The sequence below is a fragment of the Notamacropus eugenii genome, chromosome 1 (assembly GCF_028372415.1).
Source record: "Notamacropus eugenii isolate mMacEug1 chromosome 1, mMacEug1.pri_v2, whole genome shotgun sequence".
Classification (NCBI taxonomy): domain Eukaryota; kingdom Metazoa; phylum Chordata; class Mammalia; order Diprotodontia; family Macropodidae; genus Notamacropus; species Notamacropus eugenii.
In genome coordinates this window covers 54,233,385-54,521,742 of record NC_092872.1, presented here as the reverse complement: position 1 = coordinate 54,521,742, position 288,358 = coordinate 54,233,385, and the positions used below count along the sequence as shown (strand labels likewise).

Here is a 288,358-nt window from a genome sequence, read left to right as displayed (position 1 = left end):
TCCTACTTAGTTCACTCTGCATCAGTTCATACAAATCTCAGATTTTCTAAAGCCATTTGTGTCACCTTTTCTTATAGCACAATAGTATTCTGTCACATTCAAATACCATAACTTGGTCCACCATAACCCAATTGATTGGCATCCCCTCAGTTTCCAGTCCTTTGCCCCCACAAAATGAATTGCTATCAATATTTTTGTAAATGTAGGTCCTTTTCCTTTTTCTTTGATCTCCTTAGAATATAGATGTAATTGTATTGCTGAATCAAAGGGTATACACAGTTTTAAAACCCTTTGGGCATAGTTCAAAATTGTTCTTCCAAATAGTTGGGTGAGTTCATGGCTCCACAACAGTGCATTGGTGGACCTATTTTTCTATGTCCCCTCTAGCATTTGTTATTTTCCTTTTCTGCCATCTTAGCCAATCTGAGCTAAGTGAAGTAGTACTTCAGAGTTGTTTTAATTTGTATTTCTCTAATTATTAGTGATTTAGCATGAAATGTTGAAAACTTTGATAGCATTTCTATCTATTCTTAATTGCCCTCTTGCCTTTAATAATGCTCTTGGAACAATATAACTGGGTGGGCTGTTACATCAAATATTATGAAGATTTGTTTTGCCTTCACTGCACTCTACTGTTTTGGGAGTCAATACCTGCCCTTAGTCTCCCCCATTTTACTTTACAAATGCATTTATATTCTAAGCCTGCATCACCCTTTTATATCTCTGCTTGGCAAGGAGAGTAAGGTTTTTCTGGCTATTGGCCTCAGTGATTGTTTTACATTAATTACATTTCTGAAGGAAATGGCAAGAATTAAGATCAGTGTCTGTGTCCTTTTACAGTTCTTTTTTTTAAAAAAAGAATATTGATAGTCATCTTGACACAACTCTCAGCCACAAGGACACACCAAAGAATCAGAAAGTGCTTCATCAACCTAGTAAAGGGAAACATCTGTCCTTTGGGAAGAGATCAATGTGTGTGTCCATTCTCAGGGTGCCTGATCAAATGCCCAGCTCTCTGGGGTCACCTCTGCCACATCTGCTTGGGTGAATAGATCAGAGTTGCCCTATGTAATCACTGATTTGTTTCTCAATTATTAATTTGTTCCTCAATGAATAAATTGTTCCTCAATGTAATCACTAATCCTAATTACTATTAATGTTGGCCTTTGCTGCAATTGGCCAGTGTTCTGACTACTTATAGATATAATAATTTCTGATATTACCATTATGCCGATAACTGGTCACTTCCTGGTAAGATATTTAATTTCTTGTGATATTGGCGCTCGCCATGTTGCTTGCCTCTTGAAGAAAAGTTTTAATGATAAAAGTGATACTTCTGAGTAGCCTATGTTTCTATCCCTTCTGCCATCATTGTTGAATGGGAGGGATTGATGAATATTTGTAGCAGTCATGGTTCACGGTATATACTGCATCAGTAATGAGTTCTAGCCCCTGCCAACCCCACTAAGAATAATTCAGAATTGGAGAAGTAAGTGATGATAAGAATTTGTGGTCTGATCCAATTGGATGCTGATTATCAGAATTTTACCAACTGAGCTTTCTTTTGGTTTCTTGTCCCTAGAGAAAGATGCTTGGGAGTAGAAGGCATCATAATATCTTGAAAGCTACTAAGAAATGCTAGTGAGGGAGGAGGCCAGTCAGAAAAAGAGAAAGGGTCTTGCATCATTTACATCCACTAGTGGAAATGGAAGATGAGAGGCAATGGTGGTGTAGTGGAGAAATAGAGGACCTTAGATTCAGGAAATCTGAGTTAGAATCTAGTTCTGAAATTTATTAACAGTGAGATTCAGGGCCAATCACTTCGTCTTTTTGAGACTCTTGGCTCAGATAAATAATGGAAACAATAGAATTTGCAGGAATATTTCACAATTGTGAGGAAAGTCATTTATAAAATGTAAAACATTATAGACATGGGAGTTGTTAAGGTGGTGGGTGTGTGTGTGTGTGTGTGTGTGTGTGTGTGTGTGTGGTTTGGGGCAGGGTAGAAGGCTATCATCCAGTTAACACTGCTCCTTCCTAGAGACATTTCCATGTCTGACCTCAGCAGGGCAGTATAGCCCATGGAATGGTAACCCTCCTGGAATCCAACTTCAGGTCTAGTATTTAAGGGCTAAGGGCTCTCCAAGTTGAAACTAATGGTCTGTCCATGAAATGGAGTTAGTGAGAGGTAGAGTCAAAATGGTGGAGAAAAGCTAGGAAGTTGTCTGAGCTCTCCCCAGTTTCCCTAATAAATAACATTAAATCAAAGCATCTAAATCCATTCTGGAGCAACAGAACTCACAAAAAGATGGAATGAAACAATTTTTGAGCTCACAATAACTTAGGACTTGAGGAAAGGCCAATCTCACTTGAATAAAAGGGGAGTGCAACTCAATGCAGGCAATGTCCTGGCAAGCCTGAAGGAAGCTCTTAGCCACAGCACAGATCAGCAACTGAAACACCATGGTACTGGCTCAGAAGGTCAGAGGCATAGCAGACCAGCCCTAGTACAACAGGTTAAGTGCCATCCTTGGAACTCTGGGCACAATAGGAATAGCTAGACTGGACCACCCTAATGTAGTGGGCAAGCCACCAGTCCAGGAGGCCCCAGTGCAGAAAGCCAGTGACCAGATGTCTGACCCTAATGCTCCAGGAGCAAAACTCAATTTTCAAAGTCACAAAACAGGCTAGGAAATGAACAAAAAATTTAAAAAAAGAGTCCTGATCGTAGAAAACTATTATGGCAACAGGGAAGACCAAAACACAAACTCAAAAGGGGACAGCAATCTCAAAATGCCTGCATGTGAAGCCTCAAAGAGGAATATGAATTGACCTCAAGCTCAAAAAGTCCTCTTGGAGGAGCTCAAAAAGAATTTAAAAAATCAAATAAGAGAGGTAGAAAAAATGGGAAAAGAAACGAGAGTTATGCAAGAGAATATGATAAAAGAGGCAACAGCTTGGGAAAGGATACACACAAATTGACTGAAGAAAACTACTGTTTAAAAAAATAGAATTGGTCAAATGGAAAAAAATCCACTAAAGAAAACAACTCCTTAAAAATAGAATTGGCCAAGTGCTAACCGAAGAAAATAATTCCCTTTTGATAAAAATTGCTGGGAAAACTGGATTACAGTGTGGTGGAAACTAGGCATAGACCCATGTCTGACACTGTACACAAGAATAAAGTCCAAATGGGTACAGGATTTAGGTGTAAAGATTGATACCATGGACAAACTGGAAGAGCAAGGAATAGTGTATTTATCAGATTTATGAAGAAGGGAAGAATTTTTTAGTAAAGAAGAGATAGAAAGCATTGTGAAACGCAAGATGGATAATTTTGATTACATTAAACTGAAAAATTTTTGCACAACCAAACCCAATGCAACCAAAATTCAGAGGAATGTAGTAAATTAGGAAAGAATTTTTACAGCTAATCTCAGGGATAAAGGCCTCATTTCTAGAATATATAGAGAACTGACTCAAATGTATAACTATACAAGTCATTCCCCAATTGATAAATGGTCAAAGAATATGAACAAGCAATTTTCAGAGGAAGAAATTAAAGATATCTATAATCATATGAAAAAATGCTCTAAATCACTTTTGATTAGAGAGATGCAAATCAAAACAACTCTGAGGTACCACATCATACCAAAAGATTGGCAAACATGACAGAACAAGAAAATGATAAATGTTGGAGAGGATGTGGGAGAGTTGGAATACTAATTGATTGCTGGTGGAGCTGTGAGTTCATCCAACCATTCTGGAGAGTGGTTTGGAACTATGCCCAAAGGGCTACAAAAATGTGCATACCCTTTGACCCAGCAATATCACTACTAGGACTGTATCCCCAAGACATCATAAAAATGGGAAAGGGTCCCACATGTACAAAAATATAGCAGCACTCTTTGTAGTTGTCAAAAACTGGAAGTCAAGAGGATGCCCATCAGTTGGGGAATGGCTGAATAAATTATGGTATATGAATGTCATGGAGTACTATTATGCTGTAAGAAATGATGAACAAGAAGACTTCAGGGAGGACTTATATGATCTGATACTGAGTGAAAGGAGCAGAGCCAGGAGAACTTTGTGCACAACAACAACCACAGTGTGCGAGAGTTTTTTTCTGGTAGACTTGGAACTTTGTAATAAAGCAAGAACTTAAAAAAAAAAATCCCAATGGTTTTCTAAGGCAAAATGCCTTCCCCACTCAGAGAAAGAACTATGGAATTCATTCACAGAATGTAGCAGATTATGTTTGTGTGTGTTTTTGTATCATGTTTTGATTTGTTATATGATTTCTTCCATTTATTTTAGTTTGTCTACATAGCATGACTATAGTGAAAACATATTCAATAGGAAAGTATATGTAAATCCTATATAGAATTGTATGCCATCTTGGGGAGGAAGGGAGATGGTGGGGAGTAGGTGTGGGGGGGTTAAAATCTAAATTTTATGGTAGTGATTGTAGAACATTAAAGAAAATAAATTAAATTAAATTAAAAAAAGAAAATAATTCCTTAAAAATTTGAATTGGGCAAGTGGAAACTAATGATTCTATGAGATATGAAGAATCAGGCAAACCAAATCAAAAGAATGAAAAAATAGAAGAAAATGTAAAATACCTCTTTGGAAAAATAACTCACCTGGAAAATAGATACAGGAAGGATAATTTAAGAATTATTGGACTACCTGAAAGGCTTGATCAAAAACAAAAGTGGTTTGGATAGCATCTTTCAAGAAAATTATCAAGGAAAATTGCCCTGATATCCTAGAGCCAGAGGGTAAAATAGTCACTGGAAGAATCCATCAATCACTTCCTGAAGGAGATCCCAAATGAAAATTCCATGGAATATTGTAGCCAAATTCCAGAACCATCAGGTCAAGGAGAAAGTATTGCAAGCAGCCAGAAAGAAACAATTCAAATATCAAGGGTCCACAGTCAGGATTATACAGGGCTTAGCTGCTTCTACATTAAAGGACTGGAGGGCTTGGAATGTGATATTCCAGACAGCAAAGTTGCTTGGATTACAACCAATAATCAACTACTCAACAAACTGAGTGTAATCTTTCAGGGGAAAAAATAACCATTCAATGAAATAGGGGACTTTCAAACTTTTCTGATGAAAAGACCAGAACTGAACAGAACATTTGATCTTCAAATACAAGTCTTGTTTTTGTGCTTCAGGTGAAGTAAAAAAAAAAAATCAGGGGTTGCAATCATGATCTTAGACAAAACAAAAGCAAAAATAGATTTAATTAAAAGAGACAAAGGAGGAAACTACATCTTGCCCAAAGGTGTCATAGACAGTGAAGTAATAGCAATACTAAGCATATATTCATCAAATGGTATTGAATCCAGATTTCTAAAGGAGAAGTTAAATAAGTTACAGGAAGAAATAGACAATAAAACTATGCTACCAGGGAACCTAAAACTCTCCCTCTCAAAATTAGATAAATCTAACCACAAAATAAACTAGAAAGAAGTTAAGGAGGTGAATAGAATTTTAGAAAAGTCAGATATGATAGATCTCTGGGAAAAAAAATGGGGTTGGAAAGAATATACCTTTTTCTCAGTGGTACATGGCACCTACACAAAAAATGACCATGTATTAGGCCATAAAAATTTCACAATCAAATGCAGAAAAGTGGAAATATTAAATGCATCCTTTATAGAACATGATGCAATAAAAATTATGTGTAATAAAGGGCCATGGAAAGATAGATTAAAAATTAATTGGAATTACAAAATAAAAAAAAAATTAATTGGAAACAAAATAATCTAATTCTAAAGAATGAGTGGATCAAATGATAAATCAGAGAAACAATCAATAAGTATATCAAAGAGAATGACAATAATGAGATAACACACCAAAACTTATGAGATGCATCCAAAGCTGTGCTTAGGGGAAGTTTTATATCTCTAAAAGCTAGTATCAATGAAATAGAGAAAGAGCAGATCAATGAATTGAGCATGTAATTTAAAAGGCTAGAAAAAGAACAAATTAAAAATTCCCAATTAAACAACAAATTAGAAATTCTGAAAGTCAATGAGATATTAATAAAATTGAAAGCAAGAAAACTATTAAACTAATAAAACTACAAGCTGGTTTTATGATAAAATGAATAAAACAGACAAACCTTTGATTAAAAAAAGAAAGAAGAAAACCAAATTCCAAATATCAAAAATGAAAAGAGTGAATTCACTACCAGTGAAGAGGAAATTAAAACAATAATTAGGATATGCCAATAAATCTGACAATTTAAATGAAATGGATGAATATTTACAAAAATGTAAATTACTCAGATAAACAGAAGAGGAAATAAAATGCTGAAATAATCTCATTTTTTAGAAGAAATGGAAGAAGTCATCAATGAACTCCCTAAGAAAAAATCTCCAAGGCCAGATGGATTTCATAAAGAGTGAATTCTACCAAACATTTAAACAATTAATTCCAATATTATATAAACTATTTGGGAAAATAGGTGAAGAAGGAGTCTTATCAAATTCTTTTTATGACACAAATATGCTGTAGACATCTAAACCAGAAAGAGACAAGACAGAGAAAGCAAATTATAGACCAATTTTCCTAATGAATATTGATGCAAAAATTTTAAATAAAATACTAGCAAAGAGATTACTGCAACATAATACACTATGACCAGGTGGGATTTATACCAGGAATGCATGGCTGGTTCAATATTAAGAAAACTATCAGCAAAATTGACCATATCAATAGCAAAATTAACAGACATCATATGACTATCTCAGTAAATGCAGAATAAACTTTTTTGACAAAAAATAATACTCAACACTAGAGATCATAGGAATAAATGGAGCTTCCTTAAAATGATAAGTAGTATCTATCTAAAACCATCAGCAACCATTATCTGTAATGGGGATAATCTAGAAGGCTTCCCAGTAAGATCAGCGGTGCAACAAGGATGCCCATTATCACCACTATTATTCAATATTGTACTAGAAGTATTAGCTTTAGGAATAAAAGAAGAAAACAATAGAAGGAATTAGGATAGGCAATGAGGAAACAAAACTGTCACTCTTTGCAGATGACATGATGGTATACTTAAAGAATCCTAGAGAATCAACTAAAACACTACTTTAAATAATTAACAACTTTAGCAAAGTCACAGGATATAAAATAAATCCACATAAATCATTAGCATTTCCATGAAGTACCAAAAAAGTTCAGCAGGCAGAGATAGAAAGAGAAATTCCATTTAAAATAACAGTAGATAATATACAATATAAAATATTTGGGAGTCTACTTGCCAAGACAAACCCAGGAACTATATGGACACAATTACAAAACACTTTTCACACAAATAAAGTCAGATCTTTATGACTGGAAAAATATCAATTGCTCATAGGTAGGCCTAATTCTACCTAAGTTAATTAACTTATTCAGTGTCATACCAAACTACCCAAAACTATTTTATAGATCTAGAAAAATAATAACAAAATTCATCTGGAAGAACAGAAGTTCAAGAATATCAAGGGAATTAATAAAAACAATGCAAAGGAAGGTGGCCTAGCCATACTACCAGATCTAAAACTATATTATAAAGTGGCAATCATCAAAACTATTTGGTACTGGCTAAGAAATCCACCACTGAATGGTGGATCAGTGGAATAGATTAGGTACACAAGGCACAGTAGTAAATGACTATAGTAATTTATTGTTTGATAAAGCCAAAGAATCCAGCTTCTAGGATAAGAACTCACTATTTGACAAAAATTGCTGGGGAAACTAGAAAATAGTATGGCAGAAAGACCGTAGACCAACATCTCTCTCTGTATACAAAGATAAGATCAAAATAAGTACATGATTTAGACATACATGGTAATACCATAAGCAAATTAGGAGAGCAAGGAATAGCTTATCTGTCAGATCTATGGAGAAGGGAAGAATTTATGAACAAGCAAGAGATAGAGAACATTATGAAATGCAAAATAGATCATTTTAATTACATTAAATTTAAAAAGTTTTACACAAATGAAACTAACGCAACCAAGTTTAGAAGGAAAGCAAAAAGCTGGGAAGCAATTTTTTACAGCAAGTGTTTCTGTAAAGGCCTCATTTCTTAAAAAATGGAGAACTGAGTCAATTTTGTAAGAATACAAGTCATTCCCCAATTGACAAATGGTCAACGGATATGAACAGGCAGTTTTCAGATGAAGAAATTAAAGTTATATAGTCATATGAAGACATTTTCTAAATCACTATTGATCAGAGAAATGCAAATTGAAATAACTCCAAGATACCACCATACACCTATCAGGCTGTTTAATAGGACAGAAAAGAAAAATGATAAATGTTGGAGAAGATGTGGAAATATTGAGACACTAATACATTGTTGATGGAGTTGTGAACTGATCCAACCATTCTGGAGAGCAATTTGGAACTATGTCCAAAGGACAATCAAACTGTGTATACAGCAATATCACTACTAGGTATGTATCCCAAAGAGATCATAAAAAACAGAAAAGGACCTACATGGACAAAAATATTTATAGCAGTTCTTTTTGTGGTGACAGAGAAGTGGAAATTGAAGGAATTCCTATCAGTTGGGGAATGGCTGAACAAGTTGTGGTATATGAATGTAATGGAATACTATTGGACTATAAGAAATGATGAGCAGATTGATTTCAGAAAAACTTGAGAAGACTTACATGAACTGATACTAAGTGAAATAAGAAGAACCAGGAGAAAATTTTACGCAGTAACAGCAACATTGTGCAGTGATCAACTGTGAATGACTTAGCTCTTCTCAGCAATTCAATGATCCAAGACAATTCATGATGGAAAATGCTATCCAATTCCAGATAAAGAACTGATGGAGTCTGAATTCAGCTTGAAGCATACTATTTTCTTTCTCTCTTTTTTTGGTGGTTTTCCCCTTTTGCTCTATTTCTTCTTTCACAGCATGACTAATGTGGAAATATGAATGTGACTGCACATGTGTAACCTATATCAGAATGCTTGCTACTTTAGAGTGCAGGGGAATGCAGAAGGGAGAAAAATTTGGAACTCAAAATTTTTTTTAAAAAATGAATGTCAAAAGCTCTCTTTACATGTACTTTGAAAAAAGAAAATATTATTTACAAAAAAATTTTTAAATGGGGTCAGCAGTTGGAGCAAAGTTAGCTAGCTCAAATAACAGCTGAGACTAGACTCTGATAGAATTTTATTCTAGCCTAGTGAGCTAAATGGGGCAACTTGTGGCACAGTGGATAGAGTGCCAGGCATGGAGTCAGGAAGACTCACCTTCGTGAGATCAAATCTGACCTCAGATATTTCCTAGTTATGTGACCCTGGGAAAGTCACCCAAGTGAAAGAGCTTTCTCACTGACCTTTGAAGCTGTCTTTGGCATTTGTGGGTTGAGCAATCTGGAAGCTGCTGCTGCTGGTGGCACCCTGACACCTGTTTGGGGTCCTGTCCCTGCTGCATGGTGTGGCCCATGCTGGGCTGCACTCCACTCTGCGCCAGGTGGGATAGACCTTTCATGTTGGCCTTCCAGGCTGCCTTGGGCTGGAAATCTCTTTCACTCTGTCATTTTGTGGCTTCTGCTGCTCTAGAATTTGTTAGAGTCATTTTTTTTTTACAGGTATTTTATGGGCCATGGGGGAAGAGCTAGAGCAGATCCCTCCTTCTACTGTGCCTTCTTGGCTCCGCCCCACCACTCCAGCATTTTTACCAAGAAAACCCCAAACATGTCACAAAGAGTCAGACATGATCGAACAACAAAAATGATCTAACAAGCTCTTGGCTTCAACTTCTGTGAAGTTCTATGAAGTTTAGCTCCACTGATAGAAGTCTGAGAAGTATCCTGCAGTGGATCGAGAGAAGATTTTTAGAAAAATTGGATGCATGTCTTGCTTGTTGCACTAGCTGAGTGAATCTACCCAAGTCACTTTACTTTTCAGTGCCCCAAGAAACTTTCTAAGACTGCAGGGGAATTGCCAGTCTACTTGGTTGAAAGACTCTTCACCTCAAGTTACCTCCACCAGTGAAGTCATAGGTCTGTTCCAAACCAAACCAAACCAAATCAAAACAAACAAAAATCAGAAGTCTAGTGTCCCAAAGGAGGAAGGTGATTGTCTTTCTGCCCTCTGACATGGTCAGACCGCATCAGGAACTCAGTTATATGGGGGAGTGGGAAAAGGTGGTGGACTTGGAATCAGAAGTCCTGGGTTCGAATCCCATACTTGCTGTTTTACTTTAGTCAAGTTACTTAACTCCTGTAACCCTGTTTTCTCATATATTATATGAGTGTAGTAATATTTGCATAATCTTCTTCAAAGTGAACTAATTGCTCAATATGCCTAAAAGTACTATGGAAATGTAAGTACTATAGCAGTGTTGTCTCCATAATTTAAAAGAGACATTGAAAGGCTGAATCAATATTGGAGATGATGACATTTGCCTGTAGCTACTGTTATTTGAGGAGACTGAGAATGGTGGATCACTTGGGGTCTGGAGTTCTGAGCTACAGTAGGGCTAAAGCCAATCAGTTATCCACACTAAGTTTGGTACCAATATGGAGAGCTCATCTCAAGGAACACAGAACCACCAGAATGCCCATGGAGAGTTTAATGGGCTCAGGCTTGAAAAATGGAGCAGGTTAAAGCATTCTGTAAAGCTTCTGGTCAACAGAGGAGTCAGGCAGGCCACTTCACTTCCACTTTGGGTGAGATAGAGAGATCTAGTCTCAAAAAAAAAAAAAAAAGATAATAGAAGAAAGAAAGAAAAGGGCAAAAGGATAGAAAAAGAGAAGAAGAAAAAGGAAAAAAAAAGAAAAGATGCAATAAACTTTAGAGAAAAGTAACCAGAATGACATCACTAGTAAAAGGAACACTGGACCTAGGTCTAAGTGCTGACTTTTTACCTAACCTTTCTGAGATTCTGTTTCTCACATCTGTAAATTGGGGATGACAATACTTGTGCCAACTGCCTACCAGGATTGAATGTGTTGTTGTTGAGTTGTTTCAGTGGTTTCAGACTATCCATGACCTCATTTGGGGTTTTCTTGGCAAAGATACTGAAGTGGCTCACCATTTCCTTCTCCAATTCCTCTTACAGATGAGGAAAATGAGGCAAACAGCATTCAATGATTTGCCTAGAGTCACATAGCCAGTAAGTCCAAATTTGAACTCAGGTCTTCCTGATTCCAGGCCTGGCACTCTATCTTCTGTGCCACCTAGCTGCCCCTGCCACTAGCTGCTCCTAAAAGAGTTTTATAGACTTAGCATAATAGAGATGTAAACTTTTACTATTAGTTGACAGTTACTAATCACATGACCCTTGGGCAAGTGGTATTCCCTTAATAACACAGTTTTTTTCTTTTGAAAAACGTACCATATTCTTTCACAACAAGACTAATGTGGAAATATGTTTAATATGATTCTACAAGTATAGCCTATATCAGATTGCATGCCATCTTGGGGAGGGGAGAGAAGAAGGAAGGAGAAAAAAAACTTTGAAACTCAAAATTTTTACAATTTTACAATTCACAACAGTGAATGTTGAAAACTATCCTTGCAAGTAACTGGAAAAAATAAAATACAGTTAAATGGGAAAAAACCATATCATATTAATGCCTTTTTCTTTTTTAACCTTCAATGTTATACCTAATGTCTCTCGCTTTCTTCAAGAGGACTATCCATTGTAAGGAACAAGTACAGACAAGTAAAGCAAAGAACACTTTGTCCATTTCTGAAAATGCAAGCCTCATTTCACACCCATAATTCACTGCTACAAGTGAGAAGGAGTTCTTTGCTGACCATCTTCCCAAGTCCTTGTTAAGTACCTTCATTTCCTCTTCTGCTGAGATCTAGCAAAACAGTGCTCAGAGTAAAAATAATATCTCTAAAAATAAATATTAACAAAAATAGAAAAAACAGAGACTTCATGAACTGTGAATTAAGAAACTAGAAAGCCACAAAATTTTAAAAAATTAGGACAAAATAAGAAATTTAGAGAAGAAATAAACTAGAAACTTTAAAAACCCCAACTATAGGACTAATAAACAAGACTAACATCTGGTTCTTTCAGAAGACCAACAAAATTGACAAACTTTTAGCCGACCTGATTAAAAAGAAAACTGTGGGAAACCAAATAAATAAAATACACGAAGCGAGATGCAATAATAACAAAACCCAGAAAAAAATAAAAAGAATGACAGAAACATTATGTACAGTTATGAACCTATGACACAGAACTCAAAAGACATAGAGGCTTACCCCCCCAAATACAAAGAAATCATCATCTTAATAACAACAGACCTAGTAGATGCTTAAGCTGAGGGTTTGACTAGATGGTCTCTAAGGGTCTTTCCAGGGTGATTTCCAAGATCCTTTGATGATAAGGTGGGATCAGTGATCTAACTAGTTTTACAACAACCTCTATTAAAGATTACAATCTCTTTTCTTCCTGAGCTATTCTTGTTTCAGTCCTTCCATGAGAACTTATAGAGGAAAGGTCCTTAACCTGGTATCTGTGAACTAGCTTTTTTCTATTAAAAAAAAAATGTAATTTATTTTTCAGTTCTTAAGATTCACTTTCACAAGAATTTGAATTTAAAATTTTCTCCCCATCTCTCCCCCACACCCCACTCTGGGACAGCATGCACTCCATCCACCCCTTCCTCCAGTCTGTCCTCCCTTCTATTACCCACCCTTCTTCCATCCCCCTTACCTTCTAATTTCCTGCAGGGTAAAATAGATTTCTATTTCATTGACTGTATAGTTTAATTTCCAGTTGCATGCTAAAACAATTTTTAACATTCATTCTTAAAGCTTTGAGTTCCATATTCTCTCCCTCCCTCCTCACCCACTCTCATTGAGAAAACAAACAACTCGATATAGGTCATACATATGTAACAATACAAAGCACTTCCATAATAGTTACATTGTAAAAGACTAACCACATTTCCCTCTGTCCTATTCTGCCCTTCATTTATTCCATTCTCTCCCATGACCTGTCCTCCCACGATAGTGTTTGCTTCTGATTATCCTTTTCCCCATTTTGCTGTCCCTTCTATTATCTTCCCTCTCCTATCCCCTTCTCCCTTAACTTCCTGCATGGTAAAATAGATTTTTGTATCCAATTGAGTGTGTGTTATTCCCTCCTTAAGCCAAATCCCATGAAAGTAAGGCTCAATTATTTCCTTTTATCTCTTCCCTCTTCCCCTCCATTGTAGAAGCTCTTTCTTCCTTCTTGAATATGAGATGATTTGCTGCATTCTACCTCTCCCTTTCTCTTACTCCTAGTACATTCCATTCAAGAGTAAATTTTATTTTTTTTAGGTATTCTCCCTTCATATTAAGTTCACCCTGTGCCCTCTCTCTATATATACACACATATATATATATACACACATTCATACACATATCTATATATACATATATACACATATTTATACATATATACATACACACATGTACATATACACACATACCTACACATATATAATATATACATACCCATACACACCTACATATATATACATATATTTATATTCCCTCTAACTACCCTAATACTGAAAAATGTCTCATGAGTTACAAATAACATCTTTCCATGTAGGAATGTAAGCAGTTTAACTTTAATGAGTTCCTTAGGCTTCTCTTTCCTGTTTACCTTTTCATGCTTCTCTTGATTCTTGTGTTTGAAAGTCAAATTTTCTATTCAGCTTTGGTCTTTTCATCAAGAATGCTTGAAAGTCTTCTATTTCATTGAATGATTATATATGACTATAGACAGCTTTAATTTCTTCCTCTGAAAACTTCCTGTTCATATCCTTTGACCATTTATCAATTGGGGAATGACTTGTATTCTTGTACATTTGACTCAGTTCTTGATATATTTTAGAAATGAGACCTTTATCACAGACACTAGCTGCAAAAATTCCTTCCCACTTTTCTGCTTCCCTCCTAATCTTGGTTGTATTGGGTTGGTTTGTGCAAAAACTTTGCAATTTCATGTAATCAAAATTATCCATTGTGCATTTCATAATGTTCTCTATCTCTTGTTTGGTCAAAAATTTCTCCAGTCTCTATAAATCTGACAGATATGCTATTCCTTGCTCCCCTAATCTGTTTAAAGTATCAATCTTTATACCTAGATCATGTGTCTATTTGGAATTTATTCTTGTGTACAGTGTGAAGCATTAGCTTATGCCCAGTTTCTACCACACTGTTATCCAGTTTTCCCAGCAGTTTTTGTCAAACAGTGAGTTCTTATCCCAGAATCTGTGGTCCTTGGGTTTATCAAACAGTAAATTGCTATATTCATTGCCTACTGTGTCTTGAGTACCTAACCTATTCCACTGATCTACCCCCCTACTTCTTAACCAGTACCAAATCGTTTTGATGATTGCTGCTTTATAATACAATTTGAGATCTGGTAGGGGTAAGTCACCTTCTCTAACATTTCTTTTTTTAAAAAATATATAATTTATTTATTTTTCAGTTCTTAACATTCACTTCCACAAGAATTTGAATTCAAAATTTTCTCCCCATCTCTTCATCACCCCCTACTCCAGAACAGCATGCATCCCATCCATTCCTTCCTCCAGTCTGTCCTTCCTTCTATTACCCACCCTTCTTCCATCCCCCTTACCTTCTAATTTCCTGCAGGGTAAAATAGATTTCTATTTCATTGACTGTATAGCTTAATTTCCAGTTGCATGCTAAAACAATTTTTAACATTCATTCTTAAAGCTTTGAGCTCCATATTCTCTCCCTCCCTCCCCACCCACCCTCATTGAGAAAATGAGCAATTCAATATAGGTCATACATGTGTAACAATGCAAACACTTCCATAATATTTATGATGTAAAAGACTACCCACACTTCCCTCTGTCCTATCCTGCCCTTCATTTATTCCATTCTCTACCCTTATTTGTCCTCCTACAATAGTGTCTGCATCTGATTTCCCCTTTCTCCAATTTACTGTCTCTTCTATTATCCTCCCTCTCCTATCTCCTTCCCCCTTAACTTCCTGCAGGGTAAAGTAGATTTCCATATCCAATTGAGTGTGTGTTATTGCCTCCTCAAGCCAAATCCCATGAGAGTAAGTAAGGCTCAATTATTTCCTTTCATCTCTCCCCTCTTCCCCTCCATTATAAAAGATGATTTGCTACATTCTACCTCTCCCTTTCTCTTACTCCTAGTACATTCCATTCAATAGAATATTTAATTTTTTTAGGTGTTTTCACTTCACATGCAGCTGACCCTGTGCCCTCTGCATACACACACACACACACACACACACACACACACACACACACACACACATACACCCATATACATATGTTTACCTACACATACATAATATGCACACACATACATACCCATACACACCTACATATATATGTGTGTGTGTGTGTGTGTGTGTGTGTGTGTGTGTGTGTATTCCCTTTAACTGCCCTAATACTGAAAAAGGTCTCATGAGTTACAGATAACATCTTTCCATGTAGGAATGTAAATTGCTTAACTTTGATGAGTTCCTTAAGGCTTCTTTTTCCTGTTTACCTTTTCCTGTTTCCCTTGATTCTTGTATTGGAAAGTCAAATTTTCTATTCAGCTCTGGTCTTTTCAACAAAAAAACTTGGAAGTCCTCTATTTCATTAAAATTATATCTTTTCCCCTGAAGTATTATACTCAGTTTTGCTGGGCAGGTGATTCTTGGTTTTAATTCTATTTTCATTAACCTCTGGAATATCATATTCCAATCTCTTTGATTCCTTAGGGTAGAAGCTGCTAAGTCCTGTGTTATCCTTATTGTATTCCCACAGTACTTGAATTGTTTCTTTCTGGCTGCTTGTAATATTTTCTCCTTGACCTGGGAACTCTGGAATTTGGTTACAATATTCCTAGGAGTTTTTCTTTGGGGATCTCTTTCAAGAGGTGATCAGCGAATTCTTTCCATTTCTATTTTATCCTTTGGATCTAGAATATCAGGGCAGTTTTCCTTGACAGTTTCTTAGAAGATGATGTCTAGGCTCTTTGTTTTTATCATGGTTTTCAGGTACACCAATAATTTTTAAATTATCTCTCCTAGATCTATTTTCCAGGTCAGTAGTTTTTCCAATGAGATATTTCACATTGTCTTCTATTTTTTCATTCTTGTGGCTTTGTTTTGTAATTTCTTGGTTTCTCATAAAATCATTAGCTTCCATCTGCTCCATTCTAATTTTTAAAGAACTATTTTCTTCAGTGAGCTATGGAACCTCCTTTTCCATTTGGCTAATTCTGCTTTTTAAAGCATTCTTCTTCTCATTGACTTTTTTGGACCTCTTTTGCCAGTTGAGTTAGTCTATTTTTTAAGGTGTTATTTTCTTTAGCATTTTTTGGGTCTCCTTTAGTAAGCTGTTGACTCACTTTTCATAATTTTCTTGAATCACTCTCATTTCTCTTCCCAACTTTTCCTCCACCTCTCTCACTTGATTTTCAAAATCCTTTTTGAGCTCTTACATGGCCTGAGACCATTGCATATTTTTTTGGAGGTTTTGGATATAGAAGCCTTGACTGTTATGTCTTCCTCTGATGGTATGCTTTGTTCTTCCTCATCTGAAAGGATGGAAGAAAATACCTTTTTACCAAGGAAGTAACCTTCTATAGTATTTTTTCCCCCCTTTTTGGGCATTTCCATAGCCAGTTACTTGACTTTTGAGTCCTTTGTCAAGTGGAAGGTATACTCTAGGGACCTGTAAGTTCTCAGTTTCTCCAAGGTAGTACAATCAAGGGAGAGGAGTTTAATTCTCTCCTGACCTGCACTCTGGTCTATGAGCAACCATAAGCACTCTTTCTGCCCAGGATCTGTGACTAGGATTCCCTTTTCAGAGTCTCCACCAGCTCCATCATGATGGTGCTCCTCCTCACCCCAGGACCACCACTTAGGACTGAGACTCAGATCAGCAGCTCAATTCCCCCAGGGTCTTTAGGCCAAAGACTCCAAAAATGAAAGCTGCTTCCACAGTGACTGATACTGCCCTGAGGCCAGGGCCAGATGGAGCTCCCCTCTCACCCAGGTGAAAGAGCTTTCTCACTGACCTTTGAAGCTGTCTTTGGTGTTTGTGGGTTGAGTAATCTGGGAATCACAGCCGTTACCCATGATTCTGCTCCCTGAAGCCTGCTCCAGTCCTGTCCATGCTGAGCTGCACTCTGCTATGAGCTCTGTGTGACAGACCTTTCATGTAGGCCTTGCAGGCTATCTTGAGCTGGAAATCTCTTTCATTCTCTTGTTTTGTGGCTTCTGCTGCTCTAGAATTTGTTTAGAGTAATTTTTTACAGGTATTTTATGGGCCATGGAGGGAGAGCTAGAGCAAGTCCGTCTTTCTACTCCACCATCTTGGCTCCATCCCTGAACTAGCTTTTTAAAAAGAAAAATTTTGAAAACTATGTTTCAATATAATTGGTTTCCTTTGTAATCCTATATAGTTTATTTTAAACATTTAAAATATGGTTCTGAGAAAGGGTCCATGGGCTTCACTAGCCTGCCAAAGGGATCCAGGACATAAAAAGGCTTAAAACCCCTTTCATAGAAGATCTATTTAACACAATAGAATCCTTCCTCTGGTTCTTTAATAGTTCATAGGCAACAATGCAACACCTGGGCTGTCCCTCCAGTATCCCTCTCTCTCCTTTAATAACTAGTTCATCTTTTCTAGCCATACATGTCCTTTGATACTGTTTCTAAGGCCATTTCTTATGTATACTGTATCTTTACTGAAATGTGGTTGCCTTATACCATTTAGTGCATCTTTTCATTGCTCTCTGGGTCATTCCAAATTCTTATCATTTGAAGAAGGTAGTGGCAGAATTCCAATGTTCAAAACAAGAGAAGATTTAATCTGTGATTTATACATGGAATATTGTGTTTAGACGGAGATTGATTTACAAGCTGAAGCATGTCCAATGGAGGACAATCATTACGGTGAAACATTCTATGAATATCAGTTTTTGGAATTAAATATGGTTAGCCTTGAGAAGAGAGACCCATCTTTGCTGTCTTCAATACTTGAAATGTTCACAATGTCATAGAATTTTATCTGGAAGTCATATATAAATGAATCTCCTTCGTAAAATGCCCTAGAATTAGAAAGAGGAGACAGATTTCAACAAGAAGAGGCATATTTAAATCTACCTAGCCTTTACTTGAAGATCTTTAGTGATGAAGAACCCACTATCTTCTGAGTAAGCCATTCCACTCTTGGCAAAGTGCTTTATGGATCTTCAATATTAGGCTTGTCACTATCTTTACCTCAGTAGTACCTTGGACAATCACAACCAACTTCCTTTCCCTTGTGTTAATACCTTCTTACCTTACTATCAACTTACCTTGTTTTACCGATTACATCTTCCTCTTCAGCTCTTTTTGAGCTCAACCTCTTTTGCTCCAGTTAGCTGGATAACTTAGTTCCTCCTCTCCCGTCTGCCTCCCCCTCCCCTTCTTTCTCCTCTCCAAAGGAAGGTAAATTTGGATCCCTTCCCTTTCTTTCCCTTCCCTTCCCTCCCCTTTCCCAAAACCTTACACCTACTGCTCTCTGAAGCTGGGACACCAATGGGCCCCTGCCTAAGGGCTCCTCTGGACCCTCCTAGCTTTAGAGTAATTATCAGTAGTAACTGTTGCTGTTTCCCTCCCAGCCTGATGTCTTTCTTTTTCTTGGTCTCATTAAAGGGGTCATGCCCTGGCGACTCCTTAAACAGGCCTATTCAATCCTATTCAATGAATGGGCATTGCCTCACCCTAAGTGAGTACCTGCAAAAACCTTGGTCTATAGGGGCCAAAGTCTCCCAGTACATCCTGGGTCATCTCCAGTCATCCTGATGAATATCTGGGCACTGGATTCAGATGACTCTGGAGAAGAAGTAAGGCTGGTGACCTGCTGAGTCAAAAGAAACTCAAGTACAAGTCATGTCATCATTTCTCTGATGACATGGTCTTCTTTGGCAATGAAGGATGAACACAAATCATTCAACTTGAATAGTTCACCCTTAGCTCAAGGCATCTAATCCTTCTTTCAACTTCTCACTCCTCCCACTCTGTACTCTCAGCTCCATTCAGTTTCTTGCCTTCTTCACAATCCCCAAACCCACCAAACCACCTTTACAGTTCTGGGTTTTTTTTAAACTCAACACCTTCTGCTCCCATTGGATTGTGAGTTTCTGGAAGGCAGGAACTGTCCTTTGCCTCTTTTTTGTATAGGCAACAGTTAGCAAAGTGCCTCACACATTGTAGGTGACAAATAAACGCTTGTTGGTTGACTAACTGAAGTAGTCCTTGCATGGACAGACTGAGGCATCGTTATTCTGGTCCCCAGTGAGTAGAACTAGGGTGGAGAGGCATATTTCAGCTTCTTATAAGGAAGAACTTCCTACCATCCCATTCAACAATGAAATGAACTGACTTATAACACGATAAGCATTCAAACAGAGACTGAATGGATGCTGTAGAAAGTATTTCTTCACTGGTCAGAAGATTGAACTAGATCAGGAGTGGGGAACCTTCGACCTTGAGGCCACATGTGGCTTTCTAGCTCCTCATGTGTAGCCCTCTGATTGAATCCAAACCTCACAGAGTAAATCCCCTTAATGAAAATGATTTGTTCTGTAAAATTTAGACTCAAACAAAAGGTCACATCCAAGGACCTTGAAGGGCCACATGTGGCCTCAAAGCCAAAGGTTCTCCAGCCCTGGACAAGATGTTTCTAAAGTCCCTTCCAGCAGGAAGTCTAACATTCCAACCTAGAGATCCGAACACTGGAGCAGACAGACTTAGCCCTTCCAGAACACAAACACGTTGAATAGGTCTCCTCTCCTCAGAAAGGATCAGAATGCCCCCTCTTCTGTGGTCATCTTTTCCAGAGAAGCAGAGGTAAGATCCAGAGAAATGGTGGGGGAAAGTGTGAGTCTGGGCACTCAAGTCAGGCAGAAATGGTTAGGACTCTCCCAAGGTCTGGAGACTGACCTAATTCTTTCGTTTGGTTCAGAGCTAAAGTTCATCTGTCTTCCTTTAGTGGGTGGAATGTAAAGAAACAGCCCCTCAGGCACATATTGGTTACTGGGCAATTTCCTGTGAAAGAAGAGGGTGAACTAATCTCGTGAACCCAACAGAAGTTTAGGACCAGTCAGTTCTTGGGCCCCCTTTCTGAGGCTGAGAGGGAAGTGTCTAATCCCAGTCCAACTAGCCCAGCCCCTGCCAGATACTTAGGCGTGGGAAAAGTAGAAAAGAGACATACCCATACTTCTCTCTCCAGTCCATTTCCTCCCCCAAAAAGCAACAAAAGTCAAATATTACACACAAATCCTTTCTTGACAGAGACACAGAGAGAACTTTTGTTAAACCTTTCAGCGTTAGAGACCTCTGAGGCCTGTCCCTTAGATACAGATCTTTTTGGATATTGTGTTGAGGGGGTGGGAGAGGTGGGAGAGAGCGAGCCTCTCTGTATTCAAGCTGATTTCACTTTTCTGCGCCTGTGTCCTCATCTGTTAATTATGGATAATATTTGCATAACCTACCTTATAGGATTATAGTTAATAAAGAGAGGGTGGGAAAGCATTGCCCCATTCCTGCTCAAAGACCAGCTGTTTGATGGGGAGATAGAAAGCGCTTTAAAAATCTAACCTCTAACTACTTCAAGTTACACCCTACTCTTTCTCAGGTGCCCAGGTGACCGCAGGGTTGGTTCTCCCAGACTCCTCTCCAGCCCACAACTCATCCTATCCTGGATAATACAAAAGAGAGTGGAAGGGGTTGAACCGGATAATCAGACCCAGTCCTAAAACAAATCACAGAGGGAGGAATTAGGGATTGATGGGAGAGAGAGGTACCTCGGTGGATGGGCGGACAGCCAGCCTGAGAGAAGGAAAGGAAAAAAGCTGCTATTTGGAAGGGGTGGGTCTGAAACTTGAAACGAGGGTTGTGTTCCCACCCATACCCCTTCCACTCCCCGCCCCAGCCCCCAACCCCCACCCCTTTGGGACCTGGCCCGCCCCCGTCCCTGTCGGTCCCTTCCTCTGGCTCTCCCATTACTTGGGGACCGGGCCGGGCTGAGGGCGAGCAGCCCGCGCCCGGGGCTCAGGGCAGGGGGTGGCTGGACATGGGCTTCTTTCCCCGCTGCGCTCTGCGGAGCCTCCTGGGCCGCGGCCGCGGCCCGGGCACCAGCCGCACCCTGGGCACGAGGCAGCTACTCCTGTCCCTCCCCCACGGAGGAGTGCCAAGCTCCACTCTGCTACACTACAGCTCTGGTGAGTGGGAAACGGAGGCCCCGGCGGCCCAGGAGAAAGTGAAGGAGCGGCTGGGGTGGGCATGGACGGGCACGGGCCCTAGCTGTCTAACGGAGGAAGCGAGTCCGGCGGGGACTCCGCTCTGCCCAGGGATGTGATCCCTTCCCTCCCCGCATCGCCGCCCCTCGCTCCTAGACCCTCTATCGCCCTGCGATCCGGAGGCTTGGGAAGAGCTCCCGACCCAAACGCCGTCCCTGAGCCCACCCGATCTTCCGGGATGATTGAAAACCCAGCCCACGGTCCGGCCGGCCGGCAGCCTTCCTGGTGGCCTGCTTCGCTTTCTGAACCCTGTTAGGGCGTAGGGAGAGATCTGATGCGCTGGGCTCTTTGTTCCCCAGCCTGCCCAGGCGCCCACGTGGACGCTGGACAGTGGACAGGCCCTTTCAGCCAGAAGCTGTGAAGGGTTGAAAGTGAGGAAGAAAATCAGTTCCTTCTCTCCAGACCCTTACCCTGTGGTCTTTGCAACCTGCCCCCTCAGCTTCAGGTCACCCAACGCTTTTTCTTTCAGACCTCTGTTTGTCCTTTGCTCCAGCTTGGGGAATGACTCTCCCCATTTCCTACTGGGCTGCATCCCTGTTTTCTTTCTAGATTGGAGGTCTGCAAAGCTGGTCTGGTTGTTGAGAGCAAGGCTGTAAGGCAATAAAGAGAGCGGGGTACTGTCCCTAGGCTCAGAAGTTTGGAAAGAACCTGTCAGGACATCTGGACTTTACAATTCAATAAATTACTCAGGGTCCTCTAGAGAGGACAAGCCCACTACCATTTGAGGAGTTCCAGTCAGCTTTTGGATAGCTCTAATTATTAGGAATTATTCTTGTCCTTATATTAAGCCCAAATATGCTTCTTTGAAAGCTTCACCGGTCCTTCTTGTTCTGCCCTTTGGGACTAAGCAGAACAGATCTAATCCCCTTCCCACCCTCATAATAATTGTTGTCATTCAGGTGTTTTAGTCGGATCTGACTCTTTATGATCCCATTTGGGGTTTTCTTGGTAAAGATACTGGTTTGCCATTTCCTTCTCCACCTAATAAGAATAGCTAACATTTATATAGCACTTGAAGGACAGCAAAGCACTTTACGTACGTTATTTCATTTGATTTTCATAACAAACCTGAGGTAGATACTGTTACTACCGCCTTTTTGCTGATGAGGAAACTGAGACTGAGATTAAATGACGTATCCAGGGTCACAAAACTGAGGTAGCTGTGGCAGAAGGTGAAGTCGGGTAATCCCAAAGCCAAGTCCATCATGCTATCTAGCATGCCATGTAGCTGCCTCTTGAACACAGATATCATATTTTCCCTTCTCCACCTATAAGAATTCAGTTCTTTTAACACAGCATATGGCATGATCTTAAGATCCTTCATCATCCTGGTCACCTCACCCTCTTCTGGATGATCTCCAGTTTATCAATGTCCTACTTAAAATGTGGCACCAGAAGTAGACACAGTGTCCCAGATAGGATCTGACCAGGGAGGACTCCAGTAACATTATCACCTTGAATCATCTTGAATATTATGCATCTCAATGAAGACTAAAGGACGCATTGCATTAGGGTTTTGGGTAATTTTTTTTTTTTTGACTGCTATATTGAGCAAGTGACTCAAATGGAACTTGTGGTCTATTAGAGCTCTCAGATCTTCTTTGGAACAACTGATTTCTATCCATGCCTCTCTCACCTTGTATTTGTCAAATTGCCAAATGTGCAGTGTAAGACTTTACGTTTATTCCTTTAAAATTTTATCTCAATCTACTTCAGCCCAACATCCCAGTTAGTTGAGATCTTTGTGAATCCAAACTGTCATTCAGCTTGTTAGCCAGCTCTCTCTCTGTCTCTCTTAAAATGCAAATGTTTTATTGATGCTTTTTTCCTTAAAAAATTACTGTTACTTCCCAAGGACTCCTTCTCTTCCCTCTCCATCATGGAAACTCCTACATAACAAAGAAATCAACATATTGGTCCTGTCAGACAACACGTGCCTCATTCTGCCTCTGAAGTCGATCACTTCTCTTCCTGGAAGCATGAGGCATGCTTTCTTGTCAGTTCTCTGAAGTCACAGCTGGTCTTTGAATTCTGATGCTTATGGATTGATTCATTGGTGTTTTTCCATTTTCTTTTCCTTGACACTAATTTTGAAATCATTCTCTTGGTTCTGCTTACTTCAGTCTGTATTAATTCATACAAGTATTCCCAAGTTTCTCTAAACTCGTCATGATCATCATTTCTTATGGCCCAATAATAATAATGACAACCATGTTACATAAAAAACCACAATTTCTTTATCCATTCCCTAATAAAGGGGCATTTGTTTTTTAGCTCTTTCTTTAAGCTTCTTGTCATCTGCTCATTTGATAAACATTCTATCAGTACCTGTATCCAAGTCATTGATAAAAATTTTAAATAGCACAGGGCCACGGACAAATTCCTGGGACACTCATTTTATCCCACTACAACCCTAGGACGTAGATGTTATAAGTATCATTTTGCTGGGGAGGAAACTTGAGGCAGACAGAGTGTAAGTGATTTGCCCAAGGTCACCCAAACAGTAAATACTAGACTGTATTTAAACCCAGGTTTTTCTGATTCCAGGTCCAGCTTTCATCTACTATGCTTCCTAGTTTTCTCTAAATATAATCTAAGGATCATAAAGGGAAGGGATCTTAGAAATAATTTAGCTCTACTCCTTGATTTTAACAGATGTAGAAACTGAGGTATAGAAAGGGGAGGTGACTTTCTTAAACTCAAGTGGATAGTAAACAGTAGAGCTAAGAATTAAATCCAGGTTCTCTGATCCTAAGTCTAATGTGGCTTCTGATTCAGCATCTGCAGAGGGTACCTTTCTACCTTTTCCTGCAGGTTGGGTGAATCTATAGCATCTCTAGCTCCCTACTTCCCTGTCTATAAAATGAAGACCGAATCATTTGCTGTTATAGTTTGTCCTTCATTCACCAAGAGGACCATGACATAAGAAAGATGATGACATGACTTGAATTGGATTTGAGTGAGGGAGGGCTGTGCAAGGTCACCAGTCTCACTTTTTCCTCCAGAGCTAGAGTCCAGTGGCAAGATACAGATCAGGGACAACTGGAGATGGCCCTTCATCATTTGCTAAGAAACTGAGCTGCAGAAGGGGCTACATTATCAAGGCTGTTGCTTTGAAGATTACCATGTGGTATTCTGTTTTGTATCAGGAGAGGCAGAGGTCTTCATAACTTGACAGATGGTTTACTTATTTGGGGTTGTCAAGGCTTCCAGTTTACTGAAAATGTACTAGATTCTCACCCTTTCCTACCTTCTTTGAATTTAATTGAATTCAGTATCTCCAATTTCTTTTTCCTTGGACCAAGCCACAAAAAGCATTGGCTCTGGGATCTGGGGAATGTTGGCCTGAAGTCATTGGTGTCAGTCCTGGTCTAAGAAATGACAGGTTGAGGTTGGGCAGGTTTAGGGGAATAGAAAGGTGCCATTGTGAAGGGGCTGAATTTTATAACCTTCTATGTATGTCCTGTCCCTTATGTTAACTCAACTGCCTCGTCAAGAGATAGGATCATAGAATCATAGTGCTAGAGCTAGGAGGAACCTCAGAGGCTGTATAGTCTAAGCCTCACTTTATAGATGAGAGGAACAAGCCCAGAGAGATTAATTCTTATGCCTAAGATAACAGGATTGGAACTTGTTTTCTGACTCCAGATTCAGTACTTTTTCTACATGCTGCTTTCTCAATTCTAGGACTTTAGGGAATTTGGAAATTGGGGCAGCTTGTTTTCATGCATATATAAGCACTACAAGAGATCCTGACCATTATATAATTTAATTTAACTCCTGCTTTTTAAATATAAGGAAAATGAGGGTCTGACAGAGGAAGTGACTTGTCTAGGCTCCCACAGAAGTTAGTAGAAGTACCAGAACTAGAACCCAAGCCTTGAGATTTATAGTACTACTCATCTAAGGGTTAGGAAAGTGGAATTTCAGTACCAGCTTAGACATTAAGTAGCTAGCCACAGAGTATGATCTTTGAAACATTTCTTAACCTTGATGCCTCTGTTTTCTCAGCTATAAAGTAGGGGAAGAGTAAAGATCCCAGCTCTGCCTCCTTCCCATTATGGTTGTTATGAGGATCAAATGAGATAAAAGATGAAAAGTCTCCTTGAAAAGTTAAAAATTATGTACAAATGCAAAGATATTATTTCCCAAAGCCACAAACAAAAATTGGGTCAAACCCTACACATTCTGACACAGTGCCCAGCTTCCAGCCCTTTAACCCACATACATAAAGCTTTGCGCCCTCACTCTTGCCCATGACCGTAACAAGTTAGTTTTGGGTTGGGCATATTGTAAGGGGTAATTAAAAGAGCTATTTGGACCCTTATGCAGAATGGGACATTGTACCTTTAGAATGCATCTGACCTTTTTTTTTTTTTAATTGAATACTCAAATGGATCTATTATCCCTTCAATTTTCATGTTCTCTCTAAGCTTGTAGGTTGAAATCCACCCACATCTGCCCTTTCTGTGCAACTCCTTGTCATTCCTTCCCATAAATCCTGGTGCAATCTCTTGTTCTTTTTCTTGCCATCTTTATCAGCATCTCTCAATCTTGTCCTGAGACCAGTCCATAGATTTTTTTGGTGATAGCTTTCGCCCCAGTTTGATGACATCTTTCATAATTTCTTCTTTATAATATCCATGGCTTCCTGGGAGATTCTCATTTTCAATCCTTTGTAGACTATGCAGCCTTATTTAAAAGATAAGGTTTTGTTTCAGGGAGAAGCTTGGGGTCATTATAGAAGACCGTCTGCGTTTTCCTAACAATAACAGCCCCTTTCTCTCTTCCTGTTTAGTTCTGAGTCTTTTCCTCCTAGTCTGTTTTTTTTTCATTCTTTCCAAACCACTTGTCTCCTCAGGCCTCTTGCTGACAATCACCCTGTTGTTCTTGTCCTATAGGGTGGGGCTTTAGGAGAATGTTGTATGATTAGGTTCAGTCCACCCCTTTTCATCTCTGATCAGTTTATCTCCAAGTCACTGTGGTGGGGACTAGGGAGTGCACATGAGGACTGGGTCTAAGCCAGGCTGGTTGGCAGTAGTAGAAGGGCAGTTGATCTAACCTCATTCCCCTCAGTACTTCTTTGTGGCTTTGAGGATAAACTGTTAAAACCTATAGCTGAAAACTTCCTCTTGGTCTCTAGCCATTGCTTTATCTCACACTTAGCAGTTCAGCTTTGTTGGACTGCTTTAAAGTCAGGAGACCTAGCTCCTTCAGTTACTAGTTTTGTGACTTTGGACAAATCCCTTCCACCTCATCAATTTCTTCATGTAAAATAGGGATAATGCTACCTGATCTTAGAGGGGTATTGTAAGGCCAGAAGGAAAGAGTGAAAACTTGTATGTATAAAGTACTTGCCTCACAATAACCTGGCCAGGCAGGTAGTGTAAGTATGACTATCCTCATTTTATAAGTAAGGAAACTGAGGCTCAGAAAAGTAATAATAATAGCTAACATGTATATAGCACTTAAGATCTGTGAAGCACTTTACATATAAAATCATTTGATCCTTAAAATTATCCTATGGGGTAAATGCTGTTATAATCCCCATTTTACAGAAGACACAGAAGCTCAGAGAATTAGTAGTAATTAGTAGTAATAATGCATCGTTTAGTTGTAGCCAACTCTGTGTGAATCTATTTGGGGTTTTCTTAGCAAAGACACCAGAGCAGTTTGCCATTTTCTTCTCCAGCTCATTTTACAGATGACATAGCTAGTATGTGTCTGAGGCTGGATTTGAACTCAGGAAGATAAATCTTCCTAACTTCAGGTCCTGTGTGTGTTTGTCCTTCGTTGCCGAAGAAGACCATGCCATCAGAGAAATGGTGACATGACTTGCACTTGACTTTGTTTTTTGAGTGAGGGAGGGCTGGGCAGGTCACCAGCCTCACTTCTCCTCCAGAGTCATATGAATCCAGTGACCAGATATTCATCAGGATGACTGGAGATGACCCAGTTGGGGTTGAGTGACTTGCCCAAGGTCACACAGCTAGTGAGTGTCGTGTCTGAGGTGAGATTTGAACTCAGGTCCTCCTGACTCCTGCGCTGGTGCTCTATCCACTGCACCACCTGGCTGCCTGGTCTTATACTGTTGTACCACCTAGCTGCCCCAGTATTAATAATAATTGCTAATGGGCAATAGCACTTTACCTATAAACTCATTTTATCCTTGCAACTATCCTGAGGTAAGTGCTATTATTATTCCTGTTTTACAGATTAGGAAAGTGAGGGTGATTAAATGACTTTTTCAGCATCACACAGTTAGTGAAGATTTGAATTGATGCCTTCCTGATTCTCGGCCCTATTCACGTCCCCACCTAGCTAATTCACCTGGAGGGATTTACTTTATCAGGATGAAACACATGCAGATAAGGAAGAATTGGGTGGATAGGCTGATGTCACAGAACGTTAGAAGCCTTCCAGAAGACAATCGTTGTGTTTCCAGGTACAATAAAAAACACTAGTTGCTTTGGCAAAGAGCTAATGAAAATGGGGGATGGCGGTGATGAGCTGGGTTGGTCTGACATTATATAGACCTGCTTACCTTCACCCAGGAGGACAAGACTAAGGCACGGTAAATCAGGAACCTTCACCTTAAAGAAAATATTCTTTGCTCCTGCTTTAGTAGCTATAACACTTCTTAAAATTATTTGACCTAATTAAGGAATTACATTTCTATATTAATATTAAAATAATAAGGTTATAAGAAAAAAAAAGATTTGCTCTAGGGTTTGACATAAAGTTAGTGAATGAAAGAAGAGCTGTTGCTCAGATGGGAGCATCTGGGCTGAGTCACCGGGTAATCACTGTGGTTTATTTACCTGGACGGATGGGACAGTCTTATCTCTTGGGGAAAGAATAGTCAGGGGCCAGGGAAGAATTCCCATGTTTGTTGGGATTCCCCATGCTGATCTCCTCCATTCTATCCTTTTTTTGAGAATAGATGTCAGGACTAGGTGGTGTAGTAAATAGAGTACTAGACTTGGAATTGAAAAGATTCATTTTCATGAGTTCAAATCTGGCCTCAGATACTTACTAGTTATGTGACTCTGGACAAGTCACTTAACCCTATTTGCCTCAATTTCCTCATCTGTGAAATGATCTGGAGAAGGAAGTGGCAAACCTGTATCTCTGATAAGGAAACCCAAAATGGGGTCATGAAGAGTCAGATATGACTGAACCGATTCAAGAAGAGAGAACTAGGGGCAGCTAGGTGGTGTAGTGGATAGAGCCCTAGCTCTGGAGTCAGGAGGACCTGCGTTCAAATCTGCCTTCAGACACTTGAACACTTACTAGCTTTGTGACCTGGGCAAGTCACTTAACCCCTATTGCCTCCCCTTTTACCCCCTGCCCCCCAAAAAGAAGTCAGAACTAGAGCTTTTTTTTTAAAGTGGGCTCTGGATGCTTTCTCTGGTGTCTAGAATAACATCTGCTTTAAATCCTGCTGCTAACAAGTCCCCAAGAAGTTACCAACTCCTGTAGCTCAGGATGGGCTAGGTTGTAGGGTATGGTCCACAGGATTTAGAGCTAGGAAAGATCTGAGCCATCAGGAGTGGAAAGGGCAGTGGTCTTAGAGCTGGATTTGACATCTGGTTCTTCCACCTATTTGCTTAGGACTATGGGTGAACCATTTAATTTCTCTAAGCCTTGATGTCCTCATTTGTAAAGTAGACATAATAATATTTACGCCACCCATGTGAAGACATTATTATGGAGTTGATGTTTTGTCAACTGTAAAGTGCTGTGAAACATGACAATATCACTATCTTAATATTTATTGATATATTTTGTGTTCATATCACCTTTATTCCAAGATGTGTGTATCTTTTCCTTCATCCCTCCCCAGAAAACCATTCCTTATAACAAAGGATAGAAAAGAAAGAGAAAAAAAGTCAGTTTAGCAAAACTCAGCCAAACATCTATGGACATTCTGCTCCTCTAGTTTCCCACCTCTGCCAAAGATAAGAAAGAAGGGGCATTTTTCTCATTCCTTCTTCAGGGCCAAGCTTGATCAGTCAACAAGCATTTCTTTTTTTCAAATAAAATCAGTTAATGTTTATTAAGTACAAAATAGAATCATCAAACATGGGAGCAAAGAACATTAAGTTTCATTCTCTTCAAGTCTAGAGTCAGAATTAACTTTAGAGGTCATATAATCTGAACTCTTTCCAGTGGATTCCTGGAAAATGGCATATTTGACAACTCTCTGCATGAATGCTTCCAGTAATAGGAGGCTCACTACTTTATGAGGCAGCCTGCTCTGCTTTTGAAACTGGTAGAAAGTTCTCTTTTTTTAATTTTTAAATTTGTTTTTAGTTTTCAATATTCACTTCCCTAAGCTTTTGAGTTTTCAATTTTCTTCCCTTCCCTTCCCTCTTCCATCCCCAAGATGGCATGCAATCTGATATAGGCTGTACATATACATTCATATTAAACATATTTTCAGTCATTCAACAAGCATTTCTTAAGTACCTACTGGAAGCTAGGCACTGTGCTAAATATCCTTACTTTCAAGGAGTTCACAGTCTAAAAGGGGAGACAACTATGTGCAAACAAGCTTTACATAGGACAAAGTGGAGATTATCTCCAAGGGAAGATGCTGATCAGAAGGAAGACTGTGAAAAGTTTCTTGCAGATGTGACTTTAGCTGAGATTTGAAGGGACCCAGGGGAGCCAGAAGGTGGAGATGAGGAGGGAGAAAGTTACAGGCATGGAGGGATGACAAGTAAAAATGCTAAGAGTTAAGAAATGGGAGTGTCCTGAGTAAGAAAGAGTGGAAAGAGTGTGGAAGGTGTGGGACAGCAGATTATGAAGGGCTTTAAAAGTGAAACAGGTTTGCTGTTTGATCCCAGCAGTAATAAGAAGCTTCTGGAGTTAATTAAATGTCGGTGGGTTGGAGTAACATAGTCTGATCCACACAAGCTTATGGAGGATCAGTTTAACAGCTTAGTGGTAGAGGAAGTGGAGTGTAGAGAGACTCCAGGCAAGGATATTAACCAGACTATTTCAAGAGTCCGGGCTTGAGGTGATGAAGGACTACACTGGAGTGGTAACAGTGTGAGAGGAAGGAAGGGGCTATACAGGGAAAATGTTAGGAAGGGGGAAACAACAGGATTTGACCACTGATTGGATATGGGAAGGGGGGCGTCAGAGAGAATAAAAAGTTGAGAATGACTCCTAGATTGTATCTTGTGTGACTGGGAGCGTAGTGACAATTTTGACAGTGATAAGGAAGTCAGGAAAAGAGGAAGATTTGTGGGGGATAAATGAGTCCAGTTTTGGACATGTAACATGTTCATGAGACATTCAAACTGAAATGTCCAATAGACAGTTGGAGATGAGAAATTGGAGGTCCAGAGAGAGGTTAGGATTGGACAAATAGATCTGGGAATCATCTGCATGGAGATGATCATTGAATTCACAGGAGCTGATGAGATCACCAAATGAAATAGCATAGAAGAGGACCCAGGACAAAAGCTTTGTGGGACATGCAAGATTAGTGGGCATGACCTGGATGAGGATCCAGCAAAGGAGACCAAGAAAGAGCAGACAGACAGGTAGGAGGAGAACCAGGAGAAGCGCAGTATCACAAAAACCTAGAAACAAGAGAGTACCAGCAAAAGGGTGATCAGTGGCTTCAAAGCCTGCAGAGAGGTCAAAAGGGATGAGTATGGAGAAAAGGCCATCAGATTTGGCAATTAAGAAATCACTCGTAACTTTGGACGGAGAAGTTTCAGTTGGATGATAAGGTCAGAAGCCAGACTGCAGAAAATTAAGAAGAGTGAGAGGCAAGGAAATGGAGATGCCTATGGTAGATGGTCTTTTCAAGGAGTTTAGCCACAAAAAGGTGGACAGATTTAGAACAATAGCTAATGGGAAAAGATGGAACAACTGAGGGTTTTTTAAGGATGGAGAGACATGGGTGTGTTTGCAGGCATTTTTCATCTCTTCTTCAGGGCTGAGCTTGGTCATTATATTTATAAAATGTTCAATTTTTTTACTTATTATTGCAATTTACATTGTTGTAAGTATCATGTAAACCATTTTCCTATTCTACCTAACTTTTCATTATTTCACTTAACTCCCATGCTTCTCTGAATTGGTCATATTTCTTATTTTTTATAACTTGGTAACTTCATAACATTCGTGTTTCATAATTTGTTTAGACATTCCTCAAGCAATGGCTGTCTGTTTCTATTTCTATAAAAAGTACTGCTATAAATATTTTGATATGGATTGGCCCTCTCTTTCAATCATTGACCTCCCATTGCATATGCCTTGCTGTAGGGTCTCTGGGTCAATAAGTATGGATATTGAAATTTGACAGTATTATTATTGGCTTCCAGCATTTGCTGCCATGTTAATTACAGTCAGAATTCCCTGAATCTATGACTATTTCTCAGTATAATGACGCATGAAAAGACTACATTCTACTCTCCCCTGTGTATTCTCTCTCTCTGTGTCCCTCCCTCCCCTTCCCTCTTTCCTCCTTCTCTCTCTCTCCTCCTCTCTCTTCTATCTCTTTCTCCTTCCCTCCTCTCTCCTTCCCTCCCTCCCCTTCTCTCTTCTCTTTCTCTCTCTCCCTCCCTCTCCCCATCTTTCCCCTCTTTCTCCTCTCTTTCTCTCTCTCCCTCTCTCCATCTCTCTTCCCTCCCTACCTCCCTCTCCTTCTCTCTCTCTCCCCATCTCTCTCTGTTTCTCTCCCACTCTTTCCCTTTCCTTCTCCCTCTCCTCCCTCCTCCCCTCCCTTCCTTCTTCTCCCCCTCCTTCTCTTCTTCTCTCTCTTCTCTTCTCTCTCCTTCCCTTCCTCCCTCCCTCCCCCTTTCCTCATCCTTCTCTCTCTCCTCCTCCCCATTTCCCTTTGCCTTGTGACCTATTGCCTGGTTTTGAAATAAACTACCCTTTAGGGTATAACCTAGTTGTCTTTCCCTAACTCCCATCCTGGGTGTCTGCCGAATTGATTTCAGAAATACTGACTCATAAGACAAAGTGATGAGGAAAGTGAAGGATAACCCTCTGCCTCCTTTAGTGTGTTGGGAAATGGTACCTTTTCCCCAGTCTTGGGATGCAGGACACAAGTATAACAAGAAGAGGCAGAATCCTGGCTTTATCCTGCTCTGGGGAGCTGTGCTATCTCTGCCTCTACCTCCCGGCCTCCCAATGGATGTGTTCCTAATTAGCCTTCCTCCTTACCAGCAAGGCTGTCTTAGTAACTGGGCAGAATGCGTCATTAAATGGTATTTTTAGGACTGCTGAGTTGTTCTGGAAAGCTGTTGTTTTGTGGCTGTGCCTTTTGCCCATCTGAGAGCCCTAGGCTCCCGTGCAATCAATCAGTGAAAGAATAAACATTTATTAAGCACCTACTGTGTGTCAGCCATTGGCCAAACATGCATATTGTCGCCTTAGCTGAAGGGACCTGGCCTCTAGGCGCTCTTCTTTCAAGTATCCAGGGTGGTTCTAGGTTGGAGTTTCCTCAAAATGACAGTGAGACAAGAGAGACCTTGAAGTATTGTAATACACTTTAAGTACAGCTTCTTCTCCCTTGAAATGCACCCTTCTGGAATGGACACTGAATAAAATTTCCTGAAAAGAAGGAAAAATAGGATTCCTTTGTCAGAAAAACTGAGACCAAGTGTAACTCAGCATCTGACCCCCCGACTCCCACCCCAGAGACAACGAGACTGTCTGGTTCATGGAGTCTACAGTTTCTGAGGGGCGTGTGGGGTTTTCAGGAAGACTAGCACCTCTGGTATGAGGGGTTCTGGTTTCAGGGCTGCTCATCCACCTGATTCACCCAACTCTCACATGTGACTCCAAGTAGCTGCAGTATATAGTGACCACACCCCAGTAAATATCTTGGCAGACAGGTGAAGTCAGGTTGAGGGTAACTGATAGGCCTCAAACTTGTTGGTGAGTTAAGGAGATGTACCCCAAGCATGTGAAAACTTTCCTTTTGGAATAGGCAGATGAGAACAATTTGTTCCAATGACCATGAAGGTGGCTGAAGCAGGTGCTGTGGAGGGCTTAGCGCATGGTCAGACATTAAAGCGCCAACGTCATCTACTGCATCCGAGGCCATTACTGGTCATCTTGACTTTTGCCCTGCCACTGGATGAAGAGAGTGAGGCTGATAACTTTTTTTTTTTTTTTTAGAGGTAATGAGGTTAAGTGACTTGCTCAGGGTCACAAAGCTAGTAAACAAGACCAGGTTTGAACTTAGGTCCTTCTGACTCCAGGGCCTGTGCTCTATTCCCTGTACCACCTGGCTGCCCTAAGGCTGATGACTTTGTGCAACTCTGCCTCATTTAAATCCAATTCACCAACAAGTCAAGACATCCCCCGCAATGTCATTGGTTCTCTTTGAAAATGAAAAACAAACAACACAATCTCTGAGTGGGAAGGAAACTCAGATTCCATCTCATTGAACCTATACCTGAATATCTGAATAGAGATTTCTCTTATAACATCCTCAATATATTATTCGTCCTATGCTGGAAAATCTTCAGCAACGTGGGCCCTAAGGCCTACTGGCATAGCTTCTTTTCTCTTTGGACACCTCTCACTGTTAGGAAAACTTTCTTTATTCTGACTTGACATTAGTTTCTCTACAAGTTCCACATGTGGTTTCTAGTTCTTCCCTCTGAGGTCAAGCAGTATATGTCTATTCTCTTTTCCATATGATACCTCTTCAAGTACTTCAAAAAAAGTGATCATATCCCTGTAACCTTTCACCATTCCCTTCCTTCCCGTGTCTTCTCTAGAATCAACATCCCTAATTGCTTCACTTATTTTCATATGATATCGTTTTCAGTTCCCGCACTATCCTTATCACTTTGGGGCACGCTTCAACTTGTTAGAAATTCCCTAGGATCAAATTCTCTAGATGTACAGTGGAATTATCTGATACCGTGCCTCTATCAACGCACCCTAAGGTGGCATTAACACTTTTGATTATGTTGTCACATTGTTGACTAATGTCAAACTTGTCTACTAAAATCCCCAGATCTTTTTCACATGTAATATTATTGTCATGTTTCTCCTGTGTTGGACTTGTGCAGTTGATTTTGTTGACTCTAAATGTAGGACTTTACATTTCTACTCATTGAATTTGGTCTTATTAGACCACAGCAGGCCCAAGAAACCAGTCCTGGTGATGACTTTCTCCCTTTCCTATAGGGGGACTTACTAGAACCCAGGAACGGACACTAATTGCAGTAAAGCCAGATGGTGTTCAGCGGAGGCTGGTTGGAGATGTCATCAGGCGTTTTGAGAGACGAGGATTCAAACTGGTGGGCATGAAGTTACTACAGGTAATCGTGCCTACCATGGATGGGCCTTTAGATCTTCTTGTGGGGACTCTGTTCCTTGCTTAGAGGTGGGAGTTTTAGGTTTGACTTCAAAGCCAGGCACCAGTACTGACCAGAGCCAGGTTTTCCTGCATGATGCCCAGCCAAGCTAAACTAGACTACCTGGCTTAGCCTGCCATCTTCAGAGATTCAAGGCCAAAAAAGATTTGACTCTAGTCACTGTTTCAGCACTCCTTCCTCATTGGTTTTATGGAGACCAGTCATTTCTGGTCCAAGCAGTCAGGGCTATGTTTTATATGTGGAGGAAATATCATGGAGCCTCTCTAACTTGACCCCTTTACTTCTTTTGTGTATGCCTATAAGGGCCAATGGCATTTAGTTTTCCAACAGCAGCCCTGTTTTGTATTTGTAGTTCCTGTTTCCCTCATTGGCAGAACTGATGTGCTCTGGGAAGGTGTGGTGCCCTCGGGTTAGAAAAAGATGGCATTTGGCTTTTTGGGACTGAGTGGTACCACTACTCAATCAGCCACCCAATCCAGCATCCATTGAGGGCTTGCTACACTAGCAGGGTCTGAGTAGGCTGACTTTCCACAAGTTCTCCTTTTGCTATCTGGCTCCAGAACTCTTCCCAACCTGCTCCTCATTGCCTTCCAGGCCCCAGAGAAAGTCCTTGCTGAGCACTACCATGACCTAAAGAAGAAGCCCTTCTATCCGAACTTGATCAACTATATGAGCTCTGGTCCAGTAGTTGCTATGGTAAGACTAGCCTGAGCCTGGGTTCTGCTAAGAGGAAAAGTGGGAAGGAATGGGGCTTCCTGTGAGCTGCTGGGAGTTCAGCAAAGGCCATCAGTGCTCCTGACAATGATGATGAAAGGGACACAACTACTGTGCTCTTTTGTCGGTGTCTTCCTGGTGTTTTAGAGTCTTCCTTATCTGTCTAAAGGGGATTGCCTAATGAGCAGGGGCACTGTCAGTCCGTCAGTCAGTCAGAAACATGCTAAGTTAAGTACTTACCAGGTGGGCCAGGCATTGTGCTTAGTTCTGAGGATACAAAGAAAAACAAATGTAAACATGGTTCCTGCCCTCAAGTTGCTCACAGCATGCAAACAACGATCTTTATACAAGAGACAGATTCCTGACAGATTCTTTCTACAAGATATGGAAAACATTCACTGAGAGTCAAAGACATTAGGGGGAGAGGGAAAGTGTGTGTGTGTGTGTGTGTGTGTGTGTGTGTGTGTGTGTGTCTGTGTGTGTGTGTGTGTCTAGGAAAGCCCTCCTGAGGGAGATAAATCTTAAAGGAAGCCAGGGAAGCCAGGAAGTGGAATTGAGGAGGGAAAACATTCCAGGCAGTGGTGTGCTTGGTAAATGTTTAACAACTGGCTCTCCAAGGGGAAAATGTACCCAGGGCACACTTTTAAGTTGAATTTGCATCATTAATATTTTTTCTGTCACTTTCTTAAGTCTAGACAAACAACAAAAGAATAAACCAAACCCTGATTTGTAGCATTTGCCAAGTTTTGAGGGGTGAATGTTCACACTGAAAATTTAACAACCAGGTAGCTCTTGAGAGTTGTTCATCCAGCTGACTCCAGCACATTCCTTATTCCAGGCATGGGAGATAGAGTATAGGTGAGAGGAACAGGGAGTAGGCCAGTGTCGATGCATCTAAGAATTCATGGGAGGGAGTAAAGTGTAAGAAGCCTGGAAAGAAAGGAAGGGGTCAGGTTGTGAAGGGTTTCCAATCCCAAAGGGGATTTTATATTTGATTCTAGAGGTAATCAGTCATTCTGGACACCAGATTAATTATTTCATTCACCAGATATTTCTTAAGCCTTCACTGTCTACAAAGCGTTGTACTAGGAGATAGGTGAGACGCAAGGCTCAGACACAGAAAGGGCCCATCCATCAAGGAAATCCTAGTCTAGCCAGGAGGGATAAAACACAAAGACCAGGAGCTCTAACCTGTACAATTATTTGATGAGTATATTAGAGAGGTGGAAAGCAAAGCTCTTTCCCTAGACCAGAGTCCTTGTCTTTTTGTCCTCCATATTTCTACCTCCTGTTAGGAGTATGGAGTTTGGTTAGTGCCAGGCCAACTGCTCCATGAAGATGTACTCAATTCTATGACTTGACAAACATATATCTCTTACTTAATATGTGCTAGGTACAGAAGGTGCAAAGGTGAAAAGCAGCAGAGTGGGAATGCTTGCTTGGCACTGGCACTCAGAATATTGTATGTGTTTAATGAGCACTTGCTAATTCATTATTTGCCTCCAAGTCAGGTTGTGACATATGTACCATCAGGTCCTGTAAAGGGAAAGGGTAGTAAAGCAGGAGAGGGCTGGTCAAAGTATTGTAGGAGAATTTGAATAGCTGTTCTGTTTGCAGTTGTTTAGATTTGATTTTATTTGTTTGAAAAGCATTTTGTAATTGCGTTCATATAGTTCCTGTGTTTGTCTTGGCAGGTAGACTCCCAAATATTTTGTAATGTTATTTAATTTAATTTATTTTTAAATTAATTAATTTGTTTTCAGTTTTCTACAATCACTTCCATATATCTTAGATTTTCTCCCCCTTCCCCTACCTTTCCCCTCCTTCCCTCCTCCTTCCCCAAGACAGTGTACAATCTTACATAGATTCTACACATACATTCTTATTAAATACATTTTCACCTTAGTCATGTTGCATAGAAGAATTAAAATGAATGGGAGAACCATAAAACAGAACAAAGCATAACACAAGAGAAAATGGTCTGCTTCATTCTGTGATCCAATTCTATAGTTCTTTCTCTGGATGTGGAAGTCATTTTGCCTCAAGAGTCCTTTGGGAATTTTTTAGGTCCTTGCATTCCTGTGAAGGGTTAAGTCTACCAGAAAAATTCCTTGCACACTGTGCTTGTTGCTGTGTACCAAGTTCTCCTGGTTCTGCTCGTTTCACTCAGCATCAGTTCATATAGGTCCTTCCAGGCCTCTCTGAAGTCTTCCTGTTCACCATTTGTTATAGCACAATATATACCACAACTTGTTCAGCCACTCCCCAGTTGATGGGCATCTCCTTGATTTCCAGTTCTTGGCCACCACAAAAAAAAAGCTGCCATTAATATTTTTGTACATGTGGGCCCTTTTCCCATATATCATTATTTTAAATGAAATTTCTCTTTCTATCTCTTGCTTCTGGGCTTTGTTGGTAATAAAGAGAAATGCTGATGATTTATGTGAATTTATTTTATATCCTGCGATTTTACTAAAGTTGTTAATTATTTCAAATAGTTTTTAGTTGATTTTCTAGGATCGGCAAGTTCAGAGAAGTCTTCACAGAGAAGGGTGATACGTGAGTGAAACCATGAAGGTAGAAAAGAGGTTGGGAGAAGGAATGGATTTGAAATGCAGAAAATGACCCTGTACAAACCCATGGAAATAAGAGGCAGATACTGGGGACTAGCTGCTTGTCCAGTTGGCTTTCATTGACAGAAACGGCCAAGTCTCTTTTGTGTTGCAGGTCTGGGAAGGGCACAATGTGGTCCGTACCTCTAGGGCCATGGTAGGAAACACTGACTCAGCAGAAGCTGTCCCTGGGACAATCCGGGGAGACTTCAGCGTTCACATCAGCAGGTACTGGTGGGGAGGGCCTGGCAGACTGGGCAGCCTGAAAGCAGGGAGACTGAGAAGAAGCTGTAGGAAGGGAGCCAGAAGAAAACAAAAAAAAAACTGGAAGAGAGTATCCAGAGGAAGGTGATGGATAGTGTCAAAACTAGGTGGCCCAGTGAGGAATGCCCTAGCCTGGAGTTAAGAAGATCTGAGTTCAAATCCAGCCTTAAACACTTTCTAGTTGTATCACCCTGGACAGTCCCTTAACCTCTCTTGGCCATCTGTAAAATGGGGATAATAACAATAATAGAAGCTGCCTTCCAGGTCATTGTGAGGATCAAATGAGATCATAGGTGAAAGCATTAAACACAGTACCTGGTACATAGTAGGCACATAATAAATTCCTGTTCCCTTCAGTGACTTCAGAGAGGTCAGGAAGGATGAGGATCTTAGATTTGTCAATTCAGGGATCATTTGTAACTTTGAAGAGAGTAGTTTCCCAGAATGATGAGGTCAGATGCTGTGGAGAGTTAACAAGTGACTGAGAGGAAAGGAAGTGAAGACTCTTCTTATATATGGTCTTTTCAAGCAGATTGACCACAACAAAGAAGAGACCATAGGTCTATAACTAACCAGGGCCTTGAGGCCACATGCGACCTTCTGGGTCCTTGGGAATGGCTTTTTGACTGAGTTTTATGGAACAAATATAGAAGTGAATATAGAAGTTTTATAGAACAAATCGTTTTATTAAGGAGATTTGTTCTGTGAAGTTTAGATTCTGTCAAAGGATTGCACTTGAGGACTTAGAGGGCCTTGAGTTTTCAGGCTCCTCACCCCTAGAGACAATAGCTAGTGGGGATTCATGGATCCTGAGGTTTGGGTTTTTTAGTTTTGTTTTTGAGGATGGGGAAACTATATAAATGTGAATTATTCAAATTACTGGAGGGAAGGAAGTGTAGAAATTCTGGTGGGCTGAAGACTAAACCAAAATGGGATTTTGGTGGGAGAAAACAATACCCTATTCTTCGGACCATCCATTTCTCCATCTTTTAAGTAACATAGAGTGAAAGAACCAGAGGTGTGAGGGTGGGATAGGATTGGGGGCATGGGGAGTAGGTCCCCCAAACCTCAGAGCTTATCCTTGTTGCTTGTTTCTCTGGTACAGGAATGTTGTCCATGCCAGCGATTCGGTGGAAGTGGCCCAGAGAGAGATCAGCCTGTGGTTTCATAGCAGTGAGCTGGTGGACTGGGATTGTTGCAGTCACAGCAACCTGTACCATGTGTGAGGGAGGGTCTCAGCCCACCTCTCGCCCACACTAAGGACCCAGGAGTAACTACCTCTGCCAATGAGAATGCTGTGCTCTTCCCTTCCTTCCTGTTCAAGCTACCTGCTATCCCTCTATCCTAACCTCCTGTCCCCCACAGAGACTTCTCTGATGCCAAATTATGTGCCTTTTCACTCCATGCCCCATGCCGTTGAAGGATTGAGTGTAATCCTTCCCTCAACCCCAGTGCCAGTCAACCTTCAGGGTAACTGCTTGTAACCAGAGATAATGACTATTAAAGGAGACACATTAAAATTCAATCTATAACTTGGTAATAATTCATCCTTTCTTGTTTCTATCAATGGGAATCTTCCATAAGATTTTAAGGTGAGGGAAAGGGGAAGGGAAGAAAGATTTATTAAGAGCCTACTGTGGGGCCAGGTACAGTGCTAAGTGCTTTACAAATATTATCTCATTGGATCCTCACAACAACCCTTCAAAGTAGAAGCTATATTATTGTTATTCCATTTTACATATGAGGAAAATGAAGCAGACAGAGGTTAAATGATTTTCCCAGAGTCACACAGCTATAAAGTGTATAAAACTGGGTTTAAATTCAGGTCTTCCTAACTCCAGACCCACTGCTCTACCCATCATAGCACCTAGCTGCCTCAAGGCCCAGGACTGCATGTTGGGCTTCTCCATATCCCCAAGAGCACCTAATGTAGTACCCTGAGAGTGGAAAACACACATGTCAAGGTTTGCTGAATGAATGAAGCTAAACCTATATCAGATTGCTTGGTGTCTTGGGGAGGAGGGAGAGAGGCAGCAAAAAAATTTGAAACTCAAAGATCTTATAGAAGTGAATGTTGAAAACTAAAAATAAATAAATATTAAAAAAAAAAGAAAAGAAAGGAAAAAATTCAATGAAGCTAAAACCCCAAATATCCATGTTCTCACTGCCTCATGAACACAGGGACTTAACCTGGGAAACTTGGTAATTGAAGCAAGTCACAAAACCAAGTGATTCTGATTTTTCAATTCCACTGTAGTGCAGCAAACACTAAGAAAATAAGCAAACCCAAGTTAGCATCTTTGTGACAGTTTACATGCATTATTTAATCTGGTCAACAGACCTTTTAGGCAGGTAGTAAATCTACTCTGTTCCCATTTTATAGGGAAAGGGAAAGGGGAAGGAGGATGAAATATACTGCCTAGGAATACAACTAGTACGTGGCAGAACCAATATTCGAATCCATGTCCTCCAACTCCAAGTCTGGGTCATTTTGCCATATACCTTTACAAGAGGCAGCAAGGTGACAATGGATAGAGCTTTAGGCCTCGAGTCAGAAATCTGGCCTCATTCACTTCCTAGCTGGGTGACCCTGGGAAAGTTACTTACTCTCATTCTGCCTCTATTTTCTCATCTGCAAAATCAGTTTAATAATAGCACCTACCTCCCAGGGCTGTGACATTACAAGATAATATTTGTAAAGTGCTTTGTGAACCTTAAAATGCCCTGTAAATGCTAGCCATGTACCATGCTGTCCTGAATTAGGGCTATTACTTGTTAACTGTTTAAGAAAAGGATTTTGTAGGAATGGGCACAGTAAGGTAATTTGCACTGGTGACCTGAATGCAGGTGTACACTCTCTAGACAGGATGAAATTTTCTTCCTAAACACATGGCCACCTAAAAGAATTTTGAGGGGTTCCCCCTGCCTATCTCCCACCTGGATTATTGCTGAGTAAAGGAGGGAGTCTGCCAAGTTAGAAGTGGCCTCAAAAGGTATCTAATAGATTTGCAAAGTATTTTCTATATGTTATCTCATTTAATCCTCACAAATAAGCCTCTGAGGTAGGTAATATTTTTTGCCTCCATTTTATAGAGCAGGAAACTGAAGTTGAAAGTGATTATGTGACTTGCCTAGAGTCATATAGCTGAGGAAGAGTTGGAGGTGGGATTTGAACACAGGTTTTCTTAACTCCTAATCTAGCACTCTCTCTCCTACACCTTCTAACTTCATATAGTCTATATAGGAATCCCCTCTCCAACATCCCCAACAAGTGGTTATCCAATGTGTTACTAAAGACCCCATAGCAAGTGGGAACCTTTGGAAGCAGTCCTGATATTTTTAGTAATTTAACTTAGTAATTTAGACATTTAAGTAAAAGTCTGCCTCGCTATAACTTCCACCCATCACTTTGAGTTCTGCCTTCTTGGACCAGGCAGAAGAATCTTAATTCCTCATTCAATTTCTCAGTCTTTCAGATACTCGAAGACAATCATCATCTCGCCCCTTAATTTTATCCAGGCTAAACATCCCCAGTTCCTTCAGTTGATCCTTATATTGATTCTTGAGGCCCTCACCATCCTGGTTACCCTTGTTTAGATATTCTCCAATTTGTCAATATCTTCCCCAAACTGGAGTGCCCAGAAGCAAATGCAAATTCCAGATGAGATATACCCCAACAAGGCCAGAGAACAGTGTGGGACTATCACCTCCCATCCCTCCTTCTGAAACTTTCTTAATATAGCCTATTTACATATAAAATACAGCATTCATTTTTTTGACCATCATATCACACTTATATTAATCTTCATAAAAAAGAGGAAAGAAGCTATTTGTACAAAAATGTTTAGAGCAGCTCTTTTTGTGGTGGCAAAGAATTGGAAACTGAAGGAATGCCCATCAATTGGGGAATGGATGAACAAGTTGTGACATAGGAATGTAATGAAATACCATTGTTCCATAAGAAATGATAAGCAGAGGTGGGGCCAAGATGCTGGAGTGAAAGCAAGTACTCTAAGACAAACTCCTTCAGATACCTCTAAAAAGAGAATTGACAAATTTTAGATGATAGGATCCAATAGGAGACAATGGGAGAAATCTGTTGCTTGAGGCTGGAGGAGCTCAAAGCACGCAGGCTGTACCAGCATAGACCCTGCCATAGCAAAGCTGAGCAGAGAGCCCTGGGCAGTCTGAAGCAGCAGCAGCAACATTGCAGATTCTCAAACACTTCAGTCCAGGATGGGAGTCCAGTGGAACTGAGTGAGAGAGAAGCATAGCACCCCAGGTAACAGCAACAACTGCTCCTGAGACTGTTAGCCAGCAGATTAAATGTCTGTATGTCACCTACTTGAACTTCCACAAGCCAAGATGGTGGAGTGATCTGTAAATGCTCTATCCCTCCCCTTGTTGACCTTGAAAAACCCAGAGAATATTTCCCCAGGAAAAATCCTAGAACAGTGGGATCAGTCAAAGGGATAAACAGTCTCTTAGCCCATGAGGCTAGAAAAATTGCAAAGAGGGGTCCCTTTTGCTGTGGCTGAAGGGAACCAGTGTAGGACTGGAGCTGCCCTAGACATCCCTACCTCAGTGATCCGGGAGGAGATCTTGAGCCACAAGGGGGTGGAGCCTTAAGCTCCAACACCAGAACTCCAGGGGTGCCTCAGCACAGCCAGGGGAATTGGGAAGACACTATCACAGTTGGGGTTCACCAACAACTGAGCTTGCCTGTGCTCTAGCTCAGAGGAGACCTCCTGTGGTCAGACCACCCCTCCCCCATACTTAATGCGACAAGCTCCAGGGTAACTCTGGGAAACTCAGAAAGACTTCACCTGGCCTCTGCTTTGGCACACCAGCCAGTTCAGCACCAGGTAAGCTGCAGCATTTTAACTTCTAGCTGAAAGAACCAGAGGCCACCAAAATCTCAAGTTCTAAGCATGAGAACCATGAGACAGAGCCCACTCTGCCCCAGAAGCAGAGATCCACTTTAAAAGCCAGGAAAAGAGTGATCATCACGAGCAAGAAACTAACCAGAAAAGAGAATACCATAGAATCTTTCTATGGGGACAAAGACCAAAACACAAATACCAAAGAGGTCACCATTGAGATTGTACTCTCATCTGAAACTTCAGAAGAGAATAGGAATTGGTCACAAGTCCAAAAAGCATTTTTGGAAGAGCTCAAGAAGGATTTTAAAAGACAAATTAGAGAAGTACAAGAAAAACTGGCCAATGATTTTTAAAAAATGAAAAAAGAAATCACCAAAGAATTTAAAAGGAAAATTGGACAAATGGAAAAGGAAGCACAAAACCTAACTAGGAAAACTGGACAAATAGAAAAGGAAGTACAACAACTAACTGGAGAAAATAACTCCTTAAAAGGAACAGTTAAACAGATAGAAAAGGAGATGCAAAAGTTAACTGAAGAAAGCAATCTATTAAAAATCAGAATTGAGCAAGTAGAAGCTAATGACTCTATGAGACATTAAGAAGCAGTCAAACAGAATCTAAAGAATGGAAAAATAGAAGAAAATGTAAAATCTCTCATTGGAAAAACAACTGACCTGGAAAATAGATACAAGAGAGAAAATCTAAGAATTACTGGTCTACCAGAAAGCCATGATGAAAAAAAAAGAGCCTGAACAATATTTTCCAAGAAACCATCAAGGAAAACTGCCCAGAGGTCTTAGATCCAGAGCACAAAATAGTCATTGAAAGAATCCACTGATCACCTCCTGAAAGGGATCTCAAACTGAAAATACCAAGGAATATCCTTGCCAAATTCCAGAATTATCAAGTGAAGGAAAAAATACTACAGGCAGCCAGAAGGAAACAATTCAAATATCAGGGAACTACAGTCAGGATCACATAGGACCTTACAGCTTCTACATTAAAAGATTAGAGGGATTGAAATATGATATTCCATAAGGCAAAGGTACTAGGACTACAACCAAGGATCAATTATGCAGCAAAATTGAGTATGGACATTCAGTGAAATAAGGGATTTCCAGGTCTTCCTGATGAAAAGGCCAGAGCTCAATAGAAAATTCAATCTTCAAACACAAGTCTAAAGAGAGGCATAAAAAGGTAAACAGGGGAAAAAAAACTTGTTATTTAATATGGGCAAACTGTTTACATCTCTATAAGGGAAAATGACACTTGTTAATTTTGAAAATTGTATATTTATTATGATATTTAAAAGGGATATACATAGATAGAGGGAGTGGGTATAAATTAAATGATGTGATGATAAAAAATGTGATTTAAGGGTGAGAAGGGAATATAACAGGACATGTAAAAAGGAGGACACAGAGAAAGGTAAATTACATCATGGGAAGAGGCACAAAAATATATTACAGCAGAGGAAAAGAGGGGAGGAAGATGAGCACTGTTTGGGATTTATTTTCATCTGATTTGGCTCAAGGAGGGAACAACAAACTCAATTATAGAAATCTAACTAGCTCTACAGGCAGTAGGTGGGGAAAGGGGAAAGAAAAGGGAAGGAAGAAGTAGTAAAGGAAAAGGGGAGTAAAAGGGAGGGGGGCTGAAGGAAGGGAGGGAAGACTGAGGGAGGCAGTGATCAAAAATGAAAACTCTATTGTGGAGGGGAAGGGAGAACTAAAAGCATAAACAAGGGGTAAGGGGATAGAGGGAAAGACACAGATAGTAATCATAACTGTGAATGTGAATGGGATGAACTCTTGCATAAAAAGGAAATGGATAGCAGAATGGATTAAAAATCATAATCCAACAATATGTTGTTTACAAGAAACATATCTGAAATGGGGCAAACACACAGGGTAAAGGTAAAAGGTTGGAGTAGAATATTTTGTGCTTCAACTGATGTAAAAAAAGCAGGAGTAGCAATCCTAATCTCAGATAAAGCAAAAGCAGAAATAGATCTAATCAAAAGAGATAAGGAAGGAAACTATATCCTGCTAAAAGGCAGCATAGAAAATGAAGCAATTTCATTATTAAACACATATGCTCCAAGTGATATAGCATCCAGATTCTTAGAAGAGAAGTTAAGGGAGTTACAGGAAGAAATAGACAGCAAAACTATACTAGTGAGGGACCTTAACGTCCCCCTCTCTGAACTTGATAAACCTAACCTCAAAATAAACAAGAAAGAAGTTAAGGAGGTGAATAAAGCTCTGGATAAGGTAGATATGATAGATCTCTGGAGAAAAGTGAATGAGGATAGAAAGGAATATGCCTTTTTCTCAGTGGTATATGGCACATATACAAAAATTGACCAAGTCCTAGGGCATAAAAACCTCATGATCCAGTACAGAAAGGCAGAGATTGTCAATTCATTCTTCTCAGATCATTATGTAATAAAAGGCCATGGAAAGATAGACCAAAATTTAATTGGAAACGAAATTATCTAATCCTAAAGAATGAGTGAGTTAAACAACAAATTATGGAAACAATCAACAACTTCATTCAAGAGAATGACAATAATGAGACAACTACCAAAACTTATGGGATACTGCAAAAGCACTTCTTGGGGGAAGTTTTATATTATTGAATGCCTACCTGAATAAAATAGAGAAAGAGGGATCAATGAATTGGACATGCAGCTGAAAAAGCTAGAAAAGAACAAATTGAAAACCCCCAAGTAAATACCAAATTAGAAATACTGAAAACCAAAGAAGAGATTAATAAAACTGAAATTAAGAAAACTATTGAACTAATAAATGAAACTAAGAGTTCGTTTTATGGGAAAAAAGACCAATAAAATTGATAAATCTTTGGTCAATTTGATTAAAAAAAAGAAATATCAAAAATGAAAAGGGTGAACTCACCTCCAAGGAGGAGGAAATTAAAACAATAATTAGAAATTACTTTGCCCAAATATATGCCCACAAATCTATGTGAGATGAATGAATATTTAAGAAAAATATAAATTGCCCAGATTAATGGAAGAAGTTGAATACTTAAATAACCTCATCTCAGAAGAAGAAATTGAACAAGCCATCAATGAACTCCCTAGGAAAAAACTCTCCAGGACCAGATGGATTTACAAGGGAATTCTATCAAACATTTGTAGAACTGTTAATTCCAATACTATATAGACCATTTGGGAAAATTGCTGAAGAAGGAGTCCTACCAAATTCTTTTTATGATACAAATATGGTTCTGATACCTAAAACCAGGAAGAGTCAAAACAGAGAAAGCAAATTATAGACTAATTTCTCTAATGAATATAGGTGCAAAAATTTTAAGTAAGATATTAGCAAAAAGAATACAGCAACTTATCATGGGAATAATACATTATGATCGGTAGGATTTATACCAGGAATGCAGAGATGGTTCAATATTAGGAAAATTATCAGAATTATTGATCATATCAACAACAAAACTAACAGAAACCATAGGATTATCTCAATAGATGCAGAAAAAGCTTTGGACAAAATACAGCACCCATTCCTATTAAAAACACTGAAGAGCATAGGAGTAAATGGAGACTTGCATAAAATAATAAGCAGTATAGACCTAAAACCATCAGCAAGCATTACATATAATGGGGATAAGCTATATGCATTTCCAGTAAGAAAGATCATGGGTGAAACAAGGATGTTCATTATAACCACTGCTATTCAATCTGGTACTAGAAATGTTAGCTCTAGCAATAAGAGAAGAAAAATAAATTGAAGGAATTAGAATAGGCAAAGAAGAAATTAAGTTATTACTCTTTGTAGATGATATACTTAGAGAATCCCAGAAAATCAAGTACAAAACTACTTGAAATAATAAACAACTTTGGAAAAGTTGCAGATTACAAAATAAACCCACATAAATCATCTGCATTTCTATGTATTACGAACAAAGCCCAACAGCAAGAGATAGAAAGAGAAATCCAATTTAAAGCTATGGTATACACTATAAAATATCTGGGAGTCTACCTGCCAAAACAAACACAGGGACCATATGAACACAATTACAAAACACTTTTTGCACAAATAAAGTCAGATCTAAGTAAGTGGGAAAACATCAATTGCTTATGGGTAGGCCGAGCTAATATAATACAAATGATCTACCTAAATTAATTTATTTCTTCAGTACCATACCAAACAAACTACTAGATAATTATTTTCTAGAACTAGAAAAAATAATGCCAAAATTCATCTGGAAGAACAAAAGATCCAGAATATCAAGGGAACCAATGAAAAAAAAAATACTAGGGAAGGGCAGAGTCAAGATGGTGGAGAAGAAGGACTGACCTACTCTAGCTCTCCCCCCACAGCCCATAAAATACCTATAAAAATGACTCTAAACAAATTCTAGAGTAGCAGAAGCCACAAAATGACAGAGTGAAAGAGATTTCCAGCCCAAGACATCCTGAAAGGCCAACAGGAAAGGTCTATCACACAGGGCTCAGAGCAGAGCACAACGCAGCCTTGGCAATTGGCTCAGCATGGACAGGACTGGAGCAGGCTTCAGGATGTAGAATCATGGGTAGCAGATGTGGTTCCCAGATTTCTCAACCCACAAACACCAAAAACAGCTTCAAAGGTCAGTGAGAAAGCTCTTTCACCTGAGTGAGAGGGAAGTGCTGTTTAGACTCAGCCCTGGCCCCAGGAAGGTGGAAGCCACTGCGGCAGCAGTGTCCACTTTTGGAGCCCTCCACCTAAAGACCCTGGGGGAATCAAGCTGCTGATCTGGGCCTCAGTTCTGAGTGGCAATCCTGGGGTGAGGAAGAGCACTGGCGTGGTAGAGCTGGTGGTGACTATGAAGAGGGAATCTTACTCACAGATCCAGGGCAGAAAAGAGTGCTTGTGGTTACTCACAGACTAGAGTGCAAGACAGGAGAGGATTAAACTCCTCTCCCTTGACTGTGGTACCTTGGAGGAACAGGTCCCTAGAGTATACCTTCCACTTGACAGAGGACTCAAAAGTCAAGTAACTGGCTATGAAAATGCCCAAAAAGGGGGGAAAAAATAAAGCTACAGATGGTTACCTTCTTGGTGAATAGGTATTTTCTTCTATCCTTTCAGATGAGGGAAAGCAAAGTATTCTATCAAAGGAAGACATAAAAGTCAAGGCTTCTACATCCAAAACCTCCAAAAAAAATGCAGTGATCTCAGGCTATGGAAGAGCTCAAAAGGATTTTGAAAATCAAGTAAGAGAGGTGGAAGAAAAATTGGGAAGAGAAATAAGAGTTATTCAAGAAAATCATGAAAAGTGAGTCAACAGCTTGCTAAAGGAGATGCAAAAAAATGCTGAAGAAAATAACACCTTTAAAAATAGACTAATCTAAATGGCAAAAGAGATCCAAAAAGCCAGCGAGGAGAAGAATGCTTTAAAAAAGCAGAACTGGCCAAATGGAAAAGAATATTCGAAAGCTTACTGAAGAGAATAGTTCATTAAAAAGTAGAATGCAGCAGATGGAAGCTAATGACTTTATAAGAAACCAAGAAATTAGAAAACAAAACCAAAAGAATGAAAAAATAGAAGACAATGTGAAATATCTCATTGGAACAACCACTGACTTGGAAAATAGATCCAGGAGAGATAATTTAAAAATTATTTGTCTACCTGGAAACCATGATCAAAAAAAGAACCTAGACATCATCTTCCAAGAAATTGTCAAGGAAAACTGCCCTGATATTCTAGACCAAGAGGGTAAAATAGAAATGGAAAGAATTCACCGCTCATCTCTTGAAAGAGATTCCAAAAGGAAAACTCCTAGGAATATTGTAGCCAAATTCCAGAGTTCCCAGGTCAAGGAGAAAATATTACAAGCAGCCAGAAAGAAACAATTCAAGTACTGTGGGAATACAATAAGGATAACACAGGATTTAGCAGCTTCTACCCTAAGGTATCAAAGGGATTGCAATATGATATTCCAGAGGTCAAAGAAGATAGGATTAAAACCAAGAATCACCTGCCCAGCAAAACTGAATATAATACTTCAGGGGAAAAAATAGAATTTCAATGAAATAGAGGTCTTCCAAGCTTTCTTGTTGAAAAGACCAGAGTTGAATAGATAATTTGACTTTCCAGTACAAGAATCAAGGGAAATATGAAAAGGTAAACAGGAAAGAGAACCCTTAAGGAACTCATCAAAGTTGAACAATTTACATTCCTACATGGAAAGATGTTATTTGTAACTCATGAGACCTTTTTCAGTATTAGGGCAGTTAAAGGGAATACACACACACACACACACACACACACACACACACACACACATATATGTAGGTGTGTTTGGATATGTATGTGTGTGTATATTATGTATGTGCAGGTAAGTATGTATATGGGTGTATGTGTATGTGTGTATATGTGTATATATATATATATATTGTATATGTATATGTGTATATATGTATATATATATGTATATGGGTGTATGTGTATGTGTGTATATATGTATATATATATGTATATGTGTGTGTGTATATATATATATATATATATATATATATATATATATATATATATATATACACAGAGGGCACAGGGTCAGCTGAATGTGAAGTGAGAACACCTAAAAAAATTAAATATTCTATTGAATGGAATGTACTAGGAGTAAGAGAAAGGGAGAGGTAGAATGTAACAAATCATCTTTTACAATGGAGGGGAAGAGGGGAGAGATGAAAGGAAATAATTGAGCCTTACTTACTCTCATGGAATTTGGCTTAAGAAGGCAATAACACACATTCAATTCGATATGGAAATCTATTTTACCCTGCAGGAAGTTAAGGGGGAAGGGGATAGGAGAGGGAAGATAATAGAAGAGACAGTAAATTGGAGAAAGGGATAATCAGATGCAGACACTATTGTGGGAGGACAGATCAGGGTAGAGAATGGAATAAATGAAGGGCAGGATAGGACAGAGGGAAGTGTGGTTAGTCTTTTACATAATAAATATTATGGAAGTGTTTCCACTGTTACACATGCATGACCTATATTGAATTGCTTATTTTCTCAATGAGGTGGGTGGGGAGGGAGGGAGAGAATATGGAGCTCAAAGCTTTAAGAATGAATGTTAAAAATTGTTTTAGCATGCAACTGGAAATTAAGCTATATAGTCAATGAAATAGAAATCTATTTTACCCTGCAGGAAATTAGAGGGTAAGGGGGATGGAAGAAGGGTGGGTAATAGAAGGGAGGACAGACTAGAGGGAGGAGTGGATGGGGTGCATGCTGTTCTGGAGTAGGGGGTGGTGAAGAGATGGGGAGAAAATTTTGAATTCAAATTCTTGTGGAAGTGAATGTTAAGAACTGAAAAATAAATAAATCATATGTTTTTTAAAAAAAGAAATGTTAGAAAAGGTGACCTACCCCTACCAGATCTCAAATTGTATTATAAAGCAGCAATCATCAAAATGATTTGGTACTGGCTAAGAAATAGAAGGGTAGATCAGTGGAATAGGTTAGGTACTCAAGACACAGGAGGCAATGAATATAGCAATTTACTGTTTGATAAACCCAAGGACCACAGATTCTGGGATAAGAACTCACTGTTTGACAAAAACTGCTGGGAAAACTGGATAACAGTGTGGTAGAAACTGGGCATAAGCTAATGCTTCACACTGTACACAAAAATAAATTCCAAATAGACACAAGATCTAGGTATAAAGATTGATACTTTAAACAGATTAGGGAAGCAAGAAATAGCATATCTGTCAGATTTATGGAGACTGGAGAAATTTTTGACCAAACAAGAGATAGAGAGCATTATGAAATGCACAATGGATAATTTTGATTACATTAAATTGAAAAGTTTTTTGCACAAACCAACCCAATGCAACCAAGATTAGGAGGGAAGCAGAAAAGTGGGAAGGAATTTTTGCAACAAGTGTCTATGATAAAGGTCTCATTTCTAAAATATATCAAGAACTGAGTCAAATGTACAAGAATACAAGTCATTCCCCAATTGATAAATGGTCAAAGGATATGAACAGGAAGTTTTCAGAGGAAGAAATTAAAGCTGTCTATAGTCATATGAAAAAAATGCTCTAAATCACTATTGATTAGAGAGAGGCAAATCAAAACAACTGTGAGGTACCACATTACACCTATTAGATTGGATTACATGACAAAACAGTAATATATTAAATGTTGGAGAAGATGTGGGAGAGTTGGAACACTAATCCAATGTTGGTGGAGCTGTGAGCTGATTCAAACATTCTGGAGAGCGATTTGGAACTATGCCCAAAGGGCTACAAAAATGGCATACCCTTTGACCCAGCAATATTGCTTCTAGGACTGTATCCCAAAGAGATCATAAAAATGGGAAAGGGTCCCACATGTACAAAAATATTTTTAGGAGCTCTCTTTGTGGTGGCCAAAAACTGGAAATCAAGGGGAAGCTCATCTATTGGGGAATGGCTAAGCAAGTTGTGGTATATGAATGTAATGAAATACTATTGTGCTATGAGAAGCAATGAACAGGAAGACTTCAGACAGACCTGGAAGGACTTATGTGAACTGATGCTGAGTGAAAGGAGCAGAACCAGGAGAACACTACACAGCAACAAGCACAGTGTGTGAGGAATTTTTCTGGTAGACTTAGTCCTTCATAGCAATGCAAGGACCTAAAAAATTCCCAAAGGACTTTTGAGGCAAAACGCCTTCCACATCCAGAGAAAGAACTATGGAGTTGGATCACAGAATGAAACAGACTATTTTCTCTTGTGTTTTGTTTTGTTTGGGTTTGGTTTTTCTCATGGTTTCTCCCACTCATTTTAATTCTTCTATGCAATATGACTAAGGTGAAAATGTATTTAGTAAGAATGTATGTGTAGAACCCACATAAGATTGCACGCTATCTCGAGGAGGGAGGGCAGAGGATGAGGGAGGGACAGGGAAAACAACTAAGATTTATGTAAGTGATTGTAGAAAACTGAAAACAAATTAATCTATTAATATAAAGATAAAGAAATGGTGAGCAGGGAGATTTCAGAAAAACCTGGAAAGACTTACATGCATTGATGCAAAGTGAAGTGAGTAGAACCAGGAGAACATTGTACACAGTAACAGTAACATTATGGGATAATTAACTACAAATGACTTCTGAGCAAACAATGATTTAAACCAGTTCCAAAATATTCATGATGGAAAATGCTGCCTACATCCAGAGAAACAACTGATGGATTCTAAATGCAGATAGCCACATACTATATTCACTTTATTTTTTTCATGTTTTTTCCTTTTGTTCTCTTTCTTCTTTCACAACATGATGAATATAAAAATATCTTTTACATGATTAACCTATATTAAATTGCTTACTATCTTAGGGACAGGGGAAGGAAGGGAAAAATTTTGGAATTCAAAATTGAATGTTAAAAATTGTCTTTACACATAATTGGAAAAAATAAAATACTATTAAAAATTTACATAGATCTTTCACATACATGTTTATGTCTTATTTATTTTTAACATTCTATTTAAAAAATTTGAGTTCCAGGCCCTCCAGTCCCTTTCCCATCCACTGAGAAAGTAAGCAGTAGGATATTATACATGTGAAATCATGCAAAACATTTCCATATTAGCCATATTACAAAAAATGCAAGAAAAATAAAGACAGTGAGAAATTTTACTTCACTTTGCACTTAGAATCCATCAATTCTTTCTCTATAGGTATACAGCATTTTTCATCATGAGTCCTTTGGAATTTTCTTGGATTATTGTATTGTTCAGAGTAGCTAAGTCTTTCACTGTTGATCATTGTTACAATATTCTCCTGGTTCTGCTCATTTCACTTTGCATCAGTTCATTTGGTCTTCCCATGGTTTTCTGATATTCTCCCCCTCATCCTTTCTTATAGCACAATAGTACTCCATCACAAATAGATGCCATAACTTGTTCAGCCATTTTCCAAATGATGGTCATTCCCTCAATTGTCAATTCCTTGCCACCACAAAAAGACTTGCTTCCTCTGCAGCTGCAAGCACTAGAACTGTTCTTTGCTCTGGAACTGTGACTAGGTCTCCTGCTCTTGTGCAGTCACAAGTACTGGTGCTCCTCTCTACCTTGTAACTGCAACCAGGGTCCCTTCTCCCTTATGACTGACCACAAATACTCCTCTCTACCCTGGAACTGTGATTCAGATCTACATATGGCAATAGAATTGCCTATCAATATCATCTACTACCAGGGCCAGCAAAGGGTCTCCTGTAATCACTTTCTGACCAGTTGTCTGACCCCTTTACTATCTCTGGGATTAGAGCTCCCAATGCTGCTGCTGCTGCTGCTGCTATCACAGCCACCTCCAAGGCCCAAGCTGGTGCTGCCACCATTGTGCTGTGTGCTGGCCCCTACTTTGGTGTCACAGACCTCTTCTGCTGACTTCTTAAGCTTTCTTTGGCTGGAAAGATGCCTTTCCTGGACCTTTTGTTGTCCGTACTATTCCAAAATTCGATTTGAGGCATTATTTTGAAGTTGTTTGGAAGAGAATGTTGGGAGAAGTTGACTGGGTTGTTACCTTTCATCTGTCATCTTGCCTCTGCCACATTTACACTGATCTTGAGGTCCACTAAAACACTCAGAAATTTTTTTCAAAACAACTGCAATCTAGGTATGTTTCTACCATCTTGTATGTGTAAAATTAATTTTTTGAACCTAAGTGTACATTTTATTTGAATTGGTCCCTCATTCTGGCCTGTTGCATCCTGACTTTGTTATACAATATGTTAGCTATTCCTTTGGTTAGCTATTCATTTGAAAATCTGATAAATGTCATTTGTATCTTTCCTGGTTCTGCTTACTGTATGTTTTATCAGATCGTATAATTCTTCCCATGCACTTTTGAATTTTTTCAGAATCATTATTTCTTATGGCACAATAAATATTCAATTACTTTCATGTACACAACTTATTCAGTCACCTTCCAGTTTGGTAGTTACTTGGTTTCTAGTTCTTTGTTGTCAGAAAAAGTCTATCTCTGATAATATACGTCTCTATGATTTATAAACTCAATATTCTGTTTACACATGCCAGAGGTCCTTCAAATTGGTTTTGGTCATGAACACACTACAGTTTCTTCAAACATCCACATGAGGGCAGTGTTGTCCATCAGCACTATCCTGAATGGTGAAGGCGGCTGACCAAAGTGTATCTTTTGCAAAACCTGGAAGAGACCCCTGGTTTCATCTCTGAGCACTGGATTTAAGGCTCCTGTGGCTTTTAGTGTGCATGTGTTCCTGTCTTTAAACCAGTTTAGAATCCAACTAACTACACCATTGTCTGCCTCAAACCCCTCCACTGTGTCCAAGAACATAAAATGAAATTCCCTCCCCTCTTTCCTTCCTTCTCTTCTTCCTTCCCTCTTCTCCCTCTTCACCCTTCCTCTGTTCACATAGGGAATCATATCCTTTTCTGCTGGTGTTCTGCCTGCCAAAATATACATTTTGAATGCTGGAACCTAGCAAGACATCTTGAGGTTTACAGGCTATATTTATTTTTTATGGACCATGCCTTAAACCCAAATCGCTATGGCTCTCATTGATTGGTCAACAGTAGGTTCCAATCCAAGCCTTACTTGGTCATTGTTTGGATTCTGGCTCAAAGTGAGTGTAAATAGCAAGTTTCTCCATTTTGGCCAGGAACCCTGAGGATCTTCACTTCCCAGACTCATTTTGTTTTTGACTAGAGGCCTTTCTATGCCTCATTTTTTACCTAGCCTTAATCACTGAGTGGGCGTTGCCTCAGACAAACTGAGACCTCTTCACCAATATAGTGACAGCATTGCTTCTCTGTCTGCCACAATTGTTAGCCAAAGGCACATGCCCTTCTACTTCTTTCATTTTGTCACCATCTTGTCTTTGTATCTGGAGCTGCTCCTGTGCCCCCCACCTCACCTCTTATGTTCCTTTTGTTATACCCTTATGAATCCATAATCCAGCTATGTATCTCATTCCAACAAATTTCAGGGATGCCTACAAGGTCAAATTTGCCTTTTTGCATTAGGATCTCTAGTTTATCATGGTTGTAACTCACACTTGGTGTAATTGCATTTGTGAACTGAGTATTACTGATGAGGGAACTAAGGCTGAAAAAAATCAAGGGCTCATAGCCCTAAAACTACTGAGAGTCAAAGCCAGGGTTGTCTTGCTAGCTCATCTCCTGGATTGTGTCTTCTGTAAATTTCTGGATGTTGTTGGGCTTATATCACCTTGGTTCCATTTGCCTCTTTTACCTAAACTCTGAAGACACTTCCCTGTACAGTCAAATATGGAAGCTAGAGGCAGTGGTAGCTTTCTACAGCAAGTAAAGCCACAATGATACATCCCTCACACTTTCCTCTAATCTAGATAGTGAGCTCAGAGCTCTGGACTTGAAACAAAAGATCTAGGTTTGAGTGTTTAACCTTGGACAAGTCCCTGAACATCTCTGGGTTTCAATTTCTTCATCTACAGAGTGGGGGTTGCAGTAGATGACATCTAAGGTCTTTTCCAGCTCTATAAAATCTAGATTGTTGTTAAATATGTTTCACCAAGTATTTCTATTTAATTTAGCATGAAAATGTCTATGTATCCAAGTACAACAAAGCTCTTCCTTGCCTAATTATATAAAAACGGGGATGGGATGGGGGTCATCTAGATGAAATCTTAGGTACCCTTCAATTTTGGCATTCTGAGCTCCCCTTCAGTCATTCCCTTTTCATCCTTCTCCTTTTGTCCTTCCCATTCTGACATTGTCTATGTTCTAGAGACCCTGCCAGCTCCAACATTCTATGGTCTGTGTTCTAAGGACTTTCTGACTCTTCTATCTCAGGCCATTGCCAGCCTTCTTGACTTGTGTCTTGCCACTAGATCCCAGTGACTCTAGAAGAGAGAGCAAGGCTGATAAGTTGCACAGCCCTGCCTCACTTAAATCCAATTCCTTTGCAAGTCAAGATATCACCTCCTGATGTCATCAGTCTTCTTCGAGAATGAAGGACAAACAACAAATAAGCTGTTATATTCTATGTTCTAGGTCTCCTCCTGATCTCTTATTCTGTGTTCTAAGACCCTGTCAGTCTTGATATTATCTGTCGCCATAATTTAGAAACTGTTCATATTCTCACAAGTTATTTTAAATTAAGCATTCAGCTTGTGACTTCCTTCACAAACATCTTGTAGTTTCTTCAAATCTTTTCACAAGGGCAGTGTTTTATAGAGTCTAGGTTTTATAGAACGCAGCCATAAGAAGTAAAGGGGTTTATTTATAAAAGGTGTGTCATTTACAAAGCTGGAACTGGGCCCTTGTTTTCTGGCCTTGAGGTGACTCCTTTGGACTTTGGGGTGAAGGAGCAAACTGTTCTCCCCATTTTACTTTAGTTCTTTCCTTGTGCCCCCTCTTCCTTCTCCACTCTCTAGAGAGAAAGCAAGATAACACTCACAGTTGCACCCCAAGACCCCCTAAACTTCAAGGTTTCCACAAATAGATTCTGTGCTTCAAGACCTAGCACATAGTAGGTGCTTAATTCATGTTTGCTTGAGTTGCGCTTAAATAGCACTTTTGCATAGCCCTTTAGGTTGTACAAAGTGCTTTACAAACATTGAATAGAATTTGTTCCTCATAACTAGGCTTTGAGGTAGATTCTAATGGTATTATTTTACCCATTTTACAGATGAGGAATTGAAGTTGTCACCTGTCTGTGGCCACACAGAAAATAAGAGGTAGAGGTAGAATTTGAAGGTCTATTGCTTCTTTCTATCACATCACACCAGTTCTGTGTAGAGACTATTTCTATTTTTTACTACTATCAAAATATAATAATTATAATTATAAAATTAAATCCTAGTATCAAAAAATAAAACAAGGAATGAGAAAAATGGCATTTATTTTCACTCTACTTCTCTTTGGTCTTTTTCCTTCTTTCTCACCAGTTGCTACTTTGGAAATGGAGAAGGGAGATATTGGCAGGTTAGAGTAACTTGCTTTGTGAACAGTACAACCTATTTACTTAATTCAATTCAATTTATCAGCTAGAACAGAGAGATTGATATCCCAGGCTGAACCTGAATAAAGAAATGGATGATGGTGGTGGAAAGCAGAGACTGATTTAACCAGCCTAGTTACCTAGTTACCAAGAATAATTATTTCATTTAGGAAGCTATATCCCTTGTACCTGCTTCCTCTCAACATTCATTTCTCAACTTCTTGTAATTTGGCTTTTTACCCTATCACTCAAATAAAAGTGCTGTCTTCAAGACAATCTAAGCTCTTATTAAAAAACTAAAATCTCTTATCTCAATTATCATCCTTCCTGCCCTCACTGTAACTCTGGATACAGTTAATCATCCATCTTCTCCTCCCTTGGCTTTCTTAATGCTACTTTCATTTGGTTCTGTTTCTTTGCTGGATCATTACCCATGCTTCACCCTCTGCTGTAGATGTTCCCCATGACTCTATCCGGAAAACTCTTTTCTTCTCTCCCTACACTTAGCGATCTCATTAGCTCCCATGGGTTCAATTATCATCTCTTTAAAGATGACTCCCAGATGTCTATGTCCAGACTAATTCTTCTCCTGAGCTCTAGTTCCACATTGCTAATGGTTGGCTATCTACAAATAAATGTATGTATCTCAAACTTAATATGCCTGAAACAGAATTAATTATCTTACCCCCACCTTCAATCCACCACCTTTTCTAACTTTCCTATTTTTGTTGAAGGAACCTGTGGTGAGATTAGTTTTCTGCAACAGGGATGAGTTTTCCCTAAAAGGCAACAAAGCTATCCCTGGGACTTGATTGGCCCCTTTCTCCCTGACACAACTTCCTGGTCACCTAAAGGTGTAAAAAGTTCCACCCCACCACTTTATCACTGTCTCAGTCTGCTATCATCTCTGAAGTCATTTGGTTCTCCCTCTGGGAAATCCTTCCCTACTCTGCTAATCCCTTGCCAGAAGGTCTTCTTTACATCCTGGACTATTCTAATAATACTGTGAAAAATTATTTTTCTTAGTAATCATTATCTTGAAGACTCAGAGCTTCCCCTGATGAGGACTGGAAAGATACAGTAACCCCAAGGTGCGAGTTCCCTGTGTGGGTCATCTGGAAAGAATTCACAGACCCAAACATTCTTGAGGTCAAGGTGGTAAAGATTTATTACACTTTTCAGGGGGCAAGAGTTCTTAAGAAACCTGCAACCTTAGAGGGGTACAGGTAAAGTTTATATAGGACATTCTATAGTAAAACATGTGCCAAATATGCTAAGTAGGTGATTCAGGATGTGATTAGGGAGTGGCTAAGGAGTTGTTAGTTCTTAAAGGAACATGCACTTTTAGTATTTACTTCTCAGGTATTTACCCAGAGTTCATTGGGAAATAGTCCAAGGCAGGGGCTACATGGAGGTGTGGTTTAAGGCCTGCAGTATCACTAAGTCAACTAATGATTAGGGCTGACTGAGAAATACCCAGGCTGCTCTCATCAGTGTCTTGTAGACAAGATAAATGTAAGGGAGTATACCTATATCTATGTCTTGGATACATGTGATTGGTCAGTGAGTGGTAAATATCTTTATGACCAAGTACCCAGCCAGTTCAGCCAAGTATACAGCTGGTTCAAACATAAATTCTATAGGTGCAGCTGGCTACTGTATCAGGAAGAAAGATTTAGAGCAGACTAGCCTTGGGTTGGGGAGAAACTGCCTGAGATAGTGTTTTGAGGCTAGGAAGAAATGTGATTTTTAGAGAAAAATGTGATTTTAGGCTTGTGGTCCAAGCACAGGCACCGAAGCACCCTGTCACCCCCATCTCCCTTTCTTCCAAAGTTCAGTTTCTTTTTCAGAAGGACATTAAGATTGAATCTAATGGGTCTATTCCTGCCCATTGTGTTGCCCAGACAGGTCTGGGAAAATGTTGATTCCTCGCCGCTGTCAAGACAGGTGATGTGGAAATTGATGTCTCTTTGACTCAGATTGGGCGACCTGAGTCAAATACCCCAAGACCCCCATTTTAATATAGCCCACTTCCCAGTGTACTGACCAACTGGAGTTGATTGGCACCCCTTGGGAACACCTCCTTTTCAAAGGACACATAACTATGTACTCCAACCCCCAAATTGCGCCAGTTCTGGACTAATTCCATTAGCGGGGTCCAGTTCTGGACTGAAAAGTCCCATGCAATGAATGTGTGTCACCACCTTGAGAGAAATTAAAAATGTGGACAGAACCTAATTTTGTTTGTCTTCTCTTAGAACAAATTCAATGAGTTTGACAGTAGTGATGTCTTAACTTTTGCATAAATAGTCTCAAAATCATTATGTTTTAGTTTGCTCTACCTGGCTTTATTTCTCTCCTCTCCTTGGCCATAAATAGCAATGGCAAATGGTACCTATAAAGTATGGCTAGCCATTTGTTAATTGTCTAAAAGAAATGAACTTTTCTCTTAAGAAGGCCAGAAGTGGTTACCTTACAGTGCTTCAGCTTGTTGCCTTTCATTTTTGAGCAGATATGTAACCTGTCTTTTGAAGAGATTCCGTAGTCTTGGACTGGAAGATAGCAGAGATTCTTCTGATCTTGTATGGGAATCATTTATTTCTGGAAATCCTGCTAAACTAGTTTGTGACTATGTTTGCTTATTAGGTTTTACTTGTGTTTATTTTAGGCAATCAGATTCAGAAAAAAAGATGTTGAAAGAGCAACATATCCTTCTTTGTTGGTTGAATTCATCTCTTCTTTTCCTCCACTCCTTTGTTACGATTAACAAGTAATGAAGTGCCCAAAGTGTAGAAGCATCAGGAGAGGGATCAAGTATCTGATTTTTTCAAACTATATCACTGGATTTTGCATAACTGACATTTCCTTATTTCTTTTAAGTATTTATTAACTCTTCGCCTTCCCTCACCCCTCTCCCAAATCCTCACAGAATTCTAATTAAATATCTAAAATGCAATGTTTTTTCAAGTAATGGTCAATATCCATAACACTGTCTTGGGGGCTAGGCAGACTCTCAAGGATGTAATTAAAACAGGGGCCATAGATCTTTAAATAAGTGTTTGATGATAGATGTTGAAGCTTGGAATGTTTTTTTATATTATTTTATTTTTCAAATTATAGGTAAAGACAATTTTTAATACTCATTTTTTACAAAATTTTGAGTTCCAAATTTTTCTCCCTTCCTCCCTTTCCTCCCCCTTCCTAAAATAGTAGGCAATTTGATGTAGGTTAGAAATGTACAATCATGTAAAACATATTTCCATATTAGTTGTGTTGTAAAAGAAAAGAAACAGAACGAAAGGAAAAAAACCACAAAAAAATAAAGACAAAATAGTCTGCTTCAATCTGCATTCAGAGTCCACCAGTTCTTTCTCTGGATGTGGATAGCATTTTCCATCATGAGTCTTTTGTAATTGTCTTCAACCATTATATTGCTGAGGAGAGCTGAGTCATTTACAGTTGATCATCACACCGTGCTGCTGTTACTGTATGTGATGTTCTCTGGTTCTGTTCATTTCACTTTGCATCAGTTCATTTAAGCTTTTCCAGGTTTTTCTGAAAATGTCTAGCTTATAATTAATGGAATATAAAACCAGAAATTTTAATTGGAAAAAATAAACATAAAAGCGATGTAAAATGTAAGTACTTTGAGGTCAGGAAATGTCTTGTTTTTGTCTTTGTGTCCCCACAATTTAATAGCACTTTTTAAGTGTTCCATACATGTTGGCTGAATTGAACGATTTGTTGATGATGGTGGTTCTGGGAATAAAGTGAGCCAACCTCCTCTACCTCTCGGAACATTCCCCTCTATCAATTCCCTAGAAGGTCTTTAAGAGTCATTACAATGCCAAAAGGGAGGTTGATGTTATATCACAGTTGAGTGGTGGTGGTGGTGGTGGTGGTGATGATGAAGGAGGTGATTGATTCGTTCAAGATAATACTCCTGATGTGGATGGAATATTTGTTAGTGTGGTGATATGATGTGGAGTTTAGGATATCGTGAGAATCCACAGAGCTACTAGTAAAAGGTGAGGAGATATTTAACCTGCTTTGGTATGGGTGAAAGAACAGGTCAAGTGACTTGTTTGACATAATGAGATTTATCAGCAGAGTTAGCAGATGATCCCAGTCTCCTGACCATAGTCCTCTTTTCATGAAATCATACTACCTTGCACTTCTGTTAATATTAAACTATATTGCTAACAAATGGAAATGATCTTGTTTTTGATTAGGTAGTATGTTTATTTCTAGGCATATGTTGAACACAAAAGACAATTGTAGTATTTAAAAAATACTAAGTAGGCTGGTGGCATAGTGTGAAGAGCCCTGGACCAAGAATCACAAAGATCTGAGTTCAAATCCAGTCTCAGAAATTTACCAGCTTTGTGACCCTGGGTAAGTCACTGAACCACTCTTGGCCTCAATTTTCTCATATGTAAAATGGGGATAATAATAGCACTTAACATCCCAGGGTAGTTGTAAGGATAAAACGACATGTTATTTGTTAAGTGCTTTGTAAATTGCAGAGTACTACATAAATGCTAGCTATTCTTATTATTAAAAATAGAAAATATAATGTTTCCTATTTCTTCTTGGATATTGACCTCTCTCCCTCCACTTTCTTTCAGATAGTACTTTAGCACATTTCCACTAGATAAACCTGTTGATGCACATTGATATAGTCTGAGGATAAGATTTATTAATTTGGCTAATAGTAGACTATCCTGCTTTAAAAGCCAAGAAGAATATTTTTAGCTTTGTTATTGTGGGTTTTTAAAAAGAAATCAGATACCGTATTTGGCTTGTGAAATACTTTTATGCTTCAGTCATTATTTTACAATCTTTTGTTTATTCAGTAGGTATTTGTTGAACATTTGAAATATGCATACCCAGCATTACTCTGGGTATGAAGACATATGAAACATGGTCCTTGATCTTGAGGCTTATCATCCTAAGTTAGGAGATACTTGTCTCACAACTATGGGAAGTAGGCAATGCTATCTGCATGTCTCAGGTGAGGAATCTGATGTTCAAAGAGGTCAGCTGGGAGAACCAGAAATCAGACCCTGCTTTGCTGACTCCAAATCTAGCTTTCTTTGCACTGTATCACAGCAGTGTGTGAGAAATGCCTCATGTCTTAAATGGTACAAACAACGTATCATAGGAATTCAGAAAAATGAAAGATCACTTCCAGCTAAGGATGAAAGGGATTTAAAAAAAGCATCTTCTAGGAAGTGGCATTGAACTGTGCCTAAATGGATGCTGATAGGGTGGTGTTTGTTTTATTGTGGAAGAGGTTATTCCAGGCAGGGGAAACAGCACCAATGAAAGTCCAGACAGAAGCAGGAAAGTGGGGGCAGAGGATTTTTGAGCAATGGTAAGTTGTATAAATTGTCTAAAACTGTAAGGTTTGGGTGGGAGATGATTCGGGAAGGGTCAAGATATTGGAGCATGGTAAATAAAAGGTGGTTATGGAGTTTAGACTTTGCAATACAGCACATATTTAATTATATGTGCAGACACTGTGCTAAGCACTGGCAGAGTTTGGGGGGGGGGGGAATGTTTAAAAACCAAAACAATTAGGAGCCACTGATGGATTGTGAACAAGTAGCTGAACTACTTGGAGCAGCGCTTCAGAAAGATGGACACATGACCTTGTGTGCAGGGCAGACTGGAAGGAAAGACTTGAGAAAAGGAGACCATATTTAGGAGGCTATTGCCAAACTGGACCGTCAGCTAACTGGTTACTCAACTAGGGATTCTATTTTCTCTCAGCATTTTAGCATCCTGTCCTCCTGTCTGTCCCTCCTCCCCATGCCTGGAGTACACCTCTTCAGTCTCAGAGTCTTTACCTTCTTTACCATTCAGATTAGGTGCCACCTCTTTTATGAACCTTTCCTGAGCTTTTCAGTGAGTTCCCTCTACCTCTCTCCAGTCACCTTGCCTTATACTTACCTGTGTATACGCCTGATTATCCCCTTTTCCCAGTACAATACAAACTCCTGGACAGGTGGCACTCAACAATTGCTTGTGGAAGAAAGGCAGATTTCTATGAAAATTAATATGATTCGATCCACAAGCTCCTTGCTCTGACCTATCCTGTTTAGGGTTACCAGGTCACTGATTTAGACCAGAAAGAGGCCATTCAGGAGACCCCCATCCCACCCCCACTTTACTGTGGAGGAAACAGAAGTTCAGGGAGTAGTTGAAGTGATTTCCACCTGGCACACGAGGGTCAAGCTCCCCCTCTGGGACTTCCTCCCTTGGCAAGCTCGGGCCAGCAGCCTTGCTGCCCTCTCTAGGCCCAGGGGGCACACACGGAGGTCTTGAAGTCTCTGATCCAGTGAAAGAAACCTTCGCCCAGTGCGGGCAAGTGTCGCCCAGGGTGCCCGCCGGGCAGCCCGTCAGCTTCTGGTCTTTGGGAAATCTGCGACATTTATGTGACCCTTAAACCGCGGCGATGTTATCAGGCACCGCAAGACAAAGGGCATCATCCCCACTGCGCCCCACTTTGGGGGTTTGTCGCGCAGGTTCCGCACGCGGAGGACTCCCAGGAATTCCAAAACTCTCTGCCTGAGACACCGTCATCACACTGCGCCTGCGCCCCCTTCCGACCCGGGAAGACTCCAATTCCCAGCGTCCCACGCGGCTTCCCAGGCGCTTAGAGGAAGAAGGGGGTGGGGTCGGCGGAAGCCACGCCCACTCCTGCTGCTCTGGACGGTTCTGTGAGGAGGGAAGGAAGGTGGGCGCGTGCGGTCAGCCTCGAGGCTCCCTGCTAGGTTACCCCGATCCCTTAGTTTTCCAGAAGGAATCGTCGGCGGTGGCGGAGGCTTCCCGGGTCGGGCCTCCCTTTCTTTGCCCCGCAGTGCTCCTCTTGTCAGCCCAGGGAGCAGAGGAGCCATTCCGCCTGTCCAGTGTCCGACCCAGACGCACCTGTAGGGCCCTGAGGTAGGCCGCAGCCTCCTGGGGCCCCCCCGGACCCTCCCCACACACCCCTTCGTGCCCTCCAGCCCCTCTCCCCAATCCGGGCCCCCTGCCCTGTCCCTGGAAGGCGGGGTGGGGTGGACAGCTCAGGGTTGCCTGGGCCCCCCCTTCGTCTCACCCCCTCCCATGGCACACCTCTCCATGCCTGGCATCCGACGAGAAGGCCGGAGCGGCCGGGTTGGTGCTGCCGCTGCCCGCCCAGGGCGGCACTGAGTCTGTTGGGTTCCCAGGTGCTGCCGCGTCCTGCTCCTGAGTGCCCAGCGCAGGTGCCATGGCCCATCCTCCCCCCGACGTGGCCTCTGATGACTGTCTCCGAAGCTACAACTACCTCTGCAGCCCAGATATCCTTCGGTGAGCCCTCCTGCCCCAAGGGGGGGGGTGTGTGGAGAAGTGGGTCCCCTGACCTGGGGCTGGAGAAGAAGGAGCGGCCTCTCTGGGGGTGCTGTAGAAAGGACGGATGGAGGCCAGCTCCTCTCACTTTATTCTTTCTTCTTTTGGTCTTTTTGTTTCTTTCACACCAGGATGAATATGGAAATACATGTGGCATGGTTGCACGTGTATAACCTCTTTCAAATTTCCTACTGTCCTAGGGAGGAAGGAAATTTGGAATTCAAGATTTTTAAAAATGAATATTAAAATTTGTTTTTACATGGAATCGGAAAAAACAAAACTATTAAAAAATAAAACTGCTACAGAAAAAAATGAGAAGGGCTTCTGACTGGAGGTGGAGGTAGACCTTCATAGGCATAGATTGAGACCCTTATATTGTTCCTCTGGGGAGGCATATAGAAAGAACCAGTCTATAGCCATTGAAACCAAAAATTCTGATTTTTTTTTCATTTTAATGGAAAGCTATCAGTGAGGGACAGAATATTCATTATTCATTAGATATCCTTAGTGAAAAGGACTTTACCTTTGCGTGAAAGAAGGTGGTTCAGTGGATAGAAGGCTGCCTCAGACACTTACTGGTTGTGCGACCCTGGGCAAGTCACTTAACCTCTGCCTCAGTTTCTAATAATAGCACCTATCTCCCGGAGCTGCTATGAGGATCAGATGAAAATAATATTTGTAAAGTGCTTTACAAACCTTAAACTGCTAATATAAGTGCTAGCTATAATGATGGGCCAGGAAACACCCTTACTCTGTCTTTAACTATCAGGCCTTGCCAAGCTCAGAAGGATCCTTCAAATACACACCTAAAGCTGGTAGAGACACCAGAAGTTTTCTGGTCCAACCCTTCATTTTACAGATAAGGGAACTGAGTTCCAGAGAAGTAAAATGACCTGCTTGGAGTCACACAGTAATTGTCAAGAGGTGGAATTTGAACCCAGTTTCTTTAACTCTAGAGGCATTATTTTTTCCTGCTCTTTCATGATGCATCAAGTATAGGACAGGTGAAGGCCTGTATCTCTGTGATTCAAGGACCAGCCTAAGTTCAGAAAGGATCGTCATCAGAAAGTTGGCCACCTTTATTTCTTTTTGGTTCCCATCTACTAAGGTGGGTGACTAGAGGGCAGGGATATAATCCGTATTGGTGAAGAGAGGCTACACTCTGATGAAATCATAGATCTTGTGAAGTATTTTTATTATTCAAAAGGCTTTGGGAACATGTGAAAATTTTATTATGTTAGATTTTCATTATTCAGAATTTCACAATCACAAACAAAATGAGCATTTCCATACATATACATTATGAACAGGAGAACTCTACATGAAACTACAAATTTCCATTATGGAGATCTTGCTTTTCTTCTTTTTAAAATCTTTTTTTTATTATTATTCTGAACTTAACACCAAGTAAAATGGGAATTTCCATATACATGGTAGAAAAGGAAAAGGAGGTGGTCCATGACACTGTGGCTCTCTGTTAAGTGCAGCTTACAGTTCTTTTAAAATGTATAATAAATTGGACATGTATGTCTCAAAGCTAATCTGCTTGTCTGTGATTCTTTCTGGCCTTTTGTGCATTGTTTAGTAAGATAATCAACGAACCTCTCTTCTTTCCTTCCTGCCTTTCCTCCTAACTTCCTTTTCTACTCCGTTGCTATTTCCCTCTTACCCACCCCCTCCCATCCCCATTGTAAAAAAATTTAAAAGCCCTCTTCTAACAGATATGCAGTCACTTGATTTTTCTTTTTAAGTATATAACAACATCTAATTTTCCATAACATTTTAAAAATAGATTTTCTTTTCTCCACAGTGACAAAGTGGCCTTTATCACTGGAGGAGGCTCAGGAATTGGTTTCCGAATTGCAGAAATTTTTATGCGGTATGTCTCTGTTCATTAGCTTCCCACCTCCTCTGTCTTGACAAACTTTGTTCACCCAGACCTAGACAGACTCATGTTTGGTGGCTGCTATTTACTCTTTCACAAAATTATTTGTTCATCTGTAGGGGATTCCCTGAATGCCTACTATCTCTGGTATTCCCCAGCCGTCGTCCTTCTCAAATCATGTCAGTGACTCAATCTCCTTAATTCTAGTTCTGCAGTATCTCTGTGTTTGCTCCATCCTCTTTTCCCACTGCCATTATCCAAGGATAAGCCTTCATTACTACAATAGCCTCCTAATAGGGCTTCGTGCCCTTTCGTGCCCTTTTCTTTCTCCCTCCTGAAGTCCTTCATGCCAGAGTAAACATCTTAAGGCATCTATCTGATCAAGCCACTCCTTGGCCAATTCTTCAGTGACTTCATATTGCTTCCCTGGAAAAATTCATAGTCCTTTGCCTGGCATTAAGACTCTGTCTAGGCTGTTAGCATCCTTTCATTCCAGCTTTATTCTGTCATTTACTTTTCTTTTATAATTGGATAACTCTTTCTCTTTTGTATTCACTTTGTGCTTCCTGCGCATTCCTGCTACCTTTGTGCATGCTGTTCCCTGTGCTTGGAATTCTCTTCCTGACCTCTTGCATATTGAAATTCCTAGTGGTCCTTTCTAGGCCAGCTGAAGTGCCAATGTTCCTTCAAGAAGCTTTGCCTGATCTTATTCACCGTGTTGCATTGTTGGTAAATGACATTTCTTCCTTTAGGCCTCATATAGTACTTTCTCTTTCATGTATTTATCATGGCTTATATTATACACTAGTGCTTTATGTGTGTTATGTTTACCGTATTGTAAAGTCTATGACTGCATAGTATCTTAGTCACTTTTGTCTATTTGCTAATTCGTAGCATGGTTCTCTGCACATAAAAACTGCTTAATAAGTGTTTTGTTAAATTGACCTGAATGTAAAATGGGTATAATATTCCCTACCCTACTCACCTCATAGCTTCTTGGGAAGATCAAATGGCACAATGGATGAAACAAGTTTAAAAGCCACAGCAGGATGTGCAGATGTTCTCTGAATTGGTATGGTGCTGTCCTTCAACCTTTGTGAATTGGGTTTAAGTGAGGCAAAGTCATGCAAAGTCATCAGCCTCACTCTCTCCTCCAGAGTCATTGGAGTCCAGTGGCAACACAAGAGTCAAGATGAGAGGCAATGGCCTAGTGGTGTTTAACTAGCCAAGGAATGCAAGTTGTCAGGAACCACATGGTGAAGAGTCCCCTAGATGTTACCATTGTATTATACACAGTGTGACTGCAGCTTATCTGTGTTTCACATACAGCAAGCGTTTATTAAGCACCTTTTATGTACAAAGTAGTGCACAAAGTGCTGGCAATACAAAAATGATGAGAAATAGCCCCTGCCCTAAAGAAGCTTACATTCTGTTGGAGAGGATACCACATGTAAAGAGATAAGTATGTGTCTGATAATTTGAGCAAGGAGACGGCACTGTCAGCTTTGGGGATCAAGAAGGATTTCCTGAAGGAGGTATAACATGAGAAGCCTTGAAGGAACCTAGAGGTAAGGAAGGACTGCATTCTAGGCCTCAGGGATGGCTTCTGTAAAGGTTAAAAGGACTTACGTGCTCTCTAGAGAGGTCACAAGCTGGATTGGTCTCCATTTCATCCTATTGCTTGCCTTTCTTCCTAGGGGAAGACAAAGAAGAGACTCTTCCCAGCTACTCTGTACACAGACTGCTTTGAATCATTCTGGCTGGGTCTAGTTTACCCTTGCTTTCCTACTCTTTCCATTTGGATAAGTAGTTTTACTAGCAGACTCATGTGCAAGATGTTATACGTGTTGAGTCCTTGGTACAAGGTCTGTGGTAGTGTTTGTGAGCTTTGGCCAGGGGTCAACATTTTGTTTACTTCTGAGAGGCCTGGGAGTGGGGATAAGGTTAAGTAAATTTTCCTGGTATTAGTGTTTGGTAGGCCCAAGGCTTGCATAAGAATAAAAAGTTGAACAAATATTTAGACATCTACTGAGTGCAGAAGAATGGAGGCTAAGGACAGATAAACACGACTTGGTCCCTGCTCTCATGTAACTTGCAACCTACTGGGAGGATATGACCCTATCTTCAAAACTGGTGCAAAATAGACCATGTTAGGATGAAGAGAGAGGTGCAGAAGTACTTTCAAGAGAAATAAAAAATTTGATTAAGCAAACATTTTTTTAGTACCTGTGGTACAGATCACTGTTAGATGTAAAAAGCAAGGAATTCAGAGAAAAAGCTGGAAGACAGGGAGAAAAAAGAAGCGATCCTTGCACCTGCAAACTCAGTGGTTCTTTTGGCACAGCTTACTAAACCCTGGTATGGATGGTTGGAAATGAGTTACAAGCATGATACAGCAACTAAACAAAATTTAATGTGTTGTTGCATTGTGCCAATACAAGTATGGTGTCTAAAATAGGCAGAGAGAGAATTGATAGACTCACTGTAGTTTTCCACAATCAAGTCACATTTGTTCATTGAGCATTTCCCGTTCATTCTGTCTAGAGGATCACACTTGATGGTCCCCAAAGTTCCTGGTGGATCTTTCCATTCCCTGTTCTGACCTTCCCTTCTTCCCCCTGCTCACATCCTCTCCCATGGTTGGAATGGACTTCCTAACCCACTTTTGATTCATCACAGGTTTAAGCCTCTCCCTTCCTTCAAGACTGAGCTCAGCTGCCACTTTCTCTGATATTTTCAATCAACAGTTGAAAACAGTTGACTCCTCCTTCCTCAGATTTTTTGTAGCAAAACTTTGTTTGTCCTTTTCCTTAAAAATTTGTATATGTGTTTTATCCTTCCATAAGTCTAAAGCTCCTTGAAAACAGAGTCTGTGTGGTTTGTACCTTTATATTCTCAAGTCCCAAGTATAGTGCCTTACACATAAAGGTAGTTAAATGATTGTTGAATAGAATTCTGATTAGAATTCTCATTTGGGGAAGGATATTTACAAGCTAGGACAGATCCAGAGGAGGGAAATTAGAGTAGTTAGGGGACTTAAAGAACTAGAACTGGTCATCCTGAAGCAGAGGCAATTTAAGATGAGCTGGCTCATCATTTTATACTATTTGAAAGGCTATCATATGGAAGAGGAATTATTTTAGATTTGATGAGACATCTTATGTCAATAGGCAGGAAATTCTGGGAGAGAAATTTCTTCTCAATATGTAGAACTTCTTAGTGGAAAATGGAATAGGCCTCCTTGTGAAGTTGTGAATGCCCCACAAAGACTAAATAAAGACCAAATAACCCCTGTTTAGAATTGATTGTATAGAGCCACAGTTCCAAAACTGTGCAGCAAACTCATAGGCGCACTCCTAAATATTTAAATTTTTAACCTAATTAATAAATGGAACTATTAGGTATTTCTTTTAGCCTAACGATTCCGTGAAAAATTACTGACATTGAGAAAGTTTGGAAGCTTCTGGCATAGAGGATTGACTTACTGAATCTGACTAGCTAATCTACCAGCTCCCTTTCAATTCTAGGATTTTGTGGCTTTCACAGGTGAGCCAAGGCCACAGAACAAGAGATTTAATAGTTGTGAGGATGGTGCTCAGAGGGGTGGAGCTCAGAACAATGACGATAGTTTTTGGTAGGAATAAGTATGGATCAGAGGAATTAAATTCCATTTCATAAATGTTTATTAAGCACCTGTTACATGCAAAGGACTGTGCTAGGTGTTGGGGTATCCAAAGAGAGAATGCTATGAGGATCTCCTGTATTACCAGCCCAAGGTGGCAAGGAATTGAAGTAGCATTGTGGACACGGTGTTCAAACAATATTCAAACAATGTGTGATGCAAATTTCTAAGGCCCCTTCCAGCTCTAAATTGCAGAGGATGGAGCAGAGAGGGGTCTGTGTTACTGAAGTGTTCACCATTGTGTACTGGGGAGAATGAATCTTTGTAGTGACCAGGACTGCCCACATAAGATGGACATTTAACTGAGGATTCCAGATGCAGGGACCTAACCCTAACCCAGTGCTGTTCTTTAGCTTTTAGCCCACTTGACCCTTACCCAGGCCCTTTCCTGCCCTACCCTCCTTGCTAGAGCCCTTTGCTTCTGGGGGATGATGCTTGTAATTCAGAAGGTCTTTTTGTAAGAAAGATCACTATCCAGTATGCCTTCTCAGATAAATGATAAAGAAGGGAGGAATCCCCGATAATGCTTTATTTCCTTCTCTTTATTGTTTAAAGTTATCCTTTTGGTGTCTCCTGCCTCTGCCCCTGCACCTGGTGTTTGTTGACTTAACCTGTTTGTGTTTTACAGGCATGGCTGCCAGACGGTCATTGCTAGCAGAAATCAGCAAAGGGTGTCCGATGTGAGTGGGATCCCCCTGGCAGTTGGGATTTTTCTTTCTTCATTCTCCTTATTGATTAGTACCTATTTTTCTGAGACTTATTGTAGATGAAGTATCACTCTGTTCCTAGACTGTGGATTAGCAGGTGGCCTCTAGAGCATCAGGGATGAGAGTATGATGGTGGCACCACCTGGCTGTTTCCTCTTCATTGTTCAGTTTCAAATACTGTGACCCTAAACCTCACTGCTTATCCTTGGGTTCTTCCTTTCCAGATGTCCCTCTTAATATTATTAACTCATTTTGAAGTTTACAAAAATTTCATCTTTACAGCCCTGTCAGGTAGATAGTGTAAAACATTCCTGCCATTTTACAGATGGAGAAAACTGGGACTTGGAGAAATCAACTTACTCTCAGCAACAAAGCTAATGAATATCTAAATGTGGATTAAAACTCAGACCTCTTAACTCCCGATTTCAATGTTTTTTTCCCATTGTGCTTGGTTGCCTCCCTTGGTTTTTTATTGAGTTACTGGTATATTTTGTGACAGTTGTAGGGTATGTCTTGAAGTCCTTTGGGTGGAAGAGGCTAGAAGTGGGTTCCTTCTTTTCTCACTCATAGCATCTTCAGACAGGAAAGGGAAAATTTTTTCCTCAGATCTCAGTGTCCTGGGTGGTATCAAACCCATTTTATTGTGAGGGAAACAAAAGGGAGCTTGGCGTAGCCTCCCTTAGGTTACTGGCAGAGCCAACAGGGACTTGAGGTTTTCTTTCCTAATCTCCCTGCTCTTCTTCCCCCATAAATTTCTTCATGGGATGAAGATTCTGGTATATGTCGAGCTTTATATTCATTACTTAAAACCCGTGAATTAGTCAAGTGTTGCTAGGCTACTTTTATTATTCTAAGAGAGGTGGAAGGGCAGAGCCATGATATGAAGGCACATCTTTTGCTTCTTGTTCTTTTTGCTATACTAAGCTCCCTCTTATCGGTGTCATTGCTGGTACATTAGAGTGTGAGTAGAAATAGTCAGCCCAAATATCTTGTGTTGTCTTCTGGTGTAGGCTGCCAAGAAACTGATTGCTGCTACTGGCCAGCAGTGCCTTGCCCTGTCCCTGGACGTCCGGGATCCTCAGACTATTACTGCTGCAGTCGATATGGCTCTGAAGATGTTTGGCAAGATTGACATTCTCATCAATGGTGACTTCCCCCAGAGGGAGAACAAAGGGCCTCAACCCTCAGTGGAATGAACTGAAGGAACATATCCTTTTTAGCATGTCTTCATAAGAGTATGAAATTTAAGGATTATTGTATTTAGAACTGAAAAGAGATCTTAGAGATTATCTAGTCCAGCTCCCTTATTTTACAGAGGGGAAAACTGAGGTCCAAAGTCGCACAGGTATTAAATAGCAAAGTCAAGATTTGAAGTTTAGATCTTTTGACTTTGAAGCTAACAATCTTTCCATTGTATCACCCTTCTGTAGAAGGTACCTAGTCTAATTTATACCTATATAAGAATCCCTTTTGAAATCTCCCACGCTCCATAGTCTTTCAGTCTCAATTTGAAAACTTTCAGTGATAGGAAACCCACAACCTCCCAAGGCAGTCCTTTCCTTTCAAATTTTTAATTTTTAAAGAAGTTTGTTCCTACATGAGCCCTCTGGGACTCAGGGGTGGGGAACCTGTGGCCTCAAAGCCACATGTAGTTCTATAAGTCCTCAGGTGTCGTGCTTTGAATACAAACTTTACAGAACAAGTTCCCTTAATAAAAGAATTTGTTCTGTGAAACTTGGACTCAGTCAAAAGGCTGCACCCAAGGACCTAGAAAGCCACAGGTTCCCCTCCCCTGTACAAGTCCAGGCAAAAATCAATCTAACTTCTATTTGATAGTCCTTTAAGCCACTAGAAGATAGTTATCCCCTTAAGTTCTTTCTGGGGTAATCACCCCTGTTTCTTCCATCCCTTCTCTATCATGGTCACCTTTACCTACAAATGCTCAATTTTGTCACTGTGCTTCCTAATATGTTGTAACCAGAACTGTCTGATATTCGAAATGTGGTCTGACTATGGGAAAATACACCAGGGTATCTATCACTTTCCTCCCTTTGGACACCTTGTCCTCTTCTCATGCAGGTTAGGGTAGCATTGGAAATTGTTGACTCATTTTGAGTTTGCAGGCTACTAAAACACACAAGCCATTGTCTAGCCACCGAATCATCCCCCCCCAACTTGTACTTATAAAGTTGATGATTTGAACCCAAAGGCAAAATTTTACATGTATTCAATTTCACCTTATTACATTTGTCCTGTGGTTTTAGGCTGTCAGGATTTTTTGGACTTTGATTTTGTATTCAGTATATTAGCTATCCTTCCCAACTCCATGTCATGTTCACATTTGACAAGCACGCCTCCTTCAGTGATAAAAATTTTGAACAGCAGAGGGCCAAGGACACATACATAGGGTATTCTGGTAGAGACCATGTTGACATCTACTCACTAATTATTACTTTGAGCCAGCTAATTAATTGTGCCAGCTAACATTTTGCAGATTCTACCTTCTTTTTCCTTTAAAAATCGATATCTCCAGGCCCTCAGCACTTTATTTGTTCTCCACAGTCCTTCAGAAATCATCAGTACTAGCTCAGCCATTATGGCTAGTTCTTTTTGTGCTCTAGATATAATTTATTTCATTCAGGTCTGTTGTTGGGGCATTAAGGGCACCTGGTCCAGTCAAGTTAACAAGGAGTTATCAGGGGCTTACCATGTCCCAAAGAAAGGCAAGAACAGGCCTTGCTCTCAGGGAGCTCACAGTCCAGGGGAAATAGCATGTGAAGAAGTAAGTACACACACGAAGTGTAGCAAGTAGATACAAGGCAGTATTAAGAGGGAAAGGCCTAGCCTTCTGTAACTTCTCCTTGGATACCTCCTGGACTTTGCATATCTGTGGCCCAGAAGTCAACTTGACAAGACTGGTTCTAAGTCAAGGGCAAGGTGTGTTTGATGCTGGTATACCAAACTGCTCACCTGTGCTAACCTGCAACCTGGAAGGGTGAGGCCAAGACAAGGCTGCTCCCAAATCAGAAAGGAGAAGGGCCATGAGAAGGACCTTAAGCTCCTGAAAGTATTCAGGAAAGAAAAATCCTGTCGGGATGCCTAAAGAGGCCACAGCTATCAGCGAAGTGGAAAACTGTTGGCAAATTCACTTATCAAGGTTTTTTTTTAACCTGAGGTAGAGTTTTACTTGGGCAAAGGGCTTCTGGCCCAACTTCTTGCCCTTGCTGTCCAGAGATCGTCTGTGTTCTAATTTTTGGGGTGGGGAACTATCTAAGGAGACTGAACCTTGATCAGGAAACATTTTGTTTTTATTGGACCTCTGATTTCGTTGGTGTAAAAAACTCCCTCTGCTTGGGGCTATCAGTAGCTATTCTATAACTTATCTTAGAGCAGAGGTTTTTAACTTTTTTGTGTGTGATGGGTCCTTTTAACAGTCTAGTGAAACCTTTGGACTTCTTTTAAATGCGTAAAATAAAATACATAGGATTACACATGTTAAACAAAAGTTAGTAAAATAATTTTTCCCTCGTTCTATTTCATGGACCTTCTAAAAATCAATATACAGACCCTTTGGGTGTCTATAGATCCCAGTTAAGAATCTCTCTCTTTGAAAGTTACCTCTAGGTCATATATTCAGAGTCAAATAGCCAGTGCATGTCAGAACTGGGGCTTGAACTCAGCTGGGACTCTCAGACCAATCTTCTACTCACAGAGCCAAGTACATGATTAGTACTCTTAATATGTGCTTATTGAACTGATTGCTTAAGGTCACCAAGAAAGCAGATCCACATTTTCTTACTTTGTTCAAGGATGCAAGAAGGATCTTAGAAGCAACTTAATTCTCCAGGAAGTGATTTATTAATCTAACAATAGGTATCATTTCAACAGCAACCTTTCCTATTTTGGTTTCTTTTTTTATTTTGTATTGGCTTCATCCAGAGATGAGAATTATTTCTGGTCCCTGGACCTGAACCTCCAAAACCATTTTCTATGGGAGTAAACATTTGCAGGATTGTACCCAAGGCAAATAAGATACACAGATGCCAGTACTGATAACTGCCCTTTGGGGAGTGTGTGTGTGTGTGTGTGTGTGTGTGTGTGTGTGTGTGTGTGTGTGTGTGTGTGTGTGTGTGTGTATATACCTTGAAACATGATTTCATTTCCTTGAAGGAAGAGATTTCATGGTCATTATAATTATCATAAGTAGAAGTAGCAGCAATAATTCAGATTATATTAGTCCAAACTGTTATGTAATTCCTCATCAATTTATTTTGTACTTACCTGTGTAAATGTTAAATAGAATCTGACTGTTTTTCATTTTGTCTTTGTATCCCTAGCACCTTGCACAAAACCATGCATGTGGCAAAAATACTTTGTTGAATGAATGAAATACACTGTGTGCAGTGTATCTTTATTCTGAGATAAAAAGAGTCATAAAGTAATAGCATTTAAAGGGAGACCTTAGAGGTAACCTAATCCTGTAATTTTATAGATTTTGCAGATAAGGAAACTGATTCTTGAATAGATTAAGTGAATTTCCCAGGTCACTCAGGTAGCTGTGCGTTAGAGCCCACACTTTCTGATTCCAAATGAGTGCTCTTTCCATTGAATCTCACTACTCTGGAATGGGCCTAAAGAGCCACCCAGTTTGGACCAGATGGTACCTGAATGATGAGCAGCAAGGATAGTGAGAGCATTTCTATGGCTGTCTTCATGAGGTACCTTAGACTTTTTGGGGAAATTGTCTCTTTGCTACTCACCCACAGACTGTTATTCATACTGCTCTGGTAGGTTGAGTAGTCAGTTTGTATTCCTGTCTTCTTTCCCTAAAGGGCTTGCAATAAGATGACCACAAAGAATTGTAATAAAAGTCATCACATATACTGTATATAGTGATAAGTATATAGCAAAAGTTAAAAAAAAAAGTCAAACAGGGATGAAAGACCAGGGAAGGGGAGAGATTGATCACTTGAAGCTGTCAGGTTTAGGGATGTGTTCATTGAGAGAGGTCACATCTAAGTTGGTCTTTGAAAATCTAGAAGGACTTCCATTCAGAAGGCATGAGGTATGGTTAGTGTGAAGGCCTGTAGCTGGTAGATGGAGTGGCCTGTGTGAGGAACAGAAAAGGCTACTTTGACTGAATTGTAGAGTGTAGGAAGGGAAGAAAATATAATGATACTAGACAGATAGCTTGTGGTCAGGTTGTGGAGGGCTTTAAACACCAAATATAGAAGGTTTCTATTTTGTCTTAGAAGCAGTAAGAGCCACTGGAGCTCACTGAGTCAGAATTTCATATTCATTAAATATTTTTGTCTAATGAACAAATGGCTCATAGATTTAACCAGAGCCCCAGACCTGCCTTGTACAACCCCCAGATTTTCTCTGGAGCCTGATTATCTCCTGAGACAGGGGACAATAGATAAGGTATTGGGCAGGCTGCTTGCATTCTCTTCATAGATCTGGGTAGGGAGCATAGACTGCTTTCTCAGCCCTCTAGTCTACACCCTGCTTCCTCACTTGGGAGAAAGCCTGTGCTACCCTGTCAGTGGGTGCTTGTAATGATAATGACTCATTTCTGTAATTCTTTGAGGTTTATTTTTACTGTTACTAATATTAGCTCACATTGCTTTATCAAGTTAAGATTTACAAAGCACTTTCCTCAAAATAACATTGTGAGGTAGGTAGGGTAAATCTCATTCTCCCATTTTATAGCTGAGATATTGAACCTCAGAGTAGTTAAGTAATTTGCCCAAGGTTGGTTAAAGCAGAATTGAACCTAGGCCTTCTGATTCCAAGTCCAACATTCTTTCCTCTTTACCAGCCTTCTTCACTGTAGCCTCTTTATTTTTTAGACTTCTAGCCGTTGTATTTATGCAGTGAAAATCTCTAATCATTTTAGTTTGTGGTCATATGGAGGTTTCATCTGTCCATCTTTGAATTTTCTCCAGCTCTGAAACCAAGTCAACAAGCATTTATTAAGTATCTTCTATATGCCACATACTAAGCTAGTCTGTGAGGGTACAAAGAAAGGCAAAAAACCATCCCTGCCCTCAAGGAGGTCACAATCTAATGGGGGAAACAATACACACACAAAAAAATGTACAAATAAGAGCATCTGTTTATCTCCTTCTCTCTCTAGCTGGCTAAATCTCTCTATCCAGAGTGTCCCAAAAGTCTTGAATGTATTGTTAAGCTTTAGCAATTTAAAACTGCACCGAGACTTTTGAGACACTCTGTATAGCTACAGAATAGATTGGAGATAATCTCCCAGAGAAGGCACTAAGATTAAAGGGGACTAGGAAAGTTCTTGTATAAAGTGAGACTTTAACTGAGACTTGAGAAAAGCCAAGAGGATGAGATGAGGAGGGATGGAATTCTAGGCATGGGGGACAGACAGTAAAAAAAAACCTCTGGGTTGGGAGTTGAGTGTCATGTCCAAGAAAAAACCAAGAGACCAATGTCACTAAATTGCAGAGTATGTGGAGGGGTCTAAATTGTAAGAGGACTGGAAAGATGGGGGTGGGGTGGGGGAAGGCAGGTTGTGAAGGACATTAAAAGCCAAACAAAGGATTTTATATTTAATTCTAGAGGTAATAGGGAGCCATTGGAATTCGTTGAATGGTCAAGTGATGTTGTCAGACTTGAGCTTAAGAAAGAATTTGACAGTCAAGTGAAGGATGGACTGGAGTAGGGAGAGACTTGCTTACCCTATTGCAGTTGCAATAGTCCAGGTTCCAGGTTATGGGGGCCTGGATTGATGTACTGGGTGGGGGGCCAAGTTGCATAGTCAGGAGCTATTACCAAGATAGAAACAACAGGACTTGGCAATGATTGGATATGGGGGGTGAGAGAGAATGAGGAGTTGAGGAAGACTCCTGGGTTGTGAACCTGGGTACTAGGAAGATGGTAGTGCCTTCTACAGTAACAAAGAAGTTGACAAGAGGCTTTGGGGGAAAGAGAATGAATTCAGTTTTGGACATATTGTGTTTAAGATGCCTCACCAAACTCAAAGGGTGTTTACTCTCCCAGAGTTGCTGCTTAGACGATTCTTTGCATTTTCTCTCCCCCTTGCCCCACTTTTCTCCTTAAGGTGCAGCAGGTAATTTTTTGTGTGCAGCCAGCAACATGTCCTTCAATGCATACAAAACTGTTATTGATATCGATACAATTGGCACCTTCAACGTCTCCAAAGTCGTGTTTGAGAAGTACTTCCGGGTAGGTTTTTACCAATCTTTGACACGTTGGGGTCCGTGGGGGCATTTCTGGCTTTTGCTCTCACTTTCTTTCTCCTGTCTGTTTTAGGACCATGGTGGTGTGATCATTAACATCACTGCTACTCTGGACTACCGAGGGCAGGTGCTCCAGGTGCATGCAGGCAGTGCCAAGGCAGCTGTGGGTATGGCCAGCTCGCTATGAGGCTTTTCCTCCTTCTTGTCCAAATTCCCTGGCTCCTCCTCTCCTAACAGCCACAGCCATAACAACAGTCATCACAATTCATGCAGGACATCCTAAAAGTGCGTTTGCAGTTTTAAGCTAAATACCCTAAAACTGAAAACTTTTGGGGCACCCTCTATAGTGCTTTAAAAATTTTAAAGTATGTATAATACACGATCTCCTGTGATCTCCTTTGATCCTCATAGTGGTGATCTGAAGTAGATACTACAAGTATCATGATCCCCATTTTACAAATAAAGAAACTGAGGATCAGGGAGGTCAAGTGACTTGCCTATCTTTCCACAGCTAGTAAGTGTCAGAGGTGGGATTTGAACTCATGTTTTCCTCACTGCAGTTCCTGAATTGTGGAAACCTTTTCTAAAAGAAAAGGCTGCTTTTTCATGTAGCAGCCTGAAGAACTTAGCAGACTTGACCCCCTGCAGCCAAGCCCGACTCTTTTTCTGCTTTACCCATTTTTCCTGTTACTGTGGGTGAGGGTGATGCATGACTTTGCTTCCTACCCTGACTTGTCTTGTGTTCCCCCTTGCTGTGATATGCACATGCACGCACACACATGCACGCACATACACACACGCACACACATGCACGCACGCACATGCCCTTCTCCCATTCCTTGACCATTGAGGTGTTCTGGAAACTTTTATCATTTGTCTGTCATTTTGTCGCTTTGCAGATGCAATGACAAGGCACTTGGCTGTAGAGTGGGGTCACCACAACATCCGAGTTAACAGTCTGGCACCAGGCCCCATCAGTGGCACAGAAGGGATGCGGCGCCTTGGTAAGGCAAGCCATGGGAACAGCATCTCCAGTTTTATTGAATCTTCTCCTACTTACCTGTGATTTCACATGCTTGTTGAGAGGCATAGGGAAAACACTGAGAAACCAGAGATCTGGTTCAAGCCTTCACTTTGCCAGTTCCTCAACTTGAGACCTTTTTTTTTTTCTCAATAACCTAAATAAAATGTAGCCTTTGCTCTGGTTGTGAATTTAAAAAAATATTATTCTGAAAAGAGGCTCCAGAGACTTCACCAAACTGTCAGAGAAGACCATGACATAAAAAAAGTGTAAGAACCCCTGATCTTAGTGGTGTATTCTTCCATTTTCTTGGAGATTTTCAGCTGGTAAATTACTGTTGTGCACAGCCCTTTAATGTTTGCATTGCTGTATAGGCGAGTATTTTCTTTATCCTCTAGCCTTTGATACTTTAGTATCCAATCCTGTTGATGTGAATGCTAACTCTGATGGTGCAGGTCACCACCTTTCAGTATCTCATTTTGTGTGATATTTGATTTTGGCCATGTCTTTCCATATATCCTCTGCAGACAATCTACCACATATCTGGAGGCCTTCCTCTGGTTCTTTTCGTATTTCGTGAATATTAGGGTGACACATGGCTGTTATTCCTTATTCTTTGCTACATGACTTACTTGCCTCCTTTTCTAGTCATGAGTGTTCTTGATGGTATTTTTTTTTTGTGACACCTCTTCCATGGAAGTCACCCTTGGGAAGCCAATGAAATATCCTTGGGCTAGTTCTAGAAAATTCCTGACAAATGTCTGACTGTTCTAAGGGTTATAACCCTGTTTTGATTCAGTCACATTATTATTTTTCATTCCTTAATATTTAGCACCTGTTCTAGACATGATTTGATATGGAACTCTTGACAGTGTGGAGAATTCTGCCTTTGTATTTTTCCCCTTTTCCCCCACCTACATGTTATTCAGCCTCACTGGTGAACAATGTGACCCCTGATTCTTTCTCCTGTTTTTCTTTTCAGGAGGCCGTCAACCCAATTGGGATAGAAATATTTTGGGAAGCCCTCTCCAGAGACTGGGGAACAAGACTGAGATTGCCCATGGTGCACTGTACTTGGCTAGCCCCTTGGCATCCTATGTGACAGGCACAGTCCTGGTGGTGGATGGTGGAAGCTGGCTGACTTATGCCAATGATTCCATGAAGTTGTTGGGGATTGAAACTTACCCTTCCAAACTCTAGGTGATGTACACCTCTGCCCTCTCGCCCCACTCAGGTCCTTCTTTTAGCAGACATCCCATCTCATTGGTAGGAGAGGGTGACACTGCTTTCTAGCAGTTTGTTGTTATTTGGGGTGGATAAGAGGTAGTTCGGTTGGCCTGAGAGAGGAGATCCATTGAGGCAATAGGATAGTAGTGGAAAAAGCCCTGAGGGAGTGTCAAGAGGCCTGAGTTCTAGTCTCAGTTCTGGTAAAGATGAGCTGTGTGACCTTGGGCAAGTCACTTCTCTTCTCATTTACCACCTCTGTAAGATGAGAAAATCAATTTAGACTGTGTCTAAAAGTCCCTTTCAATGCTGACATTCTTTGGTTCTATTTCTAAGGTGCCTTCTATCCCTAATTGTCTGGGTCTCTTAAGCCACCAAGTTCACTTAAGGGTGTTCATAAGATCTTCATGGGTCACAATGCCCTGAGCTTCTGTGTGTGTGCGTGTGTGTGTGCGTGTGCGTGTGCGTGTGCGTGTGCGTGTGTGTGTGTGTGTGTGTGTGTGTGTGTGTGTGTGTGTGTGTGTGAAATGTGTTTGGGATAGTTTGCTGAATTGGTAGAATACTAGTAGGGGAGGAGTTGTCATCATCATAGCAGCATACAGTGGTACAGTACCTTCTAGTTTACAAAGTGCTTTAAGTGAGGTAAATTAGATAAAGGAAGTATTACTTTTTTTACAGATGAGGAAGCTGAGAAGAGAATGTTTTGCCCAAGGTCATTTGACTAGAGATTTAAGCCTAGGATTTAAGCCTACATATCTCCTTCCCTCAAGTACAACCTGTTTTCTACTATACCACACCCAGTTCCCTTCCTGTTTGAATTGTCAAATTTACTTATATGTTTCGGCCAGAAAATGGGGAAACATTTCTTTACTCTTTTTCATAACACTTGTTAGCTAGGAACCACGGACTTTGTTCCACCTTAGACTCAAGCTGATGGGTACTTGGGAAGAGTGAGTGGCTGCTTCAGTTGAGTTTCAAAAAGGATGGCCCTTGTCTTTAGTCACTTTCATGTCTACTCTTTAGTCATTTAAAGATCCAGAGTCCTTTTTTTCTTTTTAAAATCTGCCCTCTTGATTTTTCAGAAGGACCATTGCATTTACCACAAATTAGTATTAAGAATTAATGTAATATTAAAAATATAATTCTGCATACATTTAATATCATCGCAAGGTATAGTTATTATAGGACTTATTAAACTTAATATTTTAAATTAATGTTAGTTATGAATATAATTCTTCATATGCTTAGATATCTCAAGGTATGTCAGCTAATAAAAATTGGGGATTATTATAGTAACAAGTGACATTTACTTTACATTTTACATTTACTTTAAAGTTTTCAAAGAGCTTTCTGCATCTCCTCTCACTTGAGCCTCCTAACAAGCCTGTGAGATACATTCTACAGCAGAGGTCAGACTTACTTGGACCCAGAACTCCTCAGTTCAGCCAGAACCAGATTACGGTGAAATTACCAATGTTTGACAAAACAAAAATATAATACAACATAGATAATGTTAAATTGTGGTTTTCTAAGTTAGTATACAGCAGCAGGGAGCAGGATCCTTTTTTCTTTTGAGTTTGATACCACTTCATATAGCTATACTTATTATCACCTTTTTACAGATGAGGGAACTGAGACCCAGAGAGGTGAAGGGTCTTGTTCATGGTCACCTAGCTAGTAAATGCCTGGTCAGGGGCAGGGTTTTGTTGTTCTTAATTCTGAAATTAATAAACACCCCCCAAAAAAATGGTTGCATATTCAAAGTAGAGCAGAAATAGATTATCTGCAAAAACATACATGGCTATTAAGTACACTTTGCTTTTTAAAAGAGCATGTAATACCTTAAACATGTTACTTCCAAACATGTCCTCCATGTCTCTTTCCTTCATTTCTCTTCTGTGTGTTACAAAACATCCTTCAGTGACACCTTTTTTCTTTTCTTTTTTGGCAACCTTGTTCCTAGCTTTCCCCTTGAATTTATTCCTCCAAATAAAAAATAAAAACACAGTCCTTCGAACAAGAAAATACAGTCAAGTAAAACAAATCTGCTTATTTTCCATATCCAAAAATCCATATCTCCTCTGGCACCTTCAGTCCTTCACTAGGAGTGGAATTTGAACCTGGTTCTTCCTGACACTAAGTCCAACATTATCCACTCTGCAATTCTGCCTCCACAATCAAGTTGCATATTGCATACCTCAGTCTCAGTTTATAGGGACACCAGTTTGCCCACTTTAAAAAAAAAAAGAGCCCTAGTTGAAGTAAGGATTGGGAAATTAGATTCCTCTCTGTCATTGATTTGCTATGTGACACTCGATTAAATACCACCCCTCTCTGTGCTTTACCTCCCTTATCTTTTTGGGATTAGATCAAGGGCATGAAAAGGGATTCTGAGCTTCCTGCACAAAATGTCCTTTGAATTGTTCACCCAGGGACTTGCTCCTGGACCTAAGAGCTCTGCTGAGCTTGTACCTGAGTTGTCATTCTATCTCTTAAAGGGGTACCCCTAAGCCTTCAGTTACAATTCTTAACTTATGACCCTGTAATGTCAGAGACAAGCAGCAGACTGAAAACAACCTTCCCCTCTTTCTCCTAAATGTATTTTTAAAATCATCACCAAAGGAACTGAGTATGTGTTACAGAGAGAAATGGTGGGAATTCCTTTGCTTTATTCATATGTGATATATTGTAGTGCCATGGCTGAGGACTTTTCCAGGGGTAAGATGCCCACTACATCACTTTCCTCGACAGGCAAGGGGGTACTGTGGCTCAAAGAAAGGATACAGCTTTTTAAAAAAGTTTGGTTCTCAAGGTAACTTAGTTTCAACACTGAAGCAAGGAGTCCTTGGCCCTTGTGCTACCCAGTAGGGAGGACTAGGCAGAACTTGTAGTTCCCTTTCCTAGACACTTGAATTTACTCCCTAAGATAAGAGGAGCTATTGTCTGTCTTGAGAATAATCGTCTGGTTATACTAGGAAAATGCTGAGCTGGTAGCTCCCACCTTCTCTCTCTGTAGCCCTCAGGATGAACAGAAGGGCTCCATCACTCATAAACCCCTGAATCCCCACCATGAGGATTTTTTGCCAGCCACCTGGCCCCAGGTTTCTTCTGGACTGCAGAAGGAAGATTTTGCTTCAGCTCTTTATACTCCCTAGCTGTCAATGCTGTGGGTCCCTGCTTCTCTACCCTTCATCCTAGCTACCTCTGCCAGCCCTGTGTGGCTGAACTTAGTCACTCTGGAACCCCAGTCCAGTAAAGTATATAAAATGTTGTTGGACATTTTGTTTTCATGCTTTCTGATCCCAGTTCACATTCTATTTCCTCCTCACTTAGGTCCTAGTTATGCAATGTAATGCTTACCTCTGTTAATATTTCTTACAGGTAGCTGCCCTGCTGAGATGAATGAAGGAGGATTCCTTACTCAGACCAGCTTTTTGATCCAGTGCTACAGCTTTCTCCCAGAAGTCTTTCCTGTCCTCTTCTTCCCTTGATTCCCTCTGGCATGCCAAGTTATTTCAAGGCAAAGCTGTAGGTTGCTGAATCTCACAAGCCTGTTCTTAACCCTTCCACTCATAGGGGTTCTCTGGCAAAAAAACCTACAAACATCTCCTTTTTAGTGACCCCAGGCAGATTATGGGGGCTAATCTGATGGCCTGTTGGTAAAATAATCCTTTATTGGGGGTAGGACTGGATTGGGTTCAAACAAGCAAAACTTGTACGTAACTACAAATTTTGAACATCTTAAGTGTATCTTTTACTAGCTTATCCTTTCAACAAACAGACACTCAGATAGGAAATACATTAAATCTGCATTTCATGTGCCCTTGAAACAAAGGGCTTTTATTGGAAAGATGTCAGCCTCCTCTTCCAGCTTTTTTTAGTGCTGACTAACCCTGTTGGGAACATAGCTCAAAACTTGCCTAGTAGTAAGAGCTCCATTTTAACCTGGGTCATGTTTGTTTTTCCTCTAAGAATAAATAAGATGAGTATGGTGAAATGACTGCCAGGCCAAAATGACTAGAACTTCAGGTTCCTACCATAACTTGGGCTCCCCCATTCCAAAGACTTAGGATCATCTCTTGAATTTGCTTCCTAACCCACACAGTGGGCCTTCAGGTTTTTCTCTTCACCCTGATGAGGTGATGTTCTTTAAGCTTTGGGGAAGGGAGAAGATGAAAGGGTCATTAGACTAGACTTTATCATAGACAAAAGGAAGAAGAAAATTGATGTTGTTAATAATCCAGATCCAAATCCCTCTTCTGTCCAGATACTAAAGTATTGCTTCAACTGTTCACTTGCTTAGTGTAGTACAGGAAGGAATGAAGTGTGACTGGATCTACTCTGACCTCCCAGACTCACCTGGAGCCCTTTCCCACCACTCAAGCACTTCCAGCTGAGAATTGCTTATGGCACAGTGAGACAATAATACACGGTGGTGTTTTATAAGGGCCTGAAGGAAGTGACATCTCTGGTTGGGCAGAATTCACCCCTTCCTTGGCATGCTAATAGCATGTTAACAGAGGTATCCCTCCTGGGTTGCTTGTAGATTTTGCAAGAGGTCATTCCCATGCTCTTGGTAACTGGGAGATGCCAGCAGCAGATAGGTTGCTCTGACTCTAAGGTAATTAGGGCCAGGTGTGGGGGGGTATGGTTAGCTTCATTAATTCCCTGTGACGCTGACTGCTTCAAATATAATAGAAGAAATCCCTTCAAACGCAGTGAGCTTGATTATTCTGAGGACAGTTACCTATGCTTCCTTATTCCTCCAGTTTTCCACTGCTTGCAGTTTTCTTGCCTGTTAACACCTTTACTGTTGTCTGGACAAGGACTAGGGAAATAGCCCCTTGACTTAATTACTTGCAAAGTTTAATGTTGAACCTGTTGACTACAATGGTATTTTGCAGCAGCTTTGGAAGCTTTTTAATCTCTGCAGTCCTATGTGAAAAACTTCCCAAGGGGGAACTGAATTTATTCTGTTTGTTTAAATGAGGCTACTCATATGGGGGGTGGGGATAGTTACTGGTCCCTTTTACCCTCTGGATGGCAGCAGAAGACTGTTATATCATTCACCCTCTTCCCTTCCTGTTTCCTATTCCCTAGGCCTCGCTATCCCCAGGTCCATTGGGGGCAGTCAATGCTAGCAGTAGCAGGCTGCTAATGGGTTTCATCCACCATATATCATTGATCTTTGCTACATTAATCCTGTATTTTACCTAGAAATTTGTTTTTGTGTGTGCCTTACACTACAACTTTCAAGTATAGGACATTCTGTTAGTGGAAAGTACATCTTCCTCTCTTCCTCATGGCACTAGGCTGAATTATGAAGCCTCCCTTGGGTCTGATATTTTGTTTAGGAAAGAGTGAAAATGTTGGAGAAGGAACACTTATAAATGACTGAATATGCTATTTTTGTATCCTGGTTGTAGATGGAGGGGGAAGTTTACAAAGAAACTTGAGACTTAATCTTTTATTTGTTTAATTGTCCTCTGCAAAGAATAAAATTTTGTTCTTGAAGTTACTTAAAGAATGTCATTGAATGAAAAATCATCCTCTATCTTTATTCATCAGTGTAGACTTCCTTTCCCTTCTCTCTCTCTCCCCCTCTCCCTCTTCCTCCCTTCCCTTCCTTCCTCCCTGCCTCAACTCTGGCTTTTACTTGTTAGAACCTCTGTTTAAAAGTTGCTTTCTCATGATGGCCAGAATGGGTCGTCAGTCTGTAACCACTAAGGAAATTAGTGAAAATCAAAGCAATAATGCAAAGGACAAAAATGGAAATCCAGATGACTCTGATCCAAGGGTGAATACAACTCATTGAGTTGCACATAGTCCAACCACAAAACCCTTTCCATATTTGTGTTGAACTAAAGCACCCAACAGAATATCACTGCCACTGGGCTCTCCTGGTGCTTTCTTGGCATCTTTGTCAGCTATTCTAATCTGTCCCCTACACAAGATTCCTACTGGTGACCTCTAACTCCTTGGAGTAGTGTTCACACTGCATTGCTGTCACCAGCAACAAATGCCTTTGTAGTAATGTCAGGTTCCTGCAGTACTCAAAGGCAATTGATTATTGCTATAGAGGCTCTTAATATTATGCCCCCTTGTTCTGGACTTTCCTGATATCTTCCCCTGCATTCTCAGCACTTCTCTCCCGTTAAATTATAGCCATCTGGCCAAGGGCACCCCACCCCCACCCCCCACAACCCCATTTAAGTAGTTACTTCTTGAGAAGAAAGATTTTGACAATTATAATCAGGGTCCAAATGAGTAAACAAAAGTTCATCGATAGAGGTTGTGAGTCTTTTGCAATTTAAAAAATATTTTGTGATAGTGTTTTTAAACCACTGTGACTTTTCAATAAACTCTCCTCATACACATATCCAATCTATTCAAGAAAAAAAATTAGGCAAAAAACCCTACGTAGCACCTCCATCTTACAGTATACACAATCTATACCAACAACTTAAAAAGAGATTGTTTTGTAATTATAATGAGCAAGATTAACCCCTAAAAATAGATATGGGGAAGCATGTTTTTCTCTGTAGAGGTGAAAGACTATGAATATGCTGTTTAATTTTATCAATGTGTTCATTTGTTTTACTAAACTGTTTTCTTTGATGAGAAGGATAGTTGGGTGGGGGCATATATTTGGGAAAGAAGGTGATGTAAACACAAAAGATGTAAACTTTTTTAAACCCAATTTGCCCTTTAACAATGGCTGTAAAAGGTATTTTTTTCCTGAGGCTATGAGTCTTTTGAGAAATGTGACATCTCTTTTGTGATTCCTTCAGCCATGAAACAGACATAAGAATAACCTGTCCCCCAAAAGGAACTGAATAGTGTGGCAAGTCATTCATAGACCTAAAATGCAATGCCTGTGCTCAGTGATAAGTACAGCTAGAGGACGAGTATGGTGGTTAAAGGAGAGTTCCTGTCCTATGACTGTCAGTGTGTAAATGTCAGACAACTATTCGTGGTCCTTTAAGATCACTAATCAGATGAAAATAAGCTTTTTTTTTAAAGCTTTTATTATTATAACTTTGTATTTGATTTCATAGTGGTGACCTGAAATTGGGACTAATTAGACTGCATGGCATAATGGAAATGATGCTAGATTTGATGTCAAAAGGAACTGAGTTCAAATTCTGGGTATCTCACTTATTGTCTTGGTGGCACTGGGCAAGTCTGAGTGCCTCAGCTTCCTCATCTATAAAATGGGATAGTTGGATAGATGATATCTAAGGTCCCTTCCTGCTCTAAATCAATGGTGATTCTATGATCTGCTATAAAATAGAGGATAAGCAAATAACAAAATAATCCAAAAGCTTAAATGAGTCTCAAAAGTATAGACCTTAAGGAGAAGAAAGGAATTTGTGGTTGGAGGTGTGTGGACAGGAAAGCTGGATTATTCAGTCCTTATTGGGCCTTTGTGGCAATTTAGATGCTTTGGCTAGACCAGTGGTGTCAAACTCAAGTAGAAATGGCGGCCACTAAGCCATAAATAAGGTTCTATGAAGGTCTTATCTTGACTTAGTTTTAAAATGTTACAAGCATTTTAAAATTTATTTTGTTAAATATTTCCAAATTATATTCTAATCTTGTCCCAGCAGTGCTCAGGAGTATGGCAGGCTATGGATTTGACACTTCTGATCTAACACCTCTTGTCTAGAACTTCCAGATGTTTTAGTTCTAATTTAAGGCCCTTGGGAGTCAGAAGGCAGTGCCTTCTTTCTGTGGCTTCATTACTTGGCACTGGACTTTGCACATAATAGGCCACAATAAAGACTTGTTGAATGCAAACAAAAGAAAGAAATTGAAAGATGTTTTCTAGATTGAGGGAAGTAGTTCGCTTTTTTGATTAGAAATTGCCTTTCATTTGAATTTCTACTTGTATGTTTAAATACTGCTCCTAGAGGGCAGCACTGGACATAATAGCTCAAGAAACTCCACCAGTTTCCAGTCATTTGGGACTATTTTTGCTTATGGAAGTTTTGATTCCCTTCAAATAGTCACATTTTGGAGGCATTACTGTCAATGATAGTCTGCAGCCCAATTAATCTTTCCCCAGTAGTTCTGCTTACCAGAATAGAAATTCAGACAGTAGGGCATGGAAAAAACACTAGACAGAAAATCTGGGTTTCAGTTCTAGATCTTCCACTTAGCTGTGACTGGAAGCAAGTTTCTGAGCCACTTTCCCCATCTGTAGAATGAAACTAATAATCCTTTCTCTGTACCTTGCATTGTTGTAGTGGTCACATGAATAGGGACTAGAAATGGGATTTCATTGGTATAGGGAACTCTTGGATGAGGAAACTCCTTCTACCAATGCAGGTTTGCACATTCTCTTCAACATAGAGAGCTACCCAGAACCCACAGAGGCTTAGGTGACTTACTGAGGGTCATACAGGCAAGATATGTGGGACTTAAAATCATAAACTCAGGCCTTCCTGTCTTTGAGGACAGTTTCTCCATAAGAGCCTTTGTAAATGTAATACACCATATAAATGTGAATTGAGAATCATCAGTGTGGTAGCTGACCTTGATGCTGTGTTCACCCTTATTGAAGGCATTTGGCAACATGGCTGAAATCATTATGCTAAAAAGCATGGGAGCAAGCACATTGCCTTGTTTCACTCCACTGCTGACTAGAAAAACATGGGAGCATTGTCCATTATCCAGAACCTAGGCAAGCATGTCTCCATGAAATTGATTCACTGCTAATGAACTTTGGCATAATTTTCCATAAGCCTTCATGACTGATAGTATCAAAGGCCTTGGTCAGATCTACAAATGTTATGCAAATTCTTCAACTTGAAAAGGCCACAAGCCAAGGCCAAAGTGGAGGGAGTAGTGATACATGATTTTCTGTTTGCAGATGATTGTGCACTCAGTGTAGTCTCTGAAGCTGAGATGCAACAAAGTATGGATCAGTTCTCTGATGACTGTGCTAATTTTGGCCTAACAACACCAAAAAAACACAGGTGCTCCATCAGCCACCACCACACCATCCAGGCATGGGACCATCGGTTACAACAAATGGAGAGGTTTTGAATTCTGTGGATAAGATCATTTACCTTGGCAGTATACTTTCCAGGGATGTACACGTTGATAATGAGATTGACACACACATTTCCAGGGCTAGCTCAGTGTTTGGGAGGCTCCGAAGGAAAGTGTGGGAGAGAAGAGGTATTAGACTAACCACCAAATTGAAGGTCTACAGAGCCATCATGCTGACCTCATTGATGTATGCCTGTGAAGCCTGGACAGTATATCAGTGCCATACCAGGAAACTGAATCGCTTCTATTTGAATTGTCTTAGGAAGATTCTGAAGGTCACCTGACAGGATAAGGTGCCAGACACTGAGGTCCTTTCTCAAACTAAACTGCCAAGCATTCAAACTCTACTTCAGAGAGCGCAACCTTGATGGGCTGACCACGTTGTTAGAATGCAAAACATATGTTTGCCAAAAAGACTATTTTATACTCACATAGGGTAAGTTCACGTGTTTAAAAGAAGTGATACAAGGACACTCAAGGTCTCTCTTAAAAACTTTGGAATTGATCATGTGACATGGGGGACACTGGGAAAGGACCACTCAGTATGGCATGCCCACATCAGAGAAGGTGCTATGCTCTATGAGCAAAGCAGAATTAAAGCAGCTCGAAAGAAATGGGAGATGTGCAAATTTAGAAAATCCACCCCAAAGGTTCACATGGACTATTTGTGCCCAACCTGTGGCAGAACATTCCAAGCTCATAGTAGTCTGATCAGCCAGTCAGATACACTGTAGCGTGATTCTAGCATGGTGATGTCATTTTGGTCCTCTTGAAGGACAAAGGACAACCACCAGCATTTATATATTACACGTATAAATTTATACATTATACATAAATTTATACATTACATGTATAAATTTATATATTACCTGTATAAATGTAAATTGCGAATCTTAGAATATGTCTGTAGTACAGATCATCTAGTCTACCCTCAACTTGCAGGACACTTGCCCAAGGTCACAAAGCTAGTAATTGGCAGAACTGGAGCTTGTTCCACGTACAAATCCAATGTTCTTTCCATCATTCGATGTTGCCAACGCATGGGTGTAGCTCAGGGGTGGGGAACCTGGTATGGCTAATACTAATAAAACGATCATATAGGATAATCATGGCGCACAAGCAAGAGATGACCAGTGGATAGCTCATATGCTCCACTGTCATTCATGTAACTGGAAGAGCTCTAGGAAGGCCTGGAGAGGTGGGTGGACCCCACTGTGGCAAATTTACAGGGAGACACAAATGAGTCATATAGGTTAAGTATGAATAGGTCACATGAAAGGAGGCAATACTTAATGCTGACAAGATCACAGAACCTGTGGAGTATAATGTATAATAATAGTAATATTAGGTGGCATTAGAGTCAAGAAGACCTAGTTTCAAGTTCTACCTCCTGTACATACAGGTTATGACTGAACAGGTCACATAATCTCTTAGTGCCCTGGGCAAGTCTCTTAAAGCTCTAAGCTGCAAAGCAAGTGACTGGACTGCATTAGTAGAAGGACTTTGCTCATTGGGAGTTCCCTAAGCCAATGAAATCACAAGTCCAATCCCAAATTACATATACACAGGTGTGTGTGTGTGTGTGTGTGTGTGTGTGTATATGTATGTATATATACATATACACATAAATATGCATATGTGTGTGCATATATATGTATGTATGTATATGTATATATAGCTGAGTAGTACCAATACCGCTTATAGCAGTAACTAACCCAAATCATTCATCAGGATACTTTTAATAATATAAGTGCTGCCTATCCTGTTAGATCCAGTCCTAACTGCTGTGGATTTTCCCTGAGTAGAAAAACAGAGACATGTTCCAGGGAGAGAGGCCCGTTTCAAGGAGGTGCCTTGATAAACATTGAAACCAAACAGCTATTGGTAGTTTTCAATCAGGCTGGCAGTCACTGCTGGAGTTTTGTTACTGCAGCTAAGTACTATTTTGGGAACAGGACCACATCCAGGTGGGACTGTGCTAAGGGATTTTATTTTTGAATTTGTTGTACTTGTGACTTAGCTCTCCATCCTCCCATCACACATACTGTTTTATGTCTCTGTCACCCCCAATAGGCATTAAAATTGGTTGCTTGGTGGAAGCTGCTGGTGCTTTAAGAATAAGGAAAAGGAGAAATTTGAGCTGTCTTAGTCATGAATCTCAGTACAGCTTAAACTATAGCTCCCATTTTGAGGGGCCTCTGAGGCTTTTTGATCAGCTATATGGCATCTTGGAGAAAGCCCTGGCCCTAGATCCTGGAAGACCAGAATTCAAATGTGGTCTCAGGCCATAGCTGCGTCACCCTGGTCAAGTCATTTAACTTCTGTCTGTCTCAGTTTCCTCATCTATAAAATGGGGATAACAGCACCTACCTCCCAGATTATTGTGCATATCAAATGAGAAAATATTTGTAAACCTAAATATTTACAAACACTAGAGTGCTGTACAGATGCAAGTGTTCTACCTTCCAAGGGTTGGCTTTGACCTATTTTTTCAGGGAGATGGTGATCGCTTATTAAAACATCTCTGATTTAAAAGGAATCCAGGTTTCTTATGTCTAATTTTTGGTAATCAGATTGGGCCCTGCAACCACAGAGAAGATGGTATAGGTTAATCAAAAACCCTAATACATAAGTTAGCCCTGGATTTTAGGCAGCCTTCCAGAGGCTTGTTTAGGAAGAATGCCCTGTACCTGAGAGAGGCACTCTGTCCATAAAAGCCAGTGACCCATGATTCATCTCAACCAGTACCGACTTCACAAGAAGGCCCCGCATTCCTTTGACTCCTGAGTCTGGGGAAAGTGCTAACCAAGAAGGGCTTTTTTTTTTTTCCTTTTTCTTTTTTAAACCAAACAGAGAAACAGCAAATATAGACCAGATCCTGTTGGCTGAGCTCACACTACTCCCTCTGCCTGGAATGTATTTTCTTCTCATCCACTGATCCAAATCCTCCCCATACTTAAGGCCCCAACTTAAGAACCATCTCCTTAATAAAAATCTTTCTGGATCCCAGAACCCCATGTTGAGTCCACGTTTTTCTAAACTTTTAGTCTCCACAGCTCATTTTCATTCTAAAATATTTCCCTTCTTTAACTTTCACATGTGTATGCTCTGTCCCCATTGAGATTTTAAGCTTTTCAAGAGAAAGAATATGCCTCCTTTGCAACCCACACAGCACCTAAATGGTGCAGAGTAGGTGGTCTATTAAATACTTTTTGAAATAGAAAATTATCAAAGGGAAACATGAAGTAGCAGCTTTGGCCACAAGCCAACAATGAACCCACCGCACATACCTTGTTGCTATGCAAGGCATGTTGCTTCCACACCCTCTTCAAGAATTAGGTCTTCTTAGCTAGGTCTGGGCCCGGTTCTCTGGCAAGGAAAGGAGAAATTCTGAGCAGCTCTGCCCCTGGAAAAAGATTTGACCGGAAGAGGCATAGTCTAGCTTGACATGAGCTGCCCGGTAGCTCCAGGCAACTTGGCATAATGCTTTTGCTCATTTATTGTGACTTCCTCATTTTCCTTTCCAACAAAGCCATCATGCGCTCAGCCAGTTGAAAAAAATGCTCATTTTTCTTTTTTTTTAGAAAAGTGACTGTTGTCCTATATTTCTAAGTAATACATCTCTATTGCTTTACCTCTTGCCATTAGTAAATGTGGATCAGATGCTGTCTCTAGAAATGACTTAAGTTAAATTTCAAACACATTCCAACTTCTGGGCTAATTCCAGTAGATGGAAAGTTCCAGTTTGTGCTTAGAACATATATTCAGGTCAGTCCAGTGAAGATTTTAAAGCACCTTCTTTGTTCAGGACACTGAGTAGGATACTAGGGGAGAAAACAAAAGTTTAGTTAAGATAGTTTTTGCCCTCGTGGATCAATCTATTAGGAGGATTTGAGATACACAGGTAACAATTGATTGGTTGGTTGTTGTCCTTCATCTTTGAAAAGGACCAAAATGACATCACTATGATAAAGTGAAATTTCAGTGTGTCCAACTGTGGCCGATCAGACCAATATGAGCTCCGAATGCTCTACCAAAGGTTGGGCACAAATAGTCCATGTGAATGTTTGGGGTGAATGTCCCAAATTTGCACATCCTGCATTTACTTTGTGCTGTTTCAATTCTGCTTTGCTCAAAGAGCAGAGCACCTTTCTGATATGGGCATGCCATGCTGAGTGGTCCTGTGCCAGTGTTTCCCATGTTGCACAATCAAATACAAAGTTTTTGAGAGAGACCTTGAGAGTGTCCTTGTATCGTTTTTTCTGGCCACCATGTGATTGTCTGCCCCATGCAAGTTCTCTATAAAATAGTCTTTTTGGCAAGTGTACATTTTGCATTCGAACAACGTGGCCAGCCCATCAGAGTTATGCTCTCTGAAGCATAGTTTGAATACTTGGCAGTTCAGCTCAAGCAAGGACATCAATGTCTTTGAGACAGAATCTTCCTAAGACAGTTCAAATGGAAGCAATTCAGTTTCCTGGCATGTTTCACAAGCATATAACAATAAGGTCAGCACAAAGGCTCTGTAGACCTTCAGTTTGGTAGTTAGTCTCTCCCAAACTTTTCTTCAGAGCCTCCCAAACACTGAGCTAGCTCTGGCAATGTGTGCATCAACTTCATTGACAATGTGTACATCCCTGGAAAGTATACTGCCAAGGTAAGTGAACTTATCCACAGCATTCAAAATTTCATTTGTTGTAACCAATGGTTCCACATCTGGATGATGTGGTGGTGGCTGATGGAGCACCTGTGTTTTCTTGGTGTTAATATTAGGCCAAAATTAGCACAGGCAGCAGAGAATTGATCCATACTTTGTTGCATCTCAGTTTCAGAGGCTGCACTGAATGCACAATCATCTGCAAACAGAAAATCATGCACCAACACTCCCTCCACTTTGGTCTTGGCTTGTAGCCTTTTCAAATTGAAGAATTTGCCATCATTGAAAGCATTTGTCAACATGGCTGCAAACATTACTCTAAAAAGTATGAGCGCAAGCACACAGCCCTGTTTCACTCCATTAGTGACCAGGAAGGCACGAGAGCATTGTCCATTATTCAGAACCCAGGCAAACATGCCATCATGAAATTGACATACAATATTGATGAACTTCTCCGGGCAACCAAATTTTGACATAATTTTCCATAAGCCCTCATGACTAACAGTGTCAAAGGCCTTGATCAGATCCACAAACGTTGTATACAGACCTCTGTTCTGTTCCTGGCATTTCTCCTGGAGTTGTTGGGCAGCAAACACCACATTGACTGTGGCTCAACCCTTTCTGAAGCCACACTGGCTTCAGGCCATCTTCCAGGTGAAGGAGCAGCCTATTAAGGAGGACTCCAGCAAGAACTCTGCCAGCAATGACTAAGAGAGAGATCCCCCTGTGATGGTCGCAGGATGATCTATTATAGGTAACTATAATGCAAAAGTCATGCATGATAAATGCGTAAGAAAGATATGAGACAAGCACTTTATGAAGAGAAATATCATTATTAATTATGGGGATCAAGAAAGGCTCTGTGAAGGAGTCAGTCTTTCATAGGATCTTGGGATTTACAGCTAGGAGGGACCTTAGAAGTTTAATTCCTCAAACTCATTTTATTGAAAAGGAAATAGGTTGGAGGAGGGGAAATTGTGTTAGGGTTATACAGGTGGTAAGCAGCAGAGCCAGGATTTAAAACCATCCTCTCATTCTAAATTTTGTGCTTTTTTCATGTTAGGCTCTAAAGGCTGGATAGGAATTCAACAGATGGAACTGGGGTGGGTGTGTAGAGATTCTAGGGAAATAGCATGAGCCAAGCTTTGGAGGAGAATAAGTATAGGGTGTGTACAGGGGAGAGCAAATAGTTCAGTTTGACTGGAACTTAGAGTGTATGGAAAGGTGGCAACAGACCATGAAAGTACTTGACGATTAGGCTGTATTTCAACTTTACTGGAACTATTTGCCTGGTTATGAGCAAAAGAGTTTGACAGAACCAGATCTATATGTAAGGAAAAATTGGTCTACAAGTGGATATGAAGAATGGATTAGAGAAGGAAAGTGTGGAGGTGGGAAGACCTTGATTTTTTTATTCAGTAATCTAAAAGGGATATCAATGAAGACCTGTACTAGAGGGGTAGAAGTGAGAACTGAGGGGAAGCAATAGATAGGGAGATATTTTGGGAAACAATTCCCTGCACTTGGTAATTGCATGGATATTTCTCATTGTTTGGAGCAGCTTTGAAGTAAGGAAGACCTGAGTTTAAATTCCACCCACGATTCATACTGGCTGTGTGACCATGAATAAATCACTTCAACTTCTGAATGTCCAAGGTAACTCTAAAATTAATTTGCAGAGCAGTGGCTGATCTGCATTGGAAAAAAGAGCAATTTCTTTTTTGTTGAGCAAGACACCTAGGCATTTGGAGGTAGAAATCTGGAGTCTGGAAGACAGGTCAGGATAAAGACAATCATTTGTAGAGGTGGAAGCTATCGGTTCAAGAAGAGGTTCCCTCCTATGGGAGGGAAGGACTGAACCTTGGGAAATGTCCTTACCACCCACTTAAGGGGTCAGAAAGAGGACTAGGAAAAACAAGGAACTCTCAGAGAACTAGGAGAACCACAAAAAGATGGTCTTTGAGAGGCTAAAGAAGAAGAGACTCTCCAGAAATACATCCAGTATACCAAAGGGTGCAGAGAAGTCAAGCAGGATAAAGACAAAAATAGTCATCAGATTTGACTATTAAGAGAATATGGTGACTTGTGAAAGAGCAGTTTCAGTAAAATGATGGGGACAGAAATTTGACAGCAAAGGGTTGAAGACAGAATAAGGAAGTAGAGGTATTGGGTTTGTACAATATTTTCCAGAAGTTTGATACTCGGGGGCAGGGTAGCTAGGTGGTACCATGGATAGAGCACCAGCCCTGGAGTCAGGAAGACCTGAGTTCAAATCCAGTCTCAGACATTTGACACTAGCTGTGTGATCCTGGGCAAGTCATTTAACTGCCTTGCTCCCCCCCCCCATCCCCCAAAAAAGTTTGCTACTGAAGGAAAGGAAAAATGGAATGATATGTGGAGTGGGTAGAAGGAATTTTTTTTGAAGAATGTAGAGATTTGAGCATGTTTGTAAGCATATGGAAAGAACCCATGGTCAATTATTCAATTCAATAAACATTTATTAAGTGCCAACTATATGTAAGAGACTTTGTTATGCACTGAGAGTACAAAGACAAAAAGAAAGGAAACAGTCTTTACCCTCAAAGAACTAACATTCTTCTGGATAGTGGGGATATATCATCTACTTAAGGAAATAATGTACACAAAGGAATACAATGTCATTTCAGGAGAGGAGGTGTTAATAAAGCAGAGGATCACAGAAGGGACTTGTGTAGGAGACAACAGATTGAGCTTTGTTTTGAAGGACACTTGAGATTCTCTGAGGTGGAGATGAGGAGGGAACATTCCAGACTTGGAAGACCGCTTGTACAAAGGCATATAAGCAGCTCCCTTTAGGTCCTGGGCATTACAGTGAGAGACTCCCCAGCTTGTCAGCTACAGGAAGAATGACTATAAAGCTCCAGCAGAATATAAGCTTCTTGAGGGAAGCCATTATTTCTTTCTTTTCTTTTCTTTTCTTTTCTTTTCTTTTCTTTTCTTTTCTTTTCTTTTCTTTTCTTTTCTTTTCTTTTCTTTTTGTTCTTCGGATCCTTAGTAGGGTCAGCCAGGTGGCACACTGGATAGAGCCTGAAGTCAGGAAGATTCATCTTCACTCAATTCAAATCTGACCTCAGACACTTACGAGCTGTGTGACCCTGGGCAAGTCACTTAACCTTGTTTGCTTCAGTTTCCTCATCTGTAAAATGAACTAGAGAAGGAAATGGCAAACCACTCCAGTTTCTCTGCCAAGAAAACTCCAAGTGGGGTCATGAAGAGTCAGACATGACTGAAAATGATTCCACAATAGTGCAGAATTCATTTGAATCTAAAATAGTAAAGGAAAAAAAATTTACTGTAGTTCAATCTGGTCTTTTCCTATCTTTTAAAGTCAGGTTCATTCAAGCAGGTAGCAAAGATAACATGATTGTTACTGCCAGCCAAAGCCAAGGTCTGGCCTACATCAGCCCTCCACATAGTACTCACTGAGTGGGAGCTCTCACCCCAGCCCTGAAACATAAACCTGCTATTTAAAAGTGCTCCTTGTTGTCATGGGAACCAGCACATTAGTTGCATCAGAGACTTTTCAGCATGCTCTTGTGATGGGGCTGCTGAGAAAACTGAGTTGAGAAAATCATCACTTTAGCTAGTGAGGGTTGCTGAGGGGGAAAGCAGAGGCAGTAACGAGAACATTAGAAATACTACAGAGGCCATCTGGCCTGTTCTTTTGTACCTCTGCTCTTCCCTGAAAAATGAAGATAATTTTTTATACGGAATACCTGTGTTTTGAGAGCTGCCTCCACCAAAGATAGTGCCAAGAACCAGCAAATGATATATCTCTGTTTCCTTTGAAGTGTGATGGCCAAACCTAGAAGAGAAGGCAGGGTTAGACTGAGAAATATGTTCAGGGCAGAAGTCAGAAGTCTATAGCACTTCATGTTTAAATATCACATCTTCCCTGGATTTCTTCAGAAAGAATTGATTTCTCCCGTTGTTGTTTCAGGCTTATTTTGTTGATTTTTTTTTTTTTAATTTTGCATCACCTACCTTTCCTATATTTCCCTCTCTCTTCCCCATCCCAGAAAGCAAGACTTTAAAATGAAAATTTTTTAAATGAGGGGAAAAACAATTCAGCTAAATTGCCCAACACATCAATTGAGTCTAACAGTACTTTTAGGGCTTCACATACCCATATCCCCTTACATGTGCAAAGAAGAGAAGGTGATGAATTTTTTAGTTTCTTCTTTGAGATTAAGCATGGTCATTAGAATTATGCAGCAGCCATTTTCAACTATTCTGTTACTTTATCACACATTTATTTAGTCCTTTTCAGTTGAGTCTGACCCCATATGGGTTTTTTTGGCAAAGATACTGGAGTAGTTTGACATTTCCTTTTCCAGCTCATTCTACACATGAGAAAACTGAGGCAAATGGGGTTAAGTGACTTGTCCAGGGTCACACAGCTAGTAAGTGTCTGAAGCCAGATTTGAACTCATGAAGTTGAATCTTCCTGACTTCAGGATGGCACTCTATCCACTGTACCACCTAGCTGTCCCACAAAATTTTATACACTTACTCTAGTTTGCATTATATTTGTCTGAAGTTGTACATGTCTTATCTCCCACTGCTTAGATTGTAAGCTCCTAATTGACTGGCTTATTTATCTTGGTCTCTCCCCTACATCTAACACTGTATTACAGGTAATAGGCATTTAATAAGATGTTTGTCGAATGAATAATAATCATCTGAGGCAACTGCAAATGTTATTCTCCTATGGTGTTCTATTATATACACCTTTTTCTCATTATTCCCCTGCCCCCATGCCTCCTTTTCTCTTATCCTGATGAATATCTGGTCACTGGATCCATATGGCTCAGGAGGAGAAAGTGAGGCTGGGGACCTTGCACAGCTCTCCCTCATTCAAAACAAAGTCAAGTGCAAGTCATGTCATCATTTCTCGGATGTCATGATCTTCTTCAAAAATGAAGGACGAACACCACCACCACAACTCATACACACACACACACACACACACACACACACACACACATATATATTTTTTTTTCCTCCTACTTATGCCTTTGGTCTATCAAAGATACCCATAGGTATACCTTAACTCTATTGTGTTTGTTCTTCATTGCCGAAGGACACACACATTAGCTCCATCACGAGGAAAGAGACGTCAATGTCTAGGCTGCTTAGTCTATGTCCCTTTCTACAAGCAGAGAGTTCCACAATTTGTGATCCTTGCATGTACTGCAACAATCAGCCTGTGAGTCAAGCCTGGCAGTCAGTGATAGTCTGGCCAAGCCAAAAAACAGGGTAGTTTATTGCAACTGGAAATTACAATGTGCAGATCGAGGGTGCTTCCTTTGAATAAGGAATATGGACTAAAAGTTAGTTAAGGAATAAAAGACAGAAGTTTGGGGACCCTTATTCAGAAATTGTGCTTTGGGGAGAATATTGTGATTCCTCAAAGTATCCAGGTTGGTAATTGTCTATCTCAATCAGTTCACAAACCCCTATTCCTATGGAATCTGTCCTGATTAAGCCAGAATAAATGATATGGCATTATAGTAAAGGGCAGCTTTACTTAAGACAGAATGCAAGGTAAATAACAAGAAATTAAATCAAATAACAAGATCTCTCGCCACTCATTTCCTAACATTACACTCTTTCTGGCTTCCAAGGTGTGAAGGCTATGAGTTTATTGTCAATACAAGATAAAAGGATACTGGCAGTTTCACTCACAGCCTGGTCTGTTAAGAAGACTGGGGTCCAGAAGTGACTTTCTGTCTGCCTCCCTCTCTTTTTCTTTCTCTCTACACACTGTGTCTCTGTCTCTCTGTGTTTGTCTCCTCTCTCCCCTCCTCTCTTCCTCTTTCGTTCTTTCTCTCTGTCTTTCTCCTCTCTGTGTATCTTTTTCCTTCTCTTCTGCTCCAGCAGTGCCCTCCCCACCTCAATTCCCCTTTTCTACCATCTATTTTACTTGGGAGTGCTAACTGCAGCATGGTCTAGATACTGCTGAAGGGCAAGAATCTTCCTCTTTCTCTTAGCTTCTGTGGCCCAGATTTTCAAAGCAGACTTTGTGAAACTCCCATCCCCCTTTCAAACTGGGTTTGATGAAAACTGTTGAGTTCTGCATATGATTCTGGGAAACATAATTTCCAAAGGGAACATGCAGTAGACATGCATTGCCTTATACACAGTTCACAAAATAGTTCTTCAGAGGAGTAGCATTTTTTCTCTCCAAGAGCAGAAAAGCTGCTGGATCACTTATAGTGGCTTATAGAATCTCTTTAAGTGAAGTAGCCTTATTATATATTTGTACAAGAAGAATGAGCATCTTCCTTAATCCCAACACAACCCTATTAAACCCATTGGTCCCAAGCCTCTGTTTTATCCTCTTTTTATTTCTATTACTGGAAATTAGGAAATGGCAGGAAATACAGAATATACCCTACTGTGACTCCAGCTCCTCACATTATTTTTTCTCTACTGAGAAAAAGTAGGCAGCTAGAGTACTGGGTCTAGAGTTAGGAAGGCCTGAATTCAGATTTGACCTCAGGCATTTACTAGATTGTGACCCTGGGCAAGTCAGCTAACCTACGTTTTCTTTAGTTTCCTCAGCTATAAAATGGGCATGATAATAACACCTACTTCACAGGGTTGTTGTGAGTTTCAAATGATAAAATATTTCTAAAATACAAGTGCTTAGTACATGCTTGTCACATAGTAGGCACTATAGAAATATTTATTCCCCTTTTCAGGAAGCATTGATCAAGTACAAAAAACTCTAGACTTAGAGACTTTGGGATCAAATCCCAGTTGTACCACTAACTGTCTCCTTGAATGTGAGGAGTCAATTAACCATTCCAGGCCTCAGTTTCCTCATCTGAAAATAGTCTTTAACTATTTAAAGCCTCTCCCAGCTCTTCATTTATAATCTTCTCTATTCAGATTCCTTCCCTTAAAAATGTTTCTTGTCATCAACTTTAGTTTCACAAAAGATTGAATCAAGAGTGAAGTCAGAACTAAGGAAATCTTTGGAATGGGGGAGAAAGGATGATAAAATGACTAGACTTTGCTCCTTTCTTGTCTTTTATTTAATCTCTGTCCATAATAGTGAATGAGCATTTACAAGTACCTACTATGCACCCAGGCAGGGTGCTAAGCCCTAGGGCATACCAAGAGGCTGTCTCTGCCCTCAAGGAACTCACAATCTAATGCGGGGGAGCAACAAGCAAATACAAACAAGTACAAACAAGCTATACACTGTTTCTGAAGTTCATTTTACTCCTTGCATTTAGCTTTATGACCCTTGATCATTCACTTTCCTTTTTCTGCGCCTCAGTTTCTCATTTGGAAAAGAAGATATAGATGACTGATATGTATGGAGGGAAAGTTCCCCTAATCAACTGTGATGAGCTACAGAGTGGTGAGCCTTTGTCTGAGACTTTGAGAGCAACTCCCTCTAGAAGGTGTGTACCTGTCCTTTCATACCACTGAGGACATTGTCATCTCCTGTGCGTTGATCATGGGAATCTCCTGGTTAATTTGATGCGCTTAACATTTTGTAGAACAATGAGCATCTTCCTTAATCCCAACACAATCCTATTAAACTTACTGGTTCCATGCCTCTGCTTTTATCCTCTTTTTTTCTATTTATGTTAGTGGAAATTAGGAAACGGTAGGGACTTTTGGTTGTGTCTTACTATAGAAAGAATGGAAGTATGGTGCTCCCTGAATGATGTTCCTTCAGTGATTTTAGATGTGTCGGCTGACTTGAAGAACAAACTGAGGCCTTCTACCTTTTGGTGTTTTCCCTGTTTTTTCTTTTTAAATTTTCCTTTTTATTATGAACTTAACAATCATTTTAAAAATGCAAGCATTCCTTTGCCACTTAAAGCTCTTCATAAACTGGCTACTTTCTCTCATTCTAGTCTTTTAAAAATATTTTTATTCTTTTACAATTAACAATAATTAATTTTCTCTACCCATCTCTCTCCCTCCCCAATTTAAAAAAGTAAAAAGGAAAACAAACTGTTTTTAAGAAATATTTATAGTCAAGTAAAATAAATTCCCATGTTGGATGTGTAAAAATGTATGTCTTATTCAGCATCACTAGTCCATTAACTCTGTCAGGAGACAGCTGTCATAATTTATCAGTGTGCTCGTCCTTCATTGCCAAAGAAGACCATGTCATCAGAGAAACAATGACATGACTTGCACTTGACTTTTGGTTTTTTGGGTTGTTTTTTTTTGAGTGAGGGAGGGCTGTGCAGGTCACCAGCCTCACTTTTCCTCCAGAACCATCTGAATCCAGTGACCAGATATTCATCAGGATGACTGGAGATGACCCAGGATGAGGCAATTGGGGTTAAGTGACTTGCCCAAGGTCACTCAGCTAGTGAGTGTCAAGTGTCTAGGTGAGATTTGAACTCAGGTCCTCCTGACTCCTGCATTGGTGTTCTATCCACTGCACCACCTAGCTGCCCCTTCATAATTTATCCTTGTTTGTTTGAAGTTGGTCATTTCATTAATCAGAATTAAATCTTTCAAAGTTTTTTTTTAGAATGTTTTCTTATTGTATGAAGTGTTTTCCTGGTTCCATTCACTTTACTCTTTATCAGTTCATAGAAACTTGTTACAAAGGTTCTACCCAACCCCATACCCCCAACCAGGTAATTGTTTCCCTCCTAAGCTTAGCTGCATTCAACTTACAATTTCTTTTATCTTAAATTAGATTACATTTTTTTAATTGATGAAAATATGCCTTCTTTCCTCATCTCCCCCACACCCAACTGAAAAACAAAGAAAAACAAAACCCTTGCAACTATGCATAATCAAGCAAAGCAAATTCTAAAATTATGCACATATACTGTATTGTTGTGTTTGTCCTTCCTTCTCGAAGAGGATCATGACGTCACTATGATGACATGACTTACAGTTGACTTTGATTTGAGCAAGAGAGGGCTGTGCAAGGTCACCAACCCCACTTTCTTCTCCTGAGCCATCTGGGTCCAATGGTCTGATATTCAGAGACCCTGGCCCTTTCAGGCTAAGGTCTTATCACATTCTCACTTTGAGTGAGATACACCCGTTCAATGAATAGGCTTCTTTAAGTTACTCAAGGGATAGCCCCTTTAATCCCCCCCCCCCAAAAAAAATCAGACTGGGAGGGGAAGACATTCAGGTTTCCTGGGTAAAAGAGAAACAATTACTATTTAGTTAATTCAGGACACTCAAGCTAAAGAAGTGACTGACCAAAGGTCACATGGAAAACATTTGAAAAGATTTGAACTAAGTTCTTCCAAATCCATGCTTCCTTCCACTCTCTCACAGTACTTCCCACTTTCTAAACCTATGATTTTCTCAAAACCCCAGCTGGATTTCTCAATGAGTTTCTTGAATCTTCCTGGTCCCAGAGACTATCTGGCTCCAAGCTCAAAGCCCTGCAATAGCTTTTTTCTAATGATTCCCTGCATGCCTGAATCTGACATCTGCTCCTTCTAGTCGCCTTTTACCCAGATGCCATACTCATATCAGCCCACAAAACAGAGATTTTACAGGGGAAGGAAGAAGGACCATTCATTCTGCCAAGTTGTTGACCCACTGAGAAAAAACATGAACCCAGAGTCCCTTTTCATATTCCCTCCCCACTCTGAGAAGCCTTCTCTGTACCTGTCTGAAGAGGAGCAGGAATCTCCAGGAAGGCAAAGAGGGGTCTCTCCTAAGACTACTTGAGCACAGAGTAGGAATGCTGGTGCCCACAGCGCCAGGAACCCCGTGACAAAGGCCACAGCCATATATATATACACACAAATGTGCTTCCATCCATATCCTGAATCCATCATCATCTCTTTGTCAGTAGGTGGGTAGTGTACTTTATCATGAGTCCTCCAGAACTGAGGATGGTCACTATGTAGCTGATCAGAGCCTTTGAGCAACACAACTGTGGACTTGACTTTCATTGGAATTCCAGTAGACTGCTATTAGACTCCACCATTATTAGCCATCTGGAAAGCTCTGCTGATTCAATCAGTCAGTCAAAATGTGTTCAGCACCTACTGTGTGCCAGGCATTGTGCTAAACACTGGTTCAGAGTGGCAGAATTGCATGCTTCTCTTTCGTCTAGGCATCTTCTCATGGTTATTCTGCTATAGATTTTAAACTCATTTAGGGACTGATCTTGTTCTGCTCCTGGGTTCAGAGCCACACAGCTGCTCCTGGCTTTTGATCTGGTGCTCAATAAATATGCAGTCTAGTGCTGGCAAAATCTCTTTGCCCTGGATGACAGCCGCTAGGCACAGGTCCCCTGCCCCACCTGTCTTAGGTCTGTGACCCAGCACTCTGTAGGGAGCAACTGAGCTGCCAATTAACAACTGTTCTTGCTCCTTTTACAAGGTGAACTCTTTTGTGCCATATCTAGGAACTTTTCTTGCCCTGGTGCAGGTAGTTAGTTGGCGCAGTGGACTGACTGCCAGGCCTAAAGTCAGGAAGACCTGAGTTCAAATTCAGCCTCAGATGCTTCCTAGCAAGCCCCTTCATCTCTGTTTGCCTCAGTTTTTTCTTCTGTTAAATGGGCATAATAATACCTACTTCAAAGGGTTACTGTGAGTCAAATGAGGTAGTAAATGTGCTTATTATTAACACAAGGCTTGGTACATAATAGGTTCTATATAAATTTTAGCTGCTTCTTCTTCTCCTCTTTCTCCCTCTTTTGGTGTACAGCCACAGGCTGGCCCTTGCTCAGTCCCTGTGCTAAAAGGACCTTCTTGGCTAGACCCTTCAGTGTTCTCTAATCTCTCTGAGTGTCTCCTTATGCCAGCCTGGGTTGCAAAAATGACTATGATGTTTTTTTCTTGGATTTCTCAATCAGGATACGGTCTGGGGTTCCATTTTTTGTTTTTTTCCCTCCAGGTCTTTGTGAAGTAGATGTACGGGAGAAGTTGGCTGTACTCCTCCCTTCTATTCCACCACCGTTTCTGGTCCCCCCCTTTCCAATCTCCTTATGCATTTCATACTTTCTATACAGTTCCGTGATCCAGCACCTGGGTCTGTAAGCTGTTTCACATCTCTCATTTCCAAGCCCTTAACCTGGCTGTTGCCCATGCTTGGAATGTTCTGCCTCCTTACCTGTCAGCCAATCAGTTAGTCAACAAGCATTATTAAGCACTTACTATGCATCAGACACTTTTCTAAGAGTTGGATATATAAAGAGATTTTTGGAAATACTGTCCCTGCCCTCAGGGACTCCAAAGGGAGAGATAATATGCCAACATCTATTTACACACAAGATATATACCAAGTAAATAGGAGGTCATCTCAGAGGGGGAAGGCACTATCAGTGGTAGGGGTTGAGAAAGGTCTCTGGAAGGAGGTGGGATCTGAGTTTGAAAGTATGTCAAATAAACCTGGAGGCAGGGAGGGAGAGCATTCCAGGCATGGCACACCTACTGGAAAAAAGGTCTGTGAGGAACTGCAACAAGGCCTTTGTCACTGGATTGAAGAATACATCCAGGGGAGGAAAGATAGAAAAGGGGCCACTTGTGAAGGGCTTTAAAGGCCAAACAGGGGATTTTATATTTGATCTTGGAGGTAAAGAGGGAGCTATTGGTGTTTATTGGGTGGGAGTGGGGTGAGTGGAACAGGGGTGACAGGGTCAGACCTACACTTTAGGAAAATCAATTTGGTGGCTGAGTAGAGAGAGACTTGAGGCAGAGAGACTCACCCACAGACTACTGCAATAAGCCAGGCTTGAAGTGACAAGGGCCTGCTCCTGGGTGTGGCAGTATCAGAGGACAGAAGGCCTATGTACAACAGATGTTAGGAAGGAACATCTGGTCTGGTCAGGCTCTCTCATTTTATAGAAATGGGATTGGCAGTGAATGTAGTTCAATCAAAAAGGCATTTATAAAATTTGTATAATAGGAGATGAAATACAGTGATTTTCTTAAAGTGCAAGAGCTCTCCAAGATTGCCTTCATCTACTCTATATGTATCTTGTATATATCTCTATCTTTATATTTTCTCTCCTCCTCCATCAAAATGTAAGTTTCTGGAAGGCAGGGTGTGTTTTGGCCTTTCCATGTTTCTTGAGCACTTAGTAAAATACCTGGTACATACTGAGGACTCAATAAATCTTGTTCACAGATTGACAATATAAAAAACAAAAAAAGAGATTGTATGTTAAGTTGGGAACTCTGTTACATTAAGTTTGTTTTTTTTAAGTATATATTAAATTTAACGTGATAGCAACAAAATTGCCTTGTTTTCCTGTCCCCTTCTAAACTTCTTTAGTTTTTTTTCTCCTGTGTATTTTTCTTATTTTTTGATTTTTTTTTTTTTGGGCATCTCTATCATATGTTTGAAAATTGAACCCATCTTTTCCACTTACCCTTCCCCCTTCCAAATTTCCCTGTTACTGTTGGGGACACAACCGTCCTCCTAGTCCTCTGAGCTTGTAACCTAGGAGTCATCCTTGACTCCTCACTATTCCTTCTCCCCCATATCCAATACGAAGGGCGATCGATGTCTACTTTTGCAACATCTCTTGGATATATCCTCTTCTCTCCTTGGATCCCGCCACCATCCTTTTGGTTGGTCAGCCTACCACAAGTCTCTCCTCTTTCCAATCTATTCTCCATTTAGCAGCCTAAGTGATAAAAACAGGTTGGACATGTCACCTCAGTAAAATCCAGTGGCTCTCTATTACTTCCAGGATCAAACACAAAACCTTCTGTTTGACATTTTAAAATCTGTATAACCTGCCCCTCCCCTCCTTCCGGTTTTCTTCAGCCTTAAAACCCTTCCGCATACTCCTTGATCTAGTGACGCTGGCCTCTTTGCCCTTCCACAAACAAGCTGCTCTATCTCTTGGCTCCAGGCATTTTCCCTGGCTTTCCATCATTCCTAGAATGCTCTTTTTTTCATATCTATTTTCTGGTTTCTCTGGCCTCCTTCAAGTCTCAACTAAAATGTTACCTTCTACAGGAAGCCTTTACTAATCCTTAATTCTAGAGCCTTCCTTCTGTTAGTTATTTACTATTAGCCTGTAAATAGTTTGTTTGTACCATGCTCGTTGTCTTCCTCATTAGACTATGACTTCCTTGAGGGGAGCAACTATATTTTGCTTTTCTTTGTATCCCCAAGGTAAAGCACAGGGTCTGGCACATAGTAGGTGCTTAATAAATGCTGATTGACTGACTGTGAACAAACTCACATCCTTTCCTCAGTACAAGTCCTCCCTTGTAACAATTTAGTATATTTTAGTTAACTAGCCTTTATTAAAAGCCTACTGTGTGCTAGGCACTGTAGTAAGAGCTAGAGATACAAAGAAAGGCAAAAAATAGTCTCTGCTCTGAAGAAGTCACAGTCTAATGGAGAAAGACAATGCGTAGACAACTACGTACAAATAAGAAATACACAGGATAAATTGTGGGTAGTCTCAAAGGGAAGATGCTAAGATTAAGGAGGAATGAGTAAAGGTTTCTTACACAAATGGACACAATGACCATGTCTGAAAATGTACGTGTTGTTCTGCACTGCTCGTCTATGACCTCTCTTCCGAAAAGTGGGAAGCATCTTTCATCTTCATCAGTCTCCCAAGGTCATGATTGGTCACTGCTTTCATCAGAGTTCTGAAGTCTTTCTCTTTTTGAAAATTTGTTTTTTTATTTTTAGTTCTCAATATTCTTTCCTCTTCCCTCTCCCCAAGATGGCATGTAATCTGATATAGGCTATATATGTACAGTCATATTAAACATATTTCCACATTAGTCATGTTGTAAAGCATCAGAACCAAAGAGGAAAAACCACAAGAAAGAAAAAATAAACAAAAAAAGAGGAAAATAGTACGCTTCAATCTGCATTCAGACTCCATAGTTCTTTGTCTGGAGGTGGATAGCATTTTCCATCTTTAGTCTTTTGGAATTGTCTTAGATCCTTGCATTGCTGAAAAGAGTGAAGTCTATCAAAAGCTGGTCATCTTACAATGTTGCTTTTACTGTATACAATGTTCTCCTGGTTCTGCTCAAGATTTTCAAAGTTTTTTTCTTTATGTTGTTGAGGTCATTGTGTAAATTGTTCTCTGGTTCTGCTTGGTTTTTTTAGCATTAATTCATTCATATTTCCCAAGTTTCTATGAATTCTTCATACTTTTCTTATGGCACAATAATATTCTATTGCATTTCTATACTACAGTTTTCTTTAGATGTACTCCAAATTAGTAGCCACCCATTTTGTTTGTAGTTATTTTTTTACAATAACAACAAAAATGCCACTATAAATATTTGTGTACATCTAGGGGCTTTCCCCCCACCTCTCTGTCTGACCTCTTGGATATGTGCTATATTCAGAACAGCTGGACCAAATTCATAGCTCTCCCAATAGTGTACTACTCTCTTTGCATCTTTTGTCACCTTTGCTAACCTAAAGGTGCCAAGTGCCACCTCTGACTTGTTTCAATACTTAGTTCTCAATATTAGTGATTTAGATGCTAGCGCATGATTGCTCATAGCTCACTTTTCTTCACTTGAGAAATGTCTGTTCATATTTTTTGGACCACTTATCCATTGCAGAATATATTGTTCTAATATATTTGCATGCATTCCCTGTATATCTTGGACATGAGAATTTTATCAGAGAAATTGCCTGCAAAGATTTTCCCCCCAAGTTAACTCTTTCCTTTCTAATTTTCACTGTACTGATTATGCTTATGCAAAAGCAGTTCCATTTTACATAACTAAAATGGTTTATTTTGTCTTCTATGATCACCTCTATCCCTTGTTTAGTTAAAGATTTTCCCCCTTTCACAGTTATAGAGGGTAGTTCCTTCTCTAATTAAAAAAAATATATATATATCATATACTTGTGTCAGTTGTTTACATGGAGAAAAAGAAGAATGTTGTGAATAGGATCTTTACTCTCTTAAAAGATTCAGGCTGCTGCAGATGGATGGCTTGGATTGATGTGGAAACTGTTTCCCACGTAGTCTTGTAACACCCTAATATAATCCATATGTGATAGTGTGCTGTGTCTCTGGCTTTATCTACATGGATAGCAAGAAACTTGTCCTGATTTTCCCTTTCTCTAACATTGGTGCAGCAGTGAACAAAAATCATGCGGCTTCAGGGATGATTAGGAGCTACTATTCTGCAAAGATGTTTTTAATCAGAGAACAAGGAAATATAAAACAGGACTTTCACACTTGGAAAATCATCAAACCTGAGTCAGGAGGAATTATATTGTTCCCTATAAACTTAAGTTCTATTTTTTATGTGAGAAATGTATTTTAATTATCAAATCTAAAGCTGAGAAAAAAAAATTCCCTCACTGAATAAAATGTCAGTAAACACAAGGAGATAACCACACTTTCCAAAGTGGTAGTATATTGGGAAGATGGTGTGTGACTTAGAACTAAATTGACTTTTCTTTTTTGATATTTTTAAGATAAAATATTTTTAAAAATTAAAATATTTTTAAGATTAAAATATTAATTTGGCTTTCAAGGTTGAAAAAAGTCAACATAATACTTTTCAGCAAAATATAATTCTTAAAATCATTCAAATGATATAGGAAAGAGGAGAGTTTCAAGAATGGAGGAATATGTCATCTCAGGACACTATCTCCACAAACATTTATGTCATACCTACTATATACAGGGCACTGGGGACTCAAAAGGGCATAAAGGAAGAGACATAAAAAAGGTAATTAACAAATTAAGGTGAAACCAACCAACCAACCATATATTCAGTCAGGCCATAAAACCAGTCAGGTGATGAACTCCAACTCAAATACTTCCTGCGTGCCACTAATGTCCAAGACACTGTACTAGGCATGGAGATGCAAGCCTAGAAATGAAATCATTCCTGTCTCAAGTGGTTAAGGTTCTGTTGGGATGAGAGATAAACCTAAATGTCTATACAAGTAAACACAAAGTAATTCAAATTAGCTTCATCCCATAAATGAAGTGAGTGACGGAGTACAATGGGTGTTGAGGCTTAAGGCCGTCAGTAGAAGGTTTTATGGGACTAAAACTAGACTTAAACTAAAACTAGTTTATGAAACTAAAAGCTCTAAGGAAGTTAAGGAGTTGGATGAGTTAACATTTAGTGGGTAGAGCATTGCAGAGAAGGAGAAGAATTTGATGGAGTACATGCAGGTGGAGATGCACGTGAATTATCTGGCTGGGGGGCGGAGGTGTTATTGGTGTATAGGAAAGGAGGAAGGTAACAGCAGATTGTAGGGCTCTTGTTCCCAGAACTTGTTATCAGTCACACGCTCCAAACCTGTGACTCATTTCTCCTAGAACAGATTCCCCACTGGAATATGCATCTCCATTTTTCTATTCTCCCAACCCGTTACACTTGCTAGAATCTTTGTTGTGGGCTGCCCAACATCACTCTGCTCCCCAGCACTTCATTTTGAACTGACTTTCAGGTTTCTCTTCTTAATCAGGCATTAAATTTCAACCTACAGCTAATGATCACAATGATGATGAGAATGCCATCGTTAACGAATGCTAAGCTTTGGAGAGACAGCACTGCTCTCCTAGTCTGACCGCCATGATGACTCTTTTACTTTCTACCCATGGGTTTTCCTGACCTACATCTGCCTATCCTGGCAGGAGAAAGTCAGAGGATGCTCTGAAGGAAATCTGCCGATTCATTGCCCCTCTCCTTCCTGAACAGCCCTCTCTCGTTTTCCCTTTTGGAGGCCATACTGTCATCCCCAAGAAAAGGAGTTAAAGAAAGCAGCTCTTTCAATCAATCAGCCAAACACTAATCATTTACTAAGTTCTACTGTGTACCAGGATCTGCACTAAGTGCTCAGTATACAAAAAGAGTCAAAAGACAGTCCCTGTCCTCAAGGAGTTTCAAATTGAATGGGGGAGACAATACATATAGCAAGCTACATACAAGATAAGTAGGAAATAATTAACAGAGGCAGATGTAGGAATCCGACTGCTCCTGAGGCTTGCCTTCCAGTAGCTTTAGCTGCTCTGCCAGTCCTACCCACTCATGATCAGCTTTCTCCCCAGTCAGTTCCAGCTCTCGGAACTCTGCTCTCCAGTGTCAGAATCTATGGAGGAGCTGGGCCACTATGAAAGGGCAGCAATGGCCCTATTCTTCCCCTGTCTTCATCTACAACCTCATCCTGTCCTCCCCATCCAAGATTCCCAAGGTCACCCAGGAGGGGTAGTGGGAGATTTTAGGATTGGTAGCACTTTCATGGAAGAAGTTTTAGGCAGGGAGTTAGGAGAGCTGGGTTTAACATCTAAGCAACCCTGGGAATGTTAGGCAAACTCATATTCATTTTCTCATCTGTAAAATGGGGACAACATAACTGCAAAGGGTTATAGTGTGAATTGGGCTTTGCTCTGCTTGTCATGTTACCAACTGGGAACTCTGTGTTAAGTCCTTGTGTCCAGTCCTAGAGAAGGATGGGGAAGAGGGTATCACGAAGACACAGATACACACAAGTATGTATAGACACGGGTACCTCACACTTCAGCTCAAAGCTCTGCTCTCAAATTCCTCCCTTAGGTGATTGGTCTCAATTCAGAGTCAATGAGTTCCTTATAAATCTGGTGGGAAGGTGGTGAAGAAGGTGGATTACTTGACTCCTGAGTTTCTTGACAGAAAGGTTATTTGTGTGACTTCCTATGCTGTGTGGGAAATGGGCAGCCCACTGACTCCTATGTGCCCAGTCCTATGCTACACACTGCTACAGGGACAAACAAGGAACAGACCTAGACTCTGTACTTGGGGAGTTCACATTTTGGGGACCTAGGCCCTGAGTTTGGGGAGATCACAGCTTAGAGGAGACAAAATTCACACATGAATATATATGTTGTGAGTATACGGCAAATACCAAATGAGGGTTATATACAAGAGAATTAGGAGTCCAGAGGAGGATAAGATTACTCTGAACTTATGGGATGCTCAGGGCCTGAAAGAATGGGTCAGGGCTGAGTAGAAAAGAGGACAGGCATTTCAGTTAAGGGAAATGATGTGAGCAAAGGCAGTGAGGTGGGGATACAAATGTTCAAGGACATTGAGGAGACAGGCTATAGCAAAGGGTGTGTGTGAGGGAGGAGGGGGAGACACAGTCTTTTTCAACTGGTAAAATTAAGAGGGATTGGAAAAAGCTTTCTGTAAAAGTTTTAGTTTTAGTTTAGTCTGCTCAATAAACACAAAAGGAGAGAGCTTTCCCACAATCTTTCAAAAGTAGAATTTCACAGGTTGATTTAAAAAACAAACATTCATATATGCTGTCAGGCCATAAAACCTGTCAGGTTCCCAACTCCAATTCAAATACTTCCTAAGGGCCATTAATGCCCAAGACACCCTACTAGGCAAGGAGATGCTAACACAAAAAGGAAATTATCTGTCATAGGAGCTTAGGTTCTATTGGGAGGGAAGATAAACCTGTAATTAATTCCAGAAGGAAAACCCATCAGACTTCACCCAGCCCCCATCCCATTTACTGGGGTAAGTGTGTGGAAAGGAGGGGAAGAAAATCTGAAAAAGCTTCCAAAAGTAGGTGGAGCATGATCAAGACTTCCTGGCTACCTTCTCCCACGTCTCAATTATTCTACTTCTAAAAGAGAGAATGATTCTTGCCAAAAGGGTAGTAAAGGATTTTCTGCTACTGGTTGCTGGCAAGACTTAGTTAATTTAATTTAGTTTAGAATGCAATAAATTGAAAACCTGATTACAACATGCTACTAAAATGATTCATTTAGAGTGAACTGTTATTTTAGTTTTCTGTTTGAGGTAGATTTTTTTTTTAACTAAGCAGAAAAATGCTTGTTTTTATTGTTATGATTTTAAACTTCAGCACTTGAGTCAGTCAACAAAATAGTTTTAGCAACCAGAGAAGTATTCTTTTGGTACACTGTAGAAGAGATTCTTGTTCAGGTTCAGATTGGATTAGATGCCCTCTGGTCCCTTTCAGTCCCGAGATTCTGAAACAATAGGGCACATTTACACACCAAACCAGCTTTCCACCTTCTACAGAGCTCTTAGGCAAGAAACCTTTCTTTATCTGGCCGGAGGAATTCTAACTATTGTCTCATCCACATTAACACCACCCTTCTATTGAGTAAGGTTGACATAAAACTCATGTGAAAAACTGATCGGCTAAAGTCAGGAGTCTATTTTCAAATTCCTGTTGAAATCAGAAGCAGGTCTTTATCTCCCTTGAACACAATAATTCACTTGTTTCAGGACTTGGCTCTTACAACTTAGAAAATAGTTCTGAGGGTTTTTCTTCTTTTACCTCCTAAAATTACACACACACACACACACACACACACACACTACACACTCTGTTCTGTAGTCCTCCTGTGATTGAAGGTTTGGAGATGAGTCAGTTAATTATCAGGGCTACACACAGAGACAGGATGAAGTAACCTATTCTTTGGCCCATTGTCAACTCTGATACTCTTCTGTGGTAAGATAACAGTTCATAATTATATTCATCATAAATTCTGCCATATGCTAATTTGTCACCCTTCCTGAAGCTGTCACGACCCCTTTTCTCTATTCTCTAACACCTACCTGTTTGCCTCTAAAACGTGAGAGACTGTCAACTGCCATGCAACCCAAACGCTATCTTAAATGTTTTCACAGGTTAATAGGGATTGAAATTCTGCTGGTTAGGGATTTTGTCATTCTTCATGTTCATCCAGGACCAGTACAATACGCTGTGGTTATCCAACTACACTCTTTCATTGTTGTAGTGAAAAGGGCTTTGGAATTGGTGTCAGAAGACCTAGATTGAATTATGAGCTCTGCTGTTTCCTAGCTCTGTGATCTTGGGGCAAGTCATTTACCCTCCGTGCTTTACTTTCAATCGTAAAATGGGGATAATGCTCTCTACCCAGTCTACCCCACAAGGCTGTAGAGAGGATCAAATAAAACCACAAAACAACGGCAGCATCTCAGAGCTGGAAAAGATCCTCCCAGGTTATCTCCAAAGGCTGAACAAATCATTTCTTCAACAACTTTATGTGCGCTTGGCTTGAAGAGCTCTGCAAATGGGAGACACACTACCTCATGAGGCAGCACATTCCATTTTTTAAAACACAGTTCTATTAGGAAGGTTGTCCTTAATTCGCATCAAAATTTACCTGCATAGGACTTAGACTTATTATTACTAGGTCTGACTTTTGGGACTAAGCAGAAGTCGAATCCTTCTATTTAATATTACGTGCCTACTATGTTCCAGGCGCTCGCGCTGGAGTTACAAAAAGAGGCAAAAGACAGTCCTGTCTCTTGTCTGGTGGGAAGAACTCTAGGGTGGGGTTGCAGTCTGGCAGGCTGTCCACTTACTGGTAGATAGACAAATCACTTTGCCCCTTTCTGAGCCTTTCCCCTCATCTGTACAACGGGGAGAATCCCTGTACTACCCGCCCCCCGCTTATTACAATTGTGGGAAAAGCCGTGGTTAAACCAATCTAATAAATCCTGTCCATTCCTCAGGAAAAACAGAACAACCCAGACAAAACACTTCCCCTCCTGCCAGGTCTTTAAGAGACACTGAATCAAGCACCCACTATGCGCAAGGCGCATCCCCAGTTCTTCGTTTCTGGGACAGTTTCTAGCCCCCTGTTGCCTTCCTCCGTGGGCAAGCGCTTTAGGAACTTGTCAAGGGTGAGTGCTCGGACAGCCCGCGGTCAGAAGTCGGATGCATCGCCGCAGGTTCCCGGGAGCCAGACCTTGGCCACTACCGGCTCCCGGGAGGTCGAGCCAAAAGAGCTTCTGTTCCCCAGCCCGGCCCTGGGCGGAGGGGAGAGGGAGGGAGGGATGGAGAGAGAGGAATGCGGGGCGGCTCCCCCGGGGCAAGGGCAGAATGGGGTGTGTCTGTGGTGGGGCCGCCCCGGCCCCCCTCCCCTCCCCTCTAAGCGGGCGCGGACTTCAGAGGTCCTCCCAGTCGGGAGGGAGCCCCTCATTTAAGGCGAGAATCCCGGAGGGATGGCCACTACGAGAGGCAAGAGGACCACGGACGCTCCGGCCGTCCGGGCGGTCCTGGGCATCGAAGCCGCGCCGCGCCGCACACCCTCAGCCACTTTATGGTGAAGGTGGCCTCTCCTTGAGGACTAGGACGGCACCCAGGCTCCCGCGGGGTGTGGGGGAGGAGGCTGGGAACCGGTGCGGTCCCAGATCGCCCCATCCTTCAGCACCACCTCCGCTCACCCCAGCACAAGGCAATCAGGTGACGTCACCGCCTCGGCAGCGGCGGCCCCGCAGTTCTAACTTCCCCCTCGCCCTCCCCCAGAGGGAGGAGAGCCACAGGGCCCACCAGTACGTTCCCGCGGCTTGGCACCTGGAGCAGCCCCATTCCCACACTCCAACCTCCTTTTTCGAGGAGGCGGAGACAAAGAGCCTGGGGCGTGAGGAGGGAGCCAGTTCCAAACTCCCACGTTTCCTCGCAGCACACCCACCCCTGCCGGCGCCCGCCGCAGCGGGGCCTAGTCAGACCGCCGCGCCGCTCTTTTATAGTCATCTCGGAGGGGGCGGGGCCAATCCAGACGCTCATGAACGTGTTGACGCCACGCGGCCGGGAGAAGGGGCGGGGCTAAGGGCTCGAGCTCAGCTGCCTCCCGACTCTTCAGGCTACCCTCCGCCCCCTCAGCTTCGGGGATCGAACCCGAGAACAGAGCGGCCAGGGCGGTGGGCTCTCTCCTTAGGCTCGCGGGCCCCCCCACCGCTCCCCAGCGCGACCCCATCCCTCCCTCCCCTCGTCGTGGGCCTCTTCCCAGCCGCCATGGGGCCCCCCCCGCCGCTCCCGGTGTGTGCGGAGAGATGAGGGGCGTCGGTGGTCAAGATGGATGCGGGGGCCCGACGGCCCCAGCCGCGGCTTCGCCTGGTCCGGGCGCTGGAGGGTCTGGGGGTGCCCGCAGGGCAGCGGCGCCCGCACGGATGCAGTGATGCTCTCGGCGGCCGCCGCCCGTCCTCCTCCTCCTCCTCCTCCTCCTCCTCCCGCGGTGTCTGAGGAGCTCTTTTGTCTGCGGCCCGAGCCGCAGGGAATCACCCGCCGCGCAGCCCCGCCGTCGCGGGCCGCAGCCCGGCCTCGGCCCTGAGGGGTGGGGGCGGGGTGGGGGCTGCTTCGCCGTCGTTGGCCTCCCCGGCCAGTCTCCTTCCCATGAAAATGGAGCCGGATTTATTCGTGACTCTGTCCGCATCGGCCGGGACCACGTCGGACTCCCTGCTGACGTTCGGGGACCTGTTCCCGGAGCAGAAAGGGAAATACTTCCTCATGGACCTGGAGAAAGTGTCGGAGGAATCCCGGGGGCAGGTGCCTGGTCCCGATCTGGTGCTGCTTCCTCCAGAGACCCCCCCGCAGCCCTCGGTGCTTTTAGGGCCTGTTCTGCAGGAAAAGGGGTCTGTGGCTTTCCAGCAAGTTTTGGGGGAGGTGAAGCTCCGCCAGGACTTATTTTCTGAAGGACCCATCAACTATTTGTATCGGTTAGAAAATCCGGACCTCTGTCTTTTGGACCAAGAGACCCATACTCCTGTCGCGGACCCCGACCGGGATTTATCTGTCAGTGACAAGCAGATGTCTTTGCTAGGTGTGGTTAACGATTCGTCTGAAGAGGATTTTAATACAGCTCTTACCTTGGGGCAGGATCCCGAAGTCTCCGACCGGTTAACAGGTTCTGACGAGCAGGAGCAGGAGGACCTCTATGCTCTGGAATTGGGCCCACCTCGGTCACCTCCGCAGGATTTACAATTGAGCATGGAATTTAGGGAGCAGGAATCATGTACGGAAAACCGCCTTGGAGAAAGGGATAACATTCTTCAGGATCAAAGAGATTTTTACTTAGGCATGGACCAGGCTGCTCCCCCGGACACCAAAACCCAGCTCTCAGGACTTGATCCAGTTTTTTCCTGGACTAAAGAGCCAGAGGATTATGTGCCCGGAAGATGCCAGAAAAGTGTTTCGTTAAGTGCGGAGGATTTAAATCATAGTTACCAAATTAGTAATGAAATAAACTTCTTTCCCTCTTTCACTACTTCCACTTTGTGTGATCTGAAATTAGATATAGTTCAGAATAACCTGGGCCAACCCTCTGATTTCAACCAGACTGAACCAATTCCAAATGAGCCTTCCGGGTGTCAGGAAGATGGCCCTCGCCTCAGAGCTGTGTTTGATGCCCTAGACAGAGATGGGGATGGTTTTGTCCGTATAGAAGAGTTTGTTCAATTTGCTACGGTTTATGGTGCAGAACAGGTAATATAATCCAACATTTCTCTGATTTAGGTAATTGTTTGTATGTCCTTGACTATGTGCCTCCCATGTGTTTTTATTTCATCTGAAAATTTATCTTTTTGATTTTCCATCATGAACAAATAATGTCACTAGTATATCTGTTTACATTAAATATTGGGCAATCTTGAAATGTATGGACAAAGATAATAGCGTTGGGAGGGTTTTTTCCCCTTCCACACTGTAGTGTCCTTTATCTCTGATCATATTTCTTTGAATCTTTTTCCCCCTCCCCCCCTTTAAAATTTTGTTTTTGTGTCACTCTCCCACAAATACGGTAAAATATCTTCTAGATCTAGTAAGGATAATTTTATCAACTTTAGCCTAGAGCAATCTTGGACATAAAGTTAGAGGGGCCAACCTTAATCAAAAACCTGAACTTATAGCTGGGTTTTTGGGGGAGGGGGGTTGAGGTAATACATAAGGACCTATAAAATCCTGTAACTGCGAAGGACATATTAGTAGCTTCTAGTTTTGAACAGTTATTTTAAAATGTGTGGTTAGGAATTTTTCTAAATAATGGGGTTTTTTATTTAGAGCCAAGAAAAGTAGAATTATTTTTCCCTACCTCCAATTGATTTTCTGCCTATACTCCTTTGAACTATTTAATTACTAAATGCACAAATTAACAGATGATTAGCGTTGGAAGGAAAGGCTGAGTTTGAACCAGCTACCTCTGGAACCTCAGGCAAACTCCCTCTGCCTGAGCTACCAGGCAGGAAGCTCAAGGGCTCTGTACAGTCAGCAAGCAGCCTTTTGGCTTGGCAGCCACAGCCTGCAGTGATGTTGCTACTGCTGGGTGGGATGCCTCCTCCTGCCTGTCACTCCTTCCTCTTCTCTTCAACTCAGGGCCTCCTCACAGGGCTTCTTTCCAACAAGAGATAATCATGGCATATTGTAGATCCAGAGCTGGAAGGAACCTCAGAGACCATCTAGAGTGACTCCCTTATTTTATAGATGAGGAAACTGAGGCCCAGAGAGTTTAAATTACTTGCCCAATCTCATCTATTCTAACCCTTTCTTTTACAACTAGGGAAACTAAGGCCACATAATTGTTTTTCCCCATGACTAAACTAGTCATCAATAATAATAACATGTATATAGGCTCTTAAGGTTTGCAACGCACTTAGCTCATAGCAGACCTGTGAGGTAGGTAGGTTGTACAAGTGCTATTACCTAATATATAGATGAGGATACTGAGGCACTGAGCAGTAAAGTGATCTGACCATGATCACACAGATAGGAAGTGGCAGATGTGGGATTTGAATGATTCTATCAGAAAAATCTCTTAAGATTTTGATAGTGATAGACGTAATTAAATTTTTAGTTTACCTTAAGGATTCTTCTTATTTTTTAAAAACCTCTCATTAAACATTGTCTGCTTTTCAACATTAGTTGAAAACTACACATTGTTACAAGTTCTTGTCTAAAGTGATTCTTAAGTTACCATCCTTTTCGCAGCTTAAGGCTCATCATTTTCAGATACATATTTGCATTTATGTATATGGCACAAGATCATGGTCCTTATGTGACCTAGTTTATAGTAATATGTTTTATTAGAAGGCTATCTGTACCCACTGTTTTGTAAACTATAGGGTAATGACAAGTTCCTAAATGTGGTTCTGATAGGATTTTATACTTTGGTGGCTTCTTGTATATACATCAGCATTAAATTGGGCATTAAAGTATATTCACAATTTAAGCAGAAATCCTTTTAAAGATAAAATGTAATATCAACTATTCAGAATACTATTTACTTACTGTAATGATGTTTATAAGTCAGCCTTACCTATAAAAACACAATATTTATGATATCTATTGTCTGAAACATACTGTACACACATGACAATATAGCTATCTATCTCATGGTTCTTTGAGCGTAGCCTAGGAAGGTGTGGAGCCTACTTAAAAAAAAAATCTTTATGTTGTCACTTCTAAATGACACCACGCCACCCCAAAGCCCTCCTTGAAACAAAAAAATATATTTAGGCATAACAAAGCAATACCTTGGCCTTGTGCCCCATTTCATATGTTGGAAGGTGATCAGAGAACCTACCTCTTATGCATACTATCTGAACGACCTTGAGTAAGTCATAATCTCTTGTGTCCTCATTTTCCTCATCTGTAAAATAGACATAGGCTTCTGTGGCTCTTTTCAGCTCCTGATCTATGACCTATGAGAGCCCCCCACTAATCAGAGATTACTAATGTCTTTCAGGTTTTTCTTTATACTCTTGTGAACTTTGCCCAGAGATAGTTCTCTTTTTTCTGCTTATTTTGTTCTACCTCAGTTTATTTAGACAAGACTTCCTCTGTAATCTTTATAGCTGTCATTTCTTCTGGGGCAAATAATGTTACATTTACATACTACAATTCATTCTGCTGTTGCTTAATTGATGGGCACCCACTTTGTTTCAATTTTTTTCTTGTTACCATAGAAAATACATTTTTGTCCACATTAAGATCTTTCTGTCTTTGATCTCCTTGTGTTACACATCTAATAGGGATTTCCCTGGATCTGATGGTATATAAAGTTTAGTACCCTTTCTAGAATAGTTATAGATTATGTTCCAGAATGGTCAGATCAATTCATAATTCCAACAATAGTGCATTGATATGCCATTTTTGTCTTCTGTTGCCTTTTTACATCCTGAAAATATCTATTAATTTCATTGTTATTAAATGACATATATCTGCATTTGAAGGTCATCTGTGTTAGTATTTCTTTTTGGACTGAAGGTATAGCTGAGAAGTGACACGTATCAATTCCACATTTACCATGTTGGTCGTCTCTGCCATAGTGCTGATAGTGTTTCTATTTTGCAGCCTTTTCTCTTTGCCATGTGGACTTGACAATATCTTTGTCTTTGGTTTCTATATAATTGTGTGATCTTTAACCATTGACTGTGCCATATAACTTAAGAATGTGGATGGGCTTCAGTTTGTACTTATGAAAATATTTCTTATATAGATCATTAAATTGCAGTGTTATGGGAAATCTTGGTATATGGGGGACAACATAAGGTAGAATGCTGAGTTGGAGTCAGGAAATCCCCAGTTCAAATACTACTTCTAACACTTACTAGCTGTGTGACCAAGGGCAAGTCATTTAACCTTTTGAGGATAACAACACCCATAACATTACCTTACAGGGTTGTAGTAAGGCTTGGATGAGTTAATGTGTCTAATCTGCTTTGCATGCCTTAAAACAAAATATAAATGTCAGCTATTTTTATTATCAAATACTCCAATAAAATTTTCCTACGTCTTAGGTTCTTTTTCTGGTTTTAGAACTTCCTTATTTACCTTATTTGATTTCTTTATATCACATGTACTCATTTAGTAGCTAGAAAATACTTTGAGCCAAGTTTCATCTTACTGACTTTTAGGTCCTTAAATTATGTTCATTTAAAAGTCTCCTGGTCTTCCCTTATTGGTCAAGTGAGAAAACTTTGAATTGCTATTTAGGGGGTTGGTAAAACAATGAAATCAATTCAGTGAATATCTTATAAACATCTACTATGTGCAAGATTGAAGCCTTACCTTCTTCATGGCATAAAGGTGATTTTGGGTTCTTAAGAGTTGTCCTGTGAGGCAAATTTTACCCAGTTGAAAGACTTCAATTATGGGCACATTATTTGATGGTATATCTGTTGTCCAAAGACCAGCCTAGCTAAGTTCAGAGAGGTTCATTACCAGGTGAACCACATGATGATGAACTTTTTAGCCATTGCACTGCTTAAAAATCACATCTTAGTTTGTAATTTTTGTTGGTGAAGGTGATCTGATGAGATTACAGTAATGAATTACTGAAGTATTTGCCAGTCACTATACTAAACACTGAGAATTACAAAGATTTCAAGGAGATTAAATATAATAAAAGAGATCAGACATGTATACAAATAACTGTTATACAAATTGTACAAAGAAGGGAAAAGAAGTTATCCAGACATAGTGCTATGAGACTTTTGAAAAGGGAGACATATGAAATATGGGGAGGATATAAAATATGACAGCCAATATATTTTTCATTCCCTTCATTCTGGCACAGGTGCCTCACATCTTTTGCCTTCTGGTAGAATTGAAAATTTGAAGGCTGGTAGTGACCAAATTTGTTGGGAGATTGTAGCAGTGGCTGCTTCCTCAGAGGCTATCTTTCATTAATTCAGATTTCATCAAAAATTGGAGGTTAATGATAATTCTGTGAATTATGAAGCCCTTTAGGACACTCATAATCAGACTTTGATTTTGGTTGACCATCTAGGTATATACTGACCATGTTGCAGTTTTAGAAATTTAGTTCACTTTGATAGGAAAACCTATCTCATAATACAGGAGAGTGGGGGACAGGGGCACAAGCAGGGTGGGGGGGAGGATAGAGGGGAGGGCATGGGGAGGAGAATGCAATACGAGGTCGACACTCATGGGGAGGGAAAGGACCATAAGAAAATAGAAGTAAAGGGGGACAGGATAGGATGGAGGGAAATATAGTTAGTCCTATACAACACAACTAGTATGGAAATCATTTGCAAAACTAAACAGATATGGCCTATATTGAATTGCCTGTCTTTCAAGGGGAAGGGGTGGAGAGGGAGGGAGCTAAAGAAGTTGGAACTCAAAGTGTTAGGACCAAAAGTAATGTTCTTACCACTGGGTAACAAGAAATACAGGTTAAGGGGTCAAGAAAGCTATCTGGTCCTACAGGACAAAAGAGAAGACGGAGACAAGGGCAGGGAGGGAGGATAGAGGAGAGAGCAGATAGGTCACAGGGGCAATTAGAAAGCTTGGGTTTGGGGGGGGGAGGGGATAAAAGGGGAGAAAATTTGTAACCCAAAATTGTGTGAAAATAAATGTTAAAAATTAATTAAAAAAAAAAAAAGGAAATTTAGTTCACTAAGCTCGACTTTTTTTCCCCATGATGTGGAGGCAGAAGCAAAACTTTACCAGCTTTTTTTTCAAATGACTTGTTCTTGTCATTCCCTTCCTATAATCCAAGAATCCATTAAAGCTGAAAGGAAAAAAAGAATGATCTTTGAGTTGGATGGATGAAATAATTGTCATCTAGTCTTATAATCACAGAGAAAGTGAAGAGTAGCTGGTATTTATTTATGTAGTAGTGGTTTAAAAATATCAATCCTTACACCTTGTTGAGGTAGCTAATAAAAGTGTTAGGAATAATAAGATTAGGAAACCACAAGATTAAAGTGACTTGACCATGGTCACATGGCTGGTAAAAGGCTCTTGATTCCAAGGTCATTGCCATTTCCATTGCAGCTTGCTTCCCTTTCCAAAACCATCATTTTGAGGTTTGCATCTTGGATCTGCTCTTTACTTGGCAGTTATTTTACCCAACACTCCTGTTCTACAAGCAGTCAAGGCAGAATAATACCTTGACAGAACTTTAGAGTCAGAAGGAACTTTAGAGCTTACCTGGTCTATCGGATTGAGTCAAAGGAAAAACAAATATTAAAAAATATTGCTTTTTAAAAACCAATCCTTTCTAGTGAGATTTCAAAAATATGAAGCATGTGTGGCTGATTAATTTATAAAGTCTGGTCAAATGGCAGTACATGTCATTGACTACTGATCAGATGACTACAGATTTATTTAATAGTTAAGAAAATTTCATTTGATAACTTATAAATTTTAGCAAATGTATTTGTTAAAAGTTTATTAACATTTTGTTTTTCTTGTCATTTCCTCATGCTCCTTCCCCTTCCCCTTATTTGTATTCTTATAAATTTGACGCAGTTTTCTATATATTTGAGAAATAAGATCTTTATCAGAGAAATTTACTGTATAATTTTTTTTCACAGTTACGATTACTATGTATTTCCCACCATCCTATTTTTTCCCATTTATGCTTCTCTTTTTCTCTCCTTTCACCCTGTTCCTCCTCAAGTGTTTTGCTTCTGATAGTCACCTCTCCCAGTCCACTTTCTCTCAGTACCTCTCCTCTCCCTGCCACCTTCTCTTTTCACTTTTCTGTCTTAATTCTCTGTAGCGTAACATGGATTTATGTATCCAATTGAGTGGATATGGTATTCCCTCTTTGAACCAATTCTGATGAGAGTTAGCTTCAAGCTTTGTCTGCAAACCCCCTTCATCTTCCTTTCCACTGAAACTCTTTGATGCCTCTTTTATGTGAGATAATTTACCCCATTCTACATCTCCCTTCTCCTAGTGTATTCCTCTTTCTCACTCCTTAATTTTAGTTTTTTCAGACATCATCCCATCATAGTCAATTCATATCCATGCCCTTTGTCTATGTAAACTATTTCTAACTGTGTTGATGATGATAAAGTTCCTAGGAGTTCTAAATACCATCTTCCCATGTAGGAATGTAAACAGTTTAACTTTATTGAATCTCCTGCTTATCTTTTTATCCTTCTCAAGTCATATTTGAAAGTCATATTTTCTGTTCAGCTCTGGTCTTTTCATTGGGAATGCTTAAAAATCCTCTATTGCATTAAATATCCATTTCCCCCCCAAAGGGTTATACTCATTTTTTCTGGGTAGGTGATTCTTGATTCTGATCCAAACTCCTTTGCCTTCCCGAACATCATATCCCAGGTCCTCTAGTCCTTTTATGTAGAAGCTGCTAAATCCTGTGTTGTCTTGACTGTGGTTCCATGGTATTTGAATTGTTTCTTTTTGGCTGCTTGTAATATTTTCTTCCTTGACCTGGGAGCTCTGGAATTTGGCTATAAAGTTCCTGAAAGTCTTCCTTTTGGGATCTCTTTCAGTAGATGACTGGTGGATTCTTTTAATTTCTATCTTGCCCTCTGATTCTAGGATCTCAGGGCAGTTTTCCTTGATAGTTTCTTGAACTATCTCTAGACTCTTTTTTGATCATGGCTTTCAGGTAACTCCAAAAATTCTTAAATTATCTTTCCTGGATCTGTTTTCCAGATCAGTTGTTTTGTTTTCCAGTGAGATAGTTCACATTTTCTTCTATTTTTTTTCCTTCTTTTGACTTTATCATATTGTTTCTTGATGTCTCATGGAGTCATGGTTTTTAGTTGTTCAATTTTAATTTGTAAGGAATTACTTTCTTCAGTGAGCTTTTTTACCTCCTTTTCCTTTTGGCCAATTCAACTTTTTAAAGAGTTCTTCTGTCCAAGGAATTTTTGTACATGTTTTCCCATTTGGCCAATTCTGCTTTTTAAGGAGTTCTCTTTAGTGGATTTTTGTGCCTCTTTTTACCATTTGTCCTATTCTGTTTTTTAAGGTGTTATTTTCTTTAGTATTTTTTTGTCCCTCCTTTTTCAAGTATTGACTTTTTTTTCATGATTTTCTTGCATCATTCTCATTTCTTTTCTCAATTTTTCCTCTACTTCTTTGATTTTTAAAAATCTTTTTGAGTTCTTTCAGGAATTATGTTTTGGAGGACTGAGGCCAATTCATATTTTTCTTTGAGGCTTTGCTTGTAGCTGTTTTGACTCTGTTGTCTTCTTCTGACTTTGTGTTTTGCCCTTTCCTGTCATCTTAGTAACTTTCTATGGTCAGGTTCTTTTGTTTTTGTTGTTTGCTCTTTTTTTTCAGCCTATTTCTTGACTTTTAATTTTATGTTAAAAGTCTGCTCTGCTCCTGGAGTGGAAGGACTACTGTCCCAAGCTTTAGGTTTTTCATGTTGCTATTTTCAGAGGTAGCTCTGGGAGAGGTCTGTAAATTTTCAGTTTTTCAAAGGTGGTATCTAAAGAGAGATGTAGTCAATGTACTCCTGGCCTGTGCTCTGGTCTGTAAGCAACCATAAGCACTATTTCCTGCCCTGGAACTGTGACCAGGGTCCCTGCTCCCCTGCAGCCACACACTCTAGTGTGTTTTTGCTCCTCCTCACTTTGGGACTAGGATCCAGAACCAAGTATGGATAATGCAGCAGAGTCCACCACCCAGTGACAGTCAATCTTCTTCTGTCTTTGCTCTGTCCTCCTGACTGCCCCCTTCCATGATTCTTTTGATAGGAGTTGGGACCCTTCTTTGTGTTAGGATTATAGATAACTCTTTTGGCTGAACCATTTTTTTTCAGCTTTTAGGAATGTTGGGTATTGCTCCTTGCTATAGTCATAACCCTTGGCAAATGGTAGATAAACAGTGTTTTGGTCTAGGCAGGGACTAAAGTATAGAGGCAATAAAGAATGCTATTCAGTGCTAAAAAGTCAATAAAAATTTTTTTTGAGGGAGACCACACTTAAGTAGCAGTATTAAAATCAAGTAGTATTACAGGCAGTTCTTTTCTTTAGACTCCAAAAGCAGTCTTAATACTGATACATTTAGAGTCAATAGCTAACAAAATAATTGTGGAGAAGAAACTCAGGGCTTTTTTCTATTTTTAAATCTGTTAAACCTTATAAAATGTTGAATTAATATGTTCCTTGCCTGCTTTTATTAGATTGGTTTTTCTTGTTGATTGCATGAATTTTCATTAGAAAATTTTGTGGTTTTCTAAAAATTTTGTTACCAATGGCAATAACCTTTCCCATTATCTAAACTCCTGTATTTGTAATTAATTTCTCAAGGAAAAGTATGATACTATAAATAAGAGGGAAAAAAATTTAGATATTTTAAGGAGTTTTTGAAGAAAAAAGGATGGTAGGAGAGAGTTCACTATACTCTAAAGAAGATTGTCTTTGGCAGAAAGAAATTATTTGAATAAGTACCTGTTCGTCAGTTTGAGTCAAAATGCTTGATGTTAATTTTTATGTATTTCTAGAGAATGTTTAACAACTTAGAAGGGAGAGTTGATTTTTTTCTTGAGTTGGCATTGCTCTGGTCACATTTTTGGTGGGGTGCTTCTGTTTTTCATAATTTTTAGAATCAAAACAAAAATTGAGCCCAGCTGTCCTGTCTTGGGTTAGTGCTTGGACTACTGGGACATGTGTTCTAGCTGCTGTTTTGTACTGAAAGCTTCCGCGGAAGGTCCATAGAATGGGCAGGGCATGTTGTATAGTAGCGAACATTTAATAGCCCTAATATCTCCTGTGAGATTTTATAATATTGATGATTTTAAGTTTTAAGGGTGTGATAACTTGGAAAATTTTTAAATAATAAAGACAAAGGTGATGGGTTATTCATTGTAGACTTAAGTGTGTTAATTTTTATTCTTTTTACTCCTAGCTTTCCATGACTTGAAACCCAGAGAACACATTTGCTATTTCTAGCCTTTTTCTTTTGGAAGGGAAAAGGATAAAAGATATTGTTGAAATGTTTTTTTGTTAAATAGGTTACCTCTTTCTTCCTCATTCTTTTTTTTTCAGTGTTTGGGATTTTTCTCGTTTATATTTACCGAAGTTTACTTATGGTCTCAAAGCTGGTTCCTCTCCCCTGGAGGATTTCAGAGACTTTATAACTGGATGTCAGGGATGTTGTAGAGGAAATTCTTCAAGTTGGACTAAATGTTAGCTTCTGAGGTAGATCATTGGAAATGGTCATTGCAATGGAAAGTCCTTTCCAAGTCAGAGATTATGACTGTGAAACTTACCTAAGTGATAAATGTTGTAATCTGTAGCTGTGAATAGTTGAAAGACCTGTAATTTTGGGTGCTGGGTAGCTTATAAGCCCCTAAAAATTACATAGGCACGCGCAGCAGCTGTGTAGGTACTTTTGAGGGAAATTCTTCCTCCACATCACTTCGTAGATGCAAGAGGTTCCTGTTAGCCAACTCTAGGGCAGTGACTAGTTAACAGGAGCTCTTCCCTCCCTTTTATATTTTTGGTGGGATAGAGTGAGACCCACATGATGAGTAGGCATAAATGGGTTGGGATTTACATTGCTATTATCATTATCTTTCTCCAAAAGTAAATCCTCTAAACTTCCATATTTCTATAAAGGACACTACCATTCATCTAGTCATTCAGGGTTTACAATCTCACTTCTTCAGGATTGCTTAAGCCCACATAACCAATCGATACCTAAATCTTGTTGATGTCTCCATATCTCTGAGGACTTTCTCTTTCTCTTTACTAACATCATAGTCATTACCCTATATCAGGCCCTTGTCATCTCCCAGCAAGGTTTTTAGAATAGTCTCAAGTCTCTTCCCTCTCCAATCTATTCTTAGCACAGCTGCCAAAATGCTTTTCCTAAAGCCAGGCCTGACCCCACTCCTCTTCACAGTAAATTTTAGTGACTCCGAGTTGACTCTCAAATCAAATATAAATTCCATTTGGCACCTATGGCCAGTCTATCTTTGCAGCATCACATAGATCACTTCTCTTTTTTCATTCTGTGGTTTAGATAGACTAGACTTCTTGCTGTTTCTCGTACATGAAATTCAATCTTCCATCCATACACCTTTACACTGGTTGCCCCATGCTTTTAATGTACTCCCTCTTCATCTCTGCCTCTTGCTTAAAATCTTTTATTTCTTTCAATAATTGATTCAGATAGTGACTTCTACAAGATATTTTGATCCTTTGATCCAACATGAAGTCTTTCCGGATCTCCCCAGCTCCTAGTGTCCTCTGCCCTCAAATTATTTTTCACGTATATATGTGTGTTCTGTGTTACATATTTATGTACATATTATTTCCATTAACAAAATGTATGCTCTTAGAGGGCAGAACATGTTTTATTTTTGTCTTTGTGTTGGTAGCATTTAGTATAATGTCTGACACATAATAGGTACTTAATCAGTGCTTACTGATTGGTTATTGGAGGAAACTTCAGAATTGATATGATCACAGATACATTTAAGTATTTGAGAGATTCACTTGTGTGGTTTCAACATCTCCACATTTGTCTGAATCTTCAAATTCATGAAATAAGCCACAGGAAAAATAAAACAAGTATCTAGAAAAAGACATGAGAAGAGTTATATAGTATACTATGAGAGCATCTGCAGAATTCTAGACTCAAATATTGGAAAAAATGCAGATATTTTACCATGTAATATTCATTTGACAAATACTACTCCCTCTTCCGTATATACCTTCCCATTCTTCTACGAATGGTTTTCTCAGTCCATGGCCTCCGAATCAGAGGCTTTGGTGTGTACTTCCAAAAGGCCATGGGATGACTCACTGGGCTACAGTAACAAACAAAAAACCCACAAACCTTTATCCCTCAAAGAATATTTATGCCAGTATTTTCTCCATACAGAATGTCTCCAGTTACCCCTTGGCAAAATATGTAAAGGAATTGTCATACTTAAAGATGCTACATGTATCTTTCTTTTACAAAAAGATGAATGTCCCAGGTTTGATGACCAGTGTCTATAAATAATATATTACTGATATTTTCAAATACCCAGTAACTTGCCTTTCAAGGTAAAATGACTTAGATTTCTTTTTTTGTTGTTATTTTTTGTTTTTTATATCATTCCTCCCCCCTAGTACAGCCTTTCCTTTTCTTCAATCCATAGAGTTATCCTTTATAAAAAAAGAATAAAAAGAAAGGAAAAAGAGTTCAGCAAGATTAATACATTAATAGAGTCTAATAGCTTATGTATAAATCCATAATAATAGTCACCTGTCTTTGCACAGAAGGTAGGGAGATGCATCTGGGGTTAAGCGTGGTCATAATAATTATATAGCATTCTTTCAGATTTTTCCTTTCCACTTACATTTTTGGAGCCATGTGTATATTGTTTTCTTGATTCTGCTTATTTCATTTTTGTATTAGTTCATAAAAGTCTTTTCCTATATCTTTGTAGTTTTTATATTTGTCTCTTATGGCACAGCAATATGTTACATTTGTGTATCACAACTTGTTTAACCATTCCCCAGTTGATGGGCATCTACTTTATTTCTAATTTGTTGCTACTGCAAAAAGTACTGCCATAACTCTTTTGGTATATATTGGACCTTTCTTTGTATCTTTAACTTCCTTGTGGTATATATCTACCACTGGGGTCTTTGGGTCAAAAGTCATGACATTTTATTAACTGTCGCTGTAATTCCAAATTGTTCAGAATGGTTGGATTCATTCACTGTTCTACTTGTCTTTTACTGTGTTTGCCTCTACACAACCCTTCCATCATTTATCATCGTATTTCCATCATTTGACATCATCATCAATTGTGTGGATGTGAGTTGAAACTTCAGAATTTTTTTTATTTTCTTAACTAGTTTTAAAATTTTTTTACTAGTTTTTAAAAAAATTATTTATTACTAGTGATTTGGAACAATCTTTAACATAGTTGTTAACAGTTTGCAACTCTTCTTTTCAGTGGTTTGTGTATGTCTTTTGATTGCATATTCATTGGGGGAATACTTTTGGTATTATATGTTTGTTTTATTTCTCTGTATATCTTGGAGATCAGGTGATGTTTTAACACTGAGTGAGAAAGTAACAATTTTTTAGAAGAAATTTATGCTATGGACATTTTGGAAATGGATGTTTGGAAATGTTTCCATTGTTATGTGATTTTATTGCTGAAAATGATATGTGTGTCACCTATATGAACTCACATATGTATACTTAAAACACATGGAAATAGAATTTTCCAACATGTTTAAAAATCTTTCAAATGAAGAGTTTCAGTGGATTTTGTGTCTATTTGTTAAAAATATAAAAATGCAACACCTCCAAATTAGTTTACCAGAATAACTGACATCAGGCAAGACAGAAATTTATGAGCTGAATTTCAACACAAACTTTTAAAAATATATATAATTTATTTATTTTTCAGTTTTCAACATTCATTTCCACAAGAATTTGAATTCCATATTTTCTTCCCATCTCTCCCCACTGCCTACCCCAGGACAATGTGCACTCCATACTCCTTCCCCCAGTCTGTCCTCCCTTCTCTCACCCCCCCCTTCTTCCATCCCCCTGCCCTCTATTTTCCTGTAGGGCAATGTAGATTTCTGTACCCCATTGCCTGTACATCTTATTTCCTAGTTGCATGCAAAAACAATTTGTAACATTCATTTTTAAAGCTTTGAGTTCCATATACTCTCCCTTCCCCCCTGCCCCACTCACTGTCATTGAGAAAGCAAGCAGTTCGATATAGGTCACACATACGTAACCATGCAGAACACTTCCATGACAGTCATTCAGCACAGACTTTGGTGGGATTGATGGGTGGGATCCTGGTGAGTGTCAAGATCTAGTAAGCAGAGCCTCTTCCAAATGAGAGAAGCTGCCCTTCTTTTCTTGGAGTTACATAGCTTTGGGGAGCACTTTTTTCATGAGTGGCAGTCCTGAAATTAATCAAAATAAAGTCAGCTTAGACTCGTGCGCAAGTGTATAATTTGCATATAAATATGAATAGATTTGAGGTGAAAAGCAGCAAGTTGTAGTGGTTAGACAGCCAGCCTCCAAACCAAGAGGATGTGGTTTGAGTACCATATCGGAAACATGCTGACTGCATACTGAGTAACGGGGAAAGCCTTCAGGCTGCTAAGACTGGATGTTGCTGAGGAAGTTTCTTCACCTGAGAGTTTCCAAAGCAATGAAATCACAGGTTCAGGAAAATTCTGTGAAAATAATAATCATCTTACCTTCTGGTAAGCAGCTTATAATTGTGCAGTTTTGGATATTTTGTTACAAATCTTGAATAGAGATCAAGGATAATGAAAAATGACTTTATAAATAGTGCTTTTGAAATAATTACTTAGTGAACATTTGAAAAGTCTAGGTATAATACTTTTTAAAGGAATAGCTAACTGGAAAATTAGGCATTTTAAAAACCACATTAAAACTTTTGAGCACCCCCCTCTCTCCTGAGCACCAGACTCACACTTCCATTTGCTTCCTCACTATAGAATTAGGACTCTCAAGGGGAAGAGCCCCATTTTTATCTTTGTATCCTTAGTACCTAGTACACTGCTGACACATGGTAAATACTTAATACATGATTACTAATTGGCATTGATTTTACATCTTGTTTTCCACTTTGAACCCCAAATTCAGCATGTCCAAACTAGAATCCATCCATTCCCCCCAAAAAACCTTTTCTGCTTAAAAAGCTTTCCCACTTAACTTTGCTGTTTCTGCTAATGGACATCAGTCACTCAGGTTCAAAAACCTGCTCAGTACAATTGTGAGCAAATAGCTGGCTTTGAACCCTACATCTTGTCACTCACTGGCAGTGTGATTATAAGCAAATCCCTTAACTTCTCACCTATAAAATGTGGGAAATGAAGTAGGTGACTTTTCCATCTCTAAGTTTTTGGCACTATGATTTCTGACCTTCTCCTTTGTTGTCCCAATATCCATTTGATTGCTGAATCTTTTTGATTCCATCACCAAAAAATATCCTTCTTTCTAGGCAGGTAGGTGGTACAGATACAACGTTGAGTCTGGAGTCAAGAAGACTTAAATTCAAATCCAGCCTCAAATACTAGCTGTGTGACCCTGGGCAAATCCATTATGTTTGCCTTAGCTTTGTCAATTGTAAAATGGAGAAAATAAGAGCATCCATCTTTCAGGTGGTTGTGAAGATCAAATGAGATATTTGTAAAGTGCCTAGCACGTAAGTAGACACTACGTGAATACTTATTCCCTTCTACTGCTCTGCAGCCCTAGTTCAGGCTCTTGTGACCTCTTCACTGGACTGTGGTAGTAGTCTCCAAACTCGTCTCATTTCTCTAGTCCATTCTTTGTACCACTGCGTGAGTGCTTAATGCTTAGCTCTGGTCACGTGATTCCCCTGTTTAGAAACCTCAGTAACTTCCCATTGCCAACAGGAAAGCGCAGATTCCTTTGCTTGGCATTCAGGTCCATTTACTATCTAAGCTCCAGTCTGACTTTCTGAGCCAACTTTGTACTTGGTGTTGTAGCCAGATTGGACTGCTTGTCGTTCCCCGAATTGACCTGGTGTTTTCCTGTCCCTGCCTTTTCTCGCTCTAGCCCCTGTGCATTGAATCTCCTCTTCTCACATGCTCCATTTCTTCCTGTTAATCTTACCTAACCTTCGAGGCTCAGTGGAGTTCTTTCTTCCTTCCCTACTCCTCTCCTTCCCTCCCTCCTCCCACTGATATCTCCCTCTTTTCGTTTCTATAGCTTTTTTATTCTTTTCTTTTGTACTTTCTACATGACTACATTATCGTTTGGATTATACTTGTTTGTGTGCATGTCTTCTTGTAAACTCTTGAAGAGTAAGGATCATGACTTATCCAGCACCTACATCACCTTGACTGTAGTAGGTACTCAGTAAATACTGGTTGAATTGAATTTTTCATGTGCTTTGGCCCATTATATTGAATGAATTGTAGGCCAATGGCTTGGCAGTGTTGAATTTTTAGTTTTCATTTTAACAAAGAATAATCTTAAACATTAGGAGAATTGGGTTTATTGTTTTAAGGTTTGGAACTGTATTTATCTGGAGGTAGTTTAGTCAGGCTTCCTTAATTGTTCAGATCTTTTCTGTATTATCCAAAATAGGCAATGAAGGGAAGAGACAGAAAGTACTTGGAAATACTTTTTGGAAATACATCATCTGCTTCAGGAAAAGCTCCTTGTTAATTTGTTCCAAAACACAATACTTAAGTCTCTAATCCCAAATTGTTTCCTTTCTTTTACCTTCCCAATTTTTTTTTGGCTTCCTGTTTGGCACAGTGAATGATAATTCCATCATGTAACTGTTACACAGTTGGAAAAATTAAAACATCTTATTCTGGATAATCCTAGTGCATAGTTAGAAGAACATGTGAAAGGAAAATATATTGCAGTTGATGACATTCTGGTTGAATGTATTAGTGCTATTTTGTTGAAGCCTTTTTTAAAGCATGTATAAGAAACTAATTCTTGTTTTATATTTACTAAGATACTTTGAGGATAAATTAATGAAAGTTTCTCAAGACCTTTGGAAGAATGACATTGCAAATTTAGAGCATAATTATTTCAAATAGAAAAACCAGTAGGTTTTAATTTTCCATAAAACACTTCTGTGGTAGTGCCTTAAAAAACACAACTGCATTTCTTTGCATAAAGACTTAGCTATTTGGATTAGAGTCATGTTTCATAAAACATTGAAGAGAGAATTTGGAGACTAGAAAAGCTATTTTCACTATGAAATGATTATTAATCAGCAGAGTTTATTGAGCAGTTAGTGTGTGTTGAGAAGGATACCAGTTATACCAGGGGATCACGAAAGCAATTTACACTAGTTCTTGGTCTAAAGACTTTATGGTTTTAAAATGTTGGTGAAATAGGGGAGGGAAAAAAAAGAATCTTTTTTTTTTTTTTTTAAATTTCAAAAGGGCACACTGCACTCTTCTTTTGGAATACTTTGAAATATTTGTCATTTTTCACTTTAGGCCAGTATTCAACAAGTTAGACTGACCTTTCCATCAGTGACTCCATTTGAAGCAAATATTATCTGAATCTTGTCTTTGGTTCTTTCTAGGAGAATGAGTTGTTGGTTTGGTGCCAGTAATGTAGACAGACAGCTATATTCTGATTTTAGACACTAGTAGTCTTCTAAGTACATAATGATAATAGTTTACACTTATATGGTGACTTACAGTTTACTAGGCATATTTTTCTCACAAAGAGCCTGTGAAGGAGGTAGTGCGAGTATTATTTTCTCTGTTTTACCGATTAGGAAAGTGAGTCTCAGCAAGATTAGATGTCTTTTTGTCCATGGTCACTATTAAGTTTTACTAGATCTTTTAAAGTTCCAACGGTCAGTATGGCTTGAGTCTGAATTTTCTAGTGCTGTACTGTGCTGTGAATTGTAATAGTAATCTCTTGCTTGAATGTGATATATTGAGTTTGTGATCATTATTGAACACTGACAGACATTAAAAAACCCATTCAGAAAAATTCTGGCAAATTCAATCTGTGCTACGTTCTTTTTTTAAAGACTTGTTTTTCAACAACTAAAAGAAGAAGACAAAAATAACAGTGAATATGGCTTTGTATTTTTTAGAGAAAATTAAATAAACAAGTTATTTCCACATTCTAAGAAACAGAAGATTTTGCTTTATGTTTATGACAGCAAGGTAGTGCAGTGGATAGTACTGACTCTGGAGTCAGGAAGCCACTAGTTCAAATTCTGCTTCAGACTCTTCCCAGTTGTGTGACCTTGCCCATGGTGTTCAGGGGAGTAATAGCAGCTCTTACTGGATTGTTGGGAGGTTCAAACAAAATAACATAGAAAGCCCTCCATAAGTGTTAGCTATTATTATTAACAATTTCTTGCAGTGTTACAATAGCAGTGATGCCCCTTTAGTGTAAATACTTCTGAAATCACAACCTTTGTTTTGTTTCACTTAAGGTGCTTAGGTGCTTAGAGCACTTCACCTTGCTATTTTTGAGCAGATGTATTAACCCCCTTTTTATACTGGAAGCTAGTATATGGTTTTTTTATGTTATGTAGAAAGAATTATTTATCTTTGGAAATTTTTTCAAAAGAGTTTGTAAATATGCCAGAGTTTGGCTGTGAGAAGCAGTAGTAGTGGAGTGGCTAGAAAGCTGGTTTCATAGTCTGGAAGGGCCTGGGTTCAAGTCCTTCCTCTGACACACATGACCCTGAGTACGTCATTTAATCTCCTAGTGCTTAAGGCAGTTCTCTGAGACTAGAAATTGCAGAGAAACTGCCATTTTTAATTCCTGTCCTAGTGTTTGGTTAAAATAATTACAAGTAACATAAATAATACACTTCAGGAAAAAAAAACCCAATCATTCAAGAACTCAATTTAAAAAAAATTAACAGCCATTTCTTGTTAGGGGTAGTGGAGCAGAGATAACGTGTATAATGTCATTGCAATTCATGAATACACTGCATTTAACATGAATCAATTTCAAACTCTTTAGCTTAATGACCCTTTTACTGGAATGCCTAGGACGTTTCAAAACTGATTGATAGGAATTTACCTCGTCTCTTTATCTACCCTCTGACAAACGTAAAGATCTTATAAGTAATAAAATGACCAAAACAGCAGATCAAGTATCTGTTTTTCAGCAATCAGTGAATAATTAACCTTTGGTTATTATTTGTATTTTTGAGTACTTATTAATTCTTCTTTCTGTCTGCTCCCCCCCACCCCTTACCTAATTCTTATCAAATGTATAAAAGGCAGTGTTTTTCAAAAAATGGGACTGGACATCCATTCCCTACCTCACTCTGCAGTCCCAGGGAGAGGGTGGAGGGAAGGTATGTAATTAAAACCAGAAGTATAGATCTCTGAATAGGTGTTTGGAGATGGTAGTTTGGGCTTGTAATTGTTAATGGAAAATAAAATGTTGTGATTTAATGTAGAATGTAAACTTTTCTAGGGCAGGGCCTTTTTGTTTTTGTCTTTGTATCCACAGTACACCCAATAGGTGCTTGATAAAGGTTTATTGAATGAAACTGGTGATGGTGACTTTAAAAATGGACAGAACTATAAGCTCCTCCGCCTCTTGGAGCCAATACTCTAAGGTCTTTAAGAACCCCTGAAATACTAAAAGAGAAGTGGCTAGAGTTCCAGAACTTTAAACAGATGTTTGGTGGTGGTGGTACCTATAAGATTAGTATGTCTGATATGTAATGTTGGTTTTTTTTAAGTATTAATGTTCTTTGCTATTGATTTTTTCACAAAAAATTCATTTCTGCATATAGCCCTCTTTTCCTCTCCTACCTAGCCAATTTACTCTTTAAGAATTTAAAAGGAAAAAGTAGTTCATCAAAACCAATCAAGATATCAATTGTATCTCACAGCATAAGCTACATTCTGTACCTATTGGTTCCCCATTCCTTGCATAGAGGAAGTAAGAAGAAAGAGCATTTTCTCATCTATTTTTCCAGGGACAAGCTGATCTTTAAAAATTCAAAGAATTTAATTTGATATTACTGTTCTTTTTGGTTACATTATGAAACTACTGTATATATTGTTTTCCTGGTTTTGCTTGTTTTACTTTACTCTGGTATTAGTTTATACAAATCTTCCCAAGTTCTCTGGATTCTTATTATTTCTTATGGCTCAGTAATATTCTTTCACATTTATGGACCATATTTCATTTAGCCATTATCTGAGCAGTGGGTACTGCTTGATTTCTAGTTGTTTGCTTTGGGGGGAGGTTTTGAAAAGGGATTATAGAATTTGGGCTATTAGAGTCTCCGCGGACTTTGTCCAGTGAAAAGTTTAAGAACCAGCAGTGTAACAGTTAAAAGGCATTTCCCCTTCATTGTACAGGTGCAAAAACAGATTATATGACTTGTGCTAGGTCATAGGATCTATCAGCAGGGCTAGCAGATGACTCTAGTCTTCTGACAGCAATTCCCTTTCCATAAAATCAAGCTGCCCTGGACATATGTAAATGTTATGCCATAGAATGCTTACTGAGAAAGAATCTTGTTCTCACTGGTTAGATAGTGTGTTCAATTTACCATTACTCAAGAAGGAGTCATAAAACATTTTTAAAAAATTGTTTTCAAGCATTTTTTGTATGTTTCTTTCCTTGTTCTTGGCAAACATTAACTTTCTCTTCCTGTTCCACTTTCAGATTTTCATTCAGCACATTTCCATTTAATATATAAATAAACATAAATATTTATTTAATAATCCACATGATTATAATCTGAAGATAACTCTAACACTGTTTTAAGAGTCAAGGGCAGAGTGTGTATTTTCAGGTGAAACCAGATCCATTACTTTAACCTGTGGGAGATTTTTTATACTTGGGCCATTCTTTAAAAGTATTTTGTTCACATAGTAGATTGAGCGCTTGCTATATGCAAAACATTGTGATGCATTTAAAGACAGATATATGAGAAATGGGCTCTGAACCTGCAGCTTATGGTACTTGGGGAGATCACAGGTGACTCCAAGAACAGTTACTCACACTTCTGAAATCACTTGAAGATTCACAAGGCATCTTTCTCCTAACAGCCTTGTAAGGCAGGAAATATATTATCCTCCTTTTATACTGTTGAGGAAACTGAGGCTCAGAGAGATCAGGGAATTTCCCTTTGTCACATAGCTGGTAAGAGACTCCAATGCTGCCATTCAGATGCCAAATCTGATTTTTTTAGTAGGTGCTACAGAATTCTTTGAGTGTTACAAATGAAATGTTGACAGAATTCAGAAAAATGAGAGATTACTTCCCGCTGAAAAAGAGAGATGGGGAAGGGTAAAGAAAGGCATCTTCTACGAAGTGGCATTTGAGCTGTGCCTAAAGGGGCAAATGGTACAACATGTGGGAGATCATTTCAGGTGGAGGGAACAGCATGCACAAAGATGCAGCATCAGGAAAATAACGTGCACTTTGGGCAACTGGTGAATAGTTTACATTTGTTTGGAGCATAGAATTTTGTAGGGAAATATTGGAGATAAGGCTTGAAAGGTAAGGTAGTTTCAGGAGGGGTGGTAGAGTTTGGACTTTGTTATAATGCAGTGAACCTTTATTAAGCAACACACGTGCGTACACACACACACACACACACACACACACACACACACACACACACACACACACACACACACACACACACACACACACACACACACACACACACACTGCACTATGGGGAAAAGACAAAGTTCAAGTAATAGGGAGCCATGGAAGAATTTTGAACTTGGTAATGAATACATCTCAAAATTCAGGGGTGGGAAACCTGCGACCTCAAGACCACAGGCCACAAAGGTTTGTTCTGTGAAGTTTGGATTCAGTCAAAGGGCAGCACTTGAGGACTTAGAGGGCCACATGTGGCCTTGAGATTGCAGGTTCCCCACCCTTGATTCTAAATAATATAGTAGGTTATTCTGGGTGAATTAAAAGACACTTGAAGTAAGGAGACCAGTTCGGAGGCCATTGCTAAACTGACCATTAGCTGGTTCTCCATTTGGACTTTCTATCTCAGACTTTCAGCATTTGCACAGTTTGTCTCCAAGCCTAGAATACAACTCTTTTCTCACCTCTTTTCCTAAGAATCTTTTTCTCTGAGTCTCAGCTGATCTAGTATCTTGTCCTGAAGCCTTCTCTGATGTTCCCAGTTGGTGATGCTTTCTCCTTCCTCAAATTATCTTGCATTTACTTGTCTGTGCACATTTACCTGTCCTTTAGTAAGTCCAAGTTCCTTGTTGGTAAAAATTGATGTTGGAGGTCATTTCTGGCAACATCCCTATTTTATAGATGAGGAAAGAAAAGTCCAGAGAGATTCAATAATTTGCCCAAAAACACAGAAGTAATAAATGCCAGAGGTAGCATGTTAAATCTGGAATGTCTTGCCAAATCCAATTCATCTTTTGTTTTTTATGTACAGTAGGTACTTAAATACTTTTCAAATTTAATTGATTTTAATTTCAGTAGCCTACATTACATGTGAGGTGGTAATGAGCCAAACTGTACATTGGGGATGAATGTTTGTCTTAGAATCTAAGTTACTTCAAGTACTCTCTGAATGAGTGTTTCTTTCTGTGTAGACTCTTTAATATTGACCTTGTGCCCCAGAAAACTGTTATCCTTTGTTGTGTCAATTCAACACTCAACCAACATATTTATAAATGTCTTTAAAGTTATACTCCTGTATTCAGACCAGGCAGGGCAGCCATGATTCCCACTTACTTTTGGTCTTGAATCCTATGTCTTGGTTGGTAATCTTTCTCTTCTAATAGTCATTCTAGTTAGGGTTTAAGCAGAAATGAAAGGGAAGAAGTTGGGAGAGATGGCTTATGTGCTATATACGTTGGGATTAATTATCTCTACCTGTTAATCTGGATTTCATAAGTCGCACCTTTTAAATAGTCCTATGATGGATGCCATTACTGCAAAGTGGACTTAAAGATATTGTATATAGTAATAGGCAAAAGAATCTGTCCTAGATGAATTAGGAGCTGATTATCTAATATCTTTGGCATGTCTACATGTACATTCCAATTCCTATTGTGTTTTGAATATTTCAGCAGTTTTTGTTTTTGTAGTTCTGCACCTGGAGCACAACACAATCAAATAAAAAATGCAATAAATCATTTTCCTTGTGTTCTGCTTTGGTATGTTTTAGCTGAATAGCCAATTTTCCCCCTTGTGCCATCCAAAATTATAGAAATGTTGTAACAAAAAGGTGTTTGGGTTTTGGGGGTTTTTTTTGGCTTTTTTGGCTTAAAGTGTGATATTATTGTCCAGGGCTAGCTGTTGAAATCAGCCTGATACTAGTTTCACTTGGCTGCCTGATCAGAGAGCTCCTCTGAATGAAAAAGGGAGTTGCATGGTTATTCTTTTTTCTGTGTAAGAATTTTCTTGAGGAGAAGAAAAATGAAAAAAGACTGGGTCAGTCTCTTGACTAAAGTAGTTACCTCTGAGTTACCTTTTCCCCACTTCTCTTATACCTTCTCTCCCCACCTCCATTTTTTCCCTTGTTGTTTACAAGATTTAACTTCATTCCAATGTTGGGTGGGTTGATTTATTAGAATAAAGTTTAACCCCCCCAAAAAAGTCTTGCATTTAATGCCATTGTCAGTGAAAGGCTTACTGGGCAAGTCAGTTCTGTGAATGCCAGTTTCTCTATACTGGTGATTACAGCAAAGAGGAGGCAGCTAGACATTTTTCTAGATACTTGATTTTCTTTCCTTTTTTTTTTTTTTTGTTCACTTCATTGTCCTGTCCTATAGGGGCAATTAATCCTATTCCTTTGCTTGTTAGCAAAATTTACATAATCATTTCTGAGAAATCTTAGTTTTATAACATATAGCATTTTTGTTTTTTCTATTAAAATAAGTAAAATTTAAATATTAAAATAATTAAAATAAGATAATATAAATAACTTTATAATAGAAAAGTACTATAACAATATAATTTGGTATTGATTGTTCATAGAATCATCAAGTTAAAATGGGAAGAAATTGTAGAGATTATCTAGTCTAATGCCTTCGTTTTACAGTTGAGAAAGTTGAGGCACAGAAAGAAGTGCTTTTTCATCCAGATCACTGTTCTTTCTACTGTGTTACTAGTAATTTCTTCCTTTTAGATTAAGAATTAATCTAATTTAATTAAACTCTTACTATGTGCAAAGCACTGGGCTAAACTTTGGGGACACAAATAGAGAAGTAGGATAGTCTAGGGTCCCAGGAAGCTCACAGTCTATAGGGAAGATAGCACATGTGGAAGGTTTTAGCTGCAGTCAGATGGGAGGGTTCCCTGGTCCTTTGAATATGGCAGCAAAGCAGATGATAATGCCTCTTCTTTAGTGTTATTTCCACTGATAAAATCCTATCAGTTCATGATGTTGAACCATTTGATAGATCCAGGGATTCTCTTGACAAGAACTTTCTTTTCTGGATCTTTAGTAGCTGTGGCTGCAGTCCCTGCAGAAGCAGTGCAGCTGCCAGCCTGCATCTCCAAGGGAGCTGCCTCCCAGAGTGATGACTGAGGGCATGGGAGCTGGAAGCATTGCTACTGCAATAGTTCTTGGATTCTGGGTCCTAGGCCATCTCCTTCAGGGTTTGGGGGGAGACGGTGGCCAAGGTGGAGGTGATGGTCTGGTAAGTTTGGCACAGGCTGCTGCCATCTCTCCCACAAGGTGCTTTGCTTCGTCAGCTAGACTGGCTGGCCTGCCCTGTATGTGTGTATGGCAGTTGGTAGGGATGGTTGGCCCCTTCTCTGCACAGTGGATGATAGTTGTGAGAACTGGGCTAAAAGCAGGACTGGTGATGTGGGAGGCTGCTGCTACTCCCAGGGCTTCTGAGTCTGTCTGGAAAATTCTGATTGAAGAACAAATAAAATACTAGAATGAAGAATATGCTTACCTAAACTGGTTGTCTGAATTTTGAGTAAGTGAAATTATAGATAAATAGGTCATTTATCCCTACCGTAATCTCTCTGCTTATAATACAAATATTGGGGCAGCTAGGTGGTGCAGTGGATAGAGCACCAGTGCAGGAGTCAGCAGGACCTGAGTTCAAATCTCACCTCAGACACTTGACACTCACTAGTTGAGTGACCTTGGGCAAGTCACTTAACCCCAATTGCCTCATCCTGGGTCATCTCCAGTCATCATGATGAATATCTGGTCACTGGATTCAGATGGCTCTGGGGGAGAAGTGAGGCTGGTGACCTGCACAGGTCTCCCTCCCTCAACACAAAGTCAAGTGCAAGTCATGTCATTATTTCTCTGATAGCATGGTCTTCTTCGGCAACGAAGGATGAACACACACAGTCTCTCTGTTGACCTCAAGTCTTGGGTCTCCAAGTGCTTATCATATATCTCGAACTGGATGTTCCTTAACATGTGCAAAACTGAACTCATTGGTTTTTCCTCCTTCCAATCTTCCTCGTGACAGTACTGTCATCTTCCCAGTCCTTTAGGCTTACAGCCTAGGTGTTATCTTGGATTCCTTACTATCTCTTACCTCCCACATCCAATCTGTTGCCAAGGCTTGTCAGTTTCACCCTTACAACATTCCAATGTGTTCTCTTCTGTCACCTGATATTGCTGCCACCCTGGTAAAGACCCTTATCTCCTCATGCCTACACTATTGCAACAGCCTACTGGGTAGTTGGAGTCTTTCCCCACTCCATCTCCCATTCAGCTACCAAAGTAATTTTTCTAAAGAATGGGTGTGACCATATCAGCTTTCCTTCCCTCATACTCAGTGAATTCCATTGTCTCCCTGTTACCACCAGGATCAAATTAAAAAAAAAAATCCTATAGGGTTCAAAGTCCTTCATAACCTGATATTGTCCTCCTTGCCTTGTTCCCTGAACGAGACACTCCATGTCTCAGCTCTAGGTATTTTCACTAGTTTTGTCGTGTATGCATCATGCTCTCCCTCCTCATCTCCACCTTCCTTAGCTTCCTTCAAGTCCCAGCTAAAATCCCACCCTCTACTGGAAGCCTTTCCCATTCCCTTTTAATTCTAGTACCTTCCATCTGTTCCTTTTTCTCCCATTTATCCTGTAAATATTTGCTTTTGCATAGTTATTTGCATATTGTCTTCCTTATTAAGATTGTGATCTCCTCAAGGACCGGGACTGTCTTTTGCCTTTGTGTCCCTAGGGTTTAACCCATTTCCTGGCACTGATTGATTATGACCCTTTGACAGCTTAAAGTTTTACTTTCAAGCATTCTTAAATTTTCATTGCCAGTATGCCATAGTTAAAATTACTCTAGGAAGAAATTTTTCTATAATATGCAGTCATTAAACTTCAGTGGATCTGTGACCTCATCAATGTTATGACTCTTACTTTTATCCATGCCTTTTTATTCTGTTCAGTTCTTGTCTTTTTCTTTCCATAAATCTTCTTTAGGAGATGTGTCTAATATATTGAGTGCCTTCCTTTGGGTCTTTTAATATTCTGTGTGTACGAGTGCAGCACTTGCTGTCAATACATGATCAGCCCTTCTCCAATCATATATTTCCTGGATGATATCTTTTATGCCACTTCTTGTGTTTAGTTTTGTAGTGAAATCATATTTCTCTGTTTGAAAAGTAGATTTCCTTAATGGCATAAAATCTGAGTGGAAGAAACCTCAGAAATTATTAGCCTAACCTATGTCATGCAATATTTTCTTTTTTACCAATAACAGCTACATTTACATATTGCTTTAAGGTTTGAGAAGCACTTTCTTTACAACAACCCTAAGGTTAAATGGTATAATTTTTATTATATAAATGAGGAAGCTGAAGTACAGGGAGGTTAAGCCTTGATCATATGACTGAGTGTCAGAGCCAGAATTTGAAGCTGGACTTTTCCTGGTTCTCAAATCCAGCCTTTTTTCTATGTTACCATCTTGTAATTCCCTGAGAGCTAGTCATCTGTCTTTTTCTTTAACATCTTCAGTGAAAGAGAACTCACTGACTCATAAGACAATCCTGTCTATTGTTTGACAGCTGCTACTGTTCATAATTGTTTGTATCAAACTGAAATCAGCCTCCCTATAACTTCTTCCCATTTGTCATACCTAATTCTACCTTCTGGAAACATTTAGAACAAGTTAAATTCCTCTTTCACATGACTGATTTTTCTGATACTGTTCTTTTAAAAAAAGCTACTATCTTTTTAATTGGCCTTTACCAGCTAAGCACCTGTCGGTCATTCCTTGTGTAACATGATTTCATCATTCCTCACCATCCTACTCATGCCCCAGTTGGACAATGTCCATGTCTGTCTTAAACTTTGGTCCCCAGAAATGAATGTAGTCCTTCTACTTGTGCTCTGCTTAATGATTATTTTGCATGTTATTTTTCTAGTTCTAGACATTATATTTCATAGTAGTGTAAGGTTGTATCAGCCTTTTTTTTCTGATCATGTTTTACTCTTCATTCTCTGACCCTGTAGTCAGCTAAAAGCAGTCTTTCTTTTTCTTGGTGGGGCACGTTTCCTTTTGAAAGAAAGTTAAAGGACAAGAGCAGAGCTTTGGAGAGTTTTGCTGGAGGCCTTGGGGTACAGTCAGTGTACTCTTCATGGGTTCTTTTCTAGAAGGTGGTAAGGAAGAGATACTAGAGAGATTTTTTTGGGTATAATTTTATTTACTTTAGAGAATTTGTTGTAACCAAATTGGCAAACACTATTATTAAAGGTCATTTGCCAAGACATGGACGTAGTTTTGTTACACAGAATTCTTTGTAATATTATTCAATTTTATGGTACTTACTTTACTTGTAATTATTTATATATTATCTTTTTTATCCAATGATTTCAGAGCTTTTATGTACTGAAAAAATTCTGAGATCTTGATTAGCATGCTTTGCTTAGAATCATAGACTCTTAGGGTCCAAAGGGACATTCGAGATCATCTAATTTAACCCCTGATTGAGGCATGCTCCCCTCTATTGCATTACCAATAAATGATCACTTATCCTCTACTTGAAGATCTCTAATAGTGGGAAATTCACTACTTAGTAAAGGATCATTCCATGTTTTTGTGCAGTTTTAATTGTTAGTAAGTGCCTCTATTTTGGCACAATATGATTGCGCCAACATCTGCTTCCTTATAATTTCTACTTATTAGTCCTGGTTTGCCTTCTAAGGTTAAGCAGAATAAGTAGAATTTTTATTTTCTCTGACAGACTTTCAACTTTTGAAGACCTTAATTTATGTCTTGTAAAATTTTCTTTTCTCAAGGCTAAAAATTCCTGGTTCTTTCAACTGAGCCTCATATAATATTGTTGCAAGCCCCCTCATCATTCTGCTTAGACGAGTTTGTTAATGCCCTTCCCATGTTTTAGGAGGGACACAACTGAATGTGGTGTCCAACATGTAGTCTTACCAGGGCAGTATAATCGGTATCTCAGTTCTTCTGGACATTGTACTTCTGTTAATGCAGCCTAATGTCACATTAACTTTTTTTGACAGCTACCTTATTTTGTTGACTCATTGAGCTTAGTTTTCTAAAATTCCTTGTCTTTTTCATGTGACTTGTCTAACCAGTTCTTCTCCATTCCTGTACTTGTACAGTTGACATTATGACTTAAAATTTATCCCTGTTAAGTTTCATCTTAATAGGTTTGGCTCACTGTTGTCATTTGATATCTTTTTCAAATTCCAGCTCAGTCATCCAGTGTATTATTAGTTATTCTTCCCAGCTTAATGTTAGCCACAAATTTATCCCATCTCAGTATTTTGTACTGGTAGTTACAGATGTTAGCTGTCCAAATGTCTAATATAATTATTCATTTGTTATGTAGAAAGTTTTTCTCTTTAGACAAAAGAAAAAGAAAAAAGTGGAGGGTTCACAATGGGGATAGGCCTTTATATATCTATATTACTGTGCTTCCTTGTACTTTGAAACCTTCAGAGGAGTAGAAATACAGTCTCCAGTACAACATAAGATAGGGTCTTTGGTATATGAATGTTTTCATAGACTTTTGAATTGTAAAAGACCTTAGGAATTATTCATTTAATTTCCCCTACATCCATTTTACTGATGAAAAACTGAGTTCCATACAAAGGCAATGACTTTTCAAGGTCACGTGGCTAGCTTATGATAGAGTTAGGATTTGAACCCGTTCTTCTGTCTCCTAGTCCTTTGTCCTGCTTTAGAAATACTTTTTTTTGGTGATGGTATTCCCTAAGGGGAAAACATTTTTCACGTGCAACAGGACAATGACAGAATTTGTTATGTAGTTAAATAGTGTTATAGGCCTAAGGAAAAGGGACTAGACCAATTATTTCATTGATATAGGGAACTCCCAAATTAAGGAAACTTCCTCTGCCAATGAAGGTTAGTACTTTCTCTGCAACTTAGAGTGATGGATAGTTTGAAAGACTGTAACTACACTTTTTACAAAATCCAGACCTGTGATTTCATTAGTAGAGGAAACACCTTCTACCAAGGTTCCCCAACAAAAAAGAGGCAAATATTTCCCCAGTTTATAATTATAGCAAGTTGCCTGTGGTGCTGAGAGATTAAATTACTTGCCTTGGGTCAGAGCCAGAATATATCAGCAGTACGACTTGAATTCAGGTCATCCTGACTCCAAGGCTGACCATCTTTTTCCTATGTCAAGATGGCTCTTATCTACACGTTTTTACTATAGATGACTACCAAGACATTGATATCATCGGCTAATGTTCCCAATTTAGCTTAGAGGAAGGAAGAGTAGGACTTCATGGCTTAATTAACAAGGTGCGGGAACCAAAATGTAAAGTGTTTCAGATAAGTCAAAAGATTTTGCTTAGAAATAGGACAAATTGAAACTAAACAAGTAGAGAAAACAAAAGGATATTTGAGTCACAAAGGGTTAGAGCCACAAATGAAAATCTGAATGTTACCTGATAAAAATACAACCTATTTTAATTGACCAAAGTTGTTACATTTTAAAACTATGCAACTTTTTTTTTCAGTTCTTGTGAAAGACAGCTGACATAATGTGAATACTGAGTCCAGTTTCTGAAAGATAATGATTGAGTGACCTTGGACAAGGGCATTCCAGGAGGTGCTTTTTTCTAGTGCTGGCTTTGTTGGTATGAGGCCTGCTGGACTTTTTGTGTAGGGATGGAAGTCACTTGCTGTAATTTCTCATTGAATTTCTTGATTGTTATTTAGGCTGGTGCAAACTTCAAGGTTTTGTCCAAGTAGGTATGTGGGAGTTGGTTGACCTGCCTCCCATTCAGTTGACCATCTTGGCAGGAAATGTACCATCTTATTATCCTGATAAGAATAGAGTGACAAAGTTGTAACTTAAGTTGACGGAAGGCTGCTCCCCTAGAGGGGCACATAGGGGAAAACTTGACCCAGTTTGGAAATTTCACTTAGTTCAGAAACAGACAGACTGATGGAATGTTCAATAGAGATGTATACTTTTACTAGAATTTTTAGTTAGTAAATATCAAAGAGGCTATTTAAATTTTAATAATTATAGTAATAGTTGACAACTTGATGTTACTTTAAGGTTTGCAAAGCTCTTTACACACGTTATCCCATTAGATGCTAGCAACAACTCTGTGAGGTCAGGACAATTATTATCCCCATTTTATAGATGAAAAAATTGAAGCACACCAAGATTAAATGACTTGTCTATGTCATACCAACTAATCTTGGAGGCAGGATTCAAACCAAGGTCTTCCTAACTCCCAGTCCAGCATTCTTTCCACTTATCTATCTAAGTTACTGATCAAAATGTAAGGAAAAAATCTTCATAACAATTAAAACTGTCCAAAAATAGGTTGACCTGCCAGAGAAAGTAGTTGATTTCTTAACACTTAAAGATTTCAAGATGTAGGTAGAGGCCCACTTTTAGAAAAGCTGTTCCAGTTCAAGCTTCTGACTTTCTGGACTTTGCACCCTCGATACAATCTTAATCTGGAATTTCTGTTAGTGCTTGGGACTCCTCACCCTGAAACATTCGTTGTTTTCTGTGACTTTCTTATCCTGGAGCAATCCTCTGCCTTGCTGGTCCCCTGTTCCATTAGTGAGTCCCTTTCCAGGTTTGGGATGGGTTCTAACTGACCGGGCTTTGCTCCCCTCCTGAGGCCGTGCTTTTGACCTTCTTCCTCATCCTGATTTTCACTTCCCTTTTGTATGATCTCCCAATAGAATGGAAGTTCCTGGAAGGCAGGGACAATCTTACATTTTGCTCGTATTTGTAATCCCAGTGCTTTGCACAGCGTTTGGCATGTTGTAAATGTCTAATGAGTGCTCGTTGCCTTACCTTTGATTTTTAGCTCTTCTAAATTTGACAAGTACCAATAAATATGAATATTTCTATCGACGAAGAAGACAATAAAAAGAATATGGTAATGAAACCATAAATAGCTATAACAGTCAGCTTTTTTCTAAGTATATAATACTTTGGAATATTAGTTCCAAAGCGATCTCACTTGTCTGTTACCCTCTGAACTCATTCTCTTCTGTGCATTTAAAAAAAGGTTCACTGATGCCCTTATTATTCCTTAAAAAATATCTATTATTATGTCTTTGCCTTTAATTATCCCTTTCCCCTCCTTCCAACCAAAAATGACTGAAAATAAACATTGGTCAAAATTACTATAGGCAACTTTTTAGGTAAGTTACACAGAAGATTCATTCCTGGTGGGTTGGACCTCTGAAGTCTTTCCTGATTATCCTTCTTTCTAACCTGGAAGTGATTTTTCCTCATTTGATCTAATCATCTTTTGCACTTATTGTGTTTTAATTTTATTCTTCAGCACGTTTTATCTTCCTTTATTGCCTTGTAAGCTCCTTGAGATGAAGAAGTTGCGTGTTTGCCATTTTATTCTCAGAGGCTAGCACAAAACCTGGTACACAGAAGGTGCTTAATAGGTGTCTACTGAATAAATATCTTCCTAATACTTAATAGGTACTTAATGCAGGTGTTGGTTGGACTAGATGACCTTTGAGGTTCCTTCTAACTTTGGGATTTTATGATTAATAATATTATTTGTTGAAATAAAATTCAGTAAACATTCATTAAGTGCCTACTGCCTGCTGAGAAGTAAGTTTAAGTTAAGACAAGTTTTGATACTTGGAGTCTAATACTACAAGGCTTAAGAGAAGTGTGAAGCAAACTCTGTTAGGCCTGGAAGGAAAAGTTCTTTGAGAGAGGAAACTTGGGAGGAAAATCCAGGGAGACTTTTCAGATGAGAGGTAGTATTTGAGTAAGGCTTTAATTTTAAAGGAGGGATGGGGTTTCATTTGGGAAGGAGGAAGGGAGAAGAGAATGTATGAATGGATGTAGAAACTTGCTTGTTGACTCATTTTCCCTTTTTTGTAATAGAGCCCTTAAAATGTTTTTTTGTTCTGAATTTGACAAACCATGAAACATGAACATTTCCAAATTCAAAGAATAGTGCTACATATGAAATCATGCAATTTTTATAATGTACAGCTTTTTTTTTAGCACATACTAAGTTTAGCATGTTGAGTCCAAAAACTGCCCCAGTTATGTGTTTCCTTCTAAACTTCCGTCTGTTCTGTGCACTTTAAACAACTTCATTGATCTATTAAGACCTTTCTTAATAGCTTTAATGATGTATCACCCACTTTAAGAAGTCTTTTTCTCTCCCTTCTTCCTTTTAATAAAGGAAAATAACTATTTTTAACTGTGGTTATGAGACGGGAGTTTAGTAATAACTCTGATGAAGATTACTGGTATGGGCTGTGGTCACACCAGACAAGCAGCTGGCATCCTAATTCTTGATTGAACTCTACAAATGTTCACCTCCAGTTTCTCATGCCTGAAACAAATTTATGTTTTAGCCATATGTGAAATTAAACTGTTTGAGTAATAAATTCAAGGACACTTTCATCTTTATGATGAAATGTTGATTTCTCATTAAAAAATAAAACCATATTAAAATAAAAAAAGTTTGCACAGGCAAGTCCTTGAAAATAATTTCAGTAGTTAGAAAGCTGAAAAACCAGAAAAAAATGTCTGTAGCTTTATAGACCTTTCATTTGATTGTTAGATATCTTTTCATTCATTTTAAGTCTTTTTGCCTCTTAGAGATTCTAAAACAGCTTTTTGATGAGTAGGTTTGTCTCATCAACACTACTTTCTTTAAATTTTTTCACTTAAGGCCAGTTGCAGACTTGTACCAACTAACCTATTTTCTTAAATTTGCATAAGAATATTCAATAACTTCTTTTGTGGTTTTAGTACTTTATAAGATCAAACTGACCTTTATTTTGTAGGCTCCTTTGGTGCTATATTTGACTAGTTTGGGACTGGTTTTTTCATCTCATTTAATATTGATTTACACTACTAGAGTTTCATAATTGTTCGACATAGTTCATATTCTATTTTGTTTTCTTTAGAATTATGGTTCATTCTTTTACCATGATTATATAACCATATGTTATTCACCTCTATCTTAAAAACAATTTGTTCTCTGATATACGAATTTTAATATGAGTAATTATTTTCTCAATTTTCCATAATGGGTTTAAAATTACATTAAGTACATTTTATATTTTTAAGGTACTTTTTTTTTTACCTTTTCTACTACCCCTTCATCCTTGCCCTAAGGCCATTTTGTTGGATTGTACATTTCATTCAGGCTCCTTTAACTAACTCTCTATACCTCATTGAAAAGATACTTGTTATGTGGAATTATATATAGAGGAAAAGAAAACTAGGCAGTTTGTGCAGGTTGACATAGGGAATCCAAGGGCAGAGCTGGAGAGAACTTTGGAAAATCTTGAATTGAGTCTTGTAATCACTTTTAAAATTGGTGAAGTTCATAGAAAGTGTGAAAACAGATTCTCCTTTCCTTTTTCATGATTGATTCAGAGGTGCTATGATTTTGTAATTTGCTTAGAGATATTTTTCTGTCATTTTAGATTTAGTTTCTCTCATGTCTTTTACTATGTTGGAAAAAAACTAAATTTATTAATGAACATTTCACAGTGGTGTTAGTGAGATATTTGAAGTGAATTTGATGTAATATGAGAATTAGAATTTAAGAACTGGAAAGGACTGTAAGAGATTATCTAGTTCAACCTCTTCATTTTTCAGATCAAAGGGTTTCTGAGTTGGAAGGGCCCTCAGTGTCTAGTCTTCTAGTCTAGTCACCATCTGAAAAGCATTGCTCAAGAGAGCCGTTCTAAGAAGGAATTGCCCAGCGTGTGTATGTGTGTGTGTGTGTATGTGTGTGTGTGTGTGTGTGTGTGTGTGTGTGTGTGTGTGTGTATATGCACTCATGTTTATGGTCCCAGCACTTAGCACAGTGTCTGCTGCAGAATGGTTCATTAATACTTGTTGATTAATGTATTTCTTTCAGAAATCTTTAATGAAGAGGAATTTATTAAATCTCAAAGCCCATTCTATTTTGGAATAGTTCTGTTAGGATGCATTTCCTTTCATCAAACCTAAATCTGCCTCTTTGTAAATTCCTCTCTTTGTACCCACATTGTACCCATATAAGCCTTACCCCACTACTCCATGATGATAGCCCTTCACTATTATGTCTCTAACTAAGTTTTTTCCCTTCTAGTCTAATCATCCCCAGTTCATTCAGTTGATAGTCACATGACATGATCTTTAATTCTTTCACCATCCTGATTGCCCTCCTCTGGATATGGTCTAATTTATCAATGCCCTTCTTAGAATGTAGCCTAAAAAATTGAACACAGTATTTGTCATGGTCTGACCAGGACAGAATAAAGCTAGACTATGTCAAACAAATATTTACAGAGTTTCCCTGATCTGCCAAAAAGGATGTAAAATTAGTCTGATAAAGCCTGTTCTAGATGAAGCTGTGCTGACTCTTTGTGTTCACCACTTCCTCTTCTAGATGCTCATTAACCTTCCTTTTAAAAATGTTACAGAATTTTATTAAATATAAAAAGTCAACTGCATCAGCCTGTGGTTTTCATTCTCTCTTACTCTCTTGTTTATGTTAAATCATAACTCTTTGCCCTTTTTTCAATCCTATGGTGCTTCTTCCATTCTTGATCTTTCAAAGGTCACCAACAATGTTTACATAGTCACATCTGCCAGGTCTTTTAGTATTGAGGATGTTGTTCATCTGGACCAGGTGATTTGAAATTATTCTTGTCAGCTAAGTAGTCATGTTATTATTAGAAGATTATGCTAAAGTATTGTGTTCCTGTTCTTTCATTAAAAAAACAACAATCAAGATTAATTATCTCTTCATATATATGTCTGTGTCACTGTCTTATACCATTTTCTTCCTTCTCCACTTAATCCCACCTTCTATGTAACAAATAAGTACAGTTTAGTAAAACAAATCAGGTGGCAAGAGTGAGGCTTTGAGTTCAGTTCATTTGATTCCCAATCTTGGACTCTTTCTACTGTCCAGTTCTGCTTGAGAGTCAGATCTCTAATAGAATTTGCCCTTGCTGGCTCCCATACTTTTTGAAGGATGAAATTTAAAAAATAGTTTTTTGCTCTACTTTGATCAGGAACAGAGAGTTCTAGCAGATGTCCAGATCTGTAATTACTGTATCACACTTCTGTGTCAGCTTGCAATCTATTTCCCAAACTTTTCATTTATTTCTTCTTTCTCTCCAGGTGATTTGTAGTATACTTCAGTGACTTTTGTTAAAGGTTTTGTTAAAACTTTCTTGGATCTTCTTTAAAATGTTCCCCACCATGCATACCTTCTTTGGTTCTGGGGTTTCCTCATATGTATTAATGTATATTTTTAATACACAATTGCTGGCCTGTCTTCCTTTTTGTCTAATCTGTTGTTTTGAAACAAAATGTAATTTTTTGGAAGTATATTCTGGATATGGGTCTTTATCCTACCAAATGTTTTTGGTATCAGTAACAATCTAAGAGTTGGAAGAGGTCTTAAAAACTATCTAGTTGAATCCATACCTGACCAAGAATTTCTTTCTTCTATAATATCCCTGACAACTGATCACCCATCCTCTATTGAAGACCTCTAGTAGCAGAGAATGTACTCCCAAGATCGAACCCATTCTATTTTGGATAGTGCTTTTATTGCATTTTAAGTTTTCCCTAGACTAACTATCATCACTTTCTTCAACCAGTTCTTGTGATGGCATGTCCTCCAGTCATCTCAGCATCCAGGTCACCCTCTTCTAGAATTCTCTAACTTGTTTACTTTTCCCCCCAAAAATTGAGGTTCCTAAAACTGAGCACAGTTTTCCAGATATGCGCTGGGTATAATATAGGGATATATATGTATGTATGCATGCATGCATGTATCTATGTGTACATCTAGCTACCTCCCATCCCCCACCCCACAGGCAGAATGTAGTAGAATGATTACTTCTCTTATTTTAGAGACTGCACTTCTCTTAGTGTAGCTTCTTTTACTGCCCTATCTTACCTTTGATTCACAGTGACCCTGTATTTCACCCAAACCCTAAGATCTTTTACACAGGAACTGTTATCTAGCCATATCTCCCTCTATTATATCTATGAAATTGATTTTTTTTTGTAATTGGCATGTAGAATTTTATATTTATCCTTGTTAAATATCGTTATTTTGTATTCAGTCCATTGTTCTAGTCTGTCAAGATCTATTTGGATCCTGACTTAAGTGATGAGCCACATGTAGGGTTGGCATACTTTTTAGGGGGAGGAGTATAATTAGGACCTGGAATTGAAAGTGAAGAGGTTTTAAAGACTCTTGAACTCATTCCGAAGAAAATCATTAGTGATGGAATAGCTAGTATTCAAGCTATATAAGTTTTAAGCATAATACTTATGAATTATAAAATCAGTATTTTTAGTTCAAACATTTCTCAGAAGACCTTAGGCATAAGAAGCATATATTTTGAAATGTATTTTTCTTTTATGATAGCCACCCTCTCCCCCTTAGTAGTCTCTTCCACTTTTTTCTTTAGTTTTAGAGAACAAGACAATATTACTCAGATTATTCTCTGCTCCTTATTTTGTAAGATTTTCCTTGAATTATATTGAATATATATATTATATCTAATACCCGAACATGGGAACTATTTTATATTATAAAAAACTAGAATGAGTTTCCAAAGAAACTTGTGAAATATCCTTCACTGGAAATCTTTAAAAATCATCAGTCATTCATGTATCCTGAGTAGTTTAGGGTCAGCATTGCCAATGAACAAAGCAAAAGTACACGGTCCTTGCCTCACTGTAGAAGGAGGCAGTGTCAGAGGGTGAAGGGTTGGAGCATGAGAATTCAAGGGTGGTTTACAGGTTTGAATCCGTGTGACTGGGAGCTCTTCCATCAAACTTCTTGAGAATGGGGACTGTCTTTTTGCCTTTCTGTGTAACGTCAGAGCTCAGCATAGTACCCAGCACATAGCAGGTGCTTCATAAATGCTTGTTGACTTGATGGTACCATTATTGCTCCACTCATGTGCTCAGTTGTTTTTCTGACTCGGGTCATGTCCCATCTCCTATGAGAATTTTTTCTTATTCCCTTAGTTATTAGTGTTCTCTCCCTACTCAAGTGAACATGTATATAGTTATTTGCTTATATGTTGTGTTGCTTTAGAAGACTTTAAACTCCTTGAAGAGAGACTAGTTTTTGTTTTGTCTATATCCTCAACACTTGTCATAATGTCTTGTATGTAACAGGTACTTCATAAATGCTTGTCAGATATTTCATGTTAGCTATCCCTCCCTGTTTTGTATTTCCGTATTTCGTATACATATCATCTATCTTTTATCTGAATCATTGATAAAAATCTTAAGCAGCCTCTGGGGGAAAGGACAGATCCCTAGAGCATTCTATTTGAGACTTCCCTTCAAGGTGACATTGACTCTCTTAGTGAGCATTCTTTGGGTTTAGCCATTCAGCCAGTTCCAAATCTAACTGCTCTCATCTAGCCAACATCTCCCCATTTTATCCACCGGCAGAACTTGAAACTTTGTTAAATGCTTTTCTGAAATCTAAGTATGCTACGTCTATAATTCCACCGATCTACCAGTCTAGTTAATTACCCTGTCAAAAAGGAAAAGAAGCTAGTCTGATATCACTAAATCTTGATGATGCAATGATACCTTTTGGTGAACACTGCTTTATTTTCCAAGTAATTATGAATAATGTGTTCTAGAATGTTACCAATAGAAGTTAGCAATAACTAATACTGTTTGACACTGGACAGTAGTTTGAAGATGCCATTCTTTTCTTTTTTTCTTTTCAAGAATTAGGACAACATTTGCTCTTCTCTGGCCTTAATCATCTCTTCCGTTCTCTGAGATCTGTCAAAAAACATTGACAATGACTCAACACTTATATCTGTTTCTTCAGTACTCTTTAGGATGTTCATCTGGGCTTGGTGACTTAAAAGTATTGAGAGCAACGCAACATTGCCAAGCTCCCTTATCATGTTTTTCCATTCCCTGATAATTATTTTTGTTCTGTGATTTTCAGTCCAAAGATCATTCTCTTTAGAGGACAAATAGCCAAGGGAAAAAAATTGAGTGGTTCAGCCATCTCCTCATAAGCTATCGTACCTGTTCACCTCCAGCTGCTCTTTCCCACCTCCTCTTACCATCACTATAATTTAAACAAGTTAACAAATCTTTCTATTGTCTTTACTATTATTTATTTTCAGCCTCAGTTCATATTGGTATTTATTGCCGCTGATAGAATTTTTACAAGGCTGCTGCTAAACTTTTGCATTGATCTGCTGTTACTTGTTCTTGCTTCTGTTTCCTGAGAGGCTGCATAACCTTGGAGAGATGAATTGGGAATCCAAACTTCCTGGTTTATGTCTTTTCTCAGGCACACATGGGCTGTGCAATCTCGGGCAAGTCACTTCATCTCCTGGTTATCTAGGGGACCATCAAAGACATGAAGTTGCACAGAAGTTGCTGGCCAGCATTGGTTAGAGGAGTTCCTCACCTGAGAGTTCTATATGCCAGTGAAATCACAGGTCTGCTTGCTATCCTTTATTCCCTACCATCTCCTAAACATATTTTTGAAAAATCTGAGTTTATCTTTTGAATTCCCAATATATTTACAGTTGGTCTTTTTAGGAAGTTCCTTTCTTTTTTTCTCCTTTTGATTAAAGTAATCTCTGCTGCAACCTAAAGAGGGAAAGACTTCAAGGTGGTTTTCAAGTCATTGAAAAAACATTTCTTAATTTGACAATTCCCTTAGAGCCTACAAACGTTTTATAAAATAAGAAAAACCCCATTTACAGCCTTTTCATTTTGAAACTATATGAATAATAAACCCTAATAGGGGCACCTCCTCCTGCCCCAGGCTGTAGTTTCCTGGGCCCGGCCAGATGGGAAGAACCATCAGACCGGCAATGTGCCCTTCCCTTTGTCCTTCCCCCATCTAGACCCTGATATTCCATGGATTGTGGAGCAGAGCTACATGGCTATTTATATTACTTAGATAAACTGCAAACTTTCTAATGAGATGGAGCATCACGGTCCTATATGCTATGTCATTCTATCCCGAAGTCCTCTGGGTCTTAGAATCTGCACAGCTGTTATGCCCTCCAGACCCTTGGGTACTATAATCAGACTTGCTGGTGTACCCTAAGATACCTGGGTCTTTCCATCCTTCATTCCCCTGCTCCCTAAGGACTTCTGGGTCTTTCTGTCTGCATTGTTTTTTATCCAATTTTAGAGTGAATTTTTTGCAAATAGGGATTTTTTTTTTTTTTGGTATCCCTAGCAGTTAGCACAGTGCTTGGCATATAGTGCTAAATGTTTAGTAAATGCTTTTTTCATTCATCAAACAAAACTCTATGACTTTGCTGATGTAAAAAGACTAAAAATATTGAAGCAAATGTTCCTCCTGATTTTTAATTTGATTGCTACACAAGTGTTGAGTATAAAAAGAAGTTAAATAAAGAACTTCTGAGTATTTCATATGTTTGACATGTATCAAGTCTATCATTAAAAAATAGGCTACAAAAGCATTATTTTTTTAAAAAAGGAGTTCAGTATGTCTAAGATGAAATATATTAGTTGCCAAAGAAAACTTTTTTACACTATTTTATTACAAGACTCATTATCAAGGAGTTAAAAATGTTCTCACTACATAGATTGCTTGTAACAGGTTTTCAGTGTAATTTTTAGAAGTTTGCTATATTTAGTCCTTGGACAATTGTTTTGACCTTTTCCCTGGCTAGAAACCTAGTGTGACATTTGATAGTAGCTAAATCGAGCCCACTATAACCCTTTTGATTGGTAGCAGTTTAAATTTTACAGTGAAATATGATAGTCAAAAATAAGCTGCAGAAACTGCCCTGGTTTCTTTTCTTGTTTAAAGTAATTAACTACAAGCTAAACTGGCTTTTATCTGCTGTCATCATAACTACCAAAGAGTTGAAGGTTTTTTAAATATGCTTTTTAACTCTAGTTGAGAGATGTAATTCCTATGACATAACTTGACAAATTTAGAGTAGCCTATTTAGCAACAAAATCATGAGCTGTATAGGGTCACTTTCAAAATGTGAGTTCTTCATTAATAAATCTGGTAAATTTATTGTTTTAGTTGAAAGAGTGTTGGCTGGTTTATTATGTATATGTATATATTTTAGCTTTAGTTGTTGTCTTTACTGGTAAGAGTTTAGACTTTAGAAAAAAGTGTGCAGCCTGATTTTTCATATTTTCAACAGATTCTTCTCCAGATGAATCTTAAAGACAGAATACCATTAAGTGTAAGTTAAATAATATAATTAAATAATGGATTCACTATAGTCCAGCATATAAAAAGGTAAGTATATTCATGACAAGTTGTTGTGCAAGGGAGAAAGTACTAATGACTAAGAAGATCAAGAAGTGATTTCCTTAGGAGATGGCCTAGGAGCTGAAACAGAAATGAATGAATAACTTATATAAGGTACAAATTTAACTATGCAGGTCACTCCTAATTCTAATGTTTCTGTCCCTTGCTTCCATGAAAAGAACATTTTATACTTCTATAGTTAGTGCTCAGAAGAAAACATTCTGCACATAAAATTACAGGGCTAATTCCAAATGAATTGATTACGTGAATACTTTTTTAGCTCTGGTCAAAATCGTCTAAAAATTTACTTCCAACTCTGAAATTATTTTACTTTAAAGGCCTTTAAAGATGGTGCTAAGTTACTGCTTCACTCTTTGTACATCAAAAGCACTATTTTGGATTTTCTGATTTGTGTGTGTAAGCTAATTTTCATAATAATGTGAACTATATTTTAAATTGTTATTATTCCTGGTTATTTAAAAAAAATCACTTCAGGCCAACAATTGTTTTATAAATATTAGTATTTGTGTTTTCACTAAATGTATAATTATATCAGTATTGACAGTTTTTAGTATTGAACTTCCACTGTAGGAATTATCTTGAGTGTTCAAAGGCAGTACCATTGAAGTTTAAACTCTAATGGATTTTACTCAGCTGGAAAGGCTTTATATGGGCCTTGGGATGAACCAGCTACTTGTCTATTGTCTGATGACTGGCTTAGCTAAGTTGGAAAAGGTTCATTCCAAAATCCTGGATGTCTGTTAACCATTTTTTTGGCCACAGTAACTCACGAATATTTTCCTCTAAGATAATAGAAAGATTATGATGTGTCAGTGGAGTTAATACCTATAAAGGACAAAATTATGGATCTTCAAAGAATACTTAACTCTAAATATTGAAATTCTTAAGGTTGTTAGCCAGAGTATTTACTGTATTTAGGGTAATATGATTTAAGTTTTAGATAGTGCTTTTAAGTGTGCTCTTGAGTTCTGATGATAGTCTATCTGTACATCACATGCTTTTAAGAATGATGACTTGATATAGATAAGAGAATGGTATTTTCAAAAGAGACCCTCTTAGTTTCTAAGAAATCAGCTGATAAATGGACTTTGAACCCCTTTCCTGTGTTAGAACGTAAGAAGTATAAGTTTGGGGAGGAGATTGAATTCTCTCTCTCATTTCAAGTGAAAATTAAAGTGAATGGTTTTGTTGTAAAGTTCAGCTTTTAAAGGATCCATGATCTCATTGGCATAGGTAATTCCACCACTGAAGATTGTCTTCTAAATTTGTTGTAGACAAAAAGTTCACCACTGTGCCAAAAATAAAGACTTTCCAATTTGGTAGAAACTGTGAGAGCTTGCACTCTTGGTATAGCCTTCAAGAACACAGATTTACCTCCATGCTGCAGTGAGGCATTAGAAATAAGATGATAGGGGAGTTCCTATAATTAGTTGTAAAATCCATCTAATCTGTATTACAGTATTTTATATTAATTTTTCCTTATGTGCCTCCTTACTTATAAAATGATCTAACAGTTCAGTAGAAATAAAATATTTTTGTTTCACATTGTAGTACCGAAATTTCAAAATATTATTTATACTTATCACTACTTAGAAATTACTATAGTTATTAGCTTGCTGTTAGATAATATGTAACTAGGCTTTCTGTTTGAAGACTGTATTTCAATATAATTTTTTTCTAATTCTATATATTTTATTTCATGTATTTAAAAACATTCTGAAAAGGAGTCATAGACATCACCACACTTAGTCCAGGACACAATAAAGATTAAGAGCTCCTAAACTAAATGATCTCTAAGTTTTTTTCTGGTCCAGATCTATGATACTAGTTGTGGCCAATTATTTTTGATGATATTTGGCCAAAAGTACATTTTTTACACTTATGATGGTTGGACACATTCATAGAAAATATCTATTTTATTTTCATTAAAATATAGCTATATGTCAAAGATCACCAGCAAACCCCTTGCCTATATTGGTTTTGTAGACCTCTTCAACGAGCAGTGTATAGTTTCATCAATTCATGGATCATAGTAATTGTTTTTTGGTGGGAGGAGGAGTTATATTTAAGTTCTTGATCAAAACCTTGTCAAATAGCCTGCATATTATTTGGCATTTAATTTTTTGAAGTTTGAAACATCAACCTAGTTTTTAATGAAATTTTTAGAAGCTTGGCTATTACTTTAGTCCCAACAAGATGGGAGGACTAGTCATTTCCTTTGAACCTGATAACCTCTCAAGAATAGGAATTTTGTGTAAGAGATATAGCATTTTCAATTCTCTCTGTGAGTCTAGGACACCAAAAACCCTAACAAGATCACAAATCAATGATCTAATAGCAGAGAAGGTGAATTCCTAAGCCCTAAAATGCTCACTCAGCATCACTTTACTACCACCTACTATGCTATTTCATCCAGGGTTACACAAACTGACCCATAGACTTAGAATAGAATTCAACTCTATCCTCCTTCCTTCTCCCAGTGGTAGAAAATTAAAAGGCAGAATCTTACTTAGACTTGGGCAATTACAACAGAGGTCAGCCAGAGAAGTGAGTAACAGAGTAAACTGGGACAAAGATATGTGTGGGGCACTGTGTGACACTCTGTTAAGCCTGAGGGAAAGAGTTATGTAGCGGAGGTCTGTTCTGTCCTCACCAAAAATCACTTTGGACAGAGACTGAGGACTGTGAAATGTGAATCGCCCAGTGTGGGAAGAGGCCATAATGGCTTTGAGATCCAGTTCCCAGAGAAACTGCCATCAAGGGGAAGGAGTCAGGAAGTGAATAATAGGGGAATTTTTTTTAAAGTATGACATCACCAAAGATCTCAGGAGGAAGACAATTAAAGACCTTGAACATAAGTGGGCAAGATATTAATAACAGAAGGAAATATAGCATTCAGACTAGCTAAAAGAGTCCATATATCTGTGAATAAATATAGCAAGAAAAAGGAAAATGAATCATCACCTGGTGAGGCAGAGGACCCTATGGATTCCCAAGAGAAGATGTTACTGAATGGTTTAAAAGACAAAAAAAAAAATTGTGAAAGAAAAATTTATGACTTGCAAGCAGAAACATTTGGCAGAATAGAAACAAACAAACAAACAAACTTGACTCTATGGTGACAAGTTTGACCAAAGAAACAAAAGAGGGAATAATTGTTTGGGAATACACATTGAAGGAAGTGAAGGACATTCTGGAAGAAGAGAAACAAAAAGTAATGGCATTAAAAGAAAACATCTCCATACAGGCAAAACATACTGATCTTGAAGACAGAATGTGTTATAGGTCTCCCAGAAGACTACAAGTTAACTACAAGTTAAAACACCCTGAGCATCATAATGAAAGAAATAATACAAGAAAACTGTCCAAAACTTTCAAACATAGAAATCAACGTTCAAATAGAAATAATTCATTGATTGCCTAATGAAAAAAAATCCTGTGCTGTAAATTCTAAGACATCGCCTAGTTGATAAATTTAAGTTTCATTGACAAAAGATAAATTCTGCAAACAACAGGAGAAACACCTTCAAATATAAAGGAAAGAAAATGTGAATAACCCAAAAGTGGTACATCCACCAGAAATTACAGGAAGGAATAGAATGTGTTCCAAAGAATAAAGAATCTCAAGATGCCAGCCAAAGTGATATACCTTATTTCAAACCTGGACTTAACCATTAATGAAAAAAAAGGACATTCAATAAAGAGATGTTTGAAGCATTCCTATAAATTAAACTAGACGTGGTCAAACTATCTGCAAAGGCAAAGGGAGGAGATTAAAGCAAGAAGAAAGAAGAAATTTTATTTCATTAATGGGAGGAGATACCACAATGAATGTTCCCATATGATAAGAGAGAGAATTTATAAAGGATGATGAAGACCTTTCAGTGCATATAATCTGAAGGGATTTAGTGATTAAAGGGACTATTCATTTTGCTTCAGGAGATGAGAAATCAAAGCTTATGATGGCATAGTGGAATGACATGGACCCAGAAAGAAGATTTCAAGGCACATGGTGGAAAAAATACCCCTGGGAGGGCAAAGGATAATAAGGAATTGCACAAGCAAGAATATTAAAAAAAATGCTACTGTGGGACATTTTTCTTTTTTTTCCTTTTTTTCCTTAAAATGAGCCACAACAGAAACTGTTAAGAAGAGGGAAACTCAAAATAGCTATGTTAAAAATTTAATTTCAATCCAGAGAAACAACTATGGAATTCGATCACAGATTGTAGCAGATAATTTTCTTTTGTATTACGTTTTGGTTTGTTATATGATATCTCCCATTCATTTGAATTCTTCTATACAATATATGACTATGATGAAAATGTATTTAATAAGAATGTATGTGTAGAACCTGTATAAAATTGTATGCCATTTCAGGGAGAAAGGGGGGAAGTGGGGGGAGGGAGGGAAAGAAATAATCTAGGTTGTATGGTAGTGATTGTGGAACACTGAAAATAAATAAATAAAAAATATTTTAAAAAATTTAATTTCATAAGGAATGTAAAGACTCAGGAAAGACTAAATAAATATGAGGGCCATGAATCAAAGAATAAAAGTCTAGAATTGGCAGATAAAGTAGATAAATAATGACAAGAATGAGAAAAGGAATACTTTATAGAAAAAATGCAGAAAAATGAAAATTTAAAAACTAATAAGCAAAACAAATTGGAGGAGAAGAAAGGGGTTTTTACTAGACTGACAGAAGAATGATAATGAGAGGAAGAATTAAATAACTAGATAAGAGGAAGAAAGAAAAAGGAGCCAATAAGTTATATAATACTAAATTTAGGGAAAGTGGTAAGGTGAAAGAAAGAGAGCCAGTGGGAATGGAGTTGCGTTAAAGTAGATTAAGCTAGAAAAACTGAAGATACTGCATTTACAAAGAAAGAAAAAATTCTAATTTTGAGGAAAAGCAGTTTTATAGACAAGTGGAGGAAAAGAGAAGCTTTAACTGATAACTTTAAATTTAAATAGATTAGACAATTTAGCAAAATGAAAACGAATGACAGATTGGATAAGAAAACAAAACCCTACAATATGTTGATTACAAGAAACGCATTAAAAAAAGAGACATACATACATAAAAATGAGAGGCTGAAAAAAACTGTCATACATCATATCAATCCAAAAAAAATAGGAGTTATCATACTATCAGACAAAGCAAAAACATTCACAGCAAAAAAAGTTATAAAGAACCTGTATGATGTTGAACAAATGAAGACAATAAAGCAATATCAATATTAAAACTTATGTACTCCAAATGCCTTGCTACCTAAATTCGTAAAGGAAAAATTAAACTATAAGAATACATGGACAGTAATACAATAGTGGCAAGGATTTCAGTGTCCCTCCCTCAGTTTTGGATAAATCTAACGGAAAGTTAAACAAAAGAGAAAATATGAACTTAACAAATTGCTGGAAAAACTAAAGTTAAAAGATTTATAGTATCTACTGGAATAAGTTTACTAAAGAATAGATATATTTCTCAGCACTACATAGAATTTTTATTTGAAAAACTGACCATGATTTAGTGCATAGAAATATAGTAAACAGATACTAAAAGGCAGAAATAGTAAATACATTCTTTACAGACCGTGACACAATAAAAATAGTCATCAGTTCAGGGAACACAAAAGACAGAGACTCAAATGAAGACTTAACAATGAAATCCTAAATAATGAGTGGATCAAAGAACAAAGTTATAGAAACAGTAATTATAAAAAGAAAATGATGATAAAACAACACATTAGAATTTCTGAAATTTAGCTTTGTAATATAGAAAAAAGAGAAGATTAATGAACTGAATTTGCATTTAAAAATCAGAAAGCCAATAAACCAAAAATAAGTGCAAAAGAGGATCATATGTAATGGGGTGAATTTTGTTTTACAAGAACTTTTCCCAGTAAACATCAGAGTAAAGGTTGCTCATTATCCCTATTATTTGGTAGTGCTTTGGAAATGTTAGCAATAAGTGATACAGAGAAAGAAATTAAAGGCACAAAGATAGATATAGAGGAGATGAACTGTCCCTTTTTGCTGATGATTTACATGACTTGGAATTATGTAAATAAGGTAATTATGAATTACATTAATTCATTCTCTTTGACCTTACTCATGCTGATTCTAGGCTTATTTTCCAAATGATAAGAAGAAAATTCCCATATGCACCAAAATGTTTCTGGTAGCTCTTTTTGTGGTATAAAAGAGTTGCATAAAGCCCGTCACTTGGGGAATGACTGAACAAATTGTGATACATGAATGTAAGTACTTTTCTGTAAGAAATCATGAATACAGAAAAACAGGGAACGACCTACATAGATTTATGCAAAGCTACAACAATGTGGTAGTGTATGAAAAGAATAGCCACATGCAAAAAAGTTAAAATTTAATGTTGCAAAATTATAAGAAACAAGTATGACTTGAAAGAAGAGATAAGACACTCGCACCCCATTCTTTTGTGGAATTAGGAGGGCTCCAGTTGTTGCACATTGCACATATTTCAGACTTTTTTGAAGTATTGATCAGTTGTGCTGTTTTAAAAAAAAATTTATCATATGAAATGGCTCTATGGAAAAGGAAAGGGAATGGAGAAATTATGGTGATGTGTAAAATAAGATCAATAGTAGCTTATTTCTTTAAATATCTAGTTTTTGATCACTAAAATATCTAGTTTTGACCACTAAAATATCTAGTTTTTGACCATTTTTAAATAGCTTGAAAATGATTCGTAGCAATTTCCTACCCAATCCAACTATGTCAAAAGGGTTTTTCATTCAATAAGAGAGTATTTCATTGAGGAAGATGAAAGTGATTAGAGGTTTCAGTTATGTGTCCTTCATTGTAATTGTTTTTTAAGGCTGACTGGTTCTCTAAATTGTGAGTTTTAGTGCCAAAAGCAGTTCAGTTACTTGGGGGTAAATAATGAGTGGTGGGTAAAGTTGTAAAATCATACACAGTAGGACACAACATATACTAAATTCAACAACTAGAGATAAATTGTTCTGTAGTTCCATTGGTTTTATTCATCTGTTATATGTTCTATTTAGCAATTAATTCTGAAGAAAGAGAGAGATTCTGAGAGAGGAATCAGTAGTTAGAGTTATTTTCGAATGTTAACAAAATTCTTTAAGGCCCAGCTTTTTTCTTTAATACTGAATGGTCCTATTTTAGTCATTGTGAGAAAACTGCTTCATAGACAAAGTATAGTAAAATTCTATTTTTATATAATATTTTGGTAGAAATGCAGGTCTTACAAAATATAAGTAGTAAAGAATTGAATGCTTTATGAACCTTTCATGTAATGTAAGACACTTAATGACTATATTCTTTCCCCTTTATTAATGAAAAGAAAAAGTAGGAAAAACATTAATAATTGTATTATGTAATGTTTTAATGTCTTCAAAGTACCTTATATATGTATGTTTATATGTATATATGTACATATACATCTATCCATATCTATTTAATCTCATTTGATCACTACAACAACTTTATAAAGTATCATCCTCATCATTCAAATGAGGAACTAGGGATTGAGAGGTTCATTAACTTGTTCAGACTCACACAGCTAAGTAAGTGTTTATCTGGGTTTCAAATTCAAGTTCCTGATTCCAAGTCTGATGGTTCATGCACCATGCCACATAAGTATATTGTCTTTTGTTTCTCATTGACATTCAAAACTATTACTTTGGCAACTTACCCTGCTTTTTTTAGTGAAAAGCTTTTGTTTTTACCATATGAACTCGATCCATAAGATTTTCTATAATTACTGACAATATATTATTTGTTTGAAATCTTTTTATAAAAAATGTTCAATAGGAAAATTTTGTCATAATTCAATTGAGCATGATTTGCGATTATGTTATATTATTATTGAATAATAGGAGATTCATCTTCTGTTGCCTGGCTTTATCCAGAAGCATAATGATCTGAAAAGATTAGCTGAAAGGAATTCTGTGACTTTGGATTCTTACAGGCATAGAACTCAGTTGTCTTTTACCATATCACTGAAAGTGGTTTTGCATATACTTTAAATTCCTTATGTGGTAGGAAGGACCTGTTATTGAAGGGATGTTAAATATACAGTCTCATTCTTTGTCTGTTAGATAGGTAATCAAAATATTATTCCAGTCTTGTTTAAAGTGTGAAATGACACGGTTCTTTTTTAATTGTAATACCTTCCCTCTGAGACTGTCCTCCAGTTTATTGTATATATATACATATATATCTTTTTTTGTACATAGTTGTTTATGTGTTATTTACCCCATTAGATGGTGATCTCCTTGATCACAGGAACTCTTTTATTTTTTTTCCCATTGATCTCTAGTGCTTTGCACAGTGCTTAGAACATAGGCACTTAATGCTGATTGACTGACTGTCTGGAAGACTTTTGTCAACTCATTTGTAGAAAATAGCATTTATGTGATAGATGCTTTAGTATCCTTGATTTTTTTCTTTCTGTGATTCATTTTCTGTAAAAAATACTAGTCTTGCTAAAATTCTTGTATTTCTGCATACATAGACTTAACCTCCAAATATTCATCTTCATAGCAGTTGCTAGGCTGCTGCAGTTATAGAAACTCATTAATTTAAAACAGAGCCCTGCAATCTCAAATATCTTTCACAAGTGAACTGCATGTGATCTTCTGCCCTTATTTGTACTTTGTTGTTTTGTTTAAAAACTTTTTTAAAAAATAGGATTCCTAATAATTAGCTAAGGAAGATTATAAGGGAGGTAAGATAAAATGACTAGTAGGTCTTTGAGTATAGAAGAGAGAGATTTGAATTTTAAATAGAAAGATAAGTAGCATTTCCTCCTTCATAAGAAATGATGTAGCAGGTTAGACTAGATTACCATCGAAGTGTCTCTCTGTCTCTCTGTCTCTGTCTCTCTCTCTCTGTTTTGGTGAGGCAGTTGGACTAAATGACTTACCCAGGGTCATACAGCTAGTAAGTGTCAAGTGTCTGAGGTCAGATTTGAACTTAAGTCCTCCTGACTCCAGGACTGGTGCTGTATTCACTTGTACTACCTAGCTGCACCCAAGGTCTCTTTTAAAATCTATAACCCTATAAAATCTGTAGATCTTAGACAAATCACTTCATTGATCTGACCCTTAGTTTCCTCATCTATAAAATGAGAAGATTGCATTAGGTGATCTCTGATATCTTGGTTACAAATACACATAAATTATTGTAGGATTCTACAACTTAATTGTGAGTAATCTGCCACTTAATTAGCAATAGATACATAGGAAAAAAAAACAACTTTGGATTTAAGAAGATTTTTGTGTCTTTCTTTTGTGGTTACTCCCTCTTTTGTTTAAATAAATTTAAATATTTTTTTTTAAAAACCCAGGTTTTTTTGGTTTGCTTGCCTTCTTAGTGGGTGAGAGAAGAGTTATAGAAAGAGAATTTAGAAATGAAATAAGAATTTAAAAATTGTGCTTGAAAAAATAGATTAAAAAAATTTAAAAACCACACAAAAAAAATTTAATTCATCCTCTCACTTTACAGAAGAGGAAACTGAACTAGAGAGAGAAAATAACTTGCTCAGGGTGCCACAGTTATCCTCTGATTATGTCGTCTCAAAGTTTCTTTTGCTCTTATAGCCCCACCATAGGAATGTGTAATACTTTAAAAGGAAATCAGATCAGAGTGGAGTAGGAGTTTGCAGTCTGATAGCCTATAGTAAAAACCTGAAGGGATTTATTTCTAGGATGTTTTCATGCTTAGCATACCCTTTTCATTCATCCTCCCCTCCATCCCCATGTCCCAACCCCCTTTCTTGCAGTATGATGGAGTGCTAAACTTAGTGGTAAGTAATATTACACTTTTTACATTATATATGTAAGGTGTGTGTAAATAAAAGGAAGCATTATAAAGTTTTTTTCTTTTATTTCAACTCAATATTTGCTATAATCACTGGTTAGCCTGATAAGACCAAATACATTTGTAGTCTTTCAGTTAATACACTAATTGTGTATTGTTCTGTAACTTTGGAAATGACTTGTGACCAAAATGTAAAAATGAGATCCTAACAAATTTTGTGTTCCTAGAACCTAAAAGTTTCTAAACTACATGAAGTGGAAAAGTGCTTTTAAAAATATAAATGTATCATTGTTCTGAAGAAGAAAATCTTTATCTTAATCTAAACTGCACAATATAAGGAACTGGACCAAGAATCAGGAAACGCAGGTGTTGATCTAATTTCTGGAGATGACTGTGTTGCATTGGTCAATTAATTTTTCTCTCTCCAGATCAATTTTCACGTCTGTAAAATGAGAGGATTGAATTAGATGATTCCTCGTACCCCTTTCTTTGTTTTAAATTTTTTTTAAAAGCACAGACTTTTTTTCAGTTCCAAATTCTCTCCCTCCCTTTACCTCATTTCTCACTCATAATGAAAGCAAGAAAAACAAAACTCATTACAAATATGTATAGTCATGCAAAGCAGAGTTATGCATTAATCTTTTTTTTTTAAAGAAAGAAAGAAAAAAATATTCTTCAGTTGGCACTCTTGAGTTCATTAGTTCCCTACCTGAAAGTGGATAGCATGTTTTATCATGAGTCCTTTGGAATTGTGGTGGGTCATTTTGTTGATCAGAGTTATCAAATCTTTCAAAATTGGTTATCTTTGCAGTATTCCTTTTATGGTGTAAATTGTTCTTCTGGTTCTGTTCATTTCACTTTATATTAGTGTTAGATGATTTTTTAAAACCTTTTTAACTTTTCCATTTTATTAATTCTCTATTTAAAAGACTTATTTACTTGCTTCTTATATAAAGATGGTCTATGTCAAAATAAAAAATGAATATAAACTTTTGAGATTTCATGGAACAAACTTTTCAGAGAATGTGAGTTTATCAAGGATCAAGATACATTTTCTTGTTAGTTGTGATGATAGGCATAATGTTTAAACCTATTGTATAATGAATTTATACCACTCATAATCTATGAACTAGAGTTGCTGTAACTAGTAAAACTTCAAAAGTTTTATTCTTCCCCTCTAGAAATTTGGTTTGTCATTTATTTAAGAGTCTCTAGCCAATTTCTTTTCCCCAAAGTCCCAGAAAGCATATTTCTACCGCTGTGTGAGTGTCTGTTACATGTAAGATAATAATGCTAGATATTGTGGAATAGGAAGAAGAATAAGCCACAGTTCTTACCTCCATAGAACTTATTTTTTCCAGATTCTATATTGTAGCACGCCTGGCTTCTTCCTTCTAACTTTGTTTCTCTGTTCAAAAGAGAAGTTTATTATCTTTTCATTCAAAACAAAACTATACATTTTAGAAATCAGTTTATTATTTTTGTATAAAATATTCAGATACATAATATATATCTATTTAAAGTGTTTTTTCATTATAAACTTGTCAACAAAAACAAAGATAAAAAATCTTTAGTAAAAAATCTTTTATTAAAATCTTTCCCAAGCCCCCTAACTTTTAATAGGGCAAAACCAAAATAATAAACAGACAGCAAATAAGCAGATAAGATATTTTTGTTCTGCCACATTTAAGCCTTTTCTTTCTTTTTTGTTCCTTTCATTACCTCTTCCCTTATTTTTCCTTCCTTTTTTATTTCTTCTTTCCTTTAAAAAAAAGTTCTCATTTTTTATCATGTATTACTGATTTCATTTTATATCATCTCATATAAGTTTTCCAGTGTTTACTTGTTTATTTCATATTTATCATGTCAGATATTACACTCCATTATACAAATATGATGATTTATTTAGTCATTTTCCAGTTGTTTAGATTATCCCTAATTTTTTATTAATACAAAGCAGTTATGAATATTTCTATATAGAGAGATCTTTTTTCTTTCCTCATGATGTTTTTGGTATAGAGTCCTAGTAGTGAGCTTCATACAGTGGAAAGACTACTGGCTCTGGAGTCAGAGGACCTGGATTTGAATACCATCTCTGAAGCTTCCTACCTGTGGGGCTTTGGACAAGTCACTTAATCTCTATGGGCCTCAGTTTTTTCATCTTTAAATTGAAGAGGTTAAATTAGATGACTTCTGAAGTCCCTTCAAATTCTTCATCTGTGATCCTGTCATCTGTCATCAGTTTTATTACTTACTACAAGGAAACATGTTACTCTTCAAAATATTTGCACTAATTTGAAATCCTGTCAGTCGTACTCCTGTTTTCCACAGTCCTGCCAACATTGGACTTGACCATTTTTTATATTTTTTGATGTAATAGTTGTAAGGTAGTATAAATTTTCTTGATTTCTACTTCATTAATTAGACTTAGAAAGTTTGAAATCTTTTCATGTGATTAGTGACAGTATATATTTCCTCTTTTGTAACTTTGCTGTTTGTGTCATGCATAGCTTTTCAAATGAAAATATTTTGGTTAAGCTATAGTTCTCATTTTTGTAATTGCAGGTGAAAGATTTGACTAAATATCTGGATCCCAGTGGACTTGGTATCATCAGTTTTGAAGATTTTTATCGAGGGATTACAGCTATCAGCAATGGAGGTTAGTTTTAAAACCATATTTCTAATTATATTACATCCTGTAACATGTCTTCTCTTTCTGTCACATGTCTCCATCTTTCAGGAACCATGTGTAAAGTCTTTTCTGGGGCTAAATCTCACTGCCCCCCTTCCCTCCAGTTCACACTAGCCTCAGCACCATTCTCAACCACCTTTAGCACTCTAGCCATTGCCCATGCCCCCATACTCTTTTTGCAGTACTTTGTCACCTTCCCCTCTCTTTGAAGTCTCCTAAATACCCCAGACCTCTAGTTACCTGTGGTTTCATCTTTTATTCCTTTGCTCCTAGCCTTCTATCCCCAATCTGCTTTTCAGTGTGGACATTGACTCACCAATTTTCTCTCTCTGATTTTGTAATCATTTATTTATTCGGAAAGCCACTGTTTGCTTGATGGTCATGTTTTGAAGATTTGAGTTAATCTATTAATTATTTTCTTGTATCTGTTAACCTCATAAGACAGGGAATTGTTAGAGTATAAAAATGTTGGGCAAGATAAATTATCCTCTTTTGTGTACACTTATATCATTTTGCTTAATTCTAATAGTTTATGTGGGAATATTTACAGTGAGCTTAGCTGATAGGTTCAAGAACTGGGTCTGGAAAAGATCTGAACTTGATTCCTTCCTTACTAGTTACATGAACACTGGCAAAGCAATTAACGTTAATTACCTGACTGGTAAACAAACAGCAGCAAAGTCAGAGGGATGGCATGCCTATGGGTGAGGGTCTAGATCTAGACTAACTTGAAAAAAAAGTCAGGATTTAACTTTACTTGTCTTTAAAATTATAATAATAATACTTACCACCTAATTCATGGAATGGTTACATTGAAAGTAATTTGTAAACCTTAAAGCATTATAGAAATTTGAATTAGTTCTGGTTATAGGAGGGCAGCATCCTAGGTGGTAAAAGTAAACCCCATTCAGGAATGTGTCTATAGTGGCTCAGAGTGATCAGAGTACTTAGGAAAAGAGGTCAATTTGTCCTTTTCAGAAAAATCCTAGAGTTAGGAGGGGGTTCCACACAACTTCCTACTGTGAATGAACATACATCATCCCCATTCCTGGTCAGCCAAGGTAAGCTTGGTGGGGGTGTTGGATTTGGAGTCAGAGGATTTAGGTTTTGAGCCTTAGCTCTGCTTATTCCCTCGTGATCTGGGCATTCCACTTACTCTGTTTGGTACTCAGGTTCTTTATAAAATGAGGTGGTTGGACTGGATAGTCCCCAAATTCCCCTCAGCTCTAGAGCTAAGGTTGGAGAAAGTACAGAAAGGAGGGGAATCCCAAGTCCCTTGAAAAAGAAACACAAATCTAATTTTAGACTGGTGCATTATTTTTCTCCATGAAAAGGTGATTGCTGTCTCCTTACACCCAGGTCAGCTTTACGAAGACTGATGTGTGGCTTATTTTTATAGAGCAAACAAATAAAAGATCTGGCTTAGAAGACTTCATTTTCTCAGTTATGTTTGACTTAACTAGAGAGAAAATCTTTTGAAGTAGGGTATAAAAGTATTTTCAGAATTTGTGTCATAATCCTTAGGAATAGAAGGGGAACCATAAAGTCTCTTAATAAAGGTGCTCTTTAGATGAAGTCATATTGGTGATTTTGATGGAAAAACATTAGCTATCAAGTTAGGAAGAATGAATGAACCTTTGGGTGAGGGTCTGAATTTGGATCAATTTGGAAAAAAGTCAGATATTAATGAATAGCAGAAAGTCTTATCTATCTAAAAATGCCAATATAAATTCAGAATTGTACATGATTTTAACTTTTTTTTTCCACTTAATAGTATTTTGTATTTTCTAATTACATGTAAAGATTGTACATTATTTTTAAAGGAAGACTAATCGTGAAAATATTTAAGTATAATATAATTCCTAGCCTTCAAAATGTTTTTTAACTGAAATGAGCTGACTAAAAAAATGCCTATGATCTTTATGGAAAAAATGAAAAACTACTTAGTATTAATAAAGTTGACTATAGGGTGGAGAAAGGAGGGGAAAATTAGTGCAGTGGAAAGGGAAGCTATTGATAGAGTTCCTTTCATCTGAGGACATTAAAGTACTTTGAAACCTAATGTTTTTAGCATACAGAGGACGGATGGTGTTTACAATATGTTATTGCAGCAAACACACAAAAAAACGTGATTCATTTTACATTGAACTTTAAATCACTTTCATGAATAAAAGGCAAAAGATTTTTTAAAAATTCTTGGATTACTATAGCAACTTTTAGAAAAACAAAAATAAACCTTGAAACTCCTAGGGTTTTGTTGTTGTTTTTTTTTAATACTAATAGAACTAGGAAACAAAATGATGAATATGTCACCACGAAACTCGTCCCTGCCAAGGCTCCTCCGGTCATTTCCGCAATCATTGTTAGTTTCTTTGTTAGTTTCTCCTGGTGGCCTCTTGATCTTGCACATGGCCTAAGCAGTCAGGTCAATTACATCATAGAAGTGTGCTATGTATAGATTTGTTCTGTTTTTGTAGGGTAGGAGCTGACTACTGTACTTCTAGCAGAATGGTTAGAGGGACATTAGATATACTGTTTAAAGAGAGTTCAGTTAAAAAATGTCTTAAATCAGTGATGTTTTTGTTATTGTTCAGAGTTCTCAGATAAGGAAATTATAGACTGGCAGATTATAAGTTAGATTTGAGGGGAGATACAATATTACAAATAATTTTAAAGGTGAGTGAGTACTTAAGTATATACTAGCTTTATGTTGTCAGTGTTCTGGCATGAGAGGGCAGTAGCAATTGCTTGTGTGATTTCATCCAGTCATGTGATCCTGAGTCTGGCTCCTAGTGTTTAACTTAGTTAATAAGAATCATGTTACTAAGGAGATAACTGGGAGGTAAATTAAAGAGGAAATAGCAAAGGCTATAAATGTGGAAGACTTTTCTTATAATGGTCCCTTTTCCCCCTTGTCTTCTCTTTCTTGTTTTTTTGGGGGGGGGTTTGAAGCAGGAGTAAAACAAGGATTAATTATGACACGAAAACCCTAGGGTAACTTGAAAGAATTAAACTGTCAAACAAACTTAATCCATGTAGTAACTATTAAGTTAAAGTAATAATTTGGTGTGTTTTAATAGAAAGAATATGGGACATAGTGTCCACACACTATTCTTATTAGCCACAGGAGCTTGAAGAAGGTTATTAAAAAGAGGAAGAGAGGTGCTTTAGTAATGGCTGCCTTGGAAAGGTAGCTTGGAAAGGTCGTCTGGATCCAAATTATGGAGGACTTTGAATGTCAAACATTGAGGCTTGTATTTTATACTGGAGACAATAATGGAGCCTCTGGAGTTTTATGAATAGGGGAGTGACATAGTCAGACCTGTGCTTTCTGAAGTGTCCCAGGTGACTGCCTACCCTGCCTTTCTCAGTCCCTACTCTGTTTATCTTTTAGAGTTGTAATGAGGAAATGACTTTAAAATCTATTGAATTCTGATAGTATTATTCAAATTTATTCTCACCAGATTTGGTCTAATTGGACTCAGGTTCTTCTGATTGAATGTAACGTAAAACCATATTTGTGATGCATTGAGAATATTTATGAACATTTTGCCAGTGAAATTGCATGAGAAGAAGGTAGTATTATGGAGAGAATACAGAACTGGAAAGAAAACTTTAAATCTTAGGGCAGAGAAATCAAAACAACTCTGAGGTACCACATCACACCTATTGGACTGGCAAACATGACAGAACAGGAAAATGATAAATGTGGGAGAGTTGGAACACTAATTCATTGTTGGTGGAGCTGTGAGCTCATCCAACCATTCTGGAGAGCAGTTTGGAACTATGCTCAAAGGGCTACAAAAATATGCGTATCCTTTGACCCAGCAATATTGATTCTAGAACTGTATCCCAAAGAGATCATAAAAAAGGAAAAGGGTCCCACGTGTACAAAAATATTTATAGCAGCACTCTTTGTAGTTGCCAAAAACTGGACATCAAGGGGATGCCCATCAATTGGGGAATGGCTAAATAAATTATGGTAAATGAATGTAATGGAATACTATTGCGCCATAAGAAATGATGAACAGGAAGACTTCAAAGAGGCCAGGAAAGACTTATATGAACTGATGCTGACTGAAAGGAGCAGAACCAGGAAAACTTTGTGCACAGCAATGACTACAGTGTGCGAGAGTTTTTTCTGGTAGACTTGGATCTTCATAGCAATGCAAGGACGTAAAAAAAAAAAATTCCCAATAGTCTTGTAAGGCAAAATGTCTTCCACATCCAGAGAAAGAACTATGGAATTCAGTCACAGAATGTAGCAGATCATTGTGTGTGTGTGTGTGTGTGTGTGTGTGTGTGTGTGTGTGTGTGTGTGTGTGTGTGTATTATGTTTTGGTTTGTTATATGATTTCTCCCATTTATTTTAGTTCTTCTACACAGCATGACTATAGTGAAAATGTATTCAGTATAAATGTATGTGTAGATCCTGTGTAGAATTGTGTATTGTCTTGGGGAGGGAGGGGGGTTTTAAGGAGTAGGTGGGGGGAAAAAAATCTAAGTTTTATGGTTGTGATTGTAGAACATTAAAAATAAAAAAATATATAGCTGTAAAAAAAATAAATAAAAATTAAAAAAATAAATAAGTAAATCTTAGGGCAGAGGCTAATCCTGAATTGTCTTCATCAAACCAGTGGCAGAAGGTTGTTGACTCGTGATACCTTTTGTGTTGTAGAGTAGATTTATTCCGATGTCAGTGAGTGTAGGCAGTGAATACAGTGCCAGTGAGCATAGAGTAAGTGAAAGGAATGGAAATGGGAGAATGCTGTAACCAGAGAGTGGAGGATTCCTGTCCTGGACATGCTTTCCAACAGTGTAACAGCATGGTTTATAGAAAAGTAGAAAGCAGTTGTCATACTTCTTGTTGTCTTTTAATTTCTTCTATTAAATAATTAGTGGCAAATGGGCAGTCAACCTGAGGGAGAAAATGAAAAAGAATTGTCCATTTCCTCCAGTATAATTTTCCTGTTGTCCTGTCTGTCCTTCCTATTTCTGTCTTGTAGTTATGATATACACTGACATTTGAAAGCTGAAAATTGTTGATTTACGTTTTTTACTATAGGCACAACCTACCTAAAGTGGTTAATTAGATCGATAAAAAAGTGACTTTAGGAGAAATGCTGCTAATGAGCCAGATGGCTCCGTGGGAACAGAGATGATTGGAAGAAATCTAGAGTTACTCTGAGGGAAATAGGCTATAGGTGGTGCAGTGAACTGAGTTCTGGCCCTGGAGTCAGGAGGACCTGAATTCCAAGCTGGCCTTAGGCACTTACTGACCCTGGGTATCCGAACAGCTTGAGTGAAAGCCCAGTAGCTTTAGAGGGATGAATATGTTTATTAATGTTGATTGGAACAGAGTCGTATATAGAGTTTGCCTGTATTTCATGTAATTTTATACAAATATTTAAAAACAGTTAAATAAAATAAACCACTTTTTTCCCCCTTTGCTTTTCCTGTAAGTTTTGTTTTGCTTCTTTAATTTTGTAACAAATTCAATGGCATGTTGAACTTTTTCCTTTCAAGGCTATCAGATAAAAATAAATCAGAATTATACCATCAAATCAGGAAAAAAAAAGCCCAGAATTTACATGTAGAGCTGATTTTCTTGCTACACAGAATTTGGTTGGGAAACCTTATGGTGAAAGATACCTCACCTATATGAAGAAAGAATAGGGCCTTTTGGAGGACGGAGAAGACACCTTGTCATTCTTTGTTGCTTACGTTATTGTTATTTAGTATTTTAGTGTTCGTTTACTCTCTCATTTCCAGTCTTCTGGTGTGAAATTCAGTGGTTCAGATTTCAAACTTGATGTCTTGGATTGTATTTATTGATGACTGAATTAACATCCTGTTCATGATTTCTCTTCCCTCCCTTTCTCCCTCTCTCTCTTTCTCTGTGCCTGGCTCAGATTCCACATCTTCCATGATCTCTGCATTACTCTTCCAGCAATTACCATTCATAAACTTTTTAAAGATTTCTGAAACATTCCTAACATGTCCCATACATTTGGACACTAATCTTGTGTATAAGTCTTGTCTTCAGAATAATAATGCAGACTTCTTGAGGGGAAGAACCTGGTCATTTCCTTCAGTGTTTGGTGTGATCTGCTCCACTGTTACTGGCTTCCATTTGAAATTACCTTCCATTTGCATTGTATGTATCTTAAATATGATTTTTTGCTTGTTGTCTCCCCCATTAGAATGTGAATTCCTTGAAGGCAGGGACTATATGTGTTTTGTCTTTTTCATTCTTTAGCATGATGCCTGATACATAGTAAGTTCTTAATAAATGCTTGTTTATTGACTATTGGGAATATAAGTAGGCACTCAAAATACTTGCTGAATAATATTATGTAGACGTGTTTAAAAGGAACTCAGTGGGTTGTTTTCCTTAAAAAAAAAACTCCCATAATTTTCCCAGTGTTTCTTGATGTTATGTTCTTAAACCAATTGTATTTATTTGTTTTATGTCACTTCATTTCTTAATAGATCTCTCCCTTTTCCTCCACCCAGAAAACCTGCCTTTATAACAAAGAATAAAAAAGAAAGGGAAAAAACAGTACAACAAAACTAAAATATTAATGAAGTCTGACAGGATAGAAATCTTTCCACCTCCCACCTCTGCAAAAAAAGCAGGAAAGTTGTAGAACATTAAAAAACATAAATACAATTAAATTTAAAAAAAGGAGGAAAATAACATGACTTTTCTTTGAGGTGAAGCTTTCTCCTGCTACTTTCACATCAATACTATGGAACATATATTTGGAGTTAGAAGGTCATCAATACAACTTCCTCATTTTGTAGATTAAAGGACCCAGAGAGGTACCTCCCATCAAAGCTGTGGGCGTGCCTGCTGATCCTAGCACTTGCCATTCCAGTACCATGGCCACTAGACTGCCTGTACACCTGATATTGTAGGTAAGGGCCCTGACTTTAGAGGGAGGTGACAGGTTCTGTTTCAGTGACAAAAACGATAAAGAAAATAGAGCTGTGGGACGCTAATGCTTCCACATGAAGGTCTCTAGAAAAGGGCAAGGCGCAGAAGTGCCACGTAGGAGAAAAAGACATGTCTCAGAGTTCTCGAGTCAGCTGGCCACAGAAGAGGTTTACTAAACCAGAGAGGGATTTTTGGACTATCCTACAGTTCTATGATATTCCGTTTATTCCACATGAGAAATAGGGTGCTGTAGCAGAACACTGGATTTAAAATCAAAAGACCAGAAAGAGTAGAAGAGTAATGTTATGTTTGATGTAGATATTTACTACTTATGTTGAAATTTCCTAGCTATAGGAAGAGAGCATAGTGGAAAGTATATGGTTGATGATGAAAGAAGGCAGGAAAAAAAAGAGATGTCATGGTGGGAAATATAATGTAGAATCTACGTTATAGGTTCTAGACTAGAAGGGAGAAATGGATAATTGGTTCCTGTTATAAATCACAAAGCTAGCATAGAGGCAGTTATGGTCAGGAACTTTGGATACCTTGGTCTATGTTAGAGGTCTCCCTCAGCTGTTGGCAGAGCATTTGGTAAGTTTTTGACATGCTCTGCTGATAATTTCATCTTTCAGAAGGTAGAGAACTAATAAAGAAAAACTAACTGATTAAGGAAACTTGGAATGAAGTACCCATGCCATCCTAGATTTTGTAATTTATAAGGAAGGAGACACTATATATATATATATATATATTTTGATTTACAACCTACACTTTAAAAGAGTCAATTTCAAACAATTCAGTGCATAGAATCTTATGATCTAGGACTTTAAAAACAAAGTTGATTGAAGAATGATGGGAGGAATGAAAGGATAAGGAGGAAGAATGAAATTTTTATGACACATTTTGAGATGATTCCATTGAGGGATGAGAAGAAGGGGGCAAATGACATCTAAAAAGATACCATGATTACCAGGGAAATTCATTGAGCTCAGACTTTTAAAGGACATATACAAAAACTAAAGGTGAAGACAGGTAACTAAAGATCAAAGTGTCATAAATTTAGAGCTAGAAGGGACCTTAGAGGTCATCCAATTTAATCTCTTCATTTTATAGGTGAAAGAAATGAAACCCAGAGAGGTTTAACTTTTCCAAGGCTGAATAAGTAAGAAGTAACAGGTTCAGAATTTGAACCTAGGTTCTTTAACTCCACATCCAGTGATCTTTCCACTGAGAGCATAAACTTTAACACTAGAAAAGACCTTTTAAGTAATTTAGTTCATTCTTCCATCCTTCTCCTTAACAGATAAATAATCCAAGAGCCAGACAGGTTGTATGATTTTTTCCCAAGGTCATATAGGTAGTAACAGAACCAGAATTCTAAAAGAACTTATGGACATGATTACTGAACTATTATCAGTGATCTTTGAAAATCATGAAGAATAAATGTTACAAGAAGAGATGGGTAAACATTTTGGTTTTCAGAAAAGGAAAGAAGGTTGAGCCTTCAAAATATCGGCCAATGAACTTATTCCAATTGCTAGTAAAATTCTAGAACAAGTTATTAAAGTTCTGGCTCCTGAGTAGAACACTGTGAAATTGGATAAGTTTATTATTTAAGATCAGATCTTGCCAGAATAACCTCATTTCCTTTTGTTTTTTTTTTTGTAGGATTACTAGATAGATAGAACAAAGAAATTCCACAGACATATGAAATTTCAGCAGGACATTTGACAGCTTCTCATGACTCATAGATTGGGATCCCCTGCTGAGACTTAGATGGGTTTCACAAAAGAACTAGATGAGCCTGTCAATGATGAGAGCAATAAGACCTTTTATTTGGCGATTTTGTGTAGCTTAAGTGAACATGGAGGGGGAACATGGAGGGGGAACGTTCAGGGGAAGACAAAATAAATAAAGAGTACTAAGACTGTATAATTACCTCCCACAGAAGAATAGTAGCTGACCACCATTCTATACACAAATTAGACACAAACACACTGGAATCAAGAGTAACACCTCCCAAACTGAAAGGACATATTAATATCACACTGGGGCTAAGACTAAGACCTATAAGGGATACAACCAGAGCTGTAACTAGAAAGCCTTGGGCATGATGTTCTACAATCATGGAAGAAGGAGGGCTGCAAAATGGTTCTGTAAGAGGTTTCTTCTATGACTTCGCATATCTTTACTTGACTCCAAGCTCTCATCAGTGTGATGAATGGGATATTTCCAACTTTCTATGTACTAGGGCAGCTCTGGTATCAAGGCAGCATAGGTATTCTGTAGGGAGGCATGAGGTCTCAGGAAGATCTGACTGGTTTCCCTGCCTCTCTGGTCTTAGAGGTAGGAGGCACCCACTCAGCTGGGAAGCTGGAGGTTTTTGATCTGGAAGGTCTAGGCATGGAAGACTCCAGATAGAGGACATTCAAGAATAGGGGTAAGGATGAAGGGAAAGGGAAATCAGCATCTCATGAACTAACATAAACATCTGGAGAATCATAATATTTATAAGGAATCTTTTTTGCATTTGTACTTTGTACAAGACATATTCCATGACAATAGTAAACAACTTTGGCGAGCATGTTTCTCTATTTTATGCCTCAATGTTAACTGAGAATTGTTGAACAAAGTTTGTGTTTTACCTATTAATAAACCTTGTATGATCTTAACATGCATGGGCAAACTTTGGTGCCTTTAAGCCTTTATTTTGTTTTGCACAATCAGATTCATTTTTTATATTAAATAATAAACAGCAGACTTTTATAATTATATGCATTGAGTTGTTTTGTTGGTTTTTTTTTTTTTTTGGAGGGGGGAAGGCAGAGCAATTGGGGTTAGGTGACTTGCCCAAGGTCACACAGCTAGTGAGTGTCAAGTGTCTGAGTACAGATTTGAACTCAGGTCCTCCTGACTCTAGGGCCAGTGCTCTATTCACTGTGCCACCTAACTGCCCCTATATGCATTGTTTTTGACTGAGGATGTAAGCTGTTGTGGAGAAATAATTCCTTGTGAAAGTCTGCCTTCTCTCTTCTCATATTTGCATCAAGGATACCTCAATAGATACGTAGGTCGTTCTTATAAAGATTTTACAAGAATTAGGAAGTAGGCATGAAGGTCAGTAATTATTTTAACTATTGGTGTCTTTTCTGTCACTTAAAAAAAATACCAATTAATTAATTAATTAACCATGATTCCTCCTATTCTTTCAGTATTTTTACCTCTTCAGGTTATCTTGAAAATCAAATGCTTGAATGCTTTTAAAATTGTGTTCCTACTAGAATAGATTTCCTTTGTATTTGATTGTGTCCAGGAAATTTTCCTTTATTTCTTGAGTCTCACTTCCTTTTTAATCAATCAATAAGCATTTGTTAAAGGACTACTGTATCTTGAGAATTGTGTTAGATAGATTTGGGGATACAAAGACAAAAAAGTAAAACAATCCTTGCTCTCAAAAATGCCAGTATTTACATAGATAAGTATATACGGAATAAATATGAAATAAATAAAGGGTAGTTTGGGAGGGACGACACTAACAGATGAGTAGATCAGGAAAGGCTTCATGTGTAAACTGGCACCTGAGGAACATCTTGGAGGAAATGAGAGATTCTGTGAGGCAGAGGTGAAAAAACACCTCTCATTCAAAACATAGAGACAGGAGATGGAGTGCCATGTGAAAAGTAGAGAAACTACTTATTTGACTTGACCACGACTGTGAAAAAGGGAGTGGTGTATAATAAGGTTGGATGGATCATTGGGTTTAGATTGTACAGGGCTTTAAAAGCAAAACAGAGGAATTTATATTTTATCCTAGAGACAACAGGGAAGCATCGCAGTTGACTGAATAAGATGTAACATTGTCAGATGTGACCTCAATGAAAATCACTTTGGCTACTGTGTGAGAGGATGGGTTGGAGTGGGGAGAGACATGAAAGAAGAGAGACTTGTTAGGTGGTAAGAGGTGATGAGAGCCTGAACTTTAGGCAGTGACTGTGAATGGAGAGAAGTTTCTGGATGGAGAGAGGTGTGGAGGTAGCAATGGCAAGATTTGGCCAAGGAATGGATATGTGGGGAGAGGGAAGAGGAGAAAAGATGAGGATGACCCAGGACAGAATCTTAAGGGACCCCTATAGTTAGAGACTATGATTAGGAAGATCTAGCAAAGAAGACAGAAGAGTGGTCAGATAGGAGGAAAACCAGGAGAGAATGGTGTCCCCAAAACCTAAAGAGAACAGTATCAAAGGCTGCAGAGTATATTTGGTGAGCTCAGTGTTGTGGTCTAGGGGTCTTAGAAACCCTGAAATGCAAAGGCAAAGGGTTTGGGGTATGCCTCGAAAGGACTGGAACACTCAAGCCTTCTTTAAGTAGTTTATCATAACACCAATTGGCATGTATGAAGTTCCTAGTGAGTGTGCTATTTGTGACGCTAGTATAAGAGGGCCACATTTTAAGAATTTGAGCCATTTAATGGGGGCAAGATAGGCACTTTTATATAGAAAGACTGTGGGAAGATCTAGATGGGATCTAGGGGTAGCAGGTAGCTTGGGGTAGGCTAGATGTAGACACTGGGGGCCACAATGAAAGGGCAGTTAAAAGGATTATTGACTGGTAAGGACTGGTGCCTCAGATAAATGACAGAGATCTGGGATTCAGGTCCCAATGACATGATCTTTTCCTTTTAGAGGTCCAGTGCAAATCCCATCCCCATCATCATTAGCGCCCGTGGATTTAATTACCATCTTTGTGTTAAGGACTCTGAAATCTTCCTTTCCTGCCCCTCCAATCTTGCATTTCCAGCCTCCTTCCAGACATCGTGAACTGGTTGTCTTGTAGACATGTTAAATTCATTATGTCCAAAATAGAACTCATTATCTTTCCCTCTAAATCCTTACTCTCTCTTGTTGCTGTTCAGTCATGTCCAACTATTGGTGACCCCATTTGTGGTTTTCTTGTCGAAGATACTAGAGTGGTTTTCCATTTCCTTCTAGAGCTCATTTTATAGATGAGGAACTGAGGCAAACCGGGTTAAATGACATTACCCAATTGGGGTCACACAGCTGGTAGGTGTCTGAGGCCAGATTTGAACTCAAGAAGATGAGTCTTCCTGACTCTAGACCCAGCACTCTATTTTTTGGGGGAGGAGGGGGTGAGACAAGCAGGGTTAAGTGACTTAACCAGGGATCACTCAGCTAGTGTCAAGTGTCTTAACCAGGGATCACTCAGCTAGTGTCAAGTGTCTGGGGCTGAATTTGAACTCAGGTTCTTCTGTCTCCAGGTCTGGTGCTCGGATTCTCCACTGTCCCACCCAGTTGTCCCTCAGCATTCTGTCTGCTCACTTCTACCTTCCCTATTACTAAAAAGGACAATACCATTCTCCTAGTCCCTCAGGTTTGCAGCCTAGGAGTAATCCTAGATTCCTCACCATCTGTCATTCCCCCAGCCCCCAGCCTCCCTCACACATATCCAAGCATTTGCCAAGGCCTGTCAATCTCATTTTTGTAACATCTCTCAAATAAAACTCCATCTCTCTGACACTGCCACCACTCTGGTGCAGGCCCTCATTGTCTCGTGCCTGCTGGTGGATCTACCTTCCTCAGATTCCTCCCCACTCCAGTCCATTCTATATTCAGCCACTAAAGTGACTTTCCTATAATGCAAGTTAGATTGTGTCATCCCCTCCCCCCTCCCCAGTAAACTCCAGTAGATTTCTGTTGCCTCCAGGAGCAAATACAAAATGCTCAATTTGATATTGAAAGCCTTTCATAATCTGGTCCCCTCACCTTCCAGTCTTCTTATACCTTATGCCCCAATGCTTCGTCTTTGATCCAGTGACACTGGCCTCCTTGCTATTCCTGGAATATGACGCTTCATCTCTCAGCTCCAGGCATTCTCTGGCTGTTTCCATGCCTGGAATGGTCTCCTTCCTCCACCCCAACTACTGACCTCACTAACTTTCTTCAAGCCCCAGCTAAAATTCTAGCTCTTATAGGAAGCCTTGAACATGCATATCTTCTGATTCCAGTGCTTTCTCTTTGTTAGTTATTTCCTATTTATCCTGTGTATCGCTTGCTTTGTTTATATTTGCATATTGTCTCCCTCATTAAATTATAAATTCCTTGCGTTCAGGAACTACCTTTTGCCTTTTTTTGTATCCCTAATGCTCAGTACTGTACCTGGCCCTTAGTGGGCACTTAATACATGTTTATTGAATTGAGTTATCCATTTCCCATTTTTGAGGATTACTAGTTTATTTTAAATAAATGAAATTTTAGCATTTTAAAAGCACACAGGAATTTGGAACTCAAAAATTTATATTAGATATCTAAAAAAAAGTCAGCTTTCTACTCCATTTCTATGCATATGGTAAGCATTTAGTAAACATTTGCGATTGATCTAAAAAAAGTACACAGGGTCTTCTTATCTGCATTTCTTCTAAATTGATATAAATTTTTAATCTTGCTCAACCAATTAATGATCTGACTGCACATAGACAACTATTTCAGAAACTACTCTCATATCAGGAAACAGGCATTTTCTTTTGGTTAAGATATAATCAATTTTTATGAACAATCAGTTTTTAAAAGAAAAAATATAAACTGTCAACAAACTTATGAAAAAATTCTTCAAATAACAAAGAATAAGAGAAATGCAAATTAAAACAACTTTAGGTTTTACCTCATTCCAATTTAATAATGAAAGAAGGAAATAATCAATGTTGGAATTGTGGGAAGTCAGGCATTATGGAACTTCCAGTTAGTTGGTCTAGCCATTCTGGGGAAAAAATTAGGATTATTTGAGAAAAGTTACTAAACTGTTTATACCCTTTGACGTCGTGATCCCACTAACTTGTTACATACCCCAAGGAGGACAATGATAGAAAAAGGTCAATATGTATGAAAATATTCCTAATAGTAGTTTGTGGCAACAACAAAAAATGGATAAAAGAGTGTTTCTGTTGATTGGTGAATGGCTGAATGAATTGTGGCATATGAATGGAGTGAAATATTATTGTAACATGCAAATTACTGATGAATTTAGAGAAGTTTGAGATTTATATGAATGTGTGTGCAGAGTGGAGAAAGCAAAACTAAGAGAATGTTATGGAAAATAAGGTAAATAATGTAGATAAAAACAGTGCTAAAGTATGTCAGAATTCAGAATAAATATTGGTTCCAAAGGACTAATAATGATAGTTCCCTGCTCTCAGTAGAGAGTTGGCGAATTATGGGTGTCAGATGCATTTGCTGTCATGTTGTGTTTCATATAGCTGTTTTTCTTATGAGAGATTTCAATGGAAAGTTGATTATTGGGAAGTAACAATAATAACCAAAAGCATCAATTAAGCATTTTCTTTTTAAAAAATCATTCTTATTATTATCACTTTATTTGGTATTTGCTTTGTCTGGTATCTACCAGCTTACTTCTTGAAGAAAATATTCATAATATATAGATAAGAGGCTTCTGAATAATGTACTAGCCTCTGGTTCTTTGATTTCTTAATCTTGAACCATATTTTCTTTTTTCCCTAATTTCATGTAAAAACAATTTCTAGCATGTGTTTAAAAAAAATTCGAGTTCCTAATTCTCTTCCTCCCTCCCTTTCCCCCTCCTTTAGATAGTAAGCAATGTGATATGTTCTACATGTGCAGTGATGTAAAACATTTCCATATTAGTCATTTTATGGAAAACAGAAAGGCATGCGTGCGTTCAGACTCCATCGGTTCTTTCCCCAGAGGTGGGTAGTATGCTTCATCATGAGTCCTTTTGGATTGTCTTGCATCATTGTATTGCTGAGAATACCTAAGTCATTCATTTATTCAGTGTACAATATTGCTGTTTCTGTATGCAAAAACATTCTCCTGATTCTGCTCACTTAACTTTGCATCAGTTTGTGTAAGTCTTTCCAGGTTTTTCTGAAACCATTCTGCTTGTCAATTTTTATAGCACTATAGTATTGCATTGCAATCACGTAACACAACTTGTTCAACCATTCCCCAGTTAATGGGTATCCCCTCAATTTCCAATTTTTTTGCTACAATAAAAAGAGCTGCTATTTGTATTTTTGTACAAATAGGTCTTCCCCCCTTCCCCTTTTAGTTTTATAGCCCTTTGGGCATATTGAACCATATTTTCTAACTTTTTAAGTACATCCTCCTCTGTAACCAGCTTTTCTTTGAAGTCCCCAAATATCAATATATATGTATATACATATATGCTAACTTGTTTTACAGGATTCTTTTTATAGAATTTCTTTGCTTCTTAAATCTCTGCCGTAGGTACTTGGTGTAGAAGTTGCATCATTTTTTTCCATTAATGGTCCCCTTGTCCATGCTTACCATGACTACTTTAAGAGAGGATTACCAAATATCCCATACAATAATATTTCTTGCCACTATTTTTTCAAATTTTTTAAAAAATTCTAAATTTAAACATCAGAAAAGAAATATTTTCATACACAAAAGAATACAAAAAGAAGATTCTTTATGAAACTCTCATTTCGTACTGCTTCCTTTAAAAAAATGTGTGCATTCAGAGAAAGAAATATGGAATGTGATCGCAGAATGAAGCAGACCATTTTCTTTTGTGTTATGTTTTGTTTTTTCATTTCTCCCATTCATTTTAATTCTTCTATTCAACATGACTGTGGTGAAATTGTATTTAATAGGAATGTATGTGTAGAACCTATATAAGATTGCAAGCTGTCTCGGGGAGGGAGTGGGAAGGGAGGGAGGATCGAGGAAGAGGAAGGGGAAAAAAATCTAAGATTTGTGGAGGTGATTATAGAACACTGAAAACATATGAAATTGTTATTTTAAAATTTTTTTAAAAGATGTGTGTATAACTACGTATACATATATAGTTAATGTGCTTGTTTTATACTCACACATATAATTCTATTTTCAAAACTATCATATTTATCTGTACTTCCTTCTGCCCTCTATACACTTAATAATGCTACAATGACTCTCTTTTTGGGGGTGAGGCATTACTATTATTAACCCCATCTTTCTCCCCAAAATTAACCTAGAGAAAAAAAGCCCTTGAAACAAATAATCATGCTTAAGAAAAATGAATCCATATAGTGGCTATTATAAAAATGTGTGTTTGAGCACCTATCACATCTTTGCCAGGAGGTAGGTAATATCCTTCATCATAAGTCCACTGGAGACATGGTTTGGTTATTGCTTAACTCAGAAGTCTTAAGTCTTTTTCATTCAGACAGTCATTCAAGTAATAAATATGTATTAAATGCCTACTGTATGCTAGGTACTGTGATGCTCTGTTAAGTGCTGGCGTGTAGTTGTTTAAAGTTGTTTTCCTTTATGCTGTTGTTGTCCTTCATAGATCTTCTGATTCTGCTCACTTTCCTCTGCTGTTGATTGGTGAATGGCTGAATGAATTGTGGCATGTGAATGGAGTGGAATATTATTATAACATACAAACTACTGATGAATTCAAAGAAAAAGAGTTCATACTACCCAAGATTCTCTGAAATGATCTCTTTATCATTTCTTAAGGTATAATAGTATTTAACTGTAGTGATTGCCCGGTTGTCTAAGAGGTAATACAAGTCACTCACATATATTCTAGTTCTTGTCTTTTTCTAATTTCTTTTCTCTCCCAATTGCCATCCTAATTCCTTTTTGGGGTCAAGAAGTTTGTTTTACTTGTCACCTTGTCCTTCCCAGTGATATCCTCCCTCTTTAACAAACCCAATCCCCTCTTCCTAGCTTGGGTCCCTGTTGAGATTGACATTTGTACATTAAACTGTTTGTGTATGGGTTCGTGGTTTCAGTCCTCTGTAACAGCAAGTACCCTAGCATACCCAGGATGACCTGCTAGCACAGGTTCTTGGATCTGCTTTTTTTAAAGGAAAGCAACTTTTAAGAGGTCAACAGTCTTCTTTAATTACACTCACTAGTTCAGGGGAAAAATCAGTACCCTAGACGTCAAAGAAAATATAAGCAAAGAAAATACAAACAGAAAATACAAGCAGAGAAATTAGCATAAAGACCAGTAGACAGGGCTCTGACTGTCTGAATCAAAGCAATATTGCTGTACACTTTACATATACCACTGCAACGAGAGAGCTTTTACATTTGAGAAGTCGGGGGTCTGAATGTATGACTACCCAAAGTTTCGACCAGGGAATCAAATGGTCCTTCTCATAAGCAAACCCCCAAAGCAAAATACCAACTCAGAGTACATATATGCTTCTCAGAGCTAGAAGGCATAACAAGCCTTGTAATTCAGTGGCTAATCAACCTAGTACCAAAAGGTGTGGAAACCTTCCTACAAGCAAGCCCCTCCTTAGGCAAGTCCCTCCCCCGCTGGGCTCCATGTAAGGCCTATTAATGGGCGGGGAAGATCTTATTATCCCATTAACATTACACTCTCTTGTCCATTTCAGGTAAGAGTTAAGTTCATCTGCACCCACTTATGAGGAATTGCATTTCCCCCTTCTGCTTTCTGTACTAGTGTATTCTTCCTTTTATCCTCCCTTCTCTTTCCCCTCAATTCAGAACAGAACTGACCACACCTTGTGGAATTTGGCCCCTTTGGATCTTTAAGTTTCTGAATGCTGGATCTCCAGAACCCTCTGACCTCCTGGGCCTGGGTTGTCTGGGTCTGAGTAGTAGTCTATACTGTGCTGATTGTTTTCTGGAGCTTTCAGGGTCCCTAACCTGTGTTTTCTCAGGGGATCCCTCCTCTCTTGCTACACATGTCCTTTTTTGGTCTCATTGGGTCATCCTTTGCTTGAGGAACCCTCCTTCTTATTGTCTGAGGATTTCTCTGTGACTTTTTATGCAGTTCTGTGGTGTCACTTTATTGTTGTTTCTCGTTAGATTTATTGATCATTACTTGATTTAATATGAACTTCATAGTTTTTTCTTGAGTAAGTATGTGGGAGCTGTACAGCCTGTCTCCTGGGTAGGTAGTCATCTTGATTAAAAGATCCTCTTTTCTCCCTTGGGACCATACTAAAGCAACTCTGCCTACTCCTTTTTTCCCCTTTCCAAGGAGCATCTATGAACCATTCTTAGCTCCAGCTGCTTTTCTGGTTTCATTTATAGTAAAAGTGCCCATACAGTCGTGATTTTATTCTTCTTGTGAAATATCAGCTTGTTAGTTGTTGGACAAAGATTTCACATTTAGAACACCAGCAATTAAATGTTCATAGATAGTCTAAAAACTATCATTTTTATTACTTTCCTCTTTTCTTAATAAGTGATTACTATGTAGGCAAAAGATGACCATATAGACCCATGGGCCATTTTGTATTTTTATCAATTTCAGGGTTGACTTTCCCAAAGAATTACTAACTTAGTGGCCAAACATGTTGGTAATGCGTCTGTCTCTGGGAGACTGTCCCTCAGACAATAGTTTTTATTGCTAATATAGTCAAGACTTTTCCATTTTAATGTAATTTGCTAGATTTTGTCTTTATATCTTCAGTTTTTATCACAGTGGCTTGTCCATAGTTGGTACTTAATATATGTTTGTTGAATTTATCAAAGTTTGTGCTATATTGATGAAGTCTTCAATAATCCAGGTATCATCTCTGTGCTTTGATGAGATATTTGAGTAGGAAATACAAGTGTCATACCAAAAGACATATGCTTAACTGAAATGACTAAAAGCTATATTCTTTTTCCTGTAGATCCTGAGAGCCAGTTGTATGACATTGGATATGTCCAGGAAGATTCCCATGCCTGCCCTGATGAGTTTGATGACTTTGTTACATATGAGGCAAGTATCATGAAAAAAATCAGGGGCTTGTGGTAGGAGGCATATTTATTTAATACAATCTGGTATTTGGCACATAATAAGTACTCAAAAATGGTTGTTGTAAGGACTCTGATTCAGTTAATGAAACAGACCAAACTATGAAAAGTATTTTAATTTATTTGTTTTAAATTTGCTTTAACGAAAGAGTTTGATTTTGAATTTGAATGTCAGTGGTTTTGGTATGCAGTACAGGGAAACTTTGGATCATTGGGGTGATAGTTATATGTTTTGAGTTGCCATAATGTTTTTTAACTGTTTTACCAGAAGTGACTCTGTGTATTTTATCAGACACTGATTAAGTACCTATCATGTGGAAGGCCCTACTCGAGTCCTTGGAGAGGCATGAAGATCTCTGCCTCACAAGGAGGGAATGTAGTGTGGTATCTGAATTGCTGGGCTTAAAATCAGAAAGGCTCAGATTCAAATCACACTCGCTATGGGGACATGGGCAGTTAATCATAGAGCTAGACAAGTGGGTTGACCAACCTCAATAGAGAACTTTGGAGAACACCCACACTTAGGCAATGACTTGTGCATAATGAGCCAGCAAAGGATACTAAGGAGTGTCCAGACAGGAAGGAGGATCAGGAAAGAATAGTGTCATGAAATGTCAAAGAAGAGAAAGTGTCTAGTAGGACAAGGTGGTCAGTAGTGTCAAATTACAGCAGAGAGGTCAGGTAGGGTGAGGACTGAAAAAAAGACCATTTGATTTGGTGATTCAAAGATCATCCATAACGTAACCAAACCATTTAACTTCATTCACTAAGCCTCAGTTTCACCATTTGTAAAATAGGGATAATAATACCTCAGAAGGATGTTAAATGAGGGTTAAATGAAATACTGCATATTCAGCATTTTGCAAGTTGTAAAGGCATTATACAAAGTCAGTAATTACAGACTGGCATTGGGAAATGATACATGTATATATAGCTGAATATAATACAAATTTAAATTTTAGTGCTGGACACAGTAATCATTAAAAAGGGTTGTAAGGACTGCATAGGCATGATACAAAGTGCTATATAATCAGATATGAGCAGATTGACTTTGTTGTTGCTGTAGGTCTAACTGAAGCCCAACACTTCTGAAAATAGATGATAAGGTCTCCTGTAACTGCTTAGTATTCACAATTGCTGAAGAAGGACATCTAAGAGCTAGCTTTTATAAACCCATGCTTTGAGATATGAATGAGCACCCTGTGTAAACTAACCTCTCAAAGTCTGTTGTCAAACAGGACAGAGCAGAATGTTGTAGATATTCTGTGATGTCAGAATCCCCTTTCTATTACGTAACCAGAAAAGGGCAGCTCAGAGGACTGTGAGTTTTCTTTTTATCAAAATTTCCTTTAAAAAAGAAATTTCAGCCATGTTAGGAAGATTGACTAATCTATGCTTTTTAACTTTGCCTTCTCTTCCTCCTTCCAAATGTAACCAATGCTATTGTTATAGTGACTTGTTTTTCACCCATAATTGTAGGCCTTTTGTTCTCCACTAGTATTGAATTTTGCAGTCTGAAAGCACAGTTAACTGGAGATAAGTTGTTAGAATTATCCTTTTACCAAACTCTTTCCTGGTTCCATAGAATAAGAATAGACACAAGGAGAATTAATATCTGACTGGCTCTAAATGTTTCTGAGAAACATTTCTGAGAAAGACTTTAAAATGTACTTCAGGCATTTAGGAGATCTTTTAAGTCTTAAAGGCTAACTTGTAATGTGGAAAAAGCACTGGACTTGAATCTGGCCTTGGTCCTAGTTCAGTTTGCCATTTACTGGCTTTATGATCTGGGCAGATTACTTAATCTTAATTTGGCTTCAGTTTCTTCTTGTAAAATGAGAGGCTAGATCCATCCTCATCATCCTCATCACCATCCTCATCACAATAACAATTTGTATAAGATTTTATCAGCAACTTTGTGTGTGTGTGTGTGTGTGTGTGTGTGTGTGTGTGTGTGTGTGTGTAAATGTGTAAGAGAGCTGGCCTTTGAGCCAGGAAAATCCAAGTTAGTGTCTCACCTCCAGTCCACACTTAGCTGTGTGATCCTAAGCCAAGTCACTCACCCTCTTGCAACTGAGCCAAGACCAAAAGTTGCTGTGAAGGGGTTGACTAGCATTGATAGTGGGAGTTTTCAAATCCAGTAGTTCCCAATACCAAGAAAATCGCCAGGGCAGTTTTTCTCTATTCCTTTACTGCTCTTAATGTACAAAATGCTTTACATACGTCATCTCATTTGATCCTGTTATCATCCTTGTAATTACTATAAGTATGATTATTCCCATTTATAACTGGGGAAATTGGGACTCCAAAAGGTCAAGTGACTTGTTCATGGCCAATCAATAAAGTACTTATTAAGTGCTTACTCTTTGCTGGGCACAGCTAGGATAGAGGTGAAATTTGAGTGTAGGATTTTCCTGACTCCAAGTCCAACATTATTTCAGCCATAGTACAGCATCTTTCACAAGGGAAAGATTTCAGCTCCCTGATTACATTTTATTTATTGTTGTTGTTTTAATCAATATCCTTAATACTTAGAGAGGTGTATATATATATATATATATATATATATATATATATATATATATATATATATATATATATATATATGTATATATGTATGTATATGTATATGTATAGATACATATATATGTGTGTGTATATGTATATGTTACTGTTACACTTCAGTTACATACTCTATCTTCATGTCCCCAATGAAAGTGCTATCACTTAGACATGCTATTACTGACAGGTCTTACTGGAGCCAAAGAAAGGGCTTTTAAAAACTGGGTGTTTTTATCCTGGTTATCATAAGGAAGTTAGAAAGAAAAGAGTCAGAAAGGCTCATGATGATCTTCAGCATTTATACTCATCAATCCCATGCCATCCCTAGGTTATGGTGAATTGAATTCCTTGCCCTAAGCCCTTTCTTTAGAGAGAGTTCCCATGCTACTTTATCTGGGCACTGACCCAGGAGATGGTCCTTTTATTGAACACTTTCCTGGTTCCATTCAATAAGAATAGACACTTGTCTCTCTGAAGAAGAAAGGATATTTAAGAATCTTACAGAATAGCCATACAATCAGAAAGCACTAATTAAATCCCTACAGTATATCAGCCACTGTGCTATATGCTGAGCATAAAATAGAAAAGTGAGACAGTCTCTGCCCTTAAGCAGCTTACATTCTGCTCATGTTCACATGTAAAGATATGACCTATACAAAATAAATGCAAAGTGATTTGGGAAGTCAGGGTACTAAAACCTAGGGGAATCAGAAAGAGATTCTTGCAGGGGCTGGCACCTGGTGCTGGGTGAAAGGTGCTGGGGTTTCACAGAAGGGACCAACAGCGCATGGAGACAGCAGATGGTGGCTTGTACTGTGAGGAAATGGCAAATGAGCATGAAGTGTATGAGTGGGAGTAATGTGTAATCTACCCTCCCTGGGAGGTTAGATGGAGTCACATTTTGAAGGACTTTAACTGCCAGAGGAGTTTATATTTTAGCTTGAAGTTTATGGGGAGCTCCTGAAGGTTCTTGAACAAGGGAGTGATATGTTTAGAATGGGAAGATGATCTTGGTAGCTGTGTGAAGGATAGGTGGATATGAGCAAGACCAGCCAACACACATGAACCCAATTATAGGCTCTTAGTCCAACCATAGATGATGAGCCTGGACTAAGGTAGTATTTAGAATATGGAGTACAGGACAGTTGAGAGATGCTGAGGTAGAATTGACAAATCTGATGTATGAAAGTAACATGCCCTACCCCAGATCAATAAGGCCAGAAGGTAGGCTCTCCTCCTTATTCTTTGACCCCCCCACCCCAAAACATATATTCTGTAGTTTTTATGCCTTGTTTTCCCCTTCAAAGTGGTCCTTGTTAATTTTTTACCTTGTTTAATTTTACCTACATCACAGTATTCTTTATTCTACCTCTACCCCTTTAGGATATGCTACTAGGAGAAAGTGGTAACACTGCTACAAGCAAATCTCTTACCGTTTATTGTCCACTCATTGGCTACAAGTATATTAAAAGCATAGGTCATAAGCTCAGGCTTTGAAGTCAGGAAATCCTGATACCACATAAAAATTTGGCTCCTAGTGCTGGCACCATCTCTTTTTTGAGTTATTGCTTCCTAGATGCCTTACCATTTTTGAAATCTAACAAGGGTGCAAAGGAGTTATGCAATTATTGTGATCTGTTTAAAAAAATAACAGATATAGAATTGTGGGCTTTACAACTAACATAAGTACAAATGTATACGTATATACTTGAAGTATGTTTATATATGTGTGTGTATGCATATATATTTGAAGTATGTATAGATGTATATTTTACCTATATCAAAATATTGATTTGTTACCAGTAAAGTTATATATAATTATATGTAACTATTATATAGGTATATATATATATACCTATATAATTAATTATATTAACAATTCAGTTTTATATATACATCATTTTATTAGTCAGATTTATAATAGGTCCCGTTCTTAACACAAAAAAGAGAGAATGAGTTTTCTTTTGGGGGATGGGGAGGCAGGTCTCTGACTTTATCAATAGGAGGACTTCTTTGTATGAAAACCCTATTCACTGATAGAGATTAGCAGCTTGCCTACTACTAGGTTAAGTGATTTTTCCCACAGTCATATAGCTATTATTATATTATTATATGTCAGTATTATATGTCAGCACTCATAGTTTCCTCACTCCAAATATGACTCTCTATTTTTTTAAGGAGTTGAAATAAAATTTTAGAGACTTAAAATAATTTAAAGTAATTCCATTCCCCCAAACATAGCAGAGTTCTCTCTCAGTGGAGCTAATCATCTTCTTGAACCTGGGTAAGAATTCAGAACTCTATTGTAGCTAATTTTTTTTGTTAAAAAAATTAATTTAGACTTTGGAGATGATTCTTAAATGATACCTAAGATGTGCATACAACCACAGTAGTTATCTAATTTTGAGGGAGGGAATTATGATATTTTATTATTTCTTCCTTATATCTCTTTCTTTGTGGATTTTCGTGTTACAGAAAACTAACAGCCTCATAAGTAAAGATTTTCAGAGAACAAATCTCTTGAAGATGATACAATGCCTATGCTACTTTGAAAAAAAATTAATTCTTATGTTCAGTTTACAATCAAAATGGGCCAAAATATATTATGCTAATGGTTAAAATATATTTCCAAAATAGAAATGAGAGAAGTTCTCATTCTTACCATCCTTTTGATCATCCACATTTAAAACCTATGTTGTGATGTCTTTTTCACTGGACATTACAATGAAGGAGTGACTGTATTTAATTTGACTTTATTCATAGACTGTAAATATGACTAAAATGTAAATGACTAAAAATATTAATTTCACTTGAACACTTATTGTATTGAATCCAAGAGAAGTAATAATTGTAGTGTTTCTGCCACTAGTTAAAGAAATAAAGATTTAGCACATAAAAGATTAAAGGAATTCAGGCTAGAAATGAACCTTAAAGATTATTGAATCCAACCCTTTCATTTTATAGATAAGGAAATTGAGGTCCAATCAGATTAGAGAACTTGCTGAAGGTAATACAGCTTCTAAATAGCAGAACCAGGATTTTATCAGATCCCCTGACTCCACCAGCATTCTTTCTACTCTGCCATGTCTCTCAGAGGAGCAAAATAAGGTTTAGAAGGTTTATGCTTGCCTAAAGTTGTACAAATAATAACTAGCAGGTCCTAAAGAATCTTGTCTATTTTCAGTTCAGCAAACATTTACTAATTGACTGCTGTGTGCAAAGCACTGTGCTATAGTGAGTAAGATGTGCTATTTAGATAGATGTACTATTTAGATAGATATTTTCATGAAAAATATTACTTGGTAGAAATATATGACATGCTTCTTAATAAACCTAGCACAAAATAATGCATAAATCAGTGAAAAAGTTCTGGATGAAGTTCGAAGTTTGAATATGATCATTACCAGTGGAGGGGACCAAGAAGTTAATGTGATTACCCAGATTTGTGCCCAAGAAAGATGTCTGCTAGTTGATATAAAAAAACAACTTGAAGTAAGGAAAGGGGAAATGGGAAGGTAGGTTAGGAGACTACACACACACGTACACACATGTATGTGTATGTATGCACACATGTGTGCATTTACATGCATGTATGTGTGTGCGCACATGCATATATTCATATATACATACACACATGTAAAGTCCAGATAGATGGTATTGAGAGCCTCTTACTAGGACAGTAGCAGTGAAAATAGATATATGGAATAGATGTTTTATAGTAGGATCAGTAAAATCTGATAACTTATTGCATATGAGATTATAGAAGAAAAATTTATGGTAGCACTAAAGCTATTAGCCTGGGAGAGAGTAAATAAATGGTGATATTACTTATAGAAATAGTGAATTTTTCCTTGATTTTTTTTTTTTATGTCCCAGTTCTTCAATCAATAGTAACTTTTTCATCCTTAGGTCACTAGTCTTTGCTTCTATCTTCTTAATATACTTTTTATAAACTGTTTATTTGTTCATAATTCATCTTCAGAAATCCTCAGAACAACCAAAATCAGACTTTTTTTATTTCTTTCATTCGTTCCTGAATATTATGATCCAAATCAAACCAAAAGCCCCATAGTTTGTTAAACTCTAGAATAGTTCTCCAAAAAATAATTTAAAACCTTCTTTGTTGGTCATTTTTAAGAACAGCAAATTGCCTTGACAAAATACAGCCTCTTTCAAAATACAAGCCACTTTCTTCCTTTACTTGTCTACATCAAAGTAATGATAGAGCTGATTTGAAGGAACCATCTTACTTTGGAAGAGTGTGGCACTGGCATTATAGTTCATGCTATTTATTTAAATTTTTACTGATTTCCTCTAAGCCAAAACTAATTTCCTTTAAGTTTTCCCTGATTTGTTTTGAGCTTTCTTTGGGCTTGTGGTCTAGAACTAAATTTGCTATCTTGGGCAATACAGACTACTTAAATAGCATTAGTGAAGTAATAATGTCTATTGCACACTGTAATGCAACACTTCCCTCTGCTGGTTATACATAGGTACAAAATTCTTGTTTTTAGGCAGCAGCTCATGGAAGATTGTTTTAAGAATGCATGTAAAAGATTTGCTCAACCTTTTGGAAATAAATTGTGTTCCTGTGAAAAATTTGAAAATAAATTTTATTAGAATTAGGGAAATGTCTTTATAAAATTTTAACTGTCTTCAGAGGAGTAGAATTAATGGGAAAACTATATAGCAACTTAGTGGGAAATAGAGAAATTCCTCTTTTTGAAAGTAAGTACAAGTTTAACCAATATTCTTTTATGTTTTAAATTAAATAACAGACATTTAGATGGAAAGGGCCTATATTTTATCAAAATAATTTCTAATTTATTATAGACAAATTAGGCACCTTTCTTATTCTTAACTATGACCAACAGAAGAGGTTTAAAATTATTTTTTATAGAATTATTCTGATATTTAACAAGCTACTGGCTTTTGGTTTGACTTGGTCCATAATAATCAGGAACATTTTAAATGGAAGATACCTAATTTTGGTTATTTACTTCTAAGGAAGTTGTTGGAAGTTGCCCTGACATTTTTTAGTATACTGGATATTGTAGTATGATTATGATCTAGTATACTGGTTCCCAGATGTTCTGTACCAAAAGAGCCTTTTGACTACTTCCTAAATTGCAGGTTTCCCTGTCCCTAAAATATAGTTCTTCACACTTCACATAAGAAATCTTATAGATATTTGTAGAGTTGAGATTGAACAGAAGGAGAAGAAATAGGTGATGTTGTTTAATCCTTATTGGCACCCCACTTTCATAGCTGTGGTAGTTAGTAAAAAAAAATGTTGAGGTTTTCCAAGTATGCTAGCAAAGTGGCAAGGATGGAGTGATGAGGGCCCTCTAGGGTGTGGGAGAAAAAAGGAACTATATGAAGGTGTTCCTAAAGGGAGTAATTGGCAAGGCACAAAGAGATCCAGGCTAAAGCAGAATTGATAGCATAGATAGCACACAAAAATTGTTTCTAATATGCTTTCTTCCTTCCTGTCTCTCTCCCTGCTGCTTTCTTGGTTACTGGAGGATTGGGGAGGGGAAGGAAGATGAATGCTAATAAAAATGATAGGAAAATGTGTCTTTGCACACATATTATTATCTTGAAGGTTAGTAGGTCAAAAAAAAAAGCCTTTCTGTTTTGAGTGTTAAGGCTAGTTTGTTAAAAAAACAAAACTCAACATGGAGTACTTCCTGAACTTTGGTTCTCTCCTCCCTTGGTCAGAAATAGTTGGATGTTTAATAGAGCATAGCTGGAAGCAGATTAAACTTTTTTGAGGTGGTGATGCACTTTGAGGTGAACACACACATTTCACCTTGAAGAGACTCCAGCCACATTGCTCAAAAGGAAGGCTAAATTCATGTTAGCTCAAAGAAACCAGAACTTAAATGCAGTTGGAAACCTCCTAATGTTGCAGGTAAGAAGTTGAGTCTGTCTTTAATAGAAAATAATTTATTTTGAAATAAATACTTGGCATAGTCAATTTCAACTCTTTGAAGTGTGTAATAAAATTTTTAAAAATCAGTAACTGCCAAATTATAGGTGTTTGAACTAATTATTAGCATTCCTATTTACTTTGGAAGAAGGGAAAGAATATACACTATCTTTGTATACACAGAGCATACGGAACCAGGACCAAAAAATGTTCACTTATTCTTAAATTATTAATTTGACCTCTGATTCTTTAACATTTGTGGTTCTTTGAAGATGAACTAGTGCTAGCTAGTTAATTACATTTTGTCACATAGTATAGTAAATTTGTCCAATGTCAAGATAGAGTTGCGCCATGTAAAGAAAAATCTTAAAGCATTTGTACATTACAAAACTTATTTTAAAAGGTGCTGGCTTATTTAGTTAGCATTCTATGTGTTGGTAGATTCATGGGCTTGTAGACATTCCTAAATCTTACTTAGCTATTCAAAATTCAATTAATTTGACTTACTTTAGAATTCAGAATATATGCAAATCTAGTAGACTATAAAAATACACAATATATTTTAAATAATTTTTTTCTAAATGAAAGACATTTATCTAGTTAGCTTGTGAAGGAGTTTTCCAGGTAAACATATATAGAGGGCACTATTTGTTAACAAAGGACTAAAATTAATTCAGAAAAGAAAGAGGTTTGAAAGACTGTAAGGAAGTAATAAAAATAATCTTACTAGGAAAGTGGGACAAAAACATTTCTCTAATGTTAATTGGTTTGAAACTCAAGGGTGTTCATTAGGCCAATTATTAATTTTGATGCCCATAAATGAACTCTCCTTTTCCAGCACAATTCCTTTTAGATCTTGCACCTCTTTTTTATTCTTTCTCTTTAGCATGTTGTTTCCTAAACTTTTCAGGGGGACTGTGGATAACTTTTGTTAACTTACTAAATTTCCTAGACATGTTTTAATATTTGTTTCTCCACACTTGATTCTTGTGTCAGCTTTATATATTCCCACTGGAAGTGCCTTACTATATTCAGAAAATATCTAATATAGATGTTTAATAAATATTTATAACAATGCTGAATAGATTAGATCCCTGTAATACTCAATTTGACAATGAGTATTAAAAGGATTGATAAATGTGAAAGTAAAGTACCTTGTAAATTAAAAGATAAGTATTATATACAAATGTAGTTTTGCATCTAATTTAACTTTTTTTGAATGATAAAGAAGAGTGAAACTTTCTTTAAGAAATGTGGAATTATCATGGACAGAAGTTGGTGGTATACTTTTTTTCCTTAAGAATCTGCATTCACTGATATTCAAATGCAAAAGATTAGATTCTCATTCTGATGCTTTGACTCACTGAATCCTGTTAGAGCTGGAAGGAACCTTTGCCCTCATCTAGCCAGATTCTCTCATTTTACAGATGAGGAAACAGAAACTCAGAGAAATACGGTGTCTTGCCCTAGGTTACGCAGGTAATATACAATGGAACAAGAATTCCAAGATTTTGGCTTTAGATTTTGTGTAGAATAAGTCAAGATTGACTTTTTTTAAAGATTCCTATGTTGAAACTATTTCTGCAATTAGCTGTTTCTTAGGGTTAAACTGTTACTTTCTAGAGGAGCTTCAACTTAAGGTAACACTGGTTACTGATTGAATAGTTACACGTGATATCCTTGCAATTTGAATAAATAGGTTTAATATTTGTGACTCTTTGTCAGATCTCCTTATGGAGAAAAAAAATACTCAGTTTCAATAACAAAAATGATTTTTTTCTAACATACTCTTCAAGTTTGTGTGTTACTGAGCCAAACATAAGCTTAGGTTGATTATCTTCGGATAAGAGATTGATGAGAGATGAAAATGTCACAAAAGGTACTTGAATCTATAAAGGTAAATTTAGATGCTTTATATAAAAAATCACCACAATCCTTTAAAAAGAATTATAAAAATATCCTTTAGTTACGGTATTTGGAGAAAAATTATCAAGATATATTTTACCGCCTACTTTTATCCCTTTCTTGGGGAAGTATGAATAGTGTTTAATGTCTCAGACAAAATTCTGTAGTTTGTCTGAGGGTTTATTAGTTAATGTTTGAAAGGGAAAGCAGTCCTGTTCTGCAGATCATTGTGCTTGCGAAACACTGGAGAAACACACACACACACACACACACACTCACACACACACACAAACATGGTTTGTTAAGAAGGGTCAAGTTGTGGGGTAGTTAAGATTTGTTGTAAGTGGTGTTTTATAATTAGATTTTTTGTGAACTCTAAAGGTTTGTTAAAAATGTAAGAAGTTTAGAATTCTATGACTGTAATCTTTAAAAGTCTCTGAATTATGTTGATGCTTTATTATATGTATTTATAAATTATGCTTTAAAAATCACCATTTCCAAGAGAGTATAAATGACATGTATTATTTACTATGTGGAAGGAAGAGAGTTTAAGAATGATTTCTCAAGAGAAAACAACTTTAAAAATTCCCTTTTCATTGAATTTCTTATTATCTTTCTTGTCCCTTGCTCCTATGATTCTAAATTTTTGTTTCTTTAAAAAAAATTTTATTTTTAAATTGAGCACCAAAAAAGAATATTTCCATCCACACAGAAACAAAACCAATGCAACCAAGATTAGGAAAGCAGAAAACTGGGGAAAATTTTTTTTGTAGCAAGTGTGTCTGATAAAAGCCTCATTTCTCAAATATATAGAGAATTGGGTCTAATTAAGAAGAATACAAGTCATTCTTCAATTGCTGAATGGTCAAAGGATATGAATAGGCAATTTTTAGATGAGGAAATCAGAGCTATCTATAATCATATAAAAAATACTCTAAATCATTATTGGTTAGAGAAATGCAAATGCAAATAACTCTGAGGTGTCACCTCACATCTGTCAGATTGGCTAATATGACAGAAAAGGAAAATGATAAATGTTGAAGAGGCTGTGGGAAAATTGGGATGCTAATGCACTGTTAGTGGAGTTGTGAACTGATCCAACCATTCTGGAGAGCAATTTAGAACTATGCCCAAAGGACTATATAGTTGATTCAATAATGTCACTCCTAGGTCTATATACCAAAGAGATTTTATTTTTCTTTATGCAAATGGCTTTATTACATATTAACTGGAGATTTTGGCCATCAGATTAGGTAAATCACCATTATTTGTTGTTTTCACATGATGGCAACAATTATTGAATTCACTTTAAGTATAGATTTCAAAAACAAAACATCCCCTCCCACCAAAAAAAAAAAAAACAAAACCCCATAACACCACACGCAAACACACACACAAATTTCATTTCCTACATTTTCAAAATGTATTCCTGAGAAAAATAACAGTTATCATTTTAAAAAAAATATTGTAATGCAATACACCAACCTGTTCTAAGGAGTACAAAAAGGACTGTCTTCTAAAATACAAGTCTTTTGATTACAAAGTTATAGAAAAATACATTAAACACTTTGATATTTTTTCTTTCAAATCAGAATCCTATCCTTAGTTTATCAGAAACAAAAACAACAATGCTTAAATGATACACAAATTACATCAATTTTGAAGCAATACAACCTCAACATCATCATGGACACCTTGTAAGAGCAGTTCTCCTTTGTAAGTTACAATCTTCCAATGCTTGGCTGCCTTGAGGGTTCCCACTAGGGCTTCAAAGAGGTTGGCACATCTATCATCCTGGAAGAGCACTCTAAACTTCACACTTAATTTTCCATTAGCACCTGTTGTACCCAGATGTTGCATTTCTTCAACCAAGAGGTTAATTTCATGTTCCACATTCATTGTGATCTCCCAGTCCTCAGTCACTCATTTGGGTGGGTGGGGGTTTCTTTCTTTTTTTTCTTCAATAAAAAAGGATTTCGGTGACTGCACAGACCTGGTTGTCTTCTGCCAGACACCAGCAGGAAGAATGGCAAGGAAGGAAGCTTAAGAAACAGAGAGAAAGGTGTCTGAGCCCAAAGAGATTTTAAAAAAAAGAATTGGAAATTGAAGGGATGTCCAACAATTGAGGAAGAGTTGAACAAGTTGTGGTATATGATTTTAATGAAATACTATATAAGAAATGACAAGCAGGATGGTTTCTGAAAAACCTGAAACCTGCCTCAACCCTCTCCTCTACCCATTGAGAAGGCAAGAAATGTGATACCCATTTTACATATGAAGTCATACAAAACATATTTCTATGTTAACCATGTTGCAAAAAGAAAGAGAAAGAAAGGAAGGAAAGAAGAAAGAGAAAGAGGGGAGGTGGAGCCAAGATGGCGGAGTAGAAAGACGGATCTGTAGACCCTGTCATAGCCCATAAAATACCTGTTAAAAATGACTCTAAACAAATTCTAGAGCAGCAGAAGCCACAAAACAACAGAGTGGAAGAGATTTCCAGCCCAAGACAGCCTAGAAGGTCGACAGGAAAGGTCTATTACACCAGGCTCATAGTGGAGCACAGCCCAGTGTGGACCACACAGTTCAGCAGGAACAGGACCTGGAGCAGGCTTTGAGGTGCCACTGGCAGCAGCAGTTCCCAGATTGCTCAACTCACAAATGCCAAAGACAGCTTCAAAGGTCAGTGAGAAAGTTCTCTCACCTGGATGAGAAGGGAAGTCAGCTTGGCCCTGCTGGCAGCAACAACTATAGAGGCAGCATCCATTTTTGGATGCCCTCAGTCTAAAGCTCCTGGGGGAATTGAGCACCTGATCTGGATCTCAGCCCTGAGTGGCAGCCCTGGGGTGAGGAGGAGGAACACTGGCTTGGTGGAGCTGGTGGAAGCTCTGGAGAGGAGACCCTATTGGCAGATCTTGGACAGAACAAAGTGCTTGTGGTTGCTACCAGACAGAGTGCAGGCCAGGAGAAGAGTAAACTCCTCTCCCTTAATTGTGTCATCTTGGAAGAACTGAGAACTTAAACAAGTTCCCAGAGTATACCCTCCTCTTGACAAAGGACTCAAAAGTCAAGTAACTGGCTGGAAAAATGCCCAAAAAGGGAAAAAAAAATAAGACTATAGAAGGCTATTTTCTTGGTGAGCAGGTATTTTCTTCCATCCTTTCAGATGAAGAAGAACAATGTATACCATCAGAGGAAGACCTAAAAGTCAAGGCTTCTGTATCCAAAACCTCCAAAATAAATATGCAGGTCATGGAAGAGTTCAGAAAGGGTTTTGAAAATCAGCTAAGAGAGGTGGAAGAAAAATTGGGAAGAGAAATGAGAGCGATGCAAGAAAATTATGAAAAGCGAGTCAATAGCTTGCTAAAGGAGACCCAAAAAATACTGAAGAAAATAACACCTTTAAAAGTAGGCTAACTTAGTTGGCAAAAGAGGTCCAAAAAGCCAATGAGGAGAAGAATGCTTTAAAAAGCAGAATTAGCCAAATGGAAAAGGAGGTTCCAAAGCTTACTGTAGAAAATAGTTCTTTAAAAAATAGAATGGAGCAGATGGAAGCTAATGACTTTTATGAGAAACCAAAAAATTTAAAGGAATGGGTGTTTTATTTTGTCAAAAGCTTTTTCTACATCTCTTAATATAATCATAATCATAAATCATAAAATTTTGTTGTTTTTGTAGTTGTAGTTATGGTCAATTATGCTTACACTTTTCCTAATACTGAGCCAGCATTCCTGGTATAAATCCCACCTGGTCATAGTGTATGATATTTGATATATTGCTGTAATCCTCTTGCTGGCATTTTATTTAAGATTATTTAAGATTTTTCCATCAAGATTAATTAGGGAAATTGCTTTATAGTTTTCTTTCTCTGTTTTTCTTTCCATGGTTTAGGTATCAAAACCACATTTGTGTCATAAAAGAAATTTGGTAGGAGTCCTTTGTCTGTTTTTTTTCAAATAGCTTATATGGTATTGGAATTAATTATTCTTTAAATGTTTGGTAGAATTCATTTGCAAATCCATCAGGTTTATGGGTATTTTTCCTTAGGGAGTTCATTTATGATTTCTTTCAATTTATTTTTCTAAGACATGGTTATTTAATTCTTCTTTTATTAATCTGGGCAATTTGTAATTTTGTAAATATTCATCCATTTCACTTAGATTGGCAGTTTTACTTGTGTATAATTAGGCCAAATAGTTCCTTACAATTGCTTTGATTTCATCTTCATTGATTGTGTATTCACTCTATTCATTATTGATACAGGTAATTTGGTTTTCTTCTTTCTTTTCTTAATCAAATTAACCAAAGGTTTATCTTTTTTCTTACTTTCCCTTTTCTTTCTCCTCTTTAAACCTTCAGAACAGAATTAATATTTCCCATCACCTCTGTTTTTCTTATCTCTCTCCCTCAATACTCTATTTTATTAATTAATTTTTAACATTCATTTAAAATTTTTTTTGAATTCTAAATTTTCTCCCTTCTTCAAGCCCTTTCCCCACCCATTGAAAAGACAAGCCCCCTCAATACTCTGAAGATATTAAGGTTTATAAGAGAATACTTGTTTCTTTTCTTCCATTAAAATATTAGCACTATATCATCATATAGCTGGATTTTCTTTCTAACTTTCTCAAAGTCCTACAGCCTTTGGAACAGAACTGCCTTCAAAACCAGCTGATTTGCTTCCAGGCTGGTTCCTATAGCCATTCCTTTTACCCTCCATTTCCTTTTTTCCTCTCTTCAGATATCCTGAGCAAAACTAATCCATCCTCATCACCTTGCTTTTTCTTATTTATCTCCCTTAATATTCTTTGAAGGCATTAAGGATCATAAGGGAACACGTAGCACTGCGTCATCGTATAGCTCCATCCAGTTACTCAGATAAATTTTCCTTTCTGCAGTTTTCTGGAATCTTATTTGTTTCAAAGTTCTTACTCAGTTTGGTCTTTTCATTAGAAATTCTTGAAAATCTCTGTTCCATTAAAGTCCCATTCCTCTCCTCCCCCTTCCCTGTCCCCCTAGTTATTCTCAGCTATGCTCTATAAGTTAATCTTGATTGTAAACCTATCTCTTTTGCCTTTTCAAATACTCTACTCCAAAATCTCTCTACTATAATAGAAGCTGCCAGGTTTTGTGATTCTGACTATAGATAACTGTTTCTTTTTGGATATTTACAGTAATTTTTCTCTGATGTGGGAGTTCTGCACTTTGACCAGGACATTTCTGGGCCTTTTCCCTTTGGAATGTCTTTCAGGAGGTGATTCTTTTCTATATTTACATAACTGTTTAGTTCTAATAGAACTAGGCAGTTTTAATTTATAATTTATTGAAATATAGTATTCAGTCTTTTTTGAAAAAGAAAAATTATTTTCAGGAAGCATCATGAATCTTAAATTATTTTTCTTTTACTTGTTTTACACATCTTTTTTTTTTTTTTTGGTATCTTGACATTCTCTTTTCCCCCCATTCTTTTGATTTTGTCCTAACATTTCTTGCTGTCTCATGGAATTATATTTATTTGGTCTATTCTGCTTTTCTGGGATTTTGTTTCTTGGGTAAGCTTTACCACTTTCTCTCCTATGGTTCTTATTCTCCTTCCAGTCCTTTCTTCAAGAGTTTATTTCCATTTTTATCTCATTTCTTCTAGATATTCATGTCGTTCTTGTAGAGAATTTATTTTTTCTCTTTGTGTCCCTACTTGAAATTGTTACAGTTTTTGGAGGAGCTCTCTAGTTTGCATTTTTGATAGTGGTCAGTGTTTCCTTTGAATTAGGAATTTCTCCGGTTTTATTTTATGAGTTGGGGCGTTGACTAGATTCAACCCCTGCTACACTTTTGGGTGGGGCAGTAATCTCTTCCCAAGTCCTTGTGTTAGCATCTATCAGTTTGGATTGGGTTCCTGCCCTGGATTTCCAGAACCCTCTCTCATATCTCAAGATACTATTAGAGATTTCAGAAGCACCAGGCCTGGGCTATCCTGGGCTATTTTGGATTATTCTGGGCCTTTTTTTCTGAAGCCTTGTGCACTTGCTATCTTCAGACACATAAGTTTGCAGGCATATGAGTCTGTCTCCTGGTCCTGCTGGGTAGCCCAGTGCTGGCATTGACATTAGGGAACGGGGACCACTTTCTTATTTCCTTGGGTCTTCTGGCTGATTTTTTTCTGTAGTTCTAGGGTAGAAAAAATGTACATATGGTAGTTAATCATACATTTTCTTGACCCTTACTCAGTTTGGTATTAATTTAAGGTTTTGCTGAAGTGTGTATTTGGGCGCTGGGCAGTCTCTTTCATTCAGGCAGTCATCTTGGCAGGAAGTACCGCATTTTTCTTAAAGCCAAAGTTTGTTTTTTATTTATGATAACATTTACTTTTCTCATATGAACTCCTACCATCCTGGTTTTTAGTGTCTTGCTCTGGCTCTTGGCATCAAGCTGTTTCTTAATTTACTTAATTGCCTTGCTATCATTTTATAGTTTATCTCTCCTACTCCTCATGCATCTCTGAGATGATTGTGTTGTTTTCATTTCCTTGAGGAGTCAGACATAGCAAGTAGGGAGTTACTCAGGGCAGGGTCTATTGCATGGAAAGTCTGATATGTTAGTCATATATTTTCCATATTTCCATTAAAAATAATTAAATAATGATCAAAAAGTCCATTTAAAAAACCCGAACATTTCCCTTTAAAAATTGGTTATTAGATTGATAGCTGAGAGATTCCAAAAGTTGAGTCATAAATATGATAATTGCTTGGTTGCCTTTGTTTATGAGAAAGGGTGAACATTTACTTGGAAACATGGAGGAGGGCAATCGCAGTGTAACTGGATTAAATTTAAATTTTGTAGTTTAATAAACTGTTGCTCTCTTAATCATTTTTTACGTTGAAAATTTCCCTCTTCACCCCCCAAAAAAGGATAAGTACCTGCTTGGAAAGAAAACTTCACTGTTTCCTCTGAACATAAGAAGAAATTGTCTCAGATGGGCTTTTTCAGGGCTAAGTAGTCCTCTTTCCCAAAATGGCTTTTAAAAATCTCAGAACTGTAGAGCTAAAAGGAATCTTAAGGATCATTTGAGCCACCCCATCATTTTACAGATAAGGACACTAGAAACAGGAGAGGCATATTTATCCACATCCATGCAGCTAGCACTTGGTCCAAAACATAAATTTCCTAACTTCTAGTTAGTGCATTTTGCATTATATCAGTTTACCTCTTTAAAATATGTCTAGGTAATGCCTAAATTTTTGATTTTTAAATTAATTCTGTATTTACTTCTTTTTTTTTAAAAAATGGAGAGCCATGGGCTATTAGACAGGTAAATCATGGAAATGAAAATACCATCATATACATAGACTTTATTTTAAAATTTGTATTAATGTCTTTTTAAAATTACTTTCATTTCCAAATATATCCTTCCCTTCTCCCATATTAGAAAACTAACTCTTGTAACAAAAAATAACAAGGAAGAAAGAAAAGAGCTGCAGAAAAGCAGTTCAACAAAACCAACTCACCACCCAAAACTTGTAGTTTATGCAGCGTTCTATATCCATAGTTCCCCACCTCTATGAAGAAGGAAATGAGTTGCATTTTAAAATGTCTTCTTCAGGGTGATGCTAGATCATTATAATAATACATATTCAGTTTCAGGTTTTTTTACATTATTCTTTTGCATTTTACATTGTTGTCATTGTATATATTGTTTTCCTGGTTCTGCTTACTTCACTTTGCATGTTTTTATGTCCTCTTATGTTTTTCTGTATTTGTCATATTTATAATTTCATACAATGTAGTAATATTCTATTCCTGTGGTATGCTCGTGTACTTCACTTTATTTAGGCTTTCCTTGGTCAGTTGCAATCTACATTGTTTCCAATTCTTTGCTGCTTAAAAATGCTGCCTTAAATATTTTGGTGAATATGGGATTTTTCTATCTTTTATCTTAGGGTTTGTGTCTAGGAGTAGAATCTTTGGTTAAAAGAACATGGATGGTACTTAGATTTTAGCAACGTATTGACAGAATTTCTCATGACATCTTTGTAGACAAGGTAGATATGACCTTGATGATAATTAGATGGGATTAGAAGTAGGTAGCTGACTGAGAGTGTTCATTAAAGAAACAATGTCATCTTGGAAGGGAGGTTTGTAATGATGTGGTTCCGTTCTTGGCCTTGTTTTGTTCAATGTTTGCTTTCTTTCTTTGTTTGTTTTTGAATTAGGGATTTGAATGAGGCCATATATTTCTTGCTCATCAAATGTGAATGACATGAAGCTGAGAGGTATAGGTAATTTCATTGAATGATAGAATTGGGATAAAAAAAATCTAGATAGGTTAGAACCATATCTATTAATAAAGTGAAAATTATTGAGGATGAAATGTAAAGTTCTATAATTGGGTTCAAAATATCAACTTAATAACCACAGGTTAAGGGAAGTGTTATCAGAAAGCTGCTCATGTCATTATGAGTGCAAGAATATGATGAGGAAGGTGAAAAAGGCTGATGTGCTCTTAGGCTATATCAGACAATAAATAAATATTTATTAAGTTCCTACTACATATTAGGCACTTCAGCAAATGCTAAGGATACAAATAAAAACAGAGTCCCTGCTCTCGAAGAACTCACAGTCTTATCAGGGAGAAAACATAGAACAAGTATGTACAAACAAGATATATACAGGACAAATGGAAGAAATGGCACTAGCTTTAAGGGAGTTTTTAATTTGTGGTCCACGTATATCTTTATTTTTGTTAACATTCAACTGAAATTTCACATTTCTTTTAATTATTTAAAAATATTTTTTTCTGAGAAGAGGTCCATAGTCCTCACCAGATATTCATGGGGCTCGTGGCACAAAAAAAGGTAAAGGTTCTTTTCATTCATTCAAATTCTCCTGGGTTGCATTAACAGAAGTACAGTATTCAGAAAGAGGAAAATAAGTAGCCTTTGGTACTCTTCTCTAGTTAAAGCTAGGTCACCTGGAATAATCAGGGTCAGTTCTAAATATACATATTAGAGAAAACACTGGCGAGTCAAAATTTGTGTAGAGGAAAGTGGCCAAATGTTAAGGACATGTGAAACAATGTCATATGAAGATCAGTTGAAAAAACAAAACCACACTAGGAATGTTTAGTTTGAAGAGGAAAATCTTTTTTGGGAGGGAGAGATATTTCTAAATTCAGGTATTTGAAAATCTGTGCTGTGGAAGAGGGATTAGATTAATTATATTTGGTCCATCCAAAAGGTAGTTAGAGGGAAAGCAAGTTTTAGCTCAATTGTTCACCAACAAAATTGGTATAGTCATAAAGTAGTTACAGCTATCCCTTCCACGTCATGGCTTTCCCCATTGAAGTTTTGATATATCAAGGGTTAGTGTATAAAATTAAATGGGAGTTTGGGGGGAGGTTTGTGGAAGCCACAGACAACACAGAAAAGTTTAGTAACTAAGAAATACATAAAATATGTGCATAGTATTATATAGTACAGTCTATGACCAAATACTTAACCCAGATTTTACAATGAGGTACTGTAAACACCCCATAAAAGAAAAGGGAAAAAAATTCAAACTTCTTCTTTGGTAAAAAGCAAGGGCCAAAAAATGTTACATGGATTTTCTAGATCACTGGGCCTCTACACCCCTAACCCCAGCAATATGGAAAGGAGAACTGTAGTTTCTTGGCACTAAAGGTTATTAAGCAGAGACTGGGTAACCATTTGTTAGACATAATGAGGAGGTTGTAGGGAGAATTTATGTTTCAGATGTAGAATGAATTTGATGACGGTGAGCTCCCTTCTAGCTCTAAAATGTTACTCACTTTCATTTTACAGGACTCAAAATGGATGGGTATATATGTGTAAATGTATACATATACATGCACACACTATATGTGTGTGTGTGTGTGTGTGTGTGTGTGTGTGTGTGTGTGTGTGTGTGTGTAATACTGCAACAACTGTTTTTAGCAAACTGGATTTTTTTCCATTCTGTGTACTTATAAATTTGTTAACACCAACAGACCTTCAAGTCATAAAATATTGATTACTTTTTCTAACCTACATTGATATCTTCATTAAACTAAAATTTGGATCGCAAGTAGAGCATGCCCTGTTTAATTATTATTTTTTAGTTTTTAGTTTTGTAGGTGGGTGGTAAAAAACAAGTACTAATTGTACTTTTAGGCAGGAACAGGACAACTTTGGTTAGGAATAGCCCGAAAGTGATACAAGAAAATACTTGGTCATCAGGTTTTCCCACTACAGAATTAAAGTACTCTGAAGAGATATTTGAAAAGGAGTACAGAAAGTTAAAATAGGGGAAAAAATAAAAAAAGATACACCCACTCATTCCCCCTCACCCTCAGGTGTGCTTTATCTCCATTGATATAGATTCTCTTTAAAAAAATTTTGACACTAGATCTATCCCCTATACCACAAACTATTGTTTTGGTGTTCTCAACATGTTTAACTTTAAAAATTTTTTTTTATGAATTCTGCTTTTAATCATAGAATGTTAGATCTGAAAAGGATCTTAGAGATCATATAACCCACTTGTATTATAAATAATAAATCTTAAGTCCAGAGAGAAGAATAGACTTGGCTAAGATCATCCTGCTAGTTATCAGTAGAACTTACTCCTAGGCAATTAGGTTTTCTGTTGTACTGCTTATTGTTTCTTATTCATGCATAGCCAAGATTATTTATATACTGGTTGACTTTTATATGGTTCTTTTTTTATAATAGTTTGCAGGTGATTATAATACTTATATGATTGACCAGTAACAGAGCATATAAAGAGTGCTGTCTTGGACAAGCTCAGGCTCTGAGGCTTGTTAGCTGTATGAACCTGTATCATCTCATACTTCTGAAATGAAATTTCTTCATCTAGAAAACAGGATTAGTAATTCTTGGACCACCTCACAGGGTTGTTACAAATAATTTTGCAAATGTTAAAAATATGAACTATTCTTATTTCCTCATTCGATTCATTCAAAGCTATTCAATAACTAATACTGATTAAGCTGTTTACAGCATTGTTCTAGCTACTAGAGATAAACAATCCAGATCTTAGGGAATTTGTAATCTAATAGTTTAAATTCATGAACTAACTTTTACTACCATAAATATTGGAGAGGATGGCTATAACATTTTTAAAGATAATACTTTTTAAAAGGTAAATTTAAGTAAACTTTTATTTTTTTTGCATGGTGTGCTTATGTGTATGCCACCTTGTGTCCCCAACTGTGTCATAATTAGCTTTAGGACAGAGGCTGAGTTTTCTTCTACTTCCTTCACAAGACTCAGTATGATGCTAGGTATATGGTAATTTTTAATAAATTCTTTCATTCAACAATTTATATGTCTATATGTGGCAACATCTTCCTCAAGATGCTAAATAGGGTATGAAAACAAGTATAAGACATGACACTTGAAATTTTCAGCAAAGTTATGAGTGAATGAATGAATAAAGCATTTATTAAGTGCTTACTATGTGTAAAAAGCACTATGCGGAGTGCTAGGGAAACAAATAGAAAAAAGAATTCCTGCCCTCAGGAGCTCCCATTCTAATGGAAGAGGGAAAGTTTCAGCCTTAAGTCTGATGGAAAAGCCCCATGGTCCTTAGGGCACAATGGCAAAACAGATTATGCCTGACAAAATTGTATCTCAATTATTTGACAGTGCTAAGGACTTTGGTGGCAATAACTTTCAGGAGCAGGTGTTATGCTGTATTTCTACAGGGGTGGCTTCCCAGAATGATGACCATGAGCATTGTATTGGAAACTCAAAGGCTCTTGCCAGGGTCTAAGGAGAGGTTATGGTCAAGGTGATGGTGGTGGTGGTGGTGATGGTAGTGGTGTGACCTGTCTGGCTCACTCTGCCTTCTCTCTCTCTCTTAAAGTATCCTACTGCTTCTGCCACACTCATTTGCCTGCCTTGTGTGGGTTAGTTGGTTGGCAGATGATAGGGATGGCTGGCCCCTTCTTTGCAGGAATTGCTTCCCTAGATGATAACAATGAGAACTGAGCAAGACTAGTATTCTGAGAGGGCAAAGCAAAGGGAAAGATGGAGGGCATCCTAGCAGTGGTGAGTCTTCTTGCCACCTGGCCAGCCTGGATGGAGAACCTTAGACATTATTTAAGTCATTAATGAAGTATATCTGAGCATGCTTTGCTTGAACTTTTTTATATGAGAAGTTTGAGCGTGGTATAGGACTTGCCTTAGAATCTAGGAGGCTTTGCTTGGTTCAACTCCTACCTTTGATACCTACTAGCTAGACCATGGGCAAATCACTTAAATTCTCACTGCCCTCAGGCAACTCCTCAAGACTATAAGTTACAGTTAGTCTGTCAGCAGGTATTTATTAAGTGCCTGCTATGTGCCAGTGCCAAATGAAAGACATACAAAGAAGGGCAAAAAACTGGCCCTGCTCAAGGGCCTCACAGTCTAATGGGGGAGATAATAGGCAAGCAACTCTGTATACACAAAATATGTGCATGGTAAATTGGGGATTGTTTCAGAGGGAAGGCACTTAAGATTAAGGCATACTGGAAAAGGCTTCTTGCAGCAGGTAGAAATTTTTTTTTTTTAAATTTTTTTATTTTTTTAATGTTTAACAATCACTGCCATACAATTGCGATTTTATCCCTCCCCACCCACCCCCCACTACCTCCCTCCCTCCCCACGACTGCATACAATTCTGTATAGATTCTACATATACTTTCCTATTGAGTATATTTTCACTATAGTCATGCTATGTAGTCAGACTAAGATAAATGAAAGAATCCGTATAACAAATCAGAACATGATACACAAACAGATACACATACACAAACATGATCTGCTACATTATGTGAGTGACTTCCATATTTCTCTCTCTGAGTGTGGAAGGCATTTTGCCTTGAGGTCCACCATTGGGATTTTTTTTTTTTTTCAGAAGTTCTTGTGTTATTACAAAAATCTAAGTCTACCAGAAAAAACTCTCACACACTGTGGTTGTTGCTGTGCATAAAGTTCTCCTGGTTCTGCTCCTTTCACTCAGCATCAGGTCATATAAGTCCTTCCAGGCCTCTCTGAAGTCTTCTTGTTCATCATTTCTTATGGCACAATAGTACTCCATTACATTCATATACCATAATTTATTCAGCCATTCCCCAATTGATGGACATCCCCTTGACTTCCAGTTTTTGGCAACTACACAGCAGGTAGAAATTTAGCAGAGAACTGAAGAAAGCCATCCAGAAGTAGAGATCAAGAAAAAGAATTGACAGCCAGTGAAAATGCTTAGTCTGGAAATGGGGTGTCATGTTTGAGGAACAGCACAGAAGGCCAGGGTCACTGAATTGGAGAGTACATGGTGACAAGTAATGTGTAAGAAGACTGGAAAAGTAAGAAAGGGCCAGGTTTTGAAGAACTTTAAAAACTAAACAGAGGATTTTATATTTGATTCTGGAGATAATAGGGAGTTACTGGAGTTTATTGAATGTTGGGAGGGGGGTGTGATATGGTCATACTTTCAGTTAAGGAAGATCAGTTCAGCAGGTAAGTGGAGAGTGGGCCAGAGCAGGAAGAAGCTTTGGGGGCACCAACCTGCAGGCTATAGCAATAGTCCGGGAGTGAAGTGATGAGGGCTTGCTCTAGGGTAGTAGTGGTGTCAGAGGAGAGAAGGAAGTATGTTATGGAGGTAAGAAACTGATAGAGTTTGGCAGCAGATTGGATATAGGGGAGAGAGTGAGAAATTGGGGATGAAGTCTAGAATTTGAGCCTTGGGGACTGAGAACATAGCTGTGCCCTTGACAGTAATAGGGAAGTTAAGAAGAGGGGAGTGTTTTGGAGGAAAGATAATAAATTCAGTTTTGGACATGTTGAGTTTGAGATGTTTGTGAGATGTTCATTCTGAGATGTCTTGTAGGCAGTTGGAAATACAAGATTGGAGATGAGGAGAGAGATTGGGGTTAGACAAATAGATTTGAGAATATCTGTGTACAGACCAATAATTATGTAGAGAAAAGCATCAGGTCAGAGGTCAAAACCTCGGGAGACCAGCCACTGTTAGATGTGGGTGACCTAGATGAAGATCAGCAAAGGGGATAAGAAACAGCAGTCAGGCAGACAGGAAGAGAACCAGGGGAGAGCAGTGTCATAAAAACCTAGAGAGAAGAGAATATTGATGAGAAGCGGTTGATTGGCAGTGTCAGAAAGCAACAGAGAGATCAAGAAGAAAGGACTGAAAAAAGACCATTCCATTTAGTCATTAAGGGATTATTGGTAACTTTGGAGAGAGGTATTTCAATTGAATGATGAGGTCAAAAGTCAGGCGGCAAAAATTAAGAAGAGAGTGAGAGAAAAGGTAATGTACGTACCTTTTGTAGATTGCTTGTCCAAGTGTAGTCACAAAAGGGAGAAATATAGGACAGCTGCTAGTCGGGATGGACACATCGAGTGATGATTTTTTGAGAATAGAAGAGACATAGTCATGTTTATAGGTGGCAGAGAAGGAGCCAATAGACAGGAAGAGACTGAAGATTACTGAGAGAAGGAAGGAAAGCTCTCTTAGAGAAGATGGAACAGAATGGGATCACTTGTACACTTAGAAAGGGTTGCCTTGGCAAGCACATGGACTGTTTCTTCATGTGAAATGGGTGAAGGAGAAGATAGTAAAGGGAGACATCTGACTGATATGAGATGGAAAAGAAAAGTGGGAGCACCTGGTGAGTGGCCTGTTTTTTCAGTGAAATATGATGAGGCAAAATTCTTAGCTGAGAGAGAAAGGAGGGGAAAGCTGTGGGAGGTTTAAGAAGGGATGAAGAGGCTTGGAAAAAATGCTGTGGTGAGTGGGATAGTCAATCAGTTAGGGAGGTGTAGAAGGATGACCTAATGCTGCAATGAGGACACAACTGAGAAAATACTGCATTAATTTGTAATTAATCCTGTCAGCATAGTATCATTTCTTCAGCTTTGTTTAAGGTGTTTCTACATTATTAAGTTCTCTGTGCTGATGAATTCACAGTAGAGGAGGAGAAATGAAAGGAGATGAGAGAATAAATGAAAATGAGAGTAGTATCACTGAAGGGATGTTGAGGCAAGGTCAGCCTGATTAATGGGAACTTCCTTTAACATTTTTCTTCTAGGCAGTAAAAATACTCATTTCCAAGTTATTGAACATTAATTTTTAAAGTTTTTTATAATACGTTTTGGTTTGCAAACTTTGAGCCCTTAAAAAGAGGTGACATGATTCTGAAATAAGAATCAAGGTAAAGTAGGGAGCAAATAGAATGCATATTTTCTTCATGGTGAATGTGTAACATTGTGTAACAAATGATGAAAAAAGAAAATTCAGACAAGTTGTAAGCAAAAAAGAGGTTGACTGTGGAATATGTTTGTACACCTAAATTGTGTATAATTTAAAAGCAAATGATTTTTTTTGTCACGTCAAACAATTCAACCCAATTCAGAATGTTTTAAAAAAAAATATTGATATATTTTGTTTCGACATAACATAACATAAGATACTGTCCAACTGAAATAACTTTCCCTACAAAATACATTTCTCCTAAACAGTTTGCTGATTTCAATTCAAAAACATATCTGTTGTAAACTGGAGATAAAAAGATATAAAGCAACATAGCCTTTGACCTCAAAGATCTTACAGTCTAGGAGGAGCGGTGAGGTGTACATAGAAATGTAACACGAGATGGAAAATGATTGAGTGCTTGGGAGAAGTCAGACAGTAGCCAGAAAATCAATTAATTTAAAAGTCAAACAAGGATTCTGTGTTTGGTTCTGGAAGTAATAGGGAGTTACTGGAGTTTGTTGAATGGGGTGGGGTAATATGGTCATACTTTCAGTCAGTTCAGTTCAACAGGTAAGTGGAGAATGGGCTGGAGTGGGAAGAGACTTTTGGGGCACCAACCTGCAGGTTGGTATTTGCCTGAAAGTCAATTAACCCACCTATTTAAATGACAAAACTGTGGATTTGATAGTCTCTATTGTATACTTGATAATGCTGTGTCCCTTATGAGTGCAGAGAAAACGTTGATGACAGTTTGTTTTGAAATACATATTATGGCAGAATAAAACTTTTTTTTAATATATAAAAATGTAGTTTTCAAATGCTGGAATAAAGAATTTGAAAATTGAAGTCCTTTGTGTTGGAAGATTATTCCTTTGAATTAAGTGTATGGAATTTAATTGTATGATTTATGTAATTTTTGTTTGTATTCTTTAATAGGCAAATGAGGTGACAGACAGTGCTTACATGGGTTCAGAGAGTACTTATAGTGAATGTGAAACCTTCACAGATGAGGATACCAGCACACTAGTACAGCATGAGATGCACAACGAAGTAGAGACAGACAGCGCTATCGATTCTGCTGGTCACTCAGAGTGCCCAGATGGCATGGAAGAACCGGAGAATGGGACGTTGCTCCTCACACCTGACAAGTACGTATACAAAATTGTTATGAACTTGAAAAATGCTTTCTTTAAATAGTAAAACAGGTACACTGAATATTTGGTATTAATAGTAAAATCTTATTCAATAAATAGTAGACCAGTCAATTAAATTTACTTGTCAAGGCAGTTGTCAGAGTAAATCACTGCTTAATGTGACAAGTCGGACTAAGTGACATAATATCTTGCAGATCTCATACAAATAATTTAGCTTGTGGTTTAGTCATTTTTACCAATATTGATTTACCTGAGACAAATGGTAATACTTTTCCTTAAGCTCTAACTCTCATGATTTCTTTCAGTATTACTTTCTCTATAAAGTGGTTCAAACAGCCATTTATTAAGCACCTGTTCTGTACCAAGCATGAACTAGTTTTTGCTCGAGTGAATCCAAATAAATTGATATTTTTATGCATGAATTTTGTTGCTGAGAGGAGAGGGAGAAATGTAGGCCAAAAGAGAAGCACGCCTTTTGGCCGGGTGCCCACACTCATGATGGAAGGGAGAGATTCCAGCTCAGCAAATCTGTAACAAGTGCCTTCTGTGGGCAGTAAGGAACAAAATGAAATAAGGCACCTCCTCTGCCCTCGGAGGGCTTACAATCTAGTAAGGAGTATTTTCTGGGAGCATTTTAGAATCACTCAGAATCTGCTTGGAGGCCTCAAGTAGGGAACCCCTCCCCAGTTCCATGTCAGTAGCCAGCTTCCTATATCATCTCTGACAGTCCAAAAGTCCAAGAGTTTATGTTTGGAGATGGGGCAAAAGGAAGTTTGCATATAGAGCGTAAAGTATGATGTGTTATATTTATTTGCTGCAGTTAGTACTAGGAAAAACTGTGGGTCAAAATAGTACTTGTAGGGACTGAGGGTTTACTGTTTTGACCTCCTGATATGTTTACTTTCTGCATTAAGATTCTATCATTCCTTCTAGTACAAATATTAACCTTCCTGGTAACATATCTAATTAGTATCTGGCACATATTTTCTGTGTAATAAATACTTGTTTGTTGATCAATGCATAGAAAAGCTGAGGTATGAGTTACATAGATTTTCTGTTAGAAATTGCTACCATCCAACCTATACGAACAGTTTGATGTTTATGTAACACACTGGAAGACTTGTAGGGACTATTAGATTAATAGAATTTTTACCTTCTACTAAAGTCCTACTTCATTCCTCATTGGAGTATGTAGGTGAGTCAGGGTTCCTAACGGCTGTGCCAGAGATTTCTAAACTCTTCTCAAGTCCTGTAAAGTTGGAAAGACTTCAGTAGGAGACTAGCAATGGGATGTTAATCTTCTGTCATTAAGTGAACCTTACTGTCAGGAAATTGGTCATGAGATGATTATTTTTTAGACACTGCATTTCATAAGATAGTCTACTGAGGTGTGGAGGGATTATGATCTGAATCAGTGGAAAGAACAAATGATAGATTGTTTTTTGTAGGTTAGCTTTTATTTCTTAATTATAAATTTAACTTTGCAGTTTAGCCAGACTTGGGGAAGGAAAAGTGAAATGTAATCCAAAAAGAATTGCAACAAATGGGAGCACCAGGATTGTAGGGTACGAGAATAGACAGGGTGTAAGGGTACTCTTCCTAGCTCCAGAGGAGTATTTGGTGATGAAGCCAAAAAACAATACAAACAAACAAAAAACCCAGAATAACTCCCCGGAGTTGTCCACAGTCAACAACTGTTGACTTCTTTCTGGTCTTGCCATCCTAGGATCTGACGTGATCCATGGCTTCCATGATGTTCTGGCCTTCCCTTACCTGGCCACAGACCACATGCTTGCCAGCCGACCAGTCAGTCTTAACCTTACAGAGGAAAAACTGTGAGCCATTTCTGTTGGGCACAGCATTTGCAGTGCACCAGATGCCAGGTCCAGTGTGCTTCAGGATGAAGTTCTCATCAACAAATTTCTTCCCATAGATGAACTTGCCAACTGTGTCATTATGGCATGCGAAGTTACAACCCTGGCATTTGAACCCAGGAATGATTTTGAGAAAGCATGTTCCCTTGTAACCACAGCCCTTCCTTCCATTGCTCAGAGCATTTAAGTTATCTACTATCTTGGAACATTGTCTAGTTAGCTGAAAAGTATCTCAGTCCAGGTGCTCATTATGGATGTTGATGTTAAAATGGTGGTGGCCATGGATTGCTAGACTGGACGCTGGGGTTGACAGCAGAAACAGTGGATTAGGGTCTGCTTCTGGCAGAGTAAGCAAAACTGAGGGCTCCCAGTGGGGGCTTCTGCAAAGCCCTGCAGTCATGGCAGGAAAGAGTAGTGCATTTGGATTGAAAGAACCTGAGTTTAAATCCCAGCTCTGCTTCTTGTATTTGTGTGACCCTGGTTAAGGCTCTTTTTCTTTTTGGAGGAAACAATTTTTTTTAATTTTCTTGTCCACAAAATAAGGAGGGTTGTACTAGATGATGTCTTTCCTTCACATTCTAAATCTATGATCACATGAGCCAGTGAAGCATAATCTTAAAATGATTCATTCAGTCCTGAAAATGATAGTTTAATGGAAGAGAAATTTCTTTGGAGAAAAAGAAAGGTAAAAAAAGAAAAAAAAGGAAAAAAATTTTTTTTATTTGTTTTTTAGTAAAGGGAAGATTGAGTGTTATCTTCCACTTCTTAGCCCAAGACTGCCCTATAGGAATGTTACCAATTAGTGTTACTTAGATTATTTACAAAATAAAATTAGCTGTGCTTTTCTCTCCTGAAAATGTATAGTTTCATAATGATCAGTTCTCAAAATATAATTACCTACTGAGCAAGACCACAAGAAAGTGCTGCTTTTAAGTAAGCAAGCCATTAAAATATATGACAGAATCCAGAGAATATTCCTCTTTTTCATACCATCATATCATAAAGTTTCATATATCTGAAAATTGATCCTTAAAAGATATATTCCATATTTTAACTTGGTGGTGATCAGGGAGAAGTATTTGTGTAGGGTGAGAAAAAGAATAAATAAATATAACAAGGTAAGAAACTGATGCTAAAGATTTTGGTTTCTTGCATTGTAATTTTCTAATTTATTATCTTTAAAATGCTTTCACAAAATTCTACAGCTCAAATACACTTTGGATTAAATAATGGAATAGAATTAAGCAAATCACTTGTTACAGACATTATGAGAGAAGGGACCCTGTCCTTCCTAAGTATCAGTTTTTCCTCATACCAATGCAGTTCTTTTCCTATATTCGGCATTCTGTGAAACATGTACTGAATTCGTTTGAAGAGAAGATGAAAAAAGAATGTCAGAATACGAAGTCACTCAGAAGGCAAAGCGTTAGAAGAGATTATCCAAGGCAATTTAGTCCAATTCATTCTTGGAGAATCCCCTCTATTCCTGAAAAGTGGCTCTCAGTCTCCTCTTAAGGAACTCCAGTAAAGGGAAACCCACTGCAGTCAGAAGCAGCCCATTCAACTTTAGGTTACTGTAGTTGTTAGGTAGTTTTTTCTTATGTTATACGAAAATCTACTTTTCTGTCATTTCTACCCACTGGGACCAAGCAAGACAAATTCAATTCCTCTTCCTTGTAGCTGTCTTTCAGGCACTTGAACACAGCTGTCATATTCTCCCTGAGTCTTGTCTGTACAAGGCTGAATATCTCCACTTCCTTCCAATTGTCATGTCGTAACTTCTAGTTCCTTCGTGATCTTGGTTGCTCCCCATTGGACATGCCTCAGCTTCTCATTGTTCTTCCACAAGTATAGTACCCTAAATAGGTGTAGTCTACCAGAGTCTAAAATGTCTAACCCTCCCTACCCCCTAGTCTGATCTCTGTATGATATAGAAGAAAGAGGACTGGGTTTGGTGTGAGGATCTGAGTTCAAATCTCTTACTACCCTTGTATTCTTAGTCAAGTCATTTAATCTTGTTAAGTCCTAATTTCCTCATCTATAAAATGAAGGGATTGGATTAGATCACCTGTAAGGTCCCCTCCAGCTTTAAATCAGTGATTTTAAATTTGAGTTTATTTAGAGACATTTTTGAATTTTGAAACTTACTTAAGAAGCAGCCAGTGGCATATATTGTAAAGATTATTCAATTCAAATGAAAAATTTCAAAAATTACTTTTAGATTTGTTTCTATTTGTTTCTTGAAGATTTTGTGAATATCTTTTTGAATAAATTTTTCATGATAGTGTTTTGGAACTCTTGCCATTTTAGTAAGATTATTAGATAACAACCCAATATTATGTGATTTTCCATTAATTTTGGGGAGTAGTCTTGGAACAAAAACTAGACCCTCTCAAGAAATAAATGATCTTTAATTTTCTTTATAGTAACTCTGAAGTCACAAACATTTCAATTCTCTTTGAATTTGGGCCTGTGAAATTTCCACCCAACCTCTTTTGCAGAATTATAGCATCTGAGAGTTGGAAGAGTACTGAGTGGCCACGTCGTCTAACCTCTGCACAAAATGAATCTCAGTCATGTCCTTGTCAAGCACTTGTACTGCCTCTACTTTGACATTCAGGGAAGAGGCATGCTCCACTTGTTGAGGCAGTCATCCCACTTTGACACAGCTCTCATTGTCAGGAAGTCTATCCTGAAGTCAAGCCTAACTTGCCCTCTAAAACATCTGCCCTCTGAGGACAAATAGAACATATCTCATCCCCCCTCCACATGATGGCCCTTCAGATTCTGTCCCCGCTGAGTATTCCGCTGACCAGATCCTCCCAGGAGATAGATCCAGGGCCCTTCACCACATTGGTTCCTCTTTTCTGGATACTTTGCTGGTAGCACCCCAAGCTAAACACAGCGTTCCACATCAGGTCTGACCAAATCGGAGTACAGCGAAACCATCATCTCTCTATTCCTTGGAGTTACATTGAATAATGATTTTTATTCCTCAGCATTTTTAAAATCAAATACTAACCTTTCATATACATTTACTCATTCTGGGCAGCTAAGTGGCATAGTAGATAGGGCCCTGGGCATTTAGTTATTCTGCAGCTTTGTATTCTTTTCCACTTCCCTATTTTCTTTTTTTTTTAGTACCAGACAGTTCTGATAAGTAGTGCTTTACAGTATGATAGTCTAGTTTTTGTTTACAAGTTTTCTTTTTCATAATTTTCCTTGATACTTTGCTTATCTATTTTTCCTTATTACGACTCTCTAATTCTATGAATTAACAAATGATTGCATTAAATTTATACATTAATTTGTGAGGTGTTGACATTTTTATTGGTAGTTGACCGCATTTATATGTTTGAAGGCTTGTGTTTTCCACATATCATTTGATCCTCACGACCTTTTTTGCTGCTGTTATCCCCATTTTGTTCATGAGGTTAAGTGACTTGCCCAAGATCACACAATTAATGTCTGACCCAGGATTCAAACTGAGACCTTCCTGTCTCCAAGTCTAGGACTGTTTTGTCTACTGCCTCAGTTAGCTGTCTCCTAATCTATCCACGAATAGGGAAGTAGTCCTTCATTTGTTCAGCATTTCCTTGATTTCTGTCAAAAATCATTTTAAAAATTGTTTTAGTGTAGATTTTTCATACATTCTGATAAGTTAATGCCCAAATACTTGGTGTATTTTGTAATTACCATAAAGTATATCTCTCTCTCTCAATTTTTGTTGATTCTTACTGGTGTTTCATAGGAATGTGGATGACTTTGTGGGTTTATTTTACATCCTTGTACTTTATTAAAGTAATTTATTACTGCCAAAAATTTTGGGAGTACTAAAGTAGATATGCCTATTTAACAGCTATTTTTATTAAGAAAGGTTCTAATGTTTCTTGTATATAATAGTAGTTCATGGATTCAAGTATATACTTGCCATATTATAGAAAGTCCTTCCATTTTTATATTTTAAAATTATCTACTAACATAAATGAATTCTTTTTTATCAGTTTCTTATCAGTCAATTTTATCAGTCTCTTTTCACTTAATTATATGATCATGTAGTTTTTATTTTTCCTTTCCTTTAATGGCTTTTTGTTGTGCAAACTATTTTTATATAACCAAATCCACTAACTTTTTCTCCAATATTGTTTTTCATAAGTAAAAATATCATTCCTCTTAGTCATCCAATTTTTTTAAGTTTTAAAAATAAAAAGATTAGTATCTTATTTAAAAAGTGTTAAGGAAGAGAATCATTATTCAGTAAGAATGACTGAGAAAATTGCATATAACTGTGTGTATAAAAAAGGTTTGGATCCACACCTCACAACATGTGCTATGTTAACCTCTCCCTTGATCAGTGTTCTATCTATTTAAAATTTGTATTTATTTGATATATATTTTGCATTCAAGGCAGTAAGGAATTCTGTGTAGAAAGCCGTCCTTAGAGCCAAGAAAAATTGGATTCAAATCCTGTCAAACCTTATAGTGGCTATGTTACCTTGGGCACGTTGTTGATGCCATCAGGGAAGTCTCTAAAAGGAGAAATTAGCAGCAGCTACACATCAGCATTGGTGGGGGGCATTTCCTCATCAGAAATTTGCTATGTGAATAAACCCAAAAGGCTAAACCCCCAAAAAAGTATTGTTTCTTTTTATTTCTTTGTGTACATGTTGTTTTACCCCAGTAAAACATAAACTCCTTAAAGGCAGGATCTGTTTCCATTTTTTTCTTTGTATCCCTAATACCTGGCATAATGAACATGAACACATGAACTGAATTGAGAGTTTTCCAGTCAGTCTCTAGGATCAAGCCCAAGCAGCCTTCTTATGTTCTCCCATGATGCTCTGCTTCCTAGCTTTGTTCTTCCCCCTGTCTGGAATAAACCTCCATTCACATCTACCTCCTCAACCAAAGACAAGAATTCTTGTGTCCTTCAAAATTACTCAAGTGACACCTTTTCTACAAAGCAACCTTTCCTGATCCTCCTGGCTCCTAGTGCCCACTCCCCCCCACACACACCTCAAAGAACTTGTATCCATTTTGTCTGTATTTTTACCAGTACTTACTAATGTACATAAATTGTACATAAATATCTCTTTGTTAGAGTGTGAGCTCTTCAGGGCAGACACCATTCATTTTTGCCTTTGTATCTGTAGTGCCTAGTATTATGCCTGGCATGTAGTAGACACTTAATAAATTGATTAATCTAATAACCTCAATAAAAAAGAAATGACCCACAAAAACACATCCATATTAATAAAGACCACTAGACCTAGGTTGTGGGCTATGCCACAAACCAACCATCTGTTTTGAAGGCAAATTACTTAACATCTTCTTTCTCATCCAGTAAATGGGCTACCAGTACCTAGCTCATAATGTCCAAGATCCCTCCCAGCTCTAAATTTATGATTCGTTGGCTGTAATTGTGTAAAAAAACAAATAAAAAGTAGAACCTATACGGAATTGTATGCAGTCGTGGGGAGGGTGGGGGGTAGTGGGGGGTAGATGTTGGGGGGATAAAATCTCAATTGTATGGCAGTGATTGTTAAACATTAAAAAATTATAATTAAAAAAAAACAAATAAAAATTCAAAGGTAGACAAACTATTGACTTGGAAAGAAAGCTCCAAAGAAAAGTGGTTTTTGTTTTTGTCCTTTGTTAATTCATTTAGACTTTTGCTGTTGAATGCTAACAGTTTTCCTTAAGTATTTATTCCTTATTTTATATGGTTAATTCATTATTTCTCTTGATAGTTCCTCTTTAAAAATGAAAATTTTGTAAAAGAATCCTCATGCTCAAAAGGGTTGGGAAACACTGTCTTACTAAATACTCATATATATGGGCATACTTTGAAAATTCTTTCCAAGAACTAGCATGTTTCTAAAACAAAAGCTTAATTTTAACAAAAGGAAATAACATGTTTAAGTGGAGTGTTTTCTCCGACCTTTGCTATTAGAAAGAAGCACTTTATTCTTTTGTTAACACTGAGGACAGCACATTATTACATAAGGATCTTGGATTACAGAGACAGTTTGGAATCAGGTGAAAATTGAATTTTAATTGTATTGTTCATAACATTTTAAATGTGATCATATTCTGTTTCATTATTTCTTTATTCAAGCAAAGATTTCAAAATACTAAAAGTTAATCGAGCGTAATCCTTTGATTTGTTAATAATAGTACGTATTTTAAAGGCAATAGAAACATTTTAAGTCATGTTCAGTAGTGGTGGATACACAGCTGCATAATTTGTAACCTCCTCTGTACTCTGCTGTTAGCCTTGAACAAGCATTGAACCCACTGTGATTACATCAGGTCTTTTAAAAATTGTTTCAGTTAGAATGACCTTTATGAAGATTCTGTGGATTTTCAGAGACAAAGATTTCAAAGCTCACCTTTACCTGGTAGAGATATAAAAAGGTAATTATGTTAGGTGACATTATGCAATAATGAAAAGCATACTGAGTGGGCAGTTAAAAACCTAACTCTTCTTAGTGTCGTTGACTGCGTCCATGTCTGTTTCTTGACCTTGCCAGTGACCATTTTCTCTTGTCTCTTCAGTCGTAAGAAACCCAAGTTTTTTCAGTACTTGTTCCAATAGAGCTCCTCATTAGAATAGTAATGCTTCCTTATCTTTTTGTTCTTTGCTCTTTTAGATCCCACCCACATGACCTGTCCTTGAGCTCAGACCTGAACAACCACTCCATCGTTACTGTGATTAGTGGGGAGGAGCATTTTGAAGATTATGGAGAAGGGAATGAGGCGGAATTGTTTTCTGATAATCTGTGTAATGGAGAAGCCAGCTTTAGCAGCTCTTTTCTGTCTCCCAGGTAAAAACACGTCAGTAGTGGTGTTGTGCTTTTATATTTCCTGATTTTGTTATCTTTAATCACCAGGGATGCTTTTGCCTTTTTGGTTTGTAAGAGGGGAAAATGTAGAATAATTAAACTGATCTTTTGAAACATTACTACTATACAGAGTAAAAGTTGACAGAAGAGTCACTCATCCAGTTATGTCTATAGATTTTCACAAAATTTTAAGGCTTAAATATAATAATATAGCATTTTACTGCTTTGAAACAACGTATTTATAAACTCCTAATCTTTAATCATATTATAACTATGTACCAAAGAGCCACTTTTGTTTTGGATTACTGGTTTCATAAGATTCTTTGGGTTTAGTAGCATTGTATAGGCTCTTCCATTCCCATTTCCTGTTATTATATCTGATCATGAACCTTATTTCTGGTACTTTTAACATTCTAGGAATGACCCTTCAAAAGTCCTTAGGTAACATATGTATATCACATACATATGCATATGTATTTTGTAATATGGACATAGTTGTCTTTGAAGACTTTTATATACGTAGCTAAAAATCGCTTTTTTAGGGGCCAAATAAGGAAGGAGTTTTAACATTTCATGTTTAAAGTTTTACATTATCATATGTACTCAGCTCTTATTACTAGTTATAGTAAACTCTGTAACTTTCTAGTTGGAGAAAATGCAATTAAATTATTTCTGATTTAATTGGTATGATTATAAGATAGTAGCATGTCCATAAAAATCAATTCTTTTTTCCAAATTCCCTGTTCCTTCTGTGTTTTTGGTAACAGGAACACTTTATGCCTTCAACAAAGTAAAAATTTTAAGATAGGATTTTGAACCATGACTGCCTAAGATTTTTCTACAGTGCTGTTTGGGAGGGCAAATATTATTCACAAGTCCTAAAATGAACCAGGTCTAAAACCTGAAAGTAATTCAGCACTTTATATAATTTTCTATTTACTTGTCATGAAACTTCCCTGGTATTTAAAAATTTTTTAATTTGTATTTTTGTTTTTCCTTCCCACTTTGGAGAATATGCTGCTATCTAGTAATCCATTTCCATAGAAACATTTATGCTCTCCTAAAATGGATTCTAGAAGAGGAGGGTTGGAATTATGAATATTGTTAAATTTGGTCTGTTAGAAAATTGTGTCTCTGCCAAAAATTGGTAGGACTAGGAAAAATATATAAAACCTCCAGCTCATTGCTCACAAATTTGTTATTAATCTCATGGAACTCTCCTTAGCAAGTAGACAGTGGCCTTACCCTTAAAAAAAAACTTTATGTAGGCTTTTAAGTTCAGCCCTTGTGTCTCCCATGTTGTGGTACTGGTTGCTTCACCAAGGGTTAAGTGACTTGCACAAAGCAAGTCATCGGCAGAGCTGGGAGGATTTGAGATTATGGAGAGTCAGGAAACTCCTCCTTCTACTTGTTGGAAGTGACAGGAACTTGGAAATTACTTTATTGCCTCTCTTCTTTTCTCATGTAAAAGCTTTTTTCTAGGTTTTATGACCTAAGAAGAGAAGCTCAGCAGTAGTGGAGTACCAGGCTTAATTAGAGACTGACCTAAAAGTCACATGGCGACTACAATGGCATTTCCCCTCAATGTTGAGCTATTTTAACTAAGAACAAAATTTCATGTGTTTAAACAGAAAACCTTTAAGCATTTTAAATTGGATATATCAAGTCATGATCATGTTAAACAAAAATAAGTGTGGGACAGTGTGATGGGATAGATTATTACTTCAGACCATAAAAAGAATAAGTGTTAAAGGTTTTGTTTCTCTATTGTTGACTATGTAGTGCTTTCTATAGAGTCCAGTACAAAATCCTTGAGTCTTAGAACAATCAGGGACATAAACTGAGGAATTCATATATAAGTTTTTTAGCTTTTTCTCTGGTTACTTTTCATATTTTTATGCAATTTTTATTTTATTTGAGTACCCAAGAAATGCTAATTATTTGCATTTATAATGTTATTTGTAAGAAAAATGAAGCTTTTCTCACTTGGCCTTGTCAGCTCATAAGTGCCAGGAAGAGAAATTTTAAGGTGATATTTGGAAATAGGGATGTCAGTACCTTGAGAGAAGGAAAGAAAAATTAGCTCTAATACATAATTTTACTAGGCTTTTGTTTTTCAATGTACCAGAGGTATATAAGAACTTAAGAGTCTACTTTCTGTCCTCTTATGATATGAAGTACCCATTGTTTTTATAAACGTATTTGTGATATCATGGGGACTTGTGACAACCCTTCTTCCCCATGAATATAATGAGTATTTTCATCACTCACTTAAATTGTTTCTATGTGTAATGATTTTAAAATGAAACCGAGTTTAGAATTCGAATGGTAAAATTAGTACAGATAAAAGTAATTGCTTTTATTGTGGTAGTTCTAATTAGTTTGGGGGTTTGGGGAAATATCAACTAGAAATATAAATTCTAGTTTAGGAATAGCTGAAACAGATAAGTTTTATCTTGTTTTTCCCTGTGTTGTGTTATGTGTAGTGGTTTTGAGATCTTTCTTGAAATAATATTTTCACTTTTTACTGCTGAAATAATATTCCTGTTATCATAGTGTTGCTACAATACATTTCCTTTTAGAGAACACCAGAAATTTTTTTTTCTGTCACACTTAAGAGAAAACAACACAATGCAGTATGGTCCAGATTTCATGTCTTACCTGTTTAACGTATGTTCATTTTAAACATTATTTTCTTCTACTGTATATTTTATGAGAGTATAAAGCAATTTATAGAATTTTGTTTAGCTTATATGACTAAGAGAGCTCAAGTATATCCTGTAAAATATGCTACTATTTTGATAGTCTACCTCTGTTTGCTCATTCTACTTCCTCTCCTTTTGTGTGATATTTCCTTTTTTTTTCCTGTTTAGGGATAACTTCTATATGAAACTATATTTCAATATTAACTATCATTTATATTAAGCTTGTGGCTTCCAAAAGGTATTGTGTTTGAAGATAACCCAGATATACTCTACTCTGTTGTAGTCCTCATTGCCCATTAACAAATGGTTATCAGCATACTCTATAAAATTGAAAATTCAATTGAAATTCAGCTATAGGTAATTAGCATATGATTCATAGCAATAAAACATTCTGATTTTTTTAATTTAATGTAGTTGAATTGACAAAACAATCCCTTATAGATCTTTAATATTATTGATTTATACAATAACTATTGAAGTAGCTGTAAAGTTGATTCCAGAGAATTCATGATTAAACAGACCAGCTCTCTGATTAAACTCTCCTCCTGACAGAGACGTAATGAACTCGCAGTACAAAGTGAGACTTTTTTTTAGATATGGCTAGTATCAGGAATTTGTTTTGCCTGACTATATATGTTTATGACAAAACTTTTCTTTTTCTTTCTTTCTCAGTAAGTGGGGCAGGGTGGAGAAAGAAAGATTTTCATTGATTGGAAAAAACCAATTAATTTAAAAATTAATTCTAAAGTATTACTTCTTCAGAAGATCCATTTTCTTGGTGTGAGTATTCCTTCTTTTGATGCAGATTGAAAACCTTCAGTGCATTAGCAAACAGTTTCCATTAATTGCTGTGGCCAGTCATGTAGTGATGAGCCTCTTTCTCCTTAATTAGACTGATTGTTGTAGAGCAGACCCACAAGCAGATGCTGGAGCCAGGTTTACAGAATCTTAGTGTTGAAGGGGACTTCAAAGTCATCCAATCTAATCTGTACTTGAACAGTAGTCTCCTCTACAATACACCAGAAAGGTGATCTTTATGAGCTCCCATGAAGGGGAACTTACCACTCCCAAGGCAGCCCCTTCCACTTTTGTCCATTTCTAACCATTTGAACTGTTTGGAAATTTTTCTTGATGTTGATCTGACCTCTGCCCTCCCTTGAAACTTCTCCTCATTGTTTGTTACTGCCCTCTGTGGCCCAATAGAAGTTGATTTTCTCTTCCACCTGACAGCCCTTCACGTACATAAAGACAATTGTCATGTCCCACATACCTTCCCTGCTAGATACTCAAGATCCTCAGTTTCTTTAACTATTCATCAAGTATTTCCTAAATGATTATGATGTGCCAGGCACTGGGCTAGGTACTAGAGATACAGAGACAAACCTGGAACTCCCTCTGGGCAAATGTTTCCTACCATTTCCAAATTGAGAGCATGACAGTAGAGACCCAGTACTTTGGTGTACAGTGCAGTGGGAGGACTGGTTCCCTTATCCTTATAATTGCATTTCTTTTAAGATGACATTGGCCTCTTCAGCTGCCATTTCAAGCTGCTGGCTTATATAGTTATTACATAGAGTTTGAAGTCCACTAAATCCTGATCCTTTTCAGACCAGCTATACCTCACCCATCTTGTAAATATGAAATGTATATAAGTTTAAGACTTTACAATTATCTCTTTAAAAAAATTTAGACCTGTGATTTTATTGGTGTAGGGAACTTCCATTTTAAAAAATCATTCTAACCAAAGACATCTGTGGCTGTTCAACTTAAGAGTCTTGGAGAGGGGCTTGGGTCTCTGGGCAGATAAGTCACTTACCAATCATCACCCAACAGTGCGTGTCACAGGTGGGACCAGAACTTAGGTCTTAGTGGCTTCAAGGCCAGCTCTCTGTACACTGCAGCACTCTAGCTACCTCCCCCTACCCTATAAATACACACATCCATCCCTACTTACATGCATGTGTATGTATATGTGTTTATATGGCAGTTGTGATGTAGAGGATAGGATGGATTGAGAATTGGAAGGCCAGGGGCTACATCCTGGCCCCACTTAACAACTATGAGAGTTTGCATAAGTCATTTAACTTCCCTGCCTCAGTGTTCTCATCCAGTAATGAGGCAGAGGACCTTGGTTCAGGTCCCACCTTTGACATGACCTTTATGACTTTGGCCAAGTCATTTAACACCCCTGGGCTTCAGTTTCCTCTAGGGTCCCTGTTGGCTCTCCGTATATGATCTTATGCTCTCTCTTAATACTTTACAGGATTCTTGTCTCTAAAGTGCTTTCATACACACTGTAAAGTCCTTTATGAGTCTCAGATGCTATTTTATATGTGTGCCCCTCTATGCTATGCTATATGTAATCTTTTACCAAAGTCCCATACTGATGACTCATCATGGCATGGCATTAGATCTGGGTTCTCAGTCTGTACTGACAGAGTACAAGCCAGCTGAAAGCCTGTGTATGCCTCCTACCCAAGGACCAGGCAAGTAAATTGAGTCTTTCCAGAAGCTTTGACCACAGAAATTCATGAAGATAATCTGTTAAGTGAGTGGAAGGAATGCTGGCTTTGATGAAATGATAGGTCTTCTGAAGTACAGCTGTATGGGTGTACATATGTATGGGTATATATGTGCACATATTTTTATATATACACACATATGTGTTATATCATATGTATAAAACACACATGTGTATGTGTGTATGCATATACATCTATTCCCTCTACCTTGAGGGTAGGGACTATCTTTTGTCTCTTTTTGTGTCCCCAGCACTTAGCACAGTGCTTGGTGCATGGGAGATGCTTAATAAATGGTTATTCATGTATTATTCTCCAGGGTGATTTCTTCATCCTGAAGCTGCAGGTCTTGGCATGCTTGTTTTTAATCCTGTATATACCATCAGGAATAATTGGGCCTATTAAAGATATTAGGCTGCAGAACTAAAGTGGGCGATAGTGTCCACCTCTTTATTTCTTGTCATGTCTTTTAAAAATAAAGTTATAGAACCACAGAGTGTTTTATTTTTATATTTATTTTATTAAAACTTATGAAAAATGGACAGATGCTTTTGATAAATTCCTTTTTTGCTCAAAACCAGGTTATATATCACATTGCTGTAATAATGTTGCTCCTTCCCCCAAAAAATAATTGCTTAAGAGAACATAAGCTAGATATAATTCCAACTGGGAGAAATGAACGTTTGCATGATTTTTGTGACGCACTAATGCTTTTGTGTACTTGCTCCTTTGTTATTCTTCAGACACAAACTTATGAAAGCCACAGCTATAAACTGTACTGGTCCAAACTCTTCTCCTAAACTGACACTTCTGATTTCTCTAGTACCAACCCACTTGCTGCGAAACTGCACAGCATTCTCACTGATGAGGCGTTTGAGTTTTACTGTAGCCAGTGCCACAAACAAATCAACCGCCTTGAGGATCTTTCTGCTCGCCTGAATGATCTTGAAATGAATAGGTAATTGGTTCAGTGAGTGGCATGGCATTTGGTTTCTCTAAGGAGAAAGGGATGATATGCTCATTGTCTGTTATTTAGTTACTTGACTTGGCATTTTCTTATCTTAGAGAGTCTGTTTAAATTGATCAAAATGTGAGCCAGTGTGGCCTCCCTATAACTTAGGGTGCACCCTGTGACTCCCTGGTCATGAACACCTGAAGAGTATATCTGGTGATGGGACTCTTTCCTTTGCACCTGACCCAGCACCTTTGCATGTATTCAATGAATTCATCCTTTCTTCATTCTTCTTGCCTGATACAGTCTAAGAATCATTTTTTCCTCGGTTACTGGGGATAACAGTTGTTACTAGACTGTCCTACTGAGGTAAATCCAATACAGGCAGATCTGGACTTGTCAAGCAGATAGATTAGGGAGTTATTTCAGTTATTTGAACTGTTTCATTCTTCACATTACAAAAGGACTTATCTTTCCTGATAGGATTCATTTAAATAGCTGGCTAATTAGCATACAACATAATTATAAGCCTAATTCATTTAACTGTTTTGCAAACCTTAAAGCGCTATATAAATGCTGGCCATTATTATTATTAGCAAAAAATTGGTCTACATGAAACTCTAGGGAATCTTCTTATATATCCGAACTCAGAATTAGATCTTGATTTGAATAGAATTTACTAAGATTGTCTTTGGCTTTGGTCAGTTACCGTAAAAATTTGGCTTTTTTTTTTTTATCTTCTGTGTTTAAAAGAAAAAGTCTGAGTTTCAGCAGCAAATCAGTGGTACCAGATTCAACTCTTTTTTTCTTTCTTTTACGAATTATATTTTCTTCTCTATTTCTGACCCCTGACTCTAGTTCAAATCAAAACCTCCCCAGTATTAACACCTCCAGGTTAGATTTCTTTAGACCTTGTCCTTTTACAGGCCTTCTCAACTTCAAAAAAACTTGCTTGCAGTTAATGTTTTAGATGTAGGTTTTTGTATGCAAGAACATTTCTGCTAATGATGCTGAATCCTCTTCAGGCATAATCAACCCATGCACACTGAGCCTGAAATAAGGGTAAATTCTTGCAGACTGCAAAGTGTTAGAAGTCATTCATGATGCTTTTTAAAATATATATATATTATATATTTTCCTTTTTTGTGTTTTTGGAAACCCCTCCCAGTGTCTATCTTATATGCTTTTTGTTGCTGTTGTTCTCTGTTAGGCAAAGGTGGAGTCACTTGTTGACCTTCAGTAGCAACTAAACTGATAGAACTTCATCTAGATCGCACCACACACTGGCGCTTTGTCCAGGTCTAATTATAGCCTACCTGTGAATTTCTCCTAATTATTTATAGCCCTTGACTTTTCCAGTAGCATCCAAGGATTTTTTTTAAGTTAAAATCTTAACTTTGATACTATGATTTATTTAGGAAGACTTGTGAAGACATTTTAAAAATGGGTTGAAAAAGTTGTAGCTGGATAATAGGGGTGCTAATAGTATGGATATTTAAGTTCATATGGATATTTTTACTACTTGTTGTTGGGAGAGAAACCAACCAGGCCGAGGGAGGATTGAGGTAATGAGTTACATAACGAGATGAGCACTGGATGAGGAATCAGGAAACTTGGATTCTAGTCCCACCTCTGGCGGGCACTTGCTGCGTAACCTCAGGCAAGATGCTTTTCTGCCTTGGGATTTGTTTGCCATATTTCTCATTGTGTACTCTACCTAATATCATTCATTGCATAGATTGGAAAAAAGTGATACTAGGTAATAGAACATTATAGAAAAATAGCTAATTCCATAGCTGACCTAAGCTGGTAGAACTGGGATTTGGATGAGCCATGTTCAAGGACCATGGTAGGTAATACTATCTCCTTTTGGAAACCATTATACCAAATGGTAGGCAGGGAAAATTGGAGTTAGGCCTAGGTAGGGGAACAGTTTGGTAGGCCAAGGGAGGGAAATTAGAGGTAAGAAGTGAGCCTTCATAACAGTATAACATAAAGAATGACAGATTTGGAGGATCTGGGTTAGAATTTTGGCTCTGCCAATTATTTGCTTGTGTGAATTTGGGCAAGTCACTTAATTAATATGGGCCTCAGTTTCCTAATTTCTAAGTGAATTGTAGATGCCTTCTGAGTCCCCTTCTAAGCTCCAAATCTATGATCTTGTGTTGCCAGGTTTAGACTGTTGTCTCAAAGATGCAGCATCAGGGTTAGGAAAGTTGAAGGGGAAGTTACCTATAACATTTTAATAGCATTATTGATGTGACATTATTGGGGGTGTGCCTATAAAGTGGGACAGAGTAGATGGTTTCTTTCAGTTCCAACAGTTCTGTGAGTTTAGCATTTCATCAGCAAACCCTTGGTGATTCTGATGGCTTATATAGACTACAGGAGTAGTAGATAGATGAGTGTTTTGCATGGACAATAGGATTTAAAATTTATGGAAACCTGAAACATGAAGAATAGGAATTTGATCCATTGGGTGTAAGTACCTATTAAAGAAATAGAAGGCAGAAGAGAACATGGCCCTCCTCCAGTGTTGTTCATAAAATAATGTTACATTTATATAACACCTTGAGGTTTGCAGAATGCTTTACATATTTTATCTCATTTGACTTTTACAACAAACCTGTGTTGTTATTGAGTGTTCCTGTTATTCCCATCTTATAGATAAGGAGGTTAATAGATTTACCGAGGGTTGAATAGCTAGTGAGTATCAAAGAAAGAATTAGAAATCAGTTCTTCCAAACTTGAGGTCCACTGTGCCCTGGTAACATGGCCTAGTTAATTAGTCATGCCATGACTGTAATAAATTGACTTAGCAGAAAAAAAGAAGTTCACTCAGAAAATCAAGAAAATAGAAATTGGAACAGTTGGTTTGAGGACAAAAGTACCCATTTGCTTTAGTCGTCAAATGAGTATTAAGCTTCTACTGTGTTCAGACCACTATGCTAGAGGCTATTTAGTAATTTCTAACCTAGGTATGTCAGCTGCCTTTGAAAGTGAATATGAAGGCAGTCTTCTACATCTCATCCTTTAGAGTTTGAAGTTGACATCCATGCCATACTATGTATAACTAAAAAAAAATGATATAAACCTTTCTTACCGCATTTGGAATAACATTGAATTAGAGCCTTATCTCTCAAGATAGCTATGATCACCATTATAAATAACATTCGTTTACAACTATACAATACTCAGTTATTTACACAAAAGCTCTGCTAAATTCTGCGGATAGAAATAGAGAATAACATAGCTTTATAAGAAGTAAATTGGGTTAATTTAATATAATTTGGTTTTCAAATTAATCTCACTTAGCTTGCATTAGAACACTTCTCAACCACATCTTCCCCTAGGCAAAACAGTGTTTTAATTCATGGGAATAGGTAAATGATTTTTTCATAATAAAATCCTAGGGAATAATATATTTTGCCAGTGAATACATAGTGAAAATTAAAGACATTGCTATTAATTAGACTGTAATTTCCTAGAAGGACAGGAACCTTTAAAGAAAAAAATCTTTGCCTCCTTAAGTACCTAATATAGTGCATTGCATATAGAGCAGATGCTTAATAAAAGTGTGAATGAAACAAATGATTGTCCTAAGCTGGAATTCTGAACACTGAAGAAGAAAAAGTATGATTTAGTCTAACTCTGTTGCAGAATATTCAGGATCTATTCTAACACTTATTGCAAACTCAAAAAATAGCTATAAAGCCCACTCAACTTATTGACATTTTCCAGAAATAATTATATTTCACTGAGATTTAAAAAGTGATATACTTAGAATTGCAGCCTTAAATAACAAAGACTTTTAATGGAATGGCAAGTAAATTACACTTGAGTCTTCGATGACGTTATATTTAGGGAGTCTAGCTAATGGTCAGAAGAAAGGTGGAAAGGCAGGCTGGTAGAAAAGTTGTCATGTAAAGTTTTAAAAAAAGGCATCTAAGTAAATTCCTTAAATTAATTTGCTATTTCATCTTTATAAATGACACATATCATTTATGTCTTAAATAATTAAGCCAAAGAATGATGTAGGATTGGGGGGTCTTTTTGTTCATGTAAATGAATTTCAGGAGAGCTAACTTCTCAATATACCCGTAATCATGATTTCATCTTTCTAGTTGTTAGAGATAACAAACTTTTCACACATACCAGAATAAGAAACTATCAGTAAATTGCTAGACTTAGAGTAAGTATTATTCATTGTTAAAGCATTGAGTAGAACATTAGCACTTAAATGGCGAAAGATGGGTTTAGAAGGGAAGCAGTACCAGCCAGGGGAAAGGCAAGCTGGGAAATGTTGGTTGTTTATTTCTTTTTAAAGAGAGAAAGAAAACCTTGTCTGACTGATTCACAAAATCATTTGGTTTAAGTAAATGGATAATGGTCTTTAAGAGATGGTTAACTGTTCTAACTGTAAAATTATGTTGCTGTTTCCTATATTTCAAGTAGCCATTAGAAAACCACTATAGAGTTATCCCAAGTGATTGTGAAAAAAAACCAAAAACATTGGTTAAGTTAGACTAAAATAAAATTCTTCTGAATTGGTAAGTTATTTGAAGCATAACACTCCAGTCATGGTTCACTTTTTTGTTTTTATGACTGTGTTGTTATCCATTCTGATTACCTGGTTTCTCACAGCCAGAATATTTGGAAAACTTTACTTGAAACTAAGTGCCTTTCAAATATTCTGTCAGGTATATAGTATAGTATATACTATATTAGTATATAGTAAAGCCAGTAGACTGAATTATACTAACTTGGACTTGTTACTGCTATTTTGGGTAAAGATTTGTTTCAGAACTAAACTAAACCAGCCGTTAATGCTTGTGATAACTGCAGACATCTCGGAGCATTTCTTAAAATCTTTTTTATGCTTATTTGTACGAGGGGGCCTAACATAGGATTTGCATGGATACTGTCACTGAAAAGCTGAGTAATGCATGCTTGTGTTTACACCGTTTGGTAAGAATGTGTCCCTATCCCTATATCTCTCTAGTTTGAATTTCCTGTTTCCTTTCGCTTTTCTCTGTCAGTTTTCCTGACTCTGTTTTCCTGTTGTTTTTTGTTCATTGCCCAGTCCAAATAAACGACTCTCCAGTAAGAAGGTAGCAAGGTAAGAAAATACTTTGTTATCCATTTTTCAAAGAAATGTTGTTCTAAAATTCATGGTTATTTAAAGTGCATAATTTTTCCTTCTAAAGAAATATTTTCATTCCTTACCCCTGACCACCAGAAAACTGAAGAGGACTTTAAAACTTTAGTTTAATTTGGGAAAAGTTTTATAAGATGTTTCTAAGTACTGCTGGTTTAGACTTGAATTCAACCCATTTGTGTTAAAGGATTTGGTTACAACTTACTTGCAAAACATTTTCTCAAGTAAAATGGTAGCAAAAACATTTACTCCCAATTTCCTTAGAATTTAACACAACAATCTAAAAGAACTGAAACTGTAGGTTTGCTACCTGTATGCCTAGAGCTATAGAAAATAATAGAATGACATATCATTCCGTTCTTAGTTCCTATTCATCTCAGGATCTTCTGCCTCTCCAGGACTGCTTGCTTCAATGCCACATTGTTTCTTGGGTCCTGTAGAAAACCTCAGTAAAAAGACTTAGCGAGTTTAGAATGTGGTTTCATGGTGTTTCTTTTTACTTTGGCCGTCTGCCATTATCTATCATGTTTGATTTAATTTGACTTCACAACAAGCAATAAGATTTACATAGATTTCCCCTTACCTTTACTTACCATTACAGCAGGGATGACTGATTTTTTAAAAATTATGGTACTCTGTCATTGTTTAATTGGGGCTAGATGTCATATTTTAATTTTAAAATTAATATCATTAAGATTTTTTTTAGTTAGGCAGCACCTCTCCAATAACCAGAGATACCCTGGAGTTAAGCTTAGTCATCGCTAACGTAGAGGCAAATAATCAGTAGAATTTCATGTTGAGAGTAATTTCATTTATATGTCAGCCTTCCCTAAGACAAATAGTCAGTTTACAGTTGATTATTCATAAGATATCAAAACATTTGTTTTATTTAAGTCAGTTAATGGAATGATACCAAAGAATTAAATTCTTACTTTTAAGGATTTTGAAGTGAAGGGAACTCTCAGTTATTTGTGGGCAAGAGAGATAAGAATAGTAGAAAGAACTGATATTCGAGGACTATCTGAAAACCTTATTCTGACCATCTCTGCAATTTCTTTTCTTTTCCTATTACCTCCTCCCAATCACTTCTTTTTACCAGAACTGTCCACAAATAGTAAGAGGTGATAGTCATTTGAGTTTTGTCTCTATCTACCCCTGTGGGAAAAATGTTAGTGAACAAGTGAAAATATGGTTATCAGGAAGGAGAAATAACCAGGGCCTAGATTGATTAATCTGTGGGGAAACTGACCCATAATACATGATGGAGCTGAAACTCAGGCAGGTTGTGGTTCAGAGTTCACCTGTCTCCCAGTTGTAGATGAAGAATAAATAAATATTCCTCCAGTGAATGAAAGACCAAAAGTACTCATTTCATATATCAAAGATCAGAGGTATATTTTTATTTTCAGTAGCTTTAACTTTAAAAGGAAAATTGTTTGATGTAATTTTCAGTATAGTAACTATAAATTTAAGCTTCTTTTTCCTTTGTCCCTCTGGTCCCTAAGGACCAAAACACAGACTGGATTAAGAAAAAAAAACACCAAGTTTTTGTAGACTTGATAAACACCTTTATCCAAGTAAATCCTAAAGAAAAAATTCAATTTGAGTAGCCCTGGACATACTTTCCTAATCTCTATTCATTCTAGTAGGTCAGGTCCCATTGCTCAGCTGCTCTCTGTCCCCTCAGAGTCTAGAAGTAGCCCTGTAGGGTTAGGGGGACTATTTTTCTAATAGCATACAAGCTCCAAACAGTGTGCTTTCCTTCCCTCCCTCCCCCCCCCCCCCCAACTCCCTGTTTTTACTTAATATCAGTGAAGCATAATTAATTAGTTTTTAGAAAAGGATATTTTGCCAAGGTGTTATAGTATGAACTCTTGGTGCAAAGTATTCTCTCACCACCAAATTTGTGACACACCTCTCACTAGTATATATAGGATCAGGAAAAAGTGAACTTAAACTAGAGAGTACATGTGACAAAGAACAAAAGGGCAACATCCTAGAAGTTCTTTTGCTGGCATCCTCAAGATGTTCCCTTCATATAGAGTAACATTTCTACTTGGGGTGCTTAAAGTGCCTTGAATCTACCTTTCTTTATTGAGTCCAGTCTGTCATTGCTATCAGCTGCTACTGTCCCAGGGAATTTCTAGGATGCCAGTGAAAAAGTCCCAAGTCCCCTGACCCTTTCAAGTTCACAAGGTAGTCCTCTGGTCAAGGGAGGGAGAGAAGAATGAGGCCAAGATGTTTCTTCCTGTATTTTGCTAACAGATTCCTTCTTGTGCTTGGTTAGAGCTACCACTAAGCTACTAGACATTTGAATCTCTTGGGATCTAAACTTTCAAGAGAGTGAGTGCTCAACAAATCCAAATGTGCTTCCATGCAGCATCACTGCAGTTCATCCAATGACTTTTAAGGATATCTAAATTGATCAAGGCCATTTTTGCACTTAGACTAATGCCTATGATTGGTTCAATCAAACAATAGTCTTAATTAAAGGATGGGACATATTGTTGATTACTTTAAATTGGATGAGGTAATTGTTGAGGTCAACTCTTTCCCTTTCAGAAGGAAACTTCTCAAAAATCTGCACTGTTGTACCATGGCTTTTGATAATCATAAGGTTTAAAATTGGAAGGTACCTTAGAGATCATATAAGCCAACTACTTTGTTTTTGAATAAGGAAACTGAGACTTAACTCTGGGAGTGACTTGGCCAAGCTAACAAGATAGTAAGCACTGGAATGAAAATGCAAACCTAGGTCCTTTAACCCAGATCAGTTCAGCAAACATTTAACCCTTAGTCAACAGGCTGAATTGTTGCTATAATGACTCTTTAGATAGATAAATGTGCCTGCTATAAGAAACATTCTATGATACCTCAAGGTCTTAAACCTTTGACTTTCTGTGTACCTGCTTTCCTTTAGAAGCTAGAGATTCTGTGACATGTGTTTGCTTTTTGTGGACTAGAATTATTATGATCATTCATTATAGTTTTTGTTGATTGGGGTGATTATTATTCCTTTTTAAAAGAAAAACAGCTTGAATTCCACATGAAAATAACTTAAAACTGACTTTTAAAGATCAGATTAATGATGTGGCTTTTAAGAAAAATGGCAAAACCAAATTAATTTTCCTTTCTGTCTAGGTGCATATAAAACTTTTTTCTGGCTTTCTTATTTGGGATCTTTATGAAGAAATCAAATTTAGAAAATCAGTGAACTATACCAATTACCAAAGCAAACAATATTTACAGTTCTTTTTAAGTAGTCATAATATATCCTATTTAAGAAATATGATAACATTTTTAGATATTTGACATATTTCAGGCAAATGAGAATCTTTCAAAACAACCCAGGAAAGTGGGATATTCATTACCTTTAGCAAGTCTTCACCGAGAATCCATTCTGTTTATTCACCACCGTGCTAAATTAAATGGCATTGAAAAGAAACGTGTCTATTCAGCCATTTTATAGGGTTGGACATGATTTTATAGATTCTTCTGTTCACGAATCCTGCTACAAACACTTCTATACATTTGTTGTTGTTAAGTAATAGAATCTATGTCCAGTGATTGGGAACTGGCTGAATGTATGAATGCAGTAGTATACTATAGCAGTTTAAGAAGTAATGAATATGTAGCAGTCATTCAAGTCTTGAATGAAGTGATTCAGAGTGAGAGACAAAAGAACAATGTTGATTACTACAACAAAGAAAAAAGACATCTCTGAGAAGCCATAAAGTTTGGTTCAAATACAACAGACAGTGGTGGCACCATGTTATCAAAGTTGTAGGCTCATATCTTTCCTTTCTGTGAATATTTTCCTTAACTGTTTGGGGAGAAGATTTAAGGAGATTTTGTGGGGTGTCAGGAAATGTCTGTGTCCAAAAAAAGTATCAGTAAGTTAAAATAGAAACATAAGACACAATCTGTGCCCTGCAGGAGTTTTGCTGTCTACTGAAGGATAGCTGGTGCAAAAACATGGAGATAGGAAGTGAGACAAAAGGTCATGTGTGAGGAAGAGCAAGGACACATAGAAAGTGAATCTCAGAGGCCCAGTCTGAAACTCACTTCTCTGTATTCTCTGAATCTGTCTTCTTTTTATTGTACCACATTATTTCTTAATCAGAATTTATTCATGATAACCTTACACTGAAACTGATTTAACTTTGCCTTATATACTGAAGCATCTACCTGTTTGGTTTAGCTCCTCAAAATTAAAAATCCCACAGCCAAACAGATTTCGCATCATGACAGGGTTAGAAAACTACCATCACAGGACTCTTCCCCAAATCTCTCTTCCTTGTGATGGAGTAAAAATTCTTCTGTGGAGGCAAAGGAGCAACTTGCTGAACTCTAAATTAAACCTCATCAGAATTGTTTCTCTTTGTCTTCAAAATTTCATTCTTGCTAACTTCCTCTATAGACTCTGGATTTTGAACTTTTGAAATCTGTTCTCCCCGAATCTAGGATGCATGTTAAACCGTGCCCAGCTTTCTTCTTCTTTTCTATAGCATATTCTACAAGGGAGTAGTTACTCATTCCCCATACTCCCAAGGATGTTTGATATATGACCTAACTGTGGCCCCTGAAAAAATGATCTGCTGGAAGTTACATAGAGTGAGAAGTAACAGAGCTGGAATTCCAGCCAGAATCAGTTATGATTCCAGGGCTTTCCTTCATACAGCTTTTTCTCTTACATTACATGACCATAGCTTTGTGTAAGTAGGGCTGTTTTTAGAATTGGTAACCTCCCTCTGGCATCCCTACTGAGGTATAAATATCACTTTTCAAATGAGCAACTTGACAGATATGTTAAGGATAAATTTAAATGATAAGGTTGTGTACAAAGTGCCTTTAGCTTAAATTAATATTTTACTAGTCTGAGAAGTAAGAAGAGAAAATTTCATAACATAAGATGCATGTTATTTTTTATTACACCTGAGCACAAAGTTCTTTTATCCCACCAACCTAATAGAACAAGTTGGAAGAATAAGAACTTGATATTCCAAAGGTTGCTGGAAAGGTTGTACAGAATGATATTTTAGTGAGAAAGTTCATTTTCTCTTTCATACAAAAAGAGTCTAGCCCTAAGGGAATGCTTCATCTCTGGATAAACTGGTTTCTTCTCCATTTACTCAGTAATTAGGAGATTCTAATGCTTAAGAAACTATTTATTAAACTAGGATCTTTCTTTTCCATCTTTCTAATGAACCAGTATTTCCTTTGGTTTGGCATGTTTTTTTCTTATTATAGACATCTCCATCAGACTGGGAACCTGACTGTGGAAACCATGGAGGAAACTTCTCGGGATCTTATGGACTGTACAGAGGAGGACATTGCTGACAAGGTAATTACTCCACCTGAATGGACAGCTGAGAGACACCTGAAGTAAAAATGGAAATGTTTGTGCTGGTGCAAATTGCCCTTTGTAACAAACATGTTCTGCTATCTCATAATTTAAGGTTTAAATACCTAATTATAGTGAAGTACTGTGACTTTATTCTCAGCTTATCTGTCTACTTCTGTCCATTTAGCCGTTAAGACAGGTATTTACTAAATAACAAGAAAGTGTAAGAACGTATCAGGAGTGATCAGGGCAGCTAAGTGGTGTAGCAGAAAGAGCGCCTGACCTGGAGTCAGGAAGACCTGAGTTCAAATTTGACCTCAGACACATACTAGCTCTGTGATTCTGGGCAAATCATTTAACCCCTATTTGCTTCAGTTCCTCATCTGTAAAATGAGAACACACTGGAGAAGGAAATGGCAAACCACTCCAGTGTCTTGGCCAAGAAAACCCCATGGACTTAATCATGAGGAGCTGAATACGACTCAACAATAGGGGATGATGCTTGGGATAGTGCACTCATGACCCAGATTTTCTTTGGGCATGCGTTCTGTGTGCTTGCTGTGCTGAACTTAACTTGGATGTGTTCCTTCAAAGCCTTGCTGAGTTCTTGTCTTTTTCATCAAGCACCCAGCTTTCCTGTGGTAGGAAAGGGGAGTAGAAGCAAGGAGGAGCTCAGCAGCAGGGGTCACAGGAGCAAGGACCAGATGGGGGTAGGCTAAAGGGGAGGCATATATGGAGAGGTAGAGCCTAGAGAGGACTTGACTCCAGGAAGTGTTACAATGTCACTCACTGTCTAAGTGACCTCAGACATGTCATTGAATTTCTTTAGGGTTGAACTAGAAGTTTTGGGATCTTTTCTAGCTCTAAATGTCTGATACTACAATCTGACTCTCTATCAGGAGACTTCAGGCTAAGAGAGCTTCTCCCCACCACAGAGTCTTCATGGTCTCTGAGACAGAAAAGGAGGGGCAGGAGGAGACCTTTTCCAGATGATTAAAGTCCTATCTGCTTACTAGCTGGGCAAGTTACTTAGCATCTCTGAGCCTTATGGGAATAATAATAGCATCTATTTCACAGGACTGTTGGGAAGATCCATTGAGATAGTGTGTGTAATGTACTTTGCCAGCCTTAAATTACTGTATGTAAATGTGAGCTATTTTTATCATATTCACTGTTTAGTTTGAAATCCTAAGCAAACTAAAGCTTGAAGTAGGTGGTTTACCTTTGGTAGCACTCCACACCCTTGCACATGCATGCACATGCATGCGCATGCACACACACACACACACACACACACACACACACACACACACACCACCGTCTTCCATGAACCCAGTACCTTCTAGCTGTTTTCTGCTTGTTCAGAACTTGCTGCTCTTCTACTTCCCTCAGATATACCCACTAATGTCCCCTTCTCCAAAACTACCTATGCCTCCCCTCAAAACGTCCATTTTTAAGGATAGCTGATCATAACATTAAAAGGAAGCATGAGACAGTGAAAAGAACACTAGCTGGAAAGTGTTCCAAAGTTTATCTAGTCCACAGGTGTCCCGCTTGGGCTGCAGAGATTGCCTCTTTGAGTTGGACACTTCTTATCTAGACCAGAACTTTCATTTTTTAATAAAGTGAAATTTGGAGGCATGAAGTGACTTACTCAAGATTGTGCAGCTAGTTAACCCCAGAGTCAGAGTCAGAACCCGGACTCCTCACTCCCTCTTCAGTGTCCTTTGTACCACTGCACTGCTGTCTCGTACAATACAGTGCTGTTTTTAAAAGTAATTGTTTTTTAAAATGAACCTTTTTTTTTTTTTAGCACTGTAGAGTATCAACATATAGTTCTGATTTTATGTTACATTTTTTAAAATTAAGTTTAAATAAAATATTACACTTACATTTTATGTACTTCACACCTTAATTTAGGTGAAGTTTTCTTTCTATTTCCATGAATATGACCTTTCTTAAAAAATCAAGTAACTTATAATGGCTAATGAAACTCCTTCCTTGCTCTGCCTGTTTCTAATCATTCTGTTATCTCATTTTTCCGTAGTGCAGTGTGAGGGAAATTGTAACCATTGTGTAGAAAAGGAATGTTTGTTTTTGAAGGATGATTATGGAACTGAAGCAGAGTTCTTTCCTTAGCCTTGTTCTGTTTAACATTTTAGAAGGAAGAGAAAATGAGTTAATCAAATTTATAGATGACATTTTAACCATCTGAAACTTTGACAGATAGGATTAAGAATATAGCTGATATATTATGTAGCAGACTCGGTATTCAAAAATATTTTGTCATCTTAGAAGAGTGAACCAAAACTAACAAAATGAGATTTAATAGGGCTAACCATCAATCCATCAGTGAGCATTATTAATCACCTACTATATCCAGGCACTCTGCTAGATAAAAATCAACATTTGAAACAATCCCTACTCATGAGAAAGGTAAAGTCCCTCACGTGGATTGAAGCTTCAACTGTACAAGTTCAAGTGGGGAAGCTGTGCTTAAAAGCAGTTCTTAAGAAAAAAGAAAAATCTAACAAAACTATTCAGAAGTAGAATGAGCTGTCCTGGGCAGTCATAGGTTCCCTTTGACTGGCTAGATGTGTTGTAGAAAGGATTCTTATTCAGGTACGGGTTGAACCCTGGGGGTGCTGGAGTCAGCTGGAACTGGCTTGTAAGAATTGGTTGTTAAATTACACAACAGGGCTTGATTGTTAAACTTAAAAGTGTCATGCATACTCTTTTTCCTTCTTGAGAGCCTGTTGTTAAATATTTTCTAGCATACTGCTTGATGGACCAACTATCTCCTAAAGCCCCTTTCAGCGCTAGATTCTCAAAAGAAGGAATGAAAATAGAGGAAAGAAACATTGTATGAATCCTTTTCTAGATACACAGTACAGATTTTCCTGCTAGTAATTTAATATTTATTAGCTTAAGTGACAACCATTTTATAGACTGATTGTATTATGTGAGGTTAGTATCAGTAGACCTAAAACAAAGCAAAGTTTTGTCATAGAGCCCCACTGGAATAATTGTTGGGGGGGGGTTGTGGGAAGATATACTGCTGTAATATACTGATATTACTCTAATACCACTGATACATTGTGGTAGAGTTGTGAATTGGGCCTAGAAGGGTTGTAATTGATCCAGCCATTCTGTAAAGAAATGTGGAATTATGCTTAAAAAAAAAAGACTAAAAATATCCATATACTTTGATCCAGAGATCCTTCTGGTAGACCTAAGCCCCAAGGAGATCAAAGACAGAAAGTAAAGTCTCATATACAATAATCATCATCATAATAGCAATAGTAAAAATAATAATAGCTAAAATATATGGAGTGCTTTAAAGTTTGCAAAGCACTTTACATTTATCATTTCATGTTATCTTTGCAACCATCCTGTGAAATAGTTACTGTTATCTCCATTTTACAAATTAAGAAACTGAGGCTAAGAGAAGTTAATATTCATATAACAGCCCTTTTTGTGGTAGAATAGAATTGGAAACAAAATCGATGCTTATCAGCTGGGGAGTGGCTGAACCCACTGGGGTACATTCTTGTAAGGCTAAAGAAACAAATGGGAAGAAGCTGGAGGAGGTTGTATGAAGCACCCGAAGGCCTAAATGAATTAATGCATGAAGCTAAATCAGGAAAGAATATGCACCTTGACAGCAATGTGAATAGAAAGCAAAGCAACAAAAACAGGAAACTGAATGCTATGCAGTTATCCTGGCCAGACTTGACTTGAGAAAGAGAAAATTCTTTCCCCTTGCATCATTGCCGAGGCATGAAACCGTGGACATGGAACAGAGGATGTACTGCCAGCCATGATCGATTTGTTGATGAGTTTTGCTAAACAACTTTTTTCCCTCTTTTATTTTTAAATTTTTTGTTAGAAAGCATCGTTTATTGTGTAAGTGAGCAGAGGTTATGTTTGTAAACAAATGTGATATGAAAACAAAGGGTATCAAGAAGAATAAGACTAAAAATTTTTATAAAGGAAATAGTAGTGGATTGGAGGTAGGAAACTAGTCTAGTCCCAGTTCTCCAATTATTTATCTGTGTGATGTTAATTTGATACCTGTGGGGAAAATGTTTTAAATTAGTAACAAGAGAAATGCAATTTTTGTTGTTACTGTATAATATTTTTTGATATTGTAAAGTCTCAGTCAACTTTTAAAAAGTATTTATCTATTGATGTATTTTATTTTTTATGTTACCTAAATTACCCCCATCTAGTCCTTCCCTTCTCCTAAATACCCTCCCAGAGGTCCATCCCTTATAAGAAAAAGTTTTTTAAGTTGAGGAAGAGAAAAAAAATCAGCAAAACCAATAACCACATAGAAAAGCTTGGCATTCTGTGTAGTGTACCACACCCTCCCCTAGCCCCAGGGATCCCCACCTTGACCGTGAAGCCATTGGAGGTATTGTCTCATGTCTCTTTAAGGACTAAGCTTCATCATTATAATTTCACTGATTCAGCTTTGATCCATTTATAGCTGTTCTTTCCAATTACATTGTCATAGTCATTGTGTATTACTTTCCTTGCTCCTCTTCACTTTGCATCAGTTAGTGTAGATATTTCTAAGCTTCTCTGTATTTATCATTTTGTCTCAATTCTTATAGAACAGTAATATTCCATTACATAGAACAGTAATATTCCATTACATTCACACAATTTGTAGCACAATTTGTTTAGCCATTCCATAACTAATAGACCTCTGTTTTCACTTCTTTGCTGTACAAAAAGTTCTGCTATAAATATCTTGGTATGTATGGAGCCTTTATTTTTGTTAACTACCTGCTTAGGGTATATGCCTAGCAGTGGGATCTCTTGGTCAAAACATGTGAACATTTTAGTCACTTTCTCTGTACAGTTCTGAATTGCCTTCCAGAATGGTTGTACCGATTCACATCCCCACCAGCCATGTGTCTGTCTTTCCACAACCACTCCAACACTGACTGTTCCCTTCATTTGTAAATTTTGTCAGTTTGCTGGTTGTGAGGTGAAGCTTCAGGATTGTTTCGATTTGCATTTTACTGGTGATTTGTAACATTCATTCCTATGGTTGTTAATTTACAATTCTTTTGAGAACTTTTTAAAATTTAAAATTTCATTTGATCATTTAACAATTGGGGAATAGTTTTTGATCATACATATATATATATACACATATATGTATTTCTTTTTATTTATTTATATGTATTAGATAGAAAACCCTTATCATTTGATATTTGATATAAAGATTTTTTTCCCAGGCAACCACTCCCCTTCCTAGCATTAATTTTATTTGTGCAAAAGCTTTTCAATTTCATTTAGTCAAGATTATCCTTTTATCATTTATAATTACCTCTTTTTATTGTTTGATTAAGAAGTTACCTCCTATCAGAAATGCAATATAAAACAACTCTGAAATTATGTTTCATAGTCATTAAATTTAAAAAGATGACAGAATTTTGAAAATAATAACTAATGGCTATGAGAAGATAGGCACATTAGTATACTATTGATAGAACTGTGATGTGGTCCAACTATTTTGGAAAATAATTTGGAATTTTGCAAAAAAAGTTGCTAGGCTGTTTTTTATACCCTTTGAACCAGTGATCCCACTACTGGGCAAGAAAGTAGAAGACAGAAAGAACCCACATATGGCAGAATATCTGTAGCAAGACTTTTCATAGTAGCAAAAACCTGGAAACACATTGGTTAGAAACTGGCTGAATAAATTATTGCATCTGCATGGAATAGAATGCTATTGTGCCATAAAAAGTGGTAAGTTTGAGAAACAGAGGAATACATGTATGAACTAATAGCAAGTAAAGTAGCAGAATCAAGACATTGTACATAATGACTACAATGACACAAACAGGGCAATTTAACTTGGATTAATTGCAGTGGCCAGCCTTGGTCCTGGAGAATGGAATCCCAGAGCAAATATACTGCCCTCTTACTGGAGAGCAAGAGGCCCACAAGAGCAGAATGTTACACGTGCTGTCATGTCATTTGGGGCCTTTCTGTTTAATTCATTTCTTTATTAAATGGGAGTGAAAGGACATACATATTGGGAAATGGCTGTGGTGGAAAAAATAAAGGGCTTTGGTAAAATTTTGAAACAGAAGGGAGGAGAAGGAACTCAGAAATCCTTTTGTTAAAATTGTATTTTTCACATTCATTTTTTAAAATTTTGAGTTCCAAGTTCTGTCCCTCTCTCCAGTCCCTTTCCCACCCATGAAAAGGCAAGCAGTATAATAGCAATTTTATGTGGAACTCAAAAATTCTGTTATACAGAAAAAAACATAGAGCATAGGTGACAGACCAAGTTGTGTCAAATATTGAAAAGACTTATTGCTGCAGGCAACCTGTACTGATGGCAAAGGGATTGGCTGCTTGAGTTTTACTCAGATGGACCGTGGAGATGGGTACTTTGTGCTCTGTCTTTCTAAAAAGCTCTCTTGTGAATAGGCTGTGTTTTACTCTTCACCTCACATCAGTTCTGGGCCTCTTATTGCAAAGGTCATCTTCTTGGAGAAGAGAGTGACGGAACTAGAGAAGGACACGGCCGCAAATGGAGAACAACACAGTCGGTTAAAACAAGAAAACTTGCAGCTAGTGCACAGGTGAGCCTGCTTTGACTTTGTGGAAGGGAGCTATACTATAAGTAGCAATGAGAAGGCAGATTTCCCTGTGGAAACCTTCTCAGAGCAATTATAAAAATGTCCAGACTGGTCCTGGCACCAGCCTTGGAGAGACCCTGTTGTTTATACTCCTTTCATGTCTAAGCCCAGACTTTGGGAGAAGCAAAGAACTCTTCCTGGGGCTACTTCATTCTTCATAGAGCATTTTAATGCAAAAAAGTCCTGTAAATTGAGAAAAGCCTCCCCAAGGGCTCTAGATTATGAGAAGATTGTGCTAAAGCTAGAGAAATACGCTTGATCAGTCAATCTTTTGAGGTATCTAGAACTGCAACTTTCAATTCAGCAGATACTCAGTATAGAACTATAGTGATTATTTTGTTCAGTCTCTTCATTTTACAGATTAGAGCTGAAGTCCAAAGAGATGAAGGCTAGATCTAGTGGAGGTGGGAAACGTATCCAAGTATGTATAATAGGGGCAGTACATGGGGAATTTTATATGAATGGCACAGACAGAAAAGACTGCGTGTAGTATAAAATACCAGAAAGGCAATCATTTCTGGGTAGGGTCATCCCAGAAAGCTTCAAGGAAAGATCCTTGAAGGCAAGGGGTTCTCTTACTTTTGTCTTTGTATCTCCAGCACCTGACACAATGACTGGAACTTAGTAAACACTTCTAAAATGCTTGCTATTTGATTGGCTTCTCTGGAGCCTTAAGGAATGACTGGGATTTCAATAGGCAGAGATTCTGGGGAAGATATTCTTGGTGAATATCTCCTTGTCTTTGGTCGTGTGAAGTGTAAGGTTTGCATAAGAGATAGCAAGTAGATCATATTTGCTAGGCTGAGGGTTCACATGAGAAAGTAAAAGGTGATAAAGCCAAGGCTAAATTGTAGAGGACCTCAAACTCCAGGCTAAAGAATTCAGACTCCATGTTTTAAGTAGTAGAAAGACACTGAAGTGCTATAAAAGCAGTTTTATAGAAAATATTCTTCTTTTCCTGCACAACTTTGGATTGGCCTGGGGAGATCAGATAGCTCATGACAACAGCCCAGGCATGAGACCAGCTCTTAACAACATTTTAAACTGTGGCTGATGATAGCCCCAGTTGGAAGGTGTTGTTTCTCACCTTTTAATATACCCCATAACTATTTCTGGTACCTCATCAATATAGAGTCCTGGCATGAATGGTTTGAATTTGTGACCTTATTACTACTTAGAAGTTGTCATCTTTAGTGAGGAAAAAGAATTAATTTCATATGAAAGATTATAGCATAGAGTCATTATATAAAATTCAGAAAAATAGATCTTTGAATATGTCAGGAAAAACTTTAAGTACTGGAAATGATTAGTATCATTGAGAGATTAGAGAGCTTTATGAGGAGAATGAATAGTGGAGACACCAATATTAAGATACATCGGATTTTAGGAGGAGTTGTAAGGGTCTGTATGAGCCAACAGACTTGCTTACTTTATTGTTTTATTGTGTGAGTCTATCATATGTAGATGGGTTCTGTTTAAAGCAACCCTGATATATAAAAATCTTTCTCTACCCTCACCTTTATATAGAGAGTACCTCCTCTAGCCTCTCTCCTCAAATCACATTCAGTTGGGTTCCTAGGAGGAACAACTGCTACCTCAGGTTCTAGGGGTAGCCTGGTGGTCTACACTTCCAAAATTGTAGCTCATGAGCTTCTACCAATGAGCTTTTTCTTTAATAGTCAGCCCGTAGATACAATTAGCTCAAAGTAATATCGTTTACTAAAATGGCATAATAGGACATTAGCTACAAAACATTGTGCTCCACAAACTTGAGGTGCACTATTTAACAAATACACACAGTTTAAGTACAAAAAGTGGAAACAAATCTAAGAGTACAGTAGTTGGGAAGTACACATGTAGAAGACATGTGTGGCCAAGCTATCCCACACCTCCATGTATGGGATCCCGACGTCCTTTCTTTTCAAAGCATAGTTGCCTCTTTTCTTTGCTGCCAAAGGTTACACTTCTTGTCTTGAGTGCTGCCTCTTTGTTTCTTTGTCCCAGAAAATGTAGGTTTCTGTCTGTCTGTACTCTCTGATGGACATAGCATCTCTTACTGGACAAATAGTTCAGCTGCAAGATTCTATAGCTGATATGGGTTTGAGAGAAGAGAGAAAATCCTTTGCCCTCTACCCCCACTCTTCCACTTCTCTCTGATAAAGGCACAGAGTTGCTCCCTGACTCAAATTTCTCAAATGAATAGTAAATGGCAAACTTAGAACTCTAACCTTTCCTGTGTGAAGATAAGATGCTACCACCCTTTCTTTAGCACCTTTCTATTTGAAACAAAACCCCCTCTGCTTTCTGACCCTCTCCCCCAGCCTTCTTTAGCAGGGATACCCATCTTATCCATCAGATTGCCCCCCCCCCCCCATCATCTTCACTCTTTCTCTTCATTCCCTTCTGCCTACAAACACATTCATGTGTCCACCATCCTTTACAAATCCTTACCTCATTCGATAGTCAGGAAGTATTGTCCTGTATCTCTCATCTCTTCCTTAGCTGAACTTCTTAAGAGAACCACCTCTACCCAATGCTTTCTCTGCCTCTCCTCTCACTTCTAAACTCTGCAATCTGGCCTCCTATCTCAGCATTAACCTGGAACTGCCTCTCCAAAGTTGCCAACGATCTAATCGCCAAATCTATTAATGTTTTCTCAATCCTTATCCTTCTTGAATTCCCTGTCGATCATCTTCTCCTCCTGGATCCTCTGTTCTCTCTAGATTTTCATGATACTGCTCTCTTTTGATTCCCCTGTCTGACTGCTCCTTCTCAGTTTCCTTTGTTGATTCTCCATACATGTCACACCCGTAATTGGATGTGTCTCCCAAGGCCCTGTCCTCGATACTTTTCTCTTTTCCCTTTATATTGTTTCACTTAGTGATTTCATCAGTTCTGATGAGCACAGTTATTATCTCTATATATTTGGCCTTAGTCAATCTGTATGTACACCTGTGACAATTCTTTCTTTTGGATGTCTTGAATTGGCTATTTCCTAGGTATTTCAAATTTAACATGTCTAAAACAGAATTAATTATTTTCTCCCTCCTCCCTACTTCTCTATAACTATAGATGGCACCTTCATCTTCCCTGGCTCACAATCTAGGTGTCTTCTGGTAACACCTCACTCTCATTCACTCCATATATCTAATCAATTGCCAAACTCTATTATTTCTACCATAATGACATCTCTTGTGTGCATCCCCTTCTCTTTATTCATGTAGCAACAGCCCTGATTCAGGGACTCATCAGCTCTCTTCTGGATTATTTTAATAATCTCTGTCTCTCTCCCTATCTGTCTCTGTCTGCCTGTCTGTCTGTCTGTCTGTCTGTCTCTCTCTCTCTCTCTCTCTCTCTCTCTCACACACACACACACACACACACACACACACACACACACACACACACACACACACAAACACTAAATTCCAGTGGCTACCTGTAATCTCCAGGATTAAATATACTTTGTTTGGGATTTAAAACTTTATAACCTGCTTCCTTCCTACCTTTCAAAGTTTCTTATACTTTACTTCCTTTCATGCACCCTATGACCCCGCTACTCTGACCCACTTTCCATTCTTCACATATAACATGGCATCTTCCAACTCCACTTCTCTGCCCTGGTTACCCCCATGCTCTCCTTCCTCAACATAGCTCTTAGTTCCCCTGGTTTTCAGCAAGACTCAAGTCAAATCTCATATTTTAAAACCCATGCTTAAGGCATGCCAGGTACTGTGCTAAGCACCAAATACCTTTGATCCTCTGAGAGCATTCTGAGTGCAGTACTCCCAATCTCACTCTCCCTGAGCTGGTTCACAACCTACCCCCATAACCTTGCCATACCTAAGGGAGCTCCTTCCAGCGTCCAGACTATTACCTTCAGCGCTATTGGACTGGGCCCACCAAGCGCACAAGAAGATTCACTTTGTACATTTCTATGAAACCCAGTTCTCCAAATCCAGGTCTTCCTGCAGGTGACTGTTTGTAGTTGGATTCCAGCCTCTGCCCTCACATGCTCCTTAGATTCCTAATTCCCCCACAAAGAGGAAGGGCAGGAGGAGGGAGACATAGAGTATAACCAAAGAAGTAAGTGGTGAAAAAGAGAAATAGGCTATTTATGAAGTGATAGCAATGGAATTACCAAAGAAGAGTCTATGTACACCATTTGCCCATTCCCTCCAGGTGCTCATGCCTTGCTATTTGAGGCTACGTTCCACTTACTGTTCGTAAGTATTGTATGTACCTAGTTACTGTGTCTTCAGTGCTTACTTAGTATAGTGCCTGGCACATAGTAAAGCATTAATAAGTACTTTTTTATTGATTTGCAACCCAGACAAGTTGATGTACACATGGTTTTTCAAGACTAAGACTGTAGAACAAATCAGATCTACTTATTCATTAGCATTTTAAGTGCTTTTAACCAGAACTTTAGAAATGGATTAAACAGATCCAGCCCTCTGGATGCATATTATAGACTATGGCTCAGGAAAATCTCCCCTATCAACCTCAGGCCCGTTGTCTGTGAAGAGTGGATACAGAGTTCACAGGGGATGGGTAGTTGTGTATAGAACCCATGTGGCTAGGGAGCTATCCCTGGTATCCTCAAATCTTTCCCATCTGTAGCCTCTGCCAGAACCTGCCTCCTTGAGCAACAGAGGCTGCTCCCAGGGTGTTGCTTCACTGGTTGAGTGTAGTCACTTCCCACCACCTCTGGAGCACTCTCCAGGTCTGGCTGGAGTCTTGGCCTTAGGGCCTTTTGTCTTTGAAGAAGAATCCAAGCTTCATGTGTTGGCTTCTGCTTTTCTCTGTAACTTGACTCTGAAGCTGGACTCTTCCAGGTTGAATGCACCTGTTTCTGATGCAAGATGCTCTTGCCAGTGAAGGAGAAAGGAAGAAGAAATCCCCTCACTGCTTACTGAACCTTCTAAGAGAAACAAGGGAAAAAGTGAAGGGCAAAAGTTCAAGAATATTCCTCAAGAGCTGAGTTCTTCCTCCAAAGCTGGCTCTTTTTTTAGACTGATTCCATAACTCAGTCCCATTTCTCTCAAGGAGTCTGACAGGTCCTCAGTCTTTGTCAGTCCTCAGTGAAGTTACCTAACCTTTTCGTGTGCAGATGAGCCAGTCAGGGTCTAAACGGGGCTCATTCTTATAACTTCATTCTAATGAATTGGGGAGACAGGGGACATAGTTGATTGAGTTCTCTTGATTCACCCACCCCTTAAACATCAGAAAGTACTCACTTGTTTTATTTCTGTTCCATAGATGGAAATTAATTCAATCTCAGGATAAGATCTAGGGTTATGAGTCTCAAGAACTGTTAACAGCTTGTCAGAACCTAAAGATAGTGAACAACTTTGGAATTCTAGTCAAAGGAACACCTCTCAAGCAATGAAGCATCTATTTAGCAGATATCCTGTGTCACACTGGACGCAGGAGATAACAAACACAAAACCAAAACAGCTGTTACCCTCAAGGAGTTTATGTTCTACTGGAGGGAATGATATATTCATGTTTGTCAGTGGAAAATATTTATGAAAGAATCAGGGCATAACAACTAAAGTGATCAAGAAAGGCTTCAGGGGAGTTGGTGCCTGAGCTTTGAAGAAGACTGGGATTCTAAGAGGGAGAAAGGAGAAAAGAGTAAATTCCAAGGCTGAGGGGCAGTCTGGACAAAGCACAGAGGCAGGAGCTCTCAAAGGGACAGCAAGAAGGTCAGTTTGACAATAATGTTCAATGCATCAAGGGACAAAATCATGCAGTAGCCTGAACAGGTAGGCTAGAACCACATTATAAGGGCTTTAAATACCAGGCATGGGAGTTTGTGGGTTTTGTCTTTTACATCCTAGAAGCAGGAGAGAGCCACTGGAGCTTTCTGAGGAGGGCAGCGCGGTCAGAGTGGTGCTTTAGGGATAGAAGGATGCCAGCTCTGTGAAGGAAGGGTTGGGAGAAGGAAGAGCAAGAGATGGTGATGTTCTGTGGGAGGATGTGAGCTGTATTGTGAAAGAAGAGTTTGTAAGACTTGGTGAGTAAATGGAGGTCATGGAAAGAGAAGAATTTTGATGACTGAAATCTGATGACCTTTGGTATTCAGAGGACTCCCTGCTTCTTAAAGAGTTGTTTGCAAAATTGTGTTTTTTTAGTCAAAGGTTTTTGGGGTTTTTTTTAAATCTCTAGGCACAAGATTTATCATGGCACAATTGCTTTTTAAAATCAAAATAAAATCAAAGAACGATTTTGTGTTTTGTTTGTTTAAAGAGCCTGAGTGACTAGAAGGTTGGTGATACATATCCTTATCAGAAACTGGAAAGTTAACAAGAAGAGTGGGTTTGAGGGAAAAGGTAATGAGTTCTGCTTTGAACGTGTGGAGTCATTGAGTTTTTATGATGTTTTCCAAATCATAGGCCTGGACTCTTGTTTTTTGTACCAACCTCATTTTGATTTTGAACTGAAGCAGTTGAAAATGTAGCTCCTGGTCTGCTTAGGTCCATCCTTAAGTATTGGGTCAGATTTAAAAGCTGTCAGATCCATAGGAATTTATGTACTGCTTTTATATGTCTTGAATGACCTTTGCAGCATGCTGTTTTGAATTATAATGGTTTCTCTTTGACAGTGTAAATGTTTTCTTCTGAGTTCCTGGGAGAGACAAGGAAACAGGCCCTGTAGAAGCAAACTGAACTAAAATGAGATTTTTGAGAAATGTTGATCTTTTCTCCTCTGTCTTTAAAGAGCTAATGCCCTTGAGGAGCAGTTAAAGGAGCAGGAATTGAGAGCTGATGAGATGATCCTTGAAGAAATCAGAAAGCAGAAGGAACTCCTGTGCAAGATGGAGAGAGAAAAAAGCATTGAAATTGAGAATCTCCAAGCCAGGTATGGCATGATAAAAATAAGAGTATTGATAGTGAAAAATAAAACTTGAATCAGATCTATATAACAGAAAATCTTAGTTCAGTATATGAATTACATTGAAGTTTGCTATGTATCTTTCAGTCCAACCATTTAACTGATACTATGCACTGAAATCTTTTAATTTTATTTAAATAAAAGAGTAGGACCCTAAAATTTGCTTTCCCAGTTACCTTTCTCATATTTATAGATTTTTTTCACACATCTTGTGATTTCTTTCTTTCTGTAAACTACAACAGCCCTGGGCCGTTTGCATCATCTTTATAGAAATGAGATTGCTAACTGAGCGTTATGACTGAGAATCATTATAAGATGTGGGAAGGGAAAAAGCAATGTGTATGCATAAGACTACTTCACTAAAGGACAGTGATGATTTGTGCTTAAAGATCTTGTGTGAGGCTGAGTCTATCAAGGAGGCAGTGTATTCAACCTTTGGCCTTTTATCCCTGGTGCTGAGTTCTGAAGTCGTTTCCCAGACCACTGTTCTAGTCTACCCTGAGATGTAGTGTTTCTTATAAGAAATATAATTAAGAGTAAGAACAATTAACAGATTTTTTTCTGGGACTATACAAATACAAAACTTCAAATATGCATTTCCTCTGAAAGTGCCAAATAACATTTTCTTTTTGATGCTTTCCATGTGAATGTGGTCACATGAGAGATAACATACTATAATCTGGGTTATTGAAGATAGGTTCCAAGGTCAACGAATTTTACTATTCCATATATACATTGTGTTGATGTGCACGTTTTGTTAACTTTGTCTTTAGCGATATTAAAGTAAAAAGAAAGAAATTCAGATGAGGAAATACCTTCTGTCTGTAGTCAAAACTATCCAATTTACAATGTTCATACCATACTATCTTCCTTTTGTTAGCAATGAGTAAACCATAAAAATGAAAAGCAGCATGTACCATCAACAAACATCAGACTGTTACTCAGTTTGTGTAATGTTGTCAGGGAATATACTCTGTAGGTGAAGGGATTATCTGACTGCTTTTTGGGAAGCGTCTGTTGTGTCAAAACGAAAAATATATTGAAAACTTTTTTAAATGCTCTCACAAGTCAGTGATCAGTCATCGTTAGGAAAAAGAGCATTCTTGTCAGGACAGGCATTTGAATTGGAAAGTTTACCACTGAGGGTTCAGCAAAAGACTCTTAAGCAGTGCTCATGTACCTCTTGGTGCTTCTTTTTGGCTTTCCCTCAACCTTTTAATTCTTTCTGATTTGAACTCTCATGTATTTTGACCCTTTGTCCTTTGTGTAACTCATTCTGTCTCTGCTGCCTTTGTGTGTTTCCTGTGGCTGCAAATCAAGTACAAGGTCACAAGAAGACCTTCTGTGGGACAGTGCCCTACTTACCAAGTCATACAGCCATGAAGCAGATTTCACATTAAAAATCTCAGGGAGATGGGAAACCTAAAACCTTGCTTTCCTCTTTTTATGAGGTGTTTTTATGAGGGTGGAAGATGGGGGTGGGGGGATCAGTGAGGAAGGAGAAGGAGGCAGCAGAAGACCATCCTGAATCTCAAAGGAGAACTTCTAGATCCAAATGGGAACTTCTCAGAGTAGTAACTTGACTGATAGCCTGTAAACACATCCTCAATTCAGTTACAGCCCTGTATGAAAATGTTATCAGCATGGAGTCAGTAGTACCTTTCTCACCTTTCTCTGTAGATTGCCAAGAATTTTGACTTCCAGACTTAACTTATTTTGTAAATCTATAGTAGTGAAAAAACAGAGATGAAAATATATTTATTTTAACATTAAAGTTTATAAAGGGACAAACAACATGTAGTGGTCCACATAGCCTTATGCCAAGGTTAGACTTGATCTGTATTCCTAGGTAATCTCAGAGGAGAGGGAATTTATTCCCTTAGGTAGGTTCATACTGATTCTTTCTAAAGTTACACTCTCAGGACCAAGCTACAATGGAGCAGTCTATACAGACGGAAGGCCCAGGTGCCTAGAACAGATACAGAGGTATAATTAAGCTCCTCCTAAATAATCAATTGAATCTCCTTCCTATGAAATATTTCTCTAGCTTCTTGGTCTTCATCATTCTAGAATTGTCCCAGAACTCCCAGGCAGAAGAGAAACAAGAAAAGATTAGGGGGTTTTTTGTTTGTTTGTTTGTTTTTTTACCACAAGAGAAAAGTGTTGATTATTTCTGAAAACTGGGCAAGACTATAATGGGGTGGGGTTGAGGAAATTCTTGTTATGGTGCTAATTAAAGTTGTGTTATTGAGGGCTAAATGTCCAGTTAAATAAAATAAACATTTTATAAGAACTTTCTAAGAACTTAAAAGTTCTTTACTTTTCCTACATTAAAAAAATCTCTGCGATAATTTACTTGACCTGCAGTAATAAATAGTGGCTGTAATTTGTTGGAAGAATGAGAATTTCTGGATTCTGGAGGATCTCATATACAAGACTAACAAAAAACTTGCATGTCTGAAAGAACTATGTTCTCTGGGGCTTTTGTCAAAAACTTCTGTCTTTTGGTAAGCAAATGATGAAATTCTGAGCCTATGCTATTTTCTAACAGATTACAGCAGCTGGATGATGAAAACAGTGAGCTGAGATCCTGCACCCCATGTTTGAAGGCCAATATTGAGAGACTAGAAGAGGTGAGGGCTATTCACATGGACTTCCCCATTTATGTACCTCTTGGGCCCAGGAACATACTCTTCTCTTGCCCAGAGGAGATGGCTTGAAAGTGGTGCTTCAGGTTTGTCTGATACAGCAGTGGCTTAGTCTCATTCATTTACTCAAGAAGCGTTTATCAAACATCAGACCAAGTGCCAGACCCTGTGATAGATCTGAAGGATACAAAACCAAAATGAAATAGTCCCTGTCCTCAGGACATGTAGACAGATCATAAATAGAAAATATATACAAAGTAAGTGCAAAGTAATTTTGGGAGAGGGGAGGGTGCTAGCAACTAGAGGGATCAAGATAAAGTCTGCATGAGAATTGACAATTGAGCTGAATCTTGAAGGGATTTCAGGGTTCTAAGAGCCAGAGATAAGGAGGAAATTCATTTTGGATGTGGGACATAGCCTGTGAAAAGGCATGGAGATAGGAGATGAAATATCATGTACAGAGTGGGTGAAGGGGGAGTGCTGTACAGTCATCCTTACAAGGTCAGCTGGACTCAGATTGCATTTTGTCTCAGTGGCAATAGGAAGTCTCTGGAATTTTTGGAGCAAGGAAGGGCCATGTATTTTAGGATTTTCAGTTTGGCTGCAGTGTGGAGGATGAATTGAAGATGAAGAAACTCAAGGCAAGGAGGCCAATTGGGACGAATTTATAATAGTCCAAGTGAGAAGTGATGAGGGCCTGGACTCTGTTGGAATAGATATCAGGGGAGGGAAGCAAAAGACATGGGAGTAGAATCAATAAAATCAATCAAATTTGGCAACTGATTGAAAACGGGGAACAAAGAAGAGCGAAGAACAAGTTGTGAAACTGGGTGACTAATTATGTTCTCAGAAGAGAAAGGGAGTTAGGGAGGAGGAGGAGAGAAGAACATTTGGAGTTTGAGATGCCTACAAAACATCTGACTGAAGTGTCTCCTAGGCAGTTGGTGATGTGGCACCTGGAGCTCAGAAGAGAGACTGAGGTTGAATGTATTAGTTTGGAGGGTCATTGACATAGAAATGGTAGCTGAACTTGTGGGAACTGATGAAATCTCCAGGAGTTGTCATGTAGAGAGATGACTCAGGACAAAGACATAGGGAGGAGTAGGACGCGTGTGATGATCCAACAGAGAATCGTGAGGTTTAAATAATAGGCATAGCCAGACAGGTTGGAGAAAAGGTAAGAGATTAGTGTCATAAGAACCTCAGTTGAAGAAATACTATTCAGGGAAAAAGGTAGTCATCACTGTCAAAAGTTTCAAGAGATGTATGTCAAAGAGGATGAGCACCAAGAAAGCCAGATTACAAGGATGTAAGAAGTGAAGTTACTGCACAAACAAAGCCAATGTGGCTTAGAGTAGTAGGGAAACAGTTAATTTTGCAACAAGTTTTTCTGATAAAGGTCTCATTTCTAAGATATATAAGGAACTAATTAAAATTTATAAGAATAAGAGCCATTTCCCAACTGGTAATTGGCATAGGCAGTTTGTAAGGGAACAAATCCAAGCTATTTATAGCAACATAAACAAGTATTCCAAATCACTAATAAACAGAAAAATGTAAATTAAAGAAACCCTGAGGTTCCATCTCACACTCTTCGGCAAATTTAACAGAAAAGGAAAATGACAAATGTTGGAAGATCTGTGGGAAAATAAGCACATTAATGTACTGTTGGTGGAGCTTGAACTGGTAGAGCCATTCTAAAGCAATTTGAAACTATCCCCCAAAACTTACTAAATCATGCATACCCTTTGACTCAGTAACGCCACTATTATATGCATACCCCAAAGAGCAAAGAAAGAGGAAAGTAAGTCAAATGTATAAAATATTTGTAGCAGCTCTTTTTTGTGGTGGCAAAGAACTAGAAACTAAAAGGGTACCCATCATTTGGGGGGATGGCGAATAAATTATGACATGGAAAGGTAATGGAATTCTATTGTACTCTAAGACTATGCTTTTAAACTGTGGGTCGTGACTCCATATAGGGTTGAAAAAAATTTGGCAGTAGTAAAAGGTTTCTGAATGTGCAATGACCAATAATTAATTAATCAAACAAGTAATGAATCCGAAGTATTTTTGGCTGTGCTTGCCACCGCAGCCTTGGTTCTGAACACAAAACATGCACACTTTGCACTGCACATGCCCTCGGGCCATGCAAGGCCACCAAACTGAGGAAATGCAGAAAGGGGTCAGGAGTGGAAAAAGTTTAAGAAGCCCTGCTCTAAGAAGTGATGAAGGGGATGGTTTTGGAGAAAAGTGGAAAGACTTGTATGAAATTATGCAGGATAAAGTGAGCAAAACTAGGAGAGGAATTGATGCCACTGTGAAAAAACAACACTGTAAAAAAAACAAACAAGCAACTTTGAAAGCTTTAAGAACTCTGATCTATGAAATGATCAATAGTGGTTCCAAAGAACTGATGGCAAAGAACGTTACCCATCTCCTGGCCAAGAGGTGATGATCTAAACATTCAGAATGAAACGCTTATTTTTGGACATGGCCAATATGGGAATTTGTTTTGCTTGAATATGTATGTTTGCTACAGAGCTGTGTTTTCTTTTTCAGGGTGTGGGTAGGGGTAGCAAGAGAAGTTTGGGAAGGAGAGAAAATAAATGTTTGTTAATTGAAGAAAATAAAATTTAATTTAAAATAAGTTAATGAAAGGAGAGAAGATGGAGGAAACAAGTGAAGCTGACTTTTTTCCTAGGAGTTTGGCTGAAAAATGGAGGATTATAGGAGAATAGCAGTAGCAAATGGTAGGGTCAAATGAAGTTTTTTTTTTAAGGATAGGACAGATGTGAGCATGTTTACAGGTTACAGGGATGCATCTAGTGGATAAGGAGATACTGACTATTAGATGAGATAATTTTAGGGGCAAACTGCAGGAATAGATGAGAGGGCAGGAGGGATTAAAGCTATGAGTAGAGGGAATGGTTTTGGTAAGGGGAAAGGCCACTTCTGACACTTGGAGGAAAGGGAGAGAGAATGTAGGAGGTGTGGAATTGAGAAAAGGGAGCTCATAATGAATGGCCTTTTTTCTCAGTAAAGTATGAGATAAGATCCTCTTCTGGGGGGGGGGGGGGGGGGCAGAGTTTGGAACAAAAGCTGGAGATTGCCCTGTTAGGGAAAAGCATAAGAATTTCCTTGTAGCAGGGAGGGCCCAGATGAGGTTAGATAGCATACATTTATAATAGACTCCAATCAGCAGTCCTGTGGCTTCTTTAAGTAAGAGCAGTGAAGGTGGTGATAAGCGGGCCTTGGCGTTAGGAAAGGCATGAATATCAGTAAGACAAAGGAACGAAGTGTGGGCAGAATGTGGTTGAATTTGTAACAGTTCTTGGGAAGGGGACTATTTTCAGTAAAATCCCTTGGAAGCACGTACTTTTAAGCCCCTGCCCCTTGCCCAGGCCAGATCACTCAGTTGGTTTAATTATGGAGCAGATGAGGCCAAGGACATGGGATTGATCCCAATAGAGGCCAGGAGCTTCACGGAACAGAATCTTCACTGAGAGCTATAGGTGCCTCCTTAATGTAGACCAAATGTCTCACCAGTTCATGTTCTTGCTGTCTCAGTGTAGCCCATCCCAGCTCCTGGAAAAGCAAATGATTGTGTATTATTAATGTTGCCTTGAGATATGAAGGATCTGACACTTGGAAAGATACCTTGGTCTTGCTTGGTCCCTAACTTTTACTTTCAGGGTGAAATTTAGAGGCCCAAACTAATTAAAAATGATTGTTTCCTTCAGAGAGATGGGAAAGGGCTCTTTCCCAATACAAAAATAAACTTCAACCCCAAATCTAATATCTTATGCTCCTTGAACTTTTAAAGGACAAAAATAGCAAAAAGCATAATAGAATCATTTTAAAATTCACAATGACCTTTTAAAAATTCAAGGTGTTCCAAATAGTTCATTTCTTTCCTTCTCTGCTTTTCCTCCCTCATATGATTCTGACTGCAGCTCTAAAATCTGCCTTAACACTGACAGTCTTCAGATCCCTCTTCAGAGATCTTCTAGGATCCTAAGGGTCCAAGAGATCAAACAAGAATGACCTTTGTTCTGGCCTGTTTTTCAGCAATCCAAATCCTCCAGTTCTTCATCTGCAAAATGAAGGGCATGGGTTAGATGGAGAGGAAGGCCCCTTCTAACTCTACTTCCAACTCTGCATCTAACTGAGAACCGTTTTTGTTCTCAAGCCTTTTATACTTTGGTACAAACCAAAATCTGCCCCATTCCTTTTGGGACCCTCAGTTCAGGCTATTTCACTGCTTCTGCCACCTCTTGACAGACTTAATATAAAAAGTTTCCTAGGTTAGACATTATCTTTAAAAACAAATCAGTAATGTACCATGAAATTCTGACCCTACTTCAGCTCACCTTCTTTAAAAAGTTATTATTAATAATTAAACTCATCATCAGTAGCATCCAAGACAGGTTATCCAGAATGGTCTCAGCTTTCTGGGAATCTTCAGCTAGACGCATGCACACACACACATGCACACATGCGTGCACACATGTATGCACTACACATGTACACACAAAATTATGTACATCATGGACAAATTAGTGAATGGCATATGGTGAAAGTGAAGGGAGGCACAATGTATTAAAGCTGTTTCATTTATATAATGCTTCTCCTAGAAAAGGTTGAGCCTTTACCAGGTAAATATTAGCCCTAATATGAGCAAAAATTTGATTCAGTAAAAGTTTATTATGCTTTTCCTTATATGCAAAGCACTGTGATAGATGCTAAAGATAAAAAAGATAGATGTGGAACTTACATTCTAATAAAGAGGTAGGACAAGTACATAAACATCTGTGATATGAGGGAGAGTGAGATAACTTCAAGATAGAAGTCCAAGCAAGGTGCTATGAAAAATTTGAGGAAAGAGGACAGAGCAGAGGGCAAGTAGGAAAATATTAGGAGAGGCTTTCTGAAGCAAGTGACACTTGAGTTAGGCCTTGAAAGAGAAAAGGTTTCTGCAGACAAGTGATAAGGGCAAGGGAATGGTGGGGCTGGGGAAAGCATTCTAAGCATGATAGAAAACAAGCAAGGGTTTGAAGGTAGGAGAGGGAGAAAGATAAGAGTAGGGCATTAAAAGCAGACCAGACCAGCTGGAGCATAGAGTACATATGCTGAAGTGGTAGATCAGAATCAGATTGGACAGAGCCTTAAAGACCAGGATCATCTATTAATACTTCTTCAGTAGATCATGTGTGTGTGTGTTCATCCTTTGTTGCCGCAGAAGAACATGCCATCAGAGAAATGATGATGACTTGCACTTGACTTTGTTTTGAATGAGGGAGGGCTGTGCAAGGTCACCAGCCTTACTTCTCCAGAGCCATCTGAATCCAGTGACCAGATATTCATCAGGATGCCTGGAGATGACCCAGGATGAGGCAATTGGGGTTAGGTGACTTGCCCAAGTGACTCACTTAACTTGCTAGTGAGTGTCAAGTGTCTGAGGTGAGATTTGAACTCAGGTCCTCCTGACTCGTGCACTGGTGCTCTATCCACTGCACCACCTATGTGCCCCTTGGTAGATCATGGGGAGCCACTGAAGATTTTTAAGCAGAAATGACATGATTAGAGAAGAATACTAGGAAGATTGTGTTTGAAGTTCTGTAAAGGATGGTTTTAAGGAAGCAGTAGACCAATTAATAGGCTGTTATGGTAATCTAGTTTAGAATAATGAGAGCCTGAATAGTAGGGTCATTATGGTAGAAGTTGAGAGAAAAGGTTAGATATAAAAGATGTTGTGAAAGTAGAATCATCTGGACTTGGATTATTGGATAGGACTGCTACTGACTGGATATACAGGATGGAGGAGAGGGAAGAGTCAAAGGTAACTTCTAATTACAAGCCACTGATATAATTGAGTTAAGAAATTGCCTCCAGTAAATATGGAAGATGAAGAAATTCTAATTGGATATAGAATATGTCCTACCAGGCTGAATGAATTGGAACATGTTTGGTGAGATGAATGTCTCTTTGGCCGGATTCAGTTTCAATGTGGCACATGGGGGTGGGGTTTTGCTTTATCTTTGTTATTCAGGAAAAGCAGAAATTGCTGGATGAAATAGAAGACCTCACCATTCAACTCAATGAAGAGCAGGAAAACAAAAGGAAAATGGGAGACAAACTGAGTCATGAAAGGCATCAGTTTCAGAAAGACAAGGAGTCAACCCAGGAGGTGAGAATGCGATAGAATAGTCGTATGTGAATGTTGGCTCCATGAAATCCAGCAAACAGTAAATATTATACCCCAAGTAAAGTATTGAGCAATGACTGTCATCTGTAATAGAAAGTATTCTCACTGAGGCAGGAACGGTGTTGGCACTGATATTTGACCCATCCATATAGTTCCAAACTAGTAATTGTTTTCTATCCCTGCATCATTGCCACCCTCTTTTTCCTGTTCTTTACCCATCACCCTGGCCTCCTTCTTCAGGCCTTTGTCCGAACCCAGTACCCCAGCAATAGCTACCTGTGGTCTGAAAACAAGCTTTTATCTTTCCCCTTCAATGGCAGATATGAACTTAGTAAAAAAAAATCAGTAGGTACCAATCTAAGGTCAGCCATGGTCAATTTTAGTAGTACATGTCTGAAAGGAATCAGAGCACAAGCATCTGTGTGGATTCTCATGAGATTTTAGGCCTTGAAAGGAAATATTATCTATCATCTTAGATTATCAACCAGTGTTAACTGGTATCAAAGCTAATTCAAGTTTGTAATGTTTTGTCTCTTAATGCAAAAAGTAATTTCTGCCAGTATTTACTACATCTCATTTTTAGTATGCTTTTTTGGCTGAAGTCTGTATTGGGGTGGAAGTGGGGAACATTTATCTTTCACCCCTGGAAATTCAACATACAAAGCAAAGTATGAGTAGAGATAAATCCAATCAAGGTTTATTTGAATTCACTCTGTAAAGCCTCCATGGGCCTTTAGATTCTTGTCTTGCATGAAACATTCATCTTTTTGGTTGCCTTACAGCTGATTGAGGACCTCAGGAAGCAGTTAGAACACTTACAGCTGTTTAAGCTCGAAGCTGAGCAAAGACGAGGCCGGAGCAGCAGTACAGGACTCCAGGAATACAACAGCAGGACACGAGAGACTGAGCTGGAGCAAGAAATCCGAAGGCTGAAGCAGGTATTAGAGCAGGCAGGGCCAGCAGAGCTTTGTCAGCAAACACAAGAAGGAATCTCCAGTAAAAACTTATGTAGAAGTGTCTGTCTTCACTTGTCCCTCCTTTCTCTTCTTTTTTCCTCTTTCTCTCTCTCTCTCTTTCTCTCTCTCTCTCTCTCTCTCTCTCTCTCTCTCTCTCACACACACACACACACGCATGCACGCATGCACACACACACACACACACACACACACACCCTACTAGCTTCTTTGCCCTACACAGTATCTGACCCATATTCAGGGAAATTACTCACCCAAAGAGTTACATTTGTACTGGCTCGGTTCTATCACTGGTTAATTTCCCAGGACTTCTTTCCCTCTAGGATGTACAGTTAAACATGCTTTCAGGATTGACTCAGTACCTCAAATAGTATCACCAGTAATGGTTTAATGTTTTTCTTATAACCAGGATAATCGAAATCTAAAGGAGCAGAACGATGAGTTAAATGGGCAGATTATAAACCTCAGCATCCAAGGAGCAAAGAACCTCTTCTCCGCCTCTTTCTCCGAGTCTCTGGCGGCTGAGATCAGCTCTGTTTCACGTGATGAGGTAGTGAATCAGTGTTGTAAATACACCTGTGGAGGTCCAGCCCCTTTCTCTTCACATCAAACCATGTGGCATTATTGTCTGATTCCCTCACTTTTACTGATGAGGAACCTGAACCTCAGAGAGGTTAAGTGATTTACCCAAGGTTTCAGTGCCAGTAATGCTTGAGAGGAGACTAAAATTCAGGCTTTGTAAATCCCATTCCATTGCTTCTTCCACTAAATCCTGTAGCCTTGTGTTCATTCCCACTGAAACTCACTAACAGTGTTGGAGCTTAGATGATGGTATTTGTAATCTTGGTCTTCAGTCCAATGTGTGTTTCTGTCTCATGTAATTTATGAATATGATTTTAAGATGCAGCTTTGTCTTGATCTTTCATTTACATGGGAACTGCTAGAGCTACATGAAAATCACCAGTCAGTAACCATTTAAGTACCTACTATGTGCCAAGCACTGCTCAGTGCTGGGAATGCAGAGGAAGGTAAAAGACAACCCTACCTCCAAGGAGCTCATAGTCTAATGGGGGACACAGCATGTACAGACAAGATGGAGACAGGATCAGTTGGAGATGATCACCAGCATTTGGGGTACTGGAGAAGTCTTCCTGTAGGAGCTGGGATTTTAACCAGGATTTGAAAGACTTGAAGGAAGCCGGGAGTTCGACATGAGGAGGGAGAGCATTCTAGGAGTAGGAGACAACCAAGCCCTGGAGTTGGAGGATTGAGTGTCTAGTTTGGGGAAAAGTAAGAAGACCATTGTCACCAGATTATAGATTTGAGTTGAGGACGGGAGGGGGGTGGGGATGGCACAGTGTAAGCTGTATGAAGACTGGAAAAGTAGAGGAGGGGCAAGTTATGAACGGCTTTGGACGCCAAAGACAGAGTTTCATGTTTGATCCAGGAAGTGATAGGGTGCAACTGAAGTTTATTGAGTCGGGAACAATGGATGACCTTAGAGAGATCAATTTGACAGCTAAGTGGAGGATGACCTGGAATGGGGGAGAGACTTGTGACATGGAAATAGCCAGTATAGTCCAGGCATGAGGTGATGAGGGCCTACACCAAAATGGTGGCAGTGTCAAAGAGAAGGAATCACATGTCAGAGATGTTATAAAGGTAAAATCATCAAGGAGCCTTGGCAATGGATGAGATACAGATTGGGGTAAGAGAGAATGAAGGATAGAGGGTAACAGCTAGTTTTGAGAGGTTGGTGGTACCCTCAACAGTAATAGGGAGGTTAAGAAGATGTGGATGTTTGGGGGGAAAGAGAATGAGTTCAGTTTTAGACACATTGAATTTAAAGTGTCTCTGGGACATCCAATTCAAGATGTCTGGTGACAGCTGGAGATGGGAGACTAGAGGTCACCAATTTCAGTCTTGTATAGTTTCTTACATTTCTGACTGATTTCCAACGTTACATGTTAACAGTGTAACAGTTGGAGAAGAGCAAAAGAGAGTATAAATGAAAGTGCTGGAGTGGAAGAGGATGCTATTTGGCCCCTTTCAACCTCTTCTGCCAGCCAGCTTCCAAGTCATATTTTTCCAAACTTCTCAGGGATATCAACATGGATGAAAATCCCAAAGACTTCTGCATCTTCAAATTTTCACTGAGTTTGAGTGATGAGGTGTCTTAAACCCAAATAAATTTATCATTTTGGTTGGCTGTGAACACCCTTGTTGAATGTGTGTATGTACTAGAGAAAGAAAGAAAATGAAATGCTTTGGGGATAACTTAGAATAATCTATTCTTAAACATTTTTAAATCCAGTAAAACTCCTATTTCTCCCTAGTACCCTTTACCACTCTCCCCAGAACTCCTCCCCAAAGCTCAGCGATCTTATAGAGGCAGAGTAGTAGAGTGGAAGAGAACTGGACTTGGAGCGCATAGAGACTTGGCCGAGAATCCTGACTTTGACACTTCCTGGTAGTGTGACCTCAGGCACTTTATGCCTTTCCCAACTTTGGTTTCCTCCTCTATAAAGTCAGGAGAATCAATGCGGCTTAGTGGAGAGAAAAGCCAGGAGGACCTGGGTTTAAATCCTGCTTCTGCCCCCTACTGGCTGTGTGACCCTGGGCGAGTCACTGATTCTCTCATTGTCAAGATGAAAAGTTGCCAACTTGTGTTCTTCACTGGAAATTCTCTCTACCAGTTAAATGATAGGCCTCGTTTGAAAACAATGAGGTTAACAATACTTATAGTAGCTTCCCCACAGGGTTATTCTGAGAATCAACTATGTTAACGAATGTCAAATGCTTTGTAAAGCTTCAAGTGCTATATACGTAGCAACCATTATAATTAGTGTTGTCAGACAACTTTGGGGTATTTCACAGCTCCCGTTGTCTTCATAGCTGTATAGTCTTGAAGGCCTTTGGGCAGAGACAAGGAACGCTCAAGAGGTAGGGAAGATAAGCTGGGACTAGTTGCCTGGTGTACCATTTGCTGTTCTAGCTTCCACCAAATAAATATCTGGACCTCCATAGCCCTCATCTTCAATAATCCCCTGAAATCCTCCATAACCCACTGTGGGTCACAGCCTGATCCCCCATGCTCATAATAACTCAGCTTCTTCATTTTCCCTGCAGCTGATGGAGGCAATTCAAAAACAGGAAGAGATCAACTTCCGTCTCCAGGACTATATTGACAGAATCATTGTGGCGATCATGGAAACCAACCCCTCTATCTTAGAAGTGAAGTAAAGGAATGAAACGCTGCCCCGCCAATCCTGGTGACCTGGTGTGACCTTGCTGCTCTGAGCTTCAGAAGGCCCTGCTAAGCTCTCCAGACCACTAAGGTCTCATCTGCGTCAGGGGCAAGGAGGATCACATCCCATTGCCTGAACCACCCCAGAGCAATTGAGAGAAAAGCAGGTGCAGCATTGGTTTGGGGCACTGCCCCTGCTTGACTTAGCGGGTGAAAGGGAAAGCAGTCCAGCAGGATAGGAAGCAGGGGGAAGATGGAGAAGGTGGGAAACTGCCTCCCTGCCAGTGGCACCATCTCAGCACGAGGTTAGAGCAGTAGGCAATGATTTCACGAGTGTGATGTGATTCTCTGCCTTTCTTCTGGCAGATTCCTTTCGCTCTCCAGAGAGAAAGGTTCTCCAAGCATCTTGCCATGTTAGATAGACTAGCTAGAGAGATTCCTTCTGACTCCAGCAAACCAGTCCACTCTGAATCCCTCAAAGCCCACTGAAATTCTGAAACGCTTGCGCTTCCCTCCAGCTCTTTGGGGCCCAGTCTCTCTCACAGGTGATGTGCAGGCAGGTCTGCAGGTGAAGGATGTTTTGACTCAGTGCTTCTAAGGTGCTTGTGCAGGTGGGTTCCTCCCTTAAGCCTTGCTTGGCTTCTGCCTCCACACTTCAAGGAACATTCCTGGAAAGTGACTGGCTGATTTTTAGCAGAGTAAAAGGGAAAGGAAGCTGTTAGACTTCCTCTTCAGACATGCGCTGTGTATTCTGACTTCTTTTTGAGCCCATCTGTGACACATGTGATCCAGGAAGTTTCTAGTTGAGGTCAAGTTGATTTTATTTCACACCAGATGTAAAAGTGTGTTTGCAGCTGTGTACCCAGCTCCTTTTTCCCTGCTCTGAGCAAATACAATTGTAGTCATGAAGGAGATGGATGAGACTGAATTACAGCTGATGAAAGCGTATTAGAAGGGACCGGATAGAACAGTGGGTTAAAGTAGAAACGTGGTTATGAATTCTTGTAAATGGCCTGTTTTTTCTCTTGAGGTAGATTGAGGAGAGCTAGGCATAGTTTACAGCTGTTGAAACCAGATTGGTAGCAAATTCCCCCTCTCCAATTCCTTTCCCATACTTCCCCTTGCCCGTGTAGCCTTAGAATTGCTCAGGCATGTATCTCACAGCAAAAATTGGGCACGCCGCACCTTAACCAAGGTTCTGCCTCACCCTGTCCCTTGCTGTAGTATAGACAAAGAAATGTTATCATGAGGACCTTCAGGAGTCAGTATGGAATCCTGTTCAGGATTCAAGGATTATTGGCATTTAGTCAGGAATCCTTTCAGACCCTGATAGCTGAGATCTTCTTGGGGGCAGGTGTGGCTTATTGCAATAACCCTTTTGGGGCAGGCTCTGTTAGTAATATTTTGAAACTATACAGAATTACCCTTCTCCAGCTCACCTTCACTATTACTATGATATGAAGCTTGTATTCCTCTTAAAATCATTTGAGAGAATAGGTTTTTGGTTTTATATTTAGTTCTTTTTCTTCAAAATAGGAGAGAGAATACCTCCATTCTACTGGTTTGAATACTCTTAAGTACTGTGATATCCCCCAGATAATAGTAACGTGAGAGATTCAGCCTTCTCCAGCATTCCAGTGGATTGATGGTGGTGGAAAGATAGAGAATTCATTGGAAATTAACTTCCAATATTTAGGAGATTAGATTTCCCACAACCCCCCCTCCCTGTGACATTGGACACTTTACCATTAATCATGGCTCAATTGTTTTTTAAATACAAAAAGGCTCAGAGAGGGCCATCTGAGATCCACTCCTAGGTGAAAGTGGCTGGCTTGTAGGATCTTCTTTTGACTTTTGAGTCTCCAGACAGTCAAATGATAAGACTCTGGCCTCTCAGCAAGGCTTAGGATCTCACTGACACATGCCTTGAAGAGGCACTGACTAGTGCGCATTATCCTGCTGCTTGTAGAGCAGCCACAGCCACTGCTGCTTGAGGAGCACACCCATGTCTGATTTACAGAGTAATCTTTCCACATCTGCCCCACAGGAGAAGTGGGGACTTTTCTGGGCTTTGTGTTATGTACTTTAAGGTGCCATAAAACAGGCAGGTAACTCTCTGAACTGGGTTTCCTCCTCACCTGTCCCCCATGTTGTTGGTTTTTGTTCTTGTTCCTTCACCACGGTGTGTCTTTTGGCAAGATGAGGGGGAGACCAGAGTTGATCAGATCCCTGCCTTAGAAAGTGATGGATGACTGGGAGTAGTTGACAGTGGCATTCCAAAGGCAAAAGATGAATGGAAAAGTATCATCCCTGAATATTTGTGAAATGTACTTTTTAAAAATTCCCCCTCCCTTAATTCTTCCTTTACTGGGTCTCTTCCATTTCCCTCCTTCCATTTTATTTCCTTCGCCTGCTTCCCTACTCCCCACTCTCCACCCCCACCACTGGCCTGGGTTGGGCTGTGCTTCCAGATTCCTTGAGACTTTTCATGAGTTTGCCACCAGATAACCTGCTGCTTTGGCATGTTCCCTCTGGAGACTCCACAGACTCCACAGGGGAGACTGATTGCACCTAGTCCTGAATCTGAGCATGGAGCCATGAGGCCTTCTCTGCTTCCCTTTCTCAAACCTGTCCTGTTTCTAATCAGTCCTTCCCCCTCCTGTGAGTATGGGTATGTGTGCACACCCTTCCTTTCCCACCAAGATTCAAGATGTTGCCTCGTACATTTTTGGAAAAGCTTTGGGTGTAAATCAGTATATCCTGGAAGGAGAGATTTTTCTATCTTGTAGAGTAGGTATTTTTTATAGACTGAAGGTTGATCAATTTTTTAATACTTTCAAGAGAGAAAACTGTATCTGTGTATACACATTAAATATATATATATATGTACAAATATATAAATACTGAAGCTCAGCCTTTCTCCGCCTGGGGTCACGTGTCCCTGGTGACACGCAGCCTTCTCGTTTTCTGTTGATCACTAAGAGGTACTGTAAATGTAAATACGACTCGCCGGGAAAAGCTTAAAGACAAAACAAAAACCAACAAGCAAACAGACAAAAATAAAAGCACTGACCATGCTTTAACATCCCCCACCCCCAAGGAAAGCGACTTCCAGATAAGGTTCCTGGGCCCCTGGTATGTGAAAGAAATGCCGAAGAGAGGTGACCAATGTGGTCGTCAATGATGCACCGATTCCTGTCCGATTAAAAGCTGTTACTATCCATGGCTGGACCCTGCTCTTTTTCTTTGGAGGGAAGTGGGTGACTGTGTGTGTTTATGGTGTGGCTGGGGTCCAGCATGCTTGTTCTCCCAAAATCTGTTGGCATTCCAAAAGTGATGATGATATTAGCAGTCCTGCCCCACATAAGGAAACTCATACTCCAGGACATGAAGTGACTTGCAAGTCAGTGATAGACCCAGGAGGGGAACTCAGCCCTTCTGACTCGTCACCCCATGTTTCTCCTCCTGCTTCTCCAGAGAGTAACAACCCGTGCTAGTGCAGTTCTCTATAGGTACAAAACACCTTACCCTCATTATCTCCAAAGGGGAAATGCATGAGTCGCACCAAGCAGAGATGCTGATCTTCTCTTTTACTTACCAGCTGTGTGACCTTGGGCAACTTACTTAACCTCTCTGGACCTCAGTTTGCTTCTCTGGAAAATTAGGGGTCAAACTATATTGATTCTAATATCTCTCCCCCTTCTAATTCTATGATATCCCAAGGATTATGTGATCAAATTGGATTATGTAAAGCTCTCTATGAATCTTATACCTTAACAAAGTGCTATATAAATGCATATATTAATGCTCTGTAAGTGCTATGTTAACACCAGTAATGGTAAATGAGAGTAGATGAAAAGCATTTTTCCACTCTGAAGTATGGTACAGTAAAACACAAGGTATAGTTATTGGTCGAACGAGCAATAGAAGCAAGGTCACTATAGCTGTGAGTTTGAGGCCTGCACTGTTGCTTTTATATTTTCAAATATTTTATCACAGAGGGGATGTGGAAGATTTTTATGCATTTTACACCCAGCGATGTCACGCAACATGTAATAGCGTTGTTATGTGTCAACATGTGGCTGGTGGGGTGACATGAAATTGCATGGACACGATGGTATGTGGTGGCTTACAACATGACCTGGGACAGTCCACCTGACCAAACACAGTAATGGGATGAGAGCACAGGTATGAGAACAAGAACTAGGCATGGAGTCAGAATGGTGAGTGAACAGGGCAGATCCAAAGCCAAGGCCTTCATTTTTCTATTGAGGACTCTAGGTCGTTGAATTATCTTATTTTCTTTCATTTGCCCCAATCAACATGCCACTGCAATGGAAAGGTAGCAGTGCCTGCTGCAAGATAACTCCTTGGGACCCTTGTAAGGGACCAAGTGTATGGAGAGCTTCACACTTGCCTCACTTCCTTAAATTGATATGATTATATCTGACAAAGTCTACTCCAGGCCAGGCGTTCTTAACTTGGAGTCTGTGAACATTTTGAAAAAAATTATATTTTGATAGGACAGCTAAGTGATGCAGTGGATACAGCACTGGGCTGGGAATCAGGAAGGCATCTCCCTGAGTTCAAATTCAGCCTCAGACACTGACTGCGTGAACCTGGGCGACTTCACCGTTTGCCTCAGTTCCTCATCTGTGAAATGAACTGGAGAAGGAAATAGCAAATCCCTGCAGTACTTTGCCAAGAAAACCCCAACTCAAAACGAAGACAACTAAACAAAATAAGAGTTTGATAACTTTTTCATGCAGCTGACTTCTTTTGTAATCCTATGTACTTTAATGCATTTGATTTTTATTTTTTTTAGTCATAGTTGCTTTACTTTTAATAATGAGAAACTATAAACTATATATCCAACCACTGGAAAATGACTAGATAAATTATAGTATTCCCCAGAATATTGTTGCCTATTAAAAATACAAATGTAGATATTTTTTTAAAAACCATAAAGTGATATAGAGCAATCCATGACTAGGGGGAAAAAGTTTTGAAGTCTTCATGTGAAACAGCTGATCTGGATGGAGCGTATCTGAACCAATACGGTGATTTTTATAGTGAGACCCCAGGTGTGATGTTTGTTAAGCCTAATGCAACTGGGGCTCTCACTGAAGCCAATTTCAATAGAGAGTAACTGAGTCACAAATCCATGTGGCACATTTTTTGTGGTCACAAGTATTTTAATTTTGAAAACGCTTTGGTTCTACATTTAATGTTTTGATTGCTTTTAGCATATCAACTGAAATGCATAACCTCTTGAAAAAAGCCATGTTCAAATTGCATCTTGAATCAAGCTAAGGTGAACTAGAGAAAAACCATTTCTAAAACATTATTCAGGGAAAGGGGTCCAGCACTCAAAAAGATTAAGAACTCCTTATCCAGACCATTCTCACCACCTCCTCAAGACTCTAGAGTTCTTAGTGCCCTTGGCAGATATTTCTGTTTGGAACAATGTTTGAAGATGATACTTTTTTTCCTTGCAAGAACTCTATCCATACCAGAAGTGTTTCCAGCTGCATAAGACCTACCAAGACTGGGACTCTGCTGGCATGGCCTTGAAGGTCCTTGGGTCACCTCTACCCGTGACAAAGCATGACTTTTAGCCCAGTGGCTTCCTAAGAGATTCAGGGTTACATGGATCCTTGAAGCAAAATCTCAGAGAAATCTTCCAAATAAAGCTTAGGTGTGGTTCATATCTTAAGTCTCTCCAACTCTGGGTAACAAAATCCCCTTCTCCAAAAGTGCTCAATATACAAACATGGGCATCACGTTTGGGATAGCTTTTATTTCAGCTATCACTGAAACACATAAGGACTGCATGGGCAAATATGGGAAGCATGCAAAACATGCAAGTAGTTAACACATACAGTACTTTGAGATTTGCAAAGGGCATCACCTATGTTATCTCATTTGATTCTCACAGCAACCCTGGGAGGGAGGTGTTCTTCTAATCCCCAATGTACACCTGAGAAAGGAAACTGAGGCTGGGAGGTAGAATGATGTGCCCAGGGTCACACAGCAGTTAAGTATCTGAGGCAGAACAGTCGCCTTTCCCAGAAGGTAAGGATACCCCCACCCCTACCCTTAGACTGAACAAATATTCTCCATTTGCTTGAGACCTGGCTCATTGGAGCAACAGTCAGTAATATAGATACATGGGAAGTTCCCTGTCTCCTGGCCCCCCATTTTATCTCTTCAGCTGCAGAATCCTTTGGTTGGTGGTCCCTCTGAGAAGTATGTTGTTAAGGAATGATTACTTCATAACAGCCCTTCAGATATTGGTAGACAGCTATCCTGTCCCCCTGAATCTTCTTTTCTCCCAGCTAAACATAACCAGCTCCTTCAACTGATAGTAATATGTCATGCACTTGGGTGGCTTCACCACCCTGTTTGTCCTCAGAACACTGCAGTTTATCAATATCCTTAAACTGATACCCAGAACTGGGACAGTAATACAGTTGAGGTCCAATAGACTGGAATACAGTGGAATTGCATTAGGTTTTGGGGGTTTTTTGCCTGCCCTATTACAGTGCTTACTCATATTGAACTTACTGTCCACTAAAACCCCCACATCCTTTTCAGAATTGCTGCCTATCCATGCCTCTCCCATTTCATATTTGTAGAGTTGGTATTTTTATACCCAAGTGCAAGACTACATTTATCCTTACTGGATTTCATCTTACTGGATTCAGCCCAATAGGCTATTGTCATCCTTTTTGGTTCTTTTTCACAGGGTGTTAACTGTCCCAACTTTGAGTCATTTACAGATTTAAAGAATTATTTATTATACCTTTACCTAATAACACTGATAAAAATATTAAACAGCACGGGGCCGAGAAGAGATTCCTGGGATACTTTACTGGAGACCTGCTATGTTGATATTGTCAGTCAATAAACATTAAGTACCTACTATATGCCAGACACTGTGCTGAGCACTCCAGATACAAAAATAAGGCAGAAAACAGTCAGCCCTCAAGAAACTTATGATCTAATGAAGGAAACAAACAAACAAATACGTACAAACAAGCTATATACCCACAAGCTATTTAAGTCGGGAATGATTGAGAGGGAAGGCGCTAGAATTGAGAGAAGTTCGGAAAAGTTTACTACAGAAGATGGGATTTTAGTTGGGTCTTAAAGGAAGCCAGGGAAGCTAGTAGGTAGAAATGAAAAGGAAGAGCTTTCCTGGCATGAGGGACAGCCATCGAAAATGCCTGGAACTGAGAGGCCAGTGCCACTGGCTTGAAAAATAAGACTGGAAAGGTCGGAGACTAGATTACGAAGAGCTTTGAATGACAGAGGATTTTGTATTTGATCTTGGAGACAAAAGGGAGCCACTGGAGTTATTGGGAGGTTTTTTGGGTTTTGCTGGTATGGGTTTTTTTTTTTTTAGTAGGGGAATGACATGGTCAGACCTGCACTTCAGGAATATCACTTTGGTGGCTGAAGAGAGGCTGAATGGGAATGGGCAGAGACTTGAGAGAGGGAGAGCCTCTAACAGGCTAATACAATAATCCAGCTGTGATGTCAGGAGGCCTGGCACCAGGGTGGTGGCAGTGTCGGAGGAAAGAAGGGGTGAAATCGGCAGGCCTTGACAACATATTAGGTATGGGGGCTGAGAGATAGTGAGGAGTAAAGGATGACACTTGGATTTTGAGCCTGAGGGACTAGGAGGCAGGAAGGGTTTAGGGGGAAAGATGACCAACCGGTCATCTTTTTTGAACATGTTTACTTTAAGATACCTCCTGTTTGATATCCACTTTGAGATATCTGAAAGGCAGTTGGAGATGTAAAACTGTAGGCCAACAGAGAGGTTAGGATAGAATAGCTTTAGAATATGGAACTATGACCACCCACAAGTTCTATATCCATCTGATTGTATTATCATGTAGCCACATCGCTCAATTTCCAGAATAGTATGACATACTTTATCAAAAGCTTTGGTAAAGTCTAGGCAAACTATATCCATAGACTTCTCCTCCTGTACATGTTTAGTAATCCTGTCAAAAAAGGAAATGAAGTTAGTTTCCCATGACTTGTTCTTAATGAAATCATGCTAATTATTTGTAATCATGGTCTCCTTTTCTAATTTATTCTCCAACCATCTCTTTAATGATAATTTCAAGAAGTTTTCCAGGATTGAAACCAAGCTCAGTGAAATATAGTTGGAAAACTGTTCTCTTTTTTTTTAAAGTAAAAACATTTGTCCTCCAATTTATGGTACCTCTTCCATTTTCCATGATTTCTAAAGGCCCTTTCATTTCTGACATTTTGTGTTCTGTGAGTCTATTACCTTACAGACGAAGTGGTCATTTTGAAACTGGAGTAATCTTACCTTGCATGTAAGTGATAAAATGATACCTTAATTTGAATTATTAGCCAAGATTTAATAGAGGGAGAGTGGATTCCACCCCACCTCCATACCACCAAAAGCAGCTGTTAGAAACATTTAAACTTGCTCCCATGTGCCCCCTTTAGTGGTCCTAGGATTCTTCCAGTGAAATCTGCTGTTAGCATTAATTAGCAGGGAAGGAAGGAAGGAAGGAAGGAAGGAAGGAAGGAAGGAAGGAAGGAAGGAAGGAAGGAAGGATGGAAAGAATTTTTGCAGGAGTCCTCTATAAGTTGTGAAGCTAAAGAACTGTAGTTATTCAAATAATTGGAGCAGGTGTTTTGCTCTAACACATCTCTGAGGAGGAGAGATAAGACTAAGATGTGGTAGAGAAGAGAGATATTAAGAAGGATTTTGGCTCTACAGGAGAAGACCAAGGCTGAAGAAAGTCCCAAAAGAGGTTGATTCTTTCCCTCAAATTCCCCCCCAGTGCCTGTCTATGCACAGACATTATAACATAATCTGGTTTTTTTTTGTTACCCAATCAATTCCAGCAACGCCCCCCCCCCCAAAAAAAATTTTGCCCCCAAAACAAACAAGTAAGGGATTGACTAAATGTTGGGAATTTTTCTAACCAAGGGTCTGGGGTGATTTTGATTAAATTCATATCTTTTCATCTAAAATTCCCTAAAGCCAAAGAAGAGGGAACCACATGGACATTACAGGCTATAATATTCACCTTAGGCTTAAATGAGCTAATGATTTTAACAGGGTGTTACAGTAACATAATTTGATAACGTAGTTCAGTAAACCACAAATTCTGCCTAGTGGAGTAAAATCTAAGTAACCAAAATGCCTGGGAAAACTAGAAAGAAGTCTGGCAGAAATTAGATTTAGACCAAAACTTCATACTATATCGCAATATATCCAGATTGATAGTGACCTAGTTATAAAAGGTCATATCGTGATCAACATAAACAAATTAGAGGAGCAGGGAAAGAGGTATTTTTCACAATAGAGAGTTCTTGACCAAATAGCTGATAGGCTTGCAGGAAATAAAATGAGCCATCTTGACCACTTAAAATTGGAAAGCTTCTATATAAAAATGAATGCAGTTAAAATGAGAAGGATAACAGGAAGGAAAAAAATCTTTATAATTAGTGTCTCTCATAAAAGTCCAATATTCAATATGTGTAATTTTGTATGTATGTACATGAAACTATGTTTAACTATGTTTGCATATGTTAAAACATATATAAACAAGAGACATTCTCCAATACATAAATGACCAAAGGGCATGAATCACCTTCTCAAGGGAAGAAATTTAATACAAAAATATTTAAAATCACTAATAATGAGAAATACAAATTATTTTGTCTAGAATGGATTCTTATTCTATTTTAAAATAATTTTTATCTTTCTGAACTTTGCAAGCAGTAAGTAATATGAATATTTCCATATGCAAAAACAAAAAAGAGAATTGTGTATATAACTCCAAATATCTATTATGAACAGCTCACTTAAGAAAGTAGCAGATTCAGTGTTTGTTTCAAAGCTATCCTTGTTCATCATCCTCTAAGTTCTTTTCTTATTTTTTTAAATGTTTCAATTCTTCCTTCTTATTTTTGTCATCACTATCATTTGCTTTCAACTTCCCCTCCTCCCCTAAGAAATATAAATTAAAACAACTCTGAGGTTCCACCTCTCACCCATTAGATTATCAAAGATGATGATAAAGAGAAATGATAATTCTTTAATAGGGCAGTCATACTAATGCACTTTTGGTGAAGCTACAAATTGGTTCAAACTTTCTGAAAAGCAGTTTGGAATGATGCCCCCAAAGTCATCAACCTCTGCATACTCTTTGATCCAGTGAAACCACTGCTAGTTATCTATGTCCAAAGAGATCAAAGAAAAATGAAAAAGATCACAATGTACAAAAAGATTTAAAACAGTATTTTTTATTATAACAAAGAACTAAAGGGGTGCTTCTCAATTGGTAAATGGCTGCATAAAATATAGTATATGAATATAAAGAAATTTTATTTCATAAGTATTGATAAAGGGGTGAATTCAGAGAGATCTGGGAATACTTATAGGAACCGATACAAAGTGAAGTGAGCAGAAACAGAATGATCTTTTGTATAATGATAACACTGTAAAGAAAACAATAGTGAAAGACACCAGAATTCTGACCAATGGGATTCTCTTCCCCTGACAGAATTGTGATAGACTTTGCAAGACAGATGAGATGACGTTGTCAAACATGAACAATGTGTGGATTTGTTTTGCTTGACTATGTTTACTTGTCACAAGGGAGAGGGGGTTTTTGTTTGTTTTTTAAGGGGGAATGATTTGGCAGACAGAAAGGGACAAGTGATAGTGATAGCCAAAAAAAAACGGGAAAGGAAATATAGTCACTGAAGCATTTTAGATGCTTTTGTGCATTTAAAAAGGCACAGAAGAGAACAGAAAGAAGTTCAGCTGGAGTTATAAACAAGCAGGACAGTTTTGAAATAAATGTTGGATTTATAATACATATATATGTATTTTACAAAGTAAGTTGCATGTAATAGAGATTCATGGCTTCATATACAATCCTCTTTTTTGATCTTTGCACATGGCAATTCTAGTGTTGATGTTTGTCAAATTCAGAATAACAAAAAACAAAAATTAGTAAGCAAAAGAGTAAGGGAGGAAAAGTCCCCACATGGTGAGAAATATGGGATAGGGAAAGTGAGAAATCTTCAGAAGGAAAATAAATACATACACACAAATATAAAACAACAACACATTCCAAAACAAAAAAAATAGATCTGTCATAAGAACCTGTAGGGCAGTTAAGAAACTCTTAAGACATGAAGAAGGATCTGGCTTGAATAAAAATACTTATAAAGTCATTGAAAGAATTGAAAAAGAAAGGGGAATGCATAAGACTTGATAGCTTAGAATAGTCAGTGGAATATTTTAATGACATTGTCTGAGGAAAAGAATGGCCTGGTGGAAGTAAAAAATGCAGACATAAGAAGAAATTTTAAAAATCAAATCACCAGAAGATTATCTACAAATTAAGGTGAGAGATAACATGGGATGATCGTTAGAAAGCCAACCACAGAGACAGGAAGGCCTGAATTAAAATCTTTGCTCTGACATATACTAACTTTGTAACCATGGGCAAGTCACTTAACCTCTCATCATCCCAGACAATGTGATAAAACTATCAGTTACCAATAAGTAGCCAATCTACATGAGTGGACAGAGTCTGTACTGAAAGCATAATACACTGATAAAATCATCAAAAGAGAAAAAAACTATGGTAATGGAGCTAGAAGACAGAGTTTATGAGACAACTGGGAATTATTGGCGTCCCATAAAAAGCCAAAGAAACAAATAATTCAAATACCATATTTCAAAATATCAAGCAATAAAATTTCTCAAAAATTTTAAAAACAGGGTGGAGCCAAGATGGCAGAGAAAAGCTAAGAAATTGCCTGAGCTCTCCTTCATTTCCCTTGGAAACAATTTTAAATCAAACCTCTAAATGTATTCTGGAGCAACAGAACCTACAAAAAGATGGACTGAAACAATTTCCTGGTTTAAGATAACTTAGAAGCACTTCAAGAAAGGTCTGACTGACTTGGGTAGAAGAGGAATGCAGCCCAGTGCAGACAAGCCAGCAGAAGATTCTTAGCCATAACACAGATCAGCAACTGTGGCCCCTTGGTCCTGGCTCAGTTTGGGACAGTGCCCCCAGGATCCCAAGAGCAGAGCTCAACTTCAAAAGCAACAAAGTAGGCTAAAAATGAGCAAAAACCAGAAAATAACTCTGACTATAGAAAGCTACTATGGCAACAGGGAAGGTCAAAACACAAACTCAGGAGAGGAAAACAATGTCAAAAACACTCCACATGTAAAACCTCAAAGGGGAATATGGATTGTTCTCCAGCCCAAAAAGTCTTTCTGGAAGAATTCAAAAAATATTTTGAAAATCGAGTAAGAGAGGCAGAAAAAAAATGGAAAAAGAGAGTTATGTAAGAGAGAGTTAACAACTTAGAAAAGGAAGGACAAAAATTGACTGAAGAAAAAAAAACTCCTTAAAAAGTAGAATTGACCAAATGGAAAAGGAGGTACAAAAGTTAACTGAAGAAAATAGTTCCTTAAAAATTAGAATAGTGGAAGCTAATGACTCTACGAGATATCAATAATCAGGCAAACAAAATCAAAAGAATGAAAAAAACAGAAGTGTAAAATATCTCATTGGAAATACAAATAATCTGAAAAATAGATCCAGCAGAGATAATTTAAGAATTATTGGACTACCTGAAAGCCATGAAGTGCCTGGACAACATCTTTCAAGAAATTATCTGTTTCTATCTGCAATCCAATTCCATAGTTCTTTTTCTGGATGTGGAAGGCATTTTGCCTCAAGAGTCCATTGGAAATTTTTTAAGTCCATGCATTTCAATGAAGTACTAAGTCTACCAGAAAAATTCCTCACACACTGTGTGGTTGTTCCTGTGTATAAAGTTCTCCTGGTTCTGCTCCTTTCACTCAGCATCAGTTCAAATAAGTCTTTCCAGGCTTCTCTGAAGTCTTCCTGTTCATTGTTTCTCATAGCACAATAGTATTCTATTATATTCATATACCACATTCAGCCATTTCCCAATTGATGGGCATCCCTTTGATTTCCCGTTTTTGGCCACCACAAAAAGAGCTGCTATAAATATTTTTATGCATGTGGGACCCTTTTCCATTTCTATGATCTTTTTGGGATAGTGTCCCAGAAGTGATATTGCTGGATCAAAGGGTATGCACATTTTTGTAACCCTTTGGGCATAGTTTCAAATTGCTCTCCAGAATGGTTGGATCAGTGCACAGTTCCACCGGCAATGAATTAGTGTTCCAACTCTCCCACATCTTCTCCAGCATTTATCATCTTCCTGTTTTGTCACATAATCCAATCTGATAGATGTGATATGGTATGTCAGAGCTGTTTTAATTTGCATCTCTCTAATCAATAGTGATTTGGAGCATTTTTTCATATGATTATAGATAGCTTTAATTTCTTCCTCTGAAAATTTCCTGTTCATATCCTTTGACCATTTATCAATTGAGGAAGGACTTGTATTTGTACATTTAACTCAGTTCTTGATATATTTTAGAAATGAGACCTTTATCACAGACACTAGTTGCAAAAATTCTTTCCCAGTTTTCTGCTTCCCTCCTAATCTTGGTTGCACTGGGTTTGTTTGTGCAAAAACTTTTCAATTTGATGCAATCAAAATTATCCACTTTGCACTTCATAATGTTCTCTATCTCTTGTTGGGTCATAAATTTCTCCATTCTCCATAAATCTGACAAATACACTATTCCTTGCTCCCCTAATTTGTTTATAGTATCAATCTTTGTACCTAGATTATGTATCCAGTTGGACTTTATTCTTGTGTACAGTGTCAGGCATTGGTCTATGCCCAATTTCCGCCACACTGTTATCCAGTTTTCCCAGCAATTTTTGTCAGTGAGGTCTTATCCCAGAAACTGGAATCCTTGGGTTTATCAAATAATAGATTGCTATATTCATTAGCTACTGTGTCTTGAATACCTAACGTATTACACTGGTCTACCCCTCTGTTTCTTAGCCAGTACCAAGTGGTTTTGATGATTGCTGCTTTATAATACAATTTGAGATCTGGTAGGTTTAGGCCACCTTCCCTAGCATTTCTTTTTATTAGTTCCCTTGATATTTTGGACCTTTTGTTCTTCCAGAGGAATTTTGATGTTATTTTTTCTAGCTCTAGAAAATAATTATCTGGTAGTTTGATTGGTATGGCACTGAATAGGTAAATTAATTTAGATAGAATTGTCGTTTTTATTATATTAGCTCAGCCTCCCCATGAGCAACTGATATTTTTCCACTTACTTAGATCTGACTTTATTTGTGCAAAAAGCGTTTTGTAATTGTGTTCATATAGTCCCTGGGTTTGTTTTGGCAGGTAAACTCCCAGATATTTTATAGTGTCTACTGTAGCTTTAAATGGAATTTCTCTTTCTTTCTCTTGTTGTTGGGCTTTGTTAGTTTTCAGCATTTCTAATTTGATATTTACTTGAGGATTTTCAATTTGTTAGAAATGCAGATGATTTATGTGGGTTTATTTTGTAACCTGCAACTTTGCCAAAGTTGTTCATTATTTCAAGTAGTTTTTTACTTGATTCTCTGGGATTCTCTAAGTATATCATCATATCAACTGCAAAGAGGGATAACTTAGTTTCTTCTTTGCCTATTCTAATTCCTTCAATTTCTTTTTCTTCTCTTATTGCTACAGCTAGCATTTCTAATACCATTTTGAATAACAGTGGTGATAGTGGATATCCTTGTTTCAATGCTGCTCTTATTGGAAATGTATCTAGTTTGTCCCCATTGCATAAAATGCTTGTTGATGGTTTTAGGTAGATACTGCTTATTATGTTGTGGAAAATTCCATTTATTCCTATGTTTTCCAGTGTTTTCAATAGGAATGGGTGTTGTATTTTGTCAAAAGCTTTTTCTGCATGTATTGAAATAATCATGTAGTTTCTGTTAGTTTTGTTGTTGATATGATCAATAATGCTGATAGTTTTCCTAATATTGAACCAGCTCTGCAATCCTGGAATAAATCTTGCCTGATCATAATGTATTATTCTCATGATAAGTTGCTGTATTCTTTTTGCTAATATCTTATTTAAAATTTTTGCGTCTATATTCATTAGAGAAATTGGTCTATAATTTTCTTTCTCTGTTTTGACTCTTCCTGGTTTAGGTATCAGCACCATATTTGTATCATAAAAAGAATCCAGTAGGACTCCTTCTTCAGCAATTTTCCTAAATCGTCTATATAGTATTAGAATTAACTGTTCTTTAAATGATTGATAGAATTCACTTGTAAATCCATCTGGCCCTGGAGATTTTTTCCTAGGGAGTTCATTGATGGCTTGTTCACTTTTCTTTTCTGAGATGGGGTTATTTAAGTACTCATCTTCCTCTTCTGTTAATCTGGGCAATTTATATTTTTTAAAATAATCATCTATCTCATTTAGATTATCAAATTTATGGGCATACAATTGGGCAAAGTAATTTCTAATTATGGTTTTAATTTCTTCCTCACTGGAAGTTAATTCATCCTTTTCATTTTTGATATCGGTAACTTGGTTTCCTTCTTTCTTTTTTTTAATCAAATTGATGAAAAGTTTATCAATTTTATTGGTTTTTTCATAAAAACAAGTCTTAGTTTTATTTATTTGTTCAATAGTTTTCTCAATTTTGTTAATCTCTCCTTTGGCTTTCAATATTTCTAATTTGGTATGTACTTGGGGATTTTCAATTTGGTTTTTTTTTTTTTTGAGTTTTTTCAGCTGCATCCTCAATTCATCGATCTCCTCTTTCTCTATTTTATTCATGTAGGCATTCAATAATATAAAACTTCCCCCAAGAAGTGCTTTTGCAGTATCCCATGAGATTTGGTAGGTTGTCTCATTATTGTCGTTCTATTGAATGAAGTTGTTGATTGTTTCTATAATTTGTTGTTTAACCTGCTCATTCTTTAGGATTGGATTGTTTAGTTTCCAATTAGTTTTTGGTTTATATTTCCATGACCTTTGATTACATATAATTTTTATTGCATTATGATCTGAGAAGTATGCATTGACTATCTCTGCCTTTCTGCACTGGATTGTGAGGTTTTTATGTCCTAGTACATGGTCAATTTTTGTATATGTGCCATGTACTACTGATAAAAAGTATATTCCTTTCTATTCCCATTCAATTTTCTCTTATCCAGAGTTTTATTCACCTCCTTAACTTCTTTCTTGTTTATTTTGAGGTTAGATTTATCAAGTTCATAGAGGGGGAGGTTGAGGTCCCCTACTAGTGTGTATGTGTGTGTGTGTGTGTGTGTGTGTGTGTGTGTGTGTGTGCATTCATCCTTTGTTGCCAAAGAAGACCATGCCATCAGAGAAATAATAACATGACTTGCACTTGACTTTGTTTTGAGTGAGAGAGGGCTGTGCAAGTCACCAGCCTCACTTTTCCTCCAGAGCCATCTGAATCCAGTGACCAGATATTCATCAGGATGACTGGAGATGACCCAGGATGAGGCAATTGGGGTTAAGTGACTTGCCCAAGGTCACATAGCTACTGAGTGCCAAGTGTCTGAGGTGAGATTTGAACTCAGGTCAGGACTCCTGCACTGGTGCTCTATCCACTGCACCACCTAGCTGCCCCCTCCCCCACTAGTATAGTTTTGCTATCTATTTCTTCCTGTAACTCCCTTAACTTCTCCTCTAAAAATCTGGATGCTTTACCCCTTGGAGTGTATATGTTTAGTAATGAAATTGCTTCATTATCCATGGTGCCTTTTAGCAGGATATAGTTTCCTTCCTTATCTCTTTTGATTAGATCTATTTCTACTTTTACTTTATCTGAGATTAGGATTGCTGCCCTGCTTTTTTTTACATCAGCTGAAGCACAATATATTCTGCTCCAACCTTTTACCTTTACCCTGTGTGTTTGCCCCCGTTTCAAATGTGTTTCTTGTAAACAACATATTTTTGGATTATCATTTTTAATCCATTCTGCTATCTCTGTTTTATGGGAGCATCCATCCCATTCACATTCACAGTTATGATTACTATTTGTGTCTTTCTCTCCCTCCCCTTTCCCCTTGTTTATGCTTTTAGTTCTCCCTTCTCCCTTCCCCTCCACAGTAGAGTTTTAATTTTTGACCACTGCCTCCCTCCGTCTTCCCTCCCTTCTTTCAGTCCCTCTCCTTTTTAATCCCCTTTTCCCTTACTACTTCTTCCCTCCCTTTTAGCCTCCCCTCCCTTTTCTTTCCCACTTCCCCTCCTACTGCCTATAGAGCTAGTTAGATTTCTATACTTAACTGAGTTTGTTGTACTCTCCTTGAATCCAATCAGATCAGAGTACCTCTCAAACAATGCTCACCTCTCTCCCTTCTTTCCCTCTACTGTAATATATTTTTGCCCCTCTCCCTGTGATGGAATTTATTTTTTTCTACCTCCTTCTTTTCACATCACCCATTACAATCCCTTCACACTCTTAAATCACATTTGTTATCTCATCATTTAATATATACCCACTCCCTCTATCCATGTATATTCCTTTTATGTATCATAATAAATATACAATTCTCAAGATTAACGAGTATCATCTTCTCTTATAGGGATGTAAACAGTTTGCCCATATTGAGTAACAAGTGTTTTTTTCCTCTCTTTACCTTTTTATACCTCTCTTGAGACCTATGTTTGAAGATCAAATTTTCTATTGAGTTCTGGCCTTTTCATCAGGAAGATCTGGAAATCTCTTATTTCACTAAATGTCCATCTCCTTGCCTGAAGATTGTGCTCAACTTTGCTGGGTAATTAATCCTTGGTTGTAGTCTCAGTTCCTTTGCCTTACGGAATATCATATTCCAGTTGCTTTGATCTTTTAATGTAGAAGCTGCAAAGTCCTATGTGATCCTGAATGTGGCTCCTCAGTATTTGAATTGTTTCTTTCTGGCTGCCTGCAGTATTTTCTCCTTTACTTGATAGTTCTGGAATTTGGCAAAGATATTCCTTGGTGTTTTTAGTTTGGGGTCCCTTTCAGGAGGTAAATGGTGGATTCTTTCAATAAGTATTTTGCCTTCTGGATCTAGGACTTCTGGGCAATTTTCTTTGATGATTCTTGGATGATATTGTCCAGGCTCTTTTTTTCATCTTGGCTTTCTGGTAGACCAATAATCCTTAGATTTTCTCTCCTGTATCTATTTTCCAGGTCAGTTGTTTTTTTCCAATTAAATATTTTGCATTTTCTTCTATCTTTTCACTCTTTAGATTCTGTTTGTCTGATTCTTGATGTCTCATAGGTTCATTAATTTCTGCTTACTTGATCCTAATTTTTATCAAATTGTTTTCTTCAGTTAACTTTTGCATCTCTTTTCCATCTGTCCAATTGTTCCTTTTAAGGAGTTATTTTCTCCAGTTAGGTTTTGTACTTCCTTTTCCATTTGTCCAACTGTCCTTTTAAATTCTTCTGTGATTTCTTTTTTCATATTTTTAAAGTCATTGGTTAATTTTTCTTCTATTTTTATAATTTGGCTTTTAAAATCCTTCCTGAGTTCTTCCAAGAAGGCTATTTGTGCTTCAGACCAGTTCATATTCCCTTCTGAAGTTTCAGATGGGAGTACAGTCTCAATGCTGACCTCTTTGGTATTTGTGTTTTGGTCCTTGTCCCCATAGAAAGATTTTATGATCTTTTCTGCTTAGCTTCTTACTTATGATAATCACCCTTTTCCTGGCTTTTAAATTAGATCTCTGTGTCAAGGGCACAGGTGGCTCTGTCACACAGTTCTTGTGCCTAAAATTTGAAGCTTTGTGTGTTGTGGCCTCTAGTTCTTTCAGCTAGAAGCTAAAATGCTGCAGTTTACCTGGTGCTGAGCTGGCTGGTGTTGGAAAGCAGAGACCAGGTGAGGTCTTTTTGGGTTTCCCCGCAGTTACCCTGGAGCTAGCTCATTAAGTGTTGGGGAGGGATGGTCTGGCCACAGGAGGTCTCCTCTACTGAGCTAGAGTATAGGCAAGCTCAACTGTTGGTGCTCCCATCTGTGCTAGTGTCTTCCTGATTCCCCTGGGGTGCTGAGGCACCAACACCTGGGGTTCTGGTGTTGGCAGTTGCTGGCTTCACCCACCTGCGGCTCAGGATCTCTTCCCGGTTTGTTGAGGTGGGGCTGTCTGGGACAGCTCTGATCTTGCACTGGTCCCCTTCTTCCACAGCAAGAGAGACCCTCCTTAGATATCTTCCTAGCCTCAAATGCTAGACTCTGTTTACCCTTTCAGCTGTTCCTACTCTTTCAGGGTTTTTCCCAGGGAGATATTCTCTGGTCTCATCAAGGTCAACAAGGCGAGGGAGATAACAATTACCAATCACTCTGTCATCTTGGTTCCCAGATGAAATGGATGAATATTTACAAAAATATAAATTGTCCAGATTAACAGAAGAGGAGATAAAATACTTGACCCCATTTTAGAGAAAGACATTGAACAAGCCACCAATGAACTCCCTAAGAAAAAATCTCCAGGGCTGGATGGATTTACAAGTGAATTCTACCAAATATTTAGAGAACAATTAATTCCAATATTATATAAACTATTAGGAAAAGTAGATGAAGAAGTCCTACCAAATTCTTCTTATGACACAAATTGGTGCAGATACATAAACCAGAAAGAGGTAAAATAGAGATAGAAAACTATGAACTAATTTCCCCTAATGAATATTGATTCAAAAATTTTAAATAAAACATCAGCAAAGAGATTATAGCAATTTATTATGAGGATAATACAATATGACCAGGTGGATTTATACTGGGAATGCAAGGCTGGAAAAGTATCAGCAAAACTGACCATATCAATAATAAAGTAAAAACACAGAAAAAGCTTTTGATCAGCATCCATTCCTATTAAAAACACTAGAGAACATAGTAATAAATGGAGTTTTCCTTAAAATGATAAGTAGCATCTATCTAAAACTATCAGCAAGCATTATATGTAATGGGGATAAGCTAGAATCTTTCCCAATAAGATCAGGGGTGAAACAAGGATGCCCATTATCACCACTATAATTGAATATTGTACTAGAAGTGTTAGCTTTAGCAATAAAAGAAGAAAAAGAAATTGACAGAATCAGAATAGGCAGTGAGAAAACAAAGCTATCACTCTTTGCAAATGATATACTTAGGGAAGTAAATGGTATACTTAGAGAATACTAGAGAATCAACTAAAAAACTTCCTGAAATAATGATCAACTTTAGCAAAATATAAGGGATAAAAAACAAACCCATATAAATCATGAACATTTCTATATATTACAAACAAAATCCAGTAGCAACAGATAGAAATTCCACTTAAAATAACTGTAGAAAATGTAAAATATTTTGAAGTCTACCTGCTCAGACAAATGCAGGAACTATATGAACACAATTACAGAACATTTTTCACACAAATAAAATCAGATCTAAACAATTGGAAAAAATACCATTTGCTCATGAGTAGACCAAGTTAATATAATGCAAATGACAATTCTACCTAAATTAATTTACTCATTCAGTACCAAATCAATCAAACTACCAAAAGATCATTTTATACAGCAAGGAAAAATAATAACAAAATTCATCTGGAAGAACAAAAGGTCAAGAAGATCAAGGGAATTAATGAAAAAAATGCAAATGAAGGCAGCTTAGCCATAACAGATCTAGAACTATATTATAAAGAGGCAATCATCAAAACTATTTGGTATTGTCTAAGAAATAGAGTGGTGGATCAGTAGAATGGGTTAGGTACATAAGACAGTAGTCAATGACTATAGTAATCTACTGTTTGATAAACCCAAAGACTCCAGCTTCTAAGATAAGAACTTACTATTTGACAAAAACTTCTGGGAAAACTAGAAAATAGTATAGCAGAAATGAGGCATAGACCAACATCTCACACCTCACATATACCAAGATAAGGTAAAAAAAAAATGGGTACAAGATTTAGACATAAAGGGTGATACCACAAGCAAATTAGGAGAGCAAGGAATAATTTACCTGTCAGATCTATGGAGAGAAAGAGAACATTAAGAAATGCAAACTGGATAATTTTGATTACCTTAAATTAAAAAAGGTTTTGCACAAAGCTAATGCAACCAAGATTAGAAGAAAAGCAGAAAGCTGGGAAACAATTTTTACAGCCAGTGTTTTTGAAGCATATAGAGAACTGAGTCAAATATATTAGAGTACAAATCATTCCCCAATTGATAAATGGTGAAAGGATTTTTTTCAGATGAAGAAATTAAAGCTATCTATAGTCATATAAAAAAAGGTCTAAATCACTAATGATTAAAGAAATGCACATTAAAAGTACTTTGAAGTACTATCTCACACCTATCAGGCTGGTTAATATGACAGAAAAGGAAAATTATAAATGTTGGAAAAGGTGTGGAAAAATGGGAATATTAATGGATTGTTGGTAGAATTGTGAACTGATCCAACCATTCTGGAGAGCAATTGGGAACTATGCCCAAAGGGCTATAAAACTGTTTATAATCTTTGATCCAGCAATGCCACTACTAGGTCTGTATCCCAAAGAGGTCATAAAAAGGGGAAAGGATC

The 288,358-nt window shown here is 38.2% G+C and overlaps 3 protein-coding genes, 1 long non-coding RNA gene and 2 pseudogenes across 8 annotated transcripts; 3 read left to right on the top strand and 3 right to left on the bottom strand.

Annotated features, from left to right (window-relative positions):
* Positions 1-17,853: 17,853 nt before the first annotated feature.
* Positions 17,854-18,910, bottom strand: LOC140499864 (uncharacterized). Its single transcript, XR_011965565.1, has 2 exons — positions 18,784-18,910; positions 17,854-18,113 (listed from the first exon to the last, which is right to left on the bottom strand). It is a non-coding gene; the product is annotated as an uncharacterized lncRNA (long non-coding RNA).
* A 2,072-nt stretch (positions 18,911-20,982) lies between these two features.
* NME4 (NME/NM23 nucleoside diphosphate kinase 4) lies at positions 20,983-39,832 on the top strand. The gene is made up of 5 exons (XM_072601769.1): positions 20,983-21,272; positions 34,527-34,660; positions 35,312-35,413; positions 38,159-38,271; positions 39,413-39,832. The coding sequence occupies exons 1-5, from the start codon at positions 21,125-21,127 to the stop codon at positions 39,531-39,533; spliced, it is 618 nt and encodes a 205-aa protein (XP_072457870.1). The 5' UTR covers positions 20,983-21,124; the 3' UTR covers positions 39,534-39,832.
* Positions 39,833-61,416: 21,584 nt separating this feature from the next.
* Positions 61,417-85,817, top strand: DECR2 (2,4-dienoyl-CoA reductase 2). 2 transcript variants are annotated; one of them, XM_072601758.1, is made up of 11 exons: positions 61,417-61,572; positions 63,708-63,919; positions 64,392-64,512; positions 66,362-66,430; positions 70,747-70,798; positions 71,836-71,971; positions 77,916-78,040; positions 78,128-78,221; positions 78,954-79,058; positions 80,058-80,275; positions 83,681-85,817. In XM_072601758.1, exons 3-10 carry the CDS (start codon positions 64,433-64,435, stop codon positions 80,273-80,275), a joined length of 879 nt encoding a protein of 292 aa, XP_072457859.1. In that variant the 5' UTR covers positions 61,417-61,572; positions 63,708-63,919; positions 64,392-64,432; the 3' UTR covers positions 83,681-85,817. The 2 variants fall into 2 exon arrangements, with proteins under 2 accessions (XP_072457859.1, XP_072457850.1); XM_072601749.1 differs by having other exon boundaries at positions 63,708-64,125.
* A 30,327-nt stretch (positions 85,818-116,144) lies between these two features.
* RAB11FIP3 (RAB11 family interacting protein 3) lies at positions 116,145-270,059 on the top strand. Of its 4 annotated transcripts, XM_072601720.1 has the most exons (15): positions 116,145-117,233; positions 169,116-169,209; positions 187,845-187,933; positions 214,577-214,788; positions 223,322-223,495; positions 229,561-229,695; positions 234,773-234,808; positions 240,098-240,191; positions 246,699-246,802; positions 253,586-253,726; positions 256,311-256,392; positions 262,460-262,597; positions 263,398-263,553; positions 263,999-264,139; positions 266,719-270,059. In XM_072601720.1, exons 1-15 carry the CDS (start codon positions 116,145-116,147, stop codon positions 266,830-266,832), a joined length of 2,799 nt encoding a protein of 932 aa, XP_072457821.1. In that variant the 3' UTR covers positions 266,833-270,059. The 4 variants fall into 4 exon arrangements, with proteins under 4 accessions (XP_072457821.1, XP_072457807.1, XP_072457815.1 ...); XM_072601706.1 differs by lacking the exon at positions 229,561-229,695; XM_072601714.1 differs by lacking the exons at positions 229,561-229,695; positions 234,773-234,808.
* Positions 199,940-200,347, bottom strand: LOC140499841 (costars family protein ABRACL pseudogene; annotated as a pseudogene).
* On the bottom strand, positions 216,394-223,208 carry LOC140528961 (peptidyl-prolyl cis-trans isomerase A-like; annotated as a pseudogene).
* Positions 270,060-288,358: the final 18,299 nt, after the last annotated feature.

Coding starts and splice junctions, on each gene's coding strand:
- NME4 (XM_072601769.1), top strand. CDS start 21,125: ATGGGCTTCTTTCCCCGCTGCGCTCTGCGGAGCCTCCTGGGCCGCGGC. Junction 34,661..35,311: donor TGGGCATGAAGTTACTACAG/GTAATCGTGCCT, acceptor ATTGCCTTCCAG/GCCCCAGAGAAAGTCCTTGC. Junction 35,414..38,158: donor CTGGTCCAGTAGTTGCTATG/GTAAGACTAGCC, acceptor TTTGTGTTGCAG/GTCTGGGAAGGGCACAATGT.
- DECR2 (XM_072601758.1), top strand. CDS start 64,433: ATGGCCCATCCTCCCCCCGACGTGGCCTCTGATGACTGTCTCCGAAGC. Junction 64,513..66,361: donor TGCAGCCCAGATATCCTTCG/GTGAGCCCTCCT, acceptor TTTTCTCCACAG/TGACAAAGTGGCCTTTATCA. Junction 78,222..78,953: donor CAGTGCCAAGGCAGCTGTGG/GTATGGCCAGCT, acceptor GTCGCTTTGCAG/ATGCAATGACAAGGCACTTG.
- RAB11FIP3 (XM_072601720.1), top strand. CDS start 116,145: ATGAAAATGGAGCCGGATTTATTCGTGACTCTGTCCGCATCGGCCGGG. Junction 223,496..229,560: donor AGCTCTTTTCTGTCTCCCAG/GTAAAAACACGT, acceptor TGATTTCTCTAG/TACCAACCCACTTGCTGCGA. Junction 234,809..240,097: donor TCCAGTAAGAAGGTAGCAAG/GTAAGAAAATAC, acceptor TTCTTATTATAG/ACATCTCCATCAGACTGGGA.